The sequence below is a fragment of the Bubalus bubalis genome, chromosome 14, assembly GCF_019923935.1.
Source record: "Bubalus bubalis isolate 160015118507 breed Murrah chromosome 14, NDDB_SH_1, whole genome shotgun sequence".
Classification (NCBI taxonomy): Eukaryota; Metazoa; Chordata; class Mammalia; order Artiodactyla; family Bovidae; genus Bubalus; species Bubalus bubalis.
The window spans coordinates 37,508,267-37,795,688 of record NC_059170.1 but is presented as its reverse complement, the minus strand read 5'-3'; the positions used below and the strand labels follow the sequence as shown (position 1 = coordinate 37,795,688).

Below are 287,422 nucleotides of genomic sequence, written 5' to 3'. Positions count from 1 at the left end.
CAAAGGGGCTGCAGTCGGACCTGTGCATAGGTCCTCATTGTGAAAGCCTTGCCGTGCTTCCAATAAGAATGGTATCTTAGGTCACTTGTCTTGCTGGGCTATTGCTCTGAGTTATATTTGCATCATCTTACTAAATGGGCAAGATGACAAGAAGACAGGAGGAGTCTGTGGAAGTGGTCCGTGGCTCGTAGGTCTTCCTTTGGTGCCCACCATGCAGGAGGGGGCTTGCCCCCCACCCCCAGGCATCTGATGATTTTTACTTAACAAGTGGGGGAAGGAGGCCCAGGAAGGTTAGGACACTGCCTGCGATCGCAGCCCTGGATGCAGACTTGGGGCCCAGGGCCTTGCACAGCCAGCTCGGCGAGTAGCAGTGAGGCCCCAGTGCCCAGGCCCTCAGCTCTGGGCTTCTGGTCACCTTCCCTGTGGTGTGGACACCACCTTCTCCCCTTTCTGCTCATCTCACCCCCACATCAGCATCTCAGAAGCAAGCTGTGCAGTCAGGGACCTTGCTATTCCCTTCTTTGCTGTGAAAACATAAAGAAACTGTTAAGAAATAGTCATCATTTCATGCTTTATTTTTGTTTTGATGAATTGGTTTCACAAATATTTCCCTTAAGAATAAAAACTGTGACGTTCCCTTGGAACAGTCCTAAGTCTCAGGGAGTGTCTTTGGAATGTAACAGAGCTGTCCCGCTGTGTCAGTTTCACCCTGTAGACAGCAGCGTGGGGGACACATTCTCAGCAATTAAGATGCCTTTTGCTGACAGGAAGCAGCATCAGAGGTATGGATCAACCTTTCCTCGAACTCCAAGTCTCATCCTTATGCAAACCGCTCTCAGAAGAGGTCTGGGAACCGGATCTTGAAGTTGATGGTCTTTGTTCCTTTATTGTGTGGCATAGATTGCAGTTTGCTCTCTTGTGTTCTCATCCTGGTTTTTCCTAGGCTTTCTGTAGCTTTTTTCAACTGTCAATAGTCAATTACTATTAATGTGCCTTGTTGGGCTTCCCTGGTGGTGCTAGTGGTAAAGTACTTGCCTTCCAATGCAGGAGACTTAAGAGAAATGCGTTCAGTCCCTGGGTCGGGAAGATCCCCTGGAAGAGGAAATGGCAGCCCACTCCAGTATTCTTGCCTGGAGAATCCCATGGACAGAGAAGACCGTTGGTCTACAGTCCATGGGGTCGCAAAGAGTCAGACATGACTGAAGTGACTTAGCACATGCATGCAATATGCCTTGTAGACTCTGCTGCTTCTAACTGGCGAATTTGAATTGCACTGAGCTTGTTGTTGTTCAGTCACTCAGTCACATCCGACACTTTGTGACCCCGTGGACTGTAGCACGCCAGGCTTCCCTGTCCTTCACCATCACCTCCTGGAGCTTGCTCAAACTCATGTCCATCGAGTCAGTGATGCCATCCAACAATCTTGTCCTCTGTCGTCTCCTTCTCCTCTGCCCTCAATCTTTCCCAGCATCAGGATCTTTCCTAATGAGTCAGCTCTTCACATCAGGTGGCCAAAGTATTGGAGTTTCAGCTTCAGCATCAGACCTTCTAATGAAAATTCAAGACTGATTTCCTTTAGGATTGACTGGTTTGATTTCCTGCTGTCCAAGGGACACTCACTTGTCTTTTCCAACACCACAGTTCAAAAGCATCAATTCTTTGTCTTTCAGCCTTCTTTATGATCCAACTCTCACATCCATCAGATCAAATCAGATCAGTTGCTCAGTCGTGTCCGACTCTTTGCAACCCCATGAATCACAGCACGCCAGGCCTCCCTGTCCATCACCAACTCCTGGAGTTCACTCAGACTCACGTCCATCGAGTCAGTGATGCCATCCAGCCATCTCATCCTCTGTCGTCCCCTTCTCCTCCTGCCCCCAATCCCTCCCAGCATCAGAGTCTTTTCCAATGAGTCAGCTCTTCGCATGAGGTGGCCAAAGTACTGGAGTTTCAGCTTTAACATCATTCCTTCCAAAGAAATCCCAGGGCTGATCTCCTTCAGAATGGACTGGTTGGATCTCCTTGTAGTCCAAGGGACTCTCAGGAGTCTCCTCCAACACCACAGTTCAAAAGCATCAATTCTTAAACTAATACAATTATGTAAAGTTTAAAAATAAAATAAAATTTAAAAAAAACACACAAAAAACAAAAGCATCAATTCTTCGGCGCTCAGCCTTCTTCACAGTCCAACTCTCACACCCATACATGACCACAGGAAAAACCATAGCCTTGACTAGACGAACCTTTGTTGGCAAAGTAATGTCTCTGCTTTTGAATATGCTATTTAGGTTGGTCATAACTTTCCTTCCAAGGAGTAAGCATCTTTTAATTTCATGGCTGCAGTCACCATCTGCAGTGATTTTGGAGCCCAGAAAAAGAAAGTCTACTGGAAAAAACCGTAGCTTTGACTAGATGGACCTTTGTTGTCAAAGTAATGTCTCTGCTTTTTAATATGCTGTCTAGGTTGGTCATAGCTTTCCTTCCAAAAAGCAAACATCTTTTAATTTCATGGCTGCAGTCACCATCTGCAGTGATTTTTGAACGCAGGAAAATAAAGTCTGCCACTGTTTCCATTGTTTCCCCTTCTATTTTCCATGAAGTGATGGAACTAGATACCATGATCTTAGTTTTCTGAATGTTGAGTTTTAAGCCAGCTTTTTCACTCTTCTCTTTCACTTCATCAAAAGGCTCTTCAGTTCCTCTTCACTTTCTGCCATAAGGGTGGTGTCATCTGCATATCTGAGGTTATTGATATTTCTCCCAGCAATCCTGATTCCAGCTTTTGCTTCATCCAGCCTGACATTTCACATGATGTACTCTTCATATAAGCAGGGCGACAATATACAACCTTGACATACTCCTTTCCCAATTTAGAACCAGTCCTTTGTACCATGTCCAGTTCTAACTGTTGCTTCTTGACCTGCATACAGATTTCTCAGGAGGCAAGTAAGGTGTTCTGGTATTGCCATCTCTTGAAGAATTTTCCATAGTATGTTGTGATCCACACAGTCAGAGGCTTTTGCATAGTCAATGAAGCAGAAGTAGATGTTCTTCAGGAATTCTCTTGCTTTTCTTATGATCCAACAGACGTTGGCAATTTGATCTCTGGTTCCTCTGCACTGAGCTTGGACACCAAGAATTCAAGTCTTTTCGATGTCTACATAAAATACAGGTAAACTGTCTACAAAAATATTTTTAGTGGCTTTCCACTAAACTAACCAAGTTTATTTTGACAATTCAAATGTCCTTAATGCCTCATTCAAGATCAACCAAGTCCTCACATTGCAACTGAATTCTCAAAGTTAGCATAGCAAGTGTGAAAGGAAATCACACCTGGCCAGTTAAACAGGCAGCAAAGGCTGTTTTCAGGAGTATCCAATGGGGAGGGAGAGGGCCTCACCCCAGGGGGACCGGATGGAGGGTCAGGAGCTGGTGGAAACCCCTGGGCATCAAGGACCCAGGCTGGGGCTCTCACATCCAGGGGGATTCTTCATAAACTGAATTCTTTACAAACTAGCAGGATTCTTGGTAAAACTGGATGGACTTGGCAGGGCAAGGCCAGGTCCCCAAGGGGCCCCGAAGAGCTGGACAAAGTGTGAACAAGGGACTCTCATCCCTCACAAGTCCTCATGCTGCCCAGGGCCACAGGGAAGCCCTGTCCACAGTGTGGCTTCCGGTTTGGGGATTGTTTCACGAAAGGTTATGAAACTGGAAAGATGGCTCCGGTGAAGTTCAGGCAGTTACAAGGGAGGCTCTGAATTCTGTCATCACATTAGGAGTCACTCAGGATAACCCAGGGCTTCTAATTGGTGGCTTTTCAGGACAGTTGAGTGGTTCTGCCCCTTGTTTATCTGAAGGGCTGGCAACAAATAATTTAGGACCTATTTTGAAGCCTGCTAAATGTGGGCTACTTAAACTGTCAAGTGTCTTCCAATTATGGTAAACAGCCCTTTGAATATTCAGCTGTGAACACAAGGATCCCTGGGTTCCAGTGGAGTCGGGAAATTGCTTATATTGCTTCTTTTAAGCACTCACTCTTTGTGAGTGTGGGATTTACTTTCCCTGGACCACCTCCAGCATTATCTACACAATGAAAACATTTTATTAGCAGAGATATTCACAGAGACCCCCCCAACTTGTACTGTGGTGTGTGCTTTTCCTTATCCTGTATGATATATGAGCTATGCTTAAACATACCAAATTTAAATGTCTGTACAGTCCTTAAAAAATAGCCAAATGAAATGTTCATATGTTTTATAACTCTCATAAAACACATGCTCCAGCCTGATTACCTAAAGAAAAGAGAGAGCAAGCCAGATCTGAGGTTTGAGCTCGCAGCACCTGGACCAATTATCATATGACATTTAATTTAATGTTTGACTCATTGCCCTGGACTTTCCAAAGACAAGAGCATGAAATCTCTGGTTTCAAATTAAACTCTGTTTGGGACCATCTATGTAGACAATTTTTCCTGTGGTCATGTATGGATGTGAGAGTTGGACTGTGAAGAAGGCTGAGCGCCGAAGAATTGATGCTTTTGTTTTTTGTGTGTTTTTTTTAAATTTTATTTTATTTTTAAACTTTACATAATTGTATTAGTTTAAGAATTGATGCTTTTGAACTGTGGTGTTGGAGGAGACTCCTGAGAGTCCCTTGGACTACAAGGAGATCCAACCAGTCCATTCTGAAGGAGATCAGCCCTGGGATTTCTTTGGAAGGAATGATGTTAAAGCTGAAACTCCAGTACTTTGGCCACCTCATGCGAAGAGCTGACTCATTGGAAAAGACTCTGATGCTGGGAGGGATTGGGGGCAGGAGGAGAAGGGGACGACAGAGGATGAGATGGCTGGATGGCATCACTGACTCGATGGACGTGAGTCTGAGTGAACTCCAGGAGTTGGTGATGGACAGGGAGGCCTGGCGTGCTGTGATTCATGTGGTTGCAAAGAGTCGGACACGACTGAGCAACTGATCTGATCCGATCTGATCTGATGTAGATAATTTCCCACACAAACGTGCCTACTATAAATGTAACATCATTTCCTGAATTCAACTGCTAGTACAAATGGTAATTTTACAATAATGACTGGAAAAAAAAACCCAAACCCTCTGTTTTTAGTAGATCACAGTAGGGGTCTTTTCAGAATGTACAGAAATTATGAAGGTGTGAAAGCTCACACTTTTGCCAAGAATACCCATGTGAGCCTTGAGCAAATGGGTCTCAGCAAAGCTTGACTGTCCCCCCATCTCCGGGGCTTGAGATCTGGGTCAGAAATGTTGGTGACGCTTATTGACAGACCACATCTGCCTGTGGAGTCAACGCTTTCCCAGTGCCCAAGTGTCTTTGCCAAACCATAAGATGAGGAGCAGATTTGGAATGAACATCAGAAAACTGTGTTGATGAGACTGCTGCCCAAGAAAGTGGGGACAGGCAAGGAGACCCCGAGAGTTTCCAGAGGATGAGGTGTGGCCCCCTGCACAACCAGGAACCTAAGCCGCTGCTGTTCTGCTCTGAGGTCTCAGCTGGACCCCACCCGTCCATCAGCCCAGCACCCACCCAGGGCACAGCTTGCCAGGGGTCGCCCCTCCCAGCCTCGTCTTCCCGCGTGCTCCACAAGTGTGACGCCTGTGACGTCACGCCCATGTCTGCTTTGTCCTGGGCTGTCCTCCCCCTCACCCTCCCCACTCTGTGTCTGGGCCTGGCAAGCCCTGGGCTCTGAGAAGCCCTGAACAGCAGTGCTCAAGTGTGCAGTCTGTCTGTTTGGAAAGCCCACACAACAGTCTCCCCTCCTCTCCTCTCTGGGGACCATCACCACGGAAGCCCCTCTATCCTGCTCCGACCCTCCCAGCCCTCTCCTCCCCTCCACCTGGGATCTCCTCCACACCAAGGAGTTTGGCTTCTCTGTGCTGATGACGCTTTCCTCTGTCACTACGGGCACATGGCCTGGGGCTGTCCAGGGGGCCAGGGCAGCATCAACCCAGCCGCGCTCCAGGGAAGGCTGACCACCCACTCAGCCTCAGGAAGCTCATATGTGAGGGACTCCTGCAAACAGGGCAGGGGCTCCCAAGCAGTCCCCAGCCCCCTGGGAGCCCCTGCACCCAAGCCTCAACCCTTCAGCGCCCCCGCTCCATGTGCCCTGTGAAGTAGCTAGAAACAGCTGGAGACCTTTCCTGTGGCCCGTTGAGTGGAGTTTTAACTCTTAAGGACATATCTGGGGCAGCGACAAGGGAGCTGGGGAATAACCAAGATTAGAGACGCTGGAGCAGTCATTACAACAGCCCAAGGTCTTCCTCTCAGAGGTCACCATCCACAGCCTCCTGGAGACAGGGCACTCTTATTAATAAGAGTAAGACCAGAAGTCCTGGCTCCTCTCGGGCTTTTCAAGGCAAGACCCCGGACTCCTGCCCCGGGTCCACCGAGGGGCCCAGTGGACAAGGGCTCCCTGACTGCTGTCCCTTTGGTGCTCTCCCTCTCGGATCGGGTTTCCGCGTTTTTCGTCTCTCTTCCCACATTCATTCTAAGCAGTTAAGCCCCGGCAGCCCGGCCGGGCCCCCTGCCCTGGACGGTGGTGGGGAGGCATTTCCAATGGAGAGAACTCACGGGCAGGGAGCGCCCAGTTTCCAGGGTGTTGGAGAACCTGGGCCTCAGCTCCCGCAGGGTGCTATCTTGAACTCTGTGAAGCTACGCGGCCTCCCTATTCAGTCTCTTATCAGTAAAGGACGGAGAACAGAAGGCACGTGCCCCATGGGCCACAGAGATGGCCACCAGAGCTGACGGCAACCAGAATGCCTGGCATGCAGTGGGCGCTGAAGGGATAGCAGCCCTTTCGTTCACTGATAGAAATTCGTTAGTAAACGCAGCTCCCTCATAGGGATGCCCTGAGGTCAGCCATGTGTGGGCGCTTATGCTGGGTCTTTGAAGGGCATGAGCGGCAGGGACTCTCATTCACGGCTGGTGGACGGGATCCAGGCGCAGCCACCCTGGAAGATGGCTCAGCAGTTTCTTACAAAGTTCACATGCCCTTGCTGCATGGCCCAGCAGTCAGACTTGTTGGTATTTACCCAAACAGGTGGGAAACTGACCTGCTCACGAATGTATATACAGCGGCTTTATTCACCATTGCCAAAACCTGGGAGCAGCCAAGATGCCCTTCAGTAGGTGATGGATAAACAAACGGTGGTGCATCCAGAGAGAAGAATGTTTTTCAGTGATTAAAAGAAATGAGCCATCAGTCAATGAAAGACACAGAGGAGGCTTAAATGCATGTTACTAGTGAAAGAAGCCAACCTGAAAAAGCAGCCTACTGAGTGGCTCCACCTACATGACCTCCCAGCAGAACTAGGGAGACAGTGCAAAGCATGGCAGGGCCGGGGGTGGGGGGGGCTTCAAAGAGCACAGAGCGTTTTCAGGGCAGTGAACATGCCCTGGACGGTCGTCTCACAGCAGACATGCAAATCCCGGGAGACGTGTAGCACATCTCCCGAGTGTGACCCAAATGTGAATGTAGGTGTTAACAGTGTGTCCGTGTTGCTTCACGAGCTATCACACTGACCAGATGTAAACACTGGGGGGTGTGGAGGGAGAGGGCACCCGGAGCTGTCTACACATCCCGCTCAGTGTTCCTTATACCTCAGCCGGCTGCTCTAAAGATAGTCCACTGATTAAAAAATGCATGACTGCCCGCTGTAGCATTTTATTAACTGAGTTGCTCCAGTGTTAAACTGAACATACAACCATTCATGTGTGCACTGCATGGACCTAGACTCAGCTCTGCCCAGCACCTCACGACAGAGATCCTGACCACTCCACGTGCATCACCAGCTGCTCCATTAGACTGTACCCGCAGTTCTCAGGTAATCACCCAGGTCCCTCGGATGCTGTCCTCACCCATACAAAGCACCCGCCGAGTGGACAGCCAGGACCCCTCCGTGCCAAGTGAGAGCAGAGGCAGCCATCCATCCACCAAGAAAGGCATTGCCTCAACCCAAGCGGGGTCACTGCTGGACAGGCCATGCAGCCAGGACCCAGCACCAACCCTGGGAGTCCCCATGGTCATGTGACTACTACGGGCAGAAAGCAAGCAGAATGAGGTGGGCTCCTTCTGGGCCAGGATCTCCAGAAGAATTTCTTCTTCTCTGACCAGCTTGGAGCAGTGGTTTTCACAGGGCTGAAGGTGACCACATGGCTCAAATTGCCGTGAGGAGCTGCCACCCAGATCTGACAGCTCCTTGAGCAAGAGATTGACTTGTTTTAGTTTCTACAGCTGTGGTCAAAGTACCACCGCTTAGCAGCTTTAAACAAGCCATTTGTCACATCACAGCTCCATGGTCGGTCATCCAGGCTCCCTGAGTCTTTGAATTCAGTTCCTGGAGCTTCATGACTGAGCCCCTATCCCTGGATCTGGGCAGAGGTGGGGGATAAACACATCTCATGACCCTGCAGCCATGCATCTTTCGGCTTCAGTGGAAAACGTTCTCTGCCTTGCTGTTACAGGTGATCAGACGCCTCCCGCCTCCTGTCCAAGGGGTGAATGAAGCCATGGGCCCCAGAGTCTATGAGGGCAGTGGGAGGTGGTGAGAGTGAACTGATGGGAGCGGACTAGGGTGAAGGTCAGAGCTGGAGGCCCACACCCTCAGAAGGCCTCCAAACCCTGGCACCCAGGTCAAGTGGGTGAAAGTATGACCCAGAAATTGCAGGTCTGGTGTCAGCTGATGAGTTTGTGGAGGACAGAGTGGGACGGGGTCCATAGGACCCAGCAGGTGTTGACACTCAAGACCAGGGCAGTTCGGACCAGAGACAGCTAGTGATGGGCATCAGGGCTCTTTCAGGAAACAAGAGATCTCCTGCTTTCACCATCTGAATGCCATGTCTATGTGTGTTAGGTTTTGCTCTTTTCTGAAATTTTGTGTGGCTCCAGATTTTTAATGTTTTTCTTTAGTCCCATTGCAGGGGGACTGTGCTTTCTGAGGAGGACTTCCCAGGTGGTTTAGTGGAAAAGAATATCCCTGCCAAGCAGGAAACATGGGTTTGATCCCTGGGTCAGGAAGATCCCCTGGAGAAGGGAATGGCAACCCACTCCAGTATTCTTGCCTGGAGAATCCCATGGACAGAGAAGCCTGGTGGGCTACAGTCCATGAGGTTACAAAGAGTCAGACATGACTGAGCAGGCACACACTCTGATCAATGTGGCCAGCATCCTGTCAAAGGCTCTTCCTCCTACAGACCCACCCTGAGTGCTGGCACTTGCCTTTCTGCTCTGGGCAGGATGGGAATTTGATAAGCAGAGATGCCCTGGGGCCAACAGTAACGATGGCCATTATCCTTTATTAAGCAGGTGTTGAGTGAATTGGTCTTTTCTATTGCAATGCAGATTTACAGTGTAATAGGCGATCCATTCTTCAATGCAGTGTGCTGTGCTGATAAATTAACAGATGGCGATTGATTTTTTCCCTCTAGTCCCCTGTTTACACCTGACAGGCCATACTTTATAGCTGAGCAGTTATTTGAAGTTATAAACATTATAATTAGCAATTTTTTAATTAGGCTGACAATTAACAGGAGATTTGCAAAGCTGCTAATTTGACATGTCCTACTCTCCATAGTGTTTATGTTAACCACAAGTCGAGTGAATTCAATTGAACAGAACAATGGTGTCTGGAAAAAAGTCAATCTCAGAAGAACCTTCTCTCCCTACTTGGCTGGCATCATGGCATTTCAGACAGAGACATGGGAATTCAGTGTGATTTCACAAGATAATACAAAGAATCCGCTAAACATGGAACAGTGGGTGCTCTGCAATGTACTGAAGGCCAGGTGCCCAGCACAGAAGAGCCCATGTCGGCCACAGGGAGGCAGGGCCTCAGGGGCCCCCAGATGCACTGGTGCCAGGACCCTCGTCACACCATGAGCTGTGCTGGACTGTCGGGGACAGAGGGAAATGAGAGAGACAGGGTCGGAAAGATGGAGCCGGAGATAGAGACAGAGAAATGGAGACAGAGGAAGACAGAGAGAGAGAGACACAGAGATGGAGACAGAGAGAGAGAGATGGAGACAGAGAGACAGAGATGGAGTCAGAAAGATGGAGGAGGGGCTGGGAGATGGAACTGGAGATGGAGACAGAGAAATGGAGACAGAGGAAGATAGAGAGAAAGAGAGACAGAGATGGAGACAGAGAGAGAGAGGTGGAGACAGAAAGATAGAGGGGGAGCAGGGAGATGGAGACAGAGAGAGACGGAGATGCAGAGAGACAAGGAAGATGGGGAGAGAGAGAGAGGGGTCGCGTCTCCAGGCCCCCGGGGTCCCCCAGCTCCTCTCTCTCCATCAGTACCTTCCAACCAAAGGGAGCTTTCCTGACTCCAGCTCTGACTCTGGAGTCCCAAGTGCTCCACTCAGTGTCCAGGAAATAGCACCTTTGTCCTCGGAAGGCTCCTGAGATCTGTCACCGGGTAGCTGCTCCCAGCCGAGGGGACATCACCCACCGTCGGGCCCTCAACAGACCTTAGGGATGGGAGCTGTCTGCCCCGGACGCAGTGGTCTTGGACAAGACAGGAGAGGCCAGGAGCCAAGGAGCGGGAATGACTTGAGAATTCTCAGTAAGACGAAGCCAAAGTGCTGCTTCTGTTGTGTTTTAGAGAGAGGAAGGAACACGGAAGCACAAAAGAATATAAATACTCAAATTCCACCAGTTACGCTTGCTGCCTTCCCAGGGCTCCCACCACCTGTTGGCAGCAAGCACACCATCCATTAGAACCAGCTACCAGAAGAGACATAGGGAGGGCTTTGATTAAAAGCATCCCCGCTTTCATGTTTCCTTGAAAGCCTAGATCTGAAGAGATGTGCCACCTGGAGGCCCCTTGGGAGCCAACCTCTTGCTGACACTCTGCCAGGTGGCCGGGGCTGGAGAAATCACACACGGGCACAGAACTGCCCGGAGAGACCCCAGCTTCACCCTCACATGTGCTCAGAACACACCAGGCAGGAAGCACCCCTTTAGGGACAAGGGCATCCACCTTCCGGCAGCATCTTCTTGGAGCAGGTTGCCTGTGCTTTTTTCTGCCTGACCTGATGCTTCACGTGGGAGAAACCACAGTGTCCCTGGGCCACAGGAGAGCTCTGCCCCGTAGGAGAAGTGCATTGCTTAATAATCACTAGCTATAATTATGACAATTAATTTGACACAAGTGAACACATTTGCCTGAAGGCATTTAATTTCAGAAAATTCTACATTCATCCCACACGCAGCCCAGACCTTAGGGTCCCAGTATCAGGTGTGAAGGCCACTCACAGAGCCAAGAATTTATAACTCAGGGAGCAGAGTTTCATCCAACTGAGCTTGCTCCGTTTCTCTGTCCCTCTCTGTCTGCCTCTGTCTCTGTCTGTCTCTCTCTGGGTCCATGGAGCAGGGGCAGGAGGTGAGCTGAGAGTGAATCCCAGGGTCTGAGACCACCTGGGACCCTCAGATGAGCATAAATTGTCCTGAATACACTGTTAACCCACAGGAAGTTATTTTAAAATGACTTTCCAGTATAGTCATTGACACCCATGTGCCAATGTGCCTTAAAAAGGGGAGCATGTGCCTTAAAAAGGCTGGATCACTGCGTGTATTCTCCTCTGAAGGGCAGGCACCAAGTAAAATGTCCAAGAGATATGTTCATAAAACTGCTCAATGTTTTCTACAGACTTTACTCTTCCATGGGCTCTTTACAGTTGCCTGAAAAATTAAATCTGTGCGTTATTTTGTGGGAGGAGGTAGATACATTGAGATTCACACCTCACAAGTAGTGTTGAAACCCACTAATTCATACACTCGTATGTAGTGTGAACAGGAAAACCAGGTCTCTTGCCTCCCTTGAGAGGTGGTATGACACCCGCCGGACTCCTTAGGGCCAAAGATGCTGCCTACAGCCCACCGGACATGCCGGCCAGGTGCTGGCCAGCACCAGTGTGAACCCTGCGTGATCAGCAGTGCCAGGAGGGAGCCGCTGAGTAGAGAGACCACCTCCAGCTCACACACTCTTGTAATTTCACTTTCTCTAGTGTGGTTTCCACGTCCATTCTAGGATCAGTCAGAATGATGACTTTTGACTCAGAGGACAGAATATCTGAAAATATGGGAGATTTTGATGCTCCTCGGTTTCGATGGTTAACCATGCCGGACATCCTTGCTGTGGTTCCCTGAGCACAAATGGCTGATGGACAGGGAATTAGTTATAATCGAGTGTATGTCAGAGGTGTCAGCCGCTCACAATGAAGCGCCTGCTCCTGATGAGCCAGTGAACCCACAAACCAGCCTCAAGGGGCTCGTCCACTGTCCCCCGACCCTGTCCTCAGGGAAGGGTTCTGCAGGCATCTGCTCCTGCAGCCACGCCGAGAGGTGGTTTGAAAAGCATCCCCCAGTCGTTCTAAGGGGTCCCTCTCAGCAGAGGGCGGTGACATGCCCTTGGAGGGAGACTGTCCACTGTGTCCCATGTCCCCTCCCCCCACCCATCCTTGTCCTGACCGCCCTCAGGAATAGAGCCAATTCCTGACCCCTCCCCGCCCTGGGTGGAGCTCCATACAGAGTCTGACTCCCGGGCCATGCTCTCTCGGATCTGCCAGCACTACAACCCGACACAGGTAATGGTCAAAGACCAGCAAGAAGGCTGAGTTGCAGGCAGAGATGCGGGAGGAAGGATGATTCAGCAGGACTGGCCCAGCCCAGCGTTGCTAGAGAAAGCGGGTTTGCAGGGCGAAGGGACCACATGCTGAAGACGCAGCCTGTCCTGGGCAAGGCCCTGTCCTCTGGCCTCAGTTCCCAGAGGACCGAGTGGCCTTTGCGCTAAGACACCAGACAGGGCCAGTGGCCCCAGAGTGGGGGCGTGATGTGCAGGGGCCCTGGTGGGTCTGGAGCTGGGTTGGCTCAGCCTTCCCCATGGGTCCACGGTGGGTGGAGAGAACCCCAAGTCCAGGAGAAACACCAGGAGGGGCAGGAGTCCAGAGTAGGGAGCCGGCTGACTGAGGGTCTGCTGGCCAGTTTCTCTGAGAACCACCAGCAGAGCTTTTTCACCCAAGGGTTCAAAGGGGACCTTCTCCCCAGTGACCACCTTCTGCTTCTGTTACATGGGCCAAATCGTCTGGAATGCAATTGCACATGAGCCCAGATGCCATCTCCATTAGCTCAGTGTGCACGGGGCTCAGTGTTCACACTCTGTTAGCTCAGTGTGCACATTAGCTCATCATGCACAGGACCTGGGGCATCACTGGAGCATCCGGGCTGAGGGTCCCGCCATCAGTTCATCATCTCCACAGCCTCGTGATGTAGGCCCAGCGCCCACACCCAGGCAAGCCTGGAGAGACCCCTCTTGGGTCACCTGCTGGAGCCTCAGCCGTCACACCCACCGACAGCCCAGGATTCAGTCAGGCCTGTCTGGAGTAGGGGGAGGGGGTGGCGCATGTGACACAGCAGAGAGGCAATTTGTCATCCCGCGGTAGGGACCACACGGGCTCCCCAAAGCCAAGCAGCCCACTCCGAGCAGGCCTAGCCGGACGCCTGCAGCACAAGTGGATCACCTTGACAGAAAGGAGGCGGTGCAGCCCCCAACATCCTTGAAGTGACCTCAGCTGGGGGGCGGGGACAGTCCTGCCAGCGGTGCCCCCGCACGCAAATGTGGACTTTGCGGGAGGCTCCGTGTGAAGGAACACTCCCGTGGTCACTGCGCCCTGAGCCGTGTGTCTTTTCAAGCAGGTCGGGTGTTTCCCTCCGCATGGAATGGACGCCAGGTCTGTGGTTCTGCAGAGGACAGACAGGGGCTGGACGTCCACTCTGAGGAGGATCTTTGCTGGGGGTTGGGCAGGGGAGGGGCCAGCTTAACTTAGGAGAGTGAAGGGTGGAGCAGGCAGGACGCGTTACGGTGGCAGTGTGGACTCAGTGCAGGAGGCCCAGCATCCAGCCCCTTTGTGTTGGGAGGTGCTGACTCCGTGAAGAAGGGACTGGGGCAAGCTTCCACCTTCACGTGCTGGTCTTGTCAGCTCTGCTCACCCGGCTCACCTACTAGGCTGCCCCTCTCCCCTTCCTCGTGTGTCCTTTCCTCCATTGTAACCCCAGAAGCCCCCGTCTTGTCCACACATAGCCACAGTGTTTCACCTTCTCCTCAAGGAGCACCCTCCTCCTCGAGCGGCCTGGACAGAGGGCGAACGGACCCCTCCCAATATAAGCATGGCCCAGCCCCCTCTGTGTCAAGCTGTCAGCTAACCCAGTGCCTCAAAGACTGTGAGAGAGATGGGGACCCTGGAGGGCCCCATAGACCCCCACAATGTGGGACTCCAGCAGTCAGTGCTGTGAAGGTGTTCAGAGAGTCTGTGACTGTGCTCTAACTGAAGAAAGGAACAGTGTTTCATGAGTAACCCCATCCATGTGTGCTCTGGACACTCTGAGGACCGAAGAGAAACGCCTCCAGGCCAGCCCTGAGTGTGGGGTGCCCCCGCCCCTCAGGGCATCAGCATCCACGGTTTCAGACGTCATCCCACGTGATTCGGGGAATAACTATGTGCAGATCACAGATGCGGGAACCTCAGCAGAACCTAATGGTCCCGTCTGCATCCATGTATGCTTTCCAGGAAGACACAGCTGAACCCCAGCGGATCAGTGACTCGGGGAGCCAGAAGGTAGAGTTGAAGCTGGGACCCAGTGACCAGCCACCGGCCCAGGGCGTCTAACTTCCTCACGCCCAGCCACACCAGGCGTGTGACCCTCATCAGCTGACCCTCTGTGCTGTCTGCAGGCTGACCCTCATCGCAGGATTACTTTTTGCAACACAGTCAACAGCTTAGAATTCTTCCTGTGCTCTCCACATGCAAGACACCCATACGTGGGTGAAGAAGCAGTTGCAGCTCTAAAATAAAAGTTGACGGCACACATGGGCAATGTCAGCCACCAGACACACTATGGCGACATCGAAGGGAGAAATGTAGGTTATATCAGTCAGGAAAGATTCAAATATGGAAAGGGGCCAGGAAAGATTCAAGGAGAGTCTGGAAAAGGCCATTTTCTGTGGAAAAAAATGGTGCAACTCAGTGCTGGACAGAGCAAATAGAGTCATATTGGACTCAAAAAATCTGTTCAGTTCAGTCAATTCAGTTGCTCAGTCATGTCCGACTCTTTGCGACCCCATGAATCACGTAAGAGGCACCAATTTATAATATGAACACAAGCTAAATACATAATGGGGACATTTCAAGACATAAGAATCCCCTTTCTCTGAAATGTGTTGCATACCAGCCAAGAAAGGTTGAAGTCCAAGTGGCTTCGGGTCAGTCTGAGATCCAGGTGTGACTTGGTAGCGTGTGTCTGGGCACCGTGTCAGACTCTCTCTGAGCTTCACCTGAGCACCTCCTTTCTCAGGGTAGCTCTCACACCAAATAGCACCCTTGTGAGAAGCTTGCAGGAACACAAAGCATGGAGACCTGACCCAGCCAGGAGACAGGGTGACGACCGGCCTCACACCTCACACCCCGTCCAGGCCTCTCGGGCCCAAGTCCCTCTGCAGAGGGGGTCGTGGCGGTGCCCTCCACAGCCTGTGTGATGAGAGCATGGCCAGCACACACAGGGTGCTTCTGACACGCACGGCGTGTGACAGCATTCAGGAGTTGGCCTCTCTTTTGCACCGAAGTGCCGGCTTCACTGTTATCACCTCGCTGGCAGTTACAGCCCTAGACTCATCTCTGAATGTGATGTACACGAGAAAGGCAACTCAAGCAATGTTGGAGGCTGGTGGGTGGACAGATGCTCCCGCGAGGGCCAGAGTCTGCAGACAAGATCCACGTGGACCACGCTCAGGCACACACGTGTTCTCCAGGTTAACAGCGCTCTGGGGATGCAGTGACTGTAAGCACAGTGTGTTGATTTTGTAAAACTAGGGAAGGAGCATGAGAAACAATGGAACAAATATTTCCTAGAAAACGGACTTTTAAAAGAAACTGTTCGTTGGTTCCTAGAGTCTCTCTGGCAAAGTGTGAATTGATTCCGTGTATGCGGAGCCCTGGGGTGGCTGAGGAACAGGCTAGAAACAGAACCTGCTGTGTGGTCCGCCACACATCGGGGAGCTTCTGGTTGAAGAAGGTCACCGTGTGCCTGGTTTTGTGCAAAATGGCTAGAGATAAACCCTGCTTTGAAGGGGCTGTGACTGAGGAGAGGGATTATTTTAGGCAGCAAAGGAGAGCATGCAGAGCAGATAGGGTACAAACCTCATACCATAATCTTCAGATGCTCCAAAGGCCACAGAAATATTGTACTTCAAAAAAAGAAGCAGAAGCTTTTTAAAACTGTAAAAAAATATTTTTTTCAGTGTCCTAAGCTTTCTGCTAATGTGCCTGTATGTCTTTAAACCCAGTCTCATTGGATTTCCCTAAATTATTCCTCACAGAGAGGCATGTACATACTCATTTAGAATTTCCTGCATCAGCTTAATGGTATTTCAGGCTCATAAATTAGAACTTCCAGATCTGGATACCCCCTAAAAAGATAAAATGAAATATCTTGGTTTTTGCTTTCTCACGGGCCAGTGGTAGAAGGAACCACAGATGGAGGGCAGCAGGTAGTGGCCCATGCGACCTCGTGGCCCTTTGCTGGGCAGTTTCCACAGAGCGCTCCAAAGCACTTCCCTTCTTTCTAATGTTCCTGAAAAGGCATCCAAATGAAAAGGCCTCAAACTACTCATTTATCTTGGTGAGGGTCTCTCCAGTTATTCATCTTTTTTAATTATGCCTCAAAAGGAACATGGAGCTGCCATAAATAACGTTAGCCGTGACAGCGGAGGCTGCATGGGCCCAGACAGAATGTGGGTGCAGTTTTCCTGCTGGACTTTCTCTCCACATTTTCGGGCACTTGGCGTTTCCCCACGGCTTTTCCCTGGGCTTCTAGACCCAAGGCTCAGTGGCTGGGCCTGCCTGAGCCATGGGCGCAGACGGAGGTGGACCACGTGGACTTGAGTGATGTCACTGTTCAGGGCCCACACAGAACCCTCACCCTCACTCACCCCCGAGGTCTACACTGACCCCAGAGCACCTCCAGGATACTGAAGCCAAGGAGGGGGCTGCCTGGAGATGCCAAGCCCATGTGGACAGAGCCCAGTGTCTGAGCATCCTCTTTCTGGGTGAAGCCTCGCATCCTAGGTGTAAACATTAAGGAAACAAAGTGGGAAAGCCTAGACCCCAGAAAGAGGCTCCAGCATCAGTGCAAGTGTCTCTGTGTCTGAGGGTCTGGAAGATGTCTGGCCACTGGCAAGTGTGAGCCACCGGGCAGGGGCTCCAGTCCTATGAGCTACGGGTGGGATGGGACCAAGCCCAGGGACAGCACCTGGGCCACTGGCCATCTGTCCTGGTCAGCGTGTGCGTCTCTTGCTTTCCAAGGAGAAGCCTGCACCTTCCCTCCTCCGTCCTCACCCCCTGCTCCCCACCGAGCCTGCAGCCAGGCCAGGTGATAGATGGAGGCGGCTCAAAATAGTTTATTTTGCATGTAACACACAAGCAGGTGAATAATGTCCTCTGTGAGCACACTGCCCGGGGACAGCAGAGCTGGGTGGCAAGGGCAGTGGGGACAGTGATGGAGTGCTGCCCCGAGCAGTGCACTGGCGCTTGTGACATGGGCCTTGCTCCCCAAGGGGGGTGGCCCAGGGCCAAGCCCCAGGGAAGCCCCCCTGCATTTGGATGTGGTGCCAAGCTCTGGGGGGTTGACTCGGAGCTTTGATCCTCACTGCTCAGCCCCTGTGAGGGGCATGGTGAACCCTGCCCCCCACTGTCTTTGCAGTGACCGGGCTTGTGGGCCCCTGAGCACGCCCTGCTCTCACATGACTGAGCTGGTGGCAGCTGGTCCTTGAAGGTTTTCAGGCTCCTGAGTCCTGGTGGGTTTTAGAACTGGGCTGGGATCCAAGCCAGGTTTCTCCAGACCCAGCAAGTTAGCGGACAAAGAGGAGGGTCTCTGAGAGGCCCTAGGCCCCCTCCCCAACCTCACTCGTGCACTTCCTTACCTGCTGTGAAATAGAAGTCACTGGTGCTTTTGGAAATAAACTCACAAGGTAAGCCAAGGCCCCACTCTGAGCCCCCTGACCTGGTGGTTAGCTGACCACTGGCAGAATGCATTCAGGCCTGGGGTCTCCAGGCAGTTCTCAGAGCAAAGATAAGGTGACACAGGAAACTGCCTGCACAGTGGAGCTTGGGGTCGCTCTGCTAACTGTAGATGCTTCCAGGGTGAAAACCTACAGCTTCTACACTCCAGAAATAAATGCAGACCTCTCCTTTTCTTTAACAAAAAAAACACCCTGGTTTAAAGAACACTGTGTGATTTTCAGAGCTGATGTGGGGCAGTCTCGTCATGTCCCAGGAAGTTCCTAAACGGCAGGTCCACACAGTAGCACACCCACCTCTTGCTGATGTTCTGCGTGGAACCCACTGGCTTCTTAACCTTTGGGAGACGTTTCATTCCTTCCTGGTGCCGATTCAGATCAGAGTACCCAGAGATTACTTTATGAGCTGTTTTATATCAGGCGTTAAATAACACGATTGCTTTTGCTGGTAACGTGTGGCTTCCACAAGAATTGCAGGTGTTTTTTCCAATTCAGTAAATTGAATATGTATTTACAGTTTACTGAAACTTTTCTTGGATGTAGTTATAATAATTCTAATCCTTACGCAAAAACACCTCAGTCTCAGGATAAAAGCAATTAGAAGCAATCTTTTTTTCCCTAAAAGCTTTAACTCTTAATGGGTTCATAGTATGCATTACCCGTAACTAAGAATAAATTTTAGACTCTTGCTATTTTTGCCAGGGAGAAATAAAGGGCAGCTTTTACCCTGTCAGTGTGTGCTGGGTCTACCAGGCTGTTTCATCTGGATATTTCTTCTTTATTCCCTACTTTATATTTTGAAACTCATTATCGGCCATTAGTTTCCTTTTAAAAAGGAATTTCTGCACTAATATATTTTTCAACTCACATAGACAAGGAAATCAGAAAATATTTCTTTATATAGTTGACTTGTGTTTCAGAAGATCTACCATAAAAATGTGTACTGAAAGTATGTTAAATGTGTGTGTGCATGCACACATATAAAATATACATACACAGAATATCTCACACAGCTCTGTGAGTCTCCCAGACAACCAGCGACTTCACTGAGGCTGGTCCTTTGTCTAAAATGTTTGACTTGACCAGCTTACTCGGGTAGTTTAAAGCCTCAACCAATTTTTGCTATTTCTCCATCAGTCACATTTTCTTCACACTTCAAGTCAAAATGCTAATGGGCCACTTGAAGTCCCCTTAGCAGTGATCAACTGTGAGATCTGACACTTGCTTTTAACCTTTACTAAAAGGTAGAATTTTTTGCTCATTTGTCACTTTTCACCCACTTTCTTTTAAACATCACCAGTGATTACTATACTAAAAGGGAAAAATAATATCCCACCTCTCCCTCCCTGCTTGTCCCCATTAAAGAGCTGTACATATAGGATGAGCTTAGATTTAACCCCATCAGTCTGAGGAGTTAGACTCTGATCGTCAAGCGTAAGTTAGGGAGACAGTCAAGCTGTCTCCAACAAGCTACCTGCAGATAAAATAGACTTCCTTGGGGAAAACTGGGGACATGTTTTGTAGATAGTGAGTTCCCCGTCATGGGGGTGTGTAAGCATAGCTACCGAACCCCCTTGGCCAGTAGCATCCAAACATTTGTGAACAGTGGGGTTAGAACACTCTCCTGACTGCCGGCCTGGTGTCCGGTGGGTCCTGAACTTCAGTCCGAGCTGGAGTTGACTTGAAGACCCTTTCCAAGGGCACGTGGAGGACCTGCGGCTGTACCTGGGCTCCAGCGGTTCATGATGTGGGACCTGGGTAGAGTTGGTGTGCTGGCTAAAGCCTCCTGTTATTAGTGTGGAGCAAACACTTCTTCTCCGGCTGCTCTCAGTTGGTCCGGGGGACAGGGAGAGGAGGAACAGCTGAGGAAGGGTAGTCTGAACCATAGTGAGGGCTCCCTGGGACCCCCCTGGACCTGGCAGAGGGGGCAGCTCTCCAGCCAGCAGCATTCACAGCACAGGCTCTGAGCCCAGCTCCCAGATGGCCAACTAGTGGAGGGGAGAGAAACCAGGTCATTCCTAAGACTGTGGCTCCTCTCATTCTTCTAGAACTTTCTGACACCAGCAGACACTCTTCTGTGTCGCTGGTACCCCAGTTGTAAATACCCCTTGACCTAATGAAGGATAACAGCCCCGTATCCCAAAACAGAAGCTCAACGAGACTGTCCCTTCCTGCCTGGCCTGCTGTGGATGTGGGGCAGGTAGTGAGAACAAGGAGCACCGCTCCCTGCCAGGTGGGTGCAGACCTTGGGACCTCAGCCACCCTGTGACCGTGCTAACACGTGGAAGATGCTCAGACAGGGCAGTTGTCTTCCCTCGCGACCAGAGGTAGGGCTGATGGTTATGGCAGGTGGACACGGGTCCAGAGAGGGAAGGAGCTCCTGGGAGAAGTAGGCACCTTCCCAGAGAGCCAGTGTTTACAGATGTGTCCCCCCAGAAAACACACTTCATCCAAAGCCTAACTTTCTCCCTGGAAAAGGGTGATAACAAAATGAGCTGCCTCGTGGGGCTATTGTCAGAATGAGATGAGGCACACAGAGCGTCGGGAACAATGCTTGTCCTGTAGTTGATGCTTGGTCAGTATTAGCTTGCGATACATACTCTTTACTATAATTGGCCTAAAAAAAATCACTAATGAAAGTGGAACAATAGACTGAAGCTTTATAGGGTCTCAATCGAGTAAAACTGTTTAAGAAAACGTGCCTTTGGCTACATTCATTATAGCTTTTATAAATGCCATTTTTATATTAATGCTAAAAGATTTATTTGACATCATGTTACTCAAATATATGTACTTTTGGCATTTAAATTAACTTCTTGTCCCAAACTCTAAATGGGGAAATATGTCACCTTTTCTCAAACAATCAAGGCTCATTATTAATTCAAAAGTTAATGACATTTTGAGGCTATTTCCTTAGATTGAAGTGTAATATCTACATCTGTCTTAGTGCGTCTCTCCTGAAATGATTAAAAGTTGCTTCATTTATATTACGTGTTGAACTTGACAGGGTAATTTAGGAAGGGTCCTGGGGGCCAAGGGGAGCTGGAGAGGAAACTTCTCATTCCTGTAAAGTTCTCTCTAGTTAAAGACAACCTCCATGCAAAGGAACAGAAACATGATGTTTACCCAGACACGTACGATGTTATAAACCAGCATTACCCCAGTAAAGAAATTAAAAATACTTGTTCCCTGCCCAAACCTCAAAGGCTTAGTCTGCTGACTGGGCAAGCCCCAGGCTTCCCTGGTGGCTCAGATGATAAAGAATCTGTTTGCAATGCAGGAGACACGGGTTCGATCCCTGGGTTGGGAAGATCCCCTGGAGAAGGGAATGGCAACCACTCCACTATTCTTGCCTGGAGAATCCCATGGACAGAGGAGTCTGGTGGGCTACAGTCCATGGGGTAGGAAAGATTCGGACATGACTGAGCAACTTTCACACAAAAATATTTGTATTCTTTCACAGCCAAGGAGAACACAGCCTGTTCTCCCGCCTGGCACCCTGACACAAATACTCCTGGAGAAATACATTGTGTGGTAGCATCTTTGCTCTGCTGGTAGAGTCCCCTCTCGGTGCAGAGGCGCCTCGCTGGAGGGTCACAGCCAAGCCCCGCAGGAAAACGTAACAGCTCTGCATGGAGCCCGGCCAGGCGAGGTCATAAGCCTCCCTACAGGTCAGGACAGAGCCTGTCTCATCACAATGCTTCCCTTACATCCTGCGAGGGTCCTGTTTAGCTTTTTAGTGTCCAGAACAAGTGAGTTAGTTGATGTAAAAGAACTTGAAGACTTTAAGCTCCAAGTTGAGAATAATTATGTAAGAAAACCTCTTCCCTATCTCAAGGAGAGCACGTTTGCTTCTCAAGAACATGTGGGCTTTCATTAGACACATTTCCTCTAGGAATCGCTGTGATCATGGCTCTGGCCAGAGAAGAGGGTGATGCCCACGAGGCCTCCCAGTGGGAGATGCCACCTGCCACTCCTCCTCCTTCCTGCTCTGAGACCAGCAGGGCCAAGAGTCTGAAGGATTCCACAGGAATGGGGCTCCCATGTCTAACAGTGTCTCCAGCAGAGCCACTCATCAAGGAACCCCAATATTTTTAAACAAGCTAGCACCCTTGGCAGGAAACAAACACAGGCAGATATCTCTTGTGCGGTCATATCAGGGACACCTGCCTACAACATTTCAAGCACTAGCCTCTCAATAATGAAAGAGTATGTCATAATGACACTTTTCAGAAAAAAATGACCTGTTCTTCTAAGTGCCAAAAGTTAAACAAAAGCAACCAGATTGTTGACTGGAAATTATTTTAAAATATCATAGAGATATATATATATTTAATATATATGGTGAAATTGAACAAGTGCAAATACTGAGTCTTCCAAGTTGTCCTGGACACTTCACTGTTCTCCTCTCCTTGTGGTTCTGTGGATGCGAGCGGAACACCCTCACGTTAAATAGGCAGCGTTTTCTCCTATGCTTGTCACCCCTGCGACCACTGTCACCAGCTTGTTTCTCGGTTTTTCCCCCAGCCCTGCTGTCACTTGTCCCCTGGCTCAGCTTCTGACAAGCTGTTTCCCATATGATTTGTGCTGGAAAGCCATTGCCCAGGGTACAGCGCGTGTACAGTTGCACGTGAGGAAGGCTTAACTGCCCCAAGTCCTTGCTTCAGAGCCCCGGGAGAAGGGCGTGAATTGCACCCGTGAGCCCGCACCTCCAGGTAGCCTCTGTCTTTCTCTGACTCAGGTTCTTCACGATGCTCTCTGTCATCTGTTGGCCAGATGAGGGGCCTCCCCTCTGGGAAGTGAAGTGACACCTTAATAACAGCCCCAGGAATGGCCAGGATGAGAGCAGCAAGGCTCAGACAGAAGCTGAAGCCAGGCTTGAGGGACGATGGAGGGAAGAGTAAGGGGCCATGATCACCCCCACGTGACACAGAGGAACCTGGAGAGTCGCTTAATGATGGTCGTAAAAGCTGGGGAGGAGTGTGGCCAGCGGACTCTGCCTCCAGAAGACAAGGAGCCAAGGGTGTTAGGGGCTTGAGCTCCAGCAAGGATTTCCCCAGAGGGACAGCATGGAGTGGCTCAGGGCAGCCACATAGGGAGGCCTCTGTTTGGAGGTGATGACAAGCTATGGGCCGAGTCATGGCTGGCTTGGACCTTTCAGGGTGGGTGTTGTCAGCAGGCAAGCCTGGTAAGCACACCGGGGATGGAAGGACTCACGCCATCGCAGATTAGGGCCCTTCAGAGGCTGCAAGTCACCCGTGACACACACAAGACATGCACGGAAAGGATGTCACACCCGGCACTGCGCCTGCCAGCACCACTCTGTCCAGACCAGACACAGGGCTCCAAAGTCTCCTCCTATGTGAACTCATGTACTAACATTGCATCCTGAGAAATGGTTTAAATAATGAATGGAGATGGTCCTTCTCAAGATAACCTATTAAAATTATACATATTTTAACCTTAATGACCAGGGGTGATAGATGCATTGGTATACGTAAGATAGACGTAAAACTGTAAAAATGCCATAAATTCCCAGAGTACCTTATGATCTTCTCAGTTTCACAAATACACTTAATTTAGTTCACATGTAGTGAATTCAGGGAACGTTTAAGTTTATACCCGCCTTCGAGGGTTTAAATGAGCATTGGCTCCTATAAATACAGATTGGTTGGCTTAACTACATCCAGCTGTGGCAGAATGAAAATAGACCAGAAATATGAACAAGTGTTTGTTTTGGAAAGTAACTACTGGTTTTGTGAGAAACTTCTTAGAGCTAGTTAAAGCTGAATTATTAATGAATATAAGCACACTTATAATGCTTTCAGTTACCACTATTGGTTGTTCTGGTAATGAAACAAATTTCATTAAAGTATTTTTAATACACAGAGATATATACACCTTTGTTGTTGTTCAGTCACTAAGTCATATCTGACTTCTTGTGACCCCATGAACTACAACATGCCAGGCTTCCCCATCCTTCACTGTCTCCTGGAGTTTGCTCAAACTCGTCTCCATTGAGTCAGTGATGTTATCTAAACATCTTATCCTCTACCACCCCCTTCTCCTCCTGCCCCCAATCTTTCCCAGCATCAGTATTTTTTCTAAGGAGTCAGCTCTTCTCATCAGGTGGCCAAAAGTACTGGAGCTTCAGCTTCAACATCAATCTTTCCAATGAATATTCAGGGTTGATTTCCTTTAGGATGGACTGGTTGGATCTCCTTGCAGTCCGAGGGACTCTCAACAGTCTTCTCCAGCACCACAGTTCGAAAGCATCCGTTCTTTGGCACACAGTCTTCTTTACGGTCGAGCTCTCACATCCATATATGATTACCAGAAAAAACATAGCTTTGGCTATACAGACTTTCATTAGCAAAATGATCTCTCTGCTTTTTAATATGCTGTCTAGGTTTGTCATAGCTTTTCTTCCAAGGAGCAAGCATCTTTTAATTTTGTGGTACATCTTTAAAGTGTATCAACTGGAAAAATTGTATAGATACTGTGATGCTTCTGAAGCTCTGGAAGTGAACTTCATGTCACAGTAAAAAGATGAGAGCAGGAATGTCCCTGAGTATGAGATGAAACTTGGCAGCTTGGCTTCTTACAACTGGAGTGATTATAACCTGCACACTGGAGAGGAGAGAAGGGCCTTCCTGGGTTGGGGATCATCAGAGGGAGAGCCTATAGCTTGGGAGTAGGACTTGTACACTGTTGATCCAGGTGATCACTGGTGAGCCCATCTCTAAGCGTAAAGGGTCAGTGTTGAGAACAGCCAGGCCTCCAAGGTCTCTTCTATGAACTGCCTACTCCAGATGGGGACCAGAGAATTTCAGGGGAGTGGCCCTGTTGTCTCCATGTGCTGAGTCTGTGGCCTGGCGGGAGAGGACTAAGAGAAAACACATGCATGTAATCTTGTTTTCTCCATCATTTACAAAAAGAAACAGCCTCACCAATAAATACTTTCTGATCTACCCCAACTGCAAAAGGAGCCACTAATGAGTGCTGGACCGAGTGTGTAAAGATCATGCTGAAACACCCAGGAATCTAATCCCTTCCCTTTCTTCTGACGCACCTCCTTGACCCCTAGGGGACGCTGCCCTACTTGTGTGCAGAATAAAACTGGGCTCAAGGTGAGACTTGTTGCCGACAGGCAATGGAATGTTAGGAATACATTTTTTTGTCAGCAATAGTTGGGAAGGAAAAGCCATAACGAAGTTATTTTCATGTCTTAAAATACATTTGTCTTTCTTGTGTGTGATAGTAGCTTATTAAACCCTCCCCATGCCATCGCTATAACAGAATTCTAAAATGTTTTGAAAACATTCCTTGGAGCCACACAACAATAATTAACTGCCTAGCAAGTGCTGAGCAGCAAGCCGCCGATAGTAGCACAGCCTAATGTCTACAGAACGCAATTAATCACGGGACCACCATCACACCCCGGGTTTACACTTGGCAATCGCAAAGCACTGTCATGGCCCCGCTGGTCCTTTAAGATGTATGTGCTAAGTGCATATCCCCCTGCAAGCAGCTCAGGAGAAGCAGGAGGAAGGCTCTGAGAACTCAGTCTCCTGGTGTTGTTTACTCACTTCCCATTAGGTGTGGCTCACCAGCTCTCTGAGGATGGAGTGTCCTGGGGAATCCCCAGTGCCTCTGTCTTCCATGGACATGCAGCAGGCCCAACCTGGTCACAGCGGGACTGCCCAGAGCACATACTCGACAGGGCCTCCCAGGCCAGAGCCCTGCAGATGGAGGTGAAGTGAAAGTGAAAAGTGCTCAGTCATGTCTGACTCTTCTCGGTCCCCTGGATTGTAGTCCACCAGGCTCCATGGGATTCTCCAGGCGAGAATCCTGGAGTGGGTTGCCATGCCATCCTCCAGGGAATCTTCCCCACCCAGCAGCCGACTCAGGAACACGATGGGTCTGCCCAGTGTTACCGGGGAGTCCTGACAGGGCCGTTCAGCAGCAGAAGGACTTGCTCCTCATATGTGAAGTTCCCACAGCGTGTGGTTTTATACTTTGGCATCAGGTCTGTGCAAAGACAGAAGTTTTAAGTGTCAAGTCAGACTGGTGTGCTATACTGGGCTCTGCTCTTTAACCTCCAACAGATGTAAGAAAGCAGTGAGATAGCAAAAAAAAAAAAAAAAATAGGACAGAAAGGCAATCAAGAAAAAGAACTGGCAGGTACTTCTGTCCTTCGCTTCAGGCAGGCAGCCCTGAAAGTGCAGCCCAGCCCCACTCTCCAAACGCAACCATGTACCTGCTGGTCTCCAGGATCCTTTCAGGACTTGGGTTCTGTGATGCAATCTCCCAGGACTCTAATCTGCAGTGACTGGGGCTAGAAAAGCAACCTCCGAATCGATAAATCAATCTAAAGCTCGTCAGCCCCTTCTTGTGCACGTCAGCTGTTAAAATGTATGCGCTCACCTGAGTCCTTGAGGAGCTAGCTGTTTACTGAGGGTCGTCTGCAGGGCACGGGGGGGAGCCCAGGCAGACCCAAGCAGCCAGGCCCAACAAGCACGCATGCAGACAGGACATGGGACTGGAGCCTGGGGTGGAAGGAGGACCCGCTAGTCGGGTGAGGAGAGAGGAGTGGGGCGGGCAGGGGAGGAGGCCCATAGTGGGTTTTGATGAGTGAAAACACAGGCAGAAAACCAGGGCAGACACTTGAATCTGGTTACACAAAATACAGAATTGGCCAAGCTCAGAATATGTAGGCTACTTCAGGAATGACTCTTGATCAGTCATAGGAAAGACAGACATCTGGGGTGACTACAGCTACCCCCACCTTACCTATGGCCCCAGAAAATTCCCATTGCTCTTCCTTGTTGAGCCCAGGTGTGGCCTCAAAATACCACGGAAGACAGGCAGTGGCTGTGAGTTCTGAGTTGAAGTCAGTCCTCTGTAGATAATGGCTGCAAACTCTTGTCCCCAGAGCCAACTCCACGTGGTAACAGAGGAGAAGAGGTGTCTCTTCTCCAGGGTAGCAGAGGAGGTCAGGCAGTGAAGGGTCAAGACAGGCTGAAGACGAAGGCCAGGTGCAGAGTCTGGTTGGAAGTCCAGTCCAGACCAGCATCCACACGAGAGAAAGAGCAGGAAAGAGGCAGACAAGACCGAGGAGTTGACCTCCCATGGACGGGGGCAGGGAGCAGCCAGCCAACTTAGCAGGGTGAGGAGTTAGGCAGCGGGTGTCCAGGGAGGAAACAGGGTGGACAGACAGAGCCCGAGACCTTTGGCCTGGGCCGTCGGAGCCCCAGGGTCTGAAGGCCATCACCCGAGATTGAGTCTGTTGCCTGCGATACTTCTCCATCCTGGGTCCTACCATCAGCCTAGTCTTGCTAAATGCCAACTTGATAATGCTCCGAAACCCTCATCCACTCCCGATTCCTAAAGACCATAAACTTAGACTTGTCAGAACACAAACCCAGCCCCAAGTCCCGTTTCCTTACTGAGGCCTGACCCTTCTGCCCCTGGTCCCGCCAACCCAACCAACGGTCAGCAGTCCAGACCACAGTCCCCATAAGCTCATCCGTGCTGGCCTCAGCCACAGACACCTCACTCGCCTGCAAGGGGCCGTATGGTCTGGTTTTACATTTATTTCCTAGGCCCTGGTTACATGGAGAAGTCTGCTCTCCCTCGAATGAGGGTAAGAGGTAAGCAAGGCCTCAGCCTAACATTCATCCCAGGACCCGGACTTGAGTCAGCCCAAATTCCTTGTCATATCACAGAAAACAGGCTGTAAGCACCTGGTCTCTTGGGACCAGGTCTCAGGACTCATTAATTCTGAAAAACTTATAGAAGCGTTTTGCCAATTCCAAACAGACAGATAAATTCATATTTTCCCAGAGAGCTCAAAAAAATAATCAGTAGGTAAAACAACAATAAAGGTGAAAGTGGAACACATAGGAACCCCTCTATGTGTACACTTTAAAAATCTATTTTTAATGAATTATACTTGTGTTTTTAATTCACTTGCCTCTCCTTAAATAAATATAGCATGACATCATCTGTCATTTCAGCTTTTTTCCTTTCAAGTCAAGTAGGATCTCAAGTGCTTACAAAAGCTGTCCTCTCTTTCCAGCTTACTTCCTTTTAAAGTACTTTTTTCCCTTCAAAGACTCTGAGGATGAAATTAGAAGTCACTTTGCTCCTGCATTTTGGTAATGAATAATTATGCTGTCATGCAGCACATAACTATTAATTACACGACTGCCTTTTCATTTCAAGGAGTTATTTAATAATTTTTTAATAAAGAGTTACATATGTCAGTCTCTAAAAAACATATCAATCAATGTTATTTTTTAAGGTAGAGAATTGTCATAACCGCATGAAGATTCACTGCGTTTGTGATTATAGTCTTCACCATTTGTGTGCTTTGCTGCTCTGAGAACTGTCAGCCGAGCCTGGAAAAACACCAGCTCCCAGACTGCCCTGGGCCTGTGTTTCAAGGTGGCAGGACAGGACAGCTCATGACTGAAATCACCTGTTGAAAAGCCACACTGCAGAAAAAGCTAACGGTGCCTCTGGTTCCATGAGAAATTCTGGGGAGAATCTCAGTCTTTAATGGTTTAAAGTGGAGGCCACCCAGGGTCTTACCCGTTTCCAGGCAGATCATCTCATCTTGTTGTCCGTCACTAGCATCCTGCATAGGACAAGGTGAACAGCGGCATCAACCCCTGGGCTGTGTGAGGGTTAAACGCCACATTCACCTTCTGGGCTCTGTGAGTGTTAGGGAGGGCAGGGCCAGGCATCATCCTCACGCTGGAGAGTCTATTCTCAAGGGGACCTTTCACCTTCCCGGGACGCAGGGTCCATGCACCAAGCAGGAAACACTCCTCTAAAATCACACATTATCTACTCTCAAGGAAGAGCAAAACCAGGCAGACTCAGAGTCCCAGGGGAGGCCAGCGTCCAGGCACCAGCTTCACCCGTGGAGAAGGCAGGGACAAGGGGGTGGGGGCAATATCTGGGCCAAGACAGAGCTCTGGCTAGTGGCAAAAACACGGGCTCAAGTGGGCTTTGTGAAATCTGGTTCTATTACCAAAATGTTCCCCCAAATGCACTGTTTATATTTGTGTGGAAGTGAAATGGAGTAAGTGGCATTCCAGCAGTAGACTAGACTGCATTTGCCTCTTTGGGAAATTTCATGTAAATAGAGCAAGGCAGTAGGGAGTGGTTTGCTTCTAGCTTCTTTCCCTCAGTGCAGTTTTGAGACTCACCCCAGTTGTAGCATGTATTTTGTTGGCTGCCTGTTGTTTCATGAGGTAGACAGTTGGTCCTCCCTTGTTTATCCCTCACTGTTGATGGACACATATGCTGACCCCAACTCCCATCTGCAAAAATAACACAGTGAATATTCCCTTTGGTGCCTGTATGTGGCCCTACTGTTTTGTTCCTCTGGGCAGACCACTGGGTGTGGAATTACTATGTCATATGGCTAATGTACGGATTCAAGAGATTAGGGTTACTGTTTGCATGGTATGTATTTTTTCCATTCTTTTTACTTTTAACTTATTTGAATCTATCTTGTGCGTCTTATACACAGCTTATAGTTAAATCCTTTTTATCTAATCTTATAAACTCTGCCATTTTTATTTGCATGTTTAGACCATTTATATATAATGTAATCATTGATATGGCCAGATTTACACTTGCCATTTTGCTGTCTTTTTTCCATTTGTCTCCTGCCCTTATTTCTCAAATACCTCTCTGAATGACTGAGTGTGCTACTTTACTTCCTTTGTTGACTATTTCACATCATCAATTGCTCCAAATGAAATTAGCCACTGACTGCAGCCAGAGGCTATGGTCTTTACAGCTTGTCCTGGCCCCGGTAGAATCACCACCCTGCAGGGAGGGACAGCATGTTCAGGGTTATAGCAGCTTCCTGGGGAAAGGATTTGTTGACCTCTTCAACTGGCCATTGCTAGAAGTCCTGCCTGCAGTTGATTTTTAGGGATTTTATTTTTTATTGTTGTTGAGCCTGCTGCAATGTTTTCTCTACTAAACAGTGCCTTTATCCTATTTCTTTAATTCATGGAATTACTGTCCGTCACCAAGGCACAGATTTTAACTGCCTCAGCTCTGGTAGGTGACCTTTCTTAAAACTTAGTGACACTGATACCTGGGAAAAATGACTCATTGGTGTAAAAATTACTTCCAGAAATGATGACAAAATTTTCGGTTGACTGTATCAACATTTCCTATAAGTATATGGGTTTTCAGCAATTTCTCTTTAGTTTGTTACTTTTAGAGTCCATTGAACAAATATTATATATTTTTTAGTTCTTGAATGGCAGTAAAGGGGTGAGAGTAATGATGGTGGATTTTTTTAAGTAAAGCTACAAGCTTAAGAGCTTAAACGAGAAAAAATACATAAGCCCACTTTTCTTCAAATTTACAGAGAAATTATATGACTGACCTATAGGACACATGCTAGAAGGAAAAGTAGAACTTAGGTGCCCCAGGGTGGGCAGCCCATAGACGGCATCCTCATGCGTGTAAATATGGCCATCTGATGGGGAGGGGGAGTCTCAGAGCTGCTAGGAACATGAGGGGGCCATAGACAGGAGCCCTCCCTTCAGAGAATCTGCGTCAGGGGTTGGTTCTCCCCACAGGGAGGGGAGCCCCCACCCTCCGCCGCCTCTGAAGTAGCCTTGCCTGTGGGTTGCTGCATCCAGAGGTGAGACCACGATGAGGTCAGGCTGCCGGGAGGCTGAGCAGAGCTGGACCAGCAGGCAGGGAGCGCACCCTGCTCATTCCTTTGACCCCCATTTGTTGGCTTTCTTTTCCTGAAAGAAGCGCTCAGGTTCCCAACACAGAAACAGCACTAGGGCCCACCAGCAGAAGTTACTCTGCGAGCGGCTCCACTACCAAAAGTTAGTGGCCATCAGTGCCTGTGCCATGGCTGAAAGACACTGGGGACACATGTAGTTAATGAGCACACCCGTGGCTGCCACCCTCCTCACATCAGAGCACAGACTGTGATCCCCACTCCACCACCGACCTTCTAAAGCCAGTTCCGCCAGCCCCAACCCGCCCAAGTCTTCACTCCTGCAAACCCCTGCTGGCCAGTCACAACATCATGGGACATAGAGTGCTGGTGAACTCCATGTGCCCCTCAGGAGGCCTGCCCATGGCTGGGAGCACTGGGGTCAGTGGCCTCTCTGCCCAAGGCTCAAGGACGGAGGAAGTGGGCATGCCCGTGCAGTTCCCTTCACCTCCTGTTGAAGGAACTGTGGCATCTTCACCGGCAGAGGGACACCTCTGGTTACTCACGGCTCCAGTGGCCATGCCCAGAGTTGTGGTTTCGGGGAAAGACCCTTTCAGTGAGAGGGCCATGCCCACCCCCACCCCTGCCTGCCCCAGTGACCACAGAGCCTCCACCCCTTTCTGCTTCCGAGACAAGTGCTAGTGGGCCATGGAAGTGAGTGCTTCCAGGTCATGGAAGTGAGTGCTTCCAGGTCATGGAAGTGAGTGCTTCCAGGTCATGAGGCTTATGTGGTTGAAGCTGAGCCCACACAGCATCTCCTTCCGGGGGAACAGTTTCCCAGGTGGCCATCGATGCTGGACAGGCCTCACAGGGCAGGAAGGAGGCCATGCCATCGCATCCACTGTGGGACACAGGGCAGCCCCCGAGAGCAGGGGAGCCTCCAGCCATCTGCTCATGTCCTGAGCTCCACTGCGCCATTTCACCATTCCAGCTTCGCACCATCCCATAATAATGAAAAGATAAAATAAAATATTAGGCCTCAAAAGAAGAGTACTGTTTTGCTGCTTGTGGCAGCAGTTTGCCACTAACCTGTGTCAGTAGAAGACTTAAAGGCACCCCACTGCAAGGCTGCCAGTGGAGGAAACGAGCTCATGGACCCCAGAGGTCTGCTTGTTGCCCAACTCAGAGGAAAAGGGTATTTTATAAAATTCTTCCAAGAAGTCCTGAGGTAGACACGTTTTCTTCCTGCTGAAACACATTGAAGGAACCTGTTCTCCTGTCCTCCTGATGAGAACTGGACAATAAAAGCCCAATGGATTTTCCCCCGTTGTAAACCCTCATAGCAACACTGGGCTTCCCAGGTGGCTCAGTGGTAAAGAACCTGCCTGCTAGTGTAGGAGACAAAAGAGACACAGGTTCAGTTCCTGGGTCGAGAAGATCCCCTAGAGGAGGGCATGGTAACCCACTCCAGTGTTCTTGCCTGGAGAATCCCATGGACAGAGGAACCTGGCAAGCTACACTCCATGGCGTTGAAAAGAGTTGGACACAACTGAAGCAACTTAGCATGCACACACGCAGGCACATAGCAACACTGGGTTTTATTACCTTTCACACATTGATCCATCATTTAGGAAAATAAAACCATTGCTTAAAGCCATGGCTGATGTACTAAATGCACTTGCTTTGCCTGGCTTTAAAAGTGTCTAGGAGAAGACAGTGGTCAAATGATAAAATGCTATTTATTTGCTTTCAAGGCTGCCATGAAGCCTGATTTTGATATTCTGATAATACAGTGTAATCAACATTTTTTTACTTTACTTGTCCTAGAACAATAGTTTGCCCTTTTACCATTTTAAGTTGATGACATCTGTACAAAAATACTCATTTTCCCCTCGAGAAGATGGAAACACTGTACTTCCCTCTTTAACAGCTTCGGCTGCTTTCAAGCCTGAATTAACGTGTCTGTCTGTGTGTTATGCCGATGATGGACATCTAGACTTCAAGGTATAATTTCCAGTAAAGAAAAGTCATTTTATTTCCATCTGAATAAGCACTCTATCATACCGACCAAGTCAAACAAAGTTATTATCTGGCTTTTCGCCAAGGCATGAAAAATAGAAAGGTCATATTTTTAATAGCTTTGTACTCTATAGTAATCAAATTTGTAAGCCTGGAGAAATAAACTGCTTGAGTCCGTGGGCTCTGCTGGGCTGTGTGAAACTGCTGGCTGGCTGTTCCGATGCCCAGCCCAGCTGCAGCTTATCTCTCCTGTGAGCTCAGGACACAGGCCCTTGTGCTCTAATCGTAAAGCGGCAGAAACCGGCTAGTCAGGGCACGCCGGCTCTGCTCCACCTTTGAAGCCGACACCAGGTGATAACGACCAATCCAGCTTCACTCATGGACAAGGAAGATTACAGCCCTGGAACCTGGACACATTCAGCTGTTAATAGATTACTCAAATCAAAATTAATTAAAATGAACACCTTCTTTAAAAGTCACTTTTGTTTCTGAGGGCTGCGCTGTCTTCCCTGAGATTCTGAACAAATCAGAGTGTGGCTGCAGCTGACTTTCAAATTTCTCTTTGAAATCACGGGTAATCCCCAGGTTTGAAGAACACCTTTGTGGATGTCCACATCAAAATAGTAGTGATAAGAACAGAAAAAAAATATGTAAAGACACCTTTCTGAAGAATCATGAAATTCATAGTTTTCCTTTAAAAACTTTTCACAGAGTGATTTTTGGTAAGGACACACACTTCAGTTATGATTAGAGCATATTCTGCTCCAGAGGTTTCCAAGAACTGTATTGCTTCCTTGTTGGTTAATTGTACATGTCTTTCCCTGCATATGCCTCCTTCCATTCATCCCTATTCTTGAGATATTAGTCTAATAGCAGAGTTATTTTTGTCTCCGGCCTACATATACTGAAGAGCTGGCATGAGACCCTTTGTAATTCTGAAACGCTATTGATTTGCTCAAAGTCATTTAATCAGTATGTGCCATAATAGGTGAACTCGTTGTCAACAGCTTTCATCCAAACTTCAGACATTCCTGTAGCTTAGAAGAAAATTTCTTTCAGTTGCCAGCCGCTACTTACCAACAGTTTAAAACAGAGTTCAGCAAAAAATATAAATAAAATAGAGTTCAACAGACTTGTCCTCCAGGAGTAAATTTTATGGAGTAAATAGATTTGGAGGTCAAGAAGCAAAATCAGGATATTATGTAGGTGTTTACAAAGCCATTCAAAGTCCACCTACTTAAAAATGGGTGCATTGTTAGCTTACAGGTGATAAAATACATACATACATAAACACACACAAAACCAGAAAGAAAACAAACAGGAAAAATAGCTGGATTCAGCCCCAGGGCCATAGCTCGCCTACCTCCATTTAAGTAGAGAGTCAGGCGGATAACTAAGGGTTAACAGAAGAGTCTCTGAATTCACTCCAGTCAGGGCTGCAATGTTGCTCCTGATTTGAACAAGATGTTCAGCATCTCTTGGCTCTGATTTTCTCATCTATAAATGAGTGGTAGTAGTGGCTGCCTCGGAGCTGTAAAGATGAATAATATTAATAGTCAGTGATCACTACTAAGCAACTGCTACCACTGTTGTGTTCAGTTCAACAGAATTTCAGGAGCACCTTCTACTGGTCCACGGTTATTTGGGGGATGCCACACATGCCCCTACCTGGAAGGGTCACTCCCGCTTCGTGTAGAGCTGCCCTGTCCCCCAGCAGAGAAACAGAAGACACAGCCCCCCTCCCCAGATCAGTACAAGCCATCAGCTGCTCCCTACTCCTGCTTTCTGTACCCCCCGCAGGGGACCCTCAGAGCCTGCCTCCAGAACCAGCCTGCAGCCACTGCTTCAAATAATCCCAGGCAGAGCACAGGCCCTATGGGGCCTGGAGGATGGTCAGGGCAGTTAAGTCCTAAAAAGGCCTTGCAGTTTCTGTAGGTTGGGTTTGAGGAACCTCAGCCCTGTGGTGCCTTGACTTGTAGCCCTTCTTGCAATGTTGGAGGCAGGGATGGCTCAGCACAGGTGAGAGCAGAGAGGCGGCCCTCCTGGCCTGTGTGCCAGTGAGACCCCACGTGTGGGACCCCTCCTGTGTCAATGGGAGGACCAGGCATTTCCAGGGCTTGTCATTGTTATTATTTATTTTCTATTTATTTTAAAGTGTTTTTTTTAATTTGTTGTTTGTTTGTTTGTTTGTTTACTACTGCAGGATTTTGCACAGAAGGGAAAGGGTGGGTGTGAGAGATAACAAAAAATCTCATTGCTGGGAAATATATCAAGTCACCTTGAGCTAAGGTCGTCTGGAATGAATCCTATCCTTCTGGGCTGAAATTACGCCAAAGGCAAAATTATTTTTTTCTCCCTTCCTTCAGCCTAATGTACGTGTCATATTCCTGTCTTAAGACTGTCACACAAGGACAGCCTTGCTTCCAGGGAGTGGGGAGGGGACCGGGCATTGAGGACAGAGGGGAGAGGACACCAACGGAAGCTGAGTTCTCCCCTTGCAGGCATCTGGGAATCGCCGACTATCCGGGAGTGGGGTGCTCAGGGGATGTGGGTCCTGACTAGTGACGCTCGAGGGGAGAGAATCACTACTGGAGAGAGAATGTTGTGCAGACAGGAGACTTCCAAAGGGAAAGGAGTGGGTTTCTCCACGGGATCAAATGTCCTACAACTGTCTAGGGTCTCTAGTCGTGCGTCCTGAGGTGAGTTGAAAGAGGAACCAAGTCATGCAGGTTTCTGCAGCCCTGGGCCGCGGGCCTGCTGATGGTCCAGAGAGTAAGACAGAGATGCCAGCCCCTTTCAGTGGTGGACTGACTGAGAATCACCACGAGAACTCGGGAAAGAGGAGCCCGTGGAGGAAGGTTCCCTTTCCTCTCTCCTCCTGTGTTTGGTATTTTTCTGGTAGGTTTTATAACTTTACAACTTACAAGCAAAGGGTTCAACTTATTTTCTGACACTTTAAAAAGCTGTGTGTGTTTAACACATACGACTCGGGGAGTTCAGGGTAAGAATATGTATGACCCCACTTCTGGGTGCAGTGTATCAGGGAATTTAATCAGCGCCTTGAAGATGTGCCCATGGTCACTCTTGTGACCAGGGCGGCGTGCACAACAGCCAAGCTGTGGAACAGCCTGCGTGAGGGTTGACAGGTGAACAGCACCCGTGCCATGGAGTATAGCTCACCCCTGGAGAAGAAGAAGGTCCTGGAGTCTCGACAGCAGGAGTGGACCTTGAGGGCACAGAGAGTATCATGGTGGTTGCCCAGGACAGAGGAGTGGATTGGGGAGATGGAGGTCAAAGGGTACAAGGTTTCCATGGTTTAGAAGGGATAAGCACTGGAGGAGCTGATGGACAGCACATTAATAGAGTCATTAATACAGAGTATCATGCACTGAGTTTGATGGGGGCATGCATCGTATGTAACGTGACCTCACCACAAAGCCATAGCAGTGGAAAAGGGGGTCAAAGCAATGCTGGAGGGGACCGACATGTCTGTGGCCTCGATGGCGGTAGCGGATCCTGTGTGGTTTTACAGAGCTAGTGTCTTGTTGTTGTCATCTCTGAAGCTGTGTTATAAGGTTGAAGGCAATATCCACAAGTTGGTGGGCCCTTCCTGTGCCCAGGGACCTTGCCAGCACTAGCTCACAAGGGGAAAGAGTTCTTGGCCTCGAGGCACCTGTGGACCAGATGGCAGTGGAGGGGCTCCAGGGCTCTGGTCCCCCTGCTGGTGGTGGCTGGACCGTGCGCTGGCCTCAGGGGACAGAACTGAGAGTACCTGTCTTGACACCCGTCAGCTGTCCCAGCTTGCTGGCCCCTCGTGTACCCTATAATTCTCATCAGCCCTTTATCCAGAAAAGCAACACCAGTCGCTAAAAACGACCCTCCTTCCCTCCTTTGCGAAGACCCATGTAGAACGTCCAGGGAAAGCCGCGTGCCCCCAGGTGTGGAGAACGTGCATTTGAGGCAGGTCTGGGTCCCCACATGTGGGCAGGGGGCAGGTGAATGTGTTACTCAGAAAGACAGGACGCGTTCTACGTGAGTACCGTGCGCAGACAGTGTGCTGGGCAGAGCTGTGGGGGGCCTGGAGGGGCTGAGGGAGGCGATGGGTGAGAGCGGAGAGAGGCTTCATGGGGCCAGCAGGGCTGAGCAGCACCTCTCTTCCCAGGGCCTCTCTCACCGATGCCCCCGGCCCCAGACCCACAGCCCTGTCCCAGAGACGACCTCACAGACAGGTAACTCCTCCAATGAAAGAAGTAAGAGGTGTGAGAAGGCGGATAAAAGGCAAAGTCATCTGAGTCTCACTGAGATGCCAGCTCCAGCTCAGCTGGCAGAAAGAACTGTGCGAAATTGAAGGGGGCCTTGTTCTAGGGTTTCCGTCGTGAAGCACCTGGCTCCACCCAGACCTCCAATTCAGCTGCTCAGGGAGACGGTGGAGAAACGGGTGTGAGTGAAGTGCTTGTCCCCACCGTCCCTCCCAGGTGGCTGCGTTCCATGGGTGCCGTGGCCACAGCCCTGCAGGACGAGCCCCAGTCACTCACTATTGCATACTTATCTCCAGGCAGTGGAACATCTCTGACCTGAAGGCCCCTTCTCATAAAACTATCTCTAAAAGGAAAACAGGCAGTAATAATAATAATAATCAGCAATCAGTTTAGCTGGTGGCTGCCCAGGCTTGAAGTTCTCTGGGCACCTTTGCTTAAAGAGCTAAACACAAATGATGCTAAATGGACACATTGTGCGGTGTTCTGAAGGTGCCCTGTGACCCTCCTAATGAAAAGGGCAGGGGAGGCAGCACACAGGCCTGCTATTAATTACTGGACCTTTAAATGAAGAAATGAGTTTAAGCCAGACACCTGCAGAGGCCAGTCACTAACTGTTCACATCATGATGACCGCAGATGCACAAGGGACAAACTCGTTCCAACTGCACAAGGAAAGGGCCTGGGATCCACACCAGTGAGCGCGTGGCTCGCAGCCCCACGCCTTGCTTGAGGATCCAGAGTAGATGAGCGGATCCCAGGGAAGTGTCTTTTCCAGGCCTTTTTCACAACTGCAGGCAAAACCCCACAGATAAAGCACCATTCAGAGGGCAGGGGACCCAGGGGTTAAGTGTGAATTCCCGTCCCTCCTTTGTGAACCATAGGAGGCTGATACTCGGCTCCAGACTGAAGACCTCCAGGAACAAGTGAACTGATTAAGCAATTTCATGAGCGTGAGAGGAGGCCGTGTGGGCACCTCTGAGTCAGGAGGCGAGGGCACAGGGGGGCAGCTAGCGGCCCCCGCTGCTGCTCCTGTGGACGGCAGGGCCGGGCAGCACACAGTTAACATGAGACAAAGCCCAGTGCGACCAGCGGGTCTCCTGCAATCATCAGCAGAACCCGCTATTATAGCCAATTTAATAGCTTGAAAATGAACTCATTAGTGGTCTTTTATCAGTGGAGAAAGTCTATTAAATGCGGATGTGCGAAGCTGCAGCCCAGGAGCTCATTTCCATCCTGCCTGTGACCTGAACAAATCCGAGATGTGCTTTTCTGGGAGCGGGGTCAGGCTCTGAGGGAGCTGGAGTCGCGTGGCCTCCCCGCCTGCACCCACCCCAAGCCCAGAGGCTCTCAGGATGATCCACAGGGTGTTTCCGTCCTCTTTCCTGACTCCCATGTCATCCACATGCCCCCAGACAGCTTCCGGGGCTGCTAAGTGAGGACACTGTCACCCAGATGAGATCTGGGGTCGTAGTGACCTGGGACAGCACCCTCCACACGGCTGCACAGCTCAGCACAAAGCAGCTGGGGACTTGGCTCAGCCCAGGGCTTTCCGTGGTCTTCCTGCTCCCTCCTCCCCACCTCCCTCCTCCTCCCCCTCCCTCCCCCCTCCTTCCTCCTCCCCCTCCCTCACTGCCAACACACTGGAGAGACCAGAGGGACACTTTTATGTTCTGTTCATTCCTTATTTCCCGCTGGTGATTAGATTTAAATGCTCTGGGACAAACAGTGAGGGCTGAACGCAGGCCAGGCGGCCGACTCTTCATTAGCTCTGGGATGGGGACCTGATTAGCATCAATCTGTGGAGTAAACCTTGGGGCAAATAGAAAGCGTCCCTCTCCCGCCCCCTCCCCAGTGGCCCACAGACCTCCCAGGCTGCCTGCGGACTTCAGCTCTGGTTTGAATCTACGTTCTGCACGGGTCACTGCTCATTTGCACAGACCCTTCTTGTGAGCATGACAATGAGTGGCCTGGTGGCAGAGACCGCCCCGTCCTTCTCTAGAAATCAGAGACCAGAGACCACTGGGCCGAACCCAGGCAGGACGGGATTGGTGCCTCAGGAGCTAATCAGGTGACGCCAGGCTGTCATTACTCTGACATCGTGAGGGGTGGATCTCAGTAGCCAGGAGTCGCTTAGCGATTAGAAGCCCCTTTTCCACTTAAATCTCACTGGACCCCACTGGAAGCCAGAGAGTGGTGCTCATGACACTGAAATTGTGAAGGCGGAGGCCACGATACCCACCAATGGGACCCACCAGTGGTACCCACTGTCATCTACTGAAGCTCAGAGACCGCTTTCTGTAATGGATCCTCTAATTGGATTTGAATTAAAAATGCAAGCTCATGGTTACAGGTCTCATATACAAGGTTTTTGTTTGTGTTGTGTTATTTTGTTTTGTGTTGAGTGTGGAGTGTGTTTTTAAGCCAACAATCCCCACTGCCCAGCAGGTCCTAAGGGGGGGTTTCTTCATTCTTTGTCACCCGCCCTGGTCTACTTGCCCCACGTGTATCATAGATACAAACAAACCGACAGGTACAAAAGTCCATGTCCTCTCACTGAGGTGGTTGGAGCCTCAGGTCTGACGCGTCCAGCCAGCACCTGGGAGCCCCTGGGGCCTGGCTTCCCTCACTGGCTCCTGCTGGGACAGCCCCCTCGGGGCTGCTGCCTGGGCATCAAGGCAGCCCCCACTCCATCCTGTCCCCACCTACTGCCTGAGTCCCTCTTCTCAGGCAACCCGCAGAGCCCTGGTCCCTCCTGGCACCCCGCTCACTCTTGGTGAGTGAGCTTGGGCTTCAGAGCCCCTCCCCGACATCTCTCCATTTCAAGGGCTTGGGGGGCCGGTTCCATCACCAGTCCACAGCCAGCCACCTACCTGCAAGCCCCTTTCTCACAGACCCCAGAGCTCCCTGCCCCCTCCCTGGGGCTGCAAACAGCATCCCAGAGCCCTCAGCCGCACCCCAGTGCCTCCTGTCACCTGGCAGGCTTGGCAAGCAAGACTGGGGGCATCCCTGGGGCTCAGCTCAAGGAGACATCCACACCCCAAAAGGTGCCCACACACAGGATAAATCGGCAAATAACGTGCTGTATTCCTCTAGACGGTCCCTAACTCGTCAGTAAATTTGTGCTCTGGGAAGCACAAATACTATACTAGGAAGCTTATACTAGGAAGTCCTCAAGCATCACCCTTAGAGTTTCTGAGAAGTCTCCCAGAGCAGGAAACCCAGTCCTTGAGGCAAGGGCCCCACTCAGCTTCCAAACTCTCTGGGTCCCTAATAAATAGTATATTTATTACTATAAATCCCTGAATCCCACGGGGGCAGCTGGAAGCTGGTCCTCAGCATTATTTTCCAGTTTTACAGAAGTATCACTGGCAGATGAAAGTTGTATATGTTCAAGGTGCACGACGTGATGCTGACAGGTGTCCACATGGGGACATGATTACCACGTCCAGATGACAAGCGCATCCCCCTCAAAGGCAGCTTCCGGACTTTCCTCCTGTGATGAGAACACACAGGATTGGCTCCTCGGCAAATTTCAAGAATACGATGCAGTATTATTAACCACTGTCCCCACAGTGCACATTAGATTGGGTTGTTTAAGAAAATGCATATAATAATCAAAGGTTACTATGACTTTAGTAAATAAACTATGTATTCTCTGCCCCCAATAGAACCTATACAAATATAAACTGAATTACAAGTCACTGCAGGACTTGCTGCTAATTCCAGCTGCAGAGAATTCTTTCTTGCCCAACAAGGGGCACTGCAGCTCCTCAGGGCCTGGCTCCCCGTGAAGTGACCACCCTGGGGATTATATTGAACCCGGCTCCCTCCCTTGAGGGAGTAAGGTTTACACCGAAGAAAGGCCAGCAGGGGACCTCTGGGCCACCTCCCCCACCCCTCAGCGTCCTAATATAAGAGGCAATGGTGTAATTAAGGTAGGAGTCACACGTAGTCCAAAAAGCATGATTAAATTAGTGTCTGCAGACGTTGTAAGAGTCCTCTAACTCCCTACTGATGGGAACGAGGGCACAGAGACCCTGAGGTCACAGAGACAGGTTGGGTTTTCCAAGAAAAGGAAGGAATCAGAGGAGCCAGCTTTCCCTTGGGACTCTGGAAACAGCTTCTTGAACCTGGTTTCCTACAGATCAGATTCACATCATCCTTTCATTACTTTTCCAATAGGAAAACTCAATATACTATTTATTAGTGTAACTCCATTATATAAATGGGTTTATTCTGCCATTACAAAAATAATTGCATGGAAAATGCGCCTTATGAATTCTCTGACCATTCTATTTTGCCCTTTTCCTTATCTCAGTCTTCTGAGTTTTAGCTGCGATATTGGGGGCACGGCCGAATAAGCAGATAAAAAATGCCACGCTTTCTTCAGCATGGCAGAAATGATAAAACCCAGAGGAAAGTGTAATTTTATTCAGAGCTTGACGCACACAAACTTTCTCACCAAATTTATTACTGGAAATGGTTGGGCGCCTCTGAGTTTAGAACCCAGGGAAACATACCATCTAGTGTGGCAGGCTGTTAAAGCTCTGCTACAGCCTTGCCCATTATGGAGACGTGGACCCCGAGGGGCAGTAAGCCAGCCAGAGGCCAGGATGGGCTCTGCATAAGAGCCATCTAAGTCCAGAAATTTTCGATGCACTTTCTTATCATGTAATTTGAAAAAGTTTGAAAATCACTGATCACAACTCTAAAAGTTGATGCCATCATAGAACATATGACAATTGTTATTGTTGTTCAGTTGCCAAGTCCTGGCCAACTCTTTGAGACCCCATGGACTGTAGCACACCAGGTTTCTCTGTCCCTCATCATCTTCCGGAGTTTGCCCAAGTTCATATCCAATGAATCAGTAACACCATCCAACCATCTCATCCTCTGCCACCCCCTTCTCCTCCTGCCTTCAATCTTTCCCAGCATCTGGGTCTTTTTCAATGAGTCAGCTGTTACCATCAGATGGCCAAAGTATTGGAGCGTCAGCTTCAGCATCAGTCCTTCCAATGAATATTCTGGGTTGATTTCCTTTAAGACTGACTGGTTTGATTTCCTTGCAATCCAAGGGATTCTCAATAGTCTTCTCCAGCACTACAGTTCAAAAGCATCATTTCTTCAGCACTCAAACTTCTTTATGGTCCACCTCTCACATTCATACATGACTACTGGAAAAACCATAGCTATACAGACCTTTAACTATACAGACCTTTGTCAGCAGAGTGGTGTCTCTGCTTTTTAATATGCTGTCTAGGTTTGTCACAGCTTTCCTTCCAAGGAGCAAATGTCTTTTATTTTCATGGTTGCAGTCACCATCCCACCTACAGATACCCACCTGATACTCACCCATGACTCTGCCTGATGATGCAGCGTGACATCATCAGTAGCCTCTGGGGTCTGTTTCCCACATACCCCTCAGTCCTGGAACCTTTTTCAAGCAAGTCAAAGGTGATGGAGGATATCCAGAACCAAGTCAAGACCTGGGATGCTCAGGGGTGCTGTGTGTTCATCAGGAACACTTCCTAAATTCATCCACACAATTTCTGGTCCTTCAGTTACCATCACCCTGTCAGTCAGGCTGGTTGCTTGCACAGTTCAGGAAGGAAATGTGTCTAGCACGGAGACCATGAGTACCTCCCAGGTGGCCACACTCCACCTTCGTTTCCTCAGAGGCCAGCAGGCAGGCTCTGTCCTTGGGGCTCACTGCTTCCTTCAGGGCAACCAGCCTGGAAGGCAGGCCCAGAGAAGCACAAGGTTCTGTGGGGCCCCATTCTGGCGTGCCATTCCCTGACACAGGTCCCCCATCCTGGCCATCCACCTCCTTCCAGGTGCTCCCTTCTGGCCTGGGGCCCTGCAGCCACCTCCTGCCCAGGCCACCGCCTAGGGAGAGTGTGACCACAGAGTGACCCCTGGGCTCCAGGGCTTGCCCTGCAGCCAGCTCCCAGGGATGCCCTACTCCCCCTCTGAGGCACCCCTCCCAGCAGCCTCTGCAGCTGCTCAGGCCGGGCGGAATTTGCACCATGCACGGAGACAGGCCCTCACGACCCACATCAGGAAGCTCACCATGAACCCCTCGCTTCCAGATGGGCTCTGGGTCTACCTGTGGGCTTGCAATTGGGCCCAGGTGATAGGGAATTGCTTTAGAGATGATGTTTTCTTAAAAAAAAAAAAAAACTTATCACGGTTGCCTAAATATCTGCTTCATTTTGTTACACACATATATCAAAAAAGAAGAAAGAAAGGGAAACCCAGAGGGCTTGGCTTGAAAGGTTTTATTTTCATTTCATTACTGTCATTCGTGGCTGTGAACCTTCACGAAGACTTCCAACTCAAAAGAAAGACCCGTCATCATGGTGTGTCATCATGGGCTCCTCACCAGTGCAGTCAAAATTGCTTAACATGGTCTAGGGCCCAGTGAGCCTTCGTGAGTCCAGCAGGAGGCGCTGCCATGGAGACGGTTGCTATGGAGACAGTCACATCAGAAGTAGACAGGCCACACTTTGACCTTGACACAGGAAAAGCCAAGGAGGGGACCCCTCATTTTAGCTCCATGAGTCTCGCCTGTGGGGTTTTTGGGCTCCAGGATCACTCCCTGGCATCAGTTGCAGAGGCTTTGTGAGCATTTCCCACCCTCACTGCATCTTTTGTCGAACACCAGCTGAACAAACGTTTCCATAACTTTGAAGGAGTTTCCCAGTGTCTGTCAGAGCCTGTGTGCTGGCAACTCCCAGAGCCTGGACTGGGACTCGAAGAGTCTGGGCCCTTTGACAAATAATCAGCAGCGTCGACTCAGAGCCTATGTCCGAGCCCAAACCCTTCCCCACCAAACTCAGTGGGGATGGAAGTGGTCCCACCACTGAGACCCTAGCAGAGGAGTCAGTCCGGGCGTGAGATGGAACCTGGCACTTGGTAGCCCATGCACCAAAACAGAAATGCTCTCTTGAGTCAGCAGAGAAGAAACAATGGTTGTGCCGTTAGCAGGTGGCCATGCAGCCCCAGGCCCGCTGCATTCCCTGACTCGTCCCAAAGCCCCCAGAGCCCTGATGAGACGGGGTCACTTTCAGGACTTCCGGTAGACAGTCAAGGGCTCTCTCAGGCAACATTTGGACGAAGTTTTCCCAAACCAACCCATCAAGCACTATAATAGGAAACAAAGAGGGAAAGGGCGGAGGTCAAACAAATTCAGGGAAAAAACCAAACAACAAAGAAGAGCAATGCCAAAGAATGTTTAAACTACCTATACAATTGCACTTATTTCACAAGCTAGTGGGTTATGCTCAAAATCCTTCAAGCTAGGCTTCAGCAGTAGAGGACCAAGAACTTCCAGATGTACAGGCTGGGTTTCAAAGAGGCAGAGAAACCTGAGATCAAATTGCTAACATCCTCTGGATCATAAAAAAAAGTAAGGGAATTCCAGAAAAACATCTGCTTCTGCTTCATTGTCTATGCTAAAGCTTTTGACTGTCTGGATCACAACAAACTGTGGCAAATTCTTGGAGAGATGAAAACCAGACCACCTTACCTACCTCCAAGAAACATACATCCAGGTCAAGAAGAAACAGTTAGAACTGGGCATGGAGCAACTGACTGGTTCAAAATTGGGAAAGGAGTACATCAAAGCTGCATATCATCACCCTGCTTATTTAATTTCTATGCAGAGTAAATAAGAAGCCCTATGCAGGGCTTCCCTGGTGGCTCAGCTGGTAAATAATCTGCCTGCAATGTGGGAGACCTGGGTTTGATCCCTGGGTCGGGAAGATCTTCTGGAGGAGGGCATGGCAACCCACTCCAGTATTCTTGCCTGGAGAATCCCCATGGACAGAGGAGCCTGGCGGACCATAGTTCGTGGGGTCACAAAGAGTCAGACACGACTGAGTGACTAAGCACAGATGCAGAGGACATCATGCAAAATGCCAGACTGGATGAAGCTCAAGCTGGAATCAAGATTGCCGGGAGAAATATCAATAACCTCAGATATGCAGATGATACCACTCTAATGGCAGAAAGTGAAGAGGAACTAAAGAGCCTCTTGATGAAGGTAAAAGAAGAGAGTGAAAAGGCTGCCCTGAAACTCAACATTCAAAAAACTAAAATCATGGCATCTAGTCCCATCACTTCATGGAAAGTAGAAGGGGAAAATGTGGAAGCAGTGACAGATTTTCTTTTCTTGGGCTCCAAAATCACTGTGGATGGTGACTGCAGCCTTGAAATTAAAAGTTGCTTGCTCCTTGGAAGGAAAGCTATGACAAACCTAGACAGCATATTAAAAAGCAGAGACGTCACTTTGCCAACAAAGGTCTATATACCAGTAATCACATACAGATGTGAGAGTTGGGCCCTGGAGAAGGCTGACACTGAAGAATTGATGCTTTTGGATTATGGTGCTGGAGAAGACTCTTGAGAGTCCCTTGGATAATAAGGAGATCAAACCAATTAATCAGTCCTAAAGGAAATCAACCCTGAATATTCACTGGAAGGACTGATGCTGAAGCTGAAGCTCCAATAGTTCGGCCACCTAAAGTGAAGAGCCAGCTCATTGGAAATGACCCTGATGCTGGCAAAGACTGAATGCAGGAGGAGAAGGAGGCAGCAGATGATGAGATAAAGGTTAGATAGCTTCACCAACTCAATGGACGTGAATTGTATCAAACTCCAGGAGATATTGCAGGACAGAGGAGCCTGGCGTGCTGCAGTCCATGGTGTCTCAAAGAGTCAGAGATGACTTAGCGACTGAACAACAACAACAACAACAAGCTTTCTTGTAGATTCACTCACATTTGACTTTTCTGAGGAGTCCCACAGCAATATGAGAACAAATAATCAACCAATCAATAAGTTTAAAGAAGACTTCTCCAAACTCTTTAAGATAGAACTCTCTCCCTTTGTAAAAAAAAAAAAAAAAACTGTCAGAGTATTTCACAGAAATAGTGTACAGTAGAACATGCTTTGGAAATTATAATTTCTTAATGATCATTATTATTTTTACTTCTAATTGCAAATTCCTCAAAGGATGTTTAATGTAAAATAAATTCAAGGCTATCGAGTGCCATGGTAACTGACTCCATGATGAAGCAGGAGGGGAAATGAAGGCATGGCTGAGGGGAGAATGAGGGACCAGGACAGGGTGTCATGGAGACGGAGGGTCAGGGCTGCTCCCTGTGTCAGAATCAGGATGGGGGCTGGGGATGGAGGCTGAGCGCGTAACTGACACGAAGGATCTTCTCCTGAGCCTCGGATTTGCTGCACAGTGATCCCACCACAACTGGAGAATCGGGGATGACAGGAAGGTGTAAACACCACCTGTGCCAGGATAGGCAGTGAACAGAAACCCCTCCCAGGGGCTAGAAGCCCCAGTCCTGGGCTCACAATTGGGGTGAATAACGCTGGCTGGAAGAATTTGATCTTGCATTTCCCCAGACTAACTGGCAAGCAGATTTTCTTTCTTTATAATAATTTATCACTTACAAGACACCAGAGCTACACAGAGATCGTTGAATAATAGATGAAATTGTGCTGAACCACGTTTCTGCCCTAAGGAGTTTTCCATGTCGAGGAACCCGTGGAATCATGTCGAACAAGAAGAACGCAATCCTGCTGTCTCATCAAACATGACGGGTGGTATTCCCGGTGAGAGGGGAGGGAGGTGGGGACAGAGGCAGAGATAGGAGGTTCCTTAGTGCAGAAGAGAGAAAACAGAGAGGAGCTCTACCTGCCATCCGGACACTGAAGGGAAGATGGAGCAGAGCCACCTGAGGGTGGGGGCTGAGCCCAGGGGCTCCACTTAGGACCCCACCCCAAATGTAGCCCCACTGCCCAGAGCTGTCTCTGGGTCCATGCCGGTCACCCAAAAATGCAAGCAGTAAAGTCAAATCAGTCAGGTCAGTAGGCTGACCCTGAGCAGCACTGACGAATTAAGACTTGGCTGGAGGGGGCAATGTGTGTTTAAGAGGGAGAAAGAAGGACGTAAACAGGGACCTGCCTCAGGGCCATGGTGGGAGGCCCTGATGCCTGGCCAGAGGGTGGAATTTGGAGCCCACGTCCCCATAGGCGTGTCTGGAAGCCATCTCATTCCCCCTCAGGGCTCCTCACACCCAGGTAGGCTGATGGCCCGCCCACCACCCCTGCTCCAAGTGCGTTTCAGCATTCAGAGCTCGGGAGACTGTCGGCTGTGAAGGAAAGGAACAGTGCAGATCAAATGATACCCCGGGGGGGTTTATGGAACCACAATAATAATTTGTGCATCAGACTCATGAGCATCAAGTGGGACACACCTGGAGAAGAAAGCCTCGAGCCACTTCTGCTCAGGTTCTGAGGCCGTGAGGGTCAGGGATGTGTGTGATGTCACCTGACAAGTGAATTCAGTGCAGGCTGAGGATTCACCTCTGATTCTGACTCTACTAGGATGCTCTCTCCTCCAGATGCGGTTTTATTTCTCGCACAAAACCCCCAGGGCTCTCTGGTCCCTGGGAAGGAGACCACCCATGCAGCCCAGAGGGGTGCCCACTGCACATGGGGCTCCCACCCATGACCCTTCACCCCAGAAGTGGCCTCCAGAAAACCCTGGACCTCCACAGGGTCCCAGTGTCCCTGGGATGCCCAGCCATCGGACTTGGAATGAACGTCTTGGGTTCCCACTGGCTTGGAGTGGCCTGGGAGACATTCATCTGTCCACAGCACCATTTTCTAGAAGCCTGAGTGCCCACAGGAGACCCTCCTGTATCTGCAAAGAGGTGGGTTCTCAGTGGCATTTTGTGTGCGATGGCCCACCCCCTCCTTCAGCAGTGACCACATCACGGGTCCCCCCACCCCATCTGGCTACCCCCTCTGTGTGGTTCCTTCCTGCATCTCCCTGGTCCTGCTGGGCCTGTGCCCACGTGTTGCTGGGATCCATGTCCAGACCCACCACTGACTGTTCATTCTCTCTGGGCCATCACTGGCGGCCGAGGCCCAGGGTCCAAGCATTTCTGTAGGGAGGGTGCACTGTATCACAGGAACCTGCCGTGCCAAATGGGATCAGAGGGGTCCTTGGGACTCTGGAGTTGGAAGTCACCATCTTCTTGAAATGACTCCGATTAGAGGCTACTGGGGAGTTTCCATGCCCAGTCAGCCCCAAATCCCGAGACGTGACAGGTCTTACCCAGGGAACAGAGATAGAAGAGCCCCAGGTCCTTCAGGGTCAATTCTGAGCCTGAGTTCAGGGTAGGGACCCAAGAGAACCGCTAGTCAGAGCCTTGGAGTTGGGCAGGGATCCCTCCTCAGAAAACCCCAAACCTGCTTTAATTGGAGCTGCCGGCTGCAGAATCTGGTCCCTCACATCACAGAAAGGCAGCATTCAGTGTTGAAAATTCAGGGAAAAAGGCGAGTCCATGGCCTGACCCGTAGAGAACTGGGGGGTCCCCAGGGTCTTCTTTTTCTGGAAGCTTTAACGGATATGGTTTCACACCTGCTGGGGATGCGGCCACGAATGGAGGTGGGACCTGAAACCTGCCCCAGCAAGGTCACCAGCCCCGAGCAAGGTCACCAACCCCATGGACCAGTGCTCCTCAAATATTTTTGTTTTTCAAAATAAGCAAGCAAGTCATGTATTTAAAACAAAACCTAGCTTTCCTGTTCTCTGGATGAAGGTGTGAGCAGTCTCTTCTCTTGACAGAGGGACCCTTGAGGGTCAGAGGAGCTCGATTCACCCTCAGAAGTCTGTACCAGAAATCACTCATTTCTTTGAGGTCAAAACCTTGCCTATAGGAAAACCAATTTTGTAGCCAGATTATGTATAAACAAGAAAGGAGATGAGAACCCTTGGTGGAGAAAAGAGTATATGTGTAGTTATGATCATCCTAACCAGAATTTAAGAGAAAATCTTTTGAGTGCCAGAAGACAGAAAATTTGCAATTCCCTGGTGTAATTGAGTATACTTTTATAGACTTTATTTCTGTTTCGGCAATTAATTCTTCCATAATGGAGATACGCTAGTTAATTTAAGTCATAATTAAAAACAAACCTAGCTTATATATTGATTTCATTACATTGTATTTCATTTCTGTTTATCGTTTCGCATTTTAACAAGTTAATAAAGGAGCCATTTTATGTATTCCTTTAAACCACTTACAAACCCAAAGTATGTTTTGAATAGAAATGGAATTTGTGTGGCACATTTTTTTTCTCTTCTATAATAATGACGGTGTTGTTTAAGTGACATTAAATAGTCAAGGGGAAACCAGGAATCCAGTATTTGTTCAGAAGGAAGTCTGTTCTGGTTTTCCAGGCAAAATGGGTTCCCATTTGCACTTGACAGATGATGGTCGTGGGGAAGTTTCTATTCTACCTGATAAGGACCATGAGTGGATTAATCCCTTGGGACCAGGTGGTTACCTGGGAAGGTAAAGTCAGGACCAGGGCCCTGTTTTAGACATTTTCTAAGTGTCCACCCCGGTTGATCTTCACACATGAAAGACCTCACTTCTTTCTGCCATTCCCTACTGTCCCACCAACTGGTTGAGTTTCTTACGTCCAGTACTCGGTGGCCCTCAAACCACATGGCCAAGCCCACTTCCCGTGGCCATCCAGCCTCCCATCCATCACCTGGGCTGGGCTCCTGGCTAGATCTCTATAGATGTAGAAATATATATACATTTTATGTATATATATGTACATATACGCACATTTAGTACTCAGAGAGGTAACCCCTCGAGGTGGTACCATACTCAGAAGCCTCCCCCATGTGCTCTCGGTCCTGCTGTTCCCTTTTACAGACTCGCCCTGAGGTTCCTAACCTGCCCAAGGTCACAGCCTCAAGGTGAGGCAGGGTCTCCTGCTCTCAGACGAAGTAGCTGCCGTCCGTCTGGAATAAATGGCAAAGCTGGGAATGTAGGCATATTGGATGAGTCTGTAAAACTGCTCTAAAAAATAAAACCTCTTAAAAAGAAGAAGCTTTATGACATAGTTCCTCATTCAAAAAAGGAAGACCAGTGAAAGCTCACTGTCTAGAGCCAGGTACACCCTCTAGTTTGGAGACTAGACAGTCAGATTGCGTCGTCCGTAAGAGGTGACTCGTTGTGAGTCTCAACCGCCAAACCGAATCCTCTGAGCGTGGACACGGTCGGTGCTTTATGAGCTGGGCCCACGGGGCTTGGTTGGGGATGGGAGAGGTTCCAGGGGAGGTGGCTGCCTGGACAGGGCTCCACGCTCAGGGAGAAGAGCTGGTCACATGGACCCACACGGCCAGCCAGTGCACCGGCTTGGGGAGCTTGGCGATCGGGTGCTAAGGGCACGGCATGGAGACACCGGGTGATGAAGGTAGAGTCCAGTGGGGGTCAAGGCGTCCTCCTCCTGCTGGTACTCTTTCCTGGGTGATAAACTGGACATTCGGGTGACCTGCACCCTGTTTTGTGCTCCATGAAGCCTTTCTGTCCGTAAAGACGTCTGGATGCAGAGCCCCTGGGTCCCCTCTGCGCCTGTGACAGCATCACGCGTGACTGAGCACACAGGCGACCTAGCGTGCCCTTCACTGCTGATCAGCAAGCTCTCTGATGGAGCCAACAGGCTTCTTCTCACAAGTGATTATTAACTTTGAGTTACGTGTGTCCTGTAATTCCCCCATTTTCATCTTTCTTTAATAAAATCCAGAAATTATGTGAATCAGCTGTAAGAACAAGTGCATGGCCAGACTGGACCAGCTGTCATCTGAGAATACTGAGGTCTGCCGTGTGGAATCCCCTGGGCCGCAGCCCACCGGTCACTCAGGGAAGCACAAGTCTCGGTGCAGTTTGTAGTGGGTGGGGTTCACCCTGGGAGCTGTGAGGAGTGGGTGGACCCTTGGGCCTAGACTGTCTGCTGGTCCCCATGTGTGGGTGGTGACCCCGTGCTGGTGGGACGGGCCTGCTTGTGGCCTCTGCTCCAAGTGCTCTTCCAAGTGCCATTTCCTGAGCAGCATGATGAACCCCCAAGAGCTTTGGGGTCCTGGGCTGACACCCTTACAACCCAGAGGTGGTCAGGGGACCTGAGTGCTAATCAGTGGCTAGATAGCTGAGCGCCCCCTGCCTGCCGGCCATGAGGGCACAGTGCTGGGCATTCACCGCCTCCCCCATCTCAGGGGTGGTGGAGATGTCCCCAGCCCCATGGCCACCGTGTCCCAGACTCAGGGGAAGGACTTCCCCCCACACCGGGGGGCAGCAGGGAGCCTCATGTGTGACCTGGGACATCGTTCCCCAAGCGCCACATCCCCAAGACTGGACATGGGGACAGGCCTCAGCCAGATGGCCTCCAAAGTCACAGGGCCGTGTGAGGCCCGTGAAGGATGCCCAGCATGTCCTGGCCTGCCTGGGGTCGCCCATAAGCCCTGCAGTGCCCCGCTCTGTGCACACACATCCCATCCCTAGTTGGCCCCCCAGGGCTCCCGGAAGAGCCTGGTCTCCCTAAGACCCCAGCACGGGTGTTTCCAGGGAGGCAAGCAGGGCACCTCTGACACCACTGACCCTGGAGGACAGTGTTCCCACGTCCGTGGGGGCACAGGTGGCTCCTCCAGGAGCAGACGGAGGTGCCTGCCCCTCCGCTGCATGGAAGGGCCCGGACCCCCAACAGGAACGGCCGTGGAGCTTTGGGCCCCACCATCACCTGGCTGGGGACACCACAGGTGGAAGAGGTGAAGGATTACAGGAAGATGCTGGCACCGCAGGGGGTCTCGCAGACCAGCGGGGCCTCAAGCACTCTGTCTATCCCATTTCTCACTGCTCTGGTGTCTTCGGGGCCCCGTTTCCCCGTGGTCACAACCCTGGCACTGGCACAATGGAGTCGTCATTTCTCCCACCTGGAGGAGTGGCTGGTCATGCAACGACAGACTCACACCTCTGCCTTTTAATGAGCCAGGCAGCCTGGCCATTGATTTACAGCAGCTTCTTAGGCAGGGGAATATATGAGTTTTAATTCTTTTTAGGAAACAAAACAGCAGAATTGCTCTGCTCGTAAAATCCAGACCCAGGCAAGCTGCTTCGTGAGGGGTGAATTAATTAGCTCTACTTATTAAGGTTTTACTGCTATTGATTCATCCTGCTTTATCAATAATCTTAACTCACCCATAGAACCAATTCAGTTTAATAACTTGTGAAGGAAAGTTGGGAAACTGAGGGCCCTGTTAGAATAGGACCGCCTGAAGTTTCTCATTTCAGGACTGCATGTCTGTCTGTCCATACCACTCCGGGTGTCCTACACCCTAGAAAACACCTCCACATCCCTCTTACCCACCCCACTTCTTGCTGCCGCATGGCAGGTCATGGAACAGCCTGTGACAAGCTGACCCATGTGCCTGCTAAATTCCCATGTGGAAGCCCCGCCTCCAGGATCCCAGAAGGTGATGGCAGGTAGAGATGGGACTTAAGGAGGTGATGGAGGTGATGAAGATGAAATGAGGTCACAGGTGGGCCCTGATCTCATAGGACTGGGGTCCTTATAAGAAGAGGAGATGGGGACACCAGGAGAAGATGGCCAACTACACCCAAAGGAGGGGCCAGCCCTGCCCACACCTAACTGCCCGTCCACACCCACAGCCACCCCAAGCTACCCACCCGCCTCTCACTCCAGACCAGGACATCCCCCTCCCCCCCAGACCCACGGTCCCTCCCTCGAACCCCATGGTCCTCACCAGCCTTCTTCTGACCAACATGGCTGCGTGTTACTTCTCAGGCCTTGCTGAGCGTTCAGTTTCTTTGCATGGACAGTCCTGCATCCCTGAGCAGCAAGTCCAGACATATTCCGGGGCCCAGGTGAGCGTCCCACGGCTCCCTTCCTGTCTTGAGTGGCAGGTGGGCCTGGTGTGCCAGGCGCTTGGTCCTCAGCGTTTGAAGCTTGAACAAAACTGCATTGAGCTGCTGGCCTTCTCAGCTCATTTCTGACCAATATTTAATGCTCGAGGACACCACCTCCCCCAACCCAGCTGCCTCTGACAACCAGACCCTCCCAGGACAGGCCATGCGGAGCCTATGCCCAGGGAGGCGGGTGGGCTCAATGTGTGGGGCTCTGACTCCCTCCCACTACCCCCAGACCCCTGCCTGGGGTTCCAGGACCCAGAGGCCTCCACTGCAGTCAGGACCCGGGTTTTGCTCAATTAGGTATCCTCCTTTTAAGACAGAAAGGGCAGCAGGGCCCCACCTCCCAGCTGCCACACACTATGGACCAATGTCAAGGCCCTGCCATCACGAGGGAGGAGGCAGGGGCTCAGAGCAGGGATGTCCACACCCAGGGGTGGGGACCGGCGGGACCCTGAGACCCCAAGACGGTGGTGGGAGGAGGGGAGGAGCCATTCCCAAACCCAGCTCCGCGGCTTCTCAGTCAACATGCTTGAGCCCCCGGCGGACACGCACTACCCCCCACTTCTCCAGAGTCCTCAGCGGGAGCACTGCTCACATCTGGCTGTTCTGCTCTGGATGGAAGGTGTGGTTGCTCTGGTTCATTCCCTGAACTCACAGAGGGAAAAAAAAACAGAGAAAGCATACCTGACAAATAAATTATGGTTTTGTGAGCAAGCACACTGTACATATTTCCATGAAACTGGAAACAAATACTGTCGTGCAGGCTTTAAAAATATAAGAGCAGATCAAAAGCCGCATGTCCAAAAGGACTCAGTTCAGCAACAGTTCATGCAACTGTCTGTGCTCCGAAGGTGCATGCGCTCTGCCTCCAGGGTGTGGGCGGGCATCCAAAGGCAGGAGGAGACACAGAGACATGCGGGGGAAGAAACTGGGGGCCTGTCTTTCCTGTTTAACATACCTTAATCGGGGGGCACATTTGAAGTTGTTTTTAGAAAGGGTTTTTTCACAATATTCAATACTGATTTACTGGAATAAAGAAATGGGATTAATTTGAGCATAGTATCTTATTAAACCAGCCTTGGTTTTGTGTTTTAAAGAAAAAAATTATATTCTTAGAAAACAATTTCTCTGTCTAGAGAAGTAGGTTCACAGACAATTCAGTCCTCGATTGATTGGAAGGCCCAGTGAGTGGATGCTTCGAAGGTCCAAAAGCAGGCAGGCGCTGAGGGAAACACAAGTTTCCTGGGGCGCCTCCAGATGGAGCTAAGAGTAAAAGCAGAAACTGAAGAAGAAGCCGCGTGGGAGCCCAAGGAGACCTCGGCTGCTCATCCCGGGCACAGAGGCCGGGTGCCGCCCCCACCCCAGGAGCTGCGAGGCCCAGGCTCAGCCAGAGTGCGGCGGGGACGCTGGGCGCCCTCGGATGGGATGGGGGTCACTGCTATGGAGCCAGTCGGCTCATGTCCCAGTTCCATGTCTCCTGCCTCCCGCTCTGTCTCTCCGCTTCTCTGTCCCTGTCTTTCCATCACCATCTGTCTCTCTCTGTCTCTCCCTTTCTCTGTCTTTCCCTCCCTCTCTCTGCGTCTCTCTGTCTCTGTCTCTCCCTCTCTCTGTACCTCTCTGTCTCTCTCCCTCTTTGTCCGTCTCTCCGTCTCTGTCTCTCTGTCTCTCCCTCTCTCTGTCTCTCTCTCTCTCTCTCTGTCTCTGTCTCTGTCTCTCCCTCTCTCTACCTGTATCTGTCTGTATCTCTCTCTCTCCCTCTTTCTCCGTCTCTCTGTCTCTGTCTCTCTGTTTCTCCCTCTCTCTGTGTCTCTGTGTCTCTCCTTCTCTCTGTGTCTCTCTGTCTGTGTCTCTCTGTCTCTCACTCTCTCTGTCTCTCCCTCTCTCTGCCTGTCTCTGTATCTCTCTGACGCTCCCTCTCTCTGTCTCTCTCCCTCTTTCTCCATCTCTCTGTCTCTGTCTCTCCCTCTCTCTGTACCTCTCTGTCTCTCTCCCTCTTTGTCCGTCTCTCCATCTCTGTCTCTCTGTCTCTCCCTCTCTCTGTCTCTCTCCCTCTTTCTCCATCTCTCTGTCTCTCTGTCTCTTGTCTCTGTGTCTCTCCTTCTCTCTTGTGTCTCTCTGTCTATGTGTGTCTCTCTCTCCCTCTCTCTGCCTGTCTCTGTATCTCTCTGTCTCTCCCTCTATCTGTCTCTCTCCCTCTTTCTCCATCTCTCCGTCTCTGTCTCTCCCTCTGTCTCTATGTCTCTGTGTCTCTCCTTCTCTCTGTGTCTCTCTGTCTTTGTCTCTGTCTCTCCCTCTCTCTACCTGTCTCTGTACCTCTCTGGTGCTCCCACTCTCTGTCCTTCTCTCTCTGTCTCTGTCTCTCTCCCTCTCTGTCTCAGCCTCTCTCTCTCTGTCTCATCTTGCGTATTAAGAGGCAAATGTGTCCAAGGTTTAAGGCCCACTGGGAGAAACAGTCCAGATGCGGTGGGTTGTGTCAGGAGTCTCAACAGGAGAATGGGTGGCTTCAGGTCAGACCACCACCTTCCACGCAAGCACACAAGACTGTCAGCAAGTTTATTTTTCTCAGGACAGGACCCGTAGACTTCCTGTGATTGTCAAAGGCACTCAAGCCAGCATCTACCATCACTGGAATTAATGACAGCGTGTAGCCCTTCACTTTGTAAAGCTCTTCAACTCCCCATGTCTGCCCTGAAGTCTAAACTGAAGAGAATTCTGACTTGAATTCTGTTCCTCTCACCTCCAGAGTTTTATCTTCTTTTCTGAAAGGAGTGTTTTATATTTATGTATTGTGTCTGGTTTTCTTATTGCTTTTGAGTCAATCATAGCCACATCATTATATGTTCATAAAAATCACTTTAGCTACATTTTAGAATTTAAAAGAAAACAGTTTTTTGGAAGCAATTTAAGACAAGAACAGATAGCAGTAGTGTAAATTAAGACTTTATCGTTAAAATGGTTTTACATAGAGTATTCAGAATGATTCTATATAGAACATGTAAAAGTAAAGAGTGTGCAACTTCAACTCTCTGTTTAGGATGCAAATTATCTCCAAAGTGGCTTTAGTTTTAAATAATAGTCAGAGCTGTGTTTCCTCCAGTTGAATCAGCCATATGCTGTCAAGAGTAAACATCACTGAGACACATGACGACCAGATACTACTGACGGGTGTGCTTTATTCTCGTCTGCCCTAACTCCCGGCCCTGTATCCCCTGTATCCCCTGTATCCCCCAGGATCTGACTCTCTCGCATTGGGCAGTGACCAAGGGCAGCAACCAGGACTTCACAGGACCTGGTCTTTAGGGCAGCAACTGGGGAAAGAAATTAGGATCACTGCGGAAGCAAAGTGCAGAGGCACCAGGCGTGTAGATGTGCCAGTCCCCAGGAAACCAGGGGGCCAGCCCCCTAGGCACAGGGACCAAGGGTGAGGGCTCCACATGAAGGAAGCTGATCTTACTCATAAACAGCAAGAGGTCCAGTGGCCCTGCACACATGCCCAGGGCCCTTCTGGGCTTTTTCCAGACTAGTCTCAACCAGGAGGAGAAATAGCATCACAAAAGTATTGAGAGTCTTCAACTCCATCATTCTTGGACCAACCTGTGCAAAGAGGCTGGACTCCTGGCTTATCCTCGAGAACAGTTAGATAGAGATGGAGATGTGGGCGCTGGGGTCACGAGAACCAACACAGCAGCTGGTGTAAGAACAGGTGCTCTCATGGCCAGGGTCAGAACCTCCTTTCTCCCAGGACAGGCAGGCCAGCCCGCATGCTCACCAAAACACACAGGTGGTTCCTTTAGCATCTCCCAAACAGTGTTTGCCCCACTTTTCCTTAGAAGGATGACTGGGCAGCAGACCAGGTCTGACATGCTCTGTTCGAGCTGTGTGGTCCATCCACCGGTCATCCTGCTGGACCTGGGACAGCTGAGCTGCAGCCCTGGGTGGACATACGGCAGGGAGGCTGGGGAGTGGAGCAGGGCGAAGGCCAGGCCTGGGGTTCCACTGGGTCAGGAGCCAGTGGGACTGGGGTGATTGCAGGGAGTGGGGGTGGGGAGGTGTGCAGGTCACAGCAGGGAGGCTGGTGTGCAGGGTGCAGGGCACCTGGAGCCAGCAGATGTCTGGGTCCTTCTCTTCATCTCCAGTTCCAACTGGGAAGATGGTGTCTCCCAACAGGTCCCCATCAGAGAACAAAGCCTCCTCCGTGGATTCACAGAGATACGAACACAGAGAGCTGGTTCTGTGGGCAAGGGAAGGGCTGGGAAGATGAGAGAAAACCAGATGTGGCCAGAATCACAGAGGCCTGGGCTGGGACAGAGTGAGCAGGTGGGGACCTGGAGACCGGCCTGCCCTGCAAGACAGAGAGGGGAAGGCCGGCCAGGGGAAGGCCGGCCAGAGGCAGGCCCTCCTGGGCACCCAGGGAGGTCACGGGCTTCAGGCCACCTCTGCTGTCATTCCTCCATTTCCAGAGTTCTCCTGTCCTCAGGGAGCGTGGACCTCATCTGCAGATGAGCTGGCATGCACGTGGGGACCATGTGCTCACACCTGTGATCGTCAGTGCAGGGAAGGAGAAGCTGTGAGCTTTTCAGCCTGGCTCCAATGCCTTCTTTCTCTCTGGCCCACTGCATCTCCCTCTCAACACGTGTATTTTTAGGACTCTAGGCAGAAAGGACCGTGACTTCTCCAGGAATAGCTTCTTTGAAATCAAACAGAAGGAACGAGATGTTTCTGAGCAATGCGGACGCCTAGGGCCCATTAGCGCGTCCTTCCTTTTGATTTTCGTTTTCCTGGCAGGAACCACACTTCCTTCAAGGCTGGAATCACCTCTCTGATGAGGCGTGCTCTTCCCGTTTGCCGAGCCCGCCCTCCTGGGTCAGGCCAGAGGCCTCTCTCCCTCCACTGACCCGCAGAATCCAGCGTTGGCATGATCAAGGGCGGTTCTCAGAGGCGCCGGAGCCAGCGGAGTTTGAACCGAATCCAAAATGCATGTGCCGTGCAGCTTGGGAAAACGCAGCAATTAAAAGCAGCTAAAACTAAGCAATTTATGACTTACAGATGTCAATTTATGACAGAAATCACTGCATATATTGTACCAGCAAAGTGACATTTATTTGGTAATTAATGATTAAAACAGTAATTTCCCAACATTAACAGCCACCTGGTGTCTGGTGGCAGTGAGAGAAGCTTGTCAGGGCTGGGCTGTCTCCTCGTGGTGGTGGGAATGTCACCCCAGACCCTGTGCTCCAGCCGGCTGCCCCATCTCAGCCCAGAACCTTCCAGATACAATGGGCACAGCCTGTGAGGCTGGTGTACAGTTTCTGCCTCAAAACATCTTACAGGCATTTGCTGAATGAGTGACCACATCAATGAATTAATTAATAGTTTGATTCCATAGGAAACAAAAACCAAAGCAGACAGGAAATGTAGAAGTACCTGTGGAGACCTGGGGGTCCCCTTCCCCATTTCCCTGGGCCAGGCCTGGCTGAGGTCCCACCAAAGCTGGCACCCTAGTGAGTCTGAACATCTGTCCTCCTTCCTCATAGATTTAGTTGTCGGTGTAAGAAAGATGTCCTCTGACCCTTACCTGTAGGACCCTGACCCAGTGCAGAGCAGACCACCCACTGCTCCCTGCACCCGTTGCTCCCCAGCCCGGGAGGTCACATGGGGTGCACAGGTGACATGTGGGTCTCCCTCCCCTGCTCTCAGAGTGCACCCTGGATGTGCTGCTATGTCACAGTGACAGGTCCCACTGCTCAGAGAGGGCGAACACGGGCCAGGGTTTGCACACCCACATCAGGAGGTCCCCAGCATTCTGGTGATGAAGGACCACACGAGGGCCGGGGCAGAAGCCCACCACACTCGGCCTCCCTCAGGGTGCTTGACATCGTTTGCTCAGGCCCCCTAGCCGAGATTAGGGTCTGCTCCACTGTCCCCTCTCCATTTTTCAGTGGGGCTTTTACACCATGTCCACTGACCCAGGGCAGCGCTGGGCACAGTCTGGTGGTTTAAGCAGCAGGTGTTCATCACCGCCCAGTTCTGGAGACTGGTTGTCCGATATCCAGGGCGAGCAGGCTGGCTCCTCCCGAGCCTTCTCTCCCAGGCGTGGATACTATCTTCTCCTGTGTCCTCCTATGGTCATCCCTCTCTGTGTGTCTGTGTCCTCACCTCCTTTCTTATAAGGACTCCAGTCACATGGGATCAGGAGCCCCCACATGACGTCATGATTCCTTTATCCCCTCTATAAAGGCGCATCTCCAAACGCAGTCACCTCTGGGGTCCTGGGGTCAGGACTTCACATGTGAATTTGAGGAGCATAACTCAGGCCACAGCACAGCACTCTTCTACCATTTTCATGCTTTAAAAGCACCATATGCTGAAGTCTCTGAATTCTGCACCACTTCATCTGGTCATAGCCCAAGCAGCTGCCCCAAAAGCATCATGTCCAGGTGGAAGGCTGTGCTGGGGGTCCTAGTTCTGCTGCCTTCTAGCCTTGTTATTTCCAGGGGAGGGAGCCTGGGGTCTGGGCTTTCCCCTCTGTGGAGTCAGGGTAACTGCCACATGCTCCCCAAAGTCTCCACCACCTCTGTGGGCTCTGCAACCTCCTCCTACAATCAAGTCACTTAACCCCAAAGCCACTGGATGGACTGGTGCCTCCAGGTCTCTGGGAAGCAGGGCGTGTCACCCACATGAGCCACTCAGCTTTAACCAGCCAGAGAGCTGACGTCCCTTCCACAGTTTTTAGCAGCAAAAATGTCTTCCACGTTTTTCTTGGTTTTCAAAGACATGTGGTGACGCCGAGGTTTCAGAGCCAGATAAATTAGTACAGTGGCCTCGAAAAACAGAGCTTTCTTAGATAATTGCTAGTGCTCTCTGTCACAAGCCAAGGAACAGGGAGGAAGGCATCTCTGCAGTTCTTTGAGGTCAGCACTTCCAGGAAATTCAGAGAGAACAAAGCAACCAAGACAGGGGCGTGGAGACTTGCTCAGAGACAGGAGAGGAAAACAAATCCAGTGCTTTGGCGTGTTCTCTCAGTGTAACCCAGCTCGCAGATAGAGCTCACGGAGAACGGGATGGCACAGCCAAGGCCAAGGGTGCCCGGGACACCTTGGACAATGCCTGTCCCCTTGCCGGGCTGCAGGGTGCGCTGTTCAGGGTGCTGGTGCTCGGCTTCCTCAGACAGGACAGCACACTCTGCCCTCTCCAGTATCACACTGGCAATGTGGCCGGTGTGGCCCACATCTTAGCTAAAAATCCCGTTCTTATGGAGCCCCTGGGGCGTGCTGAGCGGGGACAGTGGGATCTGCCCTGATCCAACCCCCACCCCCCGCAGCCCTGCTCCGCTGTCCACACAGAAAGCAGCCCCTCAGCGTGAACTCTGTGTGCTTTCAAGTCTTGCTTTCAACAGCAGCTTTTGTGGGTTCTCAGAAACACAGAGAAGCCCCTTTTTGCAAGATAGAAGTTCCTGAAATAGAGACAAAGTCCACTTGGATGGGACCAGCTTGATCTCTGTGACCCAAGCCCCCCTCTGCAGAGAAGCCATGGCTGCACACCCTCCGGGCTCAGAAGTTATCAGCTCTCTTCCCTCAGGACGGGGGGTGGTGAACACAAGCCCCCATCACCAGAGCAGCAGGCACGGGTGTTTCACCACATCATTTGTCAGGGGTGCTTCCCGTTTCAAAGGCTCCCTTCATCCGTTGAAGAATGAAGTCAGTGACAATTTATCTTCCTTCGGATGCAAACGTTTCTTTTGCTGTGTGAATCCGCTCATCTGCAGAGGCTCTACAGGAGATGCAAATAGTTCCAAAACAATAAATGCAACTAGAACGGCATTGTCGGTGCTCTGATGTCTAAATTGTCCTCCCATTAAGTCTGAGAGGTTCGTGAGAGCTTTAATTGATCTCTTTTTAGATACAATGAGCTATCAAAAATGGAATACTAAATAGCAGGCTTTTTGTCTGTGACTCGCACGGGGAGGAGGAGCTATTTTAAACCGTGCTCCCAGCACACTAATCACACCAGGCCCCAGGATCCATCCACCTCGTGGATGCCCTCCTTGGGGTCTTTCTTCCAGGTCTTGAAGGACCTGGCATGGCTGGTGGGGGCAGGGAAAGGAGGGCAGAGGACCTTGAGCGTCAGCTCTTCAGGGTCCCGTAACCGACTTATGTTTCTGGGGCTAAGAATGTGATGGGGCTGGGGGATATCCCTTCTCATGCACCCACCTGCACCACCAGCCAGACGGGGCAAGACTGCAGTCTCCATGCAGCCTCGTCTCCACGGCCTCGACTACCCAGGACCAAGTGCCAGCCTTGGAAACCTGTGGGCCTGGATGCCAGGTCTAAACCATGTCTGGGTCGGGCCCTGCCTCCTAAGATGTGCAGGGAGAATCCTGTCCAGTGGAGCATTCTGCAAGGAGTCTCAGAGGAGTGTTCCTGGAGGTCTCAGTGGCATAAACTGGTTTACTGACTGTACATTTCTGCCTATGTTGACTCCAGAGAAATCCTCTGTTCCCGGGGACATCCTTGGACATCCCCTCCCAAGTAGGGCCTGTATACCTGCCATCAAGACAGGAGAACAGAGGCCACCAGGGATGAGGAACGGAACACACACTCCTCTTCTCGTTGTTGAGAACAGGGGCCTGGATTCGGTTCTCAGCTGAAAAGGACTTTATGCTGCCACTGTTGAGATAACATCCTACTGTCTGCTCCACCTCTAATTATCAGTCTGCCTTCCGGGTGAAATGGTGCTATTCAATTATTGTTTTTTGTTCACTTGACAGCCACAAAAAAAAAAAAAATCACTGCTTTCAAACCAGCTAAAAGAACAGAAATTCTGCAAATTGCTTTCTCAACCTAGTTACTTCAGACCTAATACCTCTCTGCAGAGTGTCAAAAATTGTATAATGCTATGTTGCCTGCAAATCGTGCTTAATGTGGCTGTTTCAATGATTTGTTGTACATTATGTAATTTTATTGAAATGATTTCTTTTGTCATCACTTTGTATGTGGCTCATTCTGACACTTCCCACTCGTCACATAAAATACACATTTGATCCCAGCCCTGTAAATAATCACAGGATTGTCGCCAGGGCTGAGTGGCTTCACACCCTCTAGTGAGGCGAGGCTGGAGCCAGTTCCCAGGTCAGGGGTGGGGTCACAGCAAGACCCATAATCCTCGGCCTCACCGTGTCCACCACCACCCCCTCCTCAGTTTTGCCTTTCTCTCATTTTTAGAGAAAAAGGGCCAGTTCTCTGAGAGTCATCCTGGAGACCTCACACCCTGGCCTTGGGGCGGCTAGACGTGATGTCCTGCGAAGCGGAGGCTGGACGGAGCAGGGCAGTATGAGGCTGCTGGTCAGCAAGTGTGTCCCATGAGGGCCGCCCCTTTTCTGTGGCCCCCGGAAGGACTGGCTCAGAAGGAAGAGGTCTGTCCGGCCCAGGTCTTGCTGCCATGTGAGGGGTGGTCCCTCCAGGCAGATGTGTGTGACCCTCAGAGTCTGATCAGCCAGCAGAGAAGGCTCTGCTGGCCAGGCACCCTGAGCCCAGAGGATTCTCTCGGCCCACTCCCAGTTCCCATGTCCATGGCCTGGCCAGCAGTGCGTCCCCAGGTCCTCTTGGCAGCGCCTGCATTTCTAGCATAAAGCTCCCAGCATGTCCTCACTGCCCTCAGCTGTTCTCTTCTTCCCTGACCCCCAAGGGAGCGTTTGATAAGCATTTGTCCTTTCTTTCTGGGCCTCTCTTCTGCTCCCAGGTGCATCTTCTCTTCCGTGTCCTCACCTGAGAGAGGAACGGGGGCTCTTTGCCGTCTCTTTAGGACCCTGATCCCATCCTGGGGGCTCCACCCTCATGACCTCATCACCTCCCAGAAGTGGCCGAAGCCCCCCTCCTGACACCGTCATCTGAAATCGGGGCTACCGTTCAGCCAGCAGCCCCCCGCAGGCCTTGTACTCTCAGGTCTCCTGCAAGTCCTTTTTCTTCCTACTCTTAGAAGCCAGGATTCCAGATCGTCCTGAAAACCGAGGGTGAAGGGGCACTTACTTCCAGTGGGGTCAGGAGACTAGAGGCCTTGGTGGGAGGTGTGTGTCCTCTGCAGGAGGCCTGGGACTGCGGCCACAGCCCCACACTGGGCTCCTCCCGTGGGACAGAGCAGGGCTGGTGGGGCCAGAGCTGGAGATGAGGAGACTGTGGACACACCATCCACCCAGCGTGGGGGACATCGCACCTCATCGGGAGGTGCAGGTGAGCAGTGTCCAGGCAGCTCAGAACCTGGAAGGTGCGGTGACAACGTGAGCGATGCTGACAGGTTCCCCTCAAAGGGAAGCAGGTGTCAGGAGGGAGATGAAACATGCCTCCCTGTCACCTCACATGGAACAAATGGACGGTGGGGCCTGGCCCCCAGAGGCACAGCCGTCTGGGGAGAAACGGGAGAGTCAAGTCTGAGGTTATAAATCACCATAATTTGTTACAATTTCCAAAGACAAATATGACAGGGTGGAATTACTTCGCAGGGCCGAGGCAGTCATTTGCAGGAGCCATAAAGTGCCGTATAAATCTGAGGATGAGATACATTTAATCTGAGGAAACCATGCGGCATCAGCTCCGTCTGTCCTGTTTACCAAGAGCTCGGGTGCACCGATGCTCTGGGTCTCGTCTCTCTCGAGGCAGTCAGGAGAGGTTCACCGGGCCGGGAGGGAGGCTCCTGGGCGCCCGGCACCTGCTCAGGACAGGATGGGACGGAAAGCCAGTGGGGCTCCTCTCTGTCTCCTGCGTCCCCCAGGACAGCAATGCCGCAGGACTCCCAGAGCCTGGACAGACAGGGCGGAAAGAGGTGCCTGGGAATCCCTGAGCATGCCGGCCTGGCGGGGGGACAGGCAACGACTTTCAGCCACTTCACTTCTGCTGTGTCGGGGCCATGTGCATGAGGACGGGGTAAGGGGGGGCCTCTGGGTGAGGGGCAAGCTGTGCGGGCCCTCCTGAGAATGGAGAGGGCATGTCTGCCTGGACACGGTTTCAGAAGTGCCGAGGAGTGAAGAGAGGCAGATGTGTGTGAGTGACAGCTTCCAGCCGCAGGGCTTGTGGGAGGAGCCATGGAGGAGCCATGGGCAGCATCTCTGCATTCATGTGATATTCTGTGGGCATCTCCTGGGGCATCCAAGTTCTCCACAGGAGCCTAGGACTCCAAAGATAGAAGTGGGCTGTCCCAGGGGTCCTCACTGCCTCACCTGGGGTCCCCCCAACCCCACCTGAAGAACCAGATCCCCAGGGAGGCCTGGGCTCTGAACATCCACTGAATTCCCTTCGGGGCACCCAAAATGTGGTCCACCCCCACGTGTCTGCCCATGGCCTGAGGGCTCAGGGGCCCAGGGACCCCCCTGAGTTCACCACTAACCAAGTTGAAGGGCCAGAGGACTTGCCCCACAGCCTGCACAAGGGCACCCTTGGCTGAACCACCAGTCATCAGCATTGAGGGCTTTATAATAAAATGCCCAAGTGAGAAAGACACTGGAGGGGTAGCAAGGTGCCAGGGCCCCCGAGGGCTCGAGGAGAGCTGGACCCACCTGTGTCCTGCTGCCTGACCTGTAGATGCGTGATATCACCTGCGCTGGACCACAGATGCCCAGACAGGTAAAGCATGGCTTCTGGAAGTGTCTGTGAGGGTGTTTCCTGGTGAGATTCACGTTTGCGTCAGAAGAGTGAGTAAGCAGATTGCCCTTCCAGAGTGGTGGGCCTCATCCCATCAGTTGAAGGCCTGAATAGAACAAAAGGCAGAACAAGAGAAAGTTCTTTTCTCAGCCTGACTGTGAGCTGGCACGTTGGTCTCCTCCTGCCTTCCGATGAGATTCAGACCGGACAATGAGGGTGAAGACAATGAGGGTGAAGAACTACTCTCTGATATTTGTTTTGCTAGTTTCTTAAAAGAGAAACAAAAAGACAGTACAGGGAATCCGAGATTGACATAGTATCTCGGAGGAGAAAACAGAACATCCACATCACACTCAAAGGATGATTTGTCTTCAGGGTAAGAGACACTGCTGATCAAGAAAATGCCCGCAGAAAGCAGACGGTGCAAACAGTAATAATTAACTCTTCGGGGACAGTGCACAGGGATGTTTTGCTCTGATTCAAATTGCAGGCGTAGATGTATTTGATGTCAGTTTGCAGCCAGAGATGCTTGTGATGGTTTCTGAAAACAGCGGAAAAGACAGAGAGCTGGCAGGAATTTGAAGTGATGTGGGAAATCAGGCATGGAATTCTTTCATCCCTTTTTTAGGAAGAAAACTTGGGTTTAAAATATGCAGTTACTGCTTGGCTAGAACGATGATCAGCTGGTGAAGTTACCACGTTAGTGAATAAACTGCTGGCTGAGCCACCATCAGGCTGGGGTCGGAGACCCAGTGGTCTGTTTGGGGCTGGACATGGACTTTGAATCTAGGAACCGTCAACAGCCTGAGGCCCAGGAAGTGGTCAGGTGTCTCGCACAGGGTCTGTTACACCTTTCATGGGAGGGTCCTTGGGAGGAAGCACATGGGCCCCACAGGCCCTTGTTATCTTTGATCTGTGAGGTCAGATTTGTTAAATGACCTCTGATCTGCTGAAAAGACAAAGCCTGTCGGCTGATTCCTTTATCCGAGGGCCCCTAACCATGCCCTGCCTGTGTGGCGCTCTGTGCCGGGCCTGAAAGCTGTGGTGAGCTGGCCGCAGTCTAGCCTAGATCTGCTTACCACAGGAAGACCACTGAGAAAGCCTCTAATTCGGGGACCTGGCCCCAACCCCGACTCCACAGACCCCTGAAGCATCGACGGAACTGTTTCCCCCGAGCTGTCAGGGCCTCATTCCACGTTTTTTACTGGAGTATAGTTTTTTCACAATGTGTTAGTTTCTACTGTACAGCAAATTGAGTGAGTTACATGTATACATCTATCCCATCTTCATGGAAAGGAAATCTAAAAAGGCATCTATTTATTTTGACTACAGAGGGAGAGCATCCCTTGACCACAGAAGGACCTTCCTCACCCAGAGGGCATGAGAACCTGATTGTGACTGATGAGGGTAGGGGCAGAAACCCTGGGGTGGGAGAGGGGTGCAGATCGGGGGAGGGGACAGAAAACCCGTGGTGGTAGACTGGTGCAGATGGGGGGAGGGGACAGAAAATCCGGGGTGGTGGAGTGGTGCAGAACTAGGCCCCCAGGCCTTCCTCCAGGCCCAGACAACTTACCAAGTCTGTGCCACCATTTACCAACCCAGGAAATGGGTAGCATATGAACCTCGTAGAATCATCTTGCACAACCTGTGAAATAATTTAGCATATGTGTAAGTCTTAACTCAGTGCTTGATATGCAGCAAGGACTCAATAGATGATTGTTCACAGATGGGAAGTGATATGTAAAGAAGACTGAAGCATAGCTAGGCACTGTGAAGATAGATTCCTGGTGGTCTGAAAGGACCATAAATGGAGGTGCATCGTTTGAAGTGGGTTGAAAAGTCTGCACAGGCTAACAGCCATAAGGATGAGCGGATGTGGACTTGCTCAGATGGAGGCGGGAGTGGGTGCAGGTAGAAGGCCGCCCACTCTGATCCTGGCAGGAGGCTGTGTGTGCAGCTCTGTTATTCACGGCCGCCTCGGGAAGAACAGGGTCCATAAAGCGTGGGGCTGTTATTGATGGTGGCATGATTATATGTCTCTTACTGCACAGATATATCAGCCTGGCACTTCTTCACTTACTCCAGGAGTTTTATAAGGTACAGTTCAATGGCATTCTTGCTTAGTGAGTAATTTTAATTTGTGCATCCAGAGTGATAGATTTTTGAATGTTAGTGACAGCGAAGACCCATCACTCCTCCTCCCCACCCCCTGCCCCACGGCGGCAGGATCACCCGCTCCTCTCTGTCATCCATCTGATGTCCTCGCCCATACGGCTCCAAATGTCTCAGCCGCCAGGCTGTCCTGCTCCTCCAGTAGACACGTGATTAAACGGAGGGGAAATTATTCTAATATCTCATTCCATTTCAGCAAATCAGATAGCATCACACATTACATCTTTAATCTGTAAGCATCCTGTACATATATTGATGGGCTTTATTATGAGTGATCTTCACAACAGGAATGAAAGCCTTCCTGCCAGCTGTGGGAAAGGGTTAGTTTTTATTGATTATTATTTCACTTGCCTGATTGACTTAAAATGAAAAGCAATGATGAAGAAGTTTTTAAATACCCAGAAACTAGGTTGCTGCTTCCTGTACTCTGGGATCTTTGTTTATCTGTGATATCTTCAGTGGAATCACCACCTCCAGTCCTGTGAAAGCAAGAGCTTTGTCTTACAGTGTTGACCAGTGTTTGGTGATGCCCCTCTTACAAGGAGGAACCAAGGTGCTGCTAACACAGAACCAGCATACATGACACTAACGACTTTACGGAGTTCGCTTACAGCTGCTCAATAAATAGTTTGGGGATATTCAAAGCTCGTTCATCATTGATTTTCATTTTCAAAGACACAAAGATAATCAGAAATATGACTGGCCAGTTTCCTGGATTAAACAGTGGGCCAGTGACCCTCCCTCTGTGCTCATGGGGTTGATATCGCCCCTAGACGTGAAGGTTTCCAAAACCTGAATGGGGTCTGCTTGGGAAGTGACAGCTCTGTGCCAGGGACCCGTTCTCTGTATTTCACATAATTGTCGACAAGCATAGATCCCAGCGCTCAGGAAGCTTCTCGCCCAGGACTCACTCTCAGGGCCTCACCTCCCCCCTGTGCCCTTGCACAGCTCAGGGCATCCTCTCTCGGTGCAGCCCAGGCCGCCCCCCGGGCCGCCTTCCCCTGGGCACACCCGGGTGCTCTGCCAGTAGCCAAGCCCCTCCCTCACTGCACTCAGCCCCCACAGCTGAACTGGGGACAGTCACCTCAAGCTGTTGAAAACAGTTTGGTGGTGGTAGTGGTGGCAGTTTTGTTTGAAATACTTTGAAGTGAAAGGCCCTCTATAGAGAAGCAACATTTCAGTAAACTGTGCAAAACAGAGATCTGAAGTGTTTCAGAAAAGTCAAAGAACTGGGAGAAGGTTTTAGAGTAAAAAGAATTGAAGTTAAGTGAAATCAGTGTTTCCAGATTGGAGGTCTTCTCTGCCAGATGGAATTAAGAGATTTCTGAAGGAAAGGACAATGCCAGTGTTTGATTATTTTATTCTGCAGCTTTAATTATGACCATTTCAAATTTTCAGTATAATGAGTTCTATAAAGATGAACCTGTTTGTATCTTGATATGCACATATTACAAGGAGATCCTGGAATCCCTCCTTCCCCAAAAGTACCCAAGAGAAAGAAATTATTCAAGTCAGGGTGCAGCCTTCTCACAGCTATTAGCACATAAAGTGCTTCCTGAGGTGGTCCCCTGATGTGAAAGTCAGGATTTATCAAATCTCATCCTTATTGTGAAGTTATTATTATTTTATTACTAAAGCCCATCACTAAGGCAGGGGTGCTTACTTAAATTGGCAGTTAGCTATGAAGACAGAAGGGTGAAAAGAGATGGCACCGTGTATTCGTGGACATAAATTACATTTAAATCTTGAGGCTCAAACATAGATTTGATTCGTCTGTTCTTTGTGTATTTCATATCAGCCAGACTGCAATTTCTGAGGCTGGAAATATTAAGTGTTGAGTTACAGACCTTCCCATTGCCTCTCTCATCCACAGCCTGTTGATTCCCGGAACCCCAGAGCATGTGCATACATCACGTGTGGACACCCACACATGTGAGCTTACACACACATGATGACCCTGCCCAACCCCTCCCTACCACTCCATCCAGGCGATCACTCAGCTACACTGCTCTCTTAACCTAAGGCTAAGAGCAGGGATGCATCCTGCTGCAGCAAACACACACAGAAATAGATTCCCGTGAAAACCAAACAAAAAGGCAATAGAAAGAGGAAGTGGGAGATATTAAATTTTTCATTAGATCCACTGCTCCAAAGCTTTTAGGCTCCACGCTCAGGCACTCCGCTTTCTTGCTGACCCGTAATCCAGTCTCGTTTGAGGAACTGAAAACTCAGAATTGTGATGCCTCCGGGTCTGAAAAGAATGCTGGAAAGACCAAGGAAATGGATGTGCGTTTGTGATGGGAAAAGAGGTGATTAAAGAACCCTGATCACTTGGATTTTATTTTATATCTTTGCTGCGGAGTTTTAGCAATGAATGGCTATAATCCTAGTGGAGCTTGAATTTAGTGATTCCATGACTATGAAACCTCTGTGGGCCTGAGTGTATAGGAATCAAAAGCCTAGACCTTGTGTTTGCTCGATTGCACTGAATACATCCATCGTCTCAGAGAATGTGTTGCACCTTAGACGCTCCCACAGAATTCTGTGATGGTGCGTCTACCATGTATCTACCTGTCATTTCGCCTATCATCTCTCATGTATTTATCATCTATCTATCTCCACATTCCCCAGACATTGTCTGGAACATAATAAGTATGGAGCACATGAGTGAAAAGCTTCACAGAAATTAAGGAATAAATGGATGGATGATGAGCAAACAAATAAATCAAACTGATTGGGATGACACAGAAACCACTCGATACATGTGTATAATACACAGCATGGGTGTTTTCAAAAGAGGAGATTGACAGGAGAGCAGACTGGACATGGAAATAGGGGCTTCCCTCATAGCCCAGTTGGTAAAGAGTCCGCCTGCAGTACAGGAGATCCCAGTTCAATTCCTGGGTCAGGAAGATCTGCTGGAGAAGGGATAGGCTACCCACTCCAGTATTCTTAGGCTTCCCTGGTGGTTCAGCTGGTAAAGAATCCGTTTGCAATGCAAGAGACCTGGGTTCGATCCCTGAGTTGGAAAGATCCCCTGGAGAAGGGAAAGGCTACCCACTGCAGTATTCTGGCCTGGAGAATTCCATGGACTGTATAGTCCATGGGGTCGCAAAGAGTTGGACATGACTAAGCAACTTTCACTTTCACCAGGCTGACTAGGTGATGAGACAGGGAAAGGGTGCATGAACGGGACTGAACCCAGAGCAAAGCACTTGTTCCTCTGGCCACTGGGATCACTGGCTGTGTTGAGGGGGAAAGAGTCACTGATAACTGGGAACTACAGGCCAGAATAAAATTACTGCATTAAGGAGGTAGAGAATCCTAAGGACCCTGGTCTGCTGGACTTGATGATGATGGAAATGCCAGACCTGTGCTGGCAGAGACAGGAGGGTGGTGTGAGAAGGCCCTGCCGAAGCCCAGCGCAGAGCGGGTGAGGAGGGGACGTTCACATGTACAGAGACCCCCCTCCTCCTTCGCCCACTCTCAGCTGTGTGGCCCCAACCCCACTGAACACACTGGCATTCCACACTCAAATCTAATATTAGACATTAAGACTATGTCATCTTTTTGCTTACATATTAATACTTGAGATTTATTATTTTAGTTTAAAATGATACAATATTATCCAACTTCTAAATTCTGTATCTAAGTAGATAGTCACTTGTTATTATTAACTAAGTGGCCACCTGACCAAACACACTCATATAGAACTACCATATAGAACCGCCGTACCATCCCCTTTAGATCTGAAGAAGCACAGATCTAAAGCCTAAGTCTACTAATATTAATAATAACCCTGCTGATCTCAGACTCAGGCCTTAGCCCATCAATTTGCCAACAGACGTGTTGGACGGGGCTCCTGTTGTTGAGGGGCTGGAGGCCCATCTTGGCCCAGTGCCATCAGGGCCCACAGTGCAGGAAGGTCAAGGTGGAAATATGCCTGAAAGGAGAGCTTAAGGGCTTTATAACCAATAACCAAATTCCCCCTGTAATTCCCCCTCTAGTAAGAGCACGGAGTCGTCCACACTGCAGGGAAAAGCAGCCCAAACGAGGCATCGAATGAACAGCAGCAAGGGGCAGAGGTCCAGAAGGAGACCCTGTGTCTCGGGCACATGCCACCCCAAACACAGTCACTGCGCTGAGCAGCAGGCCTGGCACGTTCCCCGGGGCAGCAGAAGGCCGGGGTTCAGGTGCACTCGTTCAGAAATGAACTGTGAAAGTATGAAAGAAGAGAAACATGACTGCTAAGGAGAGGGCGATTGCTCTAGGTCTTCACCAGGAGGTAAGGAACCTGCTGTGCAAGGAGACACACACCGAGGAAGAAAAGGGGGCAGCAAGGTTCAAAAACGGGGGATTTCCATGAGTCATGGGAAGACAGGAGGCTTTGAGCTTGAACATCCGTGGGACCCCACGTGAGCGAGGTGCAGTTCGTTCCTCCTGTTGGTTCACAGGAAGGACTCCAGTTTCAGTAAGGCCCCCGCTAAGGGACCCATCACATCCAGGGTCACAGGTGCCCCACGTCCAGCCCCCCTGCCTATAAAATCTTTCATCCTGGAGGAGGGGACCTGAGACTTTGTCTCTCAGATTCCTGCAGACTGAGTGCCAGTCTGTCGGCATGGACTTCACTGCCACCAGCCAGACGCACCAGAGACACAGGACACACTCTCAGGGCATCACAGCACCAGCAATACGATGGTGATTGCCATTTGTAACCGCTCCAGGCAACTGTGTGGTTATTGCAAATCCCTTTGATTTTTCTCAACAACCATGTGAGACAGACATTTTTAACTGAGGATTATGCCTGAAAAACTGAGAATTACAGAGATTAGAAAATGATACCCAAGACGGTTCAGGTGATTAGCAGCTAAGTCAGGATTCACTCCCGAGGCTGTTGGATTTCAGAACTTTCTTAACCACTGCATCCTGGTGCCACCTGGGACATGGAAATCCTGAGTGTGCAGCAGCGGGAAAGGGTAACACTCTTCACATAGGAAACATGCCCTGGTTCTACGATGCACACAGTCTCCACAACTTCCGTGTAGTTTATAGCCATCAACCTGCAGGACACACTTGAGCACTTTTGGACAGAAATACCAAGCACCCCCGGGTGTGTGCCAGTCTCTGCCACAACAGATTTTGAACCAACAGAGTCCAAATGAGGAAAGACGGTGGATGGCGACCAAGATGGGCTCGGTGGACCCTTCTGGAGCATATTGTGCCAAACTGGGCACTTCAGTGTAGATCCTGGCCTTGTGTAAATCTCAGGAGCAGAAAAGGTTATGGAACCATCTGAGACGTTTACATCTTGGTGTCATATGTGTGGTAAATACTTAAATGTTACTTGATATCCTCATCATGTAGGACATGGGAATTCCCTGAGAACCCATCACCTGGGAAACGTGTGATGCCATCTTCCCTGAACTGTCTTACTGTGGGGCATGACCCATATCCAGCAGAAACGAATGCAGATGACTTGAACTCAGGGGCTTTCAGTCTAGCCACTCTGCAGAAACATTACTGCAGGTAACAGGCTCCGTCCTCCATGCCAAAGCTGCAGCTGTGGGGGGAACTATGCCCTGTGGAGCCTACAGTCTGGTGATTCAGATGAAGGAACAAAGAAGTGATGACATTAAATGGTGTCCTGATTGGCTAGCAGCAGAGCTAGGACCAATCTTGTGATTCTCGAAAGTGTTCTCATCATTATTCTCTGTCACTGTGGGTGGGGCTCCCTGGACCCACAGCTCCTGGGCAAGCTGCTGGGAAGGCTGTGTGCATTTCAGGATGGTTGCTCATTAGGGACCCAGGTAGCCTACGGCATTAGCAAGGTCAGTAGGTGAATGTAGGTAGAAGGTAGGTCAGGAAATGGAGAAAAGGAAAAAATAAACATAAACACTTAGATCCCAGCATGTGAAAAGGGCCAGCGTGTCCCTCTCCTTTCCTGGTGCACAGTGAAGGCTGATTCACCAAACCCACAGCTGACATCCAACACCTGGGCACTTTCTCTGACAATGCCAGCATCCATAGCTGCTTTTGCCCAGAGAAAGTTACAGCATTCCAGGATCTGCCCAGCTCACTTGGCTTTTAGTGAGAATATAAAGGACAGTAAAATCTGCTTCTTGGTGTTCATTTGCTTAAACGATATGAAGGAGGAAATGATTAAGAATTATTTCCTGTCTAATTCACCATTTAAGCAAACACCACTGTTTTCCGATAAAGGACATTGGGAAGCAAGAGCTCCATCCAGGGCAGCGTGTGAGTGACATTATCTCTGTCTCACTGGCGCAGCTGCTCAGGCCTGGAATATGAAATTTCCTGATGGAAATTCCACCTCCAGGGGCAGGGAGCCTGGCGAGACGCATCCCTGGATCGAGCATGGCCAGGATCCAGCTCCACTGCTCACAGCGGCGTTCACTCACTGCCTGGCGTGGGCACGTCTGTCTCACCGCTCCTCACTCTGCACGTGCGTTGGGCTGGTTTACAAACAAATGGGCTTAAATAAACTGCCTGGCAGATCACCTCTTTGCTGTCATCGCTGAGACCTCCAAAGTCCAAATGCCTCCGGGGAGGCCACTGGCTGTCCTCTTGTCACCATCCCATAATGTCCCCTGGAGCACGGCATGGCTCTCCTTATCTCTGCCTTGGTCAGGGGGGCATGTGCGCCGGGGATCTAGTGAAGGGCACTCGGGCGAGGCCAGTGTGCAACCCACTCAAACAGGCATTCCTTCCCACGTCCTTATTGCAGTTTGAAACAGACAACGTTATCATAGGAGCCCACACCAACCTTGGTTTTCCAAAGCAGAAACCCGCAGCATAGGTAAATAAGTAGGTGTAAATAAGCTTACTTACTGCACAGGTAAGTAAGCAGGTGTCCAGGTCCAGGTGTAAGCTGGAGCGACAGGCTCCAGCCACCTCTGGAAACAGGAGATGGGGAAATGAGGAGAGGGCCTCCATGAACCAGGCTGTTAGGTACCCATCAGAGGGGCTGCCTTGGCTTCCCAGGGGCGAGGGGGAGTGGGGGGAACAGACGGACGCTCAGGTCAGAGCTGGCGTGAGGGGGTGGGCCACACAGGACAGACAGGTCAGGCTGGGGAGCGGGGAGGGTGGGCAGACACGGAAACACGTTCAGGACCTGCGGGCTTTCACTGCAGGGGGACTGTCGCAGCTCCCGCCGCAAAAAGGAGTCTGATCAGTTCTGACTTCTCAGAGTCGATAGACAACACAGTTCCACTCCACAGCTGCTCCCCACCAAACAAATCCACCCGCCGCTCTCAGGTGGTCCTGCTGGACAAGAGGCCACATGACCCTGGCATTCCCCTCGCCTGGACAGGTGGGACCACACATTATGGTGGAAGACTCTCCCATGATTTACACACCAACCTGGAGCAGCCGAACCAACCACGTCCCACACTCACACAGGCAAGAAGCGAGTCCCAAGACAGAGGGAAGAACACCCACCTGCTGTGCCCTTGATCAGGTTGACCTACACGTGGAGCTGCTTCAGGACCCCCTGCAAAATCATGGCGCATCCAGACCCCACCACCGGGGTTTCTTGTCTGAGTCATTATCCAGGGGTGTCCCGCAGCTCAGGGTGAATGAAGCAGGGCCCTTAGGACTGGCAAACGCCCAAATAAACTGTCAGGTGAATTTCATAGGAATCCATGGGGCAGCCCCCCTTCTGCTCAGCAAGTCCTTGTCAAATGTTCACCGTGTAAGAGGCTCTGAGATGGAGCCACGGTGAGCACTCCTCAGACCAGCGACATCTCCCTGGTGCCCTAGGGCAGCCTCACGTGTCTCCAGTCTATGGCGGGAGGTCCAGCCTGAGAGCAGCGAGCTGAATGTGCAGGCAAACCCGGGTGTCTGACCTTGAGGTCTTGAGTCTGAACACCGAGACTTCTGCTTAATACCCACGACCCTGTTTCTTCAGAAACTTGAGGTTTTTCGTCTGTGAAATGGACCCAGCAACACTGGCCCCATGCAGCTGAGCTGAAGACCTGACAGCCACGTGGGCCCCTGGTCTGGAGCCTCATGCAGGCACTGCCTGTGCCCTCTGTCCATTCCCACCAGGCCCCGAGGCCCACCTGAGCCCCAGCTCTCCTGTCCTGCTGATTTTGTGTGTCTTCAAAAGGACTTGCTACCTGCATGCCCACACAAACATGTGCGCACATGTAACCTGCCTCCTCCAACTGGAGTTTGAGCTACATGAGAAAAAAGATTCCAGCTGTCTCATTCCTTGTTCCTTCCAAGCATGAAAACAAGGCCACCATGGGGGAGAGGCTCAGTAAACAGGTGGTGAAAGTCTTTCCCATAATCACCTCTCTGCTGAAGTCAGCTACTCAGCGATCACGATCACAGTCACCGGCATCTGACGTGCTCCCCAATGAGGCCCCACCCAACCCCGGGGCCACACAAGCAAGAAGAACAAAGCAAGCGAAAGAAACGAGCCCTTGGACTGAGTTCCTTCTGTAATGATATGTGATTGTCACTGATTTTGTGGCAACAGGTTTTAATGTTCAGGTGCAGATTTAGGTCAGATTCTAGTGAAGAAGTGGCTGCCCCGGGGGAGGTACTGATCCAGGGTGAGCAGCAATTATCACGGCATCCTGAGGGCCTGTGGCGGCGCCTCCCAAGGTCTCCCAGTAGCTTCATTAACATGAAACACTAAAGAGAAACTAAGCCCACAGTTAGAACGAGATCGTCATCTGCCACCCAGTGCCCTCTGTGGCTGAAACGAAAGAGACCGCTTCGGTGAGTGTGGGTAGAGAAGGCGGAGCTCAGAAGCCATTTGGGTTAAAACACTATTTAAAAGCCCAGCCTCGACTCAAGGAAAGAATGAGAAGGACTTGCTGCGGGTCCGTGTCCTGGTGGGGGCCCCGTTCTCGTCCTGGTGAGGGCTCAGTGCCTCATTTGAATTCCCTTCCCATTCTGCAGCTGTTACAGTGTTTTCCAGAAAGACCCAGGAGCTCCATCTGGGTTCAAACACTTTGGAGACTGCAAGGACCTAATGAGAAGCTGGGCGTCCGCAGTCTGTGCCACTCGCCCATCCTTTCCTCAAACAAATGCTCTAACACTGCTTCCGCGAGTCAATGAATTTATTAAAGGCAAATAGTCAGTCCCATCTGCAAATCCTGCAGAATGCAGCGTTTTGACTAAATGACATTTAGCCGAGTTGTAACTCTAACGGCAAAGAAAACAGTAGCAGCTTAGTCCTTAAACCCCTGTCCCAGGGTGGATATCATTTCCAATATCCTGCACAAATTCTTTGAAGGGTTTGTGCTGGGCAGACCCCAGAGGGCTGCTTTGGGATTAGTTAATAGTGAGAAAGCATCAGGCTGAATTTATTGGTTATGGGCTCCCATGATTGCATAAAAAATAAAATTAAAAGGAAGCCCCCAAAGAACAGTTTATCAAGTGTGATGATGGTACCCTCTCTGACAGGAGATCATAAAAGCATATCAGCAACCCCCCAATGTCATGTGTTTGTGGGTGAAGTCAACGAGATTGATCGTTTTATCCAGGAACGGCATTTTAGTTCAACATGCTATTGCCATTAGCCCCAAAAAAACACTCTAATCACCTAATCCATGGCACACCATAAAAGCAGGAAACGAGCACGATTATGGGGTCTTTATGGACCTGGCTCCTCTGAAATGCAGCCTGTTTATAGCGGCTCTTGCCTTCCGTCTGCATGGACAGCTCACAAGGCGTCCTCCCCTGAAGGCCGATCTGGGGGTCAGCCCTCACCTGAGCCTGGGTTCACGGAGGCACTCCTGGGAGCCCTTCAGGCCCTGAGGTCACTAAGGACAAGACCAGCATGACCTGGTCATGTCCACAACCTGTGCAGGGGCACACAGACCAGCAGCCCAGGGAGCTGAGCTGGACTCTCCTCACGTTGGAGGTGAGGACGCTGGGCCAGGTGTTACCAGCAGTGGAGCCAGGCCAGGATCCACCAGCCTCGGCCTCCACCCGCTGCTCCCTGCCCTCGGGAGACGTTTGCTGGCAGGGGGCAACCTCCCCAGGAGGCCCTCCATCCGCCCAGGTTCTCCCACCGTGTTGCTAAGGACCTACAGAGAGCGACGTCCTGGCTGTGCTGGGCTGGGTCATGCAGGTGCTGATGACCTCCCTTGACCCTGAAGGGCACTTGACTTTGGCATTTGTACTTCTTTCTGTTGTGTGGTCACCTTGGTTGCACTGGGTCTTCGTTGCTGCACGCTTTCTCCAGTTGCCGCAAGCAGCGGCTCCCCTCTAGTTGTGGGGCTCAGGCTCTGGTTGCGGGCTTCTGTTTGCCATGGCACATGGGCTTCAGGAGTTACCCCACTCCGGCTCAGTTGCTTTGTGGCATGTGGGATCTTCCTGGACCAGGGATGGAACCTGGGTCCCCTGCACTGGCAGGCAGGTTCGTATCCACTGTACCACCAGGGAAGTCCTGTTGTGCAGTTTAGAACACTAAAGTCTGGAGGCTCCCCAGCTCACCTGGACTCACACTTGAGTGAATCACGGAGCCTGGATCAAACACCAGAGGTCTGAGGAAAGTCTGAACCACAGGGCCCATGTGGAAGCCCTGAGGGGCTGGAGGGACTAGCCACCTGTGCCTGCCCAGCCTCCAGGCCCTGGGGGACACTGGGTCCAGCCCTCTCCCCACTGGTCTCCCCACTTCCTGTTGATGATCCACCTCCCCCACCCCCCGCCCTGGTTCTCTGCCGGTTGCCTGTCTGGCCCAGAGGACTCACCCCAGCAGAGACCCCTCCAGGGACAGCCCATCTCCTCACCTGAGTTCTGAGCCTACTCGTAGGGCGGGCAGGGAGATGGTGCAGTGTCTCCACATCCCTTCCCTGCATGACCTGATGCTGCAGTGTAAGCTGCACTCACAGATGCTAATCCCTGTTGAAAACTGTCACCCTGATCCAGCGTGAACGAGGCTGGGGGACACAGACTCCAGGGAACACAGCTGTCAGACTAGCATCAGGAGCCAAGGTGCCCAGGGCAGGTGTCAATTGTGATAATCAGGAGGGAGGGACAGGGGCAGGAGGGAACAAGGCCTCTGCCCACAGGAAGCCCTCCTGGGCTGTGTGGCGGCAGTGGGGGGCATCTCCCAGAGGGCGCAGCCTCGCCCTCACTCCAACTCCAGGCTGAGCCCATGAGCCCATCTGCTCACCTCCCCACCCAGGCCCGGGTCCAGCACCAGGCTCAGCACTGGGCCCTCACCATCCCGCAGGTGGAGGGTTGGGGTTACTTGGCACCATGGCAACCTGCCCCCGACATCAGGAAAGCCCTTCATAACTATTTGAAGGGCAAGTAAAGTGCTTCAGTGGGGGGCTGGGAGAATGAGAACATTCCAGCCCAGGGGCTTCCCAGCAGCGTCCTCCTGAGTTTGAGGCTCTGGGGGGACCCAGGGATCAGCAGCAAATGCTCCAGGACTTCCTCACTATCCGTTAGCAATGATGCTTGGTCTCAGGCATGAAGACACCCAAGCTGGGGCTCACCCCCCAGCTCAGAGGGACTGGGCAGGGTGACCTCCGGCACCTCTAGACCTGAAGCTCGGTCATTCAGAACTTTCCACAGGGTGTTATAGTCTCTCCTCTCAGAAACCATGAGTCCGGCAGGCAGACCTCCTCTATTTCAGAGCGGTTACTGGACGCAAACTGGAAATGAACCTCGCGACCAAATTCAAACTTTCATAAACAAACGAGTCATTAAATTTTTTCTGACTAGTATTACTCATCTTCGTGTGAAAAATATTCAGAGGATCTTCACAGCAGTGAGCACACCTAATGGTTTAGACGCATATTATTTTACCCAAAGACACATTAGTATAGATGATCAGGTCAAGGGTTAGTGTGTATTATCCGATAGTAAAACAAATAACTGGTAATAATTACCAGAGTGTGTCCTGATCTTGATATCAAGAATAAGAAAAGTCATAAAAAAGGATGAAATTTAAAAATCATTTACTGTCTTTTTTTTTGATGCACCACACATGCACACAAAGAGACAGACAAAAGAGTCCAGGGTCTGCTGATAAAAGACGTCTGTTGACAAACAGATGGCGAGGACGGCGAGCAAGCGCCATGGGGTGCCAGGCGGTGGGGGCCCCAGCAGTGGGCCCCCTGGGTTCGCAGTTGGAGCAAATGACTCGGGGCTGGAAGGTGCTCGGGCTCTAATTCAAGCAGAACGAGCTTTCAGCAGGAAGGTGTGTGTGGCAGAAGATGCCGCAGGGAGCTCGCTTAACCTCCCTGCGACTCAGCCACCCAACCGTGAACTTCCCCGAGAGGAAAGGGGTGTCGGAGTCGTTTGTTCTGCCTGAAAAGAAAGCGGCTGCTTTCACAGTCCTTGCCCCTGCCTGTCTTCACGGCCATGGTCCGTCTCTGCTTCACCGCAGCCCCCAGGCTTTCTGACTGTGCGGAGATGGGCACAACCTGCACACAGTGGGTGTGCTCATGGAACATCCCAAGTGTGTTTTGTAGAGCGTGATTCCTGGTTTTGAGAATTGCAGAGTCCAGTACAATTGTTTTTAATGTCAGGTGCAACACAAAGCTGTGATCTTCTGTTAGCAAAAATAAATAGTAAAAATACCTTCAAGACCTTTCCAGAAGAAAAAATGTAGCTCTAAAAATGAACAAAACTGCACATGTTTGCATGCATGCATGCTCAGTCGCTTCAGTCGCGTCTGACTCTTTGCGACCCTGTGGACTGCAGCCCACCAGGCTCCTCTGTCCATGGGGATTCTCCAGCCAAGAATACTGGAGTGGGTTGCCACGCCTTCTCCGGGGGATCTTCCTGACGCAGGGACCAAACCCATGTCTCTTATGTCTCCTGCATTGCAGGTGGGTTCTTTACCACTGGCGCCACCTGTGAAGCCTGGACGGACAGACAGCACTAAGGTCAGGTGGGAAGTTTCAGAGCAGATGGGCTGTTTCTCATCAGGCGGGGAGAGGCGACACCTGAGCTGAGTTCTGGAGCAACAGAAGGTTCTGAGTTGCTGGGAGGAGCGGCATGGTTTAGACAATGAAGTGCTAGTAGTGGAGACAGGGCGTCCTTTCAGTTTCTTCTTGTAAGTTTTACTGCAGATCGTGGATTTAAGCTTAACCTTACTGCTATTTCCTAATGTTTTTCCATGAGTTATTTAAAACATAATTAAGATGCTCAATTGCAGCAGAAAAAACAGGAAATGAGTAGAATGGCAGGAGAAGAGAAATGGTGCCATATGGTTATGTTATTACCCAGCCCCACCCGAAACACAGGCATCCTGGCAACATTTATTGAAAAATAATTCCTACTTGCATGTATAAAGATTATTTTCATGCAATAGTCAGACACCATGATCCCAATTTTGGGAAACAGATGATTTCAGCCCCAGGCCTGTCCCCGCAGCCCCGTGGCAGTGCTCCCTGCAGTGGGGCCACCTCAGACTTATGTATGTTTGTGTGTGTGTGTGTGTGTGTGTGTGTGCAGTGTGCAGCATGTGTGTGCATGTGTACAGTGTACAGCGTATGTGTGTGTGCATGTGTACAGTGTACAGCATATGTGTGTGTGCATGTGTACGGTGTACAGCGTGTGTGTGTGCATGTGTACAGTGTACAGCATATGTGTGTGCATATGTACAGTGTACAGCGTGTGTGTGTGTGTGCATATGTACAGTATGCATGTGTGGAGTGTGTGTGTGTGTGCACACTCCTGCTTCCCACACTACAGAAGATGGTTGTCTTTCTCGGTGTAGATGCAGGAAACAACATTGTGAGATGCAGAAGCATCTCAGTGGGTGGAGCAGAGGGGGCAGGGCCAGGCCCATGGGCACAGGTGGGGCAGCACCCCGGGCAGCTCACCTTGGTTGGGGTTGGCACCTGGTGGAAATGACAGAGACAGAGTCAGTTCTCCGTGACTCCTGGAGGTGCTGTCCGCATGCTCTCTGCCGACCGACAGGTCACTAGCCATCGGCTCAGCTCTGGAACTGCCTGGCAATTGCAGGTTCATTTCTCGTCCCACCTGGCTGTTCCCCAAGCGGGCACAGACAGGGTCCATCACTGGCCAGCTCTCGTGTTGGGGAGGGTGATGACTGTTCAGGGTGCGGAGTTCCTAGAAAGAGAATAATATCTCAACCCTGCCCTCAGCTGGCTGGTTCACAAATCACATGGCTTTGTCCTCAGCAAGACACAGAGCTACTGGCCTCTGGGTTCTTGTCAGTGAAGAAAACCTTGAATTCCGTTTTCTAATCCTCCTGAAATGCCCAGTGGGGAGAAGCGATATTTATGGAGGATTGTCTGAAGGACAAGAAGTCCATAAATCCCCCAGCTGGTTTACATTCACCCTTGGATCCAAACAGGCTGTGGGATGAGGGGGGTGATACAGCTGAGCAGTCGGCTCCCGGCCTCCTCAAATGGCTCCTTATAACCTGCTCCACACTGGTTTCCACTTTTAATTAAGGGTAGTTTTGAGAAACAGTGAGTGAGTGAGTTGGGGTGAGCGCGTGTGTCTGAAGAAAAAGTCCTAGTGATGTAGTGGAGAAGGTTCACACGGGCCATTTGTTAAAATGCAGATGCCTGGTTCCTGTTTGGTGATTCCATCTGGGGCAGAGCCCAGGACCCCGCGTTTATCGGGTCACTGCATTGACTCTGGTGCAAGTGGTCTGACACGCACATTTAGAAGATAGTCTTTGAGAACCTGGAGGGAGCTCTGGACATGAAATTCTACAAAAATTAGAAGATACACACACCATCCTCTGTGGGCTATTCCAGGAGAATGGAGACTCTCCACAGTTCAGTTCACAGTTCTCTCAGTCAAGTCCGACTCTCTGTGACCCCATGAACTTCAGCACGCCTGGCTTCCCTGTCCATCACCATCTCCCGGAGTTGGGTCAAACTCATGTCCCTTGAATCAGCAATGCCATCCAGCCATCTTGTCCTCTATTGTCCCCTCCTCCTCTTGCCCTTAATTTTTCCCAGCATCAGGGTCTTCTCCAATGAGTCAGTTCTGGGCAACAGATGGCCAAAGTATACCACATTTAAAACTTTCATAAATGTTTAAGCTGATCAACAGGACATGCTAGAAATCCATCTCCAGGTTTTGGACTCAGCAAGACCAGGCTTTTCCAGAACAAGCAGTTTGTTTTTATTTTGTGATTATTGTGAATCTTGTCAGAGATCACAACTTCTTTGCTTGGGCAGCAAGGAACTGCTCCTATCTAACTGCACCCACCTCTAAGAGATGGACAGAATTTAGCATGATGGCAGTGTGCCTATTTGATTCCTATTTTATTGGCCTAATTAAATTGTTCTTGGCTACTAACTCACCCAAAATTTGTTTTTATCCTTTTGTTTTGCAAATGCACGATGACGCACCCATTGTTCATAGCCCAGTGCGCAGCGCTCTCTGCAAGATGGAAGTTCAGTTACATGATGGTGGTGGTGATGGTGGTGATGGTGATGGTGACATGGATAATGGTGGTGGTGGTGGTGGTGATGGTGATGGTGACATGGATAATGGTGGTGGTGGTGGTGGTGATGGTGATGGTGACATGGATAATGGTGGTGGTGGTGATGGTGATGGTGACATGGATAATGGTGGTGGTGGCGGTGGTGATGGTGATGGTGACATGGATAATGGTGGTGGTGGTGGTGGTGATGGTGATGGTGACATGGATAATGGTGGTGGTGGTGGTGGTAGTGATGGTGATGGTGACATGGATAATGGTGGTGGTGGTGGTGGTGATGGTAATGGTGACATGGATAATGGTGGTGGTGGTGACATGGATAATGGTGGTGGTGGTGATGGTGGTGGTGATGGTGATGGTGACATGGATAATGGTGGTGGTGGTGACATGGATAATGGTGGTGGTGGTGATGGTGGTGGTGATGGTGATGGTGACATGGATAATGGTGGTGGTGGTGACATGGATAATGGTGGTGGTGGTGGTGACATGGATAATGGTGGTGGTGGTGATGGTGGTGGTGATGGTGATGGTGACATGGATAATGGTGGTGGTGGCGGTGGTGGTGATGGTGACATGGATAATGGTGGTGGTGGCGGTGGTGGTGATGGTGACATGGATAATGGTGGTGGTGGTGGTGATGGTGATGGTGACATGGATAATGGTGGTGGTGGTGGTGATGGTGATGGTGACATGGATAATGGTGGTGGTGGTGACATGGATAATGGTGGTGGTGATGGTGACATGGATAATGGTGGTGGTGGCGGTGGTGGTGATGGTGACATGGATAATGGTGGTGGTGGCGGTGGTGATGGTGATGGTGACATGGATAATGGTGGTGGTGGTGACATGGATAATGGTGGTGGTGGTGACATGGATAATGGTGGTGGTGGTGATGGTGGTGGTGATGGTGACATGGATAATGGTGGTGGTGGTGGTGACATGGATAATGGTGGTGGTGGTGATGGTGGTGGTGATGGTGATGGTGACATGGATAATGGTGGTGGTGGTGATGGTGGTGGTGATGGTGATGGTGACATGGATAATGGTGATGGTGGTGGTGATGGTGATGGTGACATGGATAATGGTGGTGGTGGTGATGGTGGTGGTGGTGACGGTGATGTGGATAATGGTAGTGGTGATACTGGTGATGACGGTGGTGATGACGGTGATGACGAAGTGATGGTGATGACAACTGTGACGACTAGAAAGGATTATACTTTATACCCAAACAGGAAGGTTGGATTCTAGTCTGTATTTATAACTCAGTGACATGGAATATGTCTAAAGCTCACACACCTTAATGCCCGAATGCTGCCCCAGATCTTCTGTAAGACTAAGCTGTACCCAGATGCAGCACTGGACGGGAATCATCTTCCTCGGTCTCAGTGTGCATGTGCACACTGCATGGTGGCCCTGGATCGGGTTTATTTTTACTTGGCACCATAGCCCCTGAGACACTTTTCATTGAATCTGGAAGCTACAAGCTGTCTTTTTGTCCTTAGAAGGTAGAAATTCTCTGGAAACATTTATAAATGAACATAAAGGTGACTTTCTTGGTGTGAACTTTACATATTTGACATAAAACCTGGAAATTTCCTCCAGCATAGATCTATTGCCTTTTACTGATGATTCTCTTAAAGCCACATGCTGTAACCGAGGAACTATTTTTGCAAGATTGGTTTTGTAGCAAGACTTAATTCATATTGCCAGTTTCTACCACTTATGCTAAAATGCAACTCTCAAACCAACCATATTATGCAAATTGTGGTCTAAAAACTATTTTAGCCAAAATCAAACTGTTTAAAATTAGTGGGTGGTCCAAGTCTGCCTGCACAGAAATATACAAGTTATACCCATGGTTTGCTTGAGAATTTAAAATAATAATAAAAAAAATAGAAAGCCTAGAAAATCACTAAATCAGCACAAGTTTGGGGGTTTTAACCAGAGATGACTAAAGAATTTCAATATAGGAGAGGTTTATAGTTGGGGTGGGGTTGGTAAAGGAAGTGGCTTGTCTTGAGCAGCGCTGACCCACCATGCATACTTTTTTACTACAGCACCCCACTCCAGCACTCTTGCCTGGAAAATCCCATGGACGGAGGAGCCTGGTAGGCTGTAGACCATGGGGTTGCAAAGAATCAGACACAACTGAGCGACTTCACTTTCATACATTTATTTGGAGTGGTTTGGGACCCACGTGGGCATTTGGGAGGTCATAGCCCTCATCCCCCCTTGACTCAGCCTGCGCTTTATGGTCAGGAATTGGAGAGTAAGCCTAGTTCCGCCTGTGTGTACAGTTGTTTAATCATTCCAAAATGACACTTCAGTGTGTCACCTGGCTACGGTGACGTTGCCATATTTCAAAGGAAGTGGAGCTGAAGGGTAGCCCGCAGTTGGTGTTCTGCCAAGCTGAAAATAGCATTTAACAGGCTTTTAATCTACTGCCTGGGCTATGAGCCCCATGAGTGCTGTTTTCGTCCGCAGATTTTAAAAATTAGAACAAAGGGTTATTTTCCCCCAGCATTCACAGCTGACGGTGTTGTTACTGTGGCTTTCATCGTGGAGCAGAAGATCTCCAGCAAGTGCCGGATTTCAGTTCACCACTCACACAAATGTGTTTCCGTGTTTAAAGGTAAACAAGAAGCGGGAATCCAGACAAGGACACTGTTTCAGTCAAAGACAGTTTGTCAACCTCAGACCCAAAGCTGATTTCCAGGAGACGCGGCTACTGGCTAAAACGATGTGCTCATTCTGTCGAGCTTTTCAAATCTGTTTATAGAAGAATTTAAAGTGGGGGGAAACAGGGACCAAGGGCAGGACCACACCTCTGTTACAGCACTGTCTTTCCCACACCGAGCACCTCGTAGATACTTGGTGTGTGAATAAATGAGGACATAGGTCCCCACAGGCCATGGAGAGGACCAAGGCAGAAAGTGCTGCGAGCTCACACGCTTCCTTGCTTTGTGACTTTCTTTGTGACTCATGGAGACACAGAACATTCAGGCTTTATCCCCTCCCCCACCCCCATCCAGCACTCCCTGCCCACCGCACGCCAGAATAATGTGTCCATTGTCCTGACCTGAATCTATCAGGGTCTAAAACTGGAACATGTGATCGTACTGCAAAATATATATTCAAAGAAAGAAACAAAAGCTGGCATAAATCACCAGGAATTAGGCAAAAATAAGTAATTTAATTTTTTTTCCCTCTCCCATTATCAAATAATAAAAAGAAAATACTACAATTTGACCCAGTGTTGCCAAAAATGCAAAGTTTTAATTTTTCAGTCTGGGGCCAATTTTCTTACTTACTTGACCAAAAAGCACATTGTGCAGCCACCATGGCCCAGGGCAAGGCTCTGATGATGGGTGTGTAAGTCTTGCTGCATCACGTGCGGGTGGCCTGCCCCAGTCTGTGTCCCACAGCCGCACCACATGTGGGAACAGCCAGGGGGCCGGGAGTGCCCCTGAGGTCTGAGTGCCACGTCCTGACGACCAGGCTCATGGCCCTCCCCAAGGCCGAGGCCATCAAGTCGAGCACCCCCCATCCACATGGTCCCTTCTGAAGCACCCCCCCCAATCCCCGCCAGCTGTCTGCACCCCCGCTGGTCCTGCAGCTCCTCTGTGGGACCCGTGGAGCCCACAGGAAGGGAGAAGCTGTTCCTGATTCACAGATATACCCCCAATATCCCCTCACCCCCCACCTGGTCTAGCCTCAGATGACCCCCCTCACACTGAGTCGCATCAGCCCCTCCCAGCTCTGGAGGCAGGACCCAGCCCAGGGTGTGGGCAGGGCTGCAGGGGAATGTGCCCCCCATCCCCCAGACCGGGTGGTGTCTGAGACCCATCTTCTCACAAAGACAGCTGGCGGGTTGGGTCACGGTCTCCCTATTCCACTGTGGTCTCACTCACCCCCACTGACTTCACCTACAAGGACCTTCTGTCCACAGAAGGTGTTTTTCTGAGGCTCTGGGGGTAGGACTTCCACATGGCTTCCGTGGGGGGGCACAGCTCCGCCCACATCAGCTGCACTGCGTAAAGGACCCTCCCGCATCGTCCTCATTACCGACCCTGCCTCCTTGCCACCCTCAACGGCCTGCTCATCCTGGTCAGATTTCTCTCCATCTCCAGCCGCTGACTGTAAGGGCCAGTCCAGAGAGGACATTTTCTGTGCTACTCTCTGCTCACCTCCCAAAATCAAAATGCAGAGACTCAGTAAGAAGCTACAGAAGGAGCCATATGTTTGTATCCCTGAGCCACTGCATGGAGGGTCGGGGCATCCTGACAGTGTACAGAGAAATCACAGTGGCCTCCATTTTGGAGGATTTTACAAACTAAATAGCTTTCTTAAGTCCTGTAATCTCTACAACAGTCCCATTACCTAAGCAAGGGGCATGTGGTCCAGACTGCAACTCAGAAAGCAGGACTCAGGGAGGCGATGGCTCCCCAGGCAGGAGTGCAGGCAGCAAAAGGTCCCAGACTCTTCTGGTCTCTTTTCTTTTCAAACCAGCTGCCACCTCATGGAGGGCTTGTGTTCATGTGGAAAGATGCATGTGGACCACGGGCCCCACGTCCAGGGAGGTCTGAGCAGGTGTCCTCGGGGTTGTGCTGCCCTCTCAGTCTGCACCTCTTCATTTTGTCTCTTTCTCTGTCAAAACTGCCTCTCAGTTGGCACTCTTTACTTGTTGCCCTGTTACCATCAGGCAGAATGACAACTGGGGGAACAAGATGGAACCAAAGGGTGGGTTTCCAGGGGGACACACCAGGATGGCTGCCCTCTATTTCTCGTTATCAGTGATTACTTAATAATTCAAGGGGCAGCACAAGAATGGTGGGTGTCTCACAGATCATAAAGTTGATTAAACCCAAAGGACGCATTTCCTCTGGCTGAACACCCACAGTAGGGCTCCTGGGTGGTACTGTACTCCTGTTTTAAATCTCTGAGAAACCTCCTTGCTGTTCTCCTCAGTGGCTACACCCGGACATTCCCACCACAGTACACCAGGTTCCCTTTTCTCCACATCCTCGCCAACATTGGTACTTTCTATTGTTTTGCTTTTTGTTTTTTTCAGAGAAGGGCATCCTAACAGGCATCAGGTGACATCTCACTGTGGCTTGATTTGCATCTCCCTGATGATTAGTGATGCTGAGCAACTTTTCATGTACCTGTTGGCCATCTGTATGTCTTCTTCTTCAAAAAAAAAATGTCTATCAGACATTTTTGTCTATCCTCCACCCATTCTTTTGTCTGATTGTGATAGAGTAGAGGTGTGAGTTCCAACTACAAAGGCAATCATTTTGCAAGAATACATCAGCATTCCTACACCTTAAATTCAAGCAGTGTTACATGTCAGTTATATCCCACTTTTTTACGGATATAAAATTATTCCTAAAAAGAAGTGGCAAAATTGACAGGACAAGAGAAGGCAGTTCATCTCATTTAAGGACTGATCAGGCTGAAATATATGAGGTGGGTTTTGCCCAAGAATTATTATTCAGAAACATTCTCCATCTTCATGTTTCCCTCGTGGTTTAAAAAAACTCTGAGATTGATGCTGTCTTCCTTCTACTAACACAAATAGAAAACCCTAAATTTATGGATTTACTGCTCCCAGGCAAACATACTACTTTGGAGCCATGAAGGGATTTGTTCCTCTGAAATCACAGAAAAATGCCCCCATCAGAAAATGCTGAGAGGTGTGAACAGTGGATTAATGTACAGAGCCCAGCAGGTGACGTTGCAGAGCTGGCGCCCTGATGGACAGAAACTTCCAGAGTCACACAGTCACCCGCCCAGTGACAGATGAGTCCCTCGGGCCCCTGGGTAAACAAGATGCCAGTCAGGTGTCTCGGAGCAAAAGTATCAGGGAATGACTTTGGCTAAGGAACGAGCAGATTGGGGAACATTTGGTCACAATAGCTCGCACAGCCCAGAGAAATCCGGAAAGAAGCAGACTCCCTATTTGAGCCGCATCGTTGTCCCAGAGGCTCGCTGCCAGGGGTCTGTGTGCGGAAGTACAGCAACCCATCTGTGACCCATGCCCCTCGGAGGGGTGTGACTGTCCTATGACTGGATGTAGAGTCTGCTCTGAGATACAGGCCTGTTGGGCAGCATCCTGGAGATCCCAGAAGTACTATGGTCTCCCCCACCTGGCAGAAAGTGGATAAATGCACCCAGTTAGGACGAGAGAATGCTCAGGGGCCATATTTCTCTCAGTCAGCACCCCGCTAGGGCCATGGGCCTGCAGACACGTATGCGTGCACAAGACTGCATCCTCAGCCCCCTCCCCCAGGGCTAGCCTCCTCCTCTCTGGAGGTCACGGCTAACTGAAGGGTCCTCAGGCTGACCATGTCAGTGATGACATGACCTGTGGGGGGAATGTGATTTCAGAGGGATCCTGCCCTGGTGGCATTTGGTCATTCATCTATTTTTACTCCAATTTGGTGATGCACCCCCGGGTGCTCTTTGGAAAAGGCCTTAATTAAGATTTCTGCCTGAGGCAAAGTGCTGGACCCAAGACACATCACGTGGCAGCAGCCCAGACACCGATCACTGCTCCTGCGGCCCGAGCATGTGGCGTGAACAAATATTGCCATTTTCATTGTGCTGGGAGTCATTTTTGAATATGATTTAAAAGGCAGCACCCACTTAGAATTTTCAAACATCCATTTCTTCACCAAATCTGAGACAATGTCTATATCTTTTAAAAGGAGCTACTCACCTCAAAAGTCTGTAATAATGTATAAATTACAGAATAATCCTAAGTTAAGGGAGATTTTTTATATATATACAAAAATAGAATGGATCCTTCACATTAAATGTTTTCATGAAGCAAATCAAGAAATAAATTATGACTCCCTTTTATAATTTATGCCATTCTTAAAAAATGAGCTGATGATGATATAATAATATTTAAATTAGTAAGATGGAAAGATTCAAGTCTACTCTAAATTCAGTTAACTCCTTCTGTGTGATCTTTGCCTTCCTCCTCTGGACTCCCGGAAGGGTCCTTGTCCACGCCAAGGCCATCCTTTCACTCGTGGGCGGAATCACTGCCCCTGCTCTCCTTCTTTGACCCTTCTCAACTCTGCAGAGATACAGAGAGGCGTATATACTTGGTTGGCACAGGCCTGACACCTGAACTGAATGACATACATGTTTCTTGAACATTTTATATTTGGTGGCTTTCCAAAATCTCACCTACTGTATATATACATATATATATATATATATATATATATATATATATATATATACACACACACACGCATGTTTCTTATTTTAAGCCTGACTGTATCTCAGCAGTAAGTTCGGTCACAGCAGGGTCCTGAGACATCTGCTTGGTGAACCCATAGAGTCTGGGGGATGGGCAGGGGGTGGGGCAGAGCAGCTGGTCCAAGCCCAGGCACCCTGAGTCGCCTCCCCTGCCTGCTTCCTCACGGGAGCTGCAAACAGTCCTGCTGCTGAGCTGGACTCAGTGAGCAAGGTCTAAGTTGAAAACTAAGGGGAAGTTCTGCCTTTTCTCTCCTTCCTCTTCTAGCCCCAAACCAACACACACATCCCATAGATCTACATCCCAGCTACTTCCTCAGCATCTTCCATCAGAGAATACCAGCCATAAACCTGGATTTCTGGTTTCTCTTGAAACGCCTGGTGGTTCTGGCCACACTGCCGTGGCAACAGGTGGCCTTGCTGACCCTTGTCCATCATCCGTGTGTGGACTGTCCATCACTGCTTCTGCACTGCTGCCTTTCTCTGAGGTAGATAATGACTGTGCACACATGTCTTCTCGAGGTAAGAGATTAACAGAGACCAGGAAGAACATGGCAGAGCCTCACTGCGGGCAGCAGCCCCCATTGTCTGTGCATGGTCACAGCTCATCTGAACTGAGACCCAGATCCCTGCAGACATTGTGTTCTTAGTCCCTTGACCTAAAGTTCTCAGACTTTTTGTCTACATTGCTCAGTTCATCAGGTGATTTACTCAACCATCCATCTAGACTGACCTATTTGGAGTACAATGCTTTGGAATTTAGGGGCGATATTGCAGTACTTCAGAATTCTATCTGTCGTGTCCCAAATGACTGAAAAGTTGTGGTCAGAGCTGCCACCAAGAAAACTTCTGTCACACATGTCCTGGTGCTCAGTGAATACACATGAGCACACATAGACGTACATGCACACACATCTGCACACACGTGGCCTCTGGTCAGGTGAACGACAGCAGATGTGACACCCCTAGGAATCGGGCTGTTTCTCCCTTGAATGAGGTCATAGAGGCACCAGAACACAGACCTCAGAGCTGACGTGGGTCATAATCCCCAGCAGGCTGCTCAGACTGTCCCTGCTGAAATCCGAGGATGCAGCCAGAGCGGGCAGAAGCACTTGTTTTGATTCTCTTTAGGAGAAACCTGAGTGCCCAGGGTCCCCTGTCCAGCTGGAGTCAGACGTTAACAGGCAGGGGTCCAGGCACACATGTGGTCCCAGAACAGGGAGGGCAGGGCTGTGGGTGGACAGGAGCCCACAGCCCCCTGGGTTCTCACACCAGCAGGTGCCAGGTCTTCCCTGTGAGATGAGCCCTGTTGCAGCCAGCAAGTCAGTGTACACCTCACAGGCCAAGGGGCCTGGTGCGACCCATCCCCTCAGCCAGCAGGCGGTGCCAGAGGCTGGTGCATGGGAGTCAGTGATGCCTGCACCTGTCCTACCTGTGTGCACACCTGCCTCCTGCACCTGTGCCCACCTATGTGCACACTCACCTCCTGCACCTGTCCTATCTGTGTGTATACACACCCTGACCCTGTGCCCACCTTGTACACACCTGTCTCCAGCACCTGTCCTACCTGAGTGCACACCCACCTCCTGCACCTGTCCTACCTGTGTGCACACCTGCCTCCTGCACTTGTCCTACTATGCACACCCACCTCCTGCACCTGTCCTACCTGTGTGCATACTCACCTCCTGCACCTGTCCTACCTGTGTGCACACCCACTCCCTTCACCTGTCCTACCTATGTGCACACCCACACCCTGTACCTCTCCTACCTGTGTCCACACCCACCTCCTGCACCTGTGCCCACCTGTGTGCACACCGACCTCCTTCACCTGTCCTACCTGTGTGCACACCCACCTCCTGCACCTGTCCTACCTGTGTGCACACTCACCTCTTGCACCTGTCCTACTTGTGTGCACACTCACCTCCTGAACCTGTCCTACCTATGTGCACACCCACCCCCCATACCTCTCCTACCTGTGTCCACACCCACCTCCTGCACCTGTGCCCACCTGTGTGCACACCGACCTCCTTCACCTGTCCTACCTGTGTGCACACCTGCCTCCTGCACCTGTCCTACCTGTGTGCACACTCACCTCTTGCACCTGTCCTACTTGTGTGCACACTCACCTTCTGAACCTGTCCTACCTATGTGCACACCCACCCCCTGTACCTCTCCTACCTGTGTCCACACCCACCTCCTGCACCTGTGCCCACCTGTGTGCACACCGACCTCCTTCACCTGTCCTACCTGTGTGCACACCCACCTCCTGCACCTGTCCTACCTGTGTGCACACTCACCTCTTGCACCTGTCCTACTTGTGTGCACACTCACCTCCTGAACCTGTCCTACCTATGTGCACACCCACCCCCCATACCTCTCCTACCTGTGTCCACACCCACCTCCTGCACCTGTCCTACTTGTGTGCACACCCACCTCTTGCACCTGTCCTACCTGTGTGCACACTCACCTTCTGAACCTGTCCTACCTATGTGCACACCCACCCCCTGTACCTCTCCTACCTGTGTCCACACCCACCTCCTGCACCTGTGCCCACCTGTGTGCACACCGACCTCCTTCACCTGTCCTACCTGTGTGCACACCCACCTCCTTCACCTGTCCTACCTATGTGCACACTCACTTCCTGCACCTGTCCTACCTTTGTGCACATCTGCCCTAGCACCTGTGCCCACCTGTGTCCACACCCTCCCCCTGCACCTGTGCCCACCTGTGTGCACACCTGCCTCCTACATACCTACACACATACTCACATATCTTCCTAGATACTCACCTACACACATACCTACATACATACATACTTAGCTACATACTTGCTTACCTATTTCTCCACATATGTACTTGCGTACTTACCTTCACATATACATGTGTAGCTACATACATACACACCTACCTATGTGTCTATTTACATACATGTCTACAGGTACTTCTACCTACACACCTACACATTTACCTTCACACACACATGCATATACATATTCCCACATCCATACACACCTACCTATGGGTCCATCTCTATGCATACACATACGTAAAATGTAGGAGCAGGTGCACATCTTCCTACCAGCCTACGTAATAAGGCAGACTTCCTTAGCATTTCATGCTAAGCGGGGTATGTTCACCTGAGTCCCCACCATCTAGATGCTTAGGTTTATTTGAAGATCGCAAGGCTTGAGTCCTGTGCCTTGAGGTGGTGCTGGGTCTCCTTGGATTTGCAACTGGGACAGAGCAGGACAGAGCGAGGGACAGGGGGGCAGGGTTGACATGGCTCTTACCCCAAGTTAGGACTTGGCAACTCTGGAAGACCCCCTTGGCTCAGCCATGGAGTGACCCTTCTTAATTTCACTTGCACGTGAGTATCTGACAGACGGTGCATCTTGCAAAGACAAGTGTATAAGGAGAACTCCACACAACAGGAACTCTAGCCCAACAGTTCTGTGTGTCACTTTTCAAACCAATTTTTGAGGATTTGTTTCCTTTGCAGCTGAAAGAGAGAAATTAAGTCTGCACAAAAGAGATAGCATTGTCCCCGGGAAATATCCAGAGGATTAATGTATTTTGACTGAAGCGAGCAGGAAATTGTGCTTCGGCTGTGCTTATGGGCTTATTGTGAACACATCACATCAAGAACAATTTGTTAAATGAGAAATACCGGGTGTGGAAACAGGCAGGCAGAGTAGCGGGGAGACAGATCCGGAGTGGCCGTGATGTGCGATATGTCGTCAGAGCTGAGAGCCCCTCTGATCAGGAGGAGGCGGATGGGTACCCAGAGGGAGGGAAGATGTGCTCCCATCACGTTACTTCCTCATCGTGGCTGAGACGGGAGGACCAGCACTTCCCATGGCGTCCAACCATAAACTAAGTGTGGCAGGCCTGTTGGAACAAGCTCCGTTCGGCCCTCTTAGATGACACTGCATCACAGCCGCCTTCTCACATGTGCAGATGAGAAGGTGAGAAAGAACGCCCAACTCCTGGATGGCAGGGACAGCACCGGTGTCCTCGAGTCACCACAGGTCACAGTGACGCCGGCAGAGGCAGCTGCTGAGTGCTGCGTGGTGTTCTCCTTTGTTCTGTTTGGTCATTAGTTTCTCCATGTTAGAGACGGAAGAAGGCAGGTCACTTTTTAAAGATTTGTTGGTTATCACATAACAGTCAAAATTACTTTCCGGCTGTTTACCCTGTAAAGCATACCATTCAGAGATCAGAAAAGCAGCATCTCAGGGTGGGAAGGACAGAGGTCTCTGAGTTTTCCAGGCAGACCTTCGTTTCTTCTCAAGCAAAATGCTATTGAAATCACTTGCTGTCTAGAGCACTGGGTAGTGTTTTCTGCAAATACTTGCATTGCTAAGACAAAATGACCACACTTTTCTTGTAAGTGTCACTCAGGATGCCTCAACTTATGAAACCTTTGGGATCCTGTTGTTTCAGTGATGAGGATACTTAGATCCCAAAGACCTGTGACCACATGAGAATGCGGCAGCTGAGTGGTTAGCCCAAAGACCTACAACCAACAGTGTCCAGAAAGATAACTGACAAGGGAAATACGCTGTTAGGAGCAGGAGTGTTGAAAATGCCACTTTGGAGTTTATGATCTTTCTCAGCTTTTGCTCTTAGCATCATTTGCATCTATAATTTAAATCCTATAAGATTTTTAGAAAAAAAGGAAACTAGAAAAAAGTTTTTTTAGAAAAAAAGAAAGAAGTAGTTTGCTTTTAAGTCTAAGGACAATAGCAGCAAAGAAGTTCCTTGAAAGTGAAATGTCATATTCTTGTCTGAAAGGAGATGCACAAGCTGATGCTTTATTCTGGCCTCCATGGGTTCATTTCAGAGACTATGACCCTGTGTATTTACCTGCAGCTTCTCCTTGTTCTCCAGAACATCATCACGCAGTCGGGGTAACAGGCACCCCAGTAAAGGATTGTGAGCCCCGTCAATCAGAAGAGGAGATGGGGCTGCCCTGGCGCCTGCAGGTGAACAGACAGGACACCCGACTCCTCTGTGGTGCTGATAGCAGCAGGTGGACAAAGAGGCAGCATGGTCCGGGGGCAAGTGTTTCCTCAAGTGGCAACAAAGTGTGCCGTGGACACTCGACCCATGTGCTGGGGGGCATTCTGGGAGAGTTGCTGTGACTTGCCAAAGAGTACTCCTCCTCCACCCATAGGCAGCCCAATACTGTCCTCTCTAATTGTAAGAGTCATCCACAATGTGGGACCAGAACTTGGTCCTGCACCTGCCCCCCTGGATGCAGCCTTTGCAGTTCCATCCACATAGCAGGAGCCGAGTGTCCAGGATCCTTGCAGCAGGTTCCACCCAGCCAACACACAAGGGGGTAGCCTCCCGGAGGAGCTGGGCTCACAGTCTTGAAATCCTCTGGGCAGATCGGAGTTCCAGCTGCCGATGGCCTTTCTGATCCAGTTGCCATGGGAACGGCGGTCAGATGGAAGAGGATAAGGTAGGGAAGTTATAAAAAGAAGTCTGTCATTAAAACCCGCACCTTGTCTCCCAAGCTTGTGCGTTTCCATGGAAGCAGGAGCAGATCCACTCACGGCGCCGTCGGGCCATGGCCTCTGGGCTGTCAGTCACTCAGGCCTTCTCTCAGGAGCTGTTTATGAGGCCTTCATGACCAGACCCCGCAAACCGCCCGGGCCAGGCGAGGAGCTCTGTGTCTGGGGCCCCACAGGGCCTGAAGTGCTTTCTGTGAGGGTCCTACTGAGTGGGGACACCCCAACAGGCAGGCAGCCTGGCTCCCTAGGGTGACTGCCCCCCTGAGGCTCTGTCACCCCCAGTCCCAGGCCCCCACCCGCTTCCATGAGGCCAGCCCCTGGGGGCCCTGCCCTCGTTGCTGGTCTCTCCCGTGCTGACCTAGCGCCCCGCCCACCCTAGGCCACTTCTCTGCTGCAGAAGTCAGGCTCCCTCAAGACACAGTTGATGGTGTCTCACCTTCACCTGCGACTCTTCTGTTGGAGGTGCATGGCGCCCCCTCTGTCCTCAGAGCAGCGTGTTTAACTGTCTCCAAGACAAACGATTTCTCACCTAGGTTTGGGAAGAAACAAAAACTGTGTATTTTAGACACAACAGACATTGATCTCTGTTGCCTGAAAATTCATGCAGCAACCTCCTCGTCTGCCTGGGAAGGCGTTTCTAAGACTCACTCCAGGGGCCTTTACGCCCTGAGATGAAGCACAAATACACAATGATGCACCATCGTGGCCAGCCTCACCCACCCTCTCACCCGCGCATCCGCCCTACCATTGCGCTCACGGTGCTGTTGGATCCACTTTCTCAGGCGTAGACACCGAATCTCGTTAATCTCAGTGGTCTCCTTACCTGTCACACGGGAGATGCCCACTATGTTTGTTGAGCTCTTAGACTGAATTGCTTTCATCGAGGGCAAGATGATGACTGTGTATTGAATTACAGCATAAATAAACTTGATTTGTAATCGTCTAAATGACCACAAGCAAAGACGACTGCTTTGTTCAAATGGCGGTATCTGGAGGCCGCTGTTCAGGGAAGAATGATGGCTAACAGGGAGGTGTGGGCACTGTCCTTGGTCCTGCCTCGTTCGGTGTTTTTGCATGTGGAAATAAATCATAAATTCCTGAAGGCACACACACCTGGAAGCAGAGGCAGTGTAGTGGTTGTTAGAACGGGAGTGCAAACTGCAATAAATAGATCGAGCAACACAAAGCTTGACAAGAGACCCATCCCCACAAAATGAAAACCAGAACAAGAACAATTAGTTTTCTCCTGCTAATTGAAGACATAGAATTCCCTAGGGTGTATTTTACAGGGATGCAGATTACAATAATGTAAGAAAGCCTTCTGGAGCACTCTGAGTGTGGGGTGAAGCGTTTGTGGAAGTGAGCTCACATTCTTCGGATGCTGGAAAGTCCTCCTTTGGGACATTCGGCAGCAGGTGCGAGGCCACTGAGAAATGTATCTTATGGGTTCTCCTTTCTATGGTTCTTAGAAGCAATTTGCACAATAGAGTTGGCCTATATTTCTGCCATGCCATTATGACATAAACTTTATTTTAAAAATTGGTGTTCTAGAGTTAATAGTGAAATGATGTGTTTATAATAAATCTTGGCTGTTACAAAGCTCCTTTAAATGTAAGTGGGATTCCTGCAGGATTGTGAAAAGAATACACTTTTAATGCTATTTTGAGGTAGTCGTGATTTTAAGTTGCTGCTTTTCAATCTAAATATAAAGTTATGTTCATTCAGCTTCAACCTTTCAGTGACCTTTGTTACATATCATTTGTTATTCCTACAGTGCCTGTTGTTACCCCTACAGGGCTTTCCTGGTGGCTCAGACAGTAAAGAATCTGCCTGTAATGCAAGATATCTGGGTTCAATCCCTGAGTCAGGAAGATCCCCTGGAGAAGATCCCCTGGAGAAGGGAATGGCTACCCACTCTAGTATTCTTGCCTGGAGAATCCCATGGACAGAGGAGCCTGGTGGGCTACAGTCCATGGGGTCGCAAAGAGTTGGACAAGACTAAGTGACTAACATTTTCACTTGCACAGTGCCTGTAGTGTAGAGCAATGCATATATGCATCAATAATATTTTGGCTTATAATTTCCAATCACTGGAGTTGGAAAGATATATGTATTACATTTCAGATATTGGTAATCAATACCCCTTTGATAAAAATAGATACACACCTAATGCCCTTTGAACGTGGTTGCATCGGAAATAGTTGTGGTTATCTGAGTTATATTGCTGCAAACAAAAATGGTTTGGGGAGATGGCTTAGGATATCTTTCCTGCTAAAGGGACTATTTCAGAAAGTCTGAAACATGAACTTGAAGGGACCTTCCAGCGCTACATATCCACAGCTCTCTGGCTGCCTTGCCGACATCCAGACTCCTCACCCTCACATATCCATCCATGTAAAGCGCATTTGCTTCACCCAGACTGCTCCTCATTCCCCATTCAAGTCCCATCCATGCTTATCTCCAAGTGCCATACCATACTGTTTCAACTAGTGCAGCTTTGTGACATATTTTGAAATCAAAAAGTGTTACTTCCCTGTTTGTTTTTCTTTCTCAAGAAAAGTTACTTTGGCTATTTGAGGTTTTTTGTGCTTCCTAGGAATTTTAGGATTTTTAACAATTTTCTGTAAAAAATGCCATTGGGATTTTGATAGAGATTGCATTGACTATGTAGATTACTTTGGCTAGTATAGCTATTTTAACAATATTGTCTTTCAGTCCATAAACATGGGAAGTTGTCCCATTTATTTGTGTCTTCTTCAATTTCTCTCATCAGGGATTTGCACTTTTCAGTGTACATGTCTCTTACATACTTGGTTAAGTTTATTTTTAAGTATTTTATTCTTTTGAACATACATGGCCTTGGTTTTTTAGTTTCCTCCTTGGTTAGTTCATTCTTCATGTACAGAAAAATGACAGATATCTGTATACTGAGTTTGTATCCTGCAAATTTACTGAATTTATTTATTACTTAGTTTTTTTGTGGAGTCTTCAGGATTTTCTACATATAAGATCATGCTATCTTTAAACAGAAAATTTTACTTATCTAATTGCTCTGGTTAGGACTTCCCCACTATGTTGACTAGAAGTGGCAAGAGCGGGCATCCTTGCCTTATTCCTGATGTTAGAGGAAAAGTTTTCAACTCTTCACCATTGAATTTGGCATTAGCTATGCTCCTGTCGTGCATGACCTTTATTATTTTGAATTAAATCTCTTCTGTTCTTAGTTTGTTTAACTTTTATTATGAACAGATTTTTTATTTTGTCATATACTTTTTTCACATCTACTGAGATAATCATATTTTTATCCTTCATTCTGTGAATGTGAATGTGCTATATCACTGTTATTGATTTGCATATATTGAACCATCATTACATCTCAGAGATAAATCCCATTTGATCATGGTGTACAATCTTTTTACTATGCTTTCTTCTTCAATTCTCTAGTATTTTATTGAGAATTTTTACATCTATATTCATCAGGGATATTGGATATTGGATTTTCTTGCAGGATCTTTGTCTGGCTTTGGCATTAGGGTAATGTTGGCCTCATCTGGAGAAATGTTCCTTCTTCATCAGTTTTTTGGAAGAGTTGAAGATTTGATGCAGCCTTATTCACAATAGCCAAAATATGGAAACAATCTAAATGTCTGCCAATGGGTGAATAGATAAAGAAAATGTGCATATACATACAATAGAATCTTATTCAGTCTTTAAAAGGAAGGATATCTTGCCATGTGCAACAGCTCAGATGAACTTTGAAGACATTACGCTGAGTGAAACAAGCTAGTCACAGAAAGACAAGTACTGCATGATCCCATTATATGAGGTCATCAGATGCTCAAAGCAGAGAGTAAAATGGTGGTTTCTAAGGGCTGGGAGTAATTTTCCTTCAAAAGGTATAAAATTTAAGTTAGGAAAGATGACTAACTTCTCATTTCTACTGTGCAACACGGTATGTGTAGTTACAATACTGACTGTGCACTTAAAGTTTAAGACAGCAGGTCTCACATTGAATGTTCTTATCGCCAAGAACAGGAGCAGCAGAGGGAAGCGTGAAGGTGTAGGGTGCTTGCTATCCTGATGTGGTGATGGTTCCATGTGTATATGCATATCGCCACACTCATCAAATTGTGTGCATTAAGTACATCCAGACTCCTGTAAATCAATTATAACCCAATAAAGCTGTTTTTAAAATATGATACATACAGGAATGAATAAATTATAAATTAAGAAACTACTATCAAACCAATCAATTCAGTAAGGTACATCCATATTCTTGTGCTAATTGTTACCTCACTTGATCACCCCTCCTTGTTCCACAAATCTATTCTAGAGGTTTTCCTCCTTTGGGACTTCCCAATAAGCCAGCAAATTTAACTTCTATGAGAGCATGAAAGTGTGGTATTAAAATTGGTAACCATCAATTAAATAAAATTTGGAGTAGCTAATGGTTTTCAAAACTATTTTCACTTTTAAAAGATAAATTCTAAGATCAGAATACTAAATAATAATAATAATAATTCCGAATTAGGCAAGGGACTAAAGATGACATAAGATATGACCACTAAATATTATCTGAAAACTTTGCGTTTTGCCAACAAAAGGAAGGTTGTGACATAGTAACCTCACACAGGTAACAGCACATTCTAGACTCGAGGAGCAGCAAGAGGCCCTTGGCCACACGTGTGCTGTGGAAGCTTTCAGGTTACAGCCCGCTGGAGTCCAGGCTCTCATAGAAACACCTCTTACGGTGCCGGCATCAGCCAAGGAGGGAGGAAAGGTTTGGACACAGCTCCTCATGGGCCCTCAGACGTGGCTGGTGTTTCCACCTTCCCCCAACCCCTCAGCTGGCTGCCTCCTCCCTCCCAAAGCATCTGGATGCTGCTGTGAGATTGTCTAGCAGTGGATCTGCCCAGATGGGAAGGGTAGACGTCAGATGGAGAGACCTGGTCAACCCACAGCACCAGGGAAGGTGGCAGCTCCCCTGCAGACCTGGAGCAAGAGGCCCACCAAGAAGACTGGCCTTCACTCCTTGGGGTCATGGACAGTCCATCTCCAGCCTCCATCTGAGACCAGTTCCCACAACGGACTCAACAGGCAACGGGGCCTGACTTTATTTTCTTGGTGCCATTTTTCTTCTACTTTTCAGCTTCATAAATACTTGCATTTTCAAGTGATAATGTTATTTTAGAGGGAAAAGCTCAGGAAAAAGGACGGAATTGATCCTGACAATCTTGCCCGGATGACAGGCTAAACGCATGCTGGCTGAGCAGTGCCTGCTGTCGGTGCCGGCCTGGAACGTGGCCCATCAGAGCCCAACTTGGATCCCACTGTGATTGCAGGAGGAGGGCAGTCCCTGCACAGGAGCACTTACAATGACAGCAGAGGGATGACATTACCTGGCCGCCACATCGCAGACGGACAGCTCTCATTTCATGAAGAGGGCCCGGTGTGGTGGCAGAGCCAGCTCCCCGCGAGCTTAATGTGCTTTTAGATAAAAAGCTCATGGTGGAATAAAGGGACTGGATGGAGACTGTGCCGTCCGCCAACACAAACATTTGTGTTTATTTTCCCAGAGCACAGAGCGCCAGAACTGTATCAGAAACACTGGCGATGCCCATTCTGAGTTCGACTTGCCGACCTGGAAACAGAGCTGGCCAGCACATGTTGGCTCCCTGGGCCCCCGCAGAGGGCTCAGTGCCCACGCGAGGTGTCAGAGCCCCCCTAATCCTCCTCTCGCTCGGGCACCAGTAGCGGAGGCTCCGTGGCAATGACGTTGCTGTGACCGGCACAGAGATGGTTGGAACCGCTCCCGAGGTACCATCCAAGCTCAGGCTAATTCTCAGGGCCTGAAAAGGATGAGGTTGTTTCTCACAAAGCTGCACAGGCCTTAATTAGTTCTTGAAAACCTAACCGAGTGTGTTTTTTTTGTTCGCTCAGAAAGATGCTGGCTCTGAAGCACAGACAGGAGCTTGAAACCCAGTGACATCTTTTCACACAGACTCTCTTCCCGAGTCCTGAGCCTCTCCATTTGGTGCCAAGAGCTAAACTGATAGGCACTTAAACTGCTAAAGACAGACACAGACAGAAACTAGCGTAACTCTCACGTGGTGGACATAAACCCAGATGCTCTCCTGCTTTACAAGGGACTGTGGGAGATGGAGAGACTTGTGACTTGTCTTTTTGTTCCCTTAAAAGTGCACCTCAGACTTCCCTGGTGGTAAAATGGATAAGAGTTCACCTGCCAGTGCAGGAGACACAGGTTCCATCCCTGGTGCTGGAAGATTACACATGCTGCAGAGGGACGACGCCCGTGAGCCACAACTACTGAGCCTATGAGCCACATTACTGAGCCCATGAGTCACAACTACTGAACTCACAAGTCACAGCTACTGAGCCCATGCACCACAACTACTGAGCCCATGCACCCTAGGGCCTGTACTCAGCAACAAGAGAAGTTACCGCAATGAGAAGCCCCGAACCACAAGGAAAAGTGGCCCCCATGCAGTGTAACTACAGAAAGTCCATGTGCAACAATGAAGGCCCAGCGCAGCCAAAAAAAAAACTAACAAGTAAACAAAAAGCACTCTTTTAAAAAAGCAGGGGACACCTTGAGAGCACGAGTTGTTAATCTGGATGAATCCAGTGGTTTTAAGCCATGTTCTAAGGTAGACCTGAGCCGAAATCCCTCGCAGGCATTCAGGTTCAGAGAGAATCATTTCGTCAATTATAAAAAATAGAGTGGAACATTTGTTTATGATCTGCACCAGGAGAGAGTGAAGGCCTTTCATTAATCAGACGTAAAATGACTCATTACTGACATGAGTGTGCCTGTTAACTGCGTTCAGAGGGAGAAACCACATAACCCTACAGGGCTGTCACTCGCGTGCCTGAGGGGGACAATGGTCCCGAAAGGGAACAGTGATCTCTGAGGAGGAAGAGGGTGCCCCCTCAGGCCCAGGGTCTCCCCTCCAGGCCTAGGGTCTCTCCTCCAGGCCCAGGGTCTCCTCTAAGCTTAGGGTCTCTCCTCCAGGCCTAAGGTCTCTCCTCCAGGCCCAGGGTCTCCTCTAAGCTTAGGGTCTCTTCTCCAGGCCCAGGGTCTCTCCTCCAGGCCCAGGTCTCTCCTCCAGGCCCAGGGTCTCTCCTCCAGGCCCAGGGTCTCTCCTCCAGGCCCAGGGTCTCCTCCAGGCCCAGGGTCTCTCCTCCAGGCCCAGGGTTTCCTCCAGGCCCAAGGTCTCTACTCCAGGCCCAGGGTCTCTCCTCCTGGCCCAGGGTCTCTCCTCCAGGCCCAGGGTCTCTCCTCCAGGCCCAGGGTCTCCTCCAGGTCCAGGGTCTCTCCTCCAGGCCCAGGGTCTCTCCTCCAGGCCCAGGGACCCTCCTCCAGGCCCAGGGTCTCCTCCAGGCCCAGTGACTCTCCTCCAGCCCCAGGGTCACCGTCCAGGCCTTGCCCAGTGCCAGGCAGTTTCCCACAGCTGACAGGGATGCCCCGCGGGGGTGGGAGGCAGGGGGTGCAGGAAGCAGGGCTGAATGGGCATGTCACCACTTGCACATTAGACACACGGGCACCTACAGGGCAGGTGGCCTCCACTACTCATTATAAATGGTGTTTACAAGTCATCTCACTCCTCCTGTGCATGAGTGGCTGTGTTTACACACGCACACATGCAGGGTCATCCTCTGTCCCACACTCCTGCCTCCCAGCTGCCGGTCTGCACTGTCACCACCAGTCTCTGGTCATGCTGCGGCCCCAGCAGTTAGCAGAGGCGTGTTTACACAGCCATCCGGCTCGGCTGGAAGCTGTGATGGTTTGTACGGGACACGGGCCTTGTCCACAGGGGCTATAACAAACGCACAGGCCTGGCAGCTCATCAACAGCACACGCTGCTCCTTGCGGTCCAGCGGGTGGAGTCCAAGGCCAGATACTGGCAAGTTCCTTGTCGTCACCTGGAGGCTGGGCGGCGGCCCTGTGGTCCCATCCTGGGGGCTCTACCCCGCAACTTACTGACCTCCCGGGGCCAGACCTCTGACGCCATCCCCTGGGGCTCAGGGTCAGCACATGAATCTGGGGAACATTAACCCTCAGGCCACAGCTCCCATTCACAGGAGGTTTTACGGGGACAATTAGCCAGCATGAAACTCCACACACAAACACACACATACACACACACTCTCACACACACAAATAAACACACATGAGCACGTGGACAGAGGGGCCACCAGAGCCCCCAGAGGCTGTCACAGAGACTGAGGAAGAAGCAGGTTACAGATAGAGGAGAGGGGCCACTGGCAGGAAAATGTGGGTCTGGAAAGCTGGAAGAAAGCCTGAATAGGTTTGCTTTGGAAATTAGAATCCCGATGGCAAAGTAACTATAAAATAAGCTCAAAATCATCCACGCTCTTTCAAGGGGAAAAAAATGATTTAGAAACTCACCTTGGTGCTTAATTAGGACAATTATTTAAAGTCGATCAGAGGCCAGGGAATGCATGAGAGATCCAAATCCCTCTTAAAAACACACTTTTCCTCATCAGGGAAAACTTCTTTTAAAAAATTATAGGCAGGAAGAGAATTAGATAAATTGCCCTTGAAATTTCTCCATTTTCATTTGGTGGGAGATAAATTCTTAGCTCTCTGTTAAAGGGATTATGAGTGGATGCTCCTGTCCTCGCCCTGGGAAGGACTGTAATTACAGGGACCATATTTTCTGAACCAAACACCAGGACAGCTGACCTGACAAGTACACGTGTATTTGTGAAGACAGTGGGATGAGATATTTGAAATGGAAAATGGCCCACAAGCACCAGGGCTGTAGCGAGCAGAAATAACCTGGTTTTCGGGCCGTCTTCATGACGTCACTGGTGCAGCACTTCCTCGTCAGCGTTTAAAACTTAAGATTGCCTCTGAAATTGCCTCCTCGCAGCCTCATCCATGGCACAAAACGGATTCTGATCTTAAAGGAGCCAATTCAGCTGAGTCAAAATAACCACTTTTCCATCTTAGGAAAGATTATCAGAGCAACACAGTATATAATGTCCAAACTAGCGTGTTAATGTGACCATAAAGCCCATCAGCATATTGTACACAGAAGTGCCTCTTTGACATTTGGTCCACTGCGTGTCGGGGTCTATCCCACTTTAAGCAGATCTGATATGAAATTTTAGAAACTGTATATTAAGGAGTGACTATGCATTGATAGACAGCACCTCATTTCACACAGCTTCCTCCACGAGGCTCTCTTGGTGAGATTGCTCATCAGGTTAGTATTGACATGATTATCGGCGAAGGAGGGAGTCAGGAGATGTGAGCCAAGAACGCCTTGGCCAGTGGAGGCCCCATGAGCACGGAGACCAGGCCTGAGGCTGTGGCATGAGGCCGTATGGGGAGGACGCCAGACTGTTCTGGAGGGCAGGTGAGGGTGCCCTGGCGATTAACTGGAGACCCAAGCAAAGTGGTGGCCCCTTCTGGGGGCTGGACGGAAAGAGAACCTCCTGGGAGCCTGGCTGTTGGCAGGGGGGTCCGTGTTGGGGTGATGCCAGGGTGGGGAACTTCTGGTGGGCTGTGATGAGTGCCCCAGATGAGCTCAAATGGCAGATGATCACCGTCTCCAGGCCTGGAGGCTGGGGTCTGGGGTTTGGACCTGGAATGGGAGACGTTCAAGCAGGTTTGCAAGCAGGGAAGAGGAGGAGGGTAGGCAGAGCCCAGGACACAGCTGATGCTGGTGGGCACCTTGGGGTGATGGTCCAGAAGCAATCCTGACCAGGCGCTGCTGGAATCGATGAGTCAGCTGTTCGGCTGAGTTCGGGGTCAGGTGTTTCCTGGAGAGACAACAAGACTGGCAGGGAACAAACAGGTTCTGTTCTCACTGGCGGAGGAGACCTGCGAAGTCCTCCAAGCTTTCTCTCCAAATAGTCCCTGGGGAAATTAGGTAAAAGCCATGTTTCACTGCTTTGAAACATTTGGTTGTGCATGAAATTATACAGTTCCTTCAGCTCTTTTGTTACTTTGCCAGGAAAAGGCACACACACATTGACAACAAAATTATTTATTCTAAATGTCCTGTTACAAATGAAAACTTGCAACCATTTATGGTGAGCTGGTCAGTTTATGAACTGGTACAATCCTTTAAGTGAGAGGTATCAAAGAAAAAAGAATTCTTTTAGCTTAAGGGTTTGTGTTTGCATTTATATAACGTGTTTGTGTGGTGGTAGCTGAGATGGGGGAATAGTTTCCTTACACAAATATCACTTGCTTTTAGTAAATTCTGTAGCCGGATGACCAGGAAATAGTTTTGTATCCATTAAAAAGTTCAGAAATAAACAATCATAAAATATCTGATTCCCTAAAAAATAGTAGTAAGAATATTCATTTTTAAAGCATTAACAATCCCAATTAAAAAAGCTTTTATGATGCTGTGAAAAAATTGGATCCAAATGTTAAACTTTTTCAGAAAGTAAAAAGGCAGACCCCAAACATAGTGCTCATTCTGACCAGAGCGTTTGTTGTTGTTCAGTTACTAAGTTGTGTCTGACTCCTTGTGACCCCATGGACCGCAGCACACCAGAATTCCCTGAGCTTAACTTTCCATTAAATAAAAAAAACAGCAATAGTTTTTATCTATGCATGATTGTTCAATCATTGCCTCTGTTTTCTTTTTTAAAAGTTTTTTTTTTTTGGATTTTCGTTTTTTGTCCATCCACTTAGCTGGTTAGTCCACAGACACATCGGTCATTCAATATCATCAAAGTCTGAATTAGCCAGCACCCTGAGACAGTAAATCTCTATTTCCTAATTATTTTGCTCATCATAATCGTTATAAGTTAATATTTTAAATTCAGAGAGTGACTATTTTTAAATACATAACAAATGGGGAAACTTCTCCCAGGTGGCGCCTGACTTTCATCTGGCAAAGAACACAGAGGCATCTGGTCCTTGACAAACCACCTCCTTCTCAGCTGCGGTCCTTCCTCATGGACGTCTGTGGATGCACGCACACAGCAGCAGCACGTAGTCTGCTTGTAAATAAACTGTACCTGCGAAAATCACGTAGTTCAGGGACCGTGGAGCCACTCTTTTTTGCACAGAGGAAGAAAAGCAGTTGAAGCCTTGACTCCAGGGCTGAGTTTTGTCAGGAAAGTTTGATGTGACTGAAATCACGTAGAGCTTCCTCTGCTGTTGGTTGATATGGAAATACGGGGTGGACTGAATTCCTGCAGAGCTTTAGGAGACAGAATGGAATTGCTCATGAATCTTGGTCTCATCTCTTTCTTTAATTGTTATAAAATACACGTAACGTAATGTCCCATCTTAACCACTTACCCTGCCACGCGTCCATCACCACCGTCCATCCACAGAAACCCTTCATCTTCCCAAACTGAGACCCTGTCCCGCTTACACACTCTCCTTCAGCACCTGTGACTGTCCATCTTTGTCTCTGTGACTTTGACTGTTCCAAGTATTAATAGCACGTGTACGTGTAATTGTGCAGCATTCTTTCCTGTTGGCTTATTTCACTTAGAAAGATGTTTTCAAGGATCACCCAAGTTGCAGCATGTGTCAAAATTCTCCTTTTAAGGAAATAGATTCCGCTGTACATATACACAGCATTTTGAATATCCATTCATGCATTGGGGTGATGGGTTGCTTCCAACTTTTGGCTTCTGTGAACATGATTGTATAAGTATTTCATAGAGTAGTCATTGCTCTGAGTTCATTTTACTCTTTCTCTGTCCCTTAAGGTAAAAAGTTAGATTATTTGAGATGCTTTCTTTTTGAAAGTACATGCTTACACTTGTAAATTTCCCTCATGGCACTGCTTTCTCAGCATCCCATGCATTTTGGTATGGCATGTTTTTGTTTCCATTTATCTCAAAATAATTTCTAATTTCTCTTGTGATTTTTTTTCTTTCATTTTTTGGTTGTTCCAGAGAGTATTCTTTAACTTCTACATGTCTGTGTATTTTATAATTTTCATCTGCTACTGACTCCTAGTTTTGTTCTATTGTGATCAAAAATGATGTTTTCCATGATTTCAGTCTTCTTAAATTTAATAATATCTGTTTTGTGCTCATTTGGGGAGAAGGTTCGATGTGTACTGGAGGAAAATGTGCGCTTTGCTGCCGGCAGGTGGGGTGTTCTGTTAGGCTCAGGTGGCTGCTGTGTTGTTCGAAGCCTCTGTCTGCTTATTGATCTTCTGTCTGGGGGCTCTGTCCATTATTGGAAAAGGAGCGTTGGTGTCTCCCACTATTATTGCAGGGATCCTGTTGCGCCCTTCAGTTCCGTCGATGTTTGTCAATATTTAGGAGCTCTGAGGTAAGTGTGGCCACCCCTGATCTCTTTTGGTCATGGCTGATGTGGAATCTCATCGTCAGTCCTTTCACCTTCAGCTCCTTTTTGTCCTGACATCTAAAGTGAGTCCCTTACAGACATTTGGTTGGATCCTATTTTTGTTTCGTTTTGCCTTTTTATCCATTTTGCCACTCTCTGTCTTTGGGGAGTTTAATCCACTTACACTGAAAGTAAGGACTGACAGGAAAGGATTTATTTCTGTCATTTTGCTATTCGCTTTCTGTATGTCTTACAGTTTTCTTCCTCATTTCCTACCTTACTGCATTCCTTTGTGTTTAGTTGATTTTTCAGAGTGACAACTTCTTGTTCCCTCCTCGCTTCCCTTGCTGTATATTTCATAAATACTTTCGTTGTAGTTACCATGGGAATTACGTAAAACATCCTAAAGTCATAAGAGTCTATTTTAAATGGAAAACTTAGCTCCAATGACATACAAAAATTCTACTGTTATGTCACTTCACCCTCCACACTTTGTTATTGATGTCATAAATCGTGTCTTTCTGTATTGTGTACCGATTGTTGTTGTTCCGTTGTTAAGTCCTTAGCATTTACTTCAGGGAAGGTCTATCGGTAAAGAAGTCTTTCAGTTTTCATTTATCTGAAAATGTCTTCATTTCTTCCTCATTTCTGAAGGACAATTTTTTGGATGTAGAATTACTGGCTGGCAGTTGTCCTGGCCCAGGTGAGACAGAGACCAGCTGCTTCCAGATGAGTCAGAGCATCGCAAGCAACTTCCTCTCTTCTCCTCCTGTCTGAAACAGGAGCCTGTGGCTCCTTGCTCATACTGCATGCTGCATAGCAGGGACAGGACACGAGTGAGCAGAACACCATAGAACTCCCCCTGCTGTGGGCTCAGCTTCTGGCCTGAGCCTCTGCCCAGCTACCGGGGATCCTGGTCACTGCAGCTCCCGCAGAGCTGCTTCAGTCGGTCTGTCGTTGCTCACTTAGTGTTTTGTGGGGCACAGAGCTCGGCGGTCCCCAGTCTTGCTGACATCATTCCTCCAGGGTGAACATAAGATGACACAGAGTGGTTCTCAGAGTGGGGTCCTGAGCGGCAAGGCCAGCATCAGCAGGACGCCCAGGAGTGAAGGCTGTCTGCTCCACTGACTCAGATGCTCAGGGCTGGGATTCTAGAGCATCAGTCTCTCAGAAATTCTTTCAGTTCAGTCGCTCAGTCGTATCTGACTCTTTGTGACCTCATGGACTGCAGCATGCCAGGTCTCCCTGTCCATCACCAACTCCTAGGGTTTACTCAAACCCATGTCCATTGAGTCGGTGATGCCATCCAACCATCTCATCCTCTGTCATCCCCTTCTCCTCCCACCTTCAACCTTTTCCAGCATCAGGGTCTTTTCAAATGAGTGAGTTCTTCATATCACGTGGCCAAAGTATTGGAGTTTCAGCTTCAACATCAGTCCTTCCAATGAATATTCAGAACTGATTTCCTTTAGGGTTGATTGACTGGTTTGATCTCCTTGCAGTCCAAGGGACTCTCAAGAATCTTCTCCAACACCACAGTTCAAAAGCATCAATTCTTCGGTGCTCAGCCTTCTTTATGGTTCAACTCTCACATCCATACATGACTACTGGAAAAACCATAGCTTTGACTAGACAAATCTTTGTTGGCAAAGTTATGTCTCTGCTTTTTAATAAGCTGTCTAGGTTGGTCATAACTTTTCTTCCAAGGAGCAAGGGTCTTTCAATTTTATGGCTGCAGTCACCATCTGCACTGATTTTGGAGCCCAAGAAAATAAAGTCTCTCACTGTTTCCACTGTTTCCCCATCTATTTCCCATGAAGTGATGGGACCAGATGCCATGATCTTAGTTTTCTGAATGTTGAGCTTTAAGCCAACTGTTTTCACTTTCCTCTTTCATGTTCATCAAGAGGCTCTTTAGTTCTTTGCTTTCTGCCATAAGAGTGGTGTCATCTGTATATCTGAGGTTATTGATATTTCTCCCAGCAATCTTGATTCTTGCTTGTGCTTCATCCAGTCCAGGATTTCGCATGATGTGCTCTGCATACAAGTTAAATAAGCAGGGTGACAATATACAGTCTTGACGTACTTCTTCCCTGATTTGGAACTAGTGTGTAGTTCCATGTCCAGTTCTAACTGTTGCTTTTTGACCTGCATACAAATTTCTTAGGAGGCAGATCAAGTGGTCTGGTATTCCCATCTCTTGAAAAATTTTCCACAGTTTGTTGTGATCCACACAGTCAAAGGCTTTGGCATAGTCAATAAAGCAAAAGTAGATATTTTTCTGGAACTCTCTTGCTTTTTCGATGATCCAACGGATGTTGGTAATTTAGCCTAAGAAAAAGAGCCAGACAGCTATGGAAAGGAAAAAGTCCCGACTTACTCCTAAGTTACTCAAATGCAGACACAGATGTGTCTTCTGTGGGACCACGGACATAGGTTGGTACTTGGCGTCACAGCAGACCTGTGCTTTCACATTTGATATCTCCCTGGACTTGCTCAGTCATCATGGCGCCAGATTTATGCAGCTGAAAAGTCATCATCACACACAAAAGCGAACTCTGTTGTCTGACACAGGCAGCTCCTGTCTTCAAACACACCTCTCTGCTTGCAGGCCAAGCCCCCTCCCCCTCACACCTGCATCTGATAGCCGGGGGCAGCCCTGGGCCTCCACTCTCCCACTGTCTACAAACCCAGGCTTCTAACTTCATCCTCTTTTCATGCCTCTGTCCTTTAACAAACACCAAGATCATCTGTGACCTCTCTCTGAAAAGGAGACCAGATTCACTCTTCTCTGTGGGTCTGTGAGAGGAGGCTCAGCTCTCCTAGGCCCCTCACCGGGAACACAAAGAGCTCTGGTCCTCCTGCAGTGAGCTCATATCCCGCCAGGCCACTCCTCAATGTCCACCCACCCTCCCGGGCACGTGTGACCCTCACCACATGTCAGGCATGTCCTGTCCCCAGGCATGCATGTCCCCTCGCCCGATATCAGGCACGTCCACTCCTGGCACAGCCATGGCTCCCAGCCTGAGAGTGGAGCTTGGAGGCCACTCCGTTTTGGCTGAGACTGCAACCCCCATGTGACCTGTGAGCACCGATGGTCCACTGAGGAGGCCAGTAGGGCCCAGGGTTGGCTTTTCCCATCCTCAGAAGGTGACCGTTCCAGGCGTGCTGGGTTTCCTGTGTATAGCCATCCCTCACACAAAGACAGTGGGGGCCGGCTTCACCTCCCACATTTCACGGTGTCTCATGTGGTCTTATGAGGTGTTACCTGACACAAGTGTCTGTCAGGACTCTTTCCAGAAAATACTAGTTAAATGCAGCTGCAGGTTAGTCTTTCTGCTCATGTAGGAATGCTCACAGCTGAGAACATCATCACTTTCCAAACTTTGACAACAAGGCTTTTTTCATGCTTTTGCTTTTCTAGGACAGATTCTTAAGAACACACAGCAGACACTGTCAGCCCCTCTTTCTCAACACCCCATAACCTCTTCTGTGGGAGCATCTGACTCAGTGGGAATTTATATGGCAACAGCCAAGCACCCCAACTCCTACACCACTGTTAAGGAACCCACAATTAAGTCCTTGGGACTAGGGGGCAGGTTGTAGGTCATCTCCAGGGGTCCCCAGGGCTGAGCCCAGGGCCTTCTCCACCTCTGCTTCAGGGGTCAGGGGTCAGGGCTCCAGGGAGCACCTCTAGAATAAATCTACCTGCACACAGATCCACAGAATTCACTTTTGGGGAAATGTATGACCCTGGGTTCTTGTTCAGTCCCCTTAGAGATCAAATTCAAACTAGGGAAGAACCAGAAATGCCCAATAAAGGCAGGGTCAGAAACATGAGGCCCCACACCTAGGGCGGCAGGGAACCCGCCAGCCTGAAAGAGTGACCAGAGGTGTGGCCACCAGGATGGAGCCACCTGCAGCGCCAACCCCTTGGCCATGGCTGCAAAGTGCAAGGCCACGTCTAGGCAGGGGAGAGCAGGGTGGGCAGAGACCTTAGGGACACTCGTCCCCGAGACTGAGAAAGCCTGATATACATGGGACAGCAGACAAAAGGAGACAAATCATCACCAGAAGAAAAGTGGGCACAGAGCTGAGGATGGAGTTCAACATGAGGAGCCCCTCTCATGGTGAGGAGGGGGCCCTCTGCTCCCCTCCCCTGCGTGCCCAGCACAGAGTTTCCATCCACTCCCACGGCAGGAGGTCACCACTAGCATGCACCCTCCCTCCTGGCTCACACCCTCCACCAAGGTCAGCGAGATGCAATTAGAATGCTGAGGCCTCCTGTCCACACCCTTGGCTCATTGAACTCACCCAGATGTTTTCTTTTCTACTCAGTGAAATGATGACATTATTAAAGGTTAATAGTTAAGGTTTTATCTAAATGAGGGATCGAGAAAGTTCTTAATTTAGCCACTGAGCACCTAATAGAAATGAAATTGGAACCGAGATTCTGACCATATTTCAATTTCATGGGAACTACTTTGCAGGAAGCACCCAGCACTAGGTCACTCTTTCCACACAATACCTTTCGTTTCTGCTAACCAGGACCTGACTTTGTGTGTCTCCATGAGGCTTCTCTTTGGGGAATTCTCTTTCACCAGGAATCTGACTTCTGCTCTGAGAATCCTTCGCTGCGGAATTGCTGGTGTGGAGGGCCCCAGGAGGAGTTAAGTGAGAGAAACAGAGGTGACAGGAGGGGTTGAAACAGAAGGGGAGAAAGTGGGTAAGATTGTGGGTGAATGACTTTTCTAATATTTTACCTTGGTGATAAAGGGGGAGCTGAACAACACAGATGAGGAAGAACAGGGTCAGTGTCTGAAGGAGCGCAGGACCCCAGCATGAGAAACGCAGATGAAGGGAAGCGAGGGCTGAGCACCCAGCAAGCATGGGCAAGCGACGGGAGGGCTGCAGGACAGACCGGGCTATGTGGCAGCGGGTCACATGATGTCTCAGTCATATGTTGTCATAGTCCTGGGTGCCAGTCAGGGGGAGGACATCCAGGGCCAGGCTGGGGCCCTTGGTGAACCAAGGGGGGCTTCTGGGTGGTCAGGAATTGGGGAGCTGAAGTAGCACAGCATCACCCCCAAGAGGTATCCCTGGATTACGGCCCCATCTTCCTCTTAACAAAACCCTGAGATACTGTTTGATGAGTCGCTTGCCCTCCTGCGGAGACAGTCACCTGCTTTGTGGGGCGTGGAGACCTGCACCCTTCCTTCCTGTTTGGTTTTCATGATTTCTTTCTGCTGCTCTTTGTTTTTTTAACTGAAGCATGAGGCTTCCCTGGGGCAGGGGCTCATAGTTGCTCATGCCATGTCCAATGGTACATAGGGTCACCTGGAGAGGAAGCCTGACTCCCAGGGACACATGGAGCCCGCGAAGTGCAGTCAGCCCAGTATGGTCAGTGTTTCTGCCATGTCACGGCTCCAGGCTTGAAACAGAAACCTGGAGCAAAACCTCATTTGGCAAACTGAGCGACATGGCTCTCAGTTTCTACTCTTGGCCATCTTCCTCACTCCAGAAACAGCTTTTGTCTTCAACTGATGTTACAAATCAGGCCTCCAGAGTGAATAAAAAAGATATGGTACATATATACAGTAATATGTAACATTACTCAGCCATTAAGATGAATGAAATAATGCCATTGGCAGCAACATGGATGGGCCTAGAGAGGGTCATCTGAGTGAAATAAGTCCAACAGAGAAGAAATATCATATGACATCTCTTGTATGTGGAATCTAAAAAGAAATGATAGAAATTAACTTATTTACAAAACAGAAAGAGTCTCACAGACTTAGAAAACGAGCTTATGGTTACCAGGGCGGGAGGGATGGTTAGGGAGTTTGGAAACAGTGTGTCTATCACACTCTGCTATATTCAAAATGGACAACGAACAGGGACCTTTTGTATAGCACATGGAATTCTGCTCAGTGTTATGTGCCAGCCTGGATGTTTGTGGCTGGGTCCCTTCTCTGTTCACCTGAAACTACCACAACGTTGGTGATCTGCTATACCCCGATACTAGATAAAATGTTTAAAGTTTGAAAAAAGAATCAGGCCTCTAGATTCCTCAGTAGTGTAGACACCTGCGCATCTTTCTGACCTGAAATGAAAGCTAAGACCATGTCTCTCCCAGTTCCCGCTCGTCTCTCAGGTGGGACCACTTTGGCCTGTGGTCCCCCATCTCAAGAGTGTCACCCCTGCTGGCCGTAGCCCCAAGCCTGGTGCCGCCAGGGAAGGTGACGCTGCTGGAAGGTGACTCCTCTTCACCAGACAGGGCTCCCTGGAGCCGAGATGCTCCCGGTCACCACGGCTTATGAGTCAGGGGCTCACTGCCCATTGGGACCGTCCATGAAAGGACTCTGAGCAGCAGAGAAAAATGAGCTCGGAAGCCTCCTCATCTGGGCACAGGGCCAGAGCCCGTCACTGCAAATGCAGTCTGTTTGAGATCTCCCGCAGCCTCCTCAAGCCCCTGTGACCTTTCATTTCACCCCATGTTGCTTCCGTGTTAATTTTATTGTTAAGATGTGGCTGCAGATCCTGTGATACTTAAACTACGCAAAGGTATTGGGGCTTCCCCGGTGGCTCAGCTGGTAAAGAATCTGCCTGAAATGCGGGACACCTGGGTTCAATCCCTGGGTTGGGAAAATGCCCTGGAGGAGGGCGTGGCAACCCACTCCAGTATTCTTGCCTGGAGAATCCCCATGGACAGAGGAGCCTGGCGGGCTACAGTCCTTGGGGTTGCAAAGAGTTGGATATGACTAAGCTACTTTCACCTTCACCTTCACTTAAATGTGTTAATACTTTCCAAATACTTGGGTGGAATTTGCCTCCAGGAGATGTTTGGACATCTCTGGGCCCCGCGCCTCAGGGAGGATGGTGGTTGACACAGGGGCCCCTGCAGGTGGAGTAGCCCCCACCCCCCACAGAGGGGTCCTTCCTCCCCTGGTTTGTCCAGATCCTTCCAAGTCTACGACAGTATCTTCACCTCCACCTATCTTCTCCTCTGGATCTCATGAGCTTTGTCTCAAAAAGGCAATTACAGGTCACACATGTTCAAATGCGTGTCTTTTACCCACAGTTCACTTTATAACACTTGCACCTCACTTCCTCTTACACCCAGTGCTCTGAACTATGCTCCTTTTATCAACTTAATCTTTCTCTTCTTATTCTACTTTTCACTCTTTTGACAAGTTCTCTGACCCATTTGCACACATGTGCCCCCACAGCAAGGCCACTCCACACTTCGATGAAACCTTCCATGCTGTTCTCAGCCACTTCACCTCCCTCCATTTTTCCAGCTCTGTGAGCCGGGACCAACCACACCACCTTCCAAGTTGCATCCCGGGTTTTGAACTGGCTCTGCTCCAAGCTCTCCCCAGCTCTGTGTCCTGAAGGAGATGAGCTCTGCAGCAAAACTCTTGTTGTTGTTGATACTGATATCACTATCAATGGATCAGCAGCCATAAGTACCACCACCAGCGCTGTCCTTGGTCCTGAGTGTTCACCCAGGTGTCAGTCAGCTCAGCACCACCTCTGAGAGTCTGTCATCACCCCTGCCTCACAGATGGGGAGCCTGAGTCTCAGAAATGCTCATGGAATGTCTCACGGGAAGGAGCAAGTCCTGCCAAACTCAGGGTGACTGCCCCCAGCCATAAACGGCATCCGTGTTGGGTGGATATAATGGTAATGATAGCAATGAGAAGGGGGCGTGGGAGAGGAGTAACAGATCTGTCTGTCTGTAGGGTGATGGCCCTGGGCGAGAAGGGCAGTGGCCAGCTCCTCCTGGATGTGAGGGCCCAGCAACTCCAGCTGGGCCACCATATGCTAGGAGGGTGAGCAGTAGGTCCCACTTGGCTGCATGTGGGAGTCATCTGGGGAGGTTTCTAAAAATAGAAAAATGAAACTTCCATCCACCACGTCCAGGGTGGATGTGGTGCAGGTCATGGGCCCATACTTTCCAGACATGTCCCAGCCTCGAGCCAGTTGTGGGTTCCCTGCCACCTGCAAGAACCAGGACCAGGAGGGGGTTAGGGCCGGGGATCTTCTCTCCCACATCCCATCCAGAGCACTCTGACTGCCCTCTCAATCTCTCCCCTCTCCCTGGATTGCCAGGAACTGCTCTGTTCCCCCTCCAAATGTCACCATGAGAGAACCTGCTCTGCCCTGTGCTGTTCTCTGCATGTCTCCTGAGTCCCTGTAAAAGCCTGGTGCTGGGCCACGTGGCTGGGTCCACGTCCAGCACTTGGGGACACGTGTGGGCTGCTTTCGGAGGGACACTCAGGTCACAGGTTGTTTCCAGCTGTCCCACGACTTTCTGAGAGACGGGTGTTGCAATCTCCACTGTCTCAGTAGATTTGTCTGTTTCTCCTGGCAGTGCTATTGGCTCAAAGTTCTGTTTGCTGCATAAATTTTCAGCATGGTTCTGTCCTCTTAATGAATTGACATTTTCATCCACAGAAAGTGACTTTCTTTATCCCTAGTAATACTTTCTGGTCTGAAATCTCCTTCGTCTGATACAGAGACTCCAGCTTTCTACTTCTTGGTGTTCTCACAGCACAGCTTTTCCTGTCCTTTTACTTTGAACCTATTTGTGATTTTGTATTTGTAAGTGTGTTTGTTTGAGGCAATTGTCTTAGTCTACCCAGGCTGATAGAACAGAACACTGCAAACTGGGCAGCTTATAAACACTGGACATTCATCTCCCAACTGGAGGCTGGATGTCCAAGATCAAAGTCTGATGAGGTCTGATGAGGACCTGCTTCCTGGTTCACAGACAGCATCTTCTTGCTGTGTCCTCACCTGGAGGAAGCAGGTAGGGGCTCTCTGGGGTCTCCTTTATAACAACACTAATCCCATCCTGAGGGCTCCACACTCATGGCCTCATCACCTCCCAGAATCGCCCCTCCTACTATCCCCTTGGGATCAGGACACAACACGATAATTGGAGGGACACACACATTCAACTCACAGTGCATTCTCTGCACCCGCATCTTTTCTCATCCAGCCTGAGGGTCAGGTGGTTGTTAACTCCCAAGGACCATGAAAGAAAGTCATTTTATCCTCACAATGCCTTCGGGAAAGAGGGGTAAAAAGCCCATCTTGCAGAAGAGAAAACTGAAACCCAAAGAGATTATGTAAGTTCTCTCCAGGATCATCTCAGATGCCGGTATAGGCAGAGTGAGGACCCCTCCCCCGGTGCCCGGGGGGCCCTCCCCCAGTGTCTGGGGGCCCTCCTCCTCCCCTCTAGACTTCTTTTCGTGCTCCAGAGAGGTGCCTGCTGACCTGCCAGCGCAGAGAAGCCAGATTCAATCTATTGAGACGCACGGTAAACCAGCACAGAAAGTCACAATTAAACTCTTACCCACCAGCTTTAATTAACTCTGAAGTTCCATTCATGTTTTACAATTAAGTGATTAAACAGTCAATTTTAAAATATTTTCTTAATGAAGTCATGAGCTTCGGGGAAACCAAGTGCTGTAATTAAATTAAGGAGAAGAATGAAACAGAAGTTTGACAACTGCATAGGTTGAAACATTCTGAAACAAACATCCCTCGCAGGGCCGAAGTCAAGCACTTTGAAAGGAGTTTTAGGGAGAGAAAAAAGACTGCACAAACACACGAGAAAGCAGCATTTACCCCAATCTGTCACAAACCCAGCACTCTAATAGGCGAACCCACACATATAACATTAAACCCGCACATGAACACCGTAAGACAAATGACATTACTTTTGTTTTTTAAGCAAAAGGACAAACTCGAGCTCAGAGAGCTCAAGTGAGTTCCCCAAAGAAGCACAGCTGCCAACTGACAGGGCAGCACGGGGCGGAGGGCACGCCAGTTACCCAGGCAGGGCTCTACCCTCCCTCACTAATTAGGAAAACATCCCACTTCCCCATTTTGTTCTAATATTCTCCAAGAAAAAAATAAGCTACTGATGTAGAGTTTTTTTAATCAATTGACTTCCTTAGTAAGGCGATGGCACCCCACTCTAGTACTCTTGCCTGGAAAATCCCATGGACAAAGGAACCTGGTAGGCTGCAGTCCATGGGGTCGCTAAGAGTCGGACACGACTTCATTTTCACTTTTTGCTTTCATGCATTGGAGAAGGAAATGGCAACCCACTCCAGTGTTCTTGCCTGGAGAATCCCAGGGATGGGGGAGCCTGTTGGGCTGCCATCTATGGGGTCGCACAGAGTCGGACATGACTGAAGCGACTTAGTAGTAGTAGTAGTATTCTCAGATAACTCTCACTTATTGGCATTTTCACTCTCTCCCCTTTGAATCTCAATTAAATCTAAGCTGGGACATCAGCTCAACTCATACTCATATCTGGAAAATGATAAGAAAGTTTCTTATCATTTGCAACACTTGTGAAACAGACCCTGTGACTTGAAGGTTGTTGGAATTTTCCATGCCTCTGATCCCACACACAGGCTGCCCCTCTGATAAAGAGCCAATTGAAGATCAAAGGACAGGGTTAAACACGGCTGTTGTTTGGTTTGTCAGGGAGAAGCAAAGTGGTTGCTCTGTATGACAGACCTGGCACCATCTGGTTAGCAAACAGAATGACACTAAGATGAGAATCAATTTGCTTGTCTGATGGGGAAGGAAACCGAGGACAGAGAAGATGAGGGGGGAGATAGCCACAGAAGGCTGGGGCATGCGTGAGCCCTGGGCTCTGGGTCCACTGCTGTCCCACGTGAGTGGGAGGAGGGCACAGTTAAGAGCAAGTGGGTCCCAGGAGGAAGGCAGAGAGGCCGGCTTTGGTTTGGGCGAGTTCTTTCCCCCAGGTCTCTGCCTACTTGGAGGAAAATTTTTAATTAGTTTGCACTTGGCCTCACCTTGGGAAGCTTTGATTTTTCTCTTGCACACGCTACTTGTCAGACTTTCCCATCGTGGGGGTCAGTTCCACGTACAGTGTCTTCACGTCTCTGTGATATTTTGCTTCATCTGCATGCTGTCTCCCATCAGCCTGGGCCCCTTGTTCTCCAGACGGGCTGGATGCACTTGCTCCCTTTCCTGTCGTCCATTCAGTTCATGCGGACGTTTTCCCTTGAGCATCTCTCAGTCCATTTCCATTTCACATGAGATCAGAGTTCTCTTTGTTATCCTCCCAAGTTTTGTAAGGAACAAAAACAGAAGAGACAAAGCATTAAACTGAACTTTTCTGTCTTCTGTTTTTATCACATACAATATAACGTTTGACTGCGTTTGCATTGATCTTTTCAGTTAATTTAATAAGGACTGAGTACCTCATTCTCAAGAGGGCAGCTACTTGTTCTTTCATTTTATGAAAATACTCGCTGTCGGTCGGCCAGCAAAGGCACGAGCCTAGGATAATAGTCATCGTTTAAACCGACAGAGCTGCTATAAATGTTTGCCTTTTCCCAGCTCAGTTCAAGCACTGCATGGCCCTCCCCATCAGGCCTTGGATAGGAGCTCAACGTCTAAAAAAGGAAATGCTAACACACGCTAAAGAAAAGGAAATCTGAAACCTAGATCGAAACATGAAATCAGCACATGTTTAGTTGTGGAGGCTCAGACAAGACACAATGGGGATGAAGTGATGGGAGGACATCAGCAAACTTGCTGACCCAGAGAGAAGCCCCCGACTCTTTTCTGTTCACCTCTGGACCACAGCCGGGGGGACCTGCCGGACCAGGGCAGTGCGGAGAAAAGCTTTCCTGGAAAATGTGAATAATCCAGGCGTTGTATAGTGATGTGAATTAAATTTCAGTTGCTTAATATGATAACCCCATGGGGTATTCAACTTCACAGTTATGAGAAAGTTATGGGAAGATCCTATTTCAAGAAATTTTTTAGCGTGTGTTGCTTAAAATTGAACCTGCCTCTTATCTGAATTTTGTTTCATTTTTTTCAATGTTAATGGGGCCACTGTGTTGGAAAGCCACACATTCACTTATGAATTGACTTACAATGTAAAATCAAATGAATAATTTCTTGTCATCTCCACAATATAAAGAGAGAATTCAGAATAACGGAATTAGCACAGTTACTTCATTTCTCTGAGCTCAGTTCCTTCATCTATACAAAAGACAGGAAAATGCAGTTGTCAATGTCAGTTTTTAAAATTAAAGGAAACCCCTCTGTACAAATTACTTAGCACTCCAACCAGTGTTAAAGCCACTTTTGATTATCGCAACAAATTGCCACAGGAAAAAGTACAATGTAAAATCTTATGGAAATAAATAAAAATGATTGGCTTTACTTCCTGTCTGATTTTGCATATGTGAAAAGTAATACCTACCTAATAATGATTGAATGTGACAGTTTACTGAGATGATACGTATTAAGGGCTTAGGAAAATAATGTTAGCTATTATTACCATTATTATTAAAATTGTCCCCCCAAATTAAGAACTGTATGAAAACAATTTCCTGCAACAACTTTTCTTAGAGTTGCCTGTTTATTTTGAAAGATTGATCACACAAATGCTTCTTCCTTTCAGATGCTAGGAAGCACAGGTTAAAAGCAGTGCATATGAAAAAAATAATGAAAACAATTATGACCCCATGGACTATACAGTCCATGAAATTCTCCAGGCCAGAATACTGGAGTGGGTAGCCATTCCCTTCTCCAGGAATCTTTGCAACCCAGGAATCGAACCCAGGTCTCCCACATTGCAGGCAGATTCCTTAGCAGGCGAGGCCTCAGGGAAGCCCAGTGAAAACAATAGATGGGAATACTGTTTTCCCAGAAAATAATTTTTTTCAGACAGTTTAGCTTGTTGGAGGAAAAATATTCTCTAGAAACATTTCTTTTCCTATGCTTTTCCCCTAAGAATCTAAGCTATCCTTCTCTGGCTGGATGATAAAGGACAGTTCAGAAAACAGAAGTTATTAACTACCCAACAGCAAATGAAACTAGGCATCTCATCCCCAGGTCCAAAAGCTGACATCTGGCCTACCTGACAGTTGTACTCAGGAATATGTATATGGTAGTGTCGGTCTGATACTACTGAGGGGGCTGAAAAATGGTGACATTGAACCTAAGAAGAAAGTATAATCACAAAATGCTTCTGCAGTTTGCAAGCTCTTCATTCCCTCAGCTACAGCAATGACTGATGGGAGTGTGTGCACATGAGTTTTCATTGTCAGGTCTTTCCCAGACTCAGCTGAAGCACAGAAACTAGTGAACTAATCTTCACAGCTTGTGTTCAGCTGAAGACTCCATTTCTCTATTTAAAACAGACTCCCATTTCTAGGATCCCACTTAAGTCTTCCACAGGACTCTGGAAAACACAACCGTCAGATCAGATCAGATCAGTCGCTCAGTCGTGTCCAACTCTTTGCGACCCCATGAATCGCAGCACGCCAGGCCTCCCTGTCCATCACCAACTCCCGGAGTTCACTCAGACTCACGTCCATCGAGTCAGTGATGCCATCCAGCCATCTCATCTTCTGTTGTCCCCTTCTCCTCCTGCCCCCAGTCCCTCCCAGCATCAGAGTCTTTTCCAATGAGTCTATTAATATTTGGTTCACATTTGTTTACCTTGGACTGGAGTGTGGCAACCCTTGATTGATTTACATTAGACATTAGCCATTTTTTAGAAAATCAGTGCAGAGTAGCCTCTAGGACAGACAACCAATAAATTAGGCTGTGGTAACTAAAAAATAAAATTGAAAGTAAAATCCATGACTGTTACTCATCTTGATGACACTGAAGTTGTGCTACGTTTGGGGATGTCTGTGGACTGAGGGGCTCCAATCTGTGAAGCCAGGAAGCTACATATTATAAAGATACATAGTCTATGCACCGAAAATGGGAAAAAGGGAAGAAAGAGTAAGGGAAATAACTCATGCATGGGGGAAAATGTTATGGAATATTAGAGATATGAGACAGAATATTACACATAGAGTGGATATGGTTAAAATCATGAGAAGCAGAATGACTGACCCAAGGTCATTCAGCAAACATGTTCTTGAGTCTAGTTTGAAATTTGGTCTGTCTTTTTTATTTAGTTTTATGTGGTTCATCAGTGGTTGCGAAGTCTAGTGATATAAATGTGCAGTGAGGACTAGAGGAGCAAAAAGTGGATGATTGCCTCCAGCCACCAAAAAAAAGAAAAAAGGTGAATACTTTCTGTGCCCCAAATCCAGACTCGACATGACCACACTGAGCTGCCCTCCCTGGAAAGAGGGGAGAGGGTCCTAGTATTAGGGGTGGGGGCAATGGCAGGGCAACCCCAAAAATCCCCACTCTCCTGTGTGGACTGGAGCCATCAGGCTGTTGGTACATTAGTGCATAAGACACTAGACCTTAGCTCTAGAATCTCACATGAAAAATAAAGATAGAAATTTTCTTCAAAATAACTATGTAGGGTTCTTATTTGGCTTCCCAGGTGGTGCTAGCAATAAAGAACCCACCTGCCAGTGCATGAGTAGTAAGAGATGCAGGTTCAATCCCTGGATTGGGAAGATCCCCTGGAGGAGGGCATGGCAACCCACTCCAGTATACTTGCCTGGAGAATCCCCATGGATAGAGGACCCTGGTGGGCTACAGTCTGTGAGGTCGCAAAGAGTCGGACACAACTTAGCATGCATGCAAGCCAGTTCTTATTTACTCAAAGTATAATGTGCATCTTATCTCTGGCTCATTTTAGTCTTCACCATTTTCCTGCACATCCCATGTCCATTCCACCTCCGAGTCTCTGCTCCTGTCTGAAGTGCTTGCCTGTTGATGGACACAGGTCACTCTCCCAAGCCCCTTCCTTCCCCACAGGCCATCAAAATCATGTTTCCACCTGCACTCGGATGAACTCCGAGTTCCTGTCTTCATGTGTCTCTTGCTACTAATGATTTTCCCTTTGTGCCAGTGCGTCATCGTCCCTCGAAGTTCAAGTCTCTTACAGAGAGGAGATGTTTCATTTAAGTCTGTTAAAAATGATCCAAGAAGACAATTCATGTGATGCAAACATCCTTCAGGAGGTGGATGGTCTCTTCTTTAGAAATGTGCAGTGTGGGGAGGGTGGGTAAGAAGCTTTATAGGATAAAGAAAAGAACAAGGAAGAGAAAACTGACAATATCTGACTGACTGGAGCCCTCAGTGAGTCCTGGATGGGCAAGAAGGCCCAGAGCTGCCCGGAGGGTGGGGCCAGGCCGCCTGCCCTGCGTTTCTGGTTGAGCAGAACGTTCACAGGGACACAAAGTTCACTTAAGTTCCATTCGCTGATGTGGTTCCAGGACCTGGGCCTAAGTTTATTCCACATGTCTTTTAGATCAGTGTCTTTCTTTTTTTATGTATTTATTTATTTATTTGGCTGCACTGGGTCTTAGTTGTGGCATGTGGGACCAGGTTCCCCGACCAGGGATTGAACCTGGGCCCCCTACAGAGTCTCAGCCCCTGGCCCCCCAGGGAAGTCCCAGAGCAGCCCCTCTTGGGTCAGCACCGGACACACAGATACTGCTCAAGACGCTGCTTGACTCTGCCTGCTGGTAAACCATGTCCGCGTGTCTGTCTGTGCATGTTCCTGCTGGAAAGCGGCTCCTGATGTACCCTGTCCACACTCTTAACTGTGTCTGTAACTATGACCTCATAGGCATATGCTGTAAATGTACATAAACTAACACAATGTAATATGTGTAAATCACAGCTAGATATACATATATGCATGCATGCTCAGTAGTGCCTGACTCTTTGTGACCCCATGGCTCCTCTCTCCATGGAATTTTCCAGGCAAGGATACTGGAGTGGGTTGCCATTTCCTTCTCCAGGGGATCTCCCAACCCAGGGATCGAACCCACAACTCTTGAGTCTCTTGAAAGGAGGGTTCTTTTAACAGCTAAGCTACCAGGAAAGCCCACACATATACATATACTAGTGTCTATATCCCCACGAATTTGTATAAAAGCATTTCTTTATTTACATCTTTTACAAAAACTGGAGAAGGAATTGGCAATCCACTCCAGTATTCTTGCCTGGAGAATCCCATGGACAGAGGAGCCTGGCGGGCCATAGTCCATGGGGTCGCAAAGAGTCGGACACAACTGAGTGACTAACACTACTTTACAAAAACAATTTCAAAAAATTTATTTTAACAAACTTTATGCATTTCTTCCTAGAAGATTGAAACAGTATTTCCAACCCCCTTCCTCTCTCCCTGGAAATTGCTTCTCATCTCTCTAAGAGCCCTTAACACAGCTCCTGGCCACTCTAGGCAGGCTCGTTCAGCTGAGCAGGGTATGAATTCCCACAACTATATTTATCCAAATATGTAACTACTATATATTTCTAATTTTGTTTCCAAAAAGCCTGAACACAGATATGATGAGATTAATAGAAAATGCCAAAGAGTAAGAAATATAAGGATTCTTGCATAATGTCTCTGGAAGAATATTCTCCTTGGAAGAAAATATAGGCAGTAATAAATCAAGATGCTTCAGAGTTACATGAAGCAGATGAATTTTCATCATAGAAAATAAGACCTTTTACTTAAATGAAATCATTCATTTAGAGCAGAAATGTAAAACTTTAAATGGCAGTTCAGGTAGCTTCTCCCCAAGGGAAACTCAGACTCATCTGAGCGCATTAACATGCTCTAGCGTCCTGTTCCCTAAAAGCTTTGGAAGGTGGAAATTTTTAGGAAACAAAAATTTAGTGTTCACAATGTAAATGCTTTTTTTATTATTATGAAAGTGTTTATAACACTAAAAAGCATTACATGAAGACTAACCCAATTCCAATCCTATCACACTGTCACCTATCATTATTTTGTAATATCAAACAAGTTTTGAATGAAAAATCAAGCATAATTGCCTTTTAAACCACCAATATTACCAGCTTTTAAGCACAAGAAATAAACGTGTTCACCAAAAATAGGTAAAGAGTTTCTTTACAACAAAAAGTGATCCAGACTAATTACAAAAGAAATAAAAAAATGATAGCTGTTAAGAAATTGTAGGTTTCCCTCATGATGATTCTTCATATTGAAAATTCTAGAAAATGAATAGACAGTTGGTAACAGTGAGCGTTTTCTGAGGAGCTGCTATGCATGAATAAGTTTATTTATTCCATACACACATACACATGCACACACATGTACGCACACACACACACACACACACAAAGAGAGCCATGTGAAAGTGGTCTGTCTTACAAAATATTACATTACAGGAGATGCCCTGGAGTTTGCAGATCATGCATTCTCCTTCACTGATGTTTTTTTGGTTAATAAGATGCAGGTTGAGGGGGTGCCAGTGGTCATTAGAGGCTTGTCCCATCTCAAGTGGCTTTTCTACAAGGCTTCCTGTGAAACAGTTTTCTTTTTAAACATGATTACACATCTTACTCGGAGAAGGCAATGGCACCCCACTCCAGTACTCTTGCCTGGAAAATCCCATGGACGGAGGACCCTGGTAGGCTGCAGTCCATGGGGTCGCTAAGAGTCGGACACAACTGAGCAACTTCACTTTCACTTTTCACTTTCATGCATTGGAGAAGGAAATGGCAACCCACTCCAGTGTTCTTGCCTGCAGAGTCCCAGGGACTGGGGAGCCTGGTGAGCTGCCATCTATGGGGTCGCAGAGTCGGACATGACTGAAGCGACTTAGCAGCAGCAGCAGCAGCACACATCCTACTGAATCTCCTATTATGAATAATGTGGGAGAGGAACTTCTCTGCGGGATGGTATTTCTAGCTTCTCTCTTCTTCTTCTGGAAACTTGCCTCCCCTCGCCCCTCATCAGTGAGAGGGGCAGCTGTTCTGACACTAACTCACGGTCCTGGGGAAGACGTCGAGACAGTGGCCGGGCACAGCTAGTCAGGGCCTCGTCCACTGGTGTCTGTCCTGTGAACTCAGTGGCAAGACTCAGGCTCCACGTCTGTGATGCAGGCGCAGTTGTACAAGGTGGTTGTAAGAATGTGAAACGACCCAGACGTAGCCGGTGATCCGAGTGTTTAATCCACCTCCCTGGATGCACTATTTGCTGCCTTTCCCTCTTCCCCTCAAATCATTTAAAAATCCATCACACATATGGCCTCCAGTCAGGCTCATTAAGCAATAAGAATAGGTCTTTTAACGCCCTGCATTACCCGCTACGCAAAACATTCTGAGGGACACGTGAGATGCATCTGTCTTAATTTGACTCACACTCCTGAATTTGACTCAGTTCAGGAACAGTTGTGATGGTGGTGACCTTGGTTCTCTTTTCCAATGCTCCCCTTCCTCTCTCACAACTTCTTCCCTTATTCTCTCTTCATTTTCCTCCCTCTTGGATTATGATAATTGCCTTTCTCAAAGCTTACCTCAGGGTTGTTGTTTTTTTTATTTTACATATTTATTTTATTTGCTTTTGGCTGTGCTGCGTCTTCATTGCTGCAAGGGCTTTTCTCCAGTTGTGACCAGCTGGGGCCACTCTCTCGCTGTGGGCACAAGCTTCTCCTTGTGGCGGCTTCTGTTGTTGCAGAGCCCGGGCTCAAGGGCGTGTGGGCTTCAGTCATTGCAGCACTTGGGCTCAGGTTCAGTAGTTGTGGCATAAGGGCTTAGTTGCTCAGCAGCATGTGGAATCTTCCTGGATCAGTGATCAAACCCGTGTCTTCTGCATTGGCAGGCGGATTCTTTACCGCTGAGCCACTAGGGAAGCCCTAACCTCAGGGTTTAAATGTCAACTTGAATTCATTAGGGACCAGATGGAAAATAAAAGACTACGTTTTTAAACTTGGGCTGAGTTAGAAAGCAAAGGACTTTTTTCGTATCAGCCAGCTTCATCCATACCTGGACCACCTTTAAAATGGGACATTCGCTTAGCCGTTAATTCATTCTTCAAGAATGGGGGGTCCCCTGCTGTGCTAGGCTCTGGTGTACAAGGTAAGCCTGACATCTGCCTCAGCCTTGGGGGTCCATGCAGTCAGCCCAGCCCTTCCTGCCCCAGGACAACTGACTCAGGAAGGATGATAATCAATAACATAGGAAGATAAAAGAGAAGACAATCCTTGGGACCTTTCCCTTCCCTTCTGAGCAAATATTTCTTAAACCTACACCACGAGCCAGACAGCAAGGTTTGCTGTCAGACAGAGGAGACAGAGTGCAATCTCAACCTCCATTAGAGACTTGGGGCTTTGTGATTTAGGACTTTCTGTTTGGAAAAGTAAGTCAGCACCCTAGATCAAAATGCACAAAGGAAAAAACGTCCTTAGCAAAAGTGCAAACGTAAAGATCAGAGAAATCAGCTAAGACTTCGTGAAAAAGTACGACCAACCATATTTTGTAAAAATTTGGAGAATTAGGGAGCTTTGTTCTTACCTTTGTTGACTGTTGCTCTGAGAAGCTGGAGGGGCTGACTGTGTTCAGTACGTTTATGCAAGTTAATTAAGCAAAGTCAGTTTTTGTATTCTCCAGCAATTTGAGTAGGTCATAATGTACATAAGTCAATCTAATGGTTTTTTCTCTCTTCCCAAGCTTTAATTCATTCATTCAGTTAATAGCTAAGCATCCCCCAGAGGCGTCAGGTGTTACACTGAGGGCATGTAGAAACAAAGTAATGTAGTCCTGAAATCTACAGGATCCTGAGAAAAAACTTCAATGAAATAGCCATATCAGTAAAGCCCTCACTGAGGGCTCCTGAGCCCGGAGACTGGCTATCCGTGCAGCGACCCGTGTCCCATGTGGCTTCTGACCCGGAAGCATGAATACCACCATCAGCTAAACCACAGGCTTTTCTGCACGTCAGACCTTGACTCCCATTCTCTGTATTAGTTTGGCTTTGTCACTTCTTACCAGATATAAAATATAAGCACAGCCTCTGACGAACACAGCACAGCTCACGGGACCAGCCCAAGCAGAGGGAGGAGCTTGGAGCTCATCCGGCGTCTCCAACCACGCCGCCCCACGGAGTTCACCATACCACATGGCCCACATTGAACCCTCCTCTCCTTCCTCTCTGAACACCTTACTCGGTGACGGATGTGCAGTTGGGAGGCTCTGATTCTGGCTGAGTCAGAGTTTGTGAGTCTGTTCCAGCACGTGCGCTACATGCCACGGGCATCATGTCAGTCAGGTTGTACATCAACCTGCTGACAAATTGAGAAAGACAAGGAGGGGGTGGACGGGTCACCCAGTCCAGAGCAGAGCCAGCTCTCAAGGGGCAGCCCAGGAGACCTCAGGAGAGGAGTAAAGGAAGGACCTCTGCCTTAGACACCCCAATCCTCCTTGATGAGACCCCAAGGAGCCTGAATGTAGTACCTACTGCACTGCAGTTCTCCACGGAGGCCTGTTGAATGGGGACAGGACAGCAAAGCGCAGCAAACCTTGGGGACGCTGACCAGCAGTCCATTAGGTACAATGTGTCAGCACACTTCCTGCCTTGTTAAAAGACAGAAATTTAAATTAGTTCAACCCAAGTAATGTTTGTTGAGCGTCTGTTGTGTTCCAGGGCAAAGCATAGTCTCCGGGAAGATTAAAACTTACTCAGGGAGACAGAAATTTAAACAAATGAATGCCATTTAGCATCATATGTCCTGCAGAGCAGGTGGGGAATGAGGTGTGGTGAGGACAGAAGACGGGGTGCCGTGGCCAGATGACACCATCATGAAATCAAATGAGGCAACACAATGAAATCTCAATTCCTGTTCCTGCAAATCAAGACAAATTAGACCACCATGGCCTGTGTTTCCTTGGACCAGAAAGACTTGGATACCAAGGAGCACAACAGAGGTCGCATTCTCTTTGAATTCTTACCACCTCGTTCTATTGTTTTTCCAGCCAGTAATGAAGGTTAGCATGCAGGCACTTGTGCACACATGCACATATGTACATATACACACAGCAGGACATGAGGAGAAATAGACTCATTCCTCTGATTGATACACACACATGCACACACACACACATACACGCACACACACACCAGGACATGAGGAGAAATAGACTCATTCCCCTGTTACAGTGACGAGCTTTTTTTTCCTGCAGCTGCTAAATGCCTTTGGAGAAGTGAGGCTGAAATTTCAGCTTCAAAAATATCACAGTTGATGTTACTTAGAACAGCTGGTGGTTTCCACCGCTCACTCCCTGGTGGCCACTGTTCCAATTTGTGGCTAGCCTTGTCTTCAGACATCTCGGGGCAACCGGAATACGACAGGATGACAGATCGTCCTCTCAATGGATACTGACAAACAAATTAGTGCAAAGATGCTTTTCGTAGCCGACCAGATGTGTTGAGTTCTATCATATGGAACAAGCAATGAGAAACTGTCCAGGCCCATCTGTGCCTTCTATTCTTTATTTATCTCCTCCCTCTCTCTCTTTCTCTTTTCTGTCTCCTGGTGCACTGTTTTGAGACACAAAGTGCTGAGTTTACGTGTGCACTGAATGGACAATTTGGGAAGCTGGCTTCACTGCTATGGCTGAAACTTTCCTAGGAGATGATCCAGGGAAATTAGGCCAACCAGTGATCAAGCTCTCCAGGGGCACATGAAAGTCATTTGTGACCTCCCCCCGATCCCACCACCACCACGAGAATATGAAGTTTTATCACAAGTCTGTATACACCAGGAAGAGACTGCAGAGTAAGCAATCTGCCTCCATGAGATTTGGAACCACGGCTCCAACATAGACCCACCTGGGATGCACAGCATGTATTCTTGTCCATGGACAGAGTGTCCACTAGGCTAGTGGGTAGTTGGGGGATAACCCTGGACTCCACTTACTCCTAAGTCCCATGAAAACATTTTCATATTCTCCCACGTTTCTCAGTGACAATCAGTCAATAGTCTTTGAGGACCGACTGTGTATCTAGAACCCACTCGGTATGAAGAACTGTGTGAAAGAGGAATTGATGCCCCACCTCCAGAAAAGCTGAGCGTCCCCTTGTGGATGGGGAACACTGTGAAAGCCCAGCTGGCACACAGCATCCTCTGATGAGGCTGGTGAGGCTTGAGACCACAAGTGTTTCAGGAGAGAGGAGGACAGGGAGGTTTCTAGGAGCTCATGCAGGTCCTAGAGAGGACTCAGGAATAGAAATCAGCCTTGAGGACTGAGTGGGACTCAGATGAGTGGGGGAAAGTAAGCAGCAACAACTTCAGGTGGAGAGGCAAAGAGCGGCATGAGCAGTAGCCCAAGGCTGGGAGGCTCCCTGTGTCCCGGGGCCTCTTGCTTGGGGGAGGAGGCAGGGGTGTGGCTTGAGAGGCGAGCTGGAGCCAGGGTGGAGACCTGCAGGAGGTGGAGGGTGGGGATGGGGGGCCAGGATGCTGGGCAGAGAAGGGGCTGGTCTGGGCACCATCACTGGCTGTGGAAGTTGGGCAGCCCATGCCCCGGGCTCTGCAGGACAAGCAGACAGCCTCGTTCTACCCGTTGCTCCGGATGGTCAAGCTGTGGGGCTCGTCACCAACAGAGACCAGGAGGGTGGGTGTCGTTGCCCTGCTCCAAGGGGCCATGTGTCTTCACTCGTCACAGGACCCCTGCGGGGATGAGTGAGTTCACTGCTGCACCCCCAGGATGTAGAATCACGTCTGGCCTGAAGTTGTCAATGAATTTTTTTTTCAATACATGAATAATATTCTGTAAAGGACCCTTGTGAAGACTGTTCCAACCCCACATAACCCCTGAGGCCCCCAGACTCCCACAGCTTTTAGAAGTAGCCAACTTTTACCCAGAAAAATCCATTGGCTTGCTTGACGTCATTGGGTAACAACCCTGAAGTTAAAACTGGGGTCTCTTGAGTGCCATTATTTTAGTTATGTTGAGCATAGCTGGAGTTCAGATCCCTAAGTCCTAGCAGGCCCCCTGGCCTGGAAACCAGCACCCTGTGCAAATCCACACAGGAGGCAAGGACTGCAGAACCCGTGGGCATAGGCATGTGCTGTTCTTGACCGTGAGGCTAGTTGGTCTGTTCAAGCTGCTATAACAAAAGACCCTAGCAGGAGTCCTTCCCCACAGCTCTGGAGGCTATGGGTCCAAGATCAAAGCACCACTGTGTCTGGTGAAGGCCCACCTCCTGGTTCACAGACTGCATCTTCTTGCTGGGTCCTCACATGCAGGAGGGGCAGGGGCTCTCGGGATCTCGTTACAAAGACACAGATCCCATCCTAGGGGTTCCACCCTCACGACCTCATCACCTCCCATGAGATGAGGCCCCCCTCCTGAGACCACCACTCTGGGAGTCAGGTTTCCACGTATGAATTCAGAGGACTCAGACACTCTGTCAGCAGCAAAATCTCTGACTCCACCTAAGTGTAGAAGGTTCCTTTTGTCTGGATTAGGTCAAGGCAGGTCCCAGGTGGTACCTGAACCCACTCTTTCTCCACCCTAGTGACCTGGCCACCATCATTGGCCTTGACTTTTTTTTATTGAAGCGTAGTTGATTTACAATGTCGTGTTAGCTTCTGCTGTATAGCAAGTGGCTCAGTTACACATATGTGTAACCTTCTTCATAGTCTTCTCCATTGTGGTTCATCATAGGATACTCGGTGTGGTTCCCTGTGCATAAGACCTTATAGTTTATATGTTCTAAATCTTATAATTTGCATCTGCTAATTCCAAACTCTCCATCCTTGCCTCCCTTCCCCAGTCCCCCTTGGGACTGCTGCTGCTGCTACTAAGTCACTTTAGTCGTGTCCAACTCTGTGTGACCCCATAGACCGAGGCCCACCAGGCTCCACCGTCCCTGGGATTCTCCAGGCAAGAACACTGGAGTGGGTTGCCATTTCCTTCTCCAATGCATGAAAGTGTAAAGTGAAAGTGAAGTCGCTCAGTCGTGTCCGACTCTCGGTGACCCCATGGACTGCAGCCATGGGATTTTCCAGGCAAGAGTACTGGAGTGGGGTGCCATTGCCTTCTCTGCCCCCTTGGGACTGGGGAACCTCAAATCTGTTCTCTATGTCTGAGTCTGTTTCTGTTTCATAAATATGTTCATGTCATATTTTAGATTCCACATATAAGATATGTCATATGGTATTTCTGTTTGTCTGATTTACTTCACTCAGTATGACGATCTCTAAGTCCATCCACATTGCTACAAGTGGCATTATTTCATTCTTTTTTATGGCTGAGTAATATTTCACTTTATATATATATATATACACACACCACATCTTTATCCATTTATCCATCTGTCAGTGTACATTTAGGCTGCTTCCATATCTTGGCTTTTGTAAACAGTGCTGCAGTGAACATAGGGGTGCCCATGCCTTATTGAATTAGAGTTTTCTCCAGATGTATGCCCAAGAAAGTTTATTGTTGATAGTAATTGTCATTTTAGTTTTCTGAGGAACCTCCATACACTTTTCCATAGCGTCTGTACAAATTTACATTTCCACCAACAGTGTAGGAGGGTTGCCTTTTCCCCACACCCTCTCCAGCATTTATTGTTGGTAGACTTGTTGATGAAGGCCATTCTGAGCAGTGTGAGGTGGGACCTCATTGTAGTTTTGACTTGCGTCTCTCTAATAGTGAGTGACACTGAACTTCTATCTGTGTGTTTGTTGTCGTTGGCCTTGACTCTTGCTAGCGCTTTGACTGGAATTGAAGGTGTGGGGCCTTGAGTGGTTCCCCTGCACAGAGGGAGGGGGGACACAGAACACAGCAGAGCAGAGAGCAAGGACCCGGGGACTCAGATGCCAAGACTGCCCTCTCAGTCTCCTCTGCACTGACCCACTCAGGGTAGATGGGCAATGTAGGCTCCCGGGGAGGAAGGGAGGAAGCCTCAGCACCCATGCCTCAGGACCATGTTCTGGTTTGTCCTGGGCGTGAGTCACAGTCCTGGACGTGGTCCTCCACCCTCTGCAGCCAGGGTCCCGAGTCCGAGGACACTGCACTCCCCTCTCTCTGCTCCAGGTCCTCTGCCTTTTCAGTTGATCCTCTTTCTGGATGATGAGGGCCTGCCATCAGCCACTGGGGTTTTATTCTTCATTGTAAAAAGATGTAACCCAGAGGCCAGCTTCTGTTTTGTAGAGAGTCGGGAGATCAGCCTGAACTCTAAATCATGTAAACCTCTTATGATGAAACCTCCTCGGATGTCAACGTGCAGTCTTGATAATTAGATAAATACACCTGCACTGGTTACCAGCTAGTGACGGATCTAATTATGTTATTTCCCGTGACTGCACTGGTCTGACACTACCTCATCAAACATCTGTCTCTGCCACTTCTCGTCAGCTTTACACAGAGCTGTCGATGTAAAAACACTTATAAAAGTAACTGCTCAAACAGGAACATCTCCAGGCAGGACTCATGAAACAGAGAAATGGCACAAGTTGTGTGCACCAGGTTAGAGCTGCAGAAGGGGTTTCCTGCTGGCGAGCAGGGTGCAAGGCTTTTAAATATTATTATTCACATTTCATCATATAGTGAATGTTCCTGCCTAATTGCTAAATGTTTTCTCTTGTGCTTAAATTCCATGCCACAGATTATTTAAAAATTGACTTTACAATATTTATTTTACTTATCTTCTCAAGCCAGACCAGGCTTAGCCCATAGATTTTGTGAATTATTAATTTTTAAAAGCGATTTGTGCTACATTTTACTCTTGGATAATGTCCAGAGAGACACTGATTTCTGGCCCACAACTTAGAGAACTGAATCACTTTGATGCATCTTTAATCTGAAGAGTCTTAAAGCGAGCACAGCAATGTTGTGCAAAAGCTAACAAGCGCGTACTCAACATGTAGATCCAGAGATGAGAGAGGAGACTCCTGCTTCGGCAGGTCGTCCGAGCGGTAGCCTTGGACGTGGAACTCACCGGTTATCTGACGAAAACTGCTTGGAGGGGCTGTAATGGAAGTTAACAAAACCATGGAGTGCACAGCACCGTTGCACACCATGACCCAGCCTCCAGACTCCCTGTTCCCTTCAAGGGGTGGCTCCTGGCTCCCCTAGAACCCAGCCCACTTTGGGAGCCCAGACAGACCTCCCACACTGATTTTCTCTTCCCTGCTTAAGTATATTATAGTGAGGGTCCATCTCCATTCACCAGATTCTATTGATGCATTTAAATCATATACAAAATCAAGAATAGCTTCCCAGACACAGTAGCCAAATGTGTCGCCTTGCATTTTTGTATGTGTATGCACCCCCCTGCTTCCTTCTTGTTTTTCTTAAAACCAGTGCTGTCCACATGCCCATCTCTTTAACCTTGTTATTTGCCCCAAATCCAGCGTTAAGGGAGAATCTATTTCTTCCAGGGCTATGTCGTTACACTTACAAAAGGAGTATAGGACATACATCAACTCAATCAAGCAAATAACTTTTCCTAGTCTAGTTTTATCCTTTCCAGAAACTGAATCACTATTTTTAATTTTAATAAACAGCTAATCCACTCAATTGATGAAGCAGCTTATTTACACAAAACCAATTTGATGAAATGGTTAAGGAAAACCAAACCAAACGATCATTTTGTGACACAGCAGCCTCACGCACAAAAAAAGTGCTTTCATTCTCGGTCGGTGTCTCCATATTCCCAACTGTACTCTCCAGCTCTGATGAGGTGAAGTGTCTGCCCATCTCTCATCCCCATACTCTCCATGTATGGGCCCTTCCATCCATAATTCTGCCCACCTACCATTCACTCATCCTCCCATCCAGGCCCAGAGTCCTTGGCCCCAGGGCCCAGGCGCCCTCCTGTAGGCTCTGGTCCCTGCTGTCTGTGGGTGGGTCCCAAGTGGGGAGAACCGGGACAGGCGTGGGTGGGGGAAAGGGACTATCAGGGTCCCCAAGAGGCCTACACCTGGATGGGGTTGCCATGGTGATGCTCATGATAACTCGTGGGAAGCTCTCCTTCTGTAGCAAGGGGAGAAAATGGGGGCACAGAGGGTGACCGGCTCCCAGGGGTTGAGGTGGGGCATGGCTCCACAGTGGGACCCAGAGCTACTCCCACATCTCCTGGGGACCAGTGGACCTGCCCAGAGCTGGAGCTGGGCACACCAACACTGCCCCACACCAGAGCCTCCAGACCCTTCCAGGATGCGTGCACAGGTCACTACCATCAGGTCTCCCCACATTGACTCGGGTAGCAGGCCTTCTGCGGTCTTTGTGCATGGGCTCAGAAGAAGTACGTTCTGCTGTTTTGGATAGTTTTGAATGTATAGATATAATAGCTCTAAAGAGAAAAGAGCAATTTTGAAGCAGGATCAGAGTCCCAAATCCACAGAGCTAAACTCAAGTTGGCTTAGATTTGCACACAGATATTTTACATTCCTTTGTTCAGCAAACTCTCCTTCCAGCAAATGTTTCCCATCTCCCTTCTCAACACATTTGCGTGGTCCAGGCGGCAGCGGACAAGCCCAGCTCTTGAGGATGTTTTGCAACTTTGCTTGAAGACCCGAGGGCTGCCCTAGGCCTGACCCCCACGGAGGGCCTCCCCCCGGCCCAGTATCCCAGCTCGCGGGAGGCACTGGGCTCGCTGAGAGAAGGGCGCTCGACCGGGCATCTGCAACTCAATTGTTGCCTTCACTCCAAACATCTGCATGGAGTCCTTGACAATTTCTCAGAAACAAGAGCCCTCCTCAAAATTCCCGGTGACTCAACCAGGACAAAGTAGAAACAAAGGCGTCAGCCCTGCTGGAGTCTCTACTTCTGTCGTGTTTCCAAGTCAGTTCCAGGAAAAAGTTGTTCTAAACAGAAGTTTTAGAGAATTTACGTAGAGAAATGGCACTAGCAGCAATGAAGCAACAGACTCTGCTCTTCTGCTTTTCTGAAGGCAAGTCCCAGGTGGTACTGAACCCATCTTTTCTCCACCCAGGGTCCCACCCTAGTAACCTGGTCCCCATCATTTGGCCATGACTTTTTTATTGATGCATAGTGGATTTACAATGTTGTGTTTCTGACAAAGCAGAAAAACAATAGCTGTTGCTGCAGAAATGATTCTGTTGAGCATACAGGTGACATTTATTGTATGCAGGCACTTTCACAGCCCTGGGAACAGCCCTTGCATTTCCCCAGAACTCACAATTCACAGGGTCTGTGGGCTGAGAGCTCGGCGGACATGGTTGCTCTGCAGAAGCCGTGAGTCAGAGCCTGAGTGTGAGCAAATCATATAATCCTTCCATGCCTCGGTTTTCTTATTGATGAGAAGGAGGCAATACTAGCAACTAACGACTGCCCTGAGTGTTAGTTGAGGTGATACAGAAAATTGATGTTTTACTCTTTCTTCTTGAGACATAGTCGATACCAGTAACACCCAAATAAGCAGCATCAAGCCTGTTACAGGCCCTGGGCCTGGGAGGAGGTGGAGGGCTGTCCTCAATCAACTGGTGCTGTACCCAGGATCTCTGAGGACCTGCCGGGAGCAGGTAGGAGGGCTCCCCGGAGACGGAGGAGGCAGGTCAGGGGCTCTGCAGCCCCACTCAACTTTAATGCCAGGACTTGTATGTAGGAAGCTTCCACCTGAGATTTAGCTTAATGCGGGCAAAAAGAGAGGTAGGGTTCAGCAAGTTACAAGTTTTTGAACAATTTTAATGAGAAGAACCAGTAGAAAGGATCTGCTCCAGGGCTTAAGCTACTGCTTCCTTGGGGATGAAAGAGATGGTCCTAATATATTTCTTTCCAGCTCAGATTTGGGGATTTCAGAACCACTGTCCATCACTTAGCCTCTGGGGGTCTGGTCAGCATCCTTTAGGTCCATGGATTTTCCTGAATCAGCCAAGTCTATCTCGGCAAGTGGGGCAGACTCCAGGTCCTGGGCGGCTCACAGCTCTCGATGCTGCCCCCGAGGCCCACACTGTGGCAGCTAGAGAGCGGATCACTGAGTCCTGAGGTGACATGTTTTCACCAGGCGCACGGGCGACCAGAGTGGAGTCGTGCGTCCCAGTGCCCTGGCCTGGCTCTGTCCTTGCCACTCTGATGCATGCCAGCAATGCAGTGACAGCCCATGGGGGCAGGGGGTGGCTCTGTCTTTGTGGCATTATTGGTCATCTCGAGACTCAAGGGCAGGCTGTCAGCTTGCTGCCTGGGGACCAGACACACAGCCCATCATCACTCCCGAGCGCGTCACAGAAGAAGGGCCCACACACTCAGAGACGTGTCCCCAGGAGCTGGCTGGCCCCAAGGAAGCTCCATGGTCAGGCACCTGGCACGCAAACTCTCAGATCCCAGACACGGTGACCATGAGCTACAGTGTCCACACAGCCATGATCCAGGGGTGTCCTTGAACTTGCTTGGTTCAAAGAAAGGGTTTGCCTCCTGTTCGTCCTCATGTTGAAACAATATGCTTACATTTTGATTAAATGCAACATAGGAGCTTGTCATAAGGAAGGTACAGAAGCAGGAGCCAGTCAGCAGGAAGGCACCTCATCTGGGGTGCCCTCGGCCTCCGAGCTCCAGAAGGGGCATGGTGCCCAGTCCTCTCTGAGCCCCAAGGGCAACCAGACCCCAGGCACACAGGCAGCTGGGGCTGTGGCACTGCCCCTCGCTTGTCGCCAACCAGCACCCCTGGGACGGGAGCTCCACAGGAGCCAAGGAGCCGAGGAGGAGGGTGCAGGCCTGAGGCCAGCGCTGCTGACACTCTGCGGGTGACACGCGGAGCCCTGGGAGGGCCTGGGTCTCAGCTCAGAGTAACATGGACTCTCCTGCCAGCAGGAGCCACGAGAGGTGTTTGTCGGCAAGGCTAGTGCCTGATGAGGCAACCATGGAAACCCTCGATTCTGCAGTTCTTACAAGAGCCCCCAAAGAGAGAAGCTTCCGACTGAAAAAGCAGTGGTTTGAACCCACGCCCCATCCCTGTGTTTGAGTGTGGCTCCAGCTCCCAAGACCCCGCCCCAAACGGTTACTCTGTATCGTGGGGCTTGACTCCAAACACACAGAAACAGGTCCTCAGGCAAATTAAAAACATCCATTTGCCACATCTTATTACCAAACTGAGCCGAATGCAAAATAAGAGCATTAAAATGAGCCTCACAGGGATGGGGGACTCGCACTGTGTCCCGGTCTCTGGCCGTTGTAACACCAGGTGCGTCTCCCCAGATAGACGAGCACGCAGCCGCCAATAACTCAGGGTGTTTTATCCCTGTGTGTCCGCAGGCCAGGCATCAGATGGGAAGACACTCTTGAAACAGAATTAAATAGTTTTAGATCTAATTTTACCAGCCTGAACCAGGTTGCAGATTGATTTTCATGGCATCTAATAGAGAACACACACGTGGCCCATCTTATAGAAAATCCATCTACCACACTGCTTTCCACCCAGTCTGCTGCTCACTAGAAGTAATAAGAAACTAATATTTCACAAGCAGTGTGTTGTTCTGTAAATGGCCTCATGCTCCAAAGGAGCCAGGAGCCGCCCATCAGGCAGCCCAGGCCCCCAGGCCTTGTCAGTGCCGGGGCCACCCCATCCAGACCCTGCCTGAGAGCGCCCAGAGGCGTGTGCTCACAGCCCACCTGTCCCAACACTCGCCCCCTTTTCCGCTCGTGTCTCCTATTCCTGTGTTCAGACCTGCCTCCAAACCTGGGCGGTGCTGAGCTGTGACACACCACAGACGTGGTAATCTCGCTGGACGACCTCTGCCTCCTCCATCACCAGAGTGATGTCTACACCGGCCTGTGTGCTGATTACATCAGAGCGTCAGGAGGACAACGCGGACTCCACACAGGCCTGGGGGCGGTGTGAACACACACCTCAGACTCCTCACAGGCCTGAGTGCAGTGTGAATACACACCTCAGACTCCTCACAGGCCTGAGCGCACTGTGAACACACACCTTAGACTCTGCACAGGCCTGAGCACAGTGTGAATACACACCTCAGACTCCACACAGGCCTGAGGGCAGTGTGAACACACACCTCAGACTCCTCACAGGCCTGAGGGCAGTATGAATACACACCTCAGACTCCTCACAGGCCTGAGGGCAGTGTGAACACACACCTCAGACTCCTCACAGGACTGGGGGCGGTGTGAACACACACCTCAGACTCCTCACAGGCCTGAGGGCAGTGTGAACACACACCTTAGACTCTGCACAGGCCTGGGGGCAGTGTGAACACACACCTTAGACTCCACACAGGCCTGAGGCAGTATGAATACACACCTCAGACTCCACACAGGCCTGGGGCAGTGTGAACACACACCTCAGACTCCACACAGGCCTGAGGCAGTATGAATACACACCTCAGACTCCTCACAGGCCTGAGGGCAGTGTGAACACACACCTTAGACTCTGCACAGGCCTGGGGGCAGTGTGAACACACACCTCAGACTCCACACAGGCCTGAGGCAGTATGAATACACACCTCAGACTCCACACAGGCCTGGGGCAGTGTGAACACACACCTCAGACTCCACACAGGCCTGAGGCAGTATGAATACACACCTCAGACTCCTCACAGGCCTGAGGGCAGTGTGAATACACACCTCAGACTCCTCACAGGACTGGGGCAGTGTGAATACACACCTCAGACTCCACACAGGCCTGAGGCAGTATGAATACACACCTCAGACTCCTCACAGGACTGGGGCAGTGTGAACACACACCTCAGACTCCACACAGGCCTGAGGGCAGTGTGAACACACACCTTAGACTCCACACAGGCCTGAGTGCAGTGTGAACACACACCTTAGACTCCACACAGGCCTGGGGGCAGTGTGAACACACACCTTAGACTCCACACAGGCCTGAGGGCAGTGTGAACACACACCTTAGACTCCACACAGGCCTGGGGGCAGTGTGAACACACACCTTAGACTCCACACAGGCCTGGGGGCAGTGTGAACACACACCTTAGACTCCACACAGGCCTGGGGGCAGTGTGAACACACACCTTAGACTCCACACAGGCCTGGGGGCAGTGTGAACACACACCTCAGACTCCACACAGGCCTGGGGGCAGTGTGAACACATACCTTAGACTCTACACAGGACTGAGCGCAGTGTGAACACACACCTCAGACTCTGCACTGGCCTGAGGGCAGTGTGAACACACACCTTAGACTCCACACAGGCCTGGGGGCAGTGTGAACACACACCTCAGACTCCACACAGGCCTGGGGGCAGTGTGAACACATACCTTAGACTCTACACAGGACTGAGCGCAGTGTGAACACACACCTCAGACTCTGCACTGGCCTGAGGGCAGTGTGAACACACATCTTAGACTCCACACAGGCCTGAGCACAGTGTGAACACACACCTTAGAAGCCGCACAGGCCTGAGGGCAGCATGAACACACATCTCAGACTCTGCACAGGCCTGAAGGCAGTGTGAACACCCACCTTAGACTCTGCACAGGTCTGAGTACAGTGTGACCACACTCCTTTAGATGAGGATTTCTTTTTCTTATTTAGATGCACTTTCTTGCAGAGTCCCCGTCAGTCACATGTCAGTCCTTTGAGCCCACTGTTCATGTGAAGTGCAGAGCAAGATCTGGGGGGAGCTGGTGTGGTTTCAGGCACCCCTCCCCCACTTCCCAAAATAATCCAGGTATAGTTGGACCTGATGACACGTGGGGGGCAAGCGAGTGCGGGGACACTGGGGACCCGTGTCCGGGCCTCAGAGTGTCTTGGATGAGCTCTTTCTCTCCTGCCCTCCTTCTCCCCCTACCCCCTCTCCCCTTCCCCCTCTTTTCCTTCCCCCGACTCACCATCCAGAACTTTATGTTTGCTGCCCTCGGGCCCCCTGGGCCCCCAGTTCAGAACCAAGGCTCCAGGCCCACAGTAGGGGGGGTCCACCCAACCTAGATGCCAAGTTCCAGAACCGCCCAGAGCCTCTGCACAGGGACCCTCAGCCAGCCTGGCCCCTACCCCTCTGACCCAGCCCAGACTCACCTTTCAGCACAAGAACACATGGCTCTGGGGCTGACCCTAAAGGGGTAGGGGTATCATTAGTGGTCAGGCCACCTCCAGTGAGATGCGGTTCCCCCCACCTCCTTGGGCCCCCTGGACAGGACAGGCTCCTCACACTGTTCCTTCTTGGCATCAGTGTGTGAAAGTATTGATTCTGGGAGCAGCTAACTTGCGTTTGATAAAGCTCTGCTGAGTGAATATAGTCGTGTGCCCCAGTGGCTGGAGGTCAGGTGTGGGCAGGCCCATCCTCCCAAGGCCTCTGCCTGGGGCACGTGGACACCGCCTTCTCCCTGTGTCCTCACGCAGTCGTTCCTCCATGAGCGTCTGTCCTCATCTCCTCGTCCCGGTCACAGGGGATCACAACCCACCCTCGCGGCCTCACTGTACCTTCATCACATCTTACAGGCCCATCTCCCAAAGTGGTCACATTCTGAGTCCTGGAGGTCAGGACTTACATGAATTTGGGGAGGACACCGTTCAGCCGATACAGTGAGTGAGGAACAGACAGGCTGGCTGCCAGTTTCAAGACCAAATTCATGTTCTTATCTGCTGGGCATTACCAGCTGAGCCTGGCTGGTGAGAAGCAGACCCTCTCATGTCACAGGCCCACAATCTTTCTCTGCCTGAACTCCCAGGTCAGAGATGGCAGCTTGAACACAGTCCCTTAAAATTCATGTTTCTGAAAATCAGCGAGAGAGTGTCTTGCCTCCCCCCTACTGCCTGCACGGAGGTTAATTGTTCTCTGGCTTCCCGGGCAGCCCGCCTGCCCAGGCTTGTCCTCATCTCTGTTGGGATAGAAGCGTCAGTTCGCGACACACCTGTGCTGGGGGAGCAGCCACGGCAGGAAGGAAAGTGGGTCAGGCCCGGGGGCCGTCTGTCAGAGCACGTCTGGGGAAGAGGAAACACAAGGAGAGAGCACAGAAAGAGCTGGGTTTGTAGCCCGAAGGTGCTGACCACGCTCTGACGCTTCCAGCTGTCACCGAGCTGTGCGGACGTGGCCGCGTGTGGCCCACGGACGCCAAGGACAGAGCACAAAACCTCACTCCAAATGGCTGAAATAGGGCAGGACCAAGTGCCGAACTGATCTCATTTTTAAAAATAACCTGTGAACTATTTAGTGCTTCTCAGGAGGCAGAGGAAAAGATCAAATCCGCAGGCATTTTAGCAATTATGGTTTTAAGAAAAAACACAAAGTAACATGTTTGTTTCAGCAAACAGTTATTTCACATGGGTAGATTTTCCAAGTAACTGACATGGACTCCTGCCCCAAAGGGTTTTTCCTAAATTTTCATCTTAATTGGTAAAAATTGTTTCATAAACTGTTGATAAACGAAACAGTCTGTGAAAGCAAACACGGAGTTCACAACAGCACGGTCCGAACCCTTGGACCTTTGCATGACTCCTCAGTCCTCATGGGTAAACTGAGGCTCCACGGCTGCAGGGCATTGACAGGGCCTGATGCTCCTAACCATCCGCTCACATGGGCTCGTTCTCCCTCTGGGTTCATGTGTCCAAGGACAGCCCCAAAGGGCCTTGTCTTTGGCCTTGTCTTCTTAAAGCCCTTTAAATGAATTTGAGCTTCCAAATCTACAAAGTAAGCAAAAGACAAAGCGAAAACCCCAGGCCCTGACTAGGAGGCCTGACTGCACATACAGTTCACTTTAATATCTGTCACCTTGGGTTTCTCCTTCCTGGAGTAAATCGTGCTGCTCTGATGCTCACTTCTTGTCATTTAGTTTCTTGTCCAGTCGCATTTTGTATCTTTTATTATTTTTAAATAATTGAGATATAATTTGCACACAGAGAAATGCACAAAGTGTGTGTCACAGTCCAGGGGCAAATGCACACCCATGTAACACATGTCTCTGACTACACATGGGAGGTTTCACCCTCCCGGAAAGACCCCGCCCTCCCAGCCAGCCTCCCTGGCCCTAGTGTGACCGGTGTGTGACCTCTGCATGACCTGTTGCCAAGGGGGGCTGTGCCTTTTCTGGGATCGCAAGGAACCTTGTCTTTTACACCTGGATTTTTGCACAACATGATGTTCTAGAGATTCATCTGTGTCCTAATGTATCTTAATCCTCAATACTTGTTATTGTTGATCACAGCCACAATATGAATTTAAAACAGTCCATGTTCACATCCTTATGTTACCAGGCCCTTGGGATGCTTCCCAATGAGAGCTGCCTCAAATCACATTTCTGCAAATGCTCTGGCTCATGTTTCATCTTGAACGAATATATATGAATGAATGAATGCATTCTTGAAGGAATATATATTTCATTGATCTTGTGACCATTTTCATTATGATACAAGATAGAGCTCAGAATTCACTTTTTTCCAAGATGATGTATAGTTTTTCAGCACTTCTTATTAAAAAGACTTTCTTTTACCCCAACATGAGACTCTGAGACCTTTGTTGAAGGTCAGTTGATCACACAAGTATGATTCCATTTCTTGAACCATCCACTTTGTTCCATTTTTCTATCTGTATGTCATCACCAAATTGTATTTCTTCTTCATTATCAATATTCTCAATCCATGTGATCTCGAGCATTTCCAGGAAGTGGCTTCTGCCCCACACGTGCTCCAAAAACACACGAAATCACTTCAACGTGGGCCAAAGCCATTTATTTTGCAGTTGTTTGTACTGAGTAACAAGGTTTATAATATGAAAGTCCTGGATCATTCATTCCAAGTAGCTCATTGAAAATGCCATTATACTAATGACCTGAACATCCCCCCAAATCACTCCTGACTGGAGGCTGGCCTGCATGCTGTCCTCACAGGGGCCTCTCACACAGAACAACGTCCAGCTGATTCACAGGGACGCCAGGCCTGAGCTGAGAGCCACAGACCCGTCCGCAGGCAGGGATGCCCAGCCCATTCAGCTGCTTTCCCAGGAGAAAGGCCCCCTCCTTCCTCTGACTCTCCAGAGAGAGGCCTGTTAACCAGCTGCTCTCAGCAGACCCAAACCATCCAGAACTGAGAGTAACAAAAGCAGGGCCTCTATTTTCCATCAGTCTGTGACCTGCATGAAGCCAGATTTTCAAATGACTGTGAGAAACACAGAGACAGAAGCAGCTGGGCACTGGGGCTCTGCTCACCTGGAACCTGCAGAAGTAGATGCCTTGACAGGCCTGTGTCCAGGAAACAGCCACGAAGAAGGCACCAACAGCAAATAATTTGCCTTGGAATTTTTCTACATAGAAAATGCAGTTCCTCACCCTTTTCCCTAAAGACCTTCTAAAGACTCGGTCTGAGGGAATTCCCTAGCATCCAGTGGTTAGGACTCTGTGCTTTCACAGCACTTTGATCCCTGGTTGGGGAACTAAGATCCCACAAGCTGTGCACTGTGATAAAAAGAGAAGACCCTATGTGTCCTTCCTAGGCGTTGCTGTTTCCCACCGAGAGTACACGTGCTGTCAGGGTAACTACTTCTCCCTCCTGAAGCATCCCAGCAGGTGGCAGTATCCAGAGTCTGGTGAGCTGACTCAGCATCTCTGAGGCTTTCTGCCTGGCTTGTCTGCCTGGTTTCAGCTGACCTGAAATCCAAACCCACCACCCCAGAGAAGTGGATCAACCAATGAAGGGCTAGGGTTACCAAAAAATCCACAGGATGTGCAGTTAAACCTGAATTGCTTTTTATTTTTTTAATTGTAGTAAAACATACAAAATATAAAAGGTGCAATATTACCTGTGCTCCAGCATGTAGCTCAGTGATGTTAAGTATGTCTCTATGTTATACAGCCACCACCACCTCCACATCCAGCTTCCTCATTTCCTCAGGCTGGGCTCTGTCTTCACTCACTGACCAGCCCCGTTTCCCTCCTCCAGCCCCTGGGGACCATCCTCCCACCTGTCTCGGTGATTTATACGTCTCTACTGAAGTGACTTAGCAGCAGCAGCAGGGGCCTCACAGGAAAAGGCAATGGCACCCCACTCCAGTACTCTTGCCTGGAAAATCCCATGGACAGAGGAGCCTGGTGGGCTGCAGTCCATGGGGTCGCTAAGAGTCGGACACGACTGAGCAACTTCACTTTCTCTTTTCATTTTCATGCATTGGAGAAGGAAATGGCAACCCACTCCAGTATTCTTGCCTGGAGAATCCCAGGGACGGGGGAGCCTGGTGGGCTGCCGTCTATGGGGTCGCACAGAGTCGGACACGACTGAAGTGACTTAGCAGCAGCAGGGGCCTCACAGACGTGGTCACCCTGCATTTGTCCCTTGGTGGCTGGCTTCCTTGGTTAGCACCATGTCCCCAAGGTTCACCGTGCTGTAGCCTGCGTCAGAATCCTCTTCTGTTTCAGGGATGAATAATGTTCCCTTGTGTGTACAGACCACATCCGTCCGTCTACCTGTGGACACTTGGGTTGCCTCCCCATTTGGCTGTTGTACGTCACACTGCTTTGAACATGGGCGTGCTGTAACTCTTTGAATCCCCCTGTTGGTTCTTCTGGATCGACACCTGAGTGGAAATATGCACTTCCCAGTGGCTGCACTGTTTTACACTCCCACCAGCCATGCACTGTGTTCTGATTTCTACACATCCTCACCCACATGTATTATTTTCTTGGTTTTTTTAATAGCAGCCAGCCTAACATGTGTGAGAGGCTGTCTCACCCTAGTTCTGATTTCCGTTTCCCTGATGATGTTGAATATCTGTTCATGTGCTTATTGGCCATTTGTGCATTTTCCTTGTAGAAATGTTTATTCAAGTCTTTTGCCTTAAATTTGCATTTCAGATAAGTAATAATTTTTGTAGTGTGTGTATGCCCCACACAATATTATAGAGATGTACACAGAAAAATATCTTCCATGTATCCAAAACTCAGTCTTCACTAGATGTCTTGAATTTTTATTTGACAACTCTGGCCACCCTAGAAATGGAGGACTCTGATGGATGGAAAACCATCTCTAAGTATTTCACAGTTTGTCTAAGGTGAGCTCTGAAACGGCTTGGTGTGTTTTGTGGGTGTCTGGCTGGGAGCCCTGTTTATTAGAAAATTTTAATTTCATTTCAAAATGCTCCAGACTAAATCATTTGAGCTTCACACTCGTTCTGGAATATTACTGGGCTCCTTTAATGAAATTATAACTCAAGAAGAGATTTCATTCCCACACAATAAATCGGCACAGCCGCAAGGGTGGGAGTGGGGCCTTCCCTGGCTGATTCCTCTTGTTCGGCTGAATGAAGAGGGAGCAACCTCCCATATTTGAGTTATTTATTGTTCTCTGAGTGAGCATTATATTGTTGCCTGTCCCTGCTGGAAACAACAGCTGTTAACAGGCTCCTGAATGAATTTCAGCGTGAACTCCCCTGGCCTCTGGAAAGCCTGGCTAAAGAGAAAACAGGCTCAGAACAGAAAGAGAAAGAGCATGCTCCAGGCCTGGGTCTGGAGTCGGCGGCACAGCTGAGGTTTCCGCAGAAGATCGCAGAGCTGTGCCCGGAGCAGGGCTCTTGTCTGAGCACAGAGCAGACACAAGGCAGCGCCAGGCATGGAGGATGCAGAAAGTACCCCTGACGGGGGCCCTGGGCCCCCCGCCAGCGGGGAGGGCAGTGGTGACCTTGTGGTGACCTCTGACACACGGGATGGGCAGCGGCATGCTTCCATCCGTGGTTTCCTAAGAACACTTGGTTTCCTAAGGTCATGTGGAAAGTCAGGAACAGTGCAGCCCTGAGGGTCTTAGCAGAGGAGCTCTGGGGGCATCAGGGCTGAGTTCTCCTGTGGACTCACTTGTGGTTGGGGTCAGGGTTCTGAAATAGGGAGTCTTCCTTTTGGTCCCTTCCTCGGTATTCTCTTATTTCAGCCCTTGGTCTCTGTTTAGAAGGAATAGCTGAGCCCGTTGGTCCCAAGCACCACCTCGTCCTGGGTTCGAGTTGCTCTCTGTGCTGCCCCCAGGGGAGTCTGCAGCCAGGACCACCCCTAGGGTTGCAGGCGGGGGCTCCCGGGCTCCTCTTGCCACTCAAGGACCACTCCCACTTCAAGGGACCCTCCACGCCCTCAACCCTGCTCCCTCGTCCTGTCCCGTCATCTTCTGCTCAAACACACATCGAGTATTTGTCACAGTTTTGAGAAGTCCTTTTTTTTCAGGTGCTTTCAGTCCACAGAGCGAGGTCTCCGCCTCTGGGGAGGAGGGTCGTGGCTCTGTTTGCAGAAAGCTCATTTATCTGAGACAGGTCTCAGTTTGCCTCGCTCCTCTTTGTGAACTAACCTTGGTGTGCAGGTGGAGACTTCTGGTTTTGAGGGACATGGAGACACCAAAAATAAGAAAATAAGAAAGATGGAGATCATAAAGTTTAATATTGAATGGAGAGGGGAATTTGATAAAATGCTGTCAGAAATTCAATAAAAAACTAAACCAAAATGAAGAGGCTAAAACCAAAATGAACTTTCAACTTCCCATGTCCAAATCCCCAGTAATGAGGACATGTGAAAGCACTGAGTTTTTCTAAAACTTGGTGTCGGGAGTTCCCCGGTGGTCAGGTGGCTAAGACTCTGCCTGTAGTCCCAAAGCAGTGGGCCACAGGTTCGATCCCTGGTCAGGGAATTAGGTCCCACATGCTGCAACTAAGACCCGGTGCAGCCAAATAAATTAAAAAAAAAAAATTTTTTTTAACTTGGTGTCAAAAGTGCATTTCCTGTTCTTTTCTTTCCAGACAAAGTGAGCATGTTGTCAGCCTTCATCGCTCCCTTCAAACGCCTGAACCCTGGGGCCACGCACGCAGAGGATGAGGACAACCTCAGTAAGCAGCTCCTTCCCCAGAGCCGGGGTCCCAGCCCCACAACTGGGATCCCATCCCCACACAGTGGTAGGAAATCCAGGCAGTGACCATGTGACTGAGAACTCCAGGCATTGCAAGAAAAGATACTAGTTCTCCTGACCACCCCTCCTCTCTTTTCTTTGCTTTTCCCTCCAAACCAAAAAGAGAAAGGAAAGTGAACACAGCCTCTTTGAACAGTATGTCCAGTTATTTAACAAAGAAAAAGTTGGACGGATGCCTACTGTTGAAACTGCATTTGGCTTGTGAAACTGGAGAGACACCCAGGGGGAGGGGGGGCAGGGGAGTTGCAGATCTGGACAGCGCACACGCCAAGGAGACCAGAGCAGATGGCTGTGAGGAGAGGGAGAGTTGGGTGCGTGTGTTGGGCAGGGCACCCCTCTTGCTTGAGGCAGGAAAGCATGGAGGGTGAGATGGTCCACAGAACAAGAACACGTCTTGCATTTCAGTGTTATCTTACAGGGGATAACTGACTACCTTTTCAGCCAGAGTCAGGCATGTGCTTGTGGGAGCAGGCGGCCCGCTGATAGTCACTGAGGCTCTTGGGTGGGTGACCAAGGAGCAACGGGTGTGTCTAGGGGTTCATTGTGGGGGTCCCCAGGCCTGGTCTCAGAACTGGCACAGAGCCAGGCTCTCTGGGGGCAGGAGCATTCCAGCCCTCTTTTCTGGGGGTCCTGGAATTTCCAGGACATTCATCGGGAACCCCAGCTCCTGAAATAAGCAGGGGAGTTGGCCTGGACAGGCCTACAAGTGTCTGCCTCCCCTTTCCTGCTGTTTTCAGAACTGCATCTGACTCTGCTCTGTGTCAGGGGTCTTATCCTTTACACAAGTTCCCTAGCTCAACCTAACAGTAACCCCTGAGGCAAGAGCTGCCAAACTCAGTTTCCATCTTAAGAAAATGGAGTTGAGGCAGGTGGAGGGGCTGCTCAAGGTCACACACACTCACTATGGTTGTGGGGGACTTTGACCTCTCACCTTTTTGACCCAGAGCCACAGAATGACCACTGCCCTGCCCTGCAGCTTCCCTGACTTCATGCAGACTACTTGGGAGGCCGTGTTGGGAGGAGGTAATCTGCCTGTCTGCAGAAACCATGAGTGGCATCACCCCCAGAGCATGTATCAGGATAGCCTGGGAGGCTGCACTTCTATCAGCTTTTATGAATTACCGATCAACATGGGTGGGATCTTCCTCCACGCTTGGATCTGCCCGACTCACTTTAAACTTTGAGGCTGACAGACCTGGGATGAATACCAGAGGGTGTGGACGCAATCTCAGGCCAGGAGGAGGACAAGCTGGGCCTGCCAGGTGGTTCCTCCAAGATAAACCTTCTCCTGAGAGACTCAGAAGGCGGCCGCCACACCAGCCACTTTGATCACACACGCTGCCTTCCCCATCCCACATCTGGGAGATCAGTAAGAACATGGAGAGCTCCCAGAGAGTTTCTGGGCACTCTGCTGTGGGTTCCAGGGGCTGAGCTGTTACTCTCTCCGTCTTTACCTCCAGTTTGGGAAACTGCAGGTTATTCCCGCCTCTTGGCCCAGGTGCTGAGAGGGGTCGTCAGCAGCAGGGCCCGCAGTCCCCACAGCCCTGGGTCACACGGTCTGTCTCCCCTCCAGGTACCAGCAGTGCCGATGTCAAGGAGAACCGCAATGTGAGCAACCTGGAGGCCAGGCCACCGCCAGCCGGGGACAGGGCCCGAGGGGGCGCACCCGGCCTGAAGAGGAAGCGGCCGCTGGAGGAGGGCAATGGTGGGCACCTGTGTCCCCTGAGGCTGCTGTGGCGGCGGCTTTCATGGTCTGTAGCACCCAAGAATGCACTGGTGCAGCTGCACGAGCTGCGGCCAGGCCTGCAGTTCCGTATGGTGTCGCAGACCGGCCCGGTGCACGCGCCCATCTTTGCCGTGGCCGTGGACGTCAACGGGCTCACCTTCGAGGGTACCGGGCCCACCAAGAAGAAAGCCAAGATGCGGGCAGCAGAGCTGGCCCTCCGCTCCTTCGTGCAGCTCCCCAACGCTGGCCAGGCACCCCCAGCCCCCGGTGGCATGGCCCCTGACTTCACCTCCGACCAGGCTGACTTCCCCAACGCCCTGTTCCAGCGGTTCGAGCCTGCAGCTCCCAGCGAGGGCTTCCCGGGGAGCCGCCGCCCCCCTGCCCCTGAGTGCCTGTCCACGGCCTGCCGGCGGGGCCGGCTCCTGGGACACCCACTGGACCTGGGCCTGGGGGGACCCACGGCCCCAGGCACCGGGAACCCTGTGGTGCTGTTGAATGAGCTGCGCTCCGGCCTGCGCTACGTGTGCCTCTCGGAGCCTGAGAAGCGGCGCGCCCAGAGCTTCGTCATGGCAGTCAGCGTGGACGGGAGGACGTTCGAGGGCTCGGGACGCAGCAAGAAGCTGGCCAAGGGCCAGGCCGCCCAGGCCGCCCTGCAGGCCCTCTTCGACATTCGGCTGCCTGGCCACGTCCCCAGCAGGAGTAGAAGTCACCTCCTGCCCCAGGTGAGAGCCCTCGGGTGGCTGCCAGGGGGCGGAGTAGGGTGGGGGCAGCAGGCAGTCCCCCTGCTCCATCCCCATGTGTGGGGGGCTCCTATGCCTCCCAGACAAGCAGATGCTGCCCCTACTGCCTTGGTGCAGAAGCCAAGCTCGGATTTGGGGACAGAGAGCCTGAAAGCAAATGTGGGAAGGGAAGGAATGCCTGGGGACTGGGCAAAGGTGATGGAGAGCTGGGCAGCCAGCTGTTTTGGCAATAGTGATGCTGGCCACACGGGACAGGGCAGTGGGGGGAGGGCTCCCTGCCCCCGAGAGGGCAGCACAGCAGGACGGCCCCTCGGTGCCCGTCATTGGTATGTTCGGTGCCCATTGGCGTGTTCAGGGCCCGTCGGGTATTCAGAGCCCGTTGGGTGTTCAGTGCCTGTCGGCGTGTTCAGTGTCCATTGGTGTGTTCAATGCAGGTCAGCGTGTTCAGTGCCCACTGGTTTGTTTGGTGCCCATCGGCATGTTCTGTGTAGTTGGCGTGTTTGGCGCGGGTCTGGGCTGTGTCTCTGACTCTGGGGCTGGAGTTCTGCCAGAACAGAGGGCTGGGTGGGTGAGGAGCTCAAGGGGGACCCACCCCTCACTGCCTCGGGGGCTTGTTGCCCACAACACGCGAGCACCTCACGGAGCTCAGCCCTGCACAAGGGAGGCGTCCTGCGCACCGTCCTGGTGTTGGGACCTATTCTCCTGCCTCCTCCTCCTTCTGCTCATCTATGAGCATTGTCCCCTCTGAGCTGACACAAGAAGTCCCCCTCATCCACTTCCTCATCAGTGGGGGAGAAGGTTTTTCAGTTAAACGCCCTCAGTCTGCACGGGGTCCCTAGTCAGAGCTCGGCACTTGTAAATCTCTGCTCAGACCAGGGCATTCTCATGTCACGGCACCTCACGTAGAATCCACTGTTTGCCTGAGGAGGTCATGTGTCCACTAGGGGTGGACTCAGGGTGCTGGAGGGGTGCTGGACGGAGCCCTCATCTCAGATCACAGCCAGGAGCCAGCGTCCGACCGTCCGTCCATCGCTCTACCCATTTGTCCATCTGTCCATCCTCTCATCCGTCCAATGAGCAGTTCTCTGACTCTGGCAAGCATAGAGCATGGACAGGCCCAGCAGGTATCAGTCTGGTCCCCACAATTCAGCCACATGATGGACAGAAACTGCTGAATGGGGAACCCCGGGGGCAGCTGTTTCTCCTGCTACCTCTGCCCCCAATTCCTTCATTAATTTTCAAATGTTTGCTGCACATTCTAGGAGCAAATTGGAGGGGTTGGCCCATTATCTCCCCATGTCTCACCTCCCACACAGCCTCAGATGACACACAGTGCGGACAGAGGCCAGTGTTTGGTGTTGACACGAGTCCTGGCCTGGAGCGTGGTGGCCCTGCCGTCCCTTCCTGACGCCCCCCACCTGTCTCTCCCCCTCTCCTCAGCCCGGTGTCTCCACCTCGCCTGTAGCTCTGATCCCCCAATACCTTCCAAGGCAGCCCCCCAGCCCCTCTCAAGCCGGGTGACCTGGGCTGCCCATGAAGGCCTCCCTCCTCTGCCCGACGTTATTTAGTGAGCAGAGCCCTTCCTCCATTTCTGCTGTGCACACACACCCACACACACACCTGCACGAGGGCTGAAGGATGTCGGTGAGCCCGCCATGACGCCTTTCCTTTCACGTTGTCAACCCTGCGCTCTCGAGACGCAGGAACCGGGCGGCACTGCTGCTTTGTAACAGTTGTTTGACCCCAGAATGCAGCACATCAGTGAAAGCTGCCACCACTAAATAATTCTTCCCTGACAGTCGGCTAACACCCGCCCGGATGACGGGTATGGAGGGTATGGAGCAGCAGGAGGCTGCGGCCCATCCATCACCCCGGGCTGTCCTGGAGCGCGTCGCCTGCTCCCCTTTCAGCACCAGGCAACCTCTGGGGCCTTATTAAGTCCAGAGCCCACCTTGGACGTGGTCTAGATTCAGAGACTCCAGGGTCCCTGTAGACACAGCTCCACTGCCTCCTCTGCCCAGGCGTCTATGCTGTCTGCAATGCGTCCTTTCCACTCACGCCGGTCCTGGTCACCAGGGTCACAACCTGTCACCCGTGTAACCGCACTGCCAGCACCTATGTCAGGAGTAATGCCCCTGGCCCTGCTGTGCACACCCCCAGGAAGGTCTGTAAGGCCCCTGCCCGAGTCCGGGGCAGGTGGCGGGGGGGCAGCGTTCACCATGGAGAGACCTGGCCTCTGACCCTGGGGTATACAGCTCAGGATTTGGCACTCTCTGCCCTGGGGCAGGCTCGGTGCACAGGACACCTGGGGTCTTGTTCGATAGTTCGCTCGCCAGGCCCGCCAGTATGATCAGTCAGCAGTGTGGGACTTCTGACTGCAGGAAGCCCAGGACCAGGCATCCGCAGTGCTGATGCCACACAGGCGGGTCAGGACCTGCCCTGGGTTGTTCAGCCTCAGCCCAGAGCAGATCTCAGCGGGGCTGGCTCAGTGGGTCAGAGGCTCTACCCATCCTGAGGACAACTCTGAGCAACTCAGTCCCCCAGAAACCCCTCAGCTCAGACCCCAGGGATCCGCCCCCAGGGACCCCTGCCCTCGGTGCCCAGATACCACCCTCCTTGGACAAGTGAGGCATCTGTCCCTCCAGGCTGAGCACCCCTGTCAAGCGGGAAAGAGTCATTTAGGCTGGTTTTGGCCTTGAGTCTGAAGCAGTTCTGAAGAATAACATTCTCAATGAAGATTAAAATCATGGACATGTTGGATTTCCACCACCTCCTCAACATGAGGGGTGTCTAAGAACCAGGCTGGTCCCTCCCTTCAATTTCACAAGATCTGACTTCAGGTCTCTTTGCCAGAGTGACGAGAACACAGCTTTGTTAAATTCTCCACTGCCCACTGCAGGCCTTTGTGAGTGGACACTGTGCAAACACCACTGATGAGGTGCCTGCAGAGACCAGGGGGATGTGGGGGGCAGGCCTGAAGCTCAGATTTCCTCTAGGTTCACAAGACGTGTGGACGCAATAACAAGACCACAACAGAATATAAATGCTCATTAGCTGGAACATCATTGTTAAAAGAGAAAAAGGTAAATATCATAAGACCTGTGTCTGTGTGGTCTTATTCCTCACCCCTGGCATGAGAAGACTGGGATTCTGGGATTCACAACAGCATTAAATTCCACCAGAAAGTCTTGTCTCTCAGTGCTTCTGCTCTGTGGAAACGGAATAGCAGCAGTCACGTGATGGAGAAGAAAGTGACTGAAAGTTACGAGGATCTGGCGGGAAGGGGAGGGGAGATGGTGAAACACGGCCCCTCATGTGGAAACCACGGGCTTGTCTTGCTCCGAAGTCTTTCACCCTCAGTGATGCCCTTTCTTTGTTTGTTTCTCTTTCTTTTTTTAAATTTCCATGTCAGGCTGCGGTGGTACTAACAGTGTCTGAAAGATACAGTCAAATCAGGCAGCACACGTTCTCCCCAAGGGTGGGAGGGTGTGCCTTTGAAACCAGCTACCAAGGCGGCATGCTGACCAAGCCCTTTGCAGGTCCTCCCAGGGAGCGGATGGCCCCCGCCAAGCCTGGCCGTTGGTCAGGTGCCCAGAACACCTTCTCTGCTCCCTGATGGCACAGTTCTCTGCTGGGAGGGGGAGCCAAGGGACATGTATCATCATGGAAATAAAAATGCCTCCAGAGGTCAGCCCTTTACCGCACACTTGGATCTGAGCTCCAAGTTTAGACCCAGGGCTGACTGCATCTCAACCTCAACAGCTGCACTTGGGGACACAACAGAGCCCCTCCCCTGCTGCCCGGCCACCTCACAGGTTGTCTGGCTTCACACCCCTGCTGACCTCCACCCTAACCGCAGAATATTCACTAGTGTCACCTCGACAGATCAGCAGGAGTGGGTCCTCAGATTTCAAATGGGCCTGAATTACAGAGGGTGGAAATCACACCTGCTCAGCTTTGAGATGGCTCAACACCATCCAAGGTGTTTTCCCCTGAGAACACCCCAAAAAAGCAGTGGGACCCCGTGAGGCCCCCCTCCTGAGCCCCAGTGGCCTCACTCCCCCAAATGCTCCAGTCAGCTCTGCCCTGGCCATGTGTCCACCGCCGGGTCTGCAGGGGCCCATAGTCGCAGCAGCCCACCCACCTCCCTTTCAGTGTTTCGTGCTTAGCCATGGCCATTCTCCCTGAGGCGAGGCCATGATTGTCCAGGAAGCCTCCTTGCATTCAACTCCTTGGCTCCATCTGTGATCTATGGCCACAGACACCCTCTTGTGGTCCTTGTGGAGGAAAGAGCAGCCTTCTACCCTCCTGCCCGTCCAGCCAGCACTGGCCTTCCCTACGTCCTCATCTCCTCAGTAGAAGCACTGAATGCCAGACAGGAGTGATGGGTCCCCTGGCTGCTGTCACACACGTACCCTGGCCCGTGTGTCCAAAAACCCCTGCAGTGAGGCTGCTGAAGGCTCTGTAGATGCTAACAATACATATGTGCATTGACACAGTGTACATACAATGTGTACACAATGTAACTTATATGATACAAGCTGTACATGCAGTGTCTACACAATAAACTCATACAATCTATACAATGTATACACAATGTCTATATAATATAATTTATATGATACAATTTGTACAAGGTACAATGTATACACAATATAGCTTATATGATACAATCTGTACAATGTATACAAAATATAATTTATATATTTTTGTACAATGTACACTTAATGTGTACACAATATAACTTATATGATACAATCTGTACAAAGTATATCCAGTATAATTTATATGATACAATTTGTACACTGCACACGCAATATAACTTTGATACAATGTATACACAATATAATTTATGTGATATAATTTGTACAACTGTATACTCAATGTGTACACAATTTAATTTATATGATATAATCTGTACAATGTATATACAGTATCTACAAAATATAATTTGTACAACACAACCTATATAATGTATACATAGTGTATATACAATATAATCGTACAATACAATGTACACTTGTACACTTAAGCATGATGGATACAATGTACCATCTACATTTATATAATATCCCCAGCATCTGAATTTCTACTGAAGTTTGACACAATTGAAGTTAGAAGAGATAAATGTGTCTTTAAACCTGTATGTTCCCCATTCAGTGTTTGGTGTCTTCAAATACAGTTAACATGAGTGTTGATCAATTAAGCAGAGGCTGTAAACCAAGCTTCCCCACTTGCTCACGATTCCACAGCCACGACTGACATTGGCAATGCCCGGGTGACCCATAGTGATGTGAGGAGCTGATATGTATCAGACACTGACTATGTCACATGTTGCTGTACACACTTTACATATATTAGCACATCTGAGCCTCACAGAACCATGGAGGGGGCCCCACTCATGTTCCCATTGTGCAGACGCGAGCCTAGGGGGCAGGAAAATGAAATTCTCCGGCCAAAGTCTGGCTGGTGAAGCTGGGAGGAGGATCACAGGAAGGCGGAGGGCAGAGACCCTCCGTCAGGCTCCAGGCTGCCCTCCCTGAGTTCCCAACACTTTTACAGGTTTGTCGAGGAAACGGATCCGCCTGAACAATGGGGCAGCGCATGGCCTGTCATGGTGGGAGTGACACAGGGCACAAAGTGGGCCAGAGCAGGAGGGCCAGCAGCAGAAAGGGGGCTCCCAGGTGAGGGCCCCAAAACAACAGAGCAGGGGAGCAAGCCGACTCCCTCACGAGAAGATCACCTTTGTCAGCACAGAGCCTGCCCCTGGCTGTGTAGACGGCAGGCTTTGTGGGGAGGGCCGGGCCCCCTCTTCCTTGGGGACATGTTGTCACAGTAAAGAGGACCGACATCAGAAAAAAACACGGCAACTGGGAGGAAGCCCACATGCAAAGAGCCAGAGGAGACAAAGGGGAGCATCCCCAGGGGCACAGCACCTCTATCCATGGAGCTGGGGGCCTGCACACGACGGAGGGCGGCTGCCCAGTGGCCATTTGCCTCTGCCCTGCCCCCAGAGATGGACTGTGGGGCAGCCCTGCTCCACAGAGGTCCCGCTCCCTTTCTGCTTGGCCGTGAACACCCTGTTGTCTCAGGAGACTGTCCTCGAGCAAGAAGCAAATTAACACCATTCTTATCAGAAGCCGATGGCACCCTACCCCTGTGCTCGGGGTTAGGAAGCCTTCCTCAATGCCACGTGTGCACTCAGGAGAGCAGGGACATGTCGTCAATGGACACTCCATCCCTCTTCTGAGTGACCAGGACACCTGTGCCCGTAGAAAGCCCTCCTTCTAAATGGACGTGTTGACTGGACAATTGTCAAAGTTCGGCACAAAACCCCTCTACCCGGGGCTGGTTGGTGTTTGGGCCGTGTTTGGTGGTGTTTGTCTTTCATAATCAAAGCAGTCGGGAGGCAAGCAGGAATACAGCCCAGAGGCCATGTGGGCGATTACACAAACAAGAACAGGGATGGACAGAGGCTCTGACGGCTCCTGGAGGAAGGGGCCCAACAACAAGGCCCCCGCCTGCTTCCCTGAGTCAGCTCAGCAGAGGTGCAGCTGTGCCAGCATTGACCCTGCTGCAGACCAGATCTCATCCACTTTTCTCCAGGCAGAGAGCTGGCTTCAGGGAAAAGTTGCTGTGACCCTGCAGACAGGTTATGGGGGGGCAGGGCGGGGAGTTGTCAGCCAGGAAAGAGACTCCGACAGACAACAAAGCCATGAGCCATCTAACCAAGAATTGAAAAGAGTCTCAGGAGGGAACGATGCTTTGAATTCAGACTATGGAACCACTTCAGAACATGCTGGTGACTAGAGATGAATCTAGACTGACGTGAATGTCCAGGTGAGCAGCTGGCAGATCCCAGCCTCCAAGCCCTACAGACAGCATCTGCCTGCCACTCCCCAGGTCAAATGGCTGGGACAAGACAGCAAGGAAAGTTGTCTCCTTCCAGCCTAAAAACCATTGGCCCCACCACTCCGCCCACTCTGAGAAACATGAAGGAGCCTCCCAGAGGCCTGGACTATTGCCAGCTCTCATCATAGGAGCTGTGGCTAGGGGGAGACACCCAAAATGGGAAATTCACACAATGAAAAAATTCCAGATCATTCTAGACAATACTTCGGATGGCCAGTTGGGCCTGATTCAATTGGGCAGTTGGGCCTGATTCAAAAAAGTTACATATAACTTTTGGTTACATATAAAACTCACAAAACAGGTCTTTAAATAAAAAGGGATAAGTCTCTTGGAATTCATTCTGAAATGGCCCAGCTCCGGGGTCTCCTGAGTCTGGCTCTGCTGTCAGGCCACCTGCTCTGTCTCCGTGGTCAGGGGGAGCCCAGCAGAGTGGGGAGGGGCTGCCGTGTGCACTAAAGGCCACGGCCCCCGAGAACAGCTGATGAAGACCAGAAGTAATGAGCCGAAACTTCCCGAAAGTAATTCTTCCCCAGACTAAGGACAATAATAAAACTCTGCCTGACATGGGCTACCCTCGGAGGACTAAGAAAGGGTAATTTTTCCTGCAGAGAACTTCTGTGGTCTTCTGAGGGTGAGTGGGCTGCAGGAAGTGTCTCTCCGAGAGGAACACCTCGTAATTCATGAGCAGCTGAGCCTAAACGGAGTTGCAAAGGTCATTCTTACTTTATAACAAGAAGAAATATTCCAAGAACCCTCAAGCCCTTCATTTTCCTCCCACAGCCATGTGGTGCCCATGCATCATAATACAGAATTATCTGCCTTTCTAAAGCAAGGACTCTGACTTTATGAACATTTGGGGGTTCACATGATGTTTGAGAAATCTGAAGGGGTCCAGTGAAAGGCACTGCTTAATATCCTTCAACTGCTTAATGTCCTTAATGTTCTTCATCTGCTCAGGGCATTAAATAGGCACCAAGTACGGAAAACCTGAACAAACAAAGATAAACATGATAAAATGCATTAAGTCACAGTGAGCATGAGAGACGGACAGGAAAATCATCATGATAACGAGGTAATCGCCTTAATGGAGATGCTGCAGCATTCCGTTGGGGTGTGTCTGATAACTAAAGGGAGTGACATTTTAAGTGCGTCACAGAGTCCCGTGGTCTGGGAGCCTCCTTGGGGGATCTTACAGGAGTGCAGAGAGTAGTTCTGTAATGAACTGGTGCTGCATTTATGCATTCCATGAATTTGGATGACCGCGTGTTGGAGTTTCTGAAAATGGGGGACACATCTAGAAATCACTGGATTTCACAACCAAATTCTTTTTGAATAAGAGTTAATTATGTTTTCAGTTGTAATGAAAATATGTGGAAACATGCCTTGAATGGTCATATTAACCACAGCAGCCAAACGTTAAGACCCACGTGGCAGGCAGTTTATTGTGATGCAAACACGGCTGAGTTGCTTGTGCTAAATAGGATGAGCCAGGCAAAGAGCTAGTTGCAGAAACAGTGAGAAAACTGGGGGCTGCAAATTTTGCCTTGATGACTTTTGAAATCCAAGAAAAGTGACAGAGTTCTTCCTGTTACAGGAACTGATTTATTCTTATAAGACATATCAAAATATTTCCTAAGGTTTAGAAAAGGCATAAATGACTGTCAAGGTTTGTTCATAGTCCCACCCATGGCTTGCCAATAGCAGGCCCGCTGGCAAAAACATCGGTTTCCATGTATCCATCCATCCATCCATCCATCATTCTACACATATAAGGGACAGCACTCTGCCCCAGGCAATGTGCCAGGGGCTGGGAACACACACAAGTGTGTAAGAGGAAGCTCTGGCCCTTGAGTGTTTTCCAAGTTGTGGCCCAATGTCTCCTGTGTAAGGTTAGCCTGGGCGCCATGTTTAAGAGCAGAACCTGGCCCTTATTCTGAAATCACCAAATCAGAATATCTTGGGCTGCATTTTTAACAAGTACTCCAAATGATTCTTAGTCCTGCTAAAACTTCATAATGAACATTGGGGAAGGGTGTAAATGAGAACAAGATACAAAATGTTCAGAGACGAAGCCAGTGCAGAGGTAACTCCTGCTACACTCCGGCTACTTGTTACCTCTTGTTCCAGAACCTGAGTGATAAGCACATCTGTTACGAGGGTTATCTGCACTTACAGAAGGACCACTGGGCTGCTTGGGTCCAGTTTCCTGTTTCACCAGGCGGGCAGCAGAGGCAGGAGGGGGCGGATTCGGGGTTCAGTTCGGCTGCCTTTATGCCCCTTCAAATGGGAAGTAACTGCACTCAAGCGTGATAGAGCAGCAGTGCAGAGAAAGGGGACAGATAGAGGGACATGCAAGGAACAGACAGGAGAGACAGACAGGAGAGACAGAGAGGGAGACAGACAGGGGGACAGACAGGGAGACATATGGGGAGACAGACAGGGGGACAGACAGGGAGACAGACAGGGAGACAGAGAGGGGACAGACAAGGGGACAGACAGGGGACAGACAGGGAACAGACAGGGGGGCAGACAGGGGACAGACAGGGGACAGACAGGAGAGACAGACAGGGGACAGATAGGGAGACAGACAGGGAGACAGAGAGGGAAACAGACAGTGGAGTCAGACAGGGGGACAGACAGGGAGACAGACAGGGGGACAGACAGTGGGACAGACGGGGGACAGACAGAGGGGACAGAGAGGGGAGAGACAGGGCGACAGACAGGGAGACAGACAGGCAGACAGACAGGGAAACAGACAGTGGAGGCAGACAGGGGGACAGACAGGGAGACAGACAGGGGAGACAGGGGACACACAGGGGACAGACAGGGGGACAGACAGGGGGACAGACAGGGAGACAGACAGGCAGACAGACAGGTGGACAGAGAGGGAAACAGACAGTGGAGGCAGACAGGGGGACAGACAGGGAGACAGACAGGGGGACAGACAGGGGGACAGACAGGGAGACAGACAGGGGAGACAGACAGGGAGACAGACAGGGGAGACAGACAAGGGACACACAGGGGACAGACAGGGGGACAGATGGGACAGACAGGGGACAGACAGGGAGACAGACAGGGGGACAGACAGGGAGACAGACAGGGGGACAGACGGGATAGACAGGGAGACAGACAGGGGCATAGATAGGGGACAGACAGGGAAACAAACAGGGAGACAGACAGGGGGACAGACGAGATAGACAGGGAGACAGACAGGGGCACAGACGGGACAGACAGGGGGATAGACAGGGAGACAGACAGGGGGACAGACAGGGGACAGACAGGAGGACAGATGGGACAGACAGGGAGACAGACAGGGGGACAGACAGGGAGACAGACAGGGGGACAGGGGGACAGACAGGGGACAGGCAGGGGGACAGATGGGGGACAGGCAGTGGACACACAGAGGGACAGACCGTGGGCCCACTGGCCTCTGACAGCAGTCTCGTCTCCCCAGCCAGTGCAGACAGCACAGCCCCCACCTTGTCTCAGGGGGGTCTTCCCCGCCTACACTTAGTGACCCATGTGCCGCCGCTCCCCCGCCCCAGCCTCCTTCCTCTGTGCTTTGTCTTTGTTTTCCTGGAAAGTTTTCTCTGTTCAACACAAATGCTGTGCCTGTTTACAAGTGTTAAGTGTTGGCAGAATGAGAAAAAGCACAGAGATGTGAAGACAATCACCTCCTGAGCCCACAATCACTCTCATGACTCTGAGCTAGACCACTGCGCACGGCAGTGGAGTCGACATGGTGGCCAGGACGTGGACCCAGAACCCAGTGTCCGGGCCTGACTCTTGTTCGCCCACGATGCCATCTGCACACCTGAGGGCCCCATGCCCACTCCTGCTGCCCCTGGAGGCTGGGAAGGCCAGGGTCCCAAAACACAGGGCTCAGTGGGGGCAAATCCAGACGTCTGGTGCACACGGGGACACAGTCCCTCTGGCAATGCAAGGCAAAGTCTGGTTGGTGGAGTGTCATGTAAAAAGGAACAATTACAGCACCAAAGTCACCAAAACCACAGAGTGAGAGCAGAAACTGAGTGCGCTCGGCTGGGCCGGGCACGTCGGGTGAGGTGGCAGTGGGTGAGAGATGGGCCAGCACCTCCCTCAGAGCTTGGGCCTGAGCTCCGAGATGCTCGCTTGCGGCCAGAATGAGGGGCCCCTGCTGCTGCCAGCAGAAGTGTCTAAGGGTTGGCTATGCGGGCAGTTTCTTACCTTCTTCTAAGGACAGGCAGGAGACGGAACAGCGTGGAAAGCCTAGAATATAGGAGAGGGAAATGGTAACTATGAATCAGATCAATGACTTTTAGTCCATAAGTTAGCGAAACAAATTGTTTGAAAATCTGGGATTCTTTCTCAAATAAATTGATTCATCCTGTCCAAATTCACTACAGTAACCAGTTAGTGGTTTCTGTATTGAACAGATAACATCACAGAACCAAAATCACTAAGACATATAAAAGAAGGGGTGGGGTGGGTGGAAGGCTGTGGTCCTCAATGGCACAAATCCCCCGCCTTCAACAGGCAAGCACCTGCACTGTCCTAGGGTCCTTTGAATTCTATGTCAAACCATCAAAAATACACCGTTCTCGGTTGGAATATTTGACATCTATTAGACACCAAAATATTGGAGAAGGAAACGGCAACCCACTCCAGTGTTCTTGCCTGGAGAATCCCAGGGACAGAGGAGCCTGGTGGGCTGCCGTCTATGGGGTCGCACAGAGTCGGACATGACTGAAGCGACTTAGCAGCAGCAGCAGCAGACACCAAAATAACGCCAATGGTTAAAAGCATTTCCAGGCTTCCCTCTGCAGATTTGGGACTTTAACTCTCAGGGTCACTGATCTTCATGTTTACACGTGTTTAAGTGGAGAAATCGGTAAATGACATTCTGAGTCTCATGTATCCACATCTTATACAGCGTCCTGATGTTGACAAGATCAGCTTTTCTGGAAGCAAACAGCCCAAATGGCAACCACCATGTCTCCTGGAAAGGAGATTCCAGAAAAAGCCCTAGAAGCTTTCTAAGGAATTCTGAGTGGATGAGTCTGTGGGTCCATACTGATTAGCACAGTGTGCTAAAGTCCCAGTGTGGAAGGTGCAGACATTTGAGAACCTAGACATTTCAAAACTTTGTATTTTAATCTCAGTAGTTTATAACAATTTTATTGAGATATAAATCAGGTAGCATAAAATTCTTCTTTTTAAAGTGGTTTGTGGCATATTCCCAGAGTTCTGCAGCCACCGTTGTGTCTAATCTTAAGACATTTCATCCTTAAAGCCCACCAGTACTTTCCCCCCACCCCCAGGCCCGGCCACCACTCACCCACTTTCTCTCTCTTAGGATTCGCCTATTCTGGGTGTTTCATGTAAATGGACTCATATAATACATGACATTGTCAGGCTTCTTTCATGGAGCATAATGTTTTTCAGGCCCATCACGTTGTACAATGTATTTCATTTATTTTTATGCCAAATGATACTCCATTTTTATGGATTTACCTAGTTTTATCTATCTATGTAAGATAATACTATCTATGTGGGCTTCCCTGATAATAGCTCAGTTGGTAAAGAACCCACCTGCAATGCAGGAGACCCCGGTTCAATTCCTGGATCAGGAATATTCGCTGGAGAAGGGATAGGCTACCCACTCCAGTATTCTTGGCTTCCCTTGTGGCTCAGCTGGTAAAGAATCCACCTGCAATGCGGGAGACCTGGGTTTGATCCCTGGGTTGGGAAATCCCCTGGAGAAGGAAACGGCTACCCACTCTAGTATTCTGGCCTGGAGTATTCCACAAACTGCATAGTCCATGGAGTCGCAAAGAGTCAGACATGACTGAGCAACTTTCACTTCACATTTATCCATGTGTTAGTCCATTCAGCATTTGGGTTGTTCCACTTTGGCTACTATGAATAATGCTATTGTGCACATTCTGGCGCACACGTCTGTGTGCACATATTTTTCATTCCTCTTGGGTAGATACCTCACTGTGGAACTGCTGTTTCGAAATGTATTTAACATTTTGAGAAACTTCCAAACTCTTTTCAAACTGACCGCATTGTCTTGCAATCCCACTAGCAGCGTATGAGGCTCTGACGTCTCCACAAGCTCATCGTCTGTGTTTCAGCCACCCCAGTAGGTAGAAATCGCGTCTCACAGGTGTGGACTTGCGTTGCTCTGATGACTGAGGATACTATGTGCTTTTCAATGTGCTGCGTGCCGGTGCATCTTCTCTGGAGAAATACCTATCCATACCCTTGAACTGTTTCCCTTGGGTCTTTCTTGCAGAGTTATAAGATGCGCCTCTGAAAGCAAGTGGATCTGACATGAGCTGTGGGTTTTGGTAGAGGCTCCTTGTCAGGCTGAGGAAGTTCCCATCTGTCGCCCGTCTATGGAACGTATCTCACTGCTTTATAATTTGTGTATTTGTGTACAAGTAGCATGAATAGACGGAGAAGGCGATGACACCCCACTCCAGTACTCTTGCCTGGAAAATCCCATGGATGGAGGAGCCTGGTAGGCTGCAGTCCATGGGGTGGCGAAGAGTCGGCCACGACTGAGCGACTTCACTTTATTTTTTCACTTTCATGCATTGGAGAAGGAAATGGCAACCCACTCCAGTGTTCTTGCCTGGAGAATGCCAGGGATGTGGGAGCCTGATGGGCTGCCGTCTATGGTGTCGCACAGAGTCAGACACAACTGAAGCGACTTAGCAGCAGTAGCAGCAGCAGCATGAATAGAATGGTTTATGTCATCTGGAAATGAATTAAAATGCACATAGGGAGTGAATGTCCAAAACAACTTCAGGTGTCCTCATTATAATCAGAAAGTCTGGACATCCCTGGGTTCCAACACAGCGTCTGCAAGGCCATGCTGGTGGACCGCCCGCCCTGGGGAGGCCATCCCCACACACGTGCTCCAGTCTGTCGACGTCTGTCCACACCTGACCAGAAACCAGGAGAACGCATGGCTGACCAGAAACCAGGTAAGCATGTGGCTGAGTGGACCCACCTGTGTCTTTCCTGGCTGCAGACACAAGAAAACCAGGCTGAGGCTCAGTGACCATCCAGTCAGCCCCTACTTGTCCAGAAATACCACATAAGGAAGTGCCCTTCCAGGGGGACACTGGACACCGACCCTGCCCCTTCAGTCCTGGAAAGCACTCCCTAGGATGAGTCCTAAGGCCCCAGTCACAGGTCTCCGTCCTGGGTCTTCTGAACCCGGTTGTGTCCCACTCGGCATGATTGGCTGGCCCAGGACACCCAGCATCGGGGTCGGCGCATGGCTGGGAAGCTCTCTGCCTCAAGCCACCATGTGTGGGTCTCAAAGGGGCCGAGAGACAGCGCTTACTGCAGTGTCAGGGTGCCGTGCGTGGGAACTGTGCATCCCCACGAGTGTGCGGAGCAGGGAGTCAGGCAGGAGCCATGGCTGGAAGGACTGTGGCTGAGACATGGACAGAGGGCAGTGCGGTCAGCGTGCGAGCCTTTGCACACAGTTCTGCTGCCTGGAGCCAGCCCCCTCACTAGGTAGACAGTGGCTCCAACACTGGAAATGTCAGTGTGTTCGGTTTCCAGTCTGAAATATTTTGAACACATGATACATTTTAATAGATTTAATTATTTAAACTTTTAAGGATCACTGAAACAGATTTAATAGCAGAAGTTTTCTTATTATTTTATTCCCACTTTCATTGTTGTGAATGCCTGGATTTCCATTTAGAAATAGTCTGACAGCTTTTACATCTCAACTGGCAACAGGCTCAGAAGGCGAGGCGGCTGCCAAGGGCTCTCTGTCATGCTGAAATGCAATATTGTGGCGTTTTGCTAAACCCTTTCTCTACAAAGCTGCCAGCGGCTGCACGCCTGCGAGTGTGAACTTTGTGCTGAATCCGAGAACCGGCCGAGCCCTATCGGACATGAATTAGCAAAGACGGCCCTCTGCAGCCCCTGCCCTGGGACTGTCTCTTGATGAACAAAGTTAAGGCAGAGTTTCAGCGTGGAGCTCCTGGGGTGGGTTTGACACACACACTGCTGGGAGGTAGCAGGATATCTCCCCGTGTTACAGACCATCGGGAGGCTGGGCCCTGCTCTGGGAAGATCTACAAAAAAGCATGATAACAGCAACGCTGAAACCCGTGACATGGTTTGAACTGTTCAACAACAAAACAGGGAACGCACTGGCTGGTGTAGGGGTGAGGGGCTGAGCCCTGAGTGGTTTGTTCCATGAGCGGGTGGAGTGCAGGCCTTGCTCTCGTGATGCCCCAGCTACTGAAAGGGCACAGAGGGGACCGGGGGTCCACGGATTCCCTAACGGACCACGGCATGGAACCGTCCTCCGAGGCTGACGAGTCCTTTCCATTGGGGTTACTGGCATCCACTGTGACTTGCACAGACCCCCAGGGTTCCCGACCCCACCCCATGGAAGCAAACTTACACCCCCAAGGGCTTATCTCCACATCCGCACAAGTGGTGTCCACTTTTCACAGTTCCTGGGACTCTGGGTGCAGGTCCCCACAGTTTTCAGACTCGATTACATCCACACCACCTGCCCCCAAGACACATTATCCTGCACCTAGAATCCTGACGGTGTCTGAGTTGGTACAGTTCTTAACTAAGAACTACCAGTTGAACCTGGACCAGTCGTTCTTCTCCACTTGAGGGAGGGCATTCTGCCTTCACTAAGGTCAGCCCAGGCCAGGGTTCCAAGACTGGCCTCATGGAAAGGCCAGCTCACACCAAAGTGGCACCTGTGCGATGCCATGGGGACACGCAGGCACTGGCCCCTCCATCTGGCAGATTTATTTACTCAGATAAATCACACCTTCTCTCTCTTAAATTCAGCTCTCCAGGGAGCCCCATTTTGACATTTACTTATTAACAGAGACCTGCTCTGTTCTCTGTGAAGTGGGGGTGGGCAGGGAGCCTACACGGGCCTGGTGCCCACCAAAGACGAGGTGCCCGTGATCAGTAATCTCAGAGACATTCACACACATCCATGTGGGGATTCCACCCTGGGAATACATCCAAAGGAAATAATTTGCATTGGTGAAGGATAAGACAAGATGGTTCTGTCTACCAGCCAGGAATTGAACCATACCAACTGGTGGCATTTATCCTCTAGTCCCCAAGGGGCGGGGTGTGACAGGAACCAATGACACAAGTTGAGGACACTCAGGCTCAGGACAGAGGGGAAGCAGGCATGCCCAATCGCCAGCCCCCAAAGAAGGAAAAACACCAGCTGTCAGCCCATCAGATGCAAGAGGCACCTTTGCAGTGAGTTCTTATCAATGGAGCTACTAGGTTCATGATCATTTCATTGGAGATTGTGCTAATCCATCGTCACTGGCTGCATACATCTTGGTCCCTTTTTTTTTTTTTTTTTAATTATGATGAAGAGTTTTTGAAGCAGAGAAAATTTTAATTTCTCTAGAGTTAGAACTGGTCATGGAACAACAGACTGATTCCAAATTGGGAAAGGAATATGTCAAGGCTGTATATTGTCACCCTACTTATTTAACTTATATACAGAGTACATCATGAGAAATGCTGGGCTGAATGAAGCACAAGCTGGAATCAAGACTGCTGGAAGAAATATCAGTAACCTCAGATATGCAGAATGACGCCACACTTATGGCAGAAAGTGAAGAAGAACTAAAGAGCCTCTTGATGAAAGTGAAAGGGGAGAGTGAAAAAGTTGGCTTAAAATTCAACATTCAGAAAACTAAGGTGATGGTATCTGGTCCCATCACTTCTCAGCAAATAGAAGAGGTAACAGTGGGAAAAGTGAGAGACTTTATTTTGGAAGGCTCCAAAATCACTGTGGATGGTGACTGTAGCCATGAAATTAAAAGACACTTGCTCCTTGGAAAGAAAGTTATGACCAACCTAGACAACATATTAAAAAGCAGAGACATTATTTTGCCAACAAAGGTCCATCTAGTCAAAGCTATGGTTTTTCCAGTAGTCATGTATGGATGTGAGAGTTGGACTAAAAAGAAAGCTGAGCACTGAGCAATCGATGCTTTTGAACTGCAGTGTTGGACAAGACTCTTGAGAGTCCCTTGGACTGCAAGGAGATCCAATCAGTCCCTCCTAAAGGAAAATGAGTCCTGAGTATTCACCGGAAGGACTGATATTGAAGCTGAAACTCCAATACTTTGGCCACCAGATACAAAGAACTGACTCACTGGAAAAGACCCTGATGCTGGGAAAGAAATATTGAAGGTGGGAGGAGAAGGGTATGACAGAGAATAAGATGGTTGGATGGCATCACCAATTCGATGGACATGAGTTTGAGTAAACTCTGGGAGTAGGTGATGAACAGGGAAGTCTGGCATACTGCAGTCCATGAGGTCGCAAAGAGTCAGACATGACTGAACGGCTGAACTGAACTGATGAAGTCAATCTGTTGGATATATGACTTATTCTCTGCTTCTCTGCTTGGAAAGATCTTTTCCACCCACCCTGGGGAGCCTGGTAAACACTCACTGTGGTTTACCTCAGCTATTTTTATGCTTTATCCCAGCCACATATTTTGAGGTGTTAGCCAAAGGCAGGATACTACTTGCTTACCATCATCCTGGAAACCTTCGTGAGGACTTTTCTCCCTGCCTCTGACATTCTTCCCTCCTGCGCATTTGTACACGTGATGAAGTCTGTCCCAGGCGTATAGGTCCGGACTTGCTCTTGAGCTGGTTTCCCAAGGTGTACTTGCTGTTGTTATTCTCTGGGGCACGGCAACCTCTGACCCTCTGCTGGCAGTTTCTAGGATTTTCCTCCTGTTCTTCAGCCAGGACTTGGGAAGGTGCCATCTGGCCAACATCAGAAATCAAGGCCACGTTTCTCAGCTGCTGGAGCTGGCCACATCCCCTCTGGACGACTTTCCATCTCCAGTGTCTGTGGGCCTGCTGGGGTCGGCAAGGGTGATGGGGAGACACCTCCATGGTTGGGGCGGGACCCATTGGTCCTCCTCTGCTCATGGTGACAAGAGGACCCCTGTTCTTGGTCACTTGTGGCAACACTTCAAAATTCACAGACATCTCCCACAAAGGGACCAACCTATGCAGAGTGAGGGATCCTCCTGCCCTGTCAATGGGGGAACCGGTGCCGGGAGAGGCCCCCCTGCACCCCCAGGTGCCAATACCCTGAAGGCCTGGGCAGGCGTTTGCTGAGCCCTCAGTCCATGAGGGGGCAGAGGGTGATGAGGTGTCCCACCCACAGCCCCGGAGGTCCCAGCCCAGCAGAGCCTCACAGTGGTGACAGGGACAGCGACAGGTTCTGGGTTCTGTGCACCTCGTCCTCCAAGCTGTGAGGACGAGCCCAGATGGGCCCCTGGTCCTGCCTCGTCCTCCAGCTTCGTGTCCTGGCAGCGGCAGCTCCACCTTCTCTGGGGGCAGGTTTGTGTCGGGTCTTCCTTCTCCCAGGAAACTCCCACAGCAATGAACACTGGAAGGCGACATGCACATTCCTTTGTCTAACAGAGTCATGGTATATTCTTCACCGAATGCACCTCTCAGATGGGCAGAACCTAGACATGTGAGCAGCAAACATTTCAAACCAGTTCGGACAGAGTGCAGCCCCCTCCTGGTACTCATGTGTCCATGGATGGGGGTCAGCAGAAAACCCTCATGGTTCCGGGGCCATGGAGGGTTTCAGAGTGACTGCCCCACCCCACCTGCAGACCACGGTGTGGCCCAGGCTGAGGAACCCACATCCCATGAGGGATGGGAGTATGAGGGGGCTGCAGTGAGGGGTGCTGCCCACCCATGGGGGCCAGAGCCAGGAGGAACTGGCCAGCTCCACCCCCAGCCCCCAGCTCTGCCCACCCCCGCTGTCAGGACCCCCAAGCCACACGGAAGGTCCATGGGAGCCCCCCCATCCAATGCTCATGTACTCAGGTTACCCACCCAGAGTGCACTGAGGACTCCTAGAGAAGCCAGATCTGAAAAGGGCACCCAAGAAAGGGGCATCTCCTGGAGAGTGGGCTGATTGACACAAAGGGTCTCCCAGAGCCCATAGATCTAAGTCATGTTCACTCAGAGTTTTACAGTTCTTCCTTCCCTGGAAACAATAATATCGTGAATCCCCTCTGGAGATCGTGTGCCCCCCAGACGCGCCTCCATGCCTCTGGCTCTAGGCTGCTGGTGTCAGCGTGGCTGTCAGGACCGTGCAAGAGGGTGGGTAGGCGCGATCAGGGATGAGGCTTCACCTCAGGTGCAGAGGACTGGTATGGTGACCATTTTTAAATCTCGTCTGCCTGTCTCCAATACCATTTTTCTTAATGAAAGCAGATAAGTAAGATGCAAGCACAAGAGAGAAAAATGCAGACCATAGAAACCGGCTCCAGGGACAAGCAAAGCAGGGACCCAGCACAAGATGCTGGTGGGAGGCACCCATTGCAGACTTGCTAAAAACGGAATTATTTTATTTCGTGAAGCAATGCCCATAAAAATGATTTTCGTTCTAGCCTGAGCTCGGCAGCCTGCGAGGAAATGGACCAGATCTTAGACGGGGCTTTAACCAGGAGAAAAATGGTGAGGTTGCACTCTGCACGGTAGTGCACACGCCACACACATGCCCAGCCCTGCAGCCTGGGCTTCAGACACGGAGCCAGCAACGCACGCATTCGAAGCAAAACCACCTGAAAGCTGCCACTTCAGCATTTCATTTTTGGGGCTAAATGCAATGAAAATCTAGCTGAGTTTTAGCCAAACGATGTTTTCATTAATGCAGAAATAGAGACTTCGGAAGCTTCCCTCCAGTCACTTTCTTTAAGTCCAGGCCAGGATCTCGGGGGGCCCCTCTCCGTGAGGTTCCTCAGGCTTTGTCCTGTTCTTTGCTTCCCAAGTACAAAGAATCTAACGGCACCACCAACTTTAAACAGTACAGTGTGGGTTGTCCGACGATGCTCCACATGGCAGGCCTGGAGTCAGGTGAGCTGTGACCCCATGGCCCCAGGGGAGGCCAGGCTCCAGGGCCCCTTAGCCATTGCGGTCCTGCAGCTGGGAGGGACACAGGAACAGACTCGTAAGTGCAAATGGATTCACTTGGGAATTGAAATAACAACTGGGAGCGTCTGTACTTCTCAGTCTGAGCAAGGATGAAATTAAGAACTGCAGAGTTCATACTCAGCTTAAAAAAAAATTAAACTTGTAACATTAATTGCTCCTGAACATTTGTGAGTGCCTAAAATTCTGCCATAAAAGCTTTAATTTCTATGCAGAGCAGATAGGATGATTGAGTTATAATTAAAATGGTAATTATACCTTTAATGCTCCATATTTGACTTTTCAAAAAATTGTTATGCTCCAAGAAAAGCTATTTAAAGATCAGAAGGAAATGTTTGAAAAATGAATGTATTCAAGACATTTTAAATCTTTTAAAATCCAGTTATTGATTTTTACATGCTTTCAAGTGTAGTCTAAAACATTTTCTTCATTTATTTTGGTCGATGGAAATAATAAAAAATCATTGGGACGTGAAAAGCTTAAACGAAGGCAATATTCTGGAGGTTGATATTTACTGTGATAAATATTTGAAACATTGGGGGTACCAGGGAGGGGCTCAGTCCTGACCCCCGGCCACTGGGAACTCCACCAAAGGTGGGGAGCCACCTCGGTGCCCCTGCTGGCTGAGACGGGCCCCTCTGGGCTCAGCATTGAGAATGTGACATTTCCTCTGATCCCTTATCGACTGCTGAGAGGTGAAAAATAACACCTAGAGCCATAAATCAAATGTCAGGAGGAAGTCTGGTGGAACCATATCAATATCTCACGACATCCGGCGTGCTGGGCACCAAGGGAACGCAGGCCAGACCAGCAGTGGCATCCAGGGAGCTGTGCCTGGGGCAGCGGTCAGCGAGCTGGGGGAAACCAGGGGACCCTGGGCTCGGGCCATCCTGATGGCAGCAGATGTGTGCGGAGATCCCGTGGGGAGATAACCCACAGGACTACAGAAGGGACCCTCCAAGGAGCGGGCGACGGAGGTGGGGGGCTCTGAAGCATGTCCATGCGGTGGGGAAGCTGGCCTGCACTTGTCCAGTCGGGGAGAAGAGGGAGGCCATCTAAAGAGCTGATGTCCTGCGGACTCCCCACCACCATCTTCCTCTCATCCCGAGGCAAAAGAAGAGTGTTCAAGAAAGTTCTACGCTAACAGCAAAAGCCGAGACAGCAGAGAGGCCCTCGGGGGGGCTGCCCAGGCATGGTGCCCACTGGATTGGTTTGCTTCCCTGAAGAACTTCTGCACCTTCCAGGGATCTGAGGGAACTTCTGTAGCCACTGTCTGACTTGTTTGTGGCCGGGCCTCTCTCATCCTTGTGAGGCGGGTCATCCACACATCCAGGGAAGCTCAGGTCAGGTGAGGAGCGGCCTGCACCCCGCATGTCTGCCCCTGGGGTCTGCAGCCCCTCCCAGGGCCTCGCCCACTCAGGGCAGGTGAGGGGCAGCCAGACAGGTCCTGGGGGAGGTTGTCCCAGGAGGAAGGGGGCCAGGACAGGAGGGATGGCGCTGGGGTGGACGCCTCTGGTCAGCTGCTGTCCCCAGTTTTTAAGACTTCCTCCCAGCCTCCTGAGGGGCAGCCGTGGCCTCCACATGTGGGAATGAGCAGGTTGCAGGCAGGGTGGGCACTGGGTGCCTAGGGGAGCCCCCGCTGCCGAAACAGGACAGGTGTCAGAGGAAGCACTGCTTCTTGGTGTTGCTGACAGACTGCACCCCGTCTGTGGACACTCATCCCCCATCTGTGGATGCTTGTCTCCCATCTGTGGACGCTCGTCTCCCATCTTTGAACACTCTTCCCCCCTGTGGACGCACGTCCCCCGTCTGTGGATGCTCGTCCCCCGTCTGTGGACACTCATCCCCCATCTGTGGACACACGTCCCTCATCTGTGGACGCATGTCACCCGTCTGTGGATGCTCATCCCCCATCTGTGGACACTCATCCCCCATCTGTGGACGCTCATCCCCCCATCTGTGGACGCACGTCCCCCGTCTGTGGACACACGTCCCCCATCTGTGGACACACGTCCCTCATCTGTGGACGCACGTCACCCATCTGTGGATGCTCGTCCCCCGTCTGTGGACACACGTCCCTCATCTGTGGACGCACGTCCCCCGTCTGTGGATGCTCGTCCCCCGTCTGTGGACACTCATCCCCCATCTGTGGACACACGTCCCTCATCTGTGGACGCATGTCACCCATCTGTGGATGCTCATCCCCCATCTGTGGACACTCATCCCCCATCTGTGGACGCTCATCCCCCCATCTGTGGACGCACGTCCCCCGTCTGTGGACACACGTCCCCCATCTGTGGACACACGTCCCTCATCTGTGGACGCACGTCACCCATCTGTGGATGCTCGTCCCCCGTCTGTGGACACATGTCCCTCATCTGTGGACACACGTCCCCCGTCTGTGGAAGCTCGTCCCCCGTCTGTGGACACTTGTGCGACTCTGTAGGGACTGTAGCAGGGACCTGGACCCTCTGCAGTGGCCCTGAGTCGGCAGCCCTCCTCATCTGAGCTCCCCTGGGCTCCCCACACTCACCGTCCATCCTTCCTTCATTGTGAGCTGATGCTGGAAGCTGCCCCACAGAACTTTCCAGACAGCTGGTTCCCAGACCTCCATCTCCAAGGTCACCAGCCAAGGTCGCACGAGAGTCCTCAGTGCTGCCAGCTGTCTGCAGAGGCATGGACAGTCATGGCAGCTTGGAAATTTTCTGACTCCAAGAGTGAGTAGGCGGAAGCACATTTTTTGAAAGCTTTGTATGAACAGGAGTGTGGCCAAAGGCCCTGGTGGAGCCTCCCTGTGGTCTCTGCTCTGAAGCCCCCGTGTCAAGGCCTCTGTGCCCACACCTCCCTGGACTGGGGCCAGAAGGTGACCCTGCACCCAGGCTGGTGCCTGTCTGTCATCTGTCTCTCTTCTGTCTTCCCAGAAAGCACTGACAAAGGCTGTGGGGAGTACATGGCCTTCACTGGACCCTTCAGTGCAACTTCTCAGGGGTCAGCCAATCTTAGACATCTGATCAGGGTAGAAAAAAGTGTGAAGCGGTTAAGATAAAGGCAGCAGCGTAGCCCACACCTCCATGGCTTCCTCCTGCCGTGACCCTGCCGTGGACACGGTCACGGCCCCTCCTATCACAGCCCCTCCTACAGTGGCCCCTGACTGGAGCTGAGATGGCCAGTGCACCCCTAGGGGCTGGCCCTCGGCTCCCGGAAGATGCACCGCATAGCCTTTATTTCCACAAAATGCAGAAGCCACAACATGGAGCCCACATCTGGAGAGGGGCACCCTCGCCCCTGCGTCCGGGTCACCTCAAAGCTGCCCACTTGCCACCCAGGCCTGAGAGCTCTGGATGGAAAGTGGAGGTCAGCGCATCCATGAAAAACCAGTGCCTGGGAGTCCGGGAGCAAGCAAAGGGGAGAGTGGTTTTTCTGTTCCATTTCACCTCCAAGTTGAATTATTGATCTCGGTGCTTTATTTTCACATGAGTCTATTTGAGCGACAGACGCTGCTCAGGCAGCGCCTGCAGAGGAGCCGGAGACGCTGGTAATTAAGGACCCGCGGGGTCGCAGAGTCGCGGGGATTAGCTGCTCGCTGGAGTGAGTGCAGACTCTGGGATTAGGACCAAGAGCAATCGTTTCTTCCAGTTTCTTAAATTACACTTCACTTCTCAGGAAGGCTTAAGATCCGGCCCACCGGTTCCAGAAGAACTTCATTTAACCACCTTCCACCATCTGGGGAGTAGGGGCCAGGTCTGGGGACAAGGTCCCGAGGGTGGAGGATGCAGGACAAGTCTTAGGGGCCTCAGGGAGCAGGGCAGGATGGTGGGGGAGCAATGGGGGATGCTGATATGCTGACAAGTCCCTGATGTGACTGCAAAGGGCAGGACGGCCTCCAAGTTTCCCTCCTCCTCCTCACATAGGGGGCGGAGGGAGCTTCAGCTGACCCCTGGCTCAAGAGGGCCCATCCTGGGCAGCTCCAACACCAGTGGCTGTGATGTCCACTCTCCCAGGGACGTTTGCTCACAGGACCTTATAGCTTATCTTCCAATGCAGATGACGCCCCACCTAAGGCTCAGTTCAAGAATTGTAAACACAGCCACCTGGAGCATTTCCATCACCGGGTGCTGTGGAGATCGCCATCAGACTCTCACCCAGCCTGACCACCGACCGCATCCTCTTTGCTTGTTCCCAGTACATGGCCCAGCGCTTGGTCCACAACAGGCCCATTAACACCTGCTGAGCAAATGAGAGCATGATGGAGCCATAGGAAATCACAGGGGAGGGTGGCAGGTGGTCCTGAACTCAAGCCTAGGGGGACCAGGGAGGTGAATGAAGAGACACGCTGGGCTCAGATGCGAGCAGGCAGGACCGCAGTGAAGCCAGAACGTGGAGGGCAGGCAGGACGAGCTGGCCAGATGCATGGTACGTCCTGAGTCAGACCAGCAAAAGGCGGGACCTTGGAGGTGCGCTGCCAGGAGCAAAGGAGGAAACAGGCCTGAAAACAGACGTGAGAAACGCGGAGGCAGAGGCGGAGAGGGAGGCAGATTCGCCTCAGACAGAGCATCCCTGACTGTGCAGCCACAACCTCGGCTGGCCTCAGAAGGGGGTCTGAACCTGGAAGCACGGCCCATGGCTCAGCCCGCCTCCCACATCCTAAACTGGAACCCACGTGCGCAGGGCAAAAACCGTCATGAGTCATTTTACCAAAGTCTCTGTTGCTGGGACGACAGTCATCGGTCCTGGGACATTTCAAAAAACTTCTCAAATTTTAAATTTAAGCCAGAAACAAACCAAAAAATAAAAAAGAATCACTGCTAATTGCAGCTGATTGTGCCACTGATGAGGGTGAAAGAGAAGAATGGAAAAGCTGCCTTAAAACTCAACATTCAAAAAACTAAGATCTTGGCTTCCAGTCCCATAAGGTCACGGCAAATAGATGGGGAGAAAGTGGAAACAGTGACAGATTTTATTTTCTTGGGCTCCACAATCACTATGGATGGTGACTGAATCCATGAAATTAAAAGACACTTGTTCCTTGGAAGGAAAGCTATGACAAACTTAAACAGTGTATTTAAAAGCAGAGACTTCACTTTGCCGACAAATGTCCACATAATCAAAGCTATGGTTTTTCCAGTGGTCATTTAAGGATGTGAGAGTTGGACCATAAAGAAAGCTGAGCAACCAAAGAATTGATGCTTTTGAACTGTGGTGTTGGAGAAGACTCTTGAGAGTCCCTTGGACTGCAAGGAGATCAAACCAGTCAATCCTAAAGGAAATTAGTCCTGAATATTCATGAGAAGGACTGATGCTGAAGCTGAATCTTCAATACTTTGGCCACCTGATACGAAGAGCCAACTCATTGCAAAAGACCCTGATGCTGGGAAAGACTGAAGGCAAGAGGAGAAGGTGACGACAGAGGATGAGATGGTTGGATAGCATCCCTGATTCAATGGACACAAATCTGAGCAAACTCTGGGAGATGGTGGAGGACAGGGAGGTCTGGTGTGCTGCAGTCCATGGGGTTGCAGAGAGTTGGACACAACTTAGCAACTGAACAACAAGTGCCTCTGAACCCTAGCACAACCAGCCACAGCCTGCAGATCCCCTGAACCAGGAGCAGACCCAGGTTCACTACATGTGCCCAGGGACTCAGGGACCACCGCACCCACCCAGCTGAAAGCGACTGGGACAGAGACCAGTGCTCTGAAATAAGACTGAACAGTCAGGGGCCCAGTTGAAATCAATCCCACAGCGCTTGGCAGAGTCTCTGTTTTTTGTTTTGTTTTGTTTCCTAAGTTCACTGCTCAACATCTGCAAACAGACCATGTTTATTATCACCCAGGACTTCCTAGAGGCAGCCTGCGAGACTTCCCCAAACATCTCCCTCAGTCAGACCCCTACAATCATTAAAACCCTGTGGAGTTTACTGCTGGGGGGAGGGGGGAGTAGTCTAAATCTGAGAGATAGCCTAATTTTATAAAAGAATTACTGTCTGTGTTGTTTTTCCCAGAGGACATCTCAGTCATGGGCCTGATAGTGTTTGATCCTTGCCAAACCCAACTTGTAATAAACCACATCTATTTGTAAACCATTTTCAGAGCTTTTGCAACTGAGAAAATTAAATTAGGAGAGGACTAGACCTCCCATGCTCTCTCTCCATCCTGTTTTCCCAAAGAGAAAGTTAAAAGATGACCCAAGCTTAAATTCCCCAACTTGCTGATCACCCACAAGAATAAATGGTATGCTCAAAAATTAGTTACCTAGAAATGCAAATTAAGACAGTGAGATAGCACTGCACACCTGTTAGCAAGGCCAAAATCAGGACGCTGACAACACCAATGCAGGCTAGGATGTGGACTTGCTGGTGGGACGCAAGACGGAGCAGTCACCATGGACGACAGCTTGGTGGTTTCTTACGAACTAAACACACTGTTACCATATGACCTAACTCCTTTGGTATTTACATAAAGGAGTTGAAAACTTATATCCACCAAAGAAAAAAAAAACCTGTTTATAGCAGTTTATTCACAACTGTTGAAACTAGGGAGCAAACAAGACACCCTTCAGTAGGTGGTAGATGAATAAACTGCTACATCCAGACAATGGAACATCACCCTGAGCAAAGAGAAACGAGCCATCAGCCATGCGAAGGCAAGAAGAAAACTTAAATGCATGTCACTAAGTGAGATGAGCAGAACGGGAGAGGCTGCAGATTGTATGACTCCAGACCTATGACACCTGGAAGAGGCAGAACTATGGAGACAGTAAAAGATGAGTGCTTGCCATGGTTACCAGGAAGGGGGGTGATGGGTGAGGTGGGGGAGCACACAGGATTTTAGGGCAGTGAAACTACTCTGCACAACACAGAAATGAAGGACCCTTGTCGCTACACATTTGTCCAAACGCATAAAAGGTACAGACCAGGAGAGAAGTCTGATGTAAACTGTGTACTCTGGTGACAATGACGTGTCTGTGTGGGTCCATGAGTTATCACAAACGTGATAACCTACCAGGGGAGATGCCATGACCCCAAAGGTGGGGTGCCCGTCACACCCTGATGTGGGGACCCCTACGGTGTCCACCAGTGTGGGAAGCCCAACTGCATGACTTGTGGCGGGGGTGGGGGTCATGTCCACGCTTTCCCTGGTCTTTGCAGGGCTTAAAGGCAGGTTTTGTGGGACTTCCCTGGGGGTCCAATTGTTGAGACTCCGAGCTTCCACTGCAGGGAGTGGGAGTTCAACCCCTGCTTGGGGAGCTGAGATCCCACAAGCCGCACAGGTCGGTCTAAAAGAGAATTGACGGCGGGGAAGGCTGTACATGGCTGGGGTGGCAAGTACACAAGAAATCTTCGTACCTTCCCCTCAATTTTGCTGCGAACCCAAAACTGCTCTGAAAATTAAGGTCTGTTTTTTAAAAAAAATGAATTACCTGACAGGATTAGACCAGAGCCATCAGCACAAAATTCAATGACAGGAAATAAACTACAAGGAATTCTATAATGATTTCTTAGCACTGCCTGATATTCACTGTAGATTCTCATTAGTCACCCTACTCTTTAATCAGCCAAACTAATGAACCCTGAGGAGACAGAGAGACAGAGACAGAGAGACAGCAAGGAAAGCTGGGCCTGCCCGCACCCTCGTCAGGCTTCCGTCCTGATGAGTGCATGTTAGACATGGGCATCCTACTGTCTAGAGCTGCTGCCTTAGTGACACATGTAAGTGTCCTCCGTCACGGGTCTGCTGACTTGCAACTCGCCCGTGTGGAGAGCTGTCCCGCTCTGTCAGTGGCCGGAGCTGACAGCGTCACTTGGCCGCTCGGTGTCATCCGTGTCTGCGACATTTAGAGGTTGAATAGCCCTGGGGTTTGAGTTTAACACAAGCAGATAAAGACCCCCACACCTTGGCCTTGTGTCTGTGATGCAGCTCGGGGTCTGTGGTCTGCGCACCTGGCGAGGCCCCGTCCTGCAGGGGAAGCACCCGAGAGTGCTCACACCGTCACCACAGGCCATGGGCTCGCCCCTGGTGCTGTCTGTCTTGCACACTTTGGACACCAGAACCAGGGGCTTTTCTTAATTCTGTAATGCTTTACAATTTTATAGACGTTTCACATATTGGATTTCATAGAATCCCGTAAGAAGCACTTTCCCCGCTTCCCTCTCCCCATGGTAACCACTAGTGTTTTCTCTGTGTCTGTGAGTCTGCCTTTTGCTTTATTCACTAGTTTGCTATATTTTTGGATTATTCCACATGTAAGTGATATTATACACTATTCGTCTTTCTCTGACTTATTTCACTGAGCATAGTGCCCTCCAAATCCATCCATGTTTCTACAAATAGCATTATTCCAGTCTTTTTATGGCTAAGTAATATTCCATCATGTATATGTACAACAGCTTCTTCATCCATTCCTCTGTCAATGGACACTGGGGTTGCTTCCACATGTAAATACTCAAGTTTTAAAGATGCTGTAGTTCTCCCATATTAGATGACAGTAGAGATTATTTCTCTGAGGAATATTTTGAAATAACAAAAGAAAACCATTTATCACTGTTCTACAGTTTAGTTACTACTACTACTACTAAGTCGCTTCAGTCGTGTCCGACTCTGTGCGACCCCATAGACGGCAGCCCACCAAGGCTCCCCCGTCCCTGGGATTCTCCAGGCAAGAACACTGGAGTGGGTTGCCATTTCCTTCTCCAATGCATGAAAGTGAAAAGAGAAAGTGAAGTCGCTCAGTCGTGTCCGACTCTTAGCGACCCCATGGACTGCAGCCTACCAGGCTCCTCCATCCCTGGGATTCTCCAGGCAAGAACACTGGAGTGGGTTGCCATTTCCTTCTCCAATGCATGAAAGTGAAAAGTGAAAGTGAAGTCACTCAGTCGTGTCCGACGCTCAGCGACCCAATGGATGTAGCCATCTAGGCTCCTCCATTCATGGGATTTTCCAGGCAAGAGTACTGGAGTGGGGTGCCATTGCCTTCTCCGACAGTTTAGTTAGGTAACTCTAAAGATCAAAAATTCTTAATGAGCCCCTTCATGTCTTTTGTGGTCTCTGAACAAACCAGAATTCTAGGCACAGAGGCAGTCCCATCATTAGCAGGAGTACAAGCAAAGGTACGTGGCATTCCGATGACCAGACCACTGTGTCCACCCTACTCAGAGTCCTCTTCCTCTCTATCTGCATTGTGACTTTTCACATTGTCCCCATTTTTTCTCATGAAATTATAGAGCCTTATCTTAGCTTTTCCTAAGTTGCTCTAAGAGGCCAAAAAGTACAAACCAATTCATTTCGATGCCTTTGACTAGTGTCCAAATGGCACGCCATCGCCGCCAAGCTTCCTGCTCCAAACTCCCTTGTGGGCTTTCCAAGACTGTGTAACATCTCAGTTTTTCACTCTTCTGACCTTCCTCCTTCCTGGGTCACATCCGGGCCCTTAGCCCCCAGTCATCCACCAGTGAGCGTGGCAGTGCCGGGCTCCGTCCTAGATGTTCAATGTGACCCCAGACAGAAGGGCCTTGTGCTGGGCCTTCCCAGGACACTGGAAGCGGACTGTTCTCTGTGAATAGCTGAGAGGAGATGGACACACACAACAAAGACACTGGCGATGTTCCCACTGGAGGAGAATGTGAGCTCACACCCCTGCCTCCTGTCCTCACCCCAGGCGTCCTGCTGGTGCAGCTGAGAACTGCCCTGGGACCTTCCCTGGGTGCTGTTAAATCTGTCCTCACCCTGGGCATCCTTGCCCTGGTGCTGTTAAATCTCCCAGGAGAAGCTAGCAAGCGGGTGAGGTGGTGACCCACCACTTCACGCGGGGCACACACACAGCAGTGGGTGGGGTGGAGCTAGTTACTGTGGCGTGTGGTGGAGGAGATGCCCCACGGAGGGAGGAGGCAGGCTGGCTGGATGCATCAGAGGGTCCACACAGCTCTGAAGTTGGAAGAGAAAGAGAAGGCCGGGAGGCTTGATCCCATGGATTCACCACCAGATGGGGTGGTGCAACTTCAGTGTAAAGGGGCGACGGCTATAGGAAAGCTTCCCTGGGCCTGGCAGCATCGAGGAGGGTCACTGAGGAGTCTGCCGCCTGCTCTGAGTCCGTTTCCATGGCTGCCAATTGGAAGTCGGGCCCACACACGTTTCCAGAGCCAAAGGCCTTGTCAGCGGGATCATAAACACATCATCCACCCAGGATCTGCCAGCTGCAGCCACGAAGTTCAGGGGGATTGTCACTCGTCCTGAGAAGGAAAGGGAAATGGGGAGACCTCCCTCCCACCTGCTGGGGCAACTCCATTCTCCCTGGGCCTCCAGGCCCACACTCAGCGGACAACACATGTCCACACAGCGGCCTCCAGTGGCCTCGGAAATGAGCCCTCCCGCAGCACACAGCACTGACACGCCGGCCGATCTTATCGGCTCACCTGCAGCAGAAGGGAAGTTCGGTTCTCCCTCCTGTCAATCACCCAGCCTTTGTGCAGCCGACTTCAGCCATCTCCCCCACCTGTCCCACCTGACAGAGCCTTCTTCGCAAAAGCCCGTCTTCCGCGGGATCTCACATATCTCCTTTGCTTGCTCTCCCTTCCCCGATGACAGCCAGCCCCTCCAACCAGCCCTGCCTGGACCCCAGATGCTGTCTTCTGTTTTGCATTTATGTTTCGAGAAAGACAATCCGACAATCCACGAAGCATTGGCGACTGCAGTCTGTTATCCAGGCTGCAAGGCCATCTGGACTTCCTGCTGAAAAGGTTGGACATGGTTTTAGGCAAGATTTTTATCAGAATGGTGAGGAAAACAAAGTCTTGAATGCATTACCATCTTCCAAGGTTGGTGTCAGATTTTTTTTCCCTTTGTCAGTTGCAAAACAAAGCGCAAAAAGATGACAAACCCAAGGAGCTGAGAATGAAGATACACATCTCCAGAGGAACCTTTGTCAAAGGCAGTGGAGGATAAACAAAATATAAATTAGTTCTGGTTTTATCAGAAACTGGACAGACCTCCACTGGCATAATAGTTTCTGTGGCATCTCCAAGCCTTCCCGGGGAGTGCCCTTAGAGCGCAAAGGGAAAATCCGAGAGGCTCACAACAAAGGCAGATTGCTCTCTAAAACCTATCAGCAGGTCTTTAAATGTGCACAAGAAGAAAGACAGAGGGGAAGGAAGGAAAACCGATCCCAGGAAAAGTCAGGCCGCTTAGAAATCTCTCCTTCTCTCACTCTCTCTCTCTCTCTATGGATGAGACAAAGACTCTTCTAAAAAGGTTAAACTTTTCAGTCAAAAAAATGTTGGTTTCTTAGCAACATACCTCCTCCCGAAGGCTGTGGGTTTTTTCTCCCCCCAAGTTATTGAGGAAACTCCTGGCTGGTTCTCATGCCAGCATCATCCTCTAACAAGGACCCTCACATGGAGAACAGGCTGCAGCCATGGTACACACACACCTCTGCCTCTCAGTCCTTGACCTGGGCCCCCGGGTCGCAGACTTGCCAGGAGTGGGCCAAGACCTCAGATGCAGGACCGGGGTCACCTCCCCCAGATGCACAATGTCCAGGGAAGGGACAGAGTTTCACCATGCAGTGCCGCCACCACCCCACGAGGGGGCGCAGGCCCCTCCCCCGCCCCGGGCACAACAAGGCCCCTGCAAACAGCCTCCTCCTCGTAGCAGGAGAAAGAGAAAGCTGACAGCTCGGTCTGTGTCATGATCCCAGATGTCCTCACAGAGAAGGAAGGACCCAGCCCGGCCTCAGAGCCCAGCACTCTGTCTAACCAGGGGATAAATAGGCTTTGCAGTAAAGTGATGCTTGTTGGAAATGTAACTTACAAATTGTTTTCTATTTCTCTCTGGACAGACGTTTGTTTTGTCTGCTCTGTTCCCACAAGTGCAAGCCCTGGTGCTCTAGGTTCTCTTAGTTTAGTTGAGATTCCCTCTGGGACAGGCTGGGAATCTCAGGACAGAAGGACGGACGGACGGGTGTGGTGTGGTGTGGATGGGGAAGCGGAGCGTGGTTAAGGGTCAAGGTAAGCGTGGACCCCATGCTCTGGGCTCAACGCCCAGCCCAGCAGAGTGTCCTGGGGACAGTGACCTTGACGAGGAGGCTGAGGGCAGGACCCAGGGATGCTGCGTCCATGCAAGGCTAAGGGGGTAGGGCATTCGGGGACCCACCTGGAACCACATGGGACTGACTTCCTGCTGTGGGTCCTGATTCTTGCTGAGTGTGGTGGGGGCACTGGTGAGGGGAGTGACCCTCAGGCCTCCACGTGTCAGCTGACCTTCCCAGGTGAGGATCCACCCCGGGCCCCATGTCTTCAGTGGAAGGTGTGGATGGGTGAGGCCCGAGGCCCCACATGGAGCAGCTCCCGACCCTGGGGTTCCAGGGTCCAGTCTGTGCCTGAGGAGTGAGGCAAAGGCCAGGCTCAGTGTCCACACGTGGAGTCAGGAAGGCCACCATTCCCAGGCAGAGCTGGACGCCCTGTGGAGCCTGGACACCAGCTTGGTGGCCAAGCAGCTCAGTGGCCAGGCCAGGCTGGGGCAGACACTGACCGCCATGCCGTCTCCCCCCGACCCTACCCCCGAGGCCCTGAAGGCTCATCCCCACTCCTGAGACGGCCGCCAGGCTTTGGGGACCCTGGGCCTCTGGTCCCCGGGGCAGTTCCCAAGTGTCCGCTCTGCCCAGAGGATGCCCGGGGATGTGGACCGCGCCCACAACAAGGGCTCTTTGTCCCTCCGCCGCCTCTGAGGGCCCTTCATCCATCCGTGGGGGCAGGACGTGAAGACACAGTCCCTTTCACGGAGATGAAGGCGCTCAGTGGGGCGATGCCAAATCCTTTCAGAGTGCAGGTGCCTCTGGCCGAGCACTGCCAGATGTGAATCTAGTAAGAACCCGCTGTCACCCCAGAGGATCTGCCGTGCTTCCGACACACCTGGGGGCACTGTCTCCACGGCCCATTTGTTTTCAGAGAATTTGCAGCATCACCCAGCGCTCCTGTAGATTCCACGAGTACATAGGGTTTCTTTTTTTTTTTTTTTTTTTTATTTTATTTTTTAAACTTTACATAATTGTATTAGTTTTGCCAAATATCAAAATGAATCCGCCACAGGTATACATGTGTTCCCCATCCTGAACCCTCCTCCCTCCTCCCTCCCCACACCATCCCTCTGGGTCGTCCCAGTGCACCAGCCCCAAGCATCCAGTATCGTGCATCGAACCTGGACTGGCGACTCGTTTCATGCATGATATTTTACATGTTTCAATGCCATTCTCCCAAATCTTCCCACCCTCTCCCTCTCCCACAGAGTCCATAAGACTGTTCTATACATCAGTGTCTCTTTTGCTGTCTCGTATACAGGGTTATTGTTACCCTCTTTCTAAATTCCATATATATGCGTTAGTATACTGTATTGGTGTTTTTCTTTCTGGCTTACTTCACTCTGTATAATAGGCTCCAGTTTCATCCACCTCATTAGAACTGATTCAAATGTATTCTTTTTAATGGCTGAGTAATACTCCATTGTGTATATGTACCACTGCTTTCTTATCCATTCATCTGCTGATGGACATCTAGGTTGCTTCCATGTCCTGGCTATTACAAACAGTGCTGTGATGAACATTGGGGTACACGTGTCTCTTTCCCTTCTGGTTTCCTCAGTGTGTATGCCCAGCAGTGGGATTGCTGGATCATAAGGCAGTTCTATTTCCAGTTTTTTAAGGAATCTCCACACTGTTCTCCATAGTGGCTGTACTAGTTTGCATTCCCACCAACAGTGTAAGAGGGTTCCCTTTTCTCCACACCCTCTCCAGCATTTATTACTTGTAGACTTTTGGATCGCAGCCATTCTGACTGGTGTGAAATGGTACCTCATCGTGGTTTTGATTTGCATTTCTCTGATAATGAGTGATGTTGAGCATCTTTTCATGTGTTTGTTAGCCATCTGTATGTCTTCTTTGGAGAAATGTCTATTTAGTTCTTTGGCCCATTTTTTGATTGGGTCATTTATTTTTCTGGAGTTGAGCTGTAGGAGTTGCTTGTATATTCTCGAGATTAGTTGTTTGTCAGTTGCTTCATTTGCTATTATTTTCTCCCATTCTGAAGGCTGTCTTTTCACCTTGCTAATAGTTTCCTTTGATGTGCAGAAGCTTTTAAGGTTAATTAGGTCCCATTTGTTTATTTTTGCTTTTATTTCCAATATTCTGGGAGGTGGGTCATAGAGGATCCTGCTGTGATGTATGTCAGAGAGTGTTTTGCCTATGTTCTCCTCTAGGAGTTTTATAGTTTCTGGTCTTACGTTTAGATCTTTAATCCATTTTGAGTTTATTTTTGTGTATGGTGTTAGAAAGTGTTCTAGTTTCATGCTTTTACAAGTGGTTGACCAGATTTCCCAGCACCACTTGTTAAAGAGATTGTCTTTAATCCATTGTATATTCTTGCCTCCTTTGTCAAAGATAAGGTGTCCATATGTGCGTGGATTAATCTCTGGGCTTTCTATTTTGTTCCATTGATCTATATTTTGTGCCAGTACCATACATCGGGTTTCTGTGTCCTCCGGGCCCATCCACGTTGCCACAGACTCAGGATCCCCTTTTTCATAAAGGTGAACACAACTCCATGGTGTGTGTGCACACACATCGCGAGGCTGGTCTCAAGTATGTGATCCCTCAGCTTTGTCTGCCTGGGAGACGCCTTCATTTTCAAAGAGTGGCCTTTTTCTTTCCTTGGTGCTTTGAATGTACCTCTGTGGCCTGCGAGGTTTCTACTGAAAAACCCAGTGGGGACCTCACGGGCGTCCCTTAAGCAGGATGAGTCTCTTGCCTCTTGCTGCTTTCAGAAGCCTCTGTCTGTCTTCGACTTCCGCCATGGAATCACAGCATGTCCTGGCATAGACCTCATCCTGCTCAAACCGCTTCAGATCCTTTGCTCCCTGAGTCTGTGTCTGTTTCCTTCTCCAGGTTCAGGAAGCTTTTTTATCACTGTTTCTTTAAGCTTTCTGCCTCTTGTTCTGCCTCTGCTCTTCTGGTCTCCCGTAATGTGTCCATCGGTCCTTTAACCGTGTCCCATAAATCCCTCTCCTGTCCATCCTTTTTTCCTTTCTTCTTCCCTGGATAGTTCCAAGTGACTTGTCTTTGAGTTCACAGATTTCTCTAAGAGGAATTCCTGCTCAACCAGGTCTGCTGGTGAAGCTCCCTGCTGTGTTTTTTCATCACAGTCATTGTATTCTCCAGTTCCCAAATTTCTGTTTGGTTCTGTTTAATGATTTCTGTCTCCATTAAGCTCCTCGTTGTGTGCATGAATTGCTTTCCTGGTTTTGTTGAGCTGTCTATCTGCGTTCTCTCGTAGCTCAGTGAGCTTCTATTAAAACAGTTGTTTTGAATCCTTTCTCAGGAAACTTGTAAATCTCCGGTTTTCCCAGTGCTGTTTACTGGAAACATGTTTTGGTGACATGGCTCCATGTCCTTTATGCTCCTGGTAGTCACGTCTTGCCTTGGTGTCTGTGAGTTGAAGGGACAGTCGCCCTTTCCAGACTTTAAGGACTGGCTTCAATGGGAAAGCCCTTCACTTGCTGTGGTGCCGGGCACCAGCTGGTGGCATGCGTGGTGGCCCAGGGGGTGGCGCTGGTTCCTGGAGAGGGAAGCACCAGGTCAAGGGCCCAGGTGTGTGTCCCGCAGTGCTGTGTCCAGGAAGCGAGGACAACAACCTTCCCCACCACGGATGTCCAGCTGCCTCTCCCACGTGTCTCACACAGGAAGCACGTGGTGGTGGATCCCTGGTCTCAGGCCTCCATGAACTTGAAGAACTGCCCAGTCAGCTTCAGTCAGCGCTACAGGTGTGCTGTTCAAAGCTAGTTAGCAATTTTAACCAACTTTATTTCTCCTTTGGGAACCGATTCTCATGGTAAAGAGATGAGATTAGTGTCCAAGTCACGAGATGAAGGGTCTGAGAGCTCAGCATTCGGAGAACGGCGTTGATGTCCTGGTAATTTTTCAGAACAGGTGTGAGGCTCCCTTGCTATTCAGGCAATAGCTAAACAACTGCTCCCAAATTTAACAAAAGCTAAGAAAGTAAACGCCGCTTCCTCTGAGGGGCTGCGCTCCCCACAGAGAGCCCTTCCCTCTTGATGCACAGCAGTGATTCTTCTTGTTTACGTCGTCTTCGATCCAGATGAGCTCAAACAGCCATGAATCAGCCCCAAACAGAGGCCCTCATCTGTGCACGTCCTCATGTTTTCACACTAATGAGAATTTAAAGATTCTAATTAGACCCAGATGCAAAATATCTCCCTGAGAAAGCACCAAGGCAACAAAAGCAGAAATATCACATTTTCCAATGTGGTTTTAGTTTTCTTCTACATGTTTATTGTATTGAAGTTAATTGTTAAAGCAGTAACTGCTGTTAACATGTTTAAATGAATGTGTCTATATCTAACCATTCAGATAATTGTGAGTAACTACAATTTACCTAATCGATATGTAGATACACTGGCATTTGTGCACACAACCTCAACTCTCAATTATTCAAGATAACAAACGTGGGGTCTCCTTACTTCCCCTCAGCTTGCTGGTCTGTGGACAGGTGACCACAGCGGCCCCTCTGGGTCTATATGTAGGTGAAGGAGATGGGCTGCCCTGGTCACTCAGCTCCAGGCAGGCCCCCAGCCCTGGGGGGATATTCAGTCAGGGGCTCCTTCAGACTGAGGACCCCATCTGACTCATCTCTGGATTTCAGAAGCTTGAAATCAGACTTGAAACCCACTAGTGTCTTGCTCAATAAATTTTGATTAATTTCCCTGCCCTGGGGTGGGGGTTTGGGGGCGCTCCAGAGGCCCCAAAGGCAACATACACTTTGGGGTTTGTGGGGTGGGGGAGTGGTGTGTGTGTGCGATGGGGGTCTTGGGGTAGGGGGCTGTGGAGGGTGGGTGTGTGTGTGGTGTGGGGGTGTGTGTAGTGTGGGAGTGTGTGAGGGGGTGGGTGTGTGTGTGGTGTGGGGGTATGTGTGGTGTGCGTGTGTGTGAAGTAGGTGTGTGTCTGGACGGTGGATGTGTGTTGAGGATGGGTGTGTTGTGGTATGGGGATGGTGTGGTGTGGGTGTGTGTGGGGTGTGGGTGTGTGGGATGGGGTGTGTGTGGGGTGGGGGTGTGTGGGGTGGGGTGTGTGTGGGGTGTGTGTGGGATGGGGTGTGTGTGGGGTGGGGGTGTGTGGGGTGGGGGTGGGGGTGTGTGGGGGGTGGGGGTGTGGGTGGAGTGGGGGTGTGTGAGGGGTGTGTATGTGTTGAGGGTGGGTGTGTGTATGTGTGTGTATGTGTGTGGAGTGTTGGTGTGTGTGGGTTGGTGGGTGTGTGTGGGGTGCGTATGTGTGTGGGGGTTTGTGTGTGTGTGGGGGGATGTGTATGTGTGGGGGGGGTTGGGGGTGTATGTGTGGATGAGAGGGTGTGTGTGGGGGGGTGTGTATGTGTTGGGGGTGGGGGTGTATGTGTGGTGGGGGGATGTGTATGTGGGGGGGTGTATGGGGGGGTGTATGTGTGGGTGTAGGGGTGTGTGTGGGTGGGGATGTGTATGTGTTTGGGGGGTATGGGGGGTATGTGGGGGTGTGGGTGTGTGTGTGGGGGTGTGTATGTGTGAGGGGGTGGTGTGGACACTGCTATTACCAAGATGATCAGGAAGCTGCCGCCCGGGCACCGGGCTGACGAACACAACGTTCATCAGTGACCCCAGAACACCTGGCCCGAGGCTGACAGCAGGATGGACGAGTCAGAAAGACGAGTGTAGACCAACCAGGCTGCCGGCAGTACGGTCAGCCTGACTCCAGGTGATAAAAGATCAGCAAATGGCCTAACTGGTGAGCATCTTCTCACCCCAAATTGCCAAATTTTCACTAAACTAGGCTGCATGAAGCTTTGATGTGTGTGTGATTGCTCCTTACAACCAATGCATTCACATATCCGTGCCCAGGGGTGTAGGTCAGGTCAATACACAGCTTTCTGGGCCCCTCGATGTTCACCCGTCATCCAGGTTCTTCGAAAGCACGCCCAGCAGATGGCACACCTCGGGGTCAGGGTCATCCAGGGAGCAGGAAGGGACGGCCCAGGGGAGTCGTGGGCACCAGAGAAGCTGTTACTGGAATGGCCATCTCGACCATCACTGTCCAAGCTCTGTACCAAGTTCAGAGTTTTTCCATGGTGCCGGGGAAGGGTGACAAAGGCCTTCCACCTTTCATACCTTCCTTCAGATTCGTTATAGGCATTCAGTAATTCAAGATATAGAATAATTGAATCATTGCACACGTGTTCACCAGTCCCTGACTTTGAAATGAATGAGGCTTTATTGCCATTGTCAGTAAACAGGAGCCGTGACTGAGGCCCAGAGCCCAGCTTTTCCTCGGACCCAGAGGAGTGTTGAGAGGGAGCCTGGGGAAGATCCTCGCCTGTTCATGTTCATGGGGCCCCCTCTGAGCCGTGCCCGCCCTCTGGCGGCCTGATGACCATTCCCGCAGCTTTTCTCCGGCCTTCCCAGTTCCGGCCGCATGGACACAAGTCAGCCCCACTGCCTTGACCGCTGGCAGCCTGCCTCCGCCTCCGGATGCCCACTCACCTCGTGTGCTGTGGACAAGGTGGACAGGAGGGCGAGAGTGCCCCATCCTGCCCTGCCCATATGCAAATCTAACCTTTCTGATATTCCAGCAGCATAAACCCGAAGGCGGGATTTCAGCAGGAAAATATTTACCCACAGCTCTCTCCCTCATAATCTATCGATTTTAATATCCTCCCCACTTTGGCTGAATGTCAATTTTACCCCGAGGACTGCTCCTGCAACTCATTTTATTTACTTAGGCCTTTCAAAATATTAGTGTTGGAAATAAGTGGAGTTTGAGTCTTTTGGTGGTCCTATTTAAAGTTTATTTTTCCTATTTGAATAATGCTGGTAATTTGCCTTGGTAATTGGGGCCGGCGGGCAGCATGCGGACCACATACACACAAGTAGCATCGCGTTCCTGTTTTCGTTGGGAACGTGAAGCTCATTAAATGCCGAGCCAACTTCCCCACTTAACCTCTGGAAGCAGAGCCACCTGATGATCACCATCGTTTAACCAGAAGCCAGTCCGCTCTCCTCCGATTGCTTCTGTTCCAAGTGTCCAACCTGTGCCACGTTCTGCACGAAAAGCATCAGCAGACCCCAGACGGAGCTCGTCAGGCCCTGAAGGGGCTGGGAGGCTCTGCAGACTCTGCAGCCCCCACCACAGTCATCCTGTCTGCTCCTGCAGAAGATAAGGGGGCATGGGTGAGGCGGCAGGCCCCTGGGCATCACGTTTCCTCTCACTGTAAACCCCAAGAGAGGCTGTGACCCACTTGCGGAAGACAGAGTGACCCTCTCCTGCTACCAGGGACCTTCGGAAGCTAAATCACCAGCCTCCAGACATCCTCTTTTTCATATTTAACAAGGAATTTGTGTTGGAAATGACGCTTCAGCTCATTATTCAGGATTTTTGCAGTGTGTCTTTAGAGCTTCTCTGCAAAGCTGGCTTCTCACCCATTCCCACATTCAGCCTCTACTGCCCCACCCAGACCCCACCAGACTCTCCCTGTCCACTGTCCTGATGGGCAGACCACCCACCCTGAGGGTGCCAGGAGGGGCTTCACCACAACTCTTGCTGGGCTTGTGCCCAGGGACTGAACCAGACCAGACTCGGGGGTCTCTGTAGGATCCCTTCCCTCCCCACAGGATGGACTAGACCAGACTGGGGGGTCTCTGTAGGACCCCTCTCCTCCCCATCAGGGACGGACTAGACCAGAAAGCATTGATGTTGCAATGTGCAGCCTGTGGGCTGGAAGTTCAGTTCAGTTCAGTCACTCAGTCGTGTCCCACTCTTTGCGACCCAATGAATAGCAGCATGCCAGGCCTCCCTGTCCATCACCAACTTTCAGAGTTCACTCAAACTCATGTCCATCGAGTCGGTGATGCCATCCAGCCATCTCATCCTCTGTCATTCCCTTCTCCTCCTCCCCCAATCCCTCTCAGCATCAGAGTCTTTTCCAATGAGTCAACTCTTCCCATGAGGTGGCCAAAGTACTGGAGTTTCAGCTTTAGCATCATTCCTTCCAAAGAAATCCCAGGGCTGACCTCCTTCAGAATGGACAGGTTGGATCTCCTTGCAGTCCAAGGGACTCTCAAGAGTCTTCTCCAACACCACAGTTCAAAAGTATCAATTTTTCAGCACTCAGCTTTCTTCACAGTCCAACTCTCACATCCATACATGACCATGGAAAAACCATAGCCTTGACTAGACGGACCTTTGTTGGCAAAGTAATGTCTCTGCTTTTGAATATGGTGTCTAGGTTGGTCATAACTTTCCTTCCAAGGAGTAAGCGTCTTTTAATTTCATGACTGCAATCACCATCGGCAGTGATTTTGGAGCCCAAAAAAATAAGGTCTGACACTGTTTCCACTGTTTCCCCATCTATTTCCCATGGACCAGATGCCATGATCTTCATTTTCTGAATGTTGAGCTTTAAGCCAACTTTTTCACTCTCCTCTTTCACTTTCATCAAGAGGCTTTTTAATTCCTCTTCACTTTCTGCCATAAGGGTGGTGTCATCTGCATATCTGAGGTTATTGATATTTCTCCCAGCAATCTTGATTCCAGCTTGTGCTTCCTCCAGCCCAGTGTTTCTCATGCTGTACTCTGCATATAAGTTGAATAAGCAGGGTGACAATATACAGCCTTAACATACTCTTTTTCCTATTTGGAACCAGTCTGTTGTTCCATGTCCAGTTCTAACTGTTGCTTCTGACCTGGAAAGTGGACTGGAAAGACCCCCTCAAAGTTTGCTGTTGGTTGGGGTGCTCGCCTCCACCCTAGGAGACTAAAGGAGCTCCACGGAGCCCATGGAGGCACCCTGGAATCTGAACTTACAAAAATAATTCAAGACACAAGCTTGCTTTTGAGCATTTAGCTGCTTCTACCATAAACCAAATGGAGAAAAATCAAATTATCTCAGAGTCTGATTAGTTGGGTTTGCAGTAACCAGAGTTGACTGTATGTATTAAATCTCAAGTGATTAAAACATTAAAAATTCCTAGTGTTAAATTAGACGGTAAGTCTGCATCTCCCAACGTGAATTCTAAGTTTCTGCCTGGCTCCTAACACACCACGTAATCAACAGCATTTACACATACAAATCCAACTATGAAGAACTACATGCAGCTGCAAGCATGTATGTGATCTAATTAAAGCCAATCACTGAAAATAGTTGCAGTGCTGGGGATGAGGAGATGGGGGCTGGGGAGATGGGGGACTGGGGGGTGGGGGGTGGAGAGGGTTTGTGAGGGAAGGAGGCCTGAGCACAGAAAGCTCCAGGCTGAGTTCCTTATGAAGCCCCAGTCTGTTCATTTCCGAGAAGGTCTGAGGAGACACCTCAGTGCCTTAACAGAGGACATGCACTTTTCCAATGCAGGTGGTTATTCACGATTCTCTTCTTCTGACTTTTAAACCCAGAAAAACTAAGGGTCATAGTTCAATATATAAACATTCCATAAAATTCCCCTGGCAAAACTACAAGCGAGACTTTTCAAAGCCACCCTAGAAAGTAATGCTGGTTAAATACCAAAGAAGCGAGACGTCTCAAAGCCGCCCTAGGAAGTGATACTGGTTAAATACCAAAGAGATAAATTTTAACCGGCTAAATACCCCTGTACATCTTAATTAGACTGTCCTCCACCCAGAGTAAGAAAAGTTAAAGAAATCTTTGCTTTTTTCTTTCTACATTCACCTTTATAAAATGTTAATTGAGAAATACGCTTAACATAAATGTCAAGGACCCCTTAAAAGGATAAAGAAAAAAGGCTTGTAGGGGAGATGTTTAAAGGAAGGTCTTGATGGAGGACGGGTGGTTCAGAGGCTGGATGGGGACAGGGTAGGAGGGGGCAATCAGAAGCGGGGGTGGGGAGCTCTGGACCCCACCATCCAGGAAGCACCTGGAAAGTCACTGAAGAGAAAGGGCGGTTCCCAGATGTTGGGGTGATTCCTGGGTGTTGGGGTGATTGGTTCTGTGACACAGGGAAGACAGTGGGAACTGGTTGTCAGTGGTGTGAGCACCAGCTCCCCCGCAACTGGAGGAAGTCTCTGCTAGGCGGGAAGGAGGCAGGGACAGTCCCCCCAGGGTCCTGCTTGGGGGCTCATTCCCCAGGGCCATGCTGGGCCAGAATCGCTGTGGCCAGCTTGCCATCTTGAGGCCAAGGGGTCACAGAGCGGGCGGTGGGCCACGGGCAGAGTGGAGGAGGGAGGAGGCGCGGTCACAAGGCTGCTGCTTGTGTTTTCCAGGAGTTCGCAGATGCCGTGTCCCAGCTGGTCACACAGAAGTTCCGAGAGCTGGCTGCGGGCCTGGCCTCAGCGCACGCCCGCCACAAGGCGCTGGCCGGGATCGTCATGACCCGAGGTAACGCCTCCCTGCCGGGAACAGGGGGCAAGCCTGGAAACAAGACCCCCTCCCCATGAAGACACGGAACAGAGCAGACAGTCCACCCCCCAGAACCCCGAAGATGACCGGAGGGCACAGCAGTCCCTTTTCGTCAGGCATGTCCCCACACCTCGTGGTCGGGGGGACCGCAGCATCCTGTCTACAGGAGCTCAGCCAGGGTCAGGCCCCACAGGGAACCCCTTACCGTGAGATTCCTCAATCCCCCTCTCAGGGCTCACACCACCCTGAACAAACCCGTTGCAGGAGACAGAAGGCAGGCCTTCTCCAGCCCCCACCCCTAACTGCTCACGGACGGTGACAGAACAGTGACAAACAGCCCATGAAGGCTGCTCTTACCAGCCAGGTTCAAGAAAGTGATGCTTAGTTTTAAACCATCAATTTGGGTGAAAACATCTCACTATTAAATAACCTACTAATAGTAACTAGCCATCTGGTTATTTGAATTCAACTGTTTCTAGCTGCAAAGTTTGGGGTGAGCTGGTAATGACCTACCAGGGAACGATTACTGTCCAAAAGCGTGGGTGTTAGAAGCCAGACAACTGGCCCGCTTCCCTCTCACTCTAGACACCAGAGGCTTCTCCAGGGCCACCAAGTGCAAGGCCACTGGGGTCGGGGCAGCAGTACGAGGACACTCACTCAGTCTTTCCACGTTGGGAAAACAGAAATGAAAATGCCTCCTCCCAGGGTAAGCTGGTGACTAGGACACAGGACATGAAAAGCTCTGAAATGTAAGAATCACTTTATAAGGGTAATGCTCTAAGTCAAAAGCAAATCTCTTCTGTCAGTGACACTGTTGAATTTGGAGCGGGTGCCCCACTGGAGCCACCAGCATTCGGTAACCCTGCCACTCTGCCTTGATAGAATAAAAAATGTCCCAAACTAAGGGCTAAGAGCCCCCCTCCCCAGTCCAGACCACTGCCGCTGGAGGCAGCCCTCCATCCACACGTCCACAGCAGGCAATCCACGTAAAAAAACTAAATGCATTGGTTGACCAAAGTGTTCATTTGGGGCTTTCCATAAAATGTGATGGAAAACCTCAAACGAATTTTTTGGCCAACCCAATATAGCATGGGCTTCCCCAGTGGCTCAGTGGTAAAGAATCCATCTGCCAATGCATAAACACAGGAGCCACAGGTTCAATCCCTGGGTTGGGAAGATTCCCCTGGAGGAGGGTGTGGCAACCCACTCCAGTGTTCCTGCCTGGAGAATCCCATGGACAAGAGGAGTCTGGCGAGCTACATAGGGTTGCAAAGAGTTGGACAGGACTGAGATGACTGAGCACATATGCGTGCAATATTACATGAATGTGAGACTTTACATGGTAAACCTACACTGATTAGTAACTTATGACCATGGAAGAATAAATTACTGAAATTTACTTTTCCTGTTATAAAGAGAAGGTTTAGTAAACTTGTTGATTAAAAAGAGATTGGGAAATATTTTGCAAAACAACTAATAGAAATATTTTCAAATATTCACTTACTTAAAGGTGATGGGTAATGTAATAATAATTCTAATTCAGTTATCCGAGCAAATGCCTAAGAAACTCTAAAAGGGGGTGATGTCTTTTTCTAGCTTTTATAACATACATTACAATGTTATAAATTAAGTTTACTTTGAAATAAAACCTGACATGTCATCCCCTCCATTTTTAGGCAGGAAGCCAGTTCGCCCACATCAATTATCTCACAAGTGAGACTGATGCCGTTTTGTAGCCACTCTGAAAAATACAATGGCAGAAATATATACTTATGAACAGCACCGCTTTTACCTTTATGAAAACACTGCATTCACTGGGAAAAGCACAAAGAGAAGAGAACTTAAAAATGGAAGTTTCCATCCTTGCCCCCAAGCAAACTCGGAGGCAGACATTTTATTTTATTTTATTTTATTTTTTAACTTTACAATATTGTATTGGTTTTGCCATATATCGACATGAATCCGCCACAGGTATACACGTGTTCCCCATCCTGAACCCTCCTCCCTCCTCCCTCCCCGTACCATCCCTCTGGGTCGTCCCAGTGTACCAGCCCCAAGCATCCAGTATTGTGCATCAAACCTGGACTGGCGACTCGTTTCATATATGATATTATACATGTTTCAATGCCATTCTCCCAAATCATCCCACCCTCTCCCTCTCCCACAGAGTCCATAAGACTGTTCTATACATCAGTGTCTCTTTTGCTGTCTCGTATACAGGGTTATTGTTACCATCTTTCTAAATTCCATATATATGCGTTAGTATACTGTATTGGTGTTTTTCTTTCTGGCTTACTTCACTCTGTATAATAGGCTCCAGTTTCATCCACCTCATTAGAACTGATTCAAATGTATTCTTTTTAATGGCTGAGTAATACTCCATTGTGTATATGTACCACAGCTTTCTTATCCATTCATCTGCTGATGGACATCTACGTTGCTTCCATGTCCTGGCTATTATAAACAGTGCTGTGATGAACATTGGGGTACACGTGTTTCTTTCAATTCTGGTTTCCTCAGTGTGTATGCCCAGCAGTGGGATTGCTGGATCATAAGGCAGTTCAATTTCCAGTTTTTTAAGGACTCTCCACACTGTTCTCCATAGTGGCTGTACTAGTTTGCCTTCCCACCAACAGTGTAAAAGGGTTCCCTTTTCTCCACACCCTCTCCAGCATTTATTGCTTGTAGACTTTTGGATCGCAGCCATTCTGACTGGCGTGAAATGGTACCTCATTGTGGTTTTGATTGGCATTTCTCTGATAATGAGTGATATTGAACATCTTTTCATGTGTTTGTTAGCCATCTGTATGTCTTCTTTGGAGAAATGTCTATTTAGATCTTTGGCCCATTTTTTGACTGGGTCATTTATTTTTCTGGAATTGAGCTGTAGGAGTTGCTTGTATATTTTTGAGATTAGTTGTTTGTCAGTTGCTTCATTTGCTATTATTTTCTCCCATTCTGAAGGCTGTCTTTTCACCTTGCTTATAGTTTCCTTTGTTGTGCAGAAGCTTTTAAGTTTGATTAGGTCACATTTGTTTATTTTTGCTTTTATTTCCTATATTCTGGGAGGTGGGTCATAGAGGATCCTGCTGTGATGTATGTCGGAGAGTGTTTTGCCTATGTTCTCCTCTAGGAGTTTTATAGTTTCTGGTCTTACATTGAGATCTTTAATCCATTTTGAGTTTATTTTTGTGTATGGTGTTAGAAAGTGTTCTAGTTTCATGCTTTTACAAGTGGTTGACCAGATTTCCCAGCACCACTTGTTAAAGAGATTGTCTTTAATCCATTGTATATTCTTGGGAGGCAGACATTTTAATCATTTTAAATTTTGCTCTTGTGACTCTAAATACTGTGCTGGTTCTATGTTTCAAGATTTTCTATTCTAAATCTTATCAATTGATTCACACTATTAAAAATGGATACTATGTTATTTTCCATTTCTGTATCTATAATATACACTTAACCCTTTGCTTTTCACCCTGTTAGATTGGATGGGGCGTCTCCACTTTCCATTTTGTAAATTGGGGCTGGTGGTGTCAACCCTGTCTTCCCCCGGTGGCGTCTCTGCATGTGGATGGATTTTTATATCATCAGCAATGGCGTTCATACTCTCTTCTGTGTTCTGTGCCTTGGCCGTCTCCTCTATCTCACCTCCGCCATGGGTTTAAGACTGAAGCCACTAAGCAGCATCCACACTCAGGATGCTGTAAGTTGTGTGGCAAAGTCAGGTGGCTTGCAGGAATCTCACGGTTCTCAGTGCAGGCGGGGGTGCATCTCTGAGGAAAGAGCCTGTCCCCCTATTGGGTCACATCCATCCTCAAGCCCCCCACCTTTCAGACCATGTGACACTGAAGGTTGGTCCGAGCAGCTAGACTTCCTTAAACCACTTGGGGGGGGGGTCACATGACCTCCAAGCCCTCGCACCTGCGGGGTGCACTGGTGCTGGAGTCTCTGCCCGCCGGACCGGGGGTCCCATACCACCCGCCTGGACCGCTGTCTCAGCATCCATGCCATCCTCCTTCTGTCTCTAGAAACATCTTTAAAATGCATAGGATGGAAACTGAATCTCCACGTCTCTAGGAGCTTCTTAACCCAGGTCTCTTGCTCCTGGGAGGGTGAGCTGGGGTGTCTGAGTTCACGCTCGCTTGCCCTGGATATTTTCCAGGGCTTTTCTCTGCTCTCTCATCCAGTATCTCTGACTAGGAATGTCCTAACTAACATCTGTTTGCAGTGGTCGCCCCACCCCTGCCATGGGAGGGCACGGTCTTTTTCACTTGAATGCTACATAATTTCATAGGACTGTGTAGGTGTGAGCCAGTCACCTTCCCTGACATGTTTAAGTCATTTATTTTGCAATTTTTCCTGTATCATTTATTTGATAAATTCCTTCTTTCATTCACATTTTTGTCAAATTTTCAACATTCTCAGCTAACTCCCTGTCTTTCACCTTCCTGTTAATCTACCTTTTACTCTGTGTTCCTGGAATTTTCCAGGCAAGAATACTGGACTGGGTTGCCCTTCCCTTCTCCAGGGGATCTTCCTGACCAAGGGATCGAACCCAGGTTTCCTGTATTACAGGCACATTCTTAACCATCTGAGCCACCAGAGAAGACTTGCTCTTAATATACCTTTTACTTTGTGTTCCTGGAAATTCCCTGTGTATGTGACAGCTCTTCAGCTGCCCCGTGTTCTAATTTTTGCAAGCTACTGTCCACAACTCCTGTCTTGTCCTCTGATTCCTATTTCTTCAGAGGATGCTCTTCTTGTTTCACTGCCAGCCAGTCTCTTCAGGTTTCTCTGACTCACTAGCACATTACTGAGCCTGTCTCTGGTCCCTAATCACAGTGATTCCTCTGTGATCGGTGGCGTCTTTCTTTAGTTTCAGTTTTTACCTTTTATCCTCGTTATGATTTCTGTCTGAACATCCACATTTGTGAGTAAAATATTGGTCCAGTCATCGTACGCACCGCGCACGGATTTCCCACCCGAACAGAAATGCTGCCCACCCCACCCGCCCTGTTTCCCCCTGCAGGTGCCTCCTTGAGTGGAGTGGGCAGGAGTTGGTCACCCACAAGGGACCACCCGAGGCTGAAGCGAGGAGATGAACCTCCTGCCAGGTGTCCCTCAACCCCACGCATCCGCTCCAGGGGGGCAGCCCCTGAATTAAAATGGGACACAGGCTCTGCCTGCCCTCAGCCCAACTCAGCATCATGCTTTCTCTGCGGTCAGAGCTGGAAGGCAGGCCCATTCCCACACCCTCCACTCACAGGTCCTGGCGGTCAAGCCCCGCCCCCAGCCACGCTCCCCCTGGAACCCCTCCTTCCCGTGGGGCTGGAAATGGAGGAGGATCAGAGCCTCTGGACCCAAATCTGGACCGTGTTCCAGTGCAGCCCGGGTCAAGCTCTGTTCTGACGGTGCCCATGATCCCACGAAGAAGCAATTTCTGAGCAGCTGTTTGTCATGAGTCTCAGTTGATATGAAAATTGTAATTTTGATAGCATTTTCACATACTCCTATCAGTTGATTGCACCAACCCCGAGAAGTGGGAAAGGAGGGAATCTTTATTATCAATTTGAAGAAGTACAGACACCAAGACCAAAAGGTCAGGTAGCCCTCACATCTGATGGGGGGAGGGGGTGTGCAGAGCTAAGATGCAGCCACAGGCTCCAGTCCTTCATCCACGTGGCCCCGGACACAACTCAAGGCACAGTGCTGAAGATCTGTCCATGCAACTGCTTAGGTCTAAGGTTATGAAAGAGCCAAAAAAGCGGTTCCCTAGTGTATATTTTTAGTTTACATTTAAAACTGTCTTTTGCCAGCTTGGCCTGCAAAAGTTAGAAGCTTTGGTTTCACTCTTTCCCGTTTAAGTTAACTCTTTCCCATTTAAGTTAACATGCAGCTTTAATAATACATGAATGCCTGGGATTTATACCTGCCCTGAAAAAACACACCTCCTTGAAGTTGGGCAGCGGAGAACACAGCCCAGGACAGCCCCATCCAGAATGCCAGGCCCTCGGGGCAGTGGCCAGGCCTGTCTTCTCTGGGAAAACTGGAAGCGCTGATGAGCTCAGCACTGGAACGTCAGCCAACCTTTCAGAGTCATGAGATGTTAAGAGATGTAAGAGGTGCCTTGTTGAGTGCATTTTGCTCAGGTGAGCAAGGAGGTGGAGAGTTGGGCTGGACTCTGGCTCGAGAAGAACTGGCACTTAAACATTGCTTTCCCATTGGCACTCGATAGATCCTGACAGATCAAATACAGTTGAGACCTCTTTCCATCACCAGGAGCACAAAGGAATGTCCACCTTCACAGAGGCCTCACAGAGGCAGGATTCAAGGACTTTGTCCCCATATTCCTAAATGCTTTCTTTTCCTCTTTTCCTGAATGACTGGCAGTTGCTTCGATAGTAAAACTAAAAGTGGGGTATTTTATTTATGCCCAGGAGGATGCAGGGGAGATGAGTAGGAGCAAATGAACTGGACAGAAGCCCCGTGCTGTGGTGAAAGATGGTAAATGATGAATTGGATTCCAAGGAGTCGGTCATAATAACAGTTTAGTTGACAAAACGTCTCCATGGAGACACAGGGCACATTGAGATTCCAAGGGGCGGACACTTCGAAACAAGGAGTGTGATGGACAATTGATTTTAAATCTGGGGTTTAAACTGTTAGTTTAAACCACAAAATGCAGGACAGATTTACCACTGACCCCACATAGCATGCGTGCTGACTTATTTATGGTAAATGTCTCCCCTTAAAATGGAGCAAGAAAGAACATGAGGACCACCCAGCCCACTCCCGGCTCACATGCAAATGAACAGGAGTTTAGAAGAATTCACCAGGTCCCACCGGATCGGAGCTCAACCAGGTGATGGGCAGCAGCCCTGACTGTGGGCTACATCCCAGAAATGCCTATGTCCACCTGCATCAGGAAGGTGACATGTGTCAGGAGTACATGAAGAAGGGAAGATGACTGAACCTGGGCCGTGTTCTTCTGAAATCAGACGCTACCATCAAAGCCATTCAGATGCCACATGTAGATGGTCATCAAGTCATAGCCCAGCATGTAACTGCCCCAAAGATTTCATGGGGGAAAAAATCAACTCCCTATTTTCTCTGGTGGCAATAAACTATCCCCATCTTTTTTCCAGTCTCTAAATTTAGTGGAAACATAACACTAAGTTTGTTAGTGAACAAATAACAGAAAAAACACTAACATCTAGTGTTTGTCTATGTGCCAGGGGTAGCTTTAGGGTGTTTAAACCATCTTATCTTTTTCAACAAAATATTCCACTTTCTCCCTAATTATGGCCATCAGTTGTCCACGCTGGGCACAGCTGCTTGTAAAAGAGGTGGCTGGAAGGGAGGGAGGAGAGAAAGAAAAGGATAGAAGAAAGGAAGACGTGTCAGGAAAGCCACGGAGTTCATCAGCTCCGATTGCCCCCCCACACCCACCAAGGCGGCTGCAGGTCCAAGGATGTTCTGAGGGGTCGGAACTAATTAAGGCACCAATGAGAAGCTGGGTAAAGCTGTACCTTTGAAGAGCTTTTGATTTTCAGATACGTGTACTGGGGGAGGGGGGTCACTCCGGGAGGAGCCCTTGGTACCCTCTGAGTGGAGGCATGGCTCTCAGGAAAGCCAGGACTCAGGATTTAACCTGGAAATCAGGGTCTCAGCTCCACCGCAGGTCGGGTTGGCTCAAGGTGGTCTCACAGTCCTGTCTCCTGTTCCGCAGGGCTTTGTGACCCCACCCCAAGCCCTGGGGTTTAGGGCTCTGGACCCCCAGCAGCAGGAGCTGCTTTCCTTACTTACATAACAATATCCCTCAGAGCTCCCCATAGACCCGAAAGCCTGGCTAGGAAGCAGCTTGTCTAGCCCTGGACAGGACCAGAGGGGACATGTGGGCATCAGGCCCACCCTCAGGGAGTCTTCCAGTTAGGGGGTGATCCTTGGCCAAGGGTCAGGTGGCGGCTGGGTTCCCGGGTTCCCCAGCACCTTCCGCTGGCCAGCTGGCTGTCTATTTATAGATAAACTTGAGACTCAGGTTGTGGGGAGGAGTGGGGACAGATGGGGAGAGCAGACTCAGTGCCCGCAGGGAGGGCAGTGGCCGCGGGCTCTGATGCCTCCTCTGTTCCCCAGGCCTGGACGCCAGGCAAGCCCAGGTGGTTGTCCTGTCCTCGGGGACGAAGTGCATCAGCGGCGAGCACATCAACGACCAGGGGCTGGTGGTCAACGACTGCCATGCGGAGATCCTGGCCAGGCGGGCGCTGGTCCACTTCCTATATGCACAGCTGGAGCTGCACCTGAGGTGAGCACAAGGCCTGCACCTGTGTCCCTCGGTCCTGGTGGCCCCTTGGTCCTGGCCAGCCCTGCACCTGCCAGCGGCCGTGCCCCGAAAGCACACGGCTCTTCACTGGGCCGTCCCAGGGGCATCTCGCTTGAGGACCCCCTTGGCAGGGGCAGACTCTCGGTGGACCCGAGCACAGCAGGCATCTCAGCCAGGTCTGCTGTCCCCCACACCCGCTACCACAGGGTCCCAGCAGCCGCACAGAGCGGGGACAGGCCCAGGGGTGCTGAGCAGATGCACAGGGAGCAAGGCCTTCATACACTCTGGGAAGTTTTATCCGAGCCCCTGATCTGCAGCTTCTCCTCAGTTCCAGGCCCGCGGTGGGTCGGCCTGGGCTGAATGTAGGGAAGAGAGCTGGAGATCTCACCTAACGTGGGGAGGGGTTTCTGCCCTGAGTGTCCAGGTCAGAAATGTTTCCAAACACCCCTGACTCTGGGTGTGTCACCATTGCCCGGGCCTGGCTGTGCGCTGGCTCCCAGCTGCAGGCTGGGGGCAGGGGGAATGGACACCCGGGCCCCTGCTCTGGGGGACCGTGGGGAGGGGACCAGCAATGGCTGCAGAAAGCCAGGATGCGCGTTTGCCCCAAGGTTCCGGGGAACTGTGGCTGGGGGGCTGGCGTAGAGTCGGGAGGCAGAGAGGCTGGTGGGACACCGGGGGTTCCCACGCTCCGCCTGTGTGAGGAATCAGCAACGGGGCAAGACGTGTGAAACAGCTGGACCCGGAGGAAGCGGGCGGTGACCTGCAGGACGGGGGTGTGGGCGGGGCCGCTGGAGGGCCGCAGCCGGGCTCCTCCATGCGGGGGTAGGAGCTCCTCGGTGCAGGGGTCGCTCCTCCGTGCTGAGGGGAGGCTCTTCTGTGAAGGGGGCTCCCCTGTGCGGGCTGCCGGAGGGGTCCACGTACAGAGTTCCAGGGGGGTTGCGCCTCTCTGTCCCCATTCTTCATCTGACTCAGAACCTGGTACAGTGTAGACGATCCCCTAGGGAATGCGAGGCCCTATAACCCCCACCACAGACACGCAATCAGGGTCACGGCCCCGAGGACGCAGATCGGGGAGGACCGTGGGGGCCAGACCCAGGGGGCTCCACGCGGGGGGAGACACGCGCGAGGTGCGGGGGCGGCTGTGAGCCAAGCCTGGGGGCCCAGCCGCGAGTCGCGGCTGAGCACCCGCCCGTCTACAGCAAGCGGTGCGAGGACAGCGAGCGTTCCATCTTCGAGCGGCTGAAGGAGGGCGGCTTCCGGCTGCGAGACGGAGTCCTGTTTCACCTGTACCTGAGCGCCTCGCCCTGCGGAGACGCGCGCCTGCACTCACCCCACGAGCGCGCGGCCGAGCGTGAGTAAGCGGGCTCCATCACCAGCATCACCAGCGTCATCACTGTCACCCGAGTCCTCAGTTCAGTTCAGTCGCTCAGTCGTGTCCGACTCTGCAACCCCATGAATCGCAGCACACCAGGCCTCCCTGTCCAACTCCAACTCCCAGAGTTCACTCAAATTCATGTCCATCGTGTCGGTGATGCCATCCAGCTATTGCATCCTCTGTCGTCCCTTCTCCTTCTGCCCCCATTCCCTCCCAGCATCAGAGTCTTTTCCAACGAGTCAACTCTTCGCATGAGGTGGCCAAAGTATTGGAGTTTCAGCTTCAGCATCAGTCCTTCCAATCAACACCCAGGATTGGTCTCCTTTAGGATGGACTGGTTGGATCTCCTTGAAATCCAAGGGACTCTCAAGAGTCTTCTCCAGCACCACAGTTCAAAAGCATCAATTCTTCGGCACTCAGCTTTCTTCACAGCCCAACTCTCACATCCATACTTGACCACAGAAAAAACCATAGCCTTGACTAGACGGACCTTTGTTGGCAAAGTAATGTCTCTGCCTTTTGAATATGGTGTCTAGGTTGGTCATAACTTTCCTTTCAAGGAGTAAGCATCTTTTAATCTCATGGCTGCAATCACCATCTGCAGTGATTTTGGAGCCAAAAAAAATAAGGTCTGACACTGTTTCCAGTTTCCCCATCCATTTCCCATGAAGTGATGGGACCAGATGCCATCACTTGATCTTAATTTTCTGAATGTTGAGCTTTAAGCCAACTTTTTCACTCTCCTCTTTCACTTTCATCAAGAGGCTTTTTAGTTCCTCTTCTTTCCCATCTCTTTCAGAATTTTCCACAGTTTATTGTGATCCACACAGTCAAAGGCTTCGGCATAGTCAATAAAGCAGAAATAGATGTTTTTCTGGAACTCTCTTGCTTTTTCCATGATCCAGCAGATGTTGGCAATTTGATCTCTGGTTCCTCTGCCTTTTCTAAAACCAGCTTGAACATCTGGAAGTTCATGGTTCACATATTGCTGAAGCCTGGCTTGGAGAATTTTGAGCATTACTTTATTAGTGTGTGAGATGAGTGCAATTGTGCGGTAGTTTGAGCATTCTTTGGCATTGCCTTTCTTTGGGACTGGGATGAAAACTAACCTTTTCCAGTCCTGTGGCCATTGCTGAGCTTTCCAAATTTGCTGGCATATTGAATGCAGCACTTTCACAGCATCATCTTTCAGGATTTGAAATAGCTCAACTGGAATTCCATCACCTCCACTAGCTTTGTTCATAGTGATGCTTTCTAAGGCCCACTTGACTTCACATTCCAGTGATCACACCATCGTGATTATCTTGGTCATGAAGCTCTTTTTTGTACAGTTCTCCTATGTATTCTTGCCACCTCTTCTTAATATCTTCTGCTCCTATTAGGTCCATACCATTTCTGTCCTTTATTGAGCCCATCTTTGCATGAAATGTTCCCTTGGTATCTCTAATTTTCTTGAAGAGATCTCTAGTCTTTCCCATTCTGTTGTTTTCTTCTATTTCTTTGCATTGATCGCTGAGGAAGGCTTTCTTATCTCTCCTTGCTATTCTTTGGAACTCTGCATTCAGATGCTTATATCTTTCCTTTTCTCCTTTGCTTTTCCCTTCTCTTCTTTTCACAGCTATTTGTAAGGCCTCCTCAGACAGCCATTTTGCTTTTTTGAGTTTCTTTTCCATGGGGATGGTCTTGATCCCTGTCTCCTGTACAAAGTTACAAACCTCCGTCCATAGTTCATTAGGCACTCTGTCTTATCAGATCTAGTCCCTTAAATCTATTTCTCACTTCCACTGTATAATCCTAAGGAATTTGATTTAGGTCATACCTGAATGGTCTAGTGGTTTTCCCCACTTTCTTCAATTTAAGTCTGAATTTGACAATAAGGAGTTCATGATCTGAGCCACAGTCAGCTCCCAGTCTTGTTTTTGCTGACTGTATAGAGCTTCTCCACCTTTGGCTGCAAAGAATATAATCAATCTGATTTTGGTGTTGGACATCTGGTGATGTCCATGTGTAGAGTCTTCTCTTGTGTTGTTGGAAGAGGGTGTTTGCTATGACAAGTGCGTTCTCTTGGCAAAACTCTATTAGCTTTTGCCCTGCTTCATTCTATACTCCAAGGCCAAATTTGCCTGTTACTCCAGGTGTTTCTTGACTTCCTACTTTTGCATTCCAGTCCCCTATAATGAAAAGGACATCTTTTTTGGGTGTTAGTTCTAAAAGGTCTTGTAGGTCTTCATAGAACCGTTCAACTTCAGCTTCTTCAGTGTTACTGGCTGGAGCATAGGCTTGGATTACCGTGATATTGAATGGTTTGCCTTGGAAACGAACAGAGATCATTCTGTCGTTTTTGAGATTGCATCCAAGTACTGCATTTTGGACTCTTTTGTTGACCATGATGGCTACTCCATTTCTTCTAAGGGATTCCTGCCCACAGTAGTAGATATAATGGTCATCTGAGTTAAATTCACCCATTCCAGTCCATTTTAGTTAGCTGATTCCTAGAATGTCGATGTTCACTCTTGCCATCTCCTGTTTGACCACTTCCAATTTGCCTTGATTCATGGACCTCACATTCCAGGTTCCTATGCAATATTGCTCATTACAGCATCGGACCTTAGTTCTATCACCAGTCACATCCACAACTGGGTATTGTTTTTGCTTTGGCTCCATCCCTTCATTCTTTCTGGAGTTATTTCTCCACTGATCTCCAGTAACATATTGGGCACCTACCAACCCAGGGAGTTCCCCTTTCAGTATCCTATCATTTTGCATTTTCATACTGTTCATGGGGTTCTCAAGGCAAGAATACTGAAGTGGTTTGCCATTCCCTTCTCCAGTGGACCACATTCTGTCAGACCTCTCCACCATGACCCGCCCGTCCTGGGTGGCCCCACATGGCATGGCTTAGTTTCATTGAGTTAGACAAGGCTGTGGTCCATGTGATCAGATTGGCTAGTTTTCTGTGATTATGGTTTCAGTGTGTCTGCCCTCTGATGCCCTCTCGCAACACCTACCATCTTACTAGGGTTTCTCTTACCTTGCACATGGGGTATCTCTTCATGGCTGCTCCAGCAAAGCACAGCCACTGCTCCTTACCTTGGACGAGGGGTATCTCCTCATGGCTGCCCCTCCTGACCTTGAACATGGAGTAGCTCCTCTTGGCCTTTCTGTGCCCACGCAGCCGCAGCTCCCTGGGCGTGGGATTGCTCCTCTTGGCTGCCTCCCCTGACCTCGGGGCATGGGGTTGCTCCTCTCAGCCGCTTCTGACCTCAGGCGTACGGTAGCTCATCTCGGCTGCCCCTGACCTCGGGGCGTGGGGTAGCTCCTCTCAGCCCTCCTGCGCCTGCGTAGCCGCAGCTCCTTGGGCATGGGGTAGCTCCTCTCAGCCACCGCCCCTGACCTCAGGGAGTGGGGCAGCTCCTCTCGGCCGCTGCCCTGACCTCGGGCGTGAGTCCTAGTGCCATATAAAATGGCAAAGAAGAGATTCAGGCTCTAGCCAGGGGAGAGCCAGGCATCCCCAGGCTCAGCCTCTCAGCTTGTTTCTCCCTTCCAGAGAAGACTCAGAGGCCAGTCCAAACTGGACCGCACATTGCCAAGTACTGGTTGGTAGCACAGTCAGTCACAACCTGAAACCTCTTTGAGTAGTGCAATGACTCTCTTCCCCAGAGATGGCCTCTGGGTGCTATTAATATGTTGGAAAGGAACTTCAGTTCTTAGAAACCATGAGAATATATGCCAAGAATTATCTGAGATCTGTAAGAGAAGGTGCCCATGTAAACTCAAATGTCATCTATTGTTCAGTGAGGTATGCAAAAGAGTAATGCATTTTCATGAATTCTAAAACTTATATAGAAACCTTGTAAAGAAGGCATCTACTGTCCATCCATGTCATCGTGTGTATATCAGTGCTGATATCACTATGATATTTCACATATAATTTGCATGCAAAGCAGTTAAGCATTTTTATAATACAATATAATGCAGACTAAGTGTACAGAAATTTTTTAAAAAGACAAAGTAGTAAAGTTAATCTGTCTTGTTCAAGCCAGTGCTTCATGTAACTGTGGTGTGTGTGGGTGTGGGGGCTCTGGAGAGGAAAGATGGGGAACAGTGACAAGGCAGTACCCCACCTGCTGGTGTCACTTCTGGGTGTAGAGACGCCCCCCCACCAGACCCTTGGGAGCAGCTCTGGGCTCCCAGGTCCCATCTCAGTCCCTCAACCTAGGAGAGAGGTAACCCCACTGTCCCCATTTTTAGATGAAGTAACTATCACAGTGGTCTTAAGTAGTTTTTCCAAGGCTACACAGCTGGGAGACCATAGAGCCAGGACTCAGATTTAGACTGGGTTTGAAGCCCGCTGCCTGGAAACTAAGTGTGGTTTCTGAATGGCCACAAAGGTGAAAAGAACTTCTCAAGAGGTGAGTAGGAGCCCAGACATCGATGCTGTACACGCGGCTCCTCTTCTAGCCTGCCTTTGTTCAGTGTTCAGAGACCAGACGGCTGCAGAGCCTCTGATGGTCACTGTCCAAACTGTGGTGCGACGCTGGCCGAGCTGGACCAGGGCGGAGTCATGTCCCAGCTCCTCCACATCTACATGAGCCCGTCCCGCCCAGAGGTGCTGCCCAGTACCCCCTCACCCGTCATACGCGGCCCCCCACCCCTGTCTTACGTGGCTCTCGTCCCCTAGTGAGGCCCCCTTCCCACCCACCCCCCAAATCTTACACGGCTCTCATCTCCTAGTGAGCAGCAGCAAGCACCTGGCCAGGAAGTTCCGGGGGCACCTGCGCACAAAGATCGAGTCTGGGGAGGGGACGGTGCCTGTGCGCGGCCCAGGTGCGGTGCAGACCTGGGATGGCGTCCTGCTGGGCGAGCAGCTTGTCACCATGTCCTGCACAGACAAGATTGCCAGGTAACAGCCCCTTTCCTCACACGAGAGCCACCCTGGTGTGGGGAGGGGGACAAGGGCTGTGGTCCCGGAGGGGGGCCTAGTCTGGTACTGAGGTGCACCCTGCAGTCCCGGACTCTGTCCACATGCCCCACCTCCCTGGAGAGTCAGGCAGAGCTGTCAGAGGGGCAGCCGAGGCTCAGAGAGGCAGACGCTCAGGGACTTGCGGAGCCGGGCAGCAGGGACCCCAGGCCCTGGACCCTGACCCTGCACACGGAGGTGGCCCAGGTACACTCGGCGCCCCTGTGGCTTCCTGGGCTACGCAAGAGATAAAACCTGAGCCCCTGTAAACAGGGATCTAGAATCTTGAGGGAAATGACCAACAGGCTGCAGGAGAAACAGGGCTGTTTACTGCCCTGGAGGGACCGACCACCCTGGCCCAACCGCATAAACCGAAGCACTGATTTCTGCAGCAAAAAGAAGTGCCCGTAGCATCAGCTGGCTCCTCTGTCAGAAGAAAATGCGCCTTCCTTTGTGATGTTCTCACCCCTCATCAAGAGGGAAAAGCAGCTGTGTCCAGCATGAGGGAGTCCTCCTGCTACCCCAAGAGTGCTGGGCCTCTGACCAACCCCTAGAAGGTGAAGTGGACAGATGATGCAGAATTGAAGATTCACCGTCTCTAGGACCTCAAACATCAGGGGACAGAGAGTGAAACTCGCTACGAGGCCAGCGTGGTGTGGGGCATCGACAGTTCTCACGGACATGGCCGGTCTTTCTGGCCTGGCTGTGAGAAGCGATCCTCCATCACAGGCGAACACCAGAACGCCACCTCCTGAAGGACGGGGAACGGGTTTTGGGGGTCTTTAGCTCTTGTCTCTCAGAGTCCAGAGGCTTATAAAAGTCTAAATCTTCTGGAACTAATGTTCCTTTAGATATGGTTTCTAATTTTAAGCACCTGAACTTGATTATCGATTGCAATGTGTCTTTAAATGAACAGATTAAAACTTTCTCCATAAAAATGAACTGCAAGTAGTTACAGCTGCTGTCCAGGGACTTCTGTGCTGAGATCTCGGGCCACGGGGGTCCCTCCCTCTGAGTGTGGGCAGGGCAGTCTGGGCTGGGGCCGCCCGGGCAGTCCCATGGGTCCTCCGGGCACAGAGAGTGTATCCCTCATTAAAGAGGCCAGCTTCCCAGAATCGCCCCTCAGGTATCGTTGGCGTTTCAGTGACCGACAGACAGACACAAACGTATTTCTTTAGGATTATCTACACCGAAACCAGATCTAGAACTTTCTTCTCTGTCAACATTGCAGTGATATCACTTTTGAACTAGAAGAAAGGCATTCTCCCATTACCTCCAGAAAACTGAAAACTCTCCAGTTTGTATTCAGGATGACTTTGGCTTTATCGACAGCATTGGCTGGACAAGTTAAACTCCTACAGCCAGGCCAGGAGAAAGCTGATCATCTCTGCTGTGAAGGTGATTAGGAGGAAGCCAGATACAGAATTTGTTTGTCTTTAGACAATCCCACAGCCAGAACCATTCAGATACAGTTTTGTTCCAAGCCAGTCCATGGACAGCCTCTGGAACACTGACCTCATCGTTTGAGAAAGGGCTTTGTTATCCATGGGGATGTCCACTCTGCGGCATCTCATGCCTCCAGCAGTGTCCTCTCCTTCATACCTTTCAGACACCACCTCTCTGGGAAAATCGCCCACCAAACCCCAAGGACAGCCCTCCACTCCTTTCAAGGAGACAGGATGTGACTCACAGAAATGACCACAATCATTTTTTTAAGTGAAGTTATGCAAATCGGATAGGCTAAAGTAAACGTTTCATAAAACCAATGACTGTTTAAATTGTGGGACTAAACTGTTTGTGTGTAAATATTACCTTTTATATTCCACTTGAGTTTTATGTGGGTGAGCACATTACTTTAATGACCCGCACTTATGGAGGGGGGGATGCGCCTCCATCCTCGCCAGCCAGATGGCTGCCTTTTCTTGCATGAGATTAAAAGATGTTTCTCATTCACCTCAATGCTTCTGAGGCAAATTAATATCGCCAGCTAAATTGCTTGTGTTTTTGGAATAAAATTTAAAGAGAACTTTTTAAAGCAATTGGTGTCACAGGTTCCCAGAGCAGACTGCTCTCCAGGTAGGCCTGCTGGTTTGAGCGTTCGGTAATTAATGGAAAGAATTCCGTGTTAATTGACTGCTTCGGGAAAGGGAAATATAATGACTCCTTATTAATCATGAAAGGAAATGTGCGGCGTGGAGGCCCCACAATGATCGCTCTAACCGTAGAGAAATGTTAATTAATGAAAAGAACAATGATGTAAGAAATTAGCTGCGTGATGCTTGTGCGGCGGATGGAGGCTGGATTTTAAGCACATTATTTAGAATGGAAACCGCAGAATCCTGCCTTAAATAACACATACGCGGAACCTTGTTCCACCCAAATTTAGGGGAAGTCTGACAAGGGCCCTGTCACCTTTGCTGGCAGAAGCCGACACGCACCCAGAGCAGCTTTCATTTCGGAGCCCCATGCTCTGCTCAGGGCCCCTGAAGTCAAAGCAGCCCAGAGCCCAGCGAACTCGTTGGGTCACCGGAGCAGGCCCCACCCACTGCCAGGTCCCCCTGGGCCGGGCACCCAGGGCCTGAACCCCATCTCCCCCCAGGTGGAACGTGCTGGGCCTGCAGGGCGCACTGCTCTGCCACTTCATCGAGCCCGTGTACCTGCACAGCATCGTGGTGGGCAGCCTGCGCCACACAGGCCACCTCTCCCGCGTCATGAGCCACCGGACCCAGGACGTCGGCCAGCTGCCTGCCTCCTACCGGCACAACCGGCCCCTGCTCAGCGGTAAGGAGGCCATCCTCAGACCACCCCTGTATCAAGCCCTGGGCCCCAGGGCAGGCTTTCCGGGTCGGGCCTACAGCTGCTTAAGACCCAGCGCCCGGTACCTGGAAGACCAGACGGGCAGACGAAGGCACTGGTGACCGTCCAGGGTGGACTCCCCGCATGCACGGTGTTACTGTCAGGGCCATGTCTGTGGGGCCACAGAAGCACAGGCAATGAGCACGCATGTCCAACGGCGGAGGGGACCCAGGGCCGCTGGCCACCCCGACCTGATCCAGGAGCGAGTTCCTGAGTGTCCCCCCAGCACCCCCACCCTGGGAGGGGGCACAGCCCGGGGTCCTAAGGACCAGGAGTCACATGGCTGTGCCCTGGCAGCCGCCTAGCTCTGGGGTCTGTGGGGGTGACCCTCCATCCCGAAGAGCCTGTCCTGACCGGCGGCCCCAGGAAGGTAGAAGAGGGGTGTTTCTGTGCTCCCCGTGCTCCTCCCCTGCAGTAGGGCCAGGCAGACGCATGTAGACCCACAGGGACCAGCTGGTCCAGGGCTTGGGCTTGGACGAGATCCTCAGAAAGAGGAGACAGAGACGGTGGAGGGCTGTGGTAAGAGTCAGCCTAGGAGCACCTGGGACCCTGAAATTGTTCACTTAGGAGCCGAGGGGCACTGGTGGTACCTGCAGGGTAGCGGTGAAAACAGAAGGCGCTAAGCTGTGAGGGCACCCACAGGGAAGGCCAGCTCCCCAGAGGAGGCGCCTCCCACCCCTGGTCCCCCCACCCCCACAGTGGTCCCTGGCCAAGGATAGCATCTCGGACCCCAGAGCTCAGACAGGGCAGGAGAGCATCAGGGCTGGGACTGCCTGGTGCTCAGAGACCCAGGCTTCTTATGCACGAGACCCTGTTCCTAAGACCTGCAACCCTCTGCCAGAATTAGGGAGCCCCCTCAGATGCCAGGGCCAGAGAGGGGCCTCGGCAAACTGCAGGGAGGCCATGGGACAGGGGTCGCAGGGGCCATCTAGGACCATGGCCCAGCTTTCCTCACTGTGACCTTGGGCTGACCTGTGGCGGATGGGGTCCCCTCACACGCCTCCCCACCATGAACGGTGCCTGCAAGTCTGACCCAAAGCTGTGCCCAGGGGTCCCCAGGCTGGAGCCCAGGCAGGTGATGGCCACCAACAGCCTGGGGGTGGCTTTCTTGGAGGGTTGGCGCCCACAGGGGCTGGGTCTGCAGTGCAGTGACTTCCAGCACTAGGCGCTGCTGCCCTGGGAACTAAGTGGTCCCGTCCACTGTCCAGCCATCCAGCCATCCGCTCAGGAGCAGCAGGCTGCGGAGGAGCAGTGTGTGGACAGGAGGGGGTGCCCCATGGCTGGATCCAGGTGTCAGGAGGGCCAAGGGGGTGGGGGTGGGGAGGGGCTGGGCTGAACACCCTGCAGCGTCAGGACCATGAATACAAGGCCAAGCGCGTCCTCTGCCCACTCCTGTGTGACCTCAGCAGGACCCAGGGACTGGCTATGTTGGCTGCACACAGAGTGGAAGGGCATGGAGGGCACGTGGCCGAGGACCCAGGGTCAGCGCCCTTCCTCGAGGCCACCGTCCTCTGTGGTTTAGAATCTACAGTAGCCCCTGGGCTTAGAAGGAACCGGTTTAATGCTCTGCTGTCCTGAAATGCAAACACAGGCCAGTTTCCAGTCCACACTGGGCCCTCTGCTCACCTCGCCATGCCGGTGGCCCTGCACCCTCAGGCCTCACTTCTTTTCACTCCATCTTGTGTCCGTGACCCTGGCATCCACCCCGTGGGAAGCTGGCATGCAGCAGGCGCCCCATGAACACGTGTTCTCAGGCGGCCTTCCCATGACTCCATCCATTCCCCAGTCCACAGGACAAACATCCAGAGAGGGGACACGTGGGCTGTGTCCTCATTGGACAGCCTTGCCTCCAACACCCTGAGTGCGCCCGAGCCCAGTGACAGCGGCCGCCCGCCCCTCCCTCAGCCCCGGTCCCCACTGGGCGGGCAGCGCTCATACCCAGCACCTGGCCTCTCTTGGCAGGAGTGAGTCAGGCGGAAGCGCGACAGCCCGGGAAGGCGCCCCACTTCAGCGTGAACTGGGTGGTGGGCACAGCGGACGTGGAGGTCATCGATGCCACCACCGGGAGGCAGAGCTGTGGCCGCTCCTCTCGGCTCTGCAAGCACAGGCTCTCAGCACGCTGGGCGCGGCTCTATGGCAAGGTGAGAGCTGCTCCCTCCCAAGGTCTGAGGGCAGGGGGTGGCGGGGGGCAAAGGTGGGGCCAGGTGACCGCAAACACGCCAACTGATCCTCCAGGGACCCTGGACGTGGCCCCTCCAAGCAGGTCCCCCACCCGCAGCAGGCTTTCCCTATGGCCCCAGAAACAGATGGAAAGGGGCTCAGTGGTGAACGGCTGTGGACGGCCCAGCCCGTGAAAAGTCTACGGGGACTTCAGAGTCAATGTGGTTCTGGTTCAGACTGAAGGAGACAGATGCTCCAAGGTTAGGTCCCCTCAGTTAAATGGCAGTGAGTATCAGGGCTGCGGACCAGCCAGCGAGCAGTTGGAGCCCCCACCACGGCCCCCACTGGCCAGGCCACTCCCGGCGGGCTCATGGCCCCTCTCGCTCTGTTCCACAGCTGAGCACACGGATCCCACGGCATGGGGACACGCCATCCATGTACTGTGAGGCCAAGCTGGGGGCACGCACCTACCAGGCCGTCAAACAGCAGCTGTGCAGAGCGTTCCAGAAGGCCGGCCTAGGCACGTGGGTGAGGAAGCCACCCGAGCAAGACCAGTTCCTGCTAGCGCTGTGAGGCCGGCGGGGCACGCTGCGTGCGGCGGGCGCCCCCACGGTGCTGACCCGCACCAAGCGTTAGCTTTCCTCTGGTTTCCAGAAACACGCGTGTCCAAGCTCGGATGAGCAACTTGCCTTGGGTTAGGGGCGTGGTGCTTCTCTGACGGCCACTTCCAGGAGGCCAGGACCGAGGTCGCCCACCACACCCCGCTTCCAGCACAGACGGCCCTGTCTCCCTCCCCCGTGTGTCCAAGGGAGCTTCCATTCAGGCCGGAGGTGCCAAGTGCTGCCTTGAAAAGTGCCGAGGTGCAGCTGGTGAGAAGCAGCCAGGCCCACCCAGCGCCCCAAGCCCGCCGCGCACCTCCCGACCGAGGGGCTCCCACAAGCACAGTGCGTGGGACTTCAGGGTAAGCCACGAGTGAAGAGAAAAGCCATGGGCTCCTCCCCAAAGAAGCCAGAAAGCACGAGCTGTCGCGTTCATCAGTTTCAGTTTTTATTCCACTTCCTTTCAAAAGGACTCGAGGTGCATGATATTAAGCAGCCCCAAAACAGGACCAGAGAGTGAACCATTCTCATGAGCAAAGGGTCAGTTCCCAAAGCACCAGGGCCACGATCAAGGGCCTGAGGAGCCCACCTGCGGACATCCGGTGACGAGGGCCCCACACCATGGCTCCCATGGCTGCGTCCCTGGTGGACGACGACTCAACAGCGCAGACAAGGTCTGAGCCACTCGGGGTCGTCTCGTCCCAGACTGAGTCCTGCCCTTGTGCCTGAGCTTTATTAGAAGCAAGCCCAGAGCACACGGAACCTGCCGGATCTTGGTCCCCAATCTTGGCTCTCTGATCTCCATCCTGAACGACAAAACCTTCACTCAAGCAGCTGCAGCAGCGCGGCAGGCAGGGTTCTGCCACTTCTGGGTCCCCCGCCCCGTGCACCTGGGGCACCCGGGATTGAGGGGGCAGGAACCTGAGCCCGCTCCATGCAGTGGGGAGACACCCAGGACACCCTCAGCCCATCGTACGCCTCTCACCACTGAGGACTCATGTCTGGCTCCATCATGCTGGTCAGCCAGCCCCTAGTTACTCCAGTTAAAAGATCTGGCATTCATGGTGCAAAATAGAAACAGCAAAGCTCCACAGCAGCCCGGGCTCCTCACTTAACCTGAGAAATGCAGGCACAGCATTGCACTCACAGATCCCACAACAACGGGGCAAAAGCGAGACAAAGCGAGCTGCCGGTATTCGTCACAAGTCTGGAAGGAGACGCTTCTAGGATTTAATATAAAGTCAAACTCAGCACTCTATAGTTCTTTGACAAGAGAAGACTGGCACGGCAGTGGACAACTCTTCCAAGATAAAGTTTCAAGAGACATGAAAACGTTCTTGCAAACAGATGACTCATAGTGATCTTTCATAAGAACTGAGGAAAGACAGTAAAATCTTAACACAGCCAGGGTCAAGGCCAGTTGATGTAAGTCTCTGATCCTCCGACATCTCACCGAACGAAGCTCAACCAGAGGCCTTGGGCGGGTTGTGACTCTGACTCTGGAGCCTGAGACGGAGCCCTGCTCTCGAGGCTGGAGGCACAGCCTGGTCCTGGCTCTGAGCAGAAGCCCAGCTCGCAGCACCCTGAGCTGATCCTCGGGGACACCGTCCACACTTCATACGAAGGAGCTCCCGGCACAGGGAGCAAATGACAGGGATGATGCGGGGTGGGGGGGCGACCCACAAATGAGGCGGGGGCACTGCCCAAAGTACCTGCTTAGGGGCTCAGAAGGCACCCACCCACCCATCTTGAGCCTCCCCCAGGGCCTGGGTCAGGGCTGCATGTTCACATTCATCTGAGGCACTGGGTTTCCACAAACAACCCCAACTGATTATGTAAACAGCTGCTCCTGGAGGAGGCTGGCACCTGACACCCAGTGCCCGTGAGCACCAGTCTGGGGCCAGTCTGTCGTGTCAGGAGGGTGCTTCTAGGCAGGAGAGGTGGACAAGGAGTCTGTAGGGCCCGCCTGCAGCAAGACAAGGGTCCAAGGGCTGCAGAAAGCCAAGGCTCAGGGCCTGGCACTTTGCCATGAGTAAGCAGGAAACGAGGAAGGGCCCCGGGGTTCCTGGCACAGGAGGGCAAGCGGGGGCAGGAGCTGGGCTGACTGAAAGCTTGAGGAGGGGGTCTGGGGTGGTGGGAGGGCCCAGCTCAGGTCATCCCGGAGCCCAGAGGTGCCTCTCCCTCCTCTCCAGCCCCAGGAGCCAGGCCCTGCTTAGGCGGGGAAAAAAACCTGGGGAATCTGAGTCAAGCAGAGCCTGACACCTCCTGGACCCCACCTGTAGTCTCTGTGAGAAGAAAACTTGAGTTCCCCTGAAAGCAGGACAGAGCCAACGAAAGGGCCCACGGTCCACCGCCCGCAGAACCTGCTGGAGCACCATCTATGCCTCTGCACTCACACTTGCCCTGCTGGGTCACATCCACCCGCCCCATGGCGTCCACCTCCCTCCCCAGCGCACACGGCTCCGTGGGGGAAGGCCTGGGGCTCCATGTGCAGAGCGTCTTGGCGGGACCCACCTGCAGAATTGGGAGGGGGCAGCAGGTTGCACATGTGACAGCGAGTTGCTCGATTCCAGATTTGTGTTTTGTTTTTACCAAGCAAAGGATGTGCAGGTCTATAACTGCTGTTGCCTTTTGCTCCTCTCTGAGCCTGTTCATGGCTGGAGGCTACGGTGTCTTAACGTCCACTGTTCCTCAGAACCATCGACGAGCTTTTCAAGCAGGCGCAGCTCATATTTTCCCACATGATTCCTTTTTCACAGTATTCTGTTCTTACCGGTAAAGTTAAATGCATTTTTTTCTTTCCTTTTTTTTTTTCAGTATAATGTTTATCATGTCTGGAGAGCCATAAATAGTAAATACAAGGTATATCAATGCCCAGAATAGAATAGTTAGAGTATTTTGATGAAATCCTATTTTTAGATTAAAAATTTCAAGATGTGTCTATAGTATCTTGTTTAAAGAAATTAAAAAGACATTTGAATCTTAGACATTTTTAATTTAGAGAAACTTCTATACCCATTTTTTAAGAAGCCATTCCAATGAATTCGTCTAATTGGCCCCAAAATACAACAAATAGCACTTTCTGATGAGACCAAAGGGAAGTCAGGAAAGCCTGTTTATGGACCACCCCTCAGCAGCCAGGTGAGCCTGAGCTCCTCCCCATCATCCCACATACTCCCTGGCCCCGAATGGAGTCCCTGCAGGGGGTGGGCAGTGGGGAGGAAGCTCTGACTCGGGAGGGCCCTGGGGGCCCCTGCCCACCCCTGCCGGGTCCTGACTCACCCCCAGCTGATGCACGGTGGGTTCTGAGAATGCGGGATGCTCCAGCTCCTGCTAAGATCCCCCCACAAACTGAATCAGATCAAATGAAGAATGCAGGTGGCGGGTGGGGGAGGCAGAAATAAGAGGCAGAGGCAGCCGCTGCCTCCGGCTGCCTCTTCTTTCTCACGCTTTCTCCCTCCTCGACCTCCCCACTTTCCTTTGCCTGATCCCCCATCCTGGTACCACTGAGCATCAGGTCTCAGAGGCGTGTCTGCCCTGAGCCCCACTTCGTTGACTGTTTCAGGTCTTTGCTCAGGACTAGGCGGCCCCTGGCGTGTTCCCGTGATTTCCTGTTCAGGCTCTTCAGACCCCTGGAGCCTGTTCACCAAAAGGGACACTGACACCACAGCTCTGAACATGTAGATCGTATCACTGCTGCAGGGATGTGCCGGCAGCACAGGCCCTGGAGAAAGAAACACCTGGTTCCCAACTCCTGTGAGAAAGGAAGCCAGGGGAGAAATACCCTCCAAAGACAAACAACCTGGACTCGAGGGCTTCGTGTCACACAGGCACTAGGTTTCTACCACTCCGCAGTACACACATCAGTAAAAAAGGAAAAACACTTTCCCAGCAGTGCCCAGTTAATTTTCAGCATTTTTTAAGCAAAATGAACTTAATAAATAGTAATTCTTAAATGAAAGTATGTACATGAAAAGCATGACTGAATGGCAATATTGTAACGATCGATGTACATTTGTAATATTTGTAAAAAAAAAATCCGAAACCTTAAAATATGAATTTACATATGTTAATTTGCCTCTGAGTTCTGTAAATTGCACTTCAGTGAAATCTGATAAGTGAATGTTTCTGTTAAGTGAATAAAAACGTTAAGCACAATTGTGCTTTCCTTGGGTGTTGGGCCTTTCTCATCAAGCAGAGTTCTAGGGGCTCAGAGTCCACAGTTCTGCCCCCACGAAGAAACAGCAGGGTCAGCTTCCGAACTTTCATCTTCTTACAGGAGTGCATCTGAGATCAGGCCTCAGGCAGAGGGGTCTGAGCTCCCCAGTCTGGAGGGAAACGAGCCCAAGGTGAAAAGGACAACAGATGCCCCCTGGTGGCCAGAGGCCAGGGATAGGGACTCTGCCGGACAGGGACTCCAGGGACAGGGACTCAGAAGACAGGGACTCCAGGGACAGGGAATCAGAGGACAGGAACTCCGGGGACATGGACTCTGGGGACAGGGACTCCAGGGAGACAGGGATTAGGGGGGCAGGGACTCGGGGGACTGGGACTCCGGGGACAGGGACTCAGGGGACAGGAACTCTGGGGACACAGACTCCGGGGACAGGGACTCTGGGGACAGGGACTCCAGGGACGGGGACTCGGGGGACAGGGACTCCGGGGGGACAGGGACTCCAGGGACGAGGACTCCAGGGACGGGGACTCCGGAGACGGGGACTCGGGGGACAGGGACTCCGGGGGGACGGGGACTCCAGGGGGACGGGGACTCCTGGGACAGGCACTCCAGGTGAGGTGAATGGGCTGAGTGCAGGCAGCGTGTGATCACCCTGCTGTCACAGGTGGGGCCACGAGAGTGTCCGCACAGGCAGATGACTCAGGCTGTCCCCCAGGCCTCACAGACAAAGTCCACCGAGAGTCGTCCTCCCCCCAGGGCGACTCCAGCTGGAGCTGGAGTTGGAGGGGGACCACACCCGCCCACAGGAGACAAACGGCACCTGGCAGCCAGCAGGTCAGCTCAGGGTCCTTCCTCCTGGGAAAGTGGCCCGGTGAGAGTTAGCCTGTGGTCTGGACATGGGGCCACCCAGACTCCATGTGGGGGCTCCTCAGACCCGACTTCACTCAAGTTCAAGGGACAGGACAATGACCACGTGACCGGCCAGTCGCCCCACGGGGAGTGGGGCACCCGGGCTGGTCGCTCAGCAGCACTGTGAACCCTCAGGGAGACAGGTCCTGGACACAACGGGAGGAGGAGCGTCCACAATTCCTTTGCACACTCGGAGAACCCCTCTCGCCAAGCAGCAACTGCTTCCGGTCCCCACGGACTCCCACCTGCAAGGAGCGGGGACTGTGTGAGGCCAGGGCAGCCCCCCCAGAGGCCGAGGACGCAGGGGCAGACCAAGGCTGACCTCTGGCCTTGAATGCCCTGGGCTGGGGCTGAGCCAGACACACTGTCAGGGACGTCAGCCCCCCTTGGCCACTCTCCCCCCAGACCCAGCCTCCAGGCCTCAGGCTCTGCTTCTGCCAGGGTTGGGGTCCCTGCATAGAGAAGCGGGTTCAGAAAGCCGGTAGCCAGAAGGATAAGTGTCCAGCACACTTGCAGTTCCCCGTGGGTGAGTCAGGCCACGTCTAATCACGAGAGAAGGGAACCTTCCTCCCTGCATGTAGGATTTCTTCTCCATCCTGACCTGGCAGGGCAGTGTCACAGGCGGTGACAACCTCGGCCAGGACCGCACCAGGAGCGTCTGCAAGAGGCCAGTGGGAGGCTCTCCGCCCTGAGCTCTGTTCCGCGAGGGGTCAGTGTCCAGAGTGACTTCTGACCCTCACCCCCAGCCTGGGGAGCCCATGTTGGGGGAAGATGGGGGATTAAAATCCATCGTCCCCTCCCCGGGCTGAGGTACACAGACGAGTGAGCCCAGGACAGGGGACACTCGCTGCCTGGCTGGGCCAAGGGGCCCGTCGTCCAGGCGGGCAGCCTTCATGCCCTCAGGGAAGCAGCTCTTGTGGAGGCGTGCGGCCAGACAGGAGGAGAGGCCTGGCTGGGAACGCAGAACTGCAGCTCAGCCCTGAAGGCAGCAGCCTCACCCCCCTTGGCTGTGGCTGTGACCGTGATGGCCGGTCTCTGCGTCCCTCCTGTGGACATCCCACCTGAGAGCCCACTCTGCTCTGTGAGGCCGCGCCTCAGGTGCCCGGTGCAAGGAGCGAGTGAGGCTGCTGAGCTTCTCCACTAAACCCCAGAACTGAGGCCCCTCAGCAAGGGCTGCTTCAAGTTTTCAAGAAAAACCTGTTCTCCACACCGAGAGCTCACGGGGACTAGGGGTGTTCTGTGGACCACCCACCCCATCCAGCAGGGACTCAGCTGCCACCCGAACTGGGGCGCCCTGAGGACTTGTGAATCTCTTTGCACTGACCTCAGCTTATCCAGCACCTGGTTGGTTGGTTTCCTCAGTGGGTGGAGGCTGTTTGCACGGTGACTTGGGGCTTCCCTGGTGGCTCAGCTGGTGAAAAATCTGCCTGCAATGCAGGGGAATCCAGTTTGATCCCTGGGTCGGGAAGATGCGCTGGAGAAGGGAGAGGCTACCCACTCCAGTATTCTTGGGCTTCCCTTATGGCTCAGCTGGGAAAGAATCTGCCTGCAATGTGGGAGTCCTGGGTTCGATCCCTGGGTTGGGAAGATCCCCTGGAGGAGGGAAAGGCTACCCACGACAGTATGGTCCATGGGGTCGCAGAGTCGGACATAACCCGGTGACTTTCACTTTGGCATCAGGAAGACCGCATTCACCCACAGCTCTGAGCAAGGCGGCTCCTGCCTTTGAACCCCAATCCCTCATCTTTTAACAACAGAATCATACCTGCAGCAAAGGGTTGTGACAAGGATTCATTAAGTATGTAAAGGGGAATGTGTTTGTTTTGGTAATAAATAGTCATAATGACGAGTTACTACTCGAGTCTGGAGGTTTTCTGCCTTCCTTGCCATCACAGGACTCCAACCGTTCACTAACAGGAAGGGTCAAAGTGATCACTCTCCAGGTTCTTCAATAAATAGTATTTATTGAGACTTGCTATGAACAACCCATCGTCCTCCATCCTTGGAGATAATAAAACACATGTGCTCTCTAGTCCCAAAGAGCTCATAGACTAGTTGGTGGCAATGAACACAAAGCAATTTAGAAAGAAATTAAATGGTGTTCACAACACAGGCCAGACATAATTAGCAGTGGACAGCACTGCTTTCCATTGAAACAAGGAGGCCACAAACCAGGTAACCAGGCAAGTCCGGTGCCAGGGGTGGGGGTGCTGGAATAATCACAGGGAGGCAAGGGCACCTGGTGGGGGCGTGAAGGCAGGACAAGACCACCCTGGGCAGGGTCATCCGCAGGAAGAGTCCAGAAGTGAGAAAAGGGAAATGCAAGCTGCCCTGCCTCGAGGAGAGACATCAGAAGCCCTAATTTATAAATGCTCGTAGGGACTATCTCAAGAGGTAGCCACTGGGAAGTGTGCAGAGATTCAGAGATAAGTCAAGGTCGCTGGAGAGGGACTAGACCCGACACATTCGCTGCCCTTCTTGCCTGTTGCTGGACCCCCCTCCCGGAAGGGGGCTCCTCTGCCCCTGGACACACCACAGCTCAGAGAAGACACCCACCATCCTGTCCCCTGGGTGCGACACATGTAGACGTGGTCAGAGCAGGTGTCGGGTGGGCAGGTGTGGGGACAAGGTAGCTGGAAGCACGGCCACAGCCTGGGAGCCCCGGGGGCCAGCTGGGCAGAGACCCGATGCCAGGGTCAGCTTGTCAGCAGTGTCAGCACCAACCCCAGAGCTGGACTGTCTCAGCCAGAACCCCCCTTCCCTCTCTGGTCCACACTGAGACACTGGGAAGGGACCACCTACCCGTCAACTGTGGCCATGAGGCTCAGTGAGCAGCTAATACTCAAGCAGCCAAGGCAGTGCCCGGGCAGGCAGGGGTGCCATGGGCCCCACTTCTGCCCCACAGACGGGATGCTCACCGTTGACATCTGGGCCCCTGCCGAGGAAGGAGATTTCCCTGAGGCCTTCATGCCGTGAGCCTAGTCCACACGAGAGGCAGCTTCTGAGCCGAGCCAGCCTTCCATATCGAGCCAGCTCAGGGGCCAGACACAAAGACACCTGCAGAGGACTCCCGAGCTGTGACTGCACTGCTCCTCTCAGACACCGTGGAGGAGAACACAGGCACCTCCGACACACCCTTTCTCAACTCGACCACAGAATCCAGGAGCACGAGGACTGCTTTGTACACACGTGCACACGTACTATCTGACTCTCCTCTCTCGCCGGCGTGGTTTCTGATGAAACGTCCCATGCTCCTCTCATCCCTCTTTCCTGTAGCTGTGGTATATTCGTGGTACGTTTCAGATTTTGTTTTTGCTGTTCTGCAGTTTGAATGTGACGTGCCCAAGTGTTGATTTTCTGCACTTGAAGGCATCCCCCCAGCATCTCTGATTTGTGGTCTGCTTTATGTCATTACTTTTAGGAAATTCTCAGCTATTATTATTTCAAATCTCCTTGCTCCGTCCTCTCCTCCAGTTCCCAAATGTGGACATCACACCTTTCTGTAATTGTCCCTGGATGTTCTATTCTGATTTTTTTGTTTTTTCCTCCTTGGATTCCTGTGTGGGACGATTCTATTGACCCATGTTTAGACGCTCAGTCCAGTCTACTGAACGGTCCTCAGAGGCATTCTTCATGTCTGCCCCAGGGTTTTGGTCTTTCTTATGGTTTTCACATCACTCCCATCGGCTCTCGCACACTGTCCACCATTTCCACTAAAGCCCTTACTTAGCATGTTAACCAGAGTAGTTTTGAAACCCTGGCTCCGTAACCTCCAGCACCTCTGCCCCATCCATACCTATTTTACACTTCATATATGATCAGTGTATTTCACACGTTCAATTAGACCCCAATAAAACTGTGTCTAAAAAAAAGGAAAATCAGGTTCCTATTTACAATAGAGAGAACTAGTTACATAATACATAAATAATTGTATCACTGAAAAAGCAGAAAAAGTTCACCAGCAGGACATTTTTGTATTATTTGTTGAGAATCAATTCAGAGATAGAAGACATTAGTAATACATATGCATTGTAGAAAATGATTTTATTTTAGCAAATATATGAGAACTTACCCACTTAGCCAAATAAATGCTGCTTTCCCCAAAACAAGACTGTGAGAATAAAAAGTCTTATTCTGGCGCGTGGCCCCCGCTCAACACAATTTTTGGACTGTCTCCTGGATTTGAAATTGCCTTCAGTCCCCACTTATGAGGAACATAAGAAAACTACTTTTATTGTTTTATGATCACACCTGGTAAATGAAATCCTTATTGCATTTCCCACTTTAAAGCCAGGATTTATAAAATATATCTGACCAACAACCCAATTTTGCCAGTGTAAACTCTGCCTTTTAACTGCCTTCATGACTATTTTTTTTTTTAAAGCCAACCACTGTTATTATCATTCTTGTATTTTATAGGACAAAAAAGAAAGAAAGGGATGTAACAAACATGTCAGGTTGCATTTTTTAAAAACTGCACGTTTGTACATGTTGTTGTTTACATTGGAGAGCAGGCTCTCCCCGCCTTCAGGCGCAGCGGGTGCACGTGTCTGAGGCCCTTCTGCAGCTGCAGCCCTGGCACACGTGGCACGGCCCACGCGGCCACAGGAGCAGCAGCTCTTCCTGCAGGAGGGGCCTTGCAATCTCTGCATTTGCAAGAGCCGGCACACGTGCAGGACCCGCCTGCGGTGCAGGAGCGGTTGGGATCCACGGCGAACTGAAGCAGGGCTGGGGTCCGGAGACGACTGCACAAAGGATGGCGAGGATGGCAACGGGGTGTGCTCTCAGTAACTGCTTTTCTCAAGAACATGATCTTGGAACAAAATTGGCTTTGCTTTCCTCCCATGGAACATACAATGACGGAAAATGAGACAATTTAGGATAAAACTACACGTTTGTAAATGGAGGAACTAGTATCTGAAGTGAAAAAACAGGGTTTGCAATAAGCATGAAACTGATGTGGGGAAAAATATTACTACAAATTCCCTCATCTTACCAGCATTCACTTGATCCAACACTTTCTCTTTAGAACTGTTTCTATTATCTTGGTTGTATTATGTTAGACACATTAAAGGAACATCTGTAGGAGCACTCAGTATACAGTGTGAGAACTGGAACACGCACCCGTGTGCCCAGTGTCCAGATCAGGATGGCACCTGTGTTCCCACTGTCCAGGTCAGGACCTGCCCCCGTGTGCCCACCATCCAGATTAGGACTGGCCCCATGTGCTCACCATCCAGATCAGGGCCGGCACCCGTATGCCCACCCACCAGGTCAGGGCCAGCACCCGTGTGCCCACCCTCCAGATCAGGGCCGGCACCCATGTGCCCACCATCCAGGTCAGGGCCAGCACCCGTGTGCCCACCATCCAGGTCAGGGCCGGCGCCCGTGTGCCCACTGTCCAGATCAGGATGGGCACCCATGCGCCCAGTGTCAAGATCAGGACTGGAACCTGTGTGCCCAGGATCCAGATGAGGAATGACACAGTGCCAGTCTCAGCTCTTCCTGATCTCACTGTTTCCTTCACCCCAGCCCTATTTCTGGCCCACAGAGGACCATTCGGAATGTTGGGTTTCATCCCACAAAATACGAGGCTATGATCACATGCAAGGCTGGATGGCTCATACCTCACGAGGTTTCACATGGTCCAACAGTTGCACACAGCTGCATGTGAGTCATCCAGTTTCTGTTATGTCACATTTCGCTGTGTAGATGTACCAAGATTTGCTTTCCAGTCCCTGGTGGTGTGTGCCGGTTGTTCCATGTTTAGTGCTATGACCTTGAACATGTGCTCTTTGCAAGCCCAGGGACTGGAGCTCACCAGGCTCCCCTGTCCTTTACTATCTCCTAGAGTTTGCTCAAATTCATGTCCATTGAGTTAGTGACGCTATCTAACCAATTCATTCTCTGCTGCCCCTTCTCCTTTTGCCTCCCATCTTTCCCAGCATCATTCAAATGAGTTGGCTCTTTGCATCAGGTGGCCCAAGTATTGGAGCTTCAGCATCAGTCCTTCCAATGAATATTCAGGGTTGATTTCCTTTAGGATTGACTGGTTTCATCTCCTTGCAGGCCAAGGGACTCTCAAGAATCTTCTCCAGCACCACAGTTCAAAAGCATCAATTCTTTGGCACTCAGACTTCTTTATGGTCAAACTCTCACATCCATACATGAATACTGGAAAAACCACAGCTTTGAGTATTTAGACCTTTGTCAGCAAGGTGATATCTCTGCTTTTTAATACTCTGTCTAGGTTTGTCAGTTTTCCTTCCAAGGAACAAGCATCTTTTAATTTCATGGCTGCAGTCACCATCTGCAGTGATTTTGGAGCCCAAGAAAATAAAATTTGTCATTACTTCTACTTTTCCCCTTCTATTTGCCATGAAGTGATGAGACTGGATGCCAAGATCTTAGCTTTTTGAACACTGAGTTCTAAGCCCGCTTTTTCACTCTCCTCTTTCACCCTCATCAAGAGGTTCTTTAGTTCTTTACTTGCTACCATTAGGGTGGTGTCATCTGCATATCTGAGGTTGTTATTTCTCCCAGCAATCTTGATTCCAGCTTGTGTTTCATCCAGCCTGGCATTTCACATGTACTCTGCATAGAAGTTAAATAAGCAGAGTGAAAATATACAGCCTTGTCATACTCCTTTCCCAATTCTGAACAAGTCTGTTGTTCCATGTCCAGTTCTAACTGTTGCTTCTTGACCTGCATACAGGTTTCACAGGAGACAGGTAAAATGGTCTGGTATTCCCATCTCTTTAAGAATTTTTCAGTTTTTCTTTTCATGTTCTTTCACATATAATGCTGGAGTTGATTCTCCTTCTGTTGTGAGATGTGGGTGTGTTAGTTACTAAGTCATATCTGACTCTTTGTGACCCCCATGGACTACAGCCCCCCAGGCTCCTCTGTCCATGGGATCCTCCAGGCAAGAATACCTGAGTGGGTATCCACTCCCAACCCAGGGATCAAACCCGCATCTCCTGCATTGCAGGAGTCTGAGCCACCAGGGAAGCCCTTGCTTGGTGTGTGAGATAGGGATCCAGTTTTACTACCTTCCTCCACATGAATAATCAGTAGTACTAGAACCATTCACTTCCCCCCACTGATCTATGACTATATGAGCTGAAATGTTTCAGGTTTTCATTTATGCATGAATTGATTTTGATATCTTTGTTATACTGGTCAATTTCCCACTCTGTGCAAACCCCTCACTCTGCATACTACAGCCCTGCCAGACTTGAGGTAAATTTTTTCTTCTCTTTTCTCGCCTCCTCTTTTCTCTTCTTGGGCATCTTGTTAACCCTGGCCTTTGCTCTTTCTAATAAAACTTAGGAACCACACTGTCCAATGCCTCAAAAAACCCCTGGGTGATTTGGATTGGAACTGCACTGTATCTACTTGCCAATATGGGGAGAACTGACACTTTTATAATATTGACTCTTCCTATTAATAAACCTGATGGTCTGTCATTTTATGTCTTCTCTAATATTTATGTTAAAGTTTTAAAATATTTAAAATATGGTTGGTTATTTTAACCCTCTTTTTGTCACATATTCAAAAAAGCAAAAACTTCTCAGATAACGTGATGTATTTCAATGGTTCTGAAATTTCAAAAACTATAAAAAGAAATACAATAAAAACTCACTTCTACCCTATTCTCATTTACCACATTTCCCAGTCCCTCACGGTAACCATGTTTAATCATTTCTTTTTTATCTTTCCAAGGTGTTTTTCTTTGTGGTTAGCGTTGAAATTTCTCTATAAATATTTAATAACTTAAAGACTTAATCTTTCAAACCCCAGTAGAACAAAAACAGATATTTAAAACCCAATCTCCGATCAGACGTAACTTGGTGCAGATGTGTGCCAGTATGCTGGTCCATTTGAAACCATGCCTTTGTGACTTTTTCTTCTTACAGAACATCCTTGTAAAGGTCCCTTTACATTTTCAGTCCTGGGTGTTCACTGGACGGACTGATGTTGAAGCTGAAACTCCAATACTTTGGCCACCTGATGCGGAGAGCTGACTCATTTGAAAAGACCCTGATGCTGGGAAAGATTGAGGGCAGGAGGAGAAGGGGACGACAGAGGATGAGATGGTTGGATGGCATCACCGACACAATGGACATGGGTTTGGGTAGACTCCGGGAGTTGGTGATGGACAGGGAGGCCTGGTGTGCTGTGGTTCAAGGGGTTACAAAGAGTTGGACACAACTGAGCGACTGAACTGAACTGAACTGAAAGGTCCCTTAGGGGAGGGGTGCTGGTGAAAGCTGCTTCTGTTTATCCACAGGCCATCACTTCACACTCATTCCTGAAGGATGTCTTGCTGAGCATAGAATCGTAGTTATTTTCTCTTCGCTCAGAAGCACCTGGCATATTTTCACGTAGTTGAACTACTGGAGAGAAATGGACTTTCTCAGTTCCAGTTCCAAGATTTCCCAGGCAGCACTATAATAGCCATGTCTGGGCTGGTGGAGCATGCAACAGCTCACCCAGCATGCAGGTGGGAGGATGGGGTTGTGGGCCGGTGGTGACAAGGGGCCCGGCAGCATGGGGTAGATGAACTTGGCCCAGGTAACAAACTACAGTCTCCAAATCATAGCTAAAATTTCCCAGCATATCCCTATCATTGGGAGGGGGGAGAAGGGGGTCCTTCTCACACACTGTAGCACCCTTTGGGTACCACGGACACCTGTGTGCTAGCCTGACAGGACCTGGGAACTGCCCTCATCATGGGATAAGCCCTGCCCTCCCCGCCTGCTGCCCCCAGCTCGACACTCACCACGAATCCCATGGAATCAGACTCCCACGCACTCATCTGGAGGTGCCTAGCGCACGTGGAGTAAGCCACCCTTCTCAAAGCCTGACCAAGCCGCCTCCATCATGGACACCCTCCACACCCAGTCACGCTTCTCAAGTGGCCGAAACCTTGCTCTTGTCCCTCTCACTTCATGACACTCTCTTCAGCCTTGACGGGAGGCTCCAATTTGAAGGTCCTCTCTCTGGAGACCCTGTCCAGCCCAAAAGGCACACAGCCCGCAAGGCACCAAAGGGTGCTCAGTCTACCTGCATGTTGGCCCTAAGCTGCTTAATGTTCTTAGAAATCTGGTTTTAAACTCAGAGCACTTTTGTGACTTCATTTTCAGTCTCTTCATACAAGAGGGACTGCACAACATGTGCTGATGTAAAGCAGAGGCACTCCCAACGCAGGGAATGATTTCCTTGACTCCCAAGGTATTCAGTGAACACAGAAAACCTGTGCACAGTGAGGCAGACACGTCTTGGTGGCATTTTGATGAAATCAAAGCAATACAAGCCTTGCCTTCTCAAGTCTTTGTACTAACACGAAATTTTAAATGCAACTGAAGGTATAATTATGAAATCTAAGTAATACTCACATTTTCGAAGAGTAGGATAAGGGAGAAATTGTGGAGAAGCTCTGCGCTCTGGGGATTGAATGTGCGCCTGTGGCCCAAAGGACTGGGGTGGCAAGTTCTCCTGGTCTGGGGCGGGGCTGGAGGACACGCCGGGCAGGGCCCTGCCACCTGCCATGGCTCCCATGGCAGATGCAGCTCCATCCACGTGGCTGAGAACAGGACAGTGAGCAGGGCTATGGCCAATCCCAGCATGAATTCAACACAGAAAACAGGCCCTCTCTCTGTAACAGGTCACTTTCTGTAACTGCAATTGTTTTCAACTTTCAAACAAGCTTAACTATAGTAAGGACAGGACAAGTGTCTTATGAAACTGAGGAACTTTGACAAAGGACTGTAGTTTGTCAAGTTACTAACTCCCTTCAGAAATTTTGGGGTGGCGATGCAGGAATGGAGAAGTGTAATGTGGTGTATTTAATTATAGTATAACAGAAAATAAAACACAATTGAGCTTTGAAGTCTAAAAGTAAAGTTTTTCAAATGGGCAATACTATAATTAACTTGTTCACTTTCTACATGATTGTGATGTTCAGTAGCCATTAACAATGCTTTACCAAAGCAAAAACATGAAAAAAAAAGCCAAGTAATTTTTTAAAAACTCCTAATAACAACACTTTCACAACAATAGTTACAGAACATGGGTTTTTAATGAATCTCATACTGCAATGAAGACACTGAACACTTATGAACAATTACATCAACACAGTAAAAACACCTTCTTCTATACAACACTTAAAATGCACACTTTCCCCCAAAAAAACCTTATTTTTCACAGATTTAAGCAACAGATGATTTACATAGGATTCTTCAGTTCCAGAATAGGTACAGAATTTTCACTCTGCAGAAATTGATGTGCAGTGGCTGAGAAAGGGTATCGTTTGTCCAACAACACACCTCTCAAGAAATTCTCTTGACACACAGTTTCCAGTAAACACACATTTCCTCCTCCTGTGACAGGAAATTCTGGACTCGTCGGCACATGGACAAAACCACTCCCACTTCCAAACACTGCTTCAGATGAGATCAAGGCAGTGGGCCACAGGATTTCACTGCAGCCGCATGCACACACATCCCGCGCACACTCACGTGCACAAACAGGTGTGCACATACAGCACCCCCAGCTCCTTCGTGACGCCTGAAGACGCCCTGTGACCACAGTGGCGGGTCCCGCTCCTGAGAAGGGCCAAGCCCTGGGGAGGGAGGGGGCGGGGGGAGGGAGATGGGGCTGCTTGTGGAGCCTCATCCGCACGGCCACATGGCTGGCACACACGCTGAGTTCACTCGCTTCCCATTGTTTCAGCAGGCAGAGATCTGGGTAAGTCTGGCACAATGACGTGCAGACATTTTCCAATGTTCCTAGCAGTGACTCTAGTAAGACACTCAGCTGTGAGACGAAAGCAGAAGAGAGGCCGGTGTGTGCAGGGGCAGGGGGCAGCTCCGAGTGAGACCCAGGGTGGGGGCCATCCTCACGCGCAGTCAGGGAATGCCGGACTCCAACATCAGCTCCTGAGCCGCCACTGCTGTAGGGCTGCCCTGAAACTCCTGCCGTCTCACCCTCGCTCCTCAGATCTCCCTCCCAGCCAGCCAGGGGTCTGACTGGGTCTGACCCCGACTCAGTCCTGACCATCCAGGGTGGAGAGGCCTGAGGTCAGCTACCATGGGGCCTGACCGAAGGACCCGCGGGCGAAGGACCAGCATTCAGGCTGCCCCACCTGTGACACCACAAAACGGAAGCAGTGATGGGATGAGGCCGACACGATGGCTTCCAGTGTCCCTCTCCGTGCCTGTCCCAGGACAGCCTCCAAGGGTTACAAACAGGGCAGGGGGAGGCTGGGGGACACTGAGATGTCTCACTATCAAACTGTAACTCAACAAGAAACACGACTCGTGAACACTGGACAGAAAGTTCTGAGAAGGCAGGAGCGACAGGCTCCAGGCAGAAGGGGCTGCTGGCAGCCCTTCCTGGGCAGGGCCATCGCTGCACCCACCTCTCCTGCCTTCTGGATGAGTTCATTCCAGCTCTAAATCACAAGTGCCTGAGCCAGTAACAGTGACACCCCAAGTTTCCCAAATACTTCATGTCTGAGGTAGAACTCATTTATTTGCATTGCTGGCTCTCAGATGCCACCAGGAAGTGAACCCACTTGGAAAAATGCAAACCCAAGGTGTAGAAAATAAATAAGGTTTGTCTTCAGGTAGCAGGGCCTTCTAGAAAGGTCAAGTCACATTCAATGGATAAGTCATCTGAAACTTCTAAAAACTGTTTATAACCACAGCTATAAACTAAAGTGCTTTAAATTTTACTTAATATCTGGAATCAGTGATTAGAACCATTCTATTTCAGAATTTGCCAGCATGAGATACCTCAGGAGATTGAAATGGTTTTCCATAAAAAGAGCAGAAATTTTTTCTTTTCAAAAGAAACTGTCCAAATGTTGCAAATTCAACATTCTACGCTTTTTTTAACTTTTAAAATCCAAGCAGATTTCACAACTGTAACAGAACACAGAGGTGAAGCTGAGTTAGCACACACCAGAACCCCACACAGACGTGAGGTCTCTGCCCACTCCCGCCGGACAGGCACACATGCACCATCGCTCCAGAGACCACTGACCACTCGCCCAGACGCCCCGCCCTCCTGTCACCCGACACACCAGGGACTCACTACACCAGCGGCCATGGAAGGGGCTCCACCTCACGGCCGCAATGCCCACACACACAAAACGGAAAGAAGCAACAGGGCACACCTCTGGACACTTCATGCAAGCTGGGTACAGCGAGTAGAGAGCGCCCTGCTCAGGCCCACCGCCCACAGCTGCGGCGTCCCAGCGCCCAGCGAGCCGGCAGGCACGGTCCCCGGCCGGCGGGAGCCTCGGAACGGCCCTCACTTCTCCTGCAGCAGCGCTGGGATGTTGATGTTCCAGCCGATGGCCTGCCGGTCAAAACCGCAGGTGAACAGGTTGCACACGGGGTGGTCCTCGCTCCAGGCTGAGCCGCACACCATCCGCCGATGGCCCTGCAACCAGGCACAGCGCTGTCAGAGCAGGGCCTGAGCAGGACCACACCCCCACGACCCATCAGAAAGGGGGGCCGTGAACTGGACCAGTCAGGAGACCTCCTGTGCTGCTGGGGGAGCTGCCGCAAAAAGAGGGGTGGGAACACGGCTGAGCTCAGTGCAGCCCAACCAGGACCTCCAGCGCCTCAGGACCCTTTCTCCAAGAACAGGAGTCAGACAGCAGTCAACAGGAAGAATACAGAAACGGCCCCTCTGGGATGTTTTAATGAATAAATGAAGATGGATGATGTGGGAAGAAACAAATATAATTCACTCAAAGACCCTAAGTACCTTTGAACAAATAATTGCTTCAAGGAATAAAGGAGCTAGAAATATACCTTTGGTGCCAAATAAAACAAAGATAAAATAAGTAGCCTTTCAAGTAGATTCCCGCCACCTTCAGAATGCTGGAACAAACACTGCAGGCTATCTGGGGAGTTTAAAGTGGACACACTGACCTGTTACTATAATATACAACAGGTACAGGGCAGAATGCAGAAAAGCTGACAGAAATCCCATAAGTAAAACAGACTCTCAACAGAACAGCACCAAAATTCCCTCTGCAAGACGTCCCCATGGGGGGTGTCATCCACACACTGGGGAGGCCTTCCCGGGCCAGAGGCCCAGGGCTGCCAGGGGAGGGACGTCCACCGCAGGATCAAGGCATCCCCTCCATGACCACTGAGAAAACTGCAGCGGGTCACCTGAGACAGGCACTGAAGTCAGGGCTCTGGACGAGAGACCACAAGCGCCAGGCCCAGGCAGGACACTGGTGTCAGTGACCTCACAGCAGGGGGAGGGGCTAGGGAGCTGGGGAGTGGAGGGCCCAGAGCACCCCCATCAGGTCCATGCTCCCACTCACACCCCTCTGCTCACTGGGCCCCAGCGCGCTCAAGTCAAATGCCCAAGTACTTCTGATGGAGACCTGGTAAGAACAGGGTGTAAAATCGTGAACTTTCTTCTGCTGACTGCATGTGAGACTGTTGTTTTGAATGTACTTGGGTAATTAAAACCCACTGTGAGAATTAACTTCTTTCTTTCAGGAGGGGCTCCTGGAGCACTGAACACAGCCAGGCTGGCTGGGAGCTCCCCACGTCAGAGAGCGGGCCCCGCCCCCAGGCACCCGCACAGGCGGCCCCAGCACGCACCTGCCGACTGCTGCGTGGGAGCCTGGCCAGCCGCACACCCGACATGTCAAACAGCCTCACCTGGCGGTTGTCATGGGGGAGGGCGATGATTTTTTGGCCAACACACACATTGATCCTACAATGTGTAGGAGAGAAAAGTAAGTTACGTAACCAACAGTGACAACACGAGTTTTTGACATTACAGGCAATAACGTAGTGGGGCTTTCACACATTCCCCTCTTCAAGCCAAAACACATAGCAAACCGAGGTGTTACCAGCCTATGGCATTAGAAAACAGGCTGAGTTACTCACCTGTAACTTACATGTGCTACACAGTAACCTCTGGCCAAAAATGACTCATTCTTAATTCTTAAAAAGCTCAATACACCAACCTGATTTTATACCCAGGTTTTAGTATTTATAGAATACAGAATGCACATTAGAGGATCAATAAAAGATATTTTCCTGGGAGTCGAAAGCACTTTTCCCAAGGCCCTACCAAATGAACACAAGTTTACAGGAAGCCAACACATGCCACAAGCTCCCTTAAGGCCACCCTAATGGTCCATGGAGGAGCACCCATCACCTGTTGATGGCAGAGTCTGTGCGGATGGTGGCAATGGGGGACCGCATGTTCTTCAGGTCCCAGACCTTCACAGTGCGGTCGTCACTGCCAGAGACCACGTTATCTCCCACGGTGAACACGGCAGAGGTCACAGTGCTGCCAAGAGAGGGCACGGGGTCAGAACCTCATCAGGAAGTCCCTGTCCACAAGGCACAGCAGACACCCAATCCTGCCACCCCAGGGCCTGTCGGGCGGGCAGGGAGGCAGGGATGTGGACACCATGAGTCATCAACTCCGCTCACTGGTCCTCCTGCTAACCCCCACCAGCACACAGGGGCCGTACTGACCTCTCCAAGGCAGCCTCACCTCATCCTGGCAGTGGATCAAGGAGCGGGCTCCCAGACAAGATGGGCCAGACAGACAGGACCCACCGAAATCTCTAGAGCAGACAATTAAACATCCATCCCAACTGAGACTTTCAGACAATTCAATCAGAGCACTGGAAAAAAAATTCATTCCAACAACAACAAAAAACCATTTAAAAAATGATCTGAACAGACTTCTCCAAGGGAGATTTACAGATGGCCAACAGGCCCATGAAAACGTGCTCAACATCACTAATCACCAGGGAAATGCACACCAGACCTCAGTGAGCTGGTACTCCACACCTGTCAGAACGGCCGTCATCAAAGAGACAGCGATCAGTGTTGGAGAGGGTGGGGAGAAAGGGAACCCTCCTACAATGTTGATGCAAACGTAAATTGGCGCAGCCACTGTGAAAAACATTGTGGAAATTCCTCAAAGACAGAACTATCATGTGACCCAGCAATTTCACTCCTGGGTATTTAACTGAAAAAAAAAAAAAAGATACACAAGTCCCAAAGTGCACGGCAGCCTTGTTTACAACGGCCATGACACAGAAGCAACCAAAAAGTCCACCGACAGAGGACTGGGTAAAGAGGATGTGTCCATACAGAGGGATGGACCTGGAGGGCACTGTGTTAAGGTCAAAGGCCAAGTGCACCACAGGGAGAAAGACGGAGACAAGGGTAACCCCAAGAGCAACCCAACGAGTCATCCAAACTCCTCATCCGACGACAAGGACACAGTTCGGGCTTGAGTGGGAACCAGGTGCTGCTGCCCCTCAGGTCACAGGGCCATCTGAGCGGCCGGCCGCTGACAAGGCCCTAGGGCAGACACCTCCACTGCTGGCGACCTCCCTGTGGATGTGAGGCCTCAGGAAGTCTGGCCCAGTTAAACCTCAGTTAACACTCTGCTAAATTAGTGGGAAAAGTCCCCACAGAACTTGTCAAACCCTGTTAATGAAATGCTGAAAGACGCTGGGTTTCAATGCATCAGGACCCTGACAGGTATCGTGGGGCATCAAAGAGAGAGGCTGGCTGCAGTCCTTCCAAGGATTGTCCTCCCAAGGCCTCTCCGACACGGTCCCTTGGGGCAGTGGAAGGCCCGGCCCCACCAGCGCCCGCCGCCTCATTTATCTTGTCGTCGAGAGCAGCCGAGCGTGTGCCTCCAGCTGACAGAGCAGCTCCGCTGCCTCGGCACGCCTAGAACATTCGTTCCACTCCCTCTGCGGGCCTCCATCAGCGGAGACTGAAAGCTGGGCTCCTCATTAGGACCCACAGCTGTCCCCCATCACACAGGGAAGCGGCTGCTCTGCATAACAATCTGCTGAAACTTCCCGGCCAAGGAAGAAAGTGCACAATGTGGAAAATGAAGCCCGGAGACAGGAGGCAGCAACTCCTCTGGCACCAGCCGCAGGCACCTTCTCACTCTGAAAGGGGATGGGGCCTCCGACGGGGCAGAGTGAGCAGGCAGGGAGCACACATTCCAGCAACAGGGCCCAGGCAGACCCTCACTCTTCCACCTCTGCAGGCAGCGTAAGGGGCACGTGGCATGCAGACCCAGGTGTGACATGACACATGGCCCACGCCACCCTCCTGCCTGACAGCGCTGCACACAAACCCACAAGGACCTAACCGATGCTGCTCACAGGGCTCGGGCAGCCCCCCACCTTCCACCCACTGGCCTCCAAGCTGTGCTCAAGAAGCTAAGGTCCCCGAAGAGGAACCCATCCTTGGGGACACCCTGGGCCCTCAGAGCGCCGCCCCCACGAGCATGGGCCCCCGCAAGTTAGAGAATGCTCAGCTCCCACAGTTCACGATCTCAGACACCTGAGTGACAAATGGAAACTCATCTCCCAATGACACAAACTTCTGAGGAGTCCTGAAAGGCCAGCTCCCCAAGGAGCAGACCGAGATAACAAGCATTCAAAGGAAGTCAGGTTTGCACCACAGCGATTCTTTCTGGGATTTCAAGTCTGGCTTCCCCTGGAGGAGGGCAGGGGACACTCCAGCAAGCAGGGCCAAACCTCACTTGATGCCCCTCTCCAGCTGCCCCCAGGCTCAGTGCAGACATTCCTGTCCACTTCACAACGAGGCTAAATCCCAGAACCGCTCCCTCGATCACGGCATGCCAGGCCCTGCGTCCTATGAGAAAATACACGACAGAAGGTACTGACACTATCCAGCCGAGGGCCCTGACAAGATCGCGTGCACACAGGCCTCAGAGCCGCGTGCAGCACCCATCAGAAGGGACACGGGCTGCACGGAACATAACACGTGTAGAGGCGTGGGTGCGATCTCTTACAGGCACCACCACCGCCCCACCCTGCTCCCTGCCCCAGGGAGCTCAAGGCATCCTGCCAACACCTTATCAGGTCCAGAAGAAGTGCAGACAGAAATTTTTCTGTGAGACACTGTATCTTGTTTTCTTTAGACAAGAAAGCACCTGAGTTCACACTCTAGGAATAAAGTAAACAAGTATATGAAAGGAATTTAGGCAAAAAAAAAAGAAAAAACTCTGCATTCTCAGATATTTCTAAGAATGAAATATTCCGTGCTGAGCTAATTTCTGATTTCTTCAATGCCAGAGTTTATGGCACGTGTAGACACCATCAGCTGGGCACAGCCTGGAGTCATCGGCCACCCACGGGGGAAGCTTAATGACCAGTGACTGCCTCCACTGCTGGCCCCTTTTTATCACAATGGAAACAAAACAAAATGAAACTAAAAACAGGGTGACAACTCTGCCGCACTCCATAGGAGGCGGTGGTGCTGGGGGCTTCTCTCAAGTGCAGCAGGGGTTCCAGCGCCAGAGTAAGTTTCATGACAGTGAGAGCTGTTCACAGGAACGGCCCTGGATCTGACCCACATGGCCGGAGTCCAGCCCCACTGGCTGCACGTCACAGAGGGGCCAGGGCGTTGTCCCCACCAGGCCGTCCTCAGGTGGTGGTGGAAAGCACATGAACGCACAAGGACCGAGCCCCTCAGACAAAAAGTTCTGGGTTTCGGCTATAGCTGATGACAGAAATACATGAGAAATGAACTGCCAATAGTTGAAACTCCTGTGACATTCCAAATTTTTCCAACTAAACATCTCTGTCATTTCCAAGAACAGGACACACTACAATTCCCACTTATCAGGAAAACAGCTGGTTACAAAAGGTTTCTAAAATTGCTTTTCAGTCAAATTGCTATAACTTGGGCCACCAAAAGCTTGTAATAATACAGATCCCAAGCTTCACTACATAAATCCTGTTAAGATTCCTATTATAATGAAGAAATTTCATAATACAGAGTGAAAATAAAAGTAACATACCAAAAAGGGGGTGGGGGGCTCATTTGTCTCTTTCACAAATGTACAATTAAAACCCTATACAGACACTCCACCCGGAGCTCTCTCTCCACCCAGCAAAAATAATACAGCCAGATCTCAGGGGGACTCATCCTACAGACGTTCATTTATCTTACAGAATAGTGTTACATCTCAAACCCTACTTTCTGAAAAAGGCACAGGAGCCACATAACAGTACCAGAAATAAAAAGGAGAAAACAGTATCTCTCCCAGCTCCTAGAGAAGCTGGGCTACAAAACTGAGTCAGTGATGCTGAAGCCTACACCGCTACATCTTGCCTTAGGAACAACCAGCACACAGAACACTCGAACTACCTGTATTTCAAGTTAAAGTACTCACATCACGGAAGATGTTAAGAGTCCAACACACTTCACTAGAGAACTTGTGCTGAGTCCCTATAAATGAAAATATGCCCTAATATGAGCTTTCCCAAAGTGTGTTCCACATCATAGTAACGTGAAACATGCAGTCACACAGTGAGAAACACTGCCTGCGTGTCAGCGACCATCCACCGAGAACACTCCACAGGTACCTTCCAGGGTGACACAAGGGAAGAAGAGCCACACTCCTGAGAACAGCACACCTGAGTGTTTGTTTCAATGCTCAGAAAACCACTGGGTTAAGAGGATCAAGAAAACCATCCTAGAAAACCCAGTCACCTCCCAGCCCAAACCACAGTTAAAAAGACATTTACGCGACCGAGACTCACTCCGTGTGGCCCTGGAACACGTTCACAGAGTGGATGGAAGGGTCGCGGAAGTCCCACAGGCGGAACGTCGTGTCGCGGGAGGAGGTCACCACCAGCCGCTGGGTCGGGTGCGTGCAGCAGTGCGTCAGCTCCTGGTCATGCCCTGTGGGAGATGGAAGATGCAGTCACAGTGAGGCCCCCGCTCGGCTCCCGGGAAAAGCAGCTGCGGGGACGGTGTATGGGGTCAAGGGGGGCCGTGTTCCTTCCCTCGTGCATTCGAAAGAGCTGAATGAGCAGTGTGGGAGGGACACTCCTGACCCCGACGGATGAAAGGTCAGGAGGGTCTCTAACGGCCAAATGTGTGAGAAAGTACAGTTCTGAGTTTCGCATGTGAGAAGAACCTCTAATAACCCAAGGGGAGAGCACACAGTGGGACACATCCCTGTCACTCAATGACAAAACGCACTGACAAGCAGGTATGAAGGCCGGTGGTGGGCACGGGGCTATACACGCCCTGCTGGACTCCTGCCCTGCATGTGGGCACAACCTGCAGATGTGTGGGATGGTGTTCTGGTGATCTCAGTACATTATAACGCAAAATGGGTTTTGCAGATATGACTAAGGCCTCCAAATCGCATGGCTTTCAGTTAGTCAAAAAAAACCACAGACTTCCTGGGTGGCCTGCTGCAGTCAGGTGAGCCTTGAGAGACTCACTCCTGCTGGCCCAGAGGAAAGCCAACAGCATGTGGTGAGAAGCCTCTCTCAGGGCCGGGGGAGGGGGCCTGCAGCCGCCTCCAGGTACTGAAAGCTGCCCCCAGCCGAAAACTGGCAGACAGACGGCCACAGGAAAGGGATCCTTGCAATGGCAATAAGAGGACCGCAGGTCTCAGGTGAGGGCACAACCCCGCCAGCATTCTCATCCCGCCCACGACCCCCTGAGAATCAGAGCATCAGCAAGCACGTGCCCAAAACTCCTGGCCAAGGAACACCATGTTATTTTAAGATACTAAGTGTGTGGAAATTAAATCCAAAAAAAAAAGCTAACACACCAACCACATTCAAATATCTACATACTGCACATCTCTAGATGCAATTACACCCCCCGAAGAAAAGATAAATTTAACCACTAATGGCTCCATTACTCAGGAGGATCTCTGAAAATCACAGCTGTGCCAACACTCAATCCAGACGAGAAGTCCCTCCCACACGATGCACCTGTCAGGGAGTGGACGAGCTCTGACGTCTCCACATCGTACAGGTTGGCCGTTCTGTCCCAGGAGGCTGTCACTGCCTGCTTCCCGCCAACCAGCCAGTCAGCAGCTATGACCACTCCCTGGTGGCTCTTCAGAGATGTCAGCGGCGCCCGGATGGTGGGACAGTCGCTGGACGCATCGGCATCTGCATCAGGCTCGTCCTTGTCGGAGCACTCCACTTCGTCCTCGCCACAGAGCTGCTGTTGGGGAAGCAGAGGCGGGTCCCTGGGGATCCTGACCTTGCAGACCAGCCAGTCAGACCGCTACCACCTATCCTTCCAGGACTTAATGACCATTATGACCGTCCCAGCGGATGTCTGGCACTAAGTAAACATGCACACACACACCATGTGGGAGCACACACCACATGGACACACGTACACAAGGATATGTGTGTCACGTCTACAAACACAGCAGAGTTAAAATAAAATCTGTTAAAATAAAAAATATATACATAACACACTCAATTAAAAATGAATTCTTAAGTGGCTTCCCTGGTGGCTCAGTGGTAAAGAATCCACCTGCCAATGCAGGAGACATGTGTTCAATCCCTAGTCCAGGAAGACCCCACATGCCTCAGAGCAACTGAGTCTGAGAGATCCAACTATCAAGTTCTGCGCTCCAGAGCCTGGGAGCTGAGACTACTGAAGCCCATGCATCCTGGAGTCTATGCTCTGCAACAAGAGAAGTCACTGCAATGAGAAGCCTGTGCATCACAACTAGAGAGTAGCCCCCACTCACCGCAGCTAGAGAAACCCTCACAGCGTGAACTCACCCAGTGCCCTGGGCCTGCGAGGACCCCCACCTGCGGGAGCAGCACAGGGAGGGCCCCTGTGTGCACCCCACAGAAACGAGATCAGATCAAGTCACCCAGGAGGAGGATGAGAGCCCACGTGAGGACCCAAAGGCGGCACTGGGCTGACGTGGTGCAAGTACATCCGACAGGACAGGTAGGAACTGGGCAGTCTGTGGTTTAAACCTGTGGTCCGTTCTTCTCAACATGCAACCTAACTTGTCACCAACATTAAAACCTGACCCACGTGACAATGACATCACACACCCCACTGACCTACAGGGTTTATCTCACATGAGAGACAGACAAGTTGTCTACAATCAAATATATAAAACACTAAAAATTTATAACCTAACCTTAAAATTAAAGGACTAACATACGTATATGTTATAAATTTTGTGGAAAAGATAAAGTAAACGTAAACACAGGCGATGTAGACAGACACACGCCCTGGTCTGCTGGGCGGCCTGTGGGGAGGGCTCACACCCAACTGGTGTCCTGGCAGGCAGACGGTGGCCTCACTTGGCCTCTCCTCGGTGCACACAGGAAGAAGGTACAGGGAGCCCCCGGGTGCCTCTTCTCCTCCAGACACCAATCCTGCTGGTCGGAGCCCCACCCTGCAACCTCACTTGACCTTAGTGACTTCTTCAGAGGCCCATCTCCACGGACAGCCCCCCGGGGTGAGGGTTCTAAGCTATGAATTTGGGGACACACACATTCAGTCCACAACAGAAACCATTAAGTTCCTCCTAAAACTCACAGATGTCCAGAACCCACCGACATACCCCAGGTCGTGCTCTCAGGGTAAGTAAACGTGCTGCTTACACTAGAGTCGGCCGCAGGCTGAGGAGCAGGCAGCTGGACTGCATACCTCCACACGTGGGCAGTCTGATCTCCAGAGGCTGAGGAGAGAAGGCGGGGCAGGGCGGTGCGTTACCGGCATGCAGACGAGCACGGGTGAGACCCCGCTAAGTCCACTCCTTGAGGGATCACAAGGGATTGACTTGATTTAAACAGGTTCTTCTGAGATGTTCCCAGGAATAGCAAAGGTGCCCAGAGATAATTACCTATAAAAATAATTCCCTCCATCCCAAGGTGGAAAGCTCTGAAGGCTCAGAGAAAACTCACAAGGCGTGGATTTCATTCTCCACCTGGCTAATCTAAGACGACAGACACCCAAGTCCACAGTAACTCGAGTGCACGATCCTGTCCGCTGAACCAGGAGGCACCTCGCCCCGGCCACGGAGAACTGGCACCAAGACCTCACTGTCAGTAGCCAGGCCGCGAGGGGTGCTCAGAACCCAGGAAAGACAGAGGGCTGCTGAGAGGCACAGATGGCCTGCAGACGTGCCAAAGGGCCGCCTCCACCCCAGACAGAGCACTGTCTGGATTCCACCTTCCCTAGCTGCAAAGGCTGCAAAGCTCCCCAAAGCAGTGGATGGCAGCATGGGCCTCATGGCATCAAAGTGCCTGACCTTCCGGCCTCTCGAGCCGGCATCCAGTCCTAGCCCCATGTGCCTCCTCTCCCCAGGCCACCACTCTGCCGGCTTCTGTCCCCACCACAGCCTGCCGACACGTCTCAACCTCATCCCCCTCTCTCCAGCCCAGCTGTCCCTGGTCTCCCTCCGGCTCCCCAATCACACAACAAACGGCCCCCATAACAAGGCTTCACTCCCAGCTGACGGCTCCCCAGAGGTCAGCTCAGACGTTCACTAGCTGTCACCTGTCCACAGGTGCAGGCCTGTTCAAACCAGCCTGAAGATGAAAACAGGTACTCGGGTCCTTCACAGAAAAGCCTGCTGGTCACTGGTCTAGACACACACTCACCCTCCAGGTTACATCTGTGTCCCTAAAACACGACAGGGGTCCACAGGATCACACAGTTTTATGGGCCAACTCCTCACTGTGACCATGAAAGTGTTTGTGAGACCACTAGATGAGGTGGAGACAAACCCAAGAGACCACAGCTCCTTCTGGGAGGACCACTTGGGAAGAAGTGAAGACCTAAGCCCTGGAGGTGCCCAAGCCAGGACCGCTGACCTCCTTTCTGTGCCCACAGGGTCTGAGAGAGCCTGAGAGGCAGAGAGTGGGCAGCAGGGATAGGCTCTGTAAAAAGATCTCCAGGAGAACAGAACTAACTTGCAAGCCACTGCTGGTTAACAATAACCCTTGGTACTGTTTTCTTTATTCATTTTTCATGCAACTTGTGAAATGTCTACTAACGACCAACTTCTGTGAATGGCATGGCTAATCCTGACGCTACTGATACGACAAGGAATGACAATTGTTTTCAGATCAGCAATAACTATTCAATAAAGAAAAAAAAAAAAAATCAACATACCAGTGAGGGCCAACTGTTCTGATGGATGAAATTTTATGGAATTTACTGCAAAGTAAAAATATTGAAAAAACAGGTTTACAATAAGAATATATCATCAATATCTATTACAACTACAGTATATGTTGTAAAGTTAAATTTAAAAACTAAAGAATTATGATAGTTCAATATTAAGTCTTCTCATTCCGTTAAACTATGAATAAAGAGAACAAAGATACAATGCAAAATAACTAAATGTGAACTTCCAAACCACTCAAGAATCAGCTACACAGGAAAACAATACTTGATCTCTTAAACACTGAGAAGTCACTGAGAGCTAAAAGTAAACCAAGATGAAAAAAGAAAACTTAATTACAAAAGGCAGAGGCAGATTATGGTGGGGGACACTGTTCACTGCTCACACGCCCACCCTTCAGAGAAGCCACAAGTTCACAATGTGCACAGAAATGAGACCACTACTCCCTTCAGGACAACAAAGCTGGGGACTGCAAGTGAGGCACGTGCCCGGGGAGCCATGGGCTGCACTGGGCGGCAATGAGGACAAGGAACACAGAGCCCGTCTCCCTTCTTAACAGGAGCCCCCTCTCGTCTAAAACCCAAAAAAGTAAGAAACAATAAGACAGGCTATTTTTCTAAATGGAAGGAAAGAGCAGAAGATTTAAAAGTGTTCCAAGTGGCTGACTTTGAGAAGTGGAGGTGGCAGTGAGAAGGACGAGCACGAGGCCCCCATGGGTTTGTCACACACGCTAACGCTTTCTTAACGCTCAGGCTGAGTACTCAGTATGTCACACCCACTGCAGGAGCAACAGCCCCCAGGTATGGTCCTGAGGGAGATGAAGGGTCCAGCTGGAGGGGACAGTGGACGAGGCAGGGGTAGGGGGCAAGCAGGACCTGGCCCACAGCCCCGATGGGAGAGCAGTACACCCCAACTGATAGGACGGGAGATGTGCCAGGGAGGAGGGGGAGAGGAGGTGTTCACCCAAGTCCATGGGGGACACAGCAGACCCTGGAGGCGGGTAGTGGACACAACCTCCAAGTCTGTGTGCAGGGTGAAGGGTGAGCTGGCCAGGGGCAACGAGACACAGGCCCAGAGCCGGGGCGCCAGAAGGAAGAAGGGAGAGTGGGACAGCCCATAGTGTCTGCAGCAAGGAGCCCAGCAGCCACCAGCACCCACAGGGCTCACATACAGCACCTCTGCACCACAGAGCCTCAGCAATTGGACAGTGCGAAGCCAGTGGACACACGTCAGTCCCAGACCGTGCAAGGCAAGAGGCTGAGGCCCAGCCCCCATAAGGGGACACCCCACGATCTACGGCTCACCTGACCCCACGTGGCCCGTGTACTTGGCGAGGCTCCGCCCCGTCTCGATACTCCACAACAGAGCTGTGTGATCTGCAAGATCCAAACAAACACAAGTGAGCCGCTGCCAACATTAGTCTTTTTAAAGAGGAGGATAAAAATTCTAAACTGAGAAGTTTCATCACCACTAGTATCTCATGGGATTTTGCTCACACTCCTCTGTAATCCAACTGATGCAAGAGAACAGGGGGCCAGTGACCCGCCCGAGGCCATGGAACTGGCAGGGGAACCTGGGAACCTGACTCCTGGGGTATGGCCATGCTGCCAGCACCAGGCCTGGGACCTGAGACACCAGGGTCCATGGGTCACGGGCTCCTCACCTTGTTGAAATAGTAAGACTTTTCAGAACATCAAGCTATATTCAAATGCAAATAGCACCCAACTCCAGTTCCAAATAATCTGAGATAACCCATGCTCTGTGGACCTCTCCAAAACAAAGATAAAAAGGACACTCATTAAGGAAACCTGACACAAAGTGCTGATTACCCATGTGAGATTTCAGAAATCATAAAAAGGAATCTGTATCCTTTTTTTTTTAAGCTAAAATTTCCAAAATAATCTGCGGTGCTCATGTATGAACACAGTTTTAAACAACAGAAAACTTTCTTCATCGTTCTAATGACTTTACATTTCCTATGTTCCACTCAAAAAGGCTGGATGTAGCACGTTAACTTCTCACAAGTTGGCACTCCTTTTCCACAAGCGAGCACATTTTTAATTCCAGGAATTTTTTCTGAAGGGTTATTAGGTTATTAGCTCTCAGAAGACACTTCCTCTCCAAGGAGGAGAACGGGGCTCTCTGATGCCGCCCCAGGACTCCTGGCAGTGGAACCCCTACACCAGGCCAGCACGGTGCTGTCAGACCACACAGCATGTCCTTGGAGGGGCCTCTCGAGTGGGGAAAAGTGAAATACACTATCAAAGCAAATGTACGCGGACTATGGCTGACAAGAAAGCCAATCACAACCACCTAATGCCATGGGGAGGCAATCCACCCTGTGCCACTGGACAGTGTCCCGGACAGTGAGTGGTTCCAAACGCAGCCACTCACTTGGATGCCGATAGGCACAAGGCCAAGCGTTTGGCCACACTGCCTCCAGGAAGGCCCTGCCACAGGCTGGGGTGGTTCCAGACTCACCAGCAGACGCCGTCCCCAGCACCACAGGCTGCGTCCTTGCCACACTGACATCCCAGATGCCATCCCGGTGGCCAATATACTCCTTCACGAGCTGGCACACTGCCCGGGATGTGGTGGTCTTGAAGCTGGAGACGATCTGAAATTGTGATGGAATTTATTAAGCAAGTATGTTTCAGTTAAAAAAAAATGTTTGGAAAATGCATAAATCATTGAAAAGAAAATTTAAAACATTATAGCAACACAGTGTAAGTGCAGTTAGATCTCACAAAGCAGGGCAAAGTCCTTACAAAAGCCTCAGAAGAACCCCACAACCACCCCCCACCGCCCGCCTGCCTGTCTGTGTACCTTACATGTCCTCATACACAAACCAAAACTATCACACAACATGTCCAAATTCTCAAAAAAAAAAAAAAGCAGGACATAAAAAGTCAGGAAGGTATACCCCAAACCCTTAACACTAATTACTCTTACTATTGGGAGACCTGTATTTTCTTATTTTCAGTAACTCACACCAAACCAGGAGAAAAAGAATCTAAGGTGGGAAGGAATGAAAAAATAACAGGTGAGGTCACTGAGCACGGCCTCAGCCAGTCCTGCTCCGGAGGGGGAAGGGGGCAGGGCAGGGCCAGCGGGCCCTGGCCTCAGGCGGCACACAGTCTGGCACGGACACTCAGGCCCAGCGGTCAGGAGGCGTCGTCCTGGATGACCCACATAGCACACAGTCCCCCCTTTCTCTCATAATGGAAGGGCCTGAGGGAGACACTAACAAAACATAAAGGGTTTGGTTTTTTAATTGTTCTGGGATAAAAGATGGCTTTTTGGCCTTTAAAGTTTATCAGAATACTGAAATGGTAAAACCAAGTTAAAAAAAAAAGTGTGAGGTATTCTACAGCTGCTTTAAACACTGATTTAGCAAAGCCCTAAAAATGCATCTATGTTTAATTTCAGTATAAACACTTAAAACACAATCCACTATTTCACCACCACCAGCATGAGCCTTCAAATGATTCCTGACACAGTGAAAGGCTGAAAGAGACTTCCAGCAGAGAGACTCACTCTTCAGTACACACTCCTGACTCGGCTTAAATGTAGAAGGAGGGACAGCACTTCCCAGGTGGTCCCACAGTTAGGACTCCGCGCATTCACTGCCAAGTGCACGGGTTCCGTCACTGGTTGGGGAACTGACATCCCACAAGCCATCCAGACACTTTCAGGAGGGGCAGGGGCAAAGCTCATGACAAGTGGTGGACAACTTCTCAGATACCACTGTTCTGAGATATGAACTGCCCCCACTTGCCCAGGAGAAACACGGGTCCGTGGCCAAGACTTGTGCCAACCACATTTCCAGTGAAGTTGGAGGAGCGGGATTGCGATTGATGACATCAAGCAGATGGTCTCAGGCACTGCTTCCAGGTGCATGCCACATTCTGACCACTGAATCACTGTTTTCCAAATATGGACTCAGGCATAAGGGCACAGAGACCCATGAGACAGACTGAATTACCTCCAGGGAACACTTGTGATGCAAATGCAGAAGGATGCTTCCGAATTATCCTTTGCACTAAAATAAAATTTAAAATAAAAACTACTCTAAAAAACAAAGGGCTTCCCAGGTGGCGCTTGTTGTAGTTCCCTGTCAGTGTTCAGTTGCTCAGTCATGTCTGACCCCACAGACTGCAGCATGCCAGCACTAGGTGGCGCTAGTGGTAAAGAATCCACCTGCCGATGCCAATGAAGGAGATGCAAGAGACGCGGGTTTGGTCCCTGGGTCTGGAAGATCCCCTGAAAGAGGAAATGGCAACCCACTCTGTATTCTTGCCTGGAAATCCCATGGACAGAAGAGCCTGGCAGGCTATAATATATGGGGTCTCAAAGACTTGGGAGAGTTAAAAAACTGGCTTAAAACTCAACATTCAGAAAACTGATCATGGCATCCGGTTCCATCACTTCATGGCAAACAGGAGAAACAAAAGGGGAATCCGTGGCAGATTTTATTTTCTTGGTTTCCAAAATCACTCTGGACAGTGACTGCAGTCATCAAATTAGAAGATGCTTGCTCCTTGGAAAGAAAGCTATGATAAACCTAGACAGCATATTAAAAAGCAGAGACATCACTTTGTCAACAAAGGTTCATATAGTGAAAGCTATGGTTCTTTCCATAGTCATGTACAGATGCGAGAATTGAACCATGAAAAAGGCTGAGTACCAAAGAACTGATGATTCTGAACTGTGGTGTTGGAGAAGACTCTTGAGAGTTTCTTGGTCTGCAAGGAGATCAAACCAGTCAATGCTAAAGGAAATCAACCCTGAATATTCATTAAAAGGACCGATGCTCAAGTTCTAATACTTTGGCCACCTGATGCAGAGAGCCAACTCACTGGAAAAGACCCTGATGCTGAGAAAGATTGAGGGCAGGAGGAGAAGGGGACAACAGACAATGAGATGGGTGGATGGCTTCACCGACTCAAATGGACATGAGTTTGAACAAACTCCAGGAGACAGTGAAGGACAGGGAAGCCTGACGAGCTACAGTCCATGGGTCGCAAAGAGTTGGACACAACTTAGCGAGACTGAACAACAACAACAAAGAGAGGCTTTTTCACAACAAAAGAAACTTATCTTTATAAAAGCCCATGTGAACAATTTCACAAGTTCCTGGGAAACAGTTTGCTGGTTAGCATGTGGTGCTACCCCCACAGGCCTCAGAGCCAGTCCACAGGCCCCAGGAAGGGCGGGTCTGCTGGGGGTGAGGAGATTGAACCCATCCACTCCTCCAAGAACACTCGCTGCAGCAGAGCAGACCTGGACTCCATTTCACCTTCACTCTTTAAGGTGTGTGCACAGGCTAAGATTGTTAATAGTATGTTTCTTATAAGTTCAGATAAATTTTTAGTCTCTAAAATGACTGGGGCTTTTAGTATTTCTAATACATTTTTTAAAAGCAATTATTGTACACATCCTTATCTTTGCTCAAATCTTAAGTTTTACTACTCATGGTAAGAGGTTGACTCTATATAATCCTTTCTTCCTCTACTTCAGAAATGATCAGAAAATTGTGGAATTCTAAGACCATACACTGTATATATAAACTGGAATAAACAATATAATTCAAAACAACATAAGAAGTTAAATAAGAACATAATGTCACCTGACATTTTAAAAAAGTACTTTAATGTTAATTTATTTAAAAATTCAAAACTACTAAATGTAAGCTAGATGTAACAGAACAAAAAAATTTTAGTAAGCCACTTACATCCTAGAGTTATCAAAGGAAACACAAGAAAATGTCAGCAATATTCATATTTTTTAAAAAACAAAGAATTACCAAAGACTTTCAAATAAGCAGAAATAGCCTAAGACTGAAGCTGCTCCTTGAATTGCAGTTCATCTCACTGTGGATACAAGCTTAAGTTACTTAAGGGAAAAATAAAAAGCTAACAAAAAACTATTTATGCCTTCACAGCAGACTCACCACAAATTTCAACTTCCTCCTAATATTAAGCAAAAGTACTATACACTCGTTTAAGTTTAAGGCAGGTAATTTATTTTGTTTATTCCAAATACCCCAAAGCAGAGATGCACACAAATCACCTCAAAATATTACTTCATAGTAGTATTCTGCCAGAGATAAACTAATTCCCAAATAATTAAATCCTTGCCATTTTAAATGATGATTTATAAAACAGCAAAATATGACAAATGTCTCTAGTCTGCCTTTGGACCTTCACTTTTTTATCATCCTTTGCAAACTAAAGAAGAGATGAACTAAAATGTAACTACAACTCACAATGTAAGTTCCATTGCTTTATACCCATTTATTAGCTTCTCTGAATTCAGAATCTCCTTATCAAGGCACATTAACAATAAAAAACGTACTTTCCCACAAAAAAGACCACACCCACTAACACATGCTGTGTCAGCCACAATAAGCAGCATAGGTAGCATCCAGGTGCCTCTGCCCTGGAGCCACTTAACATCAACAATACTTGTCTTAAATATTAGGTTCCTCTCTTCCCTAGCACTACGTGCAAACCCACACACTCATGATGGCCCGAGAGCCACACATACCTTGCTGGTGGAGGCCTTGTAGGTGGTCTTCAGTTTCTGAGAAAGCTGGCTGGTGCTGTGACTGGCTGCAGAGACACAGAACCAACCGTCAAGAAATCACACAAGCAAGAATGTCAGAGCTGGGACAGGGAGATGGTTCGAGGACAAGGAGGACAGTGCAAGCCCGGGGTGTGCCCACACCAGCAGAAACACAGGCTTCCCGGAGCCTCCTCGTCCTTCCACACCTGGATCCAAGGGATGCTACTCAAGCTTGCTGACCATGCAGAGGAAGCGAGTCTGCACTGGAATCAGACTTCCTCCCTGCAGTCACCCGCAGGAAGCCAGCCTCACCTTTTGTCTTGAGCTGGCCCTTACTCAGTTCTGCTCCATCGATCGCTTGTCCTTCAGCTGCTAAGCGCTCATTAAGAGTCTCAACTTCTCTACGCACTGAAAAGTAAAATGTGCTTTTCAGGTATATTCACCAATTCCAAAACTGAGTACATAAAAATGTTGCATGTTAGAATTGTCTAAACAAGCACGTGAATGATATCCCAGTAAACAAGAGGATGGCCACAGAGTTCCAAAAAACTCACAGACATTCCAAAGACACAAAGTCCACCACTCATGCCACACCAGAAAGACACTGTGCTACTGACCCCCAAACGGGGCTTCTGGATTTCAACAGAGTTCATGTCCTTTGTACTTTATTCTGTGCACTTAAAAACACTGTTCTGGTCCTGTCTGAAACTCAATAAAATACTTACAGTCTCGCCTGAAATCATTAGGGGAAACATACAATAACAAAACCTGACTATCGTTACTGTTGTCTGGCACCAGAGCGTCAAGTGAGGGCTACACATCTCAAAGACTAAAAGTTGAAGGGAAAAAAGAAAAAATTTAACATTGAGGAGTTCCCTGGCAGTCCAGTGGTTAGGACTCTGGGCTTTCATTGCCAAGGGCCTAGGTTCATTCCCTGGTCGGTGAACTAGTCATACAAGTCACACAGTGCGACCAAAAACAGAAAAAAAGTGAAAAGAAAAGTACTGAATCACAGTGGACGTGAAGAAGGAAGAAGAAGGCAGGGGATGGGGAAGAAGAGAAGCAGACGCAGGGCACGGGAACGCAAGATGGGGCCTCTGTCCTCACTCTGCAGGGACCTGCGGTCACAACCCACTCCAGTGGGAGACAGACACCCCCACCCCCCTGCCCCCAGACCCTGCCCTGAGTGTGCAGAGCTGGAAGATAGTAAACAAGTGCCATCATAAGCCCCCTCAAGCTCGTCAAAGCAGGAAAGAAAAGGGGTACAAAGATGAATGTGACCCAGAGATGAAACTCTCAAATATCCATATGGAGAAGTGACAGGTTATAAAAGTATTTCAAATAAGAGCAATACTCACATTCTAAGTTTTCAATATAAAGGTTTTCAAATTCTCTTTCTATTTGACCAAACAGTTCCAGAAGAGTACTGCGAACCGAGGAAGGCAGCTTAGAATCCTGCAGAGAAAGAAGGTTGGGCTGAAAGTGAACGAGTAAGTGAATGAGGAGCTCTGACACCGAGCACTAGCTTCCAAAGGGAATTATCATTCAAGCTCTTATTTTGTATCTTTACATATTTTATTTCTTCTACGTAAACACTCAAAAGAACATCAAGTTTCAAATTCCTACAGCTGAAACTAAAACCAAATTGTGTAAATGGTTTCCCAGGATGGCACAGGTTTTGAGGCCAAGCAGGTCTTCAAACACGTAACTCCCTTTACAAGGAAGGAAACAAGCCTATTCAAGATCTCTGAGTTTGTGGGAGATGAAGCTATGAACAGCCCTTATGCTCCAGCATGTGGCATCACAAGTCAATCTTAGTAAGTGGTACCTCACAATCCTCATATCCACTGTGCTCCAAGCAGAGTAAACTGGACACCTCCTGTAACCCTGCTGCTGCTAAGTCACTTCAGTTGTGTCTGACTCTGTGCAACCCCATAGACGGCAGCCCACCAGGCTCCCCCGTCCCTGGGATTCTCCAGGCAAGAACACTAGAGTGGGTTGCCATTTCCTTCTCCAATGCATGAAAATGAAAAGTGAAAGTGAAGTCACTCAGTCGTGTCCAACTCTTAGCGACCCCATGGACTGCAGCTTACTAGGCTCCTCCATCCATGGGATTTTCCAGGCAAGAATACTGGAGTGGGGTGCCACTGCCTTCTCCATTCCTGTAACTCTACTCAGCACTTAAAAGATTGCTCCAAGGAAGAAAAGTGAATTCAGCTATAAGAGCGAAAGGTCAATCAGCTGAATGAAAACACCAGCATGGAAGGTCCCAGGCCTCTGCAGGGGCTTCACTATGAAGCTACGACTCAGTGAAGCTTCTAGAAGAGTCTGCATTTTCACGGCTGGCATGGAAGAGGCAGGCCCCTTTCCTGGCCTGGGTCAGTGCTTCCAGTGCAGACACGGGTTTCCCACTCCACAACTAGCACCGCTGCCTCCTTGCTTCTGATTCAAGAATCCAATTCCAAAAAAAAAAAAAAAGAATCCAATTCCCATAAAGGCTGCCCAACAGCTGAGCCTGTAATCCCGTCCAGAGTATCGCCTGTGGCTCCACTCAGATGCCCCTGAGGCTCCTGCACTGGAGGTCCGCCACACCTACCATGCCAGGTGCCCACATCCAACGCCATAACCGCCGTTGCTGCCGCGGGACCAGGCCAAGCGCCCCCACCAGCCCGGGGAGCTGCCCGTCCACCCACAGGCACCGACCCACCTGCAGGGTTCTGAATGACCCTCACAAAGGGGTACCCGAGAGGCAGCTGGCTCTACATCACAATGGGGATGGCGCAGAAGCCCTGAGAACACGGGCCCCTCACACAGAGTTACCCCCAAAGATGCATCAGGCAACAAAGGGTCCCTGCTGGAAACTGAGATGACTAACAGTTTAAAAGTCCCTTAGACAACCTGCACTGGCCAGTGGGGGAGCTGACGATCACATCTGACTAACCTTAAAACTAGGTCAGTCATGATTTTTAAATTCCTCTGTCCCACCAGTCACACATGGCTCTGGGCGCCCATACAGGTTAGCACAGATCTAGAACCTTCCACCACAGAAGTTTCAGTGCACAGCTCTGGTTCAAGCATTCCTTGTCAGAAGAGACGAGGACACAGACACCAGCGAGGAAGAACTTGTGAGGACACAGATTGGGTCCATATCCAGGAAGGAAGCCTCAGGAGGACCACCCTGCCCACACCTGACCTCCAGCTGCCCACCTCCAGGATGGAGAGAAATAAGCGTCTGCCATTTAATCTCCCATCTGTGGCACTTCGCTGTGGTCATCCGAGCTCACAAGAACAGGCAAAGCCATTCTGGAGGCCCCTTCAATCTACAATTTTATTTCCAAATTAAGTTAAAATGTAACCAATTCATTATTCACCCAGTCAGTACATAAGCGGATCCTAAGTGAACGTTTCCCACCCGCCAGCAACAGCACCAGTTTCTGAGCACACACAGCTGCATCCTGCCAGCACATGCTCCATGTCCCAGCTTCTTAGGTCAACAGCAAATGAGCCAATTTCTCAGATTTACACCATATTTCCCTGTAACATTGTGGTGGATGAATCAGTTTTAACTGCAAAGGAATGATTATATGTATCTACATAGATAGATAGATATGGAGCAGGCCGGGGTGGGGGGGGCCGCAGGTCATCTTGGTTCCCTGACCAGGGATTGAACCCATGCCCCCTGTGGTGGAAACTTGGAGTCCTAACCACTGGACCACCAGGGAATTCCCAGTATTCATACTTTTACTACAGTATTCATACTTTTACACCTGCCAAAGTAGGAAACTCAAGAGACACAGGTTCGATCCCTGGGTCAGGAAGATTCCCTGGAGAAGGAAATGGGAACCCGCTCCAATATTCTTGCCTGGGAAATCCCAAGGACAGAGGAGCCTGGCGGGCTACAGTCTGCGGGGTCGCAGAGTAGGACATGACTTGAGCGTGCACACAGGCACATATACTTATGCCTATATAAACATATAGCAGATATATCTATAATTTATTTTACTATAACATATGCTTTTATTTAGACTTAAGAAACAATATTCTTTTAAAAACCTAACATTTTGCTCATTATAGAAGAACTAGAAAAAGAAGCAGCAAACTTATCTTTGTCAATAAAATATTAGATCACTGAATAAAGGGGGCATCGAATTATCAGAAAGACATACAATGTAATAAGCAGCAGATATACTCACACAGCAGACACAGGATAAAGCCAAGAAAAGTTACTGAAAGATCAGATTCCAAGAACTCCTCAGAGAACAAAGATCATTATACCTGATTCTGCTCTCCTCTTGAGGCTCTGAGACAGAAGCCTTTTTAGGCTGTCAATCTGCCTGTGCAAAGAATAAAAACTAGCCCAGACTACCACACCCACATGTATTACAATATGTAACACACTAACCTAGAAACTGAATTCTGCCTCTGTAGGCTGTCGCACTTGACTGTCATTTTCACTGGTCTATGGGGGGCCTGCTTGTTCTGGTAACCCACACTTTCCCTCCACTTTGGAGATCTGTATACACTGGGCTATTTTTTGAACACTGCCAACACGATTACATCTTCACCAGACACTCACCTGTCCCTCTAACATGTCTCTGGGCAGGCCCGTCCTCTCCTGCTCTGAGCTGTTAGTTCTCCGTATGGAAAGGCTATGAGATTTGCGCTTCTGTTTTGCTTGGCGAGCAGCTGAACAACTCCCGCTTTCTGTGGGCATTACTTCTGGAAGATGAGGTCCTGGTCACTCCTGCAAGAAGCTAAACAGGAACAGGAAAAACAAGTATGGTATTTCTGATACGGCAAACTGAAATGAAGGAAAAACGGGATAGGGATGAAACTGCTCACTGTAAATTTCCTTATTATGTTAACATTTACTATGTAAATTAGAATGTGATACATTCACATGTTTTAAGGTAGAGACCACAGCCTTTGTTAAAGAGGTAACTTCTTTATCAAATTTCATGAACACCCTTTTAAAAAATCAACAGCAGAGAAGGGTTTAAAACTCTCCCTTAGCCCACTCTCTGCAGACTCCCCGACTCCCCTGGGGAACCAATTCTAACTGCATTTTCCAGCTACAGATTCCAGAGCTATGCCTCCCAGAGAAATCCAATGCAAGCCCCAAAAGCGACTGCAGATTTTCTAGCAAGCACATTAAAAAGGTAAGGACAAATAAAATTTTAATGCTTTATTTAACCCATGTTTAAAATACTCTCATCTGAGTCAAGAAAAAAACCCAAATGAGGTCTGTCAGTGTTTGTTAAGCTCCAGTTTCCTTCTCACTCACAGCACCACTCACTGGGAACCGGCCAGGTTCGTGGGGCTCACCTGTGGTGAGCGCCACCGTCATACCGTCATACAGCACACAAAATCCTGCATGGCATTCCAATATCCACGTAACACATTTTCCTTTCCCCATTTTGGACATTATTCATTTCCTGCTATCATCAACAACTCTTCTCAATACGATCACATTACTTAGTTAATATGGCTCTAAGCAGTATATTTACACAGGACACACTCCTTCTTCAACTGCAGATTGATGTTTTGGATATCACTTCCTCATTTTCTGCTCTCACTGGTCCCTCCTTCTCCCAGCATACCTTTGTGAATGCAAGTAATTTTAAGCATATACTTAAATTTCTTCCTTCTTCAACAACCAACAGTATCTGTAGGTCCTCACTGTAAAACGGCTCTCAGTGTCCCACCTTCTCTGGAGCCAGCCCACAGCCCCCCACTCCCCACTCTGCTGCGGCAGAGTGCGTGTCCTCTGGGGATCCTGAGCTTAGGGCTCTCAGCCTGCCCCCGCCCATGGACCACAGCCACCTCCTGTGGACTGCTGGCACTGCTCCCCTGTGGATGCAGCACAGCTGTCTTAACCATGCACCTACTGCAAAGAATTCTGGCCCTTTCCAGTTTCTTACTATTACAAATAAAGCTACTATGACAATAACATAGGTTTTTGCTGAAACTCCAATACTTTGGCCACCTGATGCGAAGAGCTGACTCACTTAAAAAAAGACCCTGATGCTGGGAAAGATTGAGGGCAGGAGGAGAAGGGGACAACAGAGGATGGGATGGTTGGACAGCATCATCGACTCAATGGACATGAGTTTGGGTAAACTCCAGGAGTTGGTGATGGACAGGGAGGCCTGGCATGCTGCGGTTCATGGGGTCGCAAAAAGTTATACACGACTGAGTGACTGAACTGAACTGAAGTTTCTACTTCTTCTGACTGCTGTATGTTTACAGGAAAAAGAAAACAAAAAACTAACAAGTTATTTAAAATGTTTGAGATATAATTCACACACAATCCACTCTACCAAAACTTCTAAATTTTGAGTAAGTCCTAACTCATCCATTATTTTTAAGACTCATACTTTTAGAGTCATGTCTAAGAACTTTCCACCAATCCTAAATTCCCAAATTTTTATGTTTTCTTCTTAAAATTTTAGCTTTATCAGTTACATTTAAATTTACAAGCTATTCTGGGATTGTTTTTTAAATAAAGTGTGAAGTTTAGATCAAGGTTTTTGTTTTTTTTTTTCTGGTGGTATCCTGTTATTCTAGCACCATATGCTAAAGACAATCTATCCTACACCAAATTGAGCAAGTTTGGCATCTTGCTCAAAAATCAATTGGCTATATTTCTATGGGATTATTTCTTGGTTCTCTATTCTGTTCCACTGTTCTGTGTTATCTTGAAATCAGACATCTTGTGATTTCTATCACATCTTTTTCACAATGTTTTAGCCATCCTACTTCCTTTGCCTTTCCACAGAAATTTAGAATAATCTCATCCATATCTGCAAAACTCCTGATGGAACTTTGATAAGAACTGCGTTTAATCTGTTGACTAATATGGACAGAACTAGCTTGTCTATTATGTAGAGACTTCCAATCTATGGACAGAGAGGATCTGTTTCAGATCATCTTTGATTTCCTTCCTCAGCTTGTAGTTTCCGCATAAAAGTTCTATATATACAAATAACCCTGAAGATTATATTTTTGTGCAATTTTAAATTGCTGGTATACAAAAATACAACAGATTTGTGTGTAATAAGCTTGTATCCTATGCTCTTGTTGAACTCATTTACCAGTTCAAGATTTTTCTGTAGATTATTTAGCATCTCCTATGTGGACTACTGTGTCATGTAAAAAAGGACAGCTTACTTCTTCCTTTCTGATCTGCATGCCTTTATTTCCTTTACTTATCTTACTGATTTGGCTAGAAATTCCAATGCCATGTTGAATCAGAAGTAACAGCAAACATCCTTTCTTTATTTGGATCTTGAGGTAAATATACTCAGTTTTCACCATTAAGTATATTAGCTGTAGGTTTTGGGTAAACACATCATTTTATCAAGTTGAAAGTCCCCCTCAACTGTTGACGTTCTGAGAGTTTCACGAGTGAGTGTCAACTGTGTCACGTTTTTTCGGGAGTCACTTAATATGAGCACATAGCTTTCTTCTAAGCCCCTAACAGGTCAATTACACTGTTGATTTTCAATATTGATCTAAACTTGCATCCATGGAGTAAATCCTACTTGGGCATGGTGCATAACTGTTTTCTCATTTCGTTTATTTTTTCTGCCTTCTTGTATGTTATTTGAACATTTTTTGGAATTTCGTTCTGATTTCTCTTGTTTTGGAGTTTCTTTTGTATAACTTTTCTTAGTGGCTGCTAAGTTTTCATTATCTTTTCACAGCTTATCAGTCTGCTGACCACCAACGTTCTACCAGTTCCTGGTGAGTGTTGAAGCCTTACTTCCTCCACGTCCCTCTGCCCTCCCCACTGACAACATAATCGTCTTAAGTGTTTCCTCCAAACACACTGAGAACCACATCAGACAGCTGTTGCTTCAACTTTCAAACCTAAGTCAGAGAAGGAATGTCTATTGAATTTACCAATTCATTTACTCTCTCCATTGTTTCTTCTTCCTTCCTGGTGTTCCTACAGCGTTTCCTTTCTGTTGAACTTCCTCTATTATTTCAGGGTAGCTCTGTTGCTAACAAATCATGTGAATGATGTTTTCACTTGATAGAGAATTCTGATCTGATGGTTCTTTTCCTTCAGCACTTGAAAAACATACTACTGGCTGGTGCACTGGGACGACCCAGAGGGATGGAATGGGGAGGGAGGAGGGAGGAGGGTTCAGGATGGGGAACACATGTATACCTGTGGTGGATTCATTTTGATGTTTGGCAAATCTAATACAGTTATGTAAAGTTTAAAAATAAAATAAAATTAAAAAAAAAAAAAAAAAAGAAAAACATACTACTTCCTTCTGGCCTCTGCAGTCTGTGATGAGAAATCAACTACAGACAAAGGGACATTTCTCTCTCCCACTGCTTTTTCATCTTTAGTTTCAGAAGTCTGACTATGAGGCAGCTCAGCAGACTTCTTTGAATTTATCTTGCCTGGGTTTCACCATATGTTTTGAATATATAGGTTTATGGCTTGCCAAACTTGGGAAATACCTAGCCAGTGTTTCTTCAAACATACTTTCAGCCCCACTGTCTCTCTCCTCTCTTCCTGATAAGAAGGACAGGTCTCTTGGTAAAGGCACAGGTCCCAGGGGTTCAGTTTACTTTTTTCCAGTCTATTTTCTCTCTAATGTTCAGACTGGGTAATTTTCATTGTTTTATCATCAAGTTCATGGATTCCACAAGCTCACTATTGTACTCCCCAGTTCTAAAATTTCCATTTGTTTCTTCTTTACATGCCATATTTTCTTCCTGAGATTTTCTATTTTTCATTTGCTTTAAGTGTTAGTATCTCCTCACTGAAAATTTTATCACGACTGTTTTAAAATCTTGTCAAACAATTCTAATATCTGCATTGGTCCTGTGTGGCTGTTAGCTACCTTTTCTGATTCAAGTTGACATCTTCCCCCTCAGTGTGAGAAGCCTCAGGATGCTGGGTGTTGTAATCAGACATGAGACCTGATCTAAGTCTTCCAGCAGGCCTCTTCTGATACTGACCCAGCCAGCAAACAAGGGTATGGCCTTGTTTCTGCCAGGTGGATATAGAAAGTGGGGATGGAAGCAAGTGCTCCCCATTCCGCCTCCTCTGACCCAGGAGGAAGTACCCTTGCCAATGCCGGGTGAAGCTCTCTTGGCCTCTATTCACACTGCTGAGCTGAACGTAGGGCACCTTGTTACTGTGCGGTTCCAAGCTTCATCACCACAGGTGGTGATAAATTCCTGAACTTTTGCTAGGTTTCTTCTGAGGCCATTCCAACGGGAAAGAAGAGTGTGTTCTTTGTTACCGCACAACAGAGATGAGAACCCAGCTTCTCACCAGGCCTCTCTGATCCCACCCGGCACAGTGTGGTCCCCACAAGGCTTGTCAGGGGTCAGAGACTAGCTTCCCTACCCAACCTTAGACACTTAGCGTGAGGTGGGGCCGCAATGTTTTCTAAGCATGTCCTGTCTGGCAGGCTGTCCCTTTCCTGGTCTTCTGGTCAAAGGCCAGCTTTCTCGGGGCTTGCTGAGCCCTTTGGCATTGCTGGGTTGTGGCTGCTCAAGGCCCAAGGCTAGGATGTATGGGGCAAGAGGAAAACCCAAGGAACTTAGCCCAGAATAAGTTCTCAGGTCCCCATACACCTGCAGTTTTCTTTCTTCTCTCCACTTTTTAGTCTCATGTTTGTTTATTTGTTTTGTATTTAATGTCCACTGCTTTTAGCTGTACTTAGTGGGAGCAACAGGAAAAGTATACATCTACTCTAAAGCCAGAGATCTTTTGACTCCCCAATTGAACAAGTGTAGGCCTTGTACAAAAGATAACAAAAAAGTAAGTACATTCAAGACGGTCAATTAATTCTTTGTGTTTAGGTTTTAAAATTTGAAATTCACTAATTTATTAAAATTATCACTTTTTGCAGAGGAGATCAGTCCTGGGTGTTCTTTGGAAGGAGTGATGCTAAAGCTGAAACTCCAGTACTTTGGCCACCTCATGCGAAGAGCTCACTCATTGGAAAAGACTCTGATGCTGGGAGGGATTGCGGGCAGGGGGAAAAGGGGACGACAGAGGATGAGATGGCTGGATGGCATCACCGACTCAAAGGAAGTGAGTTTGAGTGAACTCCGGGAGTTGGTGATGGACAGGGAGGCCTGGCATGCTGCCATTCATGGGGTCGCAAAGAGTCGGACGCGACTGAGCGACTGAACTGAACTGAACTGATATAGACAAAATTTAACTCTCAAATGTTTTTTAAAAAGGACACTTAGTAAGATAACTTTTTATCTCTAAAATTCTCATTAAAAAATATATATATCTTCCATTTTCCTTGCTTTTTTGTATACTCTGTCAAAGCCAGCCACAAGGAAAACCCCCATTCAAGCAGAGGGCAGAGGCTTCACCTACCAACAGAACAATAAGAATCTGTGTTATCCATCACACCTTATTTCATTCACATGAGTTTGAGAGTCATACAAACCTAAGTCCCCACCAACTCCTCAAAGGGCTGGCTCTCTTCCATCATGAAGCTTCAGCTTGAATGTCACTTCCCAGAACAGCCTCCCTTGAAGACCACTAGCCACAGCACTTCATAACTCTCGCCATGCTTGTATTTACATCCTATTTATGATCTGCTCACTAAATATGTGTTTCCCCCACTACACAATCAACACAGTGAGGACTGGGACACAGTAAACTGGGGCCACTACTGTATTTGTACTGTATTTGTTAGGCCTGACATAAACACATCCTCAAATATCTGTTGGGTGGATGAACACTACATCTACCACTGACAGACTGTGTAACCCTCGTCAGGTTACTTAACCACCTTCTGAAGGCTTAACTCTGTATCTTTAAAGCAGGGATAATAATAGCACTACTTCATTAAGTCACTCACCAGTATTCCTCTCATCTGGATGGGCTGAGCACTGGGAATGCGGTAGTGAACAAAACAGGCTTGGTTCCTACCTTCTCAGAATGCTTAAGAGTTGAGTTGGAAGACAGATATTATACACACAATCTCATAACTTATTACAGAAGTTATAAATTGTGACGAGTGCTACAAAAGACATGTGCAAATATTATGAGACCAGCTATTAGCTAAATAGTTACAAAGATCATTCTGAGAGGCCAGCATCCAAATTGAGACTGAAGAATTCCTAAGAGTTAACCACATGGAAAACAGAAAAGGGAGTAGATATTTCAAGGACAGCAATAGCATGTGAAAATGCCCAGATATTAAAAAACAAATACTACATCTGTAACACAGCAAACAATGGACAGAACAGTGCAAGGTAAGTGGAGTGATAGGCTTAGAATCTAATCTTTTGTTTACAGTTTATCCTAAAATAAAAGGAAAGTCACTTAAAACTTTTTAAGCAAATAAGCAACAGTAGACTGGCTGCTATGTGAAAAATACACTAAAAAGTAAGACGACCATGAATGAGAAGCCAATTAGGCAGTTACTGAAACAGTCGAGGTAATAGATTATAACAATTAAGATTAGAGGAGGATGAATGGATTGGGGTGGGCAGGGGAAGAAGAGAGAGGTAACAGGGAGAGCCCCTTTCCGAGGCAGCAGGTAGGTGAAACAGAGGTCAGATTACCAAGATGAGACAGCAGATATGGAGAAATCAGGACCTAATACTGAATGTATTGTTTTTGCAATGCCTTTGAATGTCAAAATACAAGGAAGCAGGGTGTACAGGTTTAGAGATGAAGAGAGAACTACAGAACGTGTATAAAACTGGGAGAAGTCTACACTGAAGTAAAGACGGGTTCTTTGACCCCATCATGCCTCCAAGTCCAATACCTTACCATTTTTAACTGCTCTTCTGCACAAGAGGGGGAAAAAGTGTATTACTGGTAGATATAGGTGGCTCAGACGGTAAAGCGTCTGCCTGCAATGCGGGAGACCCGGGTTCGATCCCTGGGTCCAGAAGATCCCCTGGAGAAGGAAATGGCAACCCACTCCAGCACTCTTGCCTGGAAAATCCCATGGACGGAGGAGCCTGACAGGCTACAGTCCATGGGGTCGCAAAGAGTCGGACACGACTGACCGACTTCACTATTACACTATTATAGGCAACACAGAATAAAACTGTCTCTCACAAAAAAATTATTTTTGATGGAAAATGACAGAACAAATCTTTTTCATGAAATTTAGATCTGAAAAATTTGAGCTATAGAAATTAGAGACAGTTGAGACAAAAGTATAAAGAAAAACAACGGCAGAATCTGTGGTTGGCAGAATTTTACATACACAAAAAAAAGATACTGATATTTAATTTAAAATATTTGAACATAAATTCTTTAAGCAACTCATATGATCCCACTGAAGAGTATTTCAATAACTTTTTAAAAGAAGCATTTAGAAACTATTTAACTGCCGTATACAAAAGTTGTCCAAGAAATCAAAGTGACTTAAAGGAATCTTAACCAGAAATTGTATTCTTCACTTTAAAAACTAAAGGTCCCAGGTGGAAGAGGCAAAATGAGCCTTCTGGGGTGCTGCAAATGTCCCCTATCTTGATCTGGCTTATGCTTATACAAAGATGTATATATAGGTAAAAATCCACAGAGCTGCACATTTACAACTAGCACACTGTATGAATTTACTGTATGTTTTACTCAATAAAAAACAACTCCCAGGCTAAAAAAAATAGGAAGGTATATGCAATTCTCTTTTCAGCAAGTACACATGTTAAAGGACTAACTTCATAAAACATCTCAGTTATTAAGATTTTCAACACAGAAATTTATCCCAGCCACCTCAGGGTTCATGTTATGTTTTTTAAAGGAACAAACATATCAAAACCCTGTTTCACAAAACTCAAGAAAAAATGCGACTATCTCTAAATATTTCAATCAAGCAAGTAAAATAGCAGAAAGCTTCTCAGTAGAAATACTCTGGTAAACGTAAACTGGGAAGTTAATGCATTCCGAAGGTTCTACAAATTGCTTACACAAAGTGTGAAAATTGCAGTATTAACCTTCCTTCCACCTCAATGATAGTCTCCCTTAAGGATCACATAACCAGCTTGTCCAGCGTCCGTATCTTCAGTAGAAATAAGCAGTCTTCTTCACTACTAACTTGTAAGATTCTCACCTCGGCCTGTCCCTGAGCCTTGAACCCCTTCCTCAACCCCATGAACCACCTGGTGCTACTCTGGGCTTTGCCTGCTTTTGTTGGTCACCTCACCAAATAGTCAATGTACTGGTCATCTTTTCCCACTCATCAATTTCTACACAAACACACACATTTCAAATAATTACAAATATGAAAGAGGCTTTGGTCCTTCAAAGAGGTTTTAGCTCTTGTTTAGTCACTAAGTCGTGTCCGACTCTGCGACCCAAGGACTGTAGTCTGCCAGGCTCCTCTGTCCATGGGATTTCCCAGGCAAGAATACTGGAGTGGGTTCCCATTTCCTTCTCCAGGGAATCTTCCTGACCCAGGGATCAAACCTGTGTCTCCTGCATTGGCAGGTGGGTTCTTTACCATCTGAGCCACCAGAAAAGCTTCATGACAGGGCACATGACCGCATTAAACAGAAGGTTTAATGAATAAAAGGTCCTACAGTTTTTTTAAACACATCCAAAAAAGTATAAATAGTTCCCTCCAAGAATCCAACCTCCCTATCCTATTGGTCAAGTGTATCAATTTAATATAAACTCTCCCTCTGCGCAACTGGTTTGTCCTTGCATGCCACATGCCTACTATACCCTACAAACAAAACAACACTCACAATTTCAAACTCAGTGGCGTTTTTAAACAGTTTTGGCCAAAGAAAAATACTGACTAGTAAATATCATGAACGGTAATAACATGCAAAAAAAAAAAAAAAATAGTTAAAAGCTATACTCTACATGTGGCATTTAATAACACAAAACGTAGCTGAAAAGCCGATAGAGTTTTTCATAGCCCTTCACTGTAAAAGTACCCTTACTCAATTCCTGAAGACAAACGACAAACTCAGCTGCTGAGTGACATCAACCAAAGGCAGCCCCGCAGTCCAGCCTCGGTAAACCGGCTAAAGGTGTCCCGTCGTCCACCCAGTCGAAGGCAGGCTCACCAATTCTGGACCTGATGCTGGACTGGGGGCATCTCTAACCGGAAAACCACCAACGCTACTTAAAGACCTCAATTATTAAAAGAATGAGCTCGCATCAAGGATGAACTTCTTAACTGTAGAGTCGTCGTCTTAGAAGAAGCAGCACTTGGGAACTCAGAGCGCGGTCGGTACTCCCGGGGGAAGGGGCTGAGGGCGTCAGCTCGCGACCGAGGCACAGCAGGTGCGCGCGGCTGCCCGGTCCTGGGGAGGAAGGAAACGCGCCGGGGCCTCCGTGCTAGCACCCGGAAGGACGCGAGGCTGGACACGGCCCGCCGCTCCAGCCCAAGGTCGCGGCGCCCCTCGCGCGTTCCACACCCTCAATGGGGCCTGGGGACCCCGGGCTCCGACACGCTCGCGGGTGGGAGGTTCCCTGAGGCCGCGAAGGACCCGCCTCCCCAGACGCTCTGGGCGAGGGGCGCGCGTTCCAACTCCGTCCAGACCCGGCCGGGCTCCGGGTCGGAGAGGGGCGCGGAATCAGGGCCCAGGTCCGGGTGCGCGTGGCCCCCCAGGACAACCCGGCCCAGCGGAGGCCGCCGCCGCCGCACAGCCTGCGGCTGCGGTCCCGGGCTGAAGATGGCGGGCCAGCACTCACCTGTCACGCCGCCTCCGAGCCCACCGCTGCGCACTGCCACTCGGGCAGTGAGCTGCCGCCCGTGTCTTCCCAGCCACGCGGGGCACGGGACGGACGCGGACGCACAGGACCCCGAGTCCGCCTAGACGCGGCCCCAAGACCCGGCAGCCCAATGCCCCACACTTCCGGCGCCGGAAGTCCCTGCCCCGCCTCCGCCCCACGCCGGAAATCCCTCCCGCCATCCTCCACAGGCAGGCCCGACGGGAAGTCCCGCCTCCGCCCCGCGGCTGGCACCGCCGGAAGTCCAGTCCATCGCAGGAAGTCCCACCCGCTGCTCGCGGGGGCGGGGATCCTCAAGTGGGTCGCGGCGGCCCTCAAGTGGGTCGCGGCGGCGGCAAATACACCGCTGGGCCCCGGGACCACCCGACCCTCGCCCTGCGGTGCCGGCGCCCATCTGAAGTCCTCGCAGAGGGCCGAAGGGCGGCGGGCGCCCGTGGCGCGGGGGCGCTGAGGACCTGCGGGTACTCACGGCGGCGGGGGCCCAAGGGCGTCCCGGGAGGGCGCAGGTCGGCGTCCATCTGGACCCGGGTCGGGTCTCTGGAGCCGCCGGCCCCAGTCGGAACCGCCTCGTGTGCCAGGAACCGCTTCCCGGGCGTCGATTCCCGGGGCGGCGCGGGCGAGACGGCTGCGCGCGGATCCTGGCGGATCTGCGGAGGGTGACTCACCCCCTGCAGCCTCCGGTCTGAAGTGTGTGTTCACCATTGGCTGCGGAGACGAAACAAAGGCAGCGTCTCGCCGCGAAAGGTGGGACCTGATGGCCTTCTTGTCCTTGTACAGGTTGGAAAAATTACAGGGTGCGCAGGCAGCCTCTGCTCTAGGAACAACCAGCTGGGCGTTTAAAGTCCTAAAGCAAAGACGAAATCGGACGCGTGGGGCATTTTTTTTTTTTAATACAGATTAAAGCTCATCATTTGAATTGGAGAAGCATTAGTACGATTGTTTCACAAGAAACAAACTCGACGTATTTGGGGATTCGAATAGCCACAAAGTTTGTGCAATAAAACCCGAGGTTACTTCAATATTCAGTATAATAAAAGTTTATTGCTAGAATCAATTATATAAGGTGAACTTAGGGTTTCAAGTTTGGTGGTTGTAGCTACCATTCAACTAGCAATTTTATTAGGGACCTAATATGCACAAGGCATTCTGCAGGGCGAGGGAGCAGGTAGAATGCCGAGTGAACCAGTTATCAGCTCCCAGTTGATTCAGGTGCTAATATGTAGTTTTATTTTGCAGCACAGCATCAACAGTTTGGGTGAAACTTACGACGTTGTTATAATTGAGGTAATCTTTTCTCTGCTATATTTAGAATTCTGTAAAAGTCAACCATGACTGTAAAAAAGTGTCACAAAAATAAGAGGGGAAAGGAATCAACACTTTGAGGGCTCGCTGTGTGCCAGGCACATAACATATTTGTTAACTTGTCTGATTGTCAAGCCAACCTAATAAAGTGCTGATCAAAACTGCAGTGAGGTACCACCTCACACTGGTCCAAATGGCCATCATCAAAAAGTCCACTAATAGTAAATGCTGGAGAGGGTGTGGAGAAGAAGGAACCTACAGCCACTATGGAGAACAGTGTGGAGGTTCCCTAAAAAACTAAAAATACAACTACCATATGATCCAGCAGTCCCACAACTGACCATATACCTGGACAAAGCTCTTAATTTCAAAAGATACATGTACCCCCAAATGTTCACAGCAGCACTATTCACAATAGCCAAGACATTAAGCAATCTGAATGTCCATCAACAAATGGAATGGATAAGAGACGTGGTGTGTATACGTACACACACACACAATTGATAAAAAAGATGTGTGTATACATACACTCATGCGTGCGTGCGCACAATGGCATACTAATTAAAAAAAACCTTTTGCAACATGAATAGGCTTCCCTTGTAGCTCAGTCAGTAAAGAATTTGCCTGCAGTGCAGGAGACCTGGGTTCGATCCCTGGGTTGGGAAGATCCCCTGGAGAAGGAAATGGCAACCCACTCCAGTATCCTCGCCTGGGAAATCTCATGGACAGAGGAGCCTGGTGGGCTGCAGTCCATGGGGTGACAAAGAGTTGGGCACAGCTGAGCGACTGACACTTACTTTTTGCAACATGAATGAACCTAGAGATTGTCGCAGTGCGAAGAAGTCAGTGAAACACATATTTGTAGGTGGGATCTAAGTTCAGTTCAGTCACTCCAGTCGTGTCCTACTCTGCGACCCCATGGACTGCAGCATGCCAGGCTTCCCTGTTCATCACAAACTCCCTGAGGTTGCTCAAACTCATGCCCATGGAGTCAGCAATGCCATCCAACTATCTACAGTATGATACAAATGAACTTTAATCTACAGAACAGAAATAGACTCATACAAAAAACAAACTTAGGCCTACCAAAGAGGAAAGGTGGGATGGATAAATTATATTGGGATTAACATATACACTACTATATATAAACAGAATCCAAGGATTTACTGTGTACCACAGAGAACTAACTTTATTCGACATCTTGTAATAACCTATACTGTTAAAGAATAATGTGTAAACTATCATTTCGCTGTACACCAGAAACTAACATAAATCGACTGAAGTACAAATTATTCTGAATTGAACTTAAAACATGAGAGCATGCTAAGTCGCTTCAGTTGTGTCCAACTCTGTGCGACCCCATGGACTGTAGCCCGCCAGGCTCCTCTGTCCACGGGATTTTCCAGGCAAAAATACTGGAGAAGTTTGCCAGGCCCTCCTCCAGGGGATCCTCTCAACACAGGGATTGAACCTGTGTCTCACATCGCCTGCATTGGCAGGTGAGTTCTTTACCACTAGCGCCACCGGGGAAGTCCAATTAAGCGTGAGGATGTTATAATTAGCTGTCAAAACTCAAAAAGCGAGTATGCAATGGAGCAAAGATTGGATTAAAATCCAGGTCCACATCAAAGCCCACGTTTTCCACAGTGCTTTCCTTTGATAGGGCTGCTGTAACAAAATGCCACAAATCAGGCTTAAACAACAGAAATTTATTGTCTCAGGTCTGGAGGCTTGAGGTCCAGGATCAAGGTGCCAGTCGGTGCCGGTTCCTGCTGAGATCTGTGACAGGGAATCTGTGCCATGTCTCTCTCGCGCGCGCGCCTTCTGCTGGTTTGCCAGCAACTCCCGACTGGCAGAGGTCGTTTTCTAACTCATTTCCTTCACAAATAGTGACAAACTTGTCTAGTTACTTTGAAGTCGCCACACTATCCGGCGGGGACAGCTCACGCTAACCAACAGGTCTGTTTAGCTCACAGAACCGCTTCACACAAGCGCCTCCCCGCGCCTCAGACCGCGAGCGCGCGGGAGACGCCTGACGTCAACGCGCCGCGAACGCAAAGCCTCGGGCGCGTCGATTGGCTAGAGCGGCCAGGGCCGAGGGCAAGACGTAAGTGGACGCTCACTAGGACCCTAGTCAGCGAGTGCCCTCCGTCAGGCCGTTCCGCAGTCGAGGAGCGTCACCTCAGCTGTGTACCGAAGGCACCGAGAGCACCCGCGCGGCGGCCTGGGGAAGGTTCCGCAGCCCAGAACCGTGGGAGGAGACGCCTGGAGATCTGGAGTGGCACCACCGCGCGACCGTGACGTAGGTCGCGAGCCGGCGCACCATTGGCCGGCGGGAATGTGGCGCGCCCTGGCGCCGGCGCGGGCAATTGGCCGCGCGGCCTCGGGGGCCGGGGCTCGGGCCGGAGGCGGGGCCCGTGCCTTGGGGCGGAGTCTGAAGGAGACTCGCCCGGCGGCGCAGCCTACAGTGGACGGCTCGTGTCTCAGGTACGGAGGAGAGAGTCTGTGAGGTGCCGGGAGGCGGGCGGGGGCCCGGGCTCTGCGCGCTGAGGGGCGGACCGAGCGCTTCCGGATCGCATCCCGTAGTCTAACCCAACCGTGTGGGGAAGTAGCCGGAGGCCCGAGGTCTCTGGCGCGTGGGTAGCGCGGGGGGCTGTAAGCGCGGCCCGGGGCCGGCGCTGGGGAGGCAGTGGGGGCGTCCTCCGATTTTGGGACCCACGCCCCCAGGTTCCCGGGGCGGCACGGAGGCTGGGCGGCGATGCCGGAGGTGAGCATGGACGACCTGGACGAGCGGCAGGTGCAGCTCATGGCGGAGATGTGCATCCTCATCGACGAGAACGACCGGAGGATCGGGGCAGAGACCAAGAAGAACTGCCACCTGAACGAGAACATCGAGAGAGGTGCCCGCGAGGGCGGCGGGCGGCGGGCCGGGGTCCTCGGGCGCAGGGAGGGCAGGGATACCACGTCGCCCCCTCCGGCCGCCTGAGCCCTTGCGAGCCCCAGACAGAGACTCAGGGCATCGCATCTCTCTCGCCGTCAGGGCTGTTGCACCGAGCTTTCAGTGTCTTCTTGTTCAACACCGAGAACAAGCTGCTGCTGCAGCAGAGGTCAGACGCTAAGATTACCTTCCCAGGCAAGTACTCACCCTTTGTGTGTTGTTGGCAGCTGTACGTGCTTTGATTTGATTTGTCACGTGCAATTTCTGGTAGCCGAGATCAGAAAATTCTAGTCAGTTGCTGAGTTTTATTTTCTTCACACGAGAAGCTTGTACGGTGGATGCAACCTAATAAAGCAGCAGTAAAGGATAAGAGCTGCTGGGTATGTACAGATGTGTCTGTAATCATTTGTGTCTTATACACAAGACCATTTAACCGTTTGGGTTAAGAAAGCATTCATAAAAATGTACATCTGCCTGTGTCTTTCACAAAATGGTCGCTGGTAGCCCGTTATAACAGATTTAAAATTCTCCAGAATCATTGTATTTTTGTTACTTTTTAAACTTAGTTTTCTTAATCTTCCTAACCTATCTTTCAGGAAAAGTTTATCTCTGTATATTTATAAACATTAACATGTTCCAGGGTGTTTTACTAATACTTGCTGTAGTCACCCGTTAAGCAACCCAAGTGAGCTGGAAGAAAAGGATGCTATTGGAGTAAGAAGAGCAGCACAGAGGCGCTTAAAGGCCGAACTCGGAATTCCCATGGAAGAGGTAACCCACCATACCAGCTGAAATGTATTTAGAATACATTAAAACAATTTTAGTAAAACTTTAAATTCAAGTGTAGCTCTCTGCTTTGTATCACTTGGTTTTTTTCAGGCCCCAAAAAAGCCCATTAAGTACATTTTGACTTCATAATACTTGTAGATACTTAACTCTACCACAATGGGTTGATCTATTAACCGGTATATAAAGTTGACTGTTTTATAATTGACCAAAGATGAGTATTTTCTTGTGAACTACAGACCTGATTGGGTGAATTGAAATTATCCTCTTGTTCCTGGAATTGTCCCCTTTCAATAAGACGTGAATAAATAAAAGTATCTCTCTTATCTAGTTAAAATGGGAATTTTTTTTCCTGCTATAAATTAAGATGCAAGGGGAAATGTCACACTTCTAGTTTGCGTGACTCTCCTATTTTCTTTAATACACATTTTCAATAAATCTTCTATTTTTGGTCCTTTGGGAAAAATTTCAGACTTGAAACTATTTAATACTATTTCAAGTATACATGTTTTCCTGGGTTGGGAAGAACCCCTGGAGAAGGGATAGGCTACACACTCCAGTATTCTTGGGCTTCCCTGGTCGCTCAGCTCTTAAAGAATCTGCCTGCAATGAGGGAGACCTGGGTTCAATCTCTGGGTTGGGAAGATCCCTTGGAGAAGGGAACAGCTAACCACTCCAGTATTCTGATCTGGAGAAGTCAGTGGATTGTATAGTAGTCCATGGGGTCGCAAAGAGTTGGACACGACTGAGAGACTTTCACTTTCACAGTACATATACTTTATGTATTCCGTGTATTAATAGGAAATTGATGTTTCAAAAATTATTCTAAAACTAGTTCTGTGTTCAAGGTATTACTGAAATGTAGTAGGTTGATTTAGATTATTTTTTTGTTGATGTTTTGGAGGTTTTTCTTTTTTTTTTACCCTAGGTTCCTCCAGAGGAAATTAATTATCTAACACGAATTCACTACAAGGCTCAATCTGATAGTATCTGGGGAGAACATGAAATTGACTACATTTTGTTGGTGAAAAAGAATGTGACCTTGAATCCAGACCCCAATGAGATTAAAAGCTATTGCTACGTAACAAAGGAAGAATTAGAAGAACTTCTAGGAAAGGCGGCCCGTGGTGAAATTAAGATAACCCCATGGTTTCGAATTATTGCAGATACTTTTCTCTTTAAGTGGTGGGATAACTTAAATCGTTTGAATCTGTTTGTTGACCATGAGAAAATACACAGGATATAAAAGTGGAGATGAATGGTTACTAAAGTACTGAAGAATTTCTCTAGTTAGTAAACTTAAAATGAACTTTAAAAAAATCTGGTTCCCCACTGGAACTCTCCTTGGAAATACTGATACTTTACAACCTGAATTTGTATAGATAAGAATTCTTGATTTTATGTCATACACCCCATATATATGTGCAATTTGTAAAAAAAAAAAATTTGAGAGATTATTATACAAAGAGCAAAATAAACTTAACCTGTCTAAACAAATGGTTATGACACATTTAAACAAACAAGTGGTGTTCATTTTTTATATATTGTGATAAACGTTTTCAGAAGACTTATATACACTTTACTATCTGCCAGGTGCTTGAGATATCTTTTAACTTTTATCATGGCCCAGAAAAACGTGCAATGGAAGCTATTTGCTTATCTACTTCAAAACATTGCAGTTTAACTTTCCATGTTAAGAGATAAAATATAGTAGAGCAGTTCAAGGAATTAAATGACATGATTTTTGTCATTGAAAGTTAATTTTGTGGTTTAATCATTCTGGAAGTATTTTTGATACTTAAAAGTCTAACTGATTTTGGTAGGGACATTGGCTAGGTGAAGTTATTTAAATAGTCCATGCCAATTAGTAAAGTCTGGTTTTCTGAATTACTAGGAACACAGATTATTTGTAAAATGGAACTTGGGTCAGTTGAGTCATACTCAACAACAGGGTCTTTTAACTGGCACTACAGTTTAGGCTGGATAATTCTTTTTGAAGGTTCATCCTTTGCCTTGTATGGCAGCATCCTTAGGTTCTACCCAAATAATGCCTTTGGCACCCCTCCCCCCATGGCAGCCCCAGTGACACCATATGCTAAATGTCTTCTGGAGGACTTGTCTGCAGCCAGGCCATGTTGTAGGAAAATTAATAAAAACAGGTTAATATTCATGTTAAATAGATTTGGGTTATGGAATATGTATGTATTATTATTTGAACTGTACCTTGACTAATAGTTATTAAACTCTTGCCATGGATTTTTCACATTTGAGACCTTAAGACTGCTTTATTATCCTTGAATGCTATTAATTTCAGGCAAAACTGTAGCAAATGTTAACTTTATCTAACAAAAATAAAGATAAATTACCACATTTTGATACTGTTTATTTGTTATAACCTCAATACAGTAATAGGTGAAAAGTCCTATGGTAGCTTAAGCATGCTAAATGCATTCAAAATGCATTTATATTATTTCTAGTTCTTTAGCTTACAAAAAACTTGGTAACTACAATGGCTACTGCTTGCTGTGTGGGCAGTGGTGTCTTACATTTAGATTCTGGACAAAGCACTGACAACAGATACAGAACAAAGTACCATCTATTAAACTTTATTGATATTCCTATTTTGTTCATGCATTGTTTTTTCTGTCTCCATCTTCCTGTATCTTCTTCAACAGCTTTAAAGCAGCTGTTTTATAGTCTGTGTCTAGTAAGTCTGCCATCTGGTCTTACTGAAGGATGGTTTCCTAGTTTTTTTCCTTTAATGGACCACACTTTCCACACTATTTTTGTATGGGAATTTTTAGTTGTGGTTATCTGTGCCTTCTGAGGTCTTCAGGTCTCAGTTCTTTTTCCAAATGTGTTTCTTTTTTGTCAACATGTTGACTTACTAAATTCCTGAGCGTGCAGTGCTTTTTGAAGTCGTAATTCTTAAATCTCTAGCTCTCAAAAGGGTAAAAAAGGAAAAAATGCAGGGGAAAAAGAAATAAGCAGTAGCCCTTCAAATTCCGCTGGCAGGTATCCATCTGTTTACAGGTATCCATCAGAAGCAGCAATCAAAAATCCCAGTATTTGGAGGACAAGGCCCTTTAAAGGGCTCAATCTGATGCCAACAGGCAGCTCCAGAAACACTGGCACAGTGACCAACTTGGGATTGGGAGTGGGAAGACAGGCTGATGCTGAGCCACAGGGGCTAAAACTGACCCAAATTGGTTTACCACCAAGGCCTCCCCACCACGGGAAGAGACCAGCCTTTAAACTCCTTGAGTCCCAAAGAGTCAGCAGAGTTTCTGCCAGAGGAAAATTCTGAAAGAGATGGGAATATCAGACCGCCTGACCTGCCTCAAGAAATCTGTATGTAGATCAGGAAGCAACAGTTGGGACATGGAACAACAGACCGGTTCCAAATAGGTAAAGGAGTATGTCATGGCTGTATATTGTCACCCTACTTATTTAACTTACATGCAGAGTACATCATGAGAAACATGGCTGGAAGAAGCACAAGCTGGATTCAAGATTGCTGGGAGAAATATCAATAACCTCAGATATGCAGATGACACCACCCTTGTGGCAGAAAGTGAAGAACTAAAGATAAAGAGTCTCTTGATGAAGGTGAAAGAGGAAAGTGAAAAAGTTGACTTAAAACTCAACATTCAGAAAACTTATGATCATGGCATCCAGTCCCATCACTTCATGGCAAATAGATGGGGAAACAGTGGCTAACTTTATTTTGGGGGGCTCCAAAAGCACTGCAGATGGTGACTGCAGCCATGAAATTAAAAGACGCTTACTCCTTGGAAGGTAAGTTATGACCAACCTAGACAGCATATTAAAAAGCTGAGACATTACTTTGTCAACACAGGCCTGTCTAGTCAAGGCTATGGTTTTTCCAGTGGTCGTGTATGGATGTGACAGTTGGACTATAAAGAAAGCTGAGTGCAGAATTGATGCTTTTGAACTGTGGTGTTGGAGAAGACTCTTGAGAGTCCCTTGGACTGCAAGGAGATCCAACCAGTCCATCCTAAAGGAAATCAGTCCTGGGTATTCATTGGAAGGACTGATGTTGAAGCTGAAACTCCAATACTTTGGCCACTTGATGCGAAGAACTGACTCATCTGAAAAGACCCTCATGCTGGGAAGACAGAGCAGGAGGAGAAGGGGACGACAAAGGATGAGAACGTTGGATGGCATCACTGACACAATGGACATGGGTTTGGGTGAACTCCGGGAGCCGGTGATGGAGGCCTGGCGTGCTGCAGTTCATGGGGTTGCAAAGAGTCAGACACGACTGAGAGACTGGACTGAACTGAACTGAAAATATAATCCCAGAGAGAGGGACTCTGGGTGTCCCTGGTCATTCCGCCTGATATCATTCAACAGGTTTCTCTGAACATAACCTTTCCCAGTACAAACAAAACTTTTACTTTACTTTGGATCCCTAAAATGCAACTTTCAAACACACCTATGTGTAGAAAAGCCCTGAATTACTCCTCTCAACACAGGAGGACCCACAAAGGTGCACTTAGAAACACCAACAGTGAGCAGACGGGACTTGGAAACTGCACGCAAAGCAGTGGCCATGGCAGTTTTGTGGTCAAGAAGTGCTGCTGTAAGCACTTCATATTCTCACATGCTAATTCCCTTCATTTTACTGGGCATGAACCTCACAATGATTTCCACTCAAACCAGTTTTCAGCAGTGGACACTGAATCAGGAGATGCCTACATTTAATTGCTTCAGCAACTTAGGCAACATTCTACTCCACAGAAAGGTATTTTTTGCTTTGAAAACAAAAAAGAATTGTCATTTGCTTTTGTCCCTTTTCATCTGCCCAAACTGACACTGGCTTGTAACTGAAACAAAAACCAACCAAATAAACCAAAATTTCTTTCTTTTGGAAGTTTATTTTGGATAAAAATAGTTGAAGACAAATCAAACGGTGCACTGAACAAAAGGACTAGGAGCTAAATTAGTTCTTTTACTGCTGGCATGCTGATATCTGTAACCTTTCACCAGTTCAGACTTCTGTCCACACCCTCAAGTAGAAGTGCATTTGCAAAAAAGGGACTCTTCATGTGCACTGAACCAATGTTCTCTCTTGCACAAGAGTAAGATTTGTCCATCAAAAGCAACACAGTCACATCAATAAATCTTTCCTGTCCTGCAAGTCTGAAGCAACCAAAACTTCAGAAATGAGAAACCACTGCCCACCCAAAATATCTATAATATAATACAGTGACAAAAATTACCCACACCCGTACATTTAAGGCATAACCATAGCTTTCAGCAAAGCATCAAGTCCTTGAGTTACTTCACTGTTCTGTTCAGTTTACAGATCACGACTCCCAGCTCTGTGAAACCAAACCAGGAAAAAGTCGGGTCAAAGTGTTTCAGCGGCGAAGGACACTATCTCCTGTCCTTTTTACCAGCTTTCCTCTTTCCTGAGAGCAAGTGCTTCGGTTTCATGTCAAACACATGTCTGTCTGCCTCCCCTTTCTTCCCCAAGCGATTCATCTTCTTCTGAGCATTCTTCATCATCGTCTTGGCCTTCTTCACCATCTATAAAGGTAAAGAAAAACCTATCAGTTGTGAAAACCCAAATTTCCAAGTGAATTTCCATTACCTGTTAACACTTGATGTGAACAGTCCAGGTCTGTGCTATGAAGAGAAGCCCTGGTGAGCATCACTCACACCATTTTCCCGTGGACACACCACAGTACCTGCAGGATGGAAACTACCAGACCAGTCTAGTATCTGTGAGGACCAGACACTCTCAGACCTGCAAGATGAGGTACTTTGTTCTGTTCTACTTCCCTCTCAGCAGAGTGCACGGAGATCCGGCCATGGAGCTACTCGTACCTGACTGACAAGCGGCAATGCTGGTATTAAGTCCAGATTACTGGACGAAATGGCTCCCTGAAAGCACACTGCTTGTCAGTTTATATACAGACTTTCTCATCTATATGAATTTTCAAAATGCTGAAACTAACCATTTTTGTATTTAAAGAGAAGTAGTAGTAGTTGCCACAAAAAAGAGACTATACACATCCAAAGTGTCTTTTCCAAAAGACTGACCCAAACAGCTCTCTCCTGTGGTGGGTGAGGGCCCCATGTCCAGGCTCTGAGCAGGACTGTTTCCTAGCATAGCCCTGAGTGGCTGGGACCAAGGCTTAGGCTGCAAGGCTACTGCAATACCCTGCTCTGTCCGCCCTGAGAAAGAATACACACGCGTGAAGAAAAGGCCCATGGACACCAAGCTGTGCAGGGGCCAAGCCCAACCCTCGGGGTGCAGCACTCAGAAAAGCGCACTCCACCACCCACCCCACAATCTCTGTGGCTCCAAGTGTTTGCTCCAACCCCCTGAGGGGTCAACCGTAGAAGCTACTGTTTTATTAGCTACTCTTTACAGGGACTAACCTTGACATCCCGGAGACCAGAGACATCACGTGGAGGCCGAGAACAGCTGTGACTGCGGGTCACAGAGGCGGGCAGGACAGAGTCTTCCCGCTTCCTCTTCCTGGTGATGCTCCGAGACCTTCTGGCCTGGACTGCATAATGGGCCTGAAACAGAGCAGGCTTCAGTGCCTCGGATTCCCGGCGCCTTGAGGTCCTGGCACCTTGGGGACCCGGCCTTAGTGACAAACATGAAATTACTCCAGTGGGGGGAGAAGGCACATGAAGGGCTTGTACAATTGTCATGAACAACGTAAATACATTTAAAACATAAATAGTCAGGGCCTGCCTTGGTGGACCAGTGGGGAAAAGTCCTCCCTTCCACCGTAAGGGATGCAGGTTCAGTCCCTGGTCATGGAACTAAGATCCTAAATGCAGCACAACGTGGCCAAAATAAATAAACAAATCTTAAAAAAAAAAACTGTAAAAAAATAAAGTACACACAGTCCCCATTAATTACTGGTCAAACATTCGTCTTCACTCACACAGCTGCTGTGTGCTACTCAGAGCTGCCTGTTCAACCTCCTAAGCAGCACAATTTATGTCAAGAGCGGCCCTCCTTCTCACCCCACTTCTGCAGTTACTGGCCACCAGAAAGCTCAGCCATGAAGCTGAGCTAAGACTCAGGTGCTGAGGACAAGTTCTGCAGGCCCCTGCTCAAGGTGTCCCTTAGGTTACTGTCTGGAAATAAGACTGCACAGCAATGTGAGAGGAAGGCAGGCCAAGAGCCCAGCATCTGATAATCATTAGTCAGGAGACATAATGTGAACAACACGCATGGCTCATCAAAATCCGATTAGTCTAACACGATGGTTTTCCTTGTTTCGGTAATTCCACTTCTGAGAAACTGCTTTGAGAAATAATCCAGAACATCAAGATGCTCTTTCATACAATGATGTGTATACTCTGGCTCAATTCATCAAGAAAAACTGGGACACTAAAAAAGGTATACGAAATGCCTTCTAACCTCTGGGGTCTTGAGGCATGGCTTCGAACTATTTACCAGCCTATGTTCCTCTCACACCAAGGCACTCAGCACCACCTCCAGTTTATTTTGCCTAAACTGAAGCTAATTAAAGCTCGATGTGAAGACACTGGTCACCAAAATCAAAGGCACAACTAAAGAATAAGAACTATGCAAAACAACGTTAATTCTCAACACAAACCCCAGAAGCACCAACTCCTCAGTAACCTGTTCCTGCCCTGGTTCCCAGGACAGTGCCCCACCCCCACCCCGGCCGTCTGCACTCACATTGTCTTTGTCGTCCATATCAACACCAAGACTGCGCATCTCATCCTCCAAGACCTTCCGCTGAACCTGAAAGGGGAAACGACATTGTTTTAAACAGTTAGTTTGATGAAACCTTAAAAAAAAAAAAAAAAAAAAAAACCTCAAGGAAAAATGTACAGAACAATGATCCAAGATACACTTATTTTAAAAACTCTTTTACTTGGGCTCACATGCATGTTTTTGGACAACTCATTACATAACATAAAAATTAACATTTTCTGGGTAATTACGTATTACACACAGGACAACGTACGCGTGGCCCCCAGATTCCACTCAGCTCCCCAGGGGTTCCCACATGCAGACCCAAGAGGCCAGCAGCTCCTCCCCCATGGTGGGGGGACACAGCAATGCCACAGCTGTCCCCGTCATCCGCCACCTCATCCGCCACCACACAGAAACCGCGTATCAAACACACACGTGTGCTCCATGGAGACAGCCTGGCCCAGCTCACTCAACCATCCCCCACGCCACCCTCCTTCCCTGGAGCGGTGACTCCAGACAAGAGCCAGGGCCCAAGGAGACAGACCTGAGGACCAGAGGACCCTGGCTCCATCCAATCCACTTGTGCCTCAGCGTGAACCTCCCCATCCTAACCAGTCACAGGGCTCAGATAAACCACTTTGGCTTTGAGTTAGACTGCGTTAGATTTCTGAAGAAAGTAAAAGGGAAGTCCTGACCAATAAAGAATTGAAGAATAAGGACGTGTTAACTGATGAGTTTACCTCCACAAATTTACCCATAACTCACGATCTTCATTTGTACAGCTATAAAGTAGTTGAATCCAACAGTGAAAGTCACCAAGAAAGGGTGGAACACTCAATATAGAATGTCAACACTCAGCCAACCTCAAAAGTCAACTTACACCAACCAAAAGGCAGGGCCATACAGACGCCCACACACAAAGAACCACTGACTCTTGAGCACAACACTTGCCTTCTTGGCCGTCCGAGGCATCCTGGGCCCCTGTGTGTCCTTCTCTCTGGACTGTAGAATCTTCAGCTTCTTTTTTTCCCTAATCTGTTTTGCCAGCTGTCGAATCTCTGCCATTTCTTCATCTTCACTTTCAGATTCACTGTCATACTCTCCAGCAGCTGTTCTTAGTTCTTCTTCTTTTTCTAACTCTTCCAATTTCTTTTTTTAAAAAAATCATAATTAAAGTCAACAATGGAAAACTCATACATAAGTATAACAACCTTTATAAAAACCAGGTTTCTCCTAAGCTTTTTGAGGTGATACAAATGCCCCGGTTCAGGCTCACATGGCCTCGGCAAGGCTCACCTCCCCGCAAACAGGCACAGAGATGAGCAAGAAGACTACACCAACAGAAGCAGACTGTTCCATGCCACTTCTTCACCTTCTTTAGAAAGAATCACTCCCAACTCCAAGGTGAAAACACATAAAATGTTCCCCTCTCTCCTAGCAGGTACACAAAAGCTCTGTTCTTAGAACCATAAATATCAACCCAAACTGGCCTTGGACCAGGACAGCTTGTGTATCCATCCCAAAGCTGTTCCAAATACAAGCTCATTAACTGTACGGTTAATAACATCTTTAAAAATGTATAATAAACCTCAACAAGAGCCCAAGTCAAAGGTGCTCCCATCACTACTGTGATAAGGCAGAAGGAGGGAAGGAGACTGGAAGGGGATAGGCAAGGTGAAGCCAATCATGGGCCATCAGAGCCCAGACTGTGGAAGTGGACTGCTATACAATAAGAGACAGAGCAAGAGGCACAACTGAAGAGATGAAGACATGAAATATAAATCAAGGACACCATCAGAGAACTGGCAGTTCCTCAAAAAGAAAGACAAAATTACCTTATAATCCAGAAATTTGCCTAGGAATCTGCCCAGACATGTTGAAAACACTCAATACTAATACATGAACCATGACACCCAAAAGATGGAAACAAAGATGGAGTTGGGAGTGATTCTTTCCAAAGAAGGTAAAGTGGCGGCATGGAACAGTCTTATGTCCATCCATGGATAAGAATATGAACTATAATACTATATAGAATGTGCCATTCATTTGAAATAGAACATCACTAAGAAAGAGGGAAGAAGAAAGCTGACACATGCTACAACATGGACAAACCTTGAAAATACCACGCTCAGTGGGAGGCCAACTTAGTGTGTGACTCCACTTTATAGGCAAGCTGACAGAGACAAAAGAGGATGCGGCTGCCCGAGGCCAGGGAGGGGAGAAGTGCTGTCAGAGCTGGGAGTTAACTCAGGGATGATGAAAAGGCTTCGGGACCACAGGGAGGTAGTGGCTGCCCAACACCACCTATGTACTAGATGCCACTCGATCGCATACTTTCACACATTAAGAAAGACGTGCCGACTCAGGACTGCAACTGAAGGGGAACACAGGGTCTAAGGAAGGCTTTGTTTTTTTAAAAAAGAAAGAAACTTGTGGACACTCGTATGTTAAGAAATAGCAAGTGAGGAGGGGGCCAGCTGCGAGTGCCAGAGCAGGACCAGGGAAGAGGAGGGTCAGGCTGGGGAGTGGGCAGCCCCAGCAGAGGGTCCACTCATGGGGTGAGGTGGGGTGGGGCAGGTGACTAGGGTGTCCACACGTGAGAGTCCTTCATGAAGGAGGCACCCTGAGCCCAGCAGAGGAAGACAGGGAGGTAGGTCTGGTGGAGGAAAGAGCGTGCACCAGCCTCAGGTGGAGGGACACAGGGCTGAACACGGGGCCCCAGGTGGCAAAGCCCAGGCTCTCGGTGGGCGCAGAAGGAACAAGGGCCAAGGACAAAGTGGAGTGGGAAATTGTGCTCATATCTCCTGGGTCAAGTTGAAGAGGAGTAAAAGTCACACAGTGTCACCAGGGACACAAACCTGCATGATGTCAGGGTCGATATAGTCGGCTATGTTATGGCCTTCCCAGATCTCAGGGATCTTGTCGTATTTCTCAGATGAATTCATTATATCCCAGTACTCTAAAGGTCAAAAAACAAAAAAAAATCTTCAGTTATCAGATGCCCAAAGAGTCACCACTTAACCAAGTCCCACATTTGCAAAGACAGTAGAGCATCTGTGCTCAGTGCCAGGTAAACAAGGTAATGTGCTCGAGCAGAGGACCATTCCACACTCGTGCCAGGGCCCGTCAGTACCCCAAAACCAAGAGTCCTAAGGCATGGACAAGAGACTACCGATGGTATCAGCCTGGCCCAGCATTATACGCTAGGAAAGGTACAAAAATAATCCCTCACCAAAAACAAGAGAAACCTACTTCAGAAGGAAAAAATCTCAGCATCCTGGCAACCTCTCACCTTCAAGAAATTAAACTAACAAAATGCTGGACAACTTGTACCCACTAAGGTACCCTCATACTCTTCCCACACCTAGCAACTTAAACTACCACACTTGAGCCCTTACTTTGAAGATCCAGAATATAATCATCTCCCATCTCCAGTTCCAGGTCCCGTTCCTGCAACGAAAATCCAACAGTTTTCATCAGCACTTCCGACCCCCAGGGCCAGAACTGCCGGGTGCCCCCCAGACCCATGGCATTACCCCTCTCCAACCTTTTGCCACCTGAAGCTCAGCACCAACTTCCAGTGGGAAACCTGCTTCCACCCCTAGCAGCCCTGTCCCCCGACACCAGAGAGGGTCCCAGCCCTGGGGATTATGCTCCCAGGCGCCCCCGTCCCCACTCCAGCACAGCCCTGGGGCTCCCTCACCCACCCGCCTCCTCTTCGGCTCCCCGAGCTCCATCCTCTTCCTGCGTGCCACCACGCCTTCAGGGATGAACGGGGGCCTCTCCTGCGAAAACATGATTGGAAATACCCATGTGAAATGCTTGCTGAATCAAAACACAAAAAGAAAAAAAACGTCTACAGAATGTACAGAGCTTCCCAGGTGGAGCTTATAGTAAAGAACCCTCCTGCAATGCAGGAGATATAAGAGACGCGGGTTGGACCTCTGGTTTGGGATGATCCCCTGGAGGAGGGCATGGCAACACATGTATTGTTACCTGGAGAACCCCACAGACAGAGGAGCCTGGCAGGCTACAATCCATGGGCTCCTAGAGAGTCGTACACGACTGAAGTGACTGAGCACACATACATAGAACACACAAGAGTCTGACTTCCTTAATATAAAAATTAGAAATCAATAAGAGATAATCAACCTACAGAAGTGAAGAAGTCAATCAGTATGTTAATCACCATGAAATACCCAGTTCCACACAATGTTCAGAAACTAGAAACAATCAAGTTGAATAATCAGTGAGTGCGACTGCCTAAAACCACAATGTAGAAACATCACTTCTTATAATTTTCACTTTATTTTGGAGAAAAAAATGTGTGGTACTGAAAAAAAATTGAAAACTGGCACAACTTTCTGTGAACAAATAGTTTTACAGTAACAAACGTCACTGGCAATGATCTTTACCTATTGTTAGTTCCTAGACTGGTCACCAAAAATTAGTGCTGAATGAATAGAATACATGAAAAACATCAAAATAATTAATAACAACAACAACAACAAAACAAGTGAAAATTCCCTGGCACCCTAGTGGTTAGGATTCTGGCCTTCATTGACAGGTTCCAGGTTCAATCCCTGGTCAGGGGACTGAGATCCCAAAAGCTATGCAACACAGACAAAAAGAAAACACACCATGATAACAGAACCATCTGTGGTCCGTTATACTGATAGAACAGGAAGTGTGCACTCTCAAACTGTCAGGAGCATAAGCTTCCAGTGCCCTTTTGAGAACAATGACATTTTTGATGCCATGTCTTAAATTTCACTCTACAGATAAACTTGCAATTAAAAAAACAGACCTATGCATCCCACCCTATTTAAAACTTGAGAAAAGCTGATATGCCAGAATGTTTTTGGAAAGATAAACGAGACGAGCTGCAGGAGGCAGCCTCTGGTGGAGGGAACAGCAGTTTAACCTGGCTCCTCCTTTCCTTTCACCTTTGCAATTCTGACACAAACACAGTGTGACCTGGATCTAAGCGCACCCAGGAAACCCCACCAGCCCCACAAGCCCTGCCTCCAGGGCCTCCATAGGAGTTCTCACCTTGTCATCTCTCCTGCTGGGAACAGCCAAGTGCAGTCTGTTCAGCACCTCATTCACTTTATTTCCCTTCATTTTGGTTTCAACACGATGAGCTAAAAGCCTGTCACAAGCCTAGGAGGGTGAGAACACACGGTGCTAGGTCATGGGGCATCCAATGTCCCATCATGTCTAAAAGGGCCCAGGAGCCAGAGCCCCACTCCAGATGGGCCCGAGGCTGGAACCTGCCAGGCTGTCTCTCAGAACAGCCTCTGCCAGCTGGGTGCTAGGACCCCCAAGTTCAGTAAGTTGCCCAGGGCAACTGTGTGCTCCTGGAGCGGGGAGCGGGTGCTGCCTCCCTTCCTAGGTCAGGGCAAGCCCAGGCCAATGCAGGAACCGAGGGGGCAGGACCGGGGCCGACAACCCGTGGTGGGTGTGACTCCCATTCCCAACACTCACAGGGCAGGAGGAGGGGGGCAGAAGGGGCAGGGAACCCAGACGCCATCTCTCAGCAGGGCTGCTGGCGCTCGGGGCTGGCCAAGCTCCTACCAAGGAAGGGAGTGGCCTGCTTACAGGGCGCACTGACCTCTGTCTTCACTCTGATAACCCCCTCCTCCGTCAGTGTACTGGTCTCCACCACAGGAAAGCCTTCCACCTGCAGGTCTAGAAATATTTTCTGGGACACAACGGATGAGTAAACATGAGCTGCGGCATTTATTCTCAGTTCCCATCCACAAACCGTCCTCCTCCTCAAACAGGTGCTACAGATGCTAATCACAACAAACACCTCTGTGGTTTTTAATTCTTCTGAAGAACATCTCCCCAGAACTGTTATTTATTTGTCCCTAAATCCTGCTGTGATTAAGACAATGCACATTATGGGGAGAATCAAACCAGAGTGCAGCAAACAAACCTGAGGCACTCAGAAACATTCTGTGAGGCCTACCCTTCTGAAGAGAACCTTGGCAAAACCAAGATACATCTTCACAGACAATGCTCTCAATGTTGTTCTTTATAAATACCTGGCTTCCTCAGCCTAAGATAATTCCCGAGAAAACACCTCAGCGACAGGTACGACCTATCAACAAACGAACCACTAAGACCCTAAGAGGGACCCCACCTGCACCTCCACCAAGGCTACCTGACACCTCGCTGCCGGCCTGACCACACGCCCCCGATCCAGAAACAAGTGCCCAGCTCAGGACTTCAGGCTGCTCAGGATGGAGCTCTGCTTCCCTCCTAGGCCCCTCCTCCCTGGAAACACCAATCACAGCATGACCAGCGTGGCTACCCGCACCCATGCCACCTGCCTAGGTGCCCAACTGAGAGACAGCCCTTCCCAACAAGCAGCTCCTGGGGCTGCCGCTCTGACCACAGGCACTGCCAGCCCCACGGCCTCTAAGAGAGGCCACAGGAAACCTCATGGTCCCTCTGCCACTGATGGGCATCCGTGAGGTTACAGCGACTCAGTCACTAAGGACATAATCTCAACCGTAAAACAAAACACTGTGAACTAGCATCACTAACATTCCTTGTCAACTCTGGCTGTGGGAGACGAGGTTCAGGATCAGCAGGGAATTTCGAAAACATCGAGGTGATTTACCTGATTGTCCTCAGAAAGCTCAGAGATCTTCTTCACATCACATTTGTTTGCTACGACGATAAGAGGCTGCAGCGAGGAAGAAAACTAATGAAATCATCACCTTCGCCATTACTCACGAAAGACCACACCGGCCCATACCCACCTTGTTGACGAAGAGTGGCCTGAGGTTCCGGAAGAGTTCCAGCTGCTCCGCAAGCCCATGGCCGCACTGCTCTGACAGGTCCATCACGTATAGCACCGCGGCTCGCAGGTGGGCCAGCGCCGTGATGGCCTGCATCTCGATGGTGTTGCGGTCCTCCAGAGGGTGGTCCAGGATCCCAGGGGTGTCCACCACCTGTGGGCAGACAAGTCAGCCCAGCACACAGGCCGAGGGTGCCCACAGACCTAGACCAGCCCTGATGGAGCTCCCCACTGACCACGGTGAAGGAACAAGGCAGTGGGAAAGGACAAGTGAAGACCGGGGGAGGGGCCCTCACTGAGGAACGAGCTCACCAGCGATGCTGAGGGCTGGGTAGAAAGAGGACTGCTCTTTCTATGAGCCCTGGATTAACCAGCACGCCCTGAGTGCTCAGACCACCACCACTGTTTACAATATCACATTCAACTGTGGACACAGGCTGCACCACCCTTTCTGGGTTTCTGAGGATGCATCAATCAGAAGTCCTGCTGTAAGCAGAGCACAGACACCACACCGGGAGCTGCTGTGTCCCAAGTTCACCCGAGGACAAACAGCGGCCCCCATGCAGCCCTGGAGCCTGTCCATGGGGGGTGGGGGGTGCTCCTGGCGACCCAGGACCTGCTCCCCAGGCTCCCTGGACATGGGCAGACCCTCATCGGTGGGAAGCCCAGAGCTGGACGCCAGGAATGAGGCTGCACGCCCCAAGCCAGCGCTCACCTGCCAGCGCAGGTACTTGTAATCCATGTGCCCCACAAACAGAGACTTGGTGGTGAAGGCATAGGGCTGGACATCCACATCCGCTCTCGTCACCTAGAACAAACCACAAGTCCTGACTTTCACATCCTCCCAGAACAAACACGCCTCAGCCACACAGCATCAAGACTGTCGGGGATCAGAAGAGACCCCACAACACCTCACGTGACTAGACTGCTAAGACAGGAGCCAACACCGACCGGGCGGGCCCCCTCAGCCTACACAAGCGGGTCCTCGGTCAGTGCGGGGGCAGCACCAACCTTGTTGATGAAGCTGGACTTGCCAACGTTGGGGTACCCGCACAGAAGTAAGGTCCTCGTGTTCGGGTCAATGGTGGGCAGACGGGACAGATGCTGACGCACTGTGAGAAGGCGAAAGTAAATGTGCTTAACTTCATGAAAAAGCATAAGCGACTCAAAGCTGATGGTCTGCTCAACTTAGCTGTATGCTCCAGGCCTGTGGCCATGTTACCACACTCCAACAATGTTCACACACGTGACGAGAAAACATGAATGAATGGAGGAGGGACCAGCTGCAGGGGCATCCAGGCTGAACCCAGAACCCTCCTCCCAGGTCCAAACAGCGTGGATTCCCACCCAGCAGATTGAGGTGGGGCCCAGACCACACAACCCAGAGGACTGAGCAAGAGAGTAGAGTTTGAAAGGGCGATTTGACCGAGCGTGCGCTCTAGCACTTCCTGGCCTACAGGACTCCTCTTCCACGTAACGAGCAACCCTCGGGACCTCGACCGCTCCAGCAGCACCACTGGGCGGGCCACCTAAAGACCTAACCGATGACTGGAAGCACTGTCAAAGCAGCTCACAGTTATGATCTTGTTGCAAATTACATGCAAGATGCTGGGGGAGGGGATCAAAATCACATCAGTTAAAAATAAGTGAAATGTAAAAATATATACGCATACAAAACAGCACAAAGTTGTTTCAGTAAAAATTGTTCTACATTAATTCAGAAATCGCCTACTGAATAAAACTATCAGGTAACAAAACTGGAGTAGCAGTTTGATGCTAACATGTTTTACACTAAAATATCAGTAACAGGTAAAATTACGGGTCACTTTATTTTTATACATTTTGGTATCTCTGGGCCATTTATAATGTACATGCCTTGCCTATTAAATTTGAAAGACATAAATGTTTTTAATAGTGCTACTAACATGTAAGTATTAATTAAGTTCTAGCTGCTTTTTCAATCACACCTAATCTCTTAGACTTTCTTAAAGGCTAGACTGGGAAAAATAATTTGTTCCTTTGATCTCTATAAGAAAACAAAAATAAACATTATAAAAATAACTCTTGATAATAATCAAGTACTTTAACAGAATGCACTAACAAGTAGTTAGTTGCTGATGCATAACAAGTACCTTGTTCCAAATATTCCAAACTCTGCTTCTGTCTTTTGATAATAGTACACATCCGCCCGAGAGCAGCGCGTTTCAGTTGCTTGCAGCGGTACAGAGAATCACCATATTTCATGAGCCGCACATAATCTTTCGCAACGCTGAAAAACAGAAAAACATGTAAGATTTTGCTCTCCTTTGACCGTAACTTAAAAGATACTACAGTAAGAAAATCCCTTACTTGTCCACTAAATTTTTGGCAATGTTTATTTGTCCTAGAGCCAACTTGTAATGATCCTTGTCATAGAGAATGTTCATCAAATCTGCATAAAATGGATGAATATCCTGTAACAAGAACAACAGAATGGTCACCTTGGTCTGGCAGCTTCTCCTCCTGTGTGTGGCTAACACTTGAACATAACTTCCTAGGGAAAACACATCATACCTTCTGCTCTTCCTCATCGCTCACCCTCCCCCCTCAATCTTCTCCCCAGGCCTCTCTCAGTGACTATTTAGTCACAGAAGAAAAATAAGAGTCAGCAGGGAAGCGAAGTCCACCTGCCCTGTGCAGGCCTGGCCAGGCCCAACTCCATCTGGGCACCAGAGCCCACCCCTTGGGCTCGAGAAGAGAGCTCCAAAAATACTTTCCCATCCATCCAGCCAGTCCCGTCAACCTGTAAATGTGCTGTTATTGCCCAAAACTTAAGAAGAAAGTTTTAAAACCCCCGTTTCTTTGCTCCTCTTCTATTTGTACAGGTGTTTCCTGGTGCTGTCACCTCATCCTCACTGCGTTTTTCATCCTCATGTACTTTACGAAGTACCTGCACTTTCTCCAGAAACTATACCCTCATCCAGCCAGTGGCCACTAAGCACTAGCATCAGGTCCCAGAATTTTACACCAGCAGTTTCTGTCACATGAACCAATCTCTTCTCTGAGCCTTAACCCACCTTCAGGGACTACCTCAGGGCAGTTGAGGCTCTCAGGCTGTACTGCAGACCCCACATCCATCATCACCTCAGCAACTTCACAACCACGTGGTCCCATTCAGGGGCTCCACAGGCAGGGTCCACTCCTGCATCCTGCAGCTAAGCACACAGGCAGATGGCTCGGTGCAGCAGGGCCTAACTTCGGGGGCTCAGTGAAGAAGGCAGCGCCCCATGAGACTGCCTCTCATAAGAAAAGCACACTGACCATCAGCCGCAACAAGATAACACACACTGCTGGGCCTCGAGCCACTGGCCCCATCTGAAGCCACAGGAAAGGGCGCCTTGGAAAGAAGGAGGGGAGGACGCACATAGGCCACCAGGACCTTGGGCTTCTGAATTCAGTCCACAGCTTTCAGAATCCCAACTGTCCCCACAGCCTAGAGATTACAGAGAAAGCCTGAGGCTTTCAAAAATAGGAGTTTCACTGGGGAAACAAGATACTAAGGAATCAAAAAACCTCCGATCTGCTCCCAGTTTTGTTACCAACTTTCGGAGTAAACTTTGACAAGTCAATTATTTCCTCTTTCCTTCACTATCGGTCAACTAAGTAGACACACCTGGTTTAACCTTGCCTGAAGGTTCATATTTACATAATCGCTTTCGTCCCACAGTCACTTACATCCAATTTGGGGAAATCGGTTAGAATTTGTGAGAGTCTGTCATGGTAATTCTGCTGAGTAAATTTGACTTTCCTCATATAAAAATGTCTAATGCGATGGATTTGGTAATGTTTGTGGATAACTGTCGGAGTCTTTCGTTGAGTCTTCGATAATGTCAGGTCAATAAAGTCCTGCAATAAAATAAGACAGTTACACCAAAAATGTCTCCTTTCACCCACTTATTTGAAATCACCTTAAAAGACTAATGTTCAACAATGTATTTTAAACTACAAACACTTTGTATTTTAAACTACGAACACTTTTTCTAATTAAATCTTCAGTGTAAAGCTCTGTTCATCTTTATGGTTCCTTGCCTTTATGAAAACACTCAGCAAATGCCTGCTGAAATAAATTTTATCCCACACTCTTGACATGATCGTAACTTCCATATACCTAAAACCATCTGAAAGGTAAGTACCCAGAAAACTCAAGTACAAATCAGGAAATAAGAATGTTTTAAGGAGAAACAGTTCTACTATTTCGGTTTGTATATCTCCAGTTCTGACAGCACACACAATAACCGGTAAGACTAAAACCCGCTGTTTTCAATTTCCCAAGGTAAGGTGGACATGAAAAACTCCGGCATGAAGTCCAGAGCAAGCCGTCCAAGAAGATCGGCATGCCACGCTGTCTGCTCTGGGAGGCACCGCCGGCTCTGGGAGGCACGCTGCCGCCGGTCGTCCGTCTGACAGACACCACGCAGACCCACCTACTTTATAGAGCTTCCTGACTCTCCCCCTCTCCTCCGGGCAGATTCCAACACCCTGAGTGCCCTAATCTCTAAGGAAGGGCCCCCACTCTCTGGGAGGACCCCAAATCAGGGGGTCCGAATCTAGAGAGAACGTGATCTAAGAAGGGGCCTGGAGGGGAAGGCGGCCCCTTCCAGCCCACCGTTACAGACCGGAGCCCCAGCGTCCCGCGACCTGGCCAAGAAAAGTGGGGGCAGAGGGCCCTTGGGGCCTCCTACCTTGGCGGACGGCACCACCGTGATCTTCTTGAAGTTGTAGTGCGCCATGCCGGCGATTCGCCACGAGGGGACAGCCGCCCGGACTTCCGCCGAGGAGCCGGGAATAACTTCCGCCGAGAAGGACGAGACTTCCGCCTGCGGTGCGTAGGCGGTGCGTCAGTTCCGGCGCTCCCTGCTCCCCACGCACGGCCTCGGGGGTCACACAGCGCCCTCGCCTGGCCGGAGGAGGGGTCGCGGGGCTGGGGCGGAGGGCGCGCGCGGCGGGAGAACTGCGCCAGGAAGGCGGCGCTGAGGTCCGGTCCCCACCGCGGAAAGGAGAGGGTCTTGAGAGGCCTCCCCGGGCATCTGTGCTGCCCAGCCGGGTCCAAGGCCTGGCTGACCTGGGCCAGGGGTCTGGGGGTACTTTGGGAGCCTGGGGGGTGAGGGTGGGGGGGGCGGTCAGAGGGGCTCGGAGGGCTCCAGGGGTCTCGGGGAGTCTGGGGTCTCCGGAGATCGGGGGATCTAGGGTCACCGGATCGGGGGGTCTGGGGGAGCGGGCGCGGGCTCTGGCTGAGTGAGAGGAACGTTGGGGGCGCGCGGGTCTGCTCTTTCCGCGCTCACGTCGCTTCTCCCCCGGTGAGCGCGCTTCCTTTTTTTAAATTTTTTGGTCGGCCAGGCGGGTGGGATCTTAGAATCCCCACCAGGGATGGAACATCCGCCCCTGCAGTGAAAGCTCAGTCTTAACCACCGGACCGCCAGGGAAGTCCCCTGCTTCTTATTAAATGAAGGCTGTGGAGGCCCAGCCTTGTGCGACAAGGGACGCCTCTCCTCCCCCGCGAGGCCCCGCTGGCGACCCTACACTACCACCCACCCCATCTTGGCCCCACCGGAGCTGCCAGCCTTCCCCCAACCCAGGCCAGCCGCAGGCCTTTTGTCCCTCTTCTGCCTCAGAAGCCCCTCATCTATCCCTCCGCCTCGGTGACTCTGGCTCTTGTCTTAGCATCTCTGCTCCCCTGACCGTGGCTGACTGACCTGCCCACTGCCTTGCCCCAACGAACTCCACCTGGAACTTTGCCTCCCACCTTTGCTCTGCCTGCCGGGGGTGGCCCCAAATGCCTGTATGGACCAGACACTTCCAATCAGTTGCGCACTGCCTGTGGGCACAATTCCAGATTTGCAGCACAGCCTTTCTGAGAATCAGACTGCAGATGGGTCCATCCTCCGGGTCCTGTGAAGAGGGGCAGTTGAAGGGGCAGCCCAGAGCCGGGCTGACCTGCTGCGAGTGCAAAACAGGCTGCGGGTGAGATGAGGTCAGGAGGAAGGAGATGGCCCCTGAGACCCGCAAAACCCCACAGATGAGGGGTAGGGCAGGAAAAGCCCACCCAAGGCAGAGGGCTGCAGTCGGCTCCATGACTGCCCTCTGCAGCGGACAGAGAAGAAGGCTGGGGCACTGAGACACTGGCCTCTGTAACCTGCTAAAGGGTGGCCCCTCCCTTGTAGAGCCCAGGACCAAATCCTACGGGAAACTACCTGCGTGTGACCGGGTGTGGTGCGCTGTCCAAAGCACCTGCCCACGTGTGAACTCATTTCAACCCTACAGCAACGCTATGAGTGGGCAGGGCACTGAGGCCCAGCAAGGCTGCCACTAGCCTGTCAGATAAGGGACAGCAGTGGGGCTTGAAGCCGGATGGCCGCCCACATCCCTGCTGTCCACCAGCAGCTGCTCTGCCCCTGCATCATCTCTGCGCCCCTTGACTTCTCAGATCCTTTTAGCAAGTCCTTTCCTTCTTACGTGAAAACGTCTCCTACACTCCCCAAATTCCAACGCAGAAAGTTATTCTAGAGAGTCAGGATTCTCTCATCTGTCAATAGCTGTACTGCCCTTTTTGTGTGTCGTGGGTGTTATAAGCGTGCCCCCTGAGTCTGTGGCACTTCCAAAGGAGGCCTGAGAGGTGATTAGACTCA

The 287,422-nt window shown here is 49.8% G+C and overlaps 4 protein-coding genes, 1 long non-coding RNA gene and 1 pseudogene across 12 annotated transcripts; 3 read left to right on the top strand and 3 right to left on the bottom strand.

Moving 5' to 3' along the window:
* The first annotated feature begins 78,739 nt into the window (after positions 1 to 78,739).
* ADARB2 (adenosine deaminase RNA specific B2 (inactive)) lies at positions 78,740 to 212,312 on the top strand. The gene is made up of 13 exons (XM_045162569.1): positions 78,740 to 78,950; positions 102,616 to 102,667; positions 102,750 to 102,962; positions 113,391 to 113,491; positions 146,619 to 146,705; positions 148,359 to 149,233; positions 191,449 to 191,563; positions 199,721 to 199,889; positions 201,107 to 201,258; positions 206,017 to 206,185; positions 208,842 to 209,023; positions 211,061 to 211,239; positions 211,655 to 212,312. The coding sequence occupies exons 1-13, from the start codon at positions 78,740 to 78,742 to the stop codon at positions 211,829 to 211,831; spliced, it is 2,682 nt and encodes an 893-aa protein (XP_045018504.1). The 3' UTR covers positions 211,832 to 212,312.
* A 9,017-nt stretch (positions 212,313 to 221,329) lies between these two features.
* LOC123329207 lies at positions 221,330 to 222,863 on the bottom strand (annotated as a pseudogene).
* Positions 222,864 to 227,008: 4,145 nt separating this feature from the next.
* WDR37 (WD repeat domain 37) lies at positions 227,009 to 261,836 on the bottom strand. 7 transcript variants are annotated; one of them, XM_006064946.4, is made up of 14 exons: positions 261,667 to 261,836; positions 251,073 to 251,250; positions 247,855 to 247,972; positions 246,809 to 246,904; positions 246,479 to 246,543; positions 242,411 to 242,546; positions 241,234 to 241,305; positions 239,917 to 239,961; positions 238,401 to 238,477; positions 236,745 to 236,982; positions 235,551 to 235,692; positions 231,149 to 231,283; positions 230,584 to 230,698; positions 227,009 to 229,396 (listed from the first exon to the last, which is right to left on the bottom strand). In XM_006064946.4, exons 2-14 carry the CDS (start codon positions 251,208 to 251,210, stop codon positions 229,265 to 229,267), a joined length of 1,509 nt encoding a protein of 502 aa, XP_006065008.1. In that variant the 5' UTR covers positions 251,211 to 251,250; positions 261,667 to 261,836; the 3' UTR covers positions 227,009 to 229,264. The 7 variants fall into 7 exon arrangements, with proteins under 7 accessions (XP_006065008.1, XP_006065009.1, XP_006065007.1 ...); XM_006064947.4 differs by lacking the exon at positions 261,667 to 261,836 and adding an exon at positions 261,159 to 261,349 and having other exon boundaries at positions 236,745 to 236,979; XM_006064945.4 differs by lacking the exon at positions 261,667 to 261,836 and adding an exon at positions 261,159 to 261,348.
* LOC112578889 lies at positions 261,803 to 262,662 on the top strand. The gene is made up of 2 exons (XR_006544534.1): positions 261,803 to 261,941; positions 262,434 to 262,662. It is a non-coding gene; the product is annotated as an uncharacterized LOC112578889 (long non-coding RNA).
* A 1,365-nt stretch (positions 262,663 to 264,027) lies between these two features.
* On the top strand, positions 264,028 to 268,593 carry IDI1 (isopentenyl-diphosphate delta isomerase 1). The gene is made up of 5 exons (XM_006064944.4): positions 264,028 to 264,986; positions 265,227 to 265,399; positions 265,540 to 265,632; positions 266,078 to 266,208; positions 267,152 to 268,593. Exons 1-5 carry the CDS (start codon positions 264,838 to 264,840, stop codon positions 267,467 to 267,469), a joined length of 864 nt encoding a protein of 287 aa, XP_006065006.2. The 5' UTR covers positions 264,028 to 264,837; the 3' UTR covers positions 267,470 to 268,593.
* Positions 268,594 to 271,104: 2,511 nt separating this feature from the next.
* On the bottom strand, positions 271,105 to 285,635 carry GTPBP4 (GTP binding protein 4). Of its 2 annotated transcripts, XM_006064942.4 has the most exons (17): positions 285,479 to 285,635; positions 284,472 to 284,642; positions 283,107 to 283,210; positions 282,890 to 283,026; positions 281,769 to 281,869; positions 281,473 to 281,565; positions 280,720 to 280,911; positions 280,578 to 280,643; positions 279,561 to 279,650; positions 278,999 to 279,109; positions 277,654 to 277,731; positions 277,345 to 277,396; positions 276,805 to 276,905; positions 274,898 to 275,095; positions 273,926 to 273,991; positions 272,638 to 272,781; positions 271,105 to 271,779 (listed from the first exon to the last, which is right to left on the bottom strand). In XM_006064942.4, the coding sequence occupies exons 1-17, from the start codon at positions 285,524 to 285,526 to the stop codon at positions 271,627 to 271,629; spliced, it is 1,905 nt and encodes a 634-aa protein (XP_006065004.1). In that variant the 5' UTR covers positions 285,527 to 285,635; the 3' UTR covers positions 271,105 to 271,626. The 2 variants fall into 2 exon arrangements, with proteins under 2 accessions (XP_006065004.1, XP_006065005.1); XM_006064943.4 differs by lacking the exons at positions 284,472 to 284,642; positions 285,479 to 285,635 and adding an exon at positions 283,814 to 283,963.
* Positions 285,636 to 287,422: the final 1,787 nt, after the last annotated feature.

What these genes read in the sequence shown, in the direction of transcription:
- ADARB2 (XM_045162569.1), top strand. Translation starts at nt 78,740, where the DNA reads ATGGCGAGGACGGCGAGCAAGCGCCATGGGGTGCCAGGCGGTGGGGGC. An exon ending in TGCGACTCAGCCACCCAACC is followed by an intron (nt 78,951 to 102,615) that starts GTGAACTTCCCC and finishes CCTGCCTCCCAG; the next exon opens with CTGCCGGTCTGCACTGTCAC. An exon ending in GCCATCCCCTGGGGCTCAGG is followed by an intron (nt 102,963 to 113,390) that starts GTCAGCACATGA and finishes CTCGTCTCTCAG; the next exon opens with GTGGGACCACTTTGGCCTGT.
- WDR37 (XM_006064946.4), bottom strand. Translation starts at nt 251,210, where the DNA reads ATGCCCACAGAAAGCGGGAGTTGTTCAGCTGCTCGCCAAGCAAAACAG. An exon ending in GAGACATGTTAGAGGGACAG is followed by an intron (nt 247,973 to 251,072) that starts GTGAGTGTCTGG and finishes GTTCACTTTCAG; the next exon opens with CCCAACCTTCTTTCTCTGCA. An exon ending in AGCCTGCGGCCGACTCTAGT is followed by an intron (nt 236,983 to 238,400) that starts GTAAGCAGCACG and finishes CTTCCCCAACAG; the next exon opens with CAGCTCTGTGGCGAGGACGA.
- IDI1 (XM_006064944.4), top strand. Translation starts at nt 264,838, where the DNA reads ATGTGGCGCGCCCTGGCGCCGGCGCGGGCAATTGGCCGCGCGGCCTCG. An exon ending in GTGGACGGCTCGTGTCTCAG is followed by an intron (nt 264,987 to 265,226) that starts GTACGGAGGAGA and finishes CCACGCCCCCAG; the next exon opens with GTTCCCGGGGCGGCACGGAG. An exon ending in CGCTAAGATTACCTTCCCAG is followed by an intron (nt 265,633 to 266,077) that starts GCAAGTACTCAC and finishes AACATGTTCCAG; the next exon opens with GGTGTTTTACTAATACTTGC.
- GTPBP4 (XM_006064942.4), bottom strand. Translation starts at nt 285,526, where the DNA reads ATGGCGCACTACAACTTCAAGAAGATCACGGTGGTGCCGTCCGCCAAG. An exon ending in AGCTTTCTGAGGACAATCAG is followed by an intron (nt 279,651 to 280,577) that starts GTAAATCACCTC and finishes GTTGTGTCCCAG; the next exon opens with AAAATATTTCTAGACCTGCA. An exon ending in TGCCTCGGACGGCCAAGAAG is followed by an intron (nt 273,992 to 274,897) that starts GCAAGTGTTGTG and finishes TTCCCCTTTCAG; the next exon opens with GTTCAGCGGAAGGTCTTGGA.